At 40.6% G+C, this 239,131-nt stretch overlaps 15 protein-coding genes and 1 long non-coding RNA gene across 21 annotated transcripts; 8 read left to right on the forward strand and 8 right to left on the reverse strand.

Annotated features, from left to right (window-relative positions):
- Window positions 1-529: 529 nt before the first annotated feature.
- Window positions 530-10,508, forward strand: LOC132989557 (deoxynucleoside triphosphate triphosphohydrolase SAMHD1-like). Its single transcript, XM_061057250.1, has 18 exons — window positions 530-737; window positions 855-893; window positions 1,014-1,026; window positions 1,611-1,771; window positions 1,988-2,100; window positions 2,550-2,668; window positions 3,590-3,880; window positions 4,322-4,468; window positions 4,887-4,982; window positions 5,327-5,427; window positions 5,618-5,726; window positions 5,818-5,909; window positions 6,036-6,151; window positions 6,611-6,750; window positions 7,420-7,515; window positions 7,640-7,744; window positions 7,871-7,977; window positions 9,449-10,508. The coding sequence occupies exons 1-18, from the start codon at window positions 724-726 to the stop codon at window positions 9,462-9,464; spliced, it is 1,875 nt and encodes a 624-aa protein (XP_060913233.1). The 5' UTR covers window positions 530-723; the 3' UTR covers window positions 9,465-10,508.
- A 1,680-nt stretch (window positions 10,509-12,188) lies between these two features.
- samhd1 (SAM domain and HD domain 1) lies at window positions 12,189-23,738 on the forward strand. The gene is made up of 16 exons (XM_061056865.1): window positions 12,189-12,393; window positions 12,537-12,603; window positions 12,787-12,859; window positions 13,636-13,796; window positions 16,023-16,138; window positions 16,320-16,390; window positions 17,399-17,557; window positions 18,336-18,436; window positions 18,712-18,820; window positions 18,908-18,999; window positions 19,101-19,216; window positions 20,571-20,710; window positions 21,680-21,775; window positions 21,876-21,980; window positions 22,152-22,289; window positions 23,193-23,738. Exons 1-16 carry the CDS (start codon window positions 12,213-12,215, stop codon window positions 23,337-23,339), a joined length of 1,872 nt encoding a protein of 623 aa, XP_060912848.1. The 5' UTR covers window positions 12,189-12,212; the 3' UTR covers window positions 23,340-23,738.
- A 1,934-nt stretch (window positions 23,739-25,672) lies between these two features.
- LOC132989558 (NACHT, LRR and PYD domains-containing protein 3-like) lies at window positions 25,673-35,637 on the reverse strand. The gene is made up of 12 exons (XM_061057251.1): window positions 35,396-35,637; window positions 34,163-34,300; window positions 33,423-33,560; window positions 32,701-32,909; window positions 30,744-31,560; window positions 29,827-30,015; window positions 29,547-29,720; window positions 29,094-29,267; window positions 27,969-28,142; window positions 27,092-27,265; window positions 26,555-26,728; window positions 25,673-26,378 (listed from the first exon to the last, which is right to left on the reverse strand). The coding sequence occupies exons 1-12, from the start codon at window positions 35,431-35,433 to the stop codon at window positions 26,360-26,362; spliced, it is 2,418 nt and encodes an 805-aa protein (XP_060913234.1). The 5' UTR covers window positions 35,434-35,637; the 3' UTR covers window positions 25,673-26,359.
- Window positions 35,638-37,449: 1,812 nt separating this feature from the next.
- On the forward strand, window positions 37,450-39,295 carry mrps25 (mitochondrial ribosomal protein S25). Its single transcript, XM_061056874.1, has 4 exons — window positions 37,450-37,694; window positions 38,001-38,107; window positions 38,197-38,284; window positions 38,658-39,295. Exons 1-4 carry the CDS (start codon window positions 37,561-37,563, stop codon window positions 38,845-38,847), a joined length of 519 nt encoding a protein of 172 aa, XP_060912857.1. The 5' UTR covers window positions 37,450-37,560; the 3' UTR covers window positions 38,848-39,295.
- Window positions 39,296-39,824: 529 nt separating this feature from the next.
- Window positions 39,825-46,033, reverse strand: LOC132989323 (rabenosyn-5). Its single transcript, XM_061056873.1, has 12 exons — window positions 45,895-46,033; window positions 45,008-45,298; window positions 44,409-44,543; window positions 44,123-44,223; window positions 43,987-44,032; window positions 43,724-43,885; window positions 43,343-43,608; window positions 43,151-43,221; window positions 42,980-43,066; window positions 42,788-42,890; window positions 42,212-42,316; window positions 39,825-42,131 (listed from the first exon to the last, which is right to left on the reverse strand). The coding sequence occupies exons 2-12, from the start codon at window positions 45,255-45,257 to the stop codon at window positions 41,031-41,033; spliced, it is 2,427 nt and encodes an 808-aa protein (XP_060912856.1). The 5' UTR covers window positions 45,258-45,298; window positions 45,895-46,033; the 3' UTR covers window positions 39,825-41,030.
- A 3,550-nt stretch (window positions 46,034-49,583) lies between these two features.
- trh (thyrotropin-releasing hormone) lies at window positions 49,584-52,119 on the reverse strand. The gene is made up of 3 exons (XM_061057032.1): window positions 51,976-52,119; window positions 51,264-51,471; window positions 49,584-50,832 (listed from the first exon to the last, which is right to left on the reverse strand). Exons 2-3 carry the CDS (start codon window positions 51,451-51,453, stop codon window positions 50,210-50,212), a joined length of 813 nt encoding a protein of 270 aa, XP_060913015.1. The 5' UTR covers window positions 51,454-51,471; window positions 51,976-52,119; the 3' UTR covers window positions 49,584-50,209.
- A 27,576-nt stretch (window positions 52,120-79,695) lies between these two features.
- On the forward strand, window positions 79,696-120,381 carry tmcc1a (transmembrane and coiled-coil domain family 1a). 6 transcript variants are annotated; one of them, XM_061056877.1, is made up of 8 exons: window positions 79,696-79,756; window positions 80,832-80,912; window positions 90,102-90,151; window positions 91,346-91,632; window positions 113,571-113,828; window positions 114,098-114,789; window positions 115,990-116,125; window positions 117,629-120,381. In XM_061056877.1, exons 4-8 carry the CDS (start codon window positions 91,375-91,377, stop codon window positions 117,941-117,943), a joined length of 1,659 nt encoding a protein of 552 aa, XP_060912860.1. In that variant the 5' UTR covers window positions 79,696-79,756; window positions 80,832-80,912; window positions 90,102-90,151; window positions 91,346-91,374; the 3' UTR covers window positions 117,944-120,381. The 6 variants fall into 6 exon arrangements, with proteins under 6 accessions (XP_060912860.1, XP_060912861.1, XP_060912862.1 ...); XM_061056882.1 differs by lacking the exons at window positions 79,696-79,756; window positions 80,832-80,912; window positions 90,102-90,151; window positions 91,346-91,632 and adding exons at window positions 108,743-108,989; window positions 109,117-109,197; XM_061056878.1 differs by lacking the exons at window positions 79,696-79,756; window positions 80,832-80,912; window positions 90,102-90,151; window positions 91,346-91,632 and adding an exon at window positions 93,540-93,797.
- Window positions 120,382-122,182: 1,801 nt separating this feature from the next.
- plxnd1 (plexin D1) lies at window positions 122,183-186,125 on the forward strand. Its single transcript, XM_061056883.1, has 36 exons — window positions 122,183-123,612; window positions 125,455-125,631; window positions 129,682-129,813; window positions 130,735-130,835; window positions 135,297-135,426; window positions 138,423-138,600; window positions 138,866-138,974; window positions 145,159-145,258; window positions 146,708-146,806; window positions 148,421-148,510; window positions 148,781-148,889; window positions 149,957-150,114; window positions 153,999-154,144; window positions 159,131-159,236; window positions 160,585-160,724; window positions 161,116-161,295; window positions 161,802-161,886; window positions 162,391-162,660; window positions 165,780-165,929; window positions 168,768-168,882; window positions 169,456-169,563; window positions 171,109-171,221; window positions 172,257-172,361; window positions 173,552-173,682; window positions 175,101-175,299; window positions 175,399-175,545; window positions 175,670-175,826; window positions 176,198-176,301; window positions 178,027-178,090; window positions 179,357-179,391; window positions 180,022-180,126; window positions 180,325-180,488; window positions 180,583-180,730; window positions 183,785-183,925; window positions 184,047-184,121; window positions 185,092-186,125. The coding sequence occupies exons 1-36, from the start codon at window positions 122,401-122,403 to the stop codon at window positions 185,206-185,208; spliced, it is 5,700 nt and encodes a 1,899-aa protein (XP_060912866.1). The 5' UTR covers window positions 122,183-122,400; the 3' UTR covers window positions 185,209-186,125.
- Window positions 186,126-186,841: 716 nt separating this feature from the next.
- Window positions 186,842-190,041, reverse strand: LOC132989329 (rhodopsin-like). The gene is made up of 5 exons (XM_061056884.1): window positions 189,530-190,041; window positions 189,196-189,364; window positions 188,839-189,004; window positions 187,748-187,987; window positions 186,842-187,251 (listed from the first exon to the last, which is right to left on the reverse strand). The coding sequence occupies exons 1-5, from the start codon at window positions 189,888-189,890 to the stop codon at window positions 187,123-187,125; spliced, it is 1,065 nt and encodes a 354-aa protein (XP_060912867.1). The 5' UTR covers window positions 189,891-190,041; the 3' UTR covers window positions 186,842-187,122.
- A 614-nt stretch (window positions 190,042-190,655) lies between these two features.
- ift122 (intraflagellar transport 122 homolog (Chlamydomonas)) lies at window positions 190,656-210,467 on the reverse strand. The gene is made up of 29 exons (XM_061056906.1): window positions 210,323-210,467; window positions 208,757-208,823; window positions 208,582-208,666; window positions 208,406-208,484; window positions 208,238-208,314; window positions 207,991-208,057; window positions 207,750-207,896; window positions 206,104-206,179; window positions 204,989-205,180; window positions 204,461-204,599; window positions 204,134-204,336; window positions 203,191-203,328; window positions 202,921-203,085; window positions 202,550-202,747; window positions 202,224-202,364; window positions 201,848-201,901; window positions 201,049-201,210; window positions 200,046-200,212; window positions 198,853-199,024; window positions 197,594-197,696; window positions 195,609-195,749; window positions 195,393-195,490; window positions 194,304-194,404; window positions 192,932-193,097; window positions 192,707-192,824; window positions 192,467-192,595; window positions 191,772-191,845; window positions 191,496-191,660; window positions 190,656-191,293 (listed from the first exon to the last, which is right to left on the reverse strand). Exons 1-29 carry the CDS (start codon window positions 210,364-210,366, stop codon window positions 191,207-191,209), a joined length of 3,555 nt encoding a protein of 1,184 aa, XP_060912889.1. The 5' UTR covers window positions 210,367-210,467; the 3' UTR covers window positions 190,656-191,206.
- Window positions 210,468-210,506: 39 nt separating this feature from the next.
- mbd4 (methyl-CpG binding domain protein 4) lies at window positions 210,507-213,851 on the forward strand. Its single transcript, XM_061056907.1, has 7 exons — window positions 210,507-211,058; window positions 211,157-211,887; window positions 212,565-212,630; window positions 212,773-212,907; window positions 213,014-213,163; window positions 213,345-213,448; window positions 213,540-213,851. The coding sequence occupies exons 1-7, from the start codon at window positions 210,757-210,759 to the stop codon at window positions 213,612-213,614; spliced, it is 1,563 nt and encodes a 520-aa protein (XP_060912890.1). The 5' UTR covers window positions 210,507-210,756; the 3' UTR covers window positions 213,615-213,851.
- Window positions 213,852-214,003: 152 nt separating this feature from the next.
- LOC132989817 (uncharacterized) lies at window positions 214,004-215,463 on the forward strand. Its single transcript, XM_061057687.1, has 6 exons — window positions 214,004-214,247; window positions 214,339-214,475; window positions 214,590-214,717; window positions 214,841-214,900; window positions 214,993-215,182; window positions 215,341-215,463. Exons 1-6 carry the CDS (start codon window positions 214,238-214,240, stop codon window positions 215,449-215,451), a joined length of 636 nt encoding a protein of 211 aa, XP_060913670.1. The 5' UTR covers window positions 214,004-214,237; the 3' UTR covers window positions 215,452-215,463.
- Window positions 215,464-215,629: 166 nt separating this feature from the next.
- Window positions 215,630-220,851, reverse strand: LOC132989816 (protein disulfide isomerase Creld1). Its single transcript, XM_061057686.1, has 11 exons — window positions 220,590-220,851; window positions 219,767-219,887; window positions 219,571-219,653; window positions 219,163-219,273; window positions 218,912-219,003; window positions 218,554-218,733; window positions 218,350-218,445; window positions 218,179-218,262; window positions 217,501-217,596; window positions 217,263-217,403; window positions 215,630-217,172 (listed from the first exon to the last, which is right to left on the reverse strand). Exons 2-11 carry the CDS (start codon window positions 219,881-219,883, stop codon window positions 216,952-216,954), a joined length of 1,221 nt encoding a protein of 406 aa, XP_060913669.1. The 5' UTR covers window positions 219,884-219,887; window positions 220,590-220,851; the 3' UTR covers window positions 215,630-216,951.
- A 581-nt stretch (window positions 220,852-221,432) lies between these two features.
- On the forward strand, window positions 221,433-221,802 carry LOC132989444 (uncharacterized). The gene is made up of 2 exons (XR_009675913.1): window positions 221,433-221,693; window positions 221,730-221,802. It is a non-coding gene; the product is annotated as an uncharacterized LOC132989444 (long non-coding RNA).
- wu:fl23c11 (uncharacterized) lies at window positions 221,748-229,566 on the reverse strand. Its single transcript, XM_061057089.1, has 16 exons — window positions 229,273-229,566; window positions 227,950-227,977; window positions 227,704-227,838; window positions 227,328-227,453; window positions 227,095-227,201; window positions 226,363-226,474; window positions 224,645-224,686; window positions 224,298-224,434; window positions 224,136-224,198; window positions 223,984-224,041; window positions 223,670-223,902; window positions 223,294-223,341; window positions 223,124-223,175; window positions 222,919-223,014; window positions 222,797-222,835; window positions 221,748-222,623 (listed from the first exon to the last, which is right to left on the reverse strand). Exons 1-16 carry the CDS (start codon window positions 229,414-229,416, stop codon window positions 221,839-221,841), a joined length of 2,205 nt encoding a protein of 734 aa, XP_060913072.1. The 5' UTR covers window positions 229,417-229,566; the 3' UTR covers window positions 221,748-221,838.
- Window positions 229,567-231,178: 1,612 nt separating this feature from the next.
- LOC132989400 (uncharacterized) lies at window positions 231,179-238,234 on the reverse strand. Its single transcript, XM_061057011.1, has 16 exons — window positions 237,760-238,234; window positions 237,444-237,459; window positions 237,246-237,341; window positions 237,026-237,135; window positions 236,780-236,921; window positions 235,722-235,864; window positions 235,529-235,597; window positions 235,370-235,436; window positions 234,781-234,956; window positions 233,856-233,903; window positions 233,728-233,773; window positions 233,468-233,619; window positions 233,288-233,356; window positions 233,153-233,204; window positions 232,904-233,011; window positions 231,179-232,708 (listed from the first exon to the last, which is right to left on the reverse strand). Exons 1-16 carry the CDS (start codon window positions 237,850-237,852, stop codon window positions 231,744-231,746), a joined length of 2,352 nt encoding a protein of 783 aa, XP_060912994.1. The 5' UTR covers window positions 237,853-238,234; the 3' UTR covers window positions 231,179-231,743.
- Window positions 238,235-239,131: the final 897 nt, after the last annotated feature.

Here is a 239,131-nt window from a genome sequence, read left to right on the forward strand (position 1 = left end):
TCAGATGGGAAGTGTAACCGTTTTACAACAGTGCAGTTGCAGTCAGAGACCTGCTGTTGGAACCAAAGCGCACCAAAACTGAAAAGTTACATATTGGGGCTTTAACAATAAATTATAGCATTACAAATCATTAGCAAACATTATTAACTATAATTTCATTGTTTGTTTACAGTAAATAACTATTAACTAATGGTTAATTAACTATCTATTTACCCTTTATAGATGATGGTTATTATAAAGTGTTACCCTTTTTTCTTTTGTTAAACATTTAAAATGGGCCAATTTGTGACCCGAACACCACACAAGTTTAGATTTGTTAACTTGCATTATGAAATTCTGATGCACTTTCAGGTTTGTTTTCTGAAATGTTTGCTTGTCAGATAAGTAAAAGTAAGCAAAAAAAGAGTGTCACTAGGAGGGCAGTGACCAATAACATGGGTGTGGTGTAGATAGAAATGTCAGATATTTTTAAACCCTGAGCGTCATTTTGTAAATAGCCTTCAGCAGCCATTTAAATGACTTTTGCCACTTGTCAGATCATCATTAGAAACATTAGCTTGATATAAATGAAATGTCTTACAGCTTCAAATATTAAAAACTATATAGATAGATTTGAACTTTAAGTCACAGGGAGCTGAGGAAACGTGTTTGTATAAAAAGAAAGACAAAGACAATTGGAGGAAAATTTTGAGGTTGGTTTTCTAGTTATAGTCAGTTAAATTCATGGTTGGTTTTTGGTAAGTTGTATCGTTATTTTAAACTGATGGTTTAACTTAACAATGTTGCATTTTAGCTTGTGTAAAACTGAGGTTAGCCTACTTAATAAATGACTGACTTCTTTCTCTTTTATCTAGTCGGGGCAAAATGGCAAGTCCGAGCAAAAAGGCAAAAAAGTGAGTATCTCTGTATCTCTGGGAAGTTTACAATATCCCAATATTATAAAGAAATCATTTTAAGTTGGAAGTTTCAGCACTTGTTCATACTGTTAATGCTTTTTTTTCTAAATTCTACAGACCGATCACCAAGGTAAAATACTTCACTTCTTACCACACATCACACCACATTTTTATTGCTGGAGAGATAAGAGAATAAACAGAACAATGACGACTTGTAGAATAAACTGCACACTAACACACCTGCACAAAGTTAAGCCTGTGTACATGTATTATCCATTATCAGTCTAGATTGAAAATCTAATTAACTAGGAGTTCTTGGTTCTCTTCGTTCTATAGGCCTAGATGCTTGTTCTCCCCATGAGTGGTGAGGAGAGCTACGGTAGCTTTGTCCACCTTTTATATGCAAACCAACCTTCTTTATTCTCCTTTTCTTCAATACTTAAAAAAAAAGGAAGAGGAACACACACTTTCTATTGAAAGGACATTTTCAGTGTCCAATGTTTTGTTCTCTTTGTTCTACTAGATTCTTAATATCCCCACCAGTGGTAAAGTCATAAAAAACATTCTTTGTAGCATCAGCTTTATTCTTGGGCTCATTTCATGCTTATGCTATACCTCCCAGAGCCCTCAGGCAAACTTGAGCTGGTCTCCATGGTGTTGTTTTGTTTTTGGCATTTCATTGTTCTTAGCTTTTGCTTGTTTGTTTTCTGCCAGGTGTTAAATGATCCCATCCATGGTCACATGGAGTTACACCCACTCCTCATCGAGATCATTGACACACCTCAGTTCCAGAGACTTCGATTCATAAAGCAGCTTGGAGGTGTCTACTCAGTTTACCCCGGAGCATCTCACAACCGCTTTGAACACTCGATCGGGTAAGTCAGCAAGTTTTCAGATTCAAAGTCCAAATAAGGAGAAGACTCATAGTGGTTTTCAGTAAAGTACCTTGTTAAAGTAATAAAGGCAGAAAACAGTGCCTGTCTCAGTATAGATCTAATAAAAGTATATATTTTCATTTTAGTAGCAGCATCCTATTGTGATAATTGCATTATAATAATCATTTAAAAAAATGTTTTCTGTGGTCTAAAAAGGGTGGGATACTTAGCAGGAAAACTTGCTGAGGCTCTCAGGTCGAGGCAGAAACTCAAGATCACTGACAGAGACGTCCTTTGTGTTCAGATTGCTGGCCTCTGTCATGACCTGGGTGAGTAATGCATCCCTTTTCAATAATACATGGAATGGTTAATAAATTATATTATTGGGTATGAAAAGAGTAAAATGAAAGTGAAATGATCCAGAAATAACCCTTCCATCTTTCAAAAAAGCAAGGGCTGCATTTAAAAATAAAAATATGAGGGTGGGGTGAGGTGGTGGTAGCTCAGTCTGTAGGGACTCTGATAAGAACTGGAGGTTCTGGATATCTAAAACAAATTTTTAAAAATTGTTTATCCCAGAGGGCATTTCGGTTCCACAGTCCACCCAGACCATGCATACGTTTACAAACACATAACAGTCTTTTCTTGTAAGCAATATTCTCAAGTTTAGATTCAGGAGTAATCCGTCCTCAACTCAAACAGGTTTATTAAGACATACTGACTGTATCATCTGTACACTATCAGTGGATTACGCCTGTATTTATCTATCCATTTCAAGGTCATGGACCCTTTTCCCATCTGTATGATGGAATGTTCCTCCCCAAAGCACTGGAAAAGAAGGAAGAAATGAGAAGAAATGGGGAATTGGGAGAAGAGGACAAATTGGAGGAATGGAAGGTAAGAAGTTAATATTTCTGTTGTAATATAACAAATTAAATACAGAGGAAGCGCAAAACTGAAGCACATGTACCTTTCACACTGACTTGTTCTTTTGAAACAAAATCCAGAATGTTCTTTTTTGTTTGCCTTCTCAGGTAGAATGTGCTTATTCACATGTGTTGCTAAATGATCCATACCCTGTTCTCTTTGGTAATATTATGTCAGCTTTTTATCTGACATGTTACAGCTGTTCAGAAGCTCCATGAGATTTTAATAATGTTTCTGTTTTAACCATTAATCCTGGTGATTCAGGGATTTAGATACAACAAACAAAGATAATAACTGAATTCATGGTTAATGAGAGGTAATTCTTTTAAAAGCAGAAGGGATTTCTAGATCTGTTTATGTCTCTTTGTCACTCAATAAGAGAAGATAACCTTTATTCATCCTACAACGGGCAGCAAAGAGCAAGGATAGCCAGAAAAGAGCACACAGTGCACCATTCAATAACTTTAGATCAAAAGACTGCGATTGTTGTGTTGACATCCAAACAAACCGGGCTAAAGGGGAAACGCCCCTTTGTTTCAGAACAACTTTTCCAAACAATCCAGGTGTGAAAAAACGTTTGGCGAGAAAACTGAGCTGCATTATCACCTTCCCAAAAACTCTTGTGCTTAACAGTTTGACATCGGGTTGAGTTCAGCTAGCTAAATAACCCTGATAAAGACTGTTAGGATGTAGTGTACAGTATATTGGCTGACATTAAGTCGCTCGTCAAATTCTGAAGAGCTTTAGGAACTCTGACATTGTAAGTTGTTTTTTACATACATACGTTTGAGATATACTCTTCAAATGTGGGGGAAATTAAAGTATGTGGGATTATTGTATTTATGTTTTAAATCTTGTGTTGACACATTTATGAGTCTGTGTGTCTCGCAGCATGAAAAGGGCTCTTGTGACATGCTAGACCACCTGGTGGAACAGAATAATCTTAAACCAGCGATGAAGAAGTATGGACTGATCCCTGAAAAAGACATGACATTCATTAAGGAGATGATTGCTGGACCTCTACATGAATCTAAAAGCGAGAAGGCAAGTTCACCTCATTATGTTATTCAGAAGTCGGATAAGATACTGTATGAATATAACATAAGAGAAGATAAAACTTTATTCATCCCACAACGGGCAGAAAAGAGCAAGGATAGCCAAAAAAGAGCACACAGTGCACAATTCAATAGAAAATAGATCAAAAAAGTTGAGGAGCCAAAAGAGTGTGATTGCTGTGTTCACATATGTATGAACAAACCGGGCTATGGTTTCAGAACAACTTTTCCAAACTACCCAGGTGTGAAAAAACTGAGCTGCATGATCACCTTCCCAAAAACTCTTGTGCTTAACAGTTTGACATCAGGTTGGGTTCAGCTAGCTAAATAACCCTGATAAAGACTGTTAGGATGTTGTATACAGTATACGTCCACAGAAAATTGGCTGATATTAAGTCACTCGTCAAATTCTGAGGAACTTTAGGAACTCTGACATTTAACTTTTTTTTAACATACACAAGTTTGGAGATTTTCTCTTCAAATATGGGGGAAATTAAAGTATGTGGGATTATTGTATTTATGTTTTAAATCTTGTGTTGATACATGTATGACTCTGTGTGTCTTGCAGGATGAAAAGGGCTATTGTGACATAATTAACACCCTGGTGGAACTGATTGATCTTGAAAAAGTGATGATGGAGAAGTATAAACTGAAACGTGAAGATGTGAAAAACATTAAGGAGATGATTGCTGGACAGGAATCTAAAAGCAAGAAGGCAAGTTCAATGTCCACAGTAAATTGGCTGACATGAAGTCACTCATCAAATTCTGAGGAACTTTAGGATCTCTGACATTTAAAGTGTTTCTTACATACACACGTTTTGAGATCTACTCTGCAAATATTGGTTGTGCTATTTGTGTAGTTTTCTGTCTTCTTGCAATATTTACACACAGTTTTTGTCTCGTCTGTTATCTTCTCACATCTTTCATTTTCTGTCTTGGGGAAGCTAAAATGCTTCCACACCTCCGATTTAAAAGAGGGTGGTGCGTCCTCAATTTCAAAATCTTGCTCTACAGCTGCTGATGCTCACGATATTATTGCGATTCATTTTTCAGAGTACCGATGTGAATCTTGACATCTTTGAATCGATTTATCACGATTAATCTTTACATCCCTAACTGTAAATATTACAGGAACAGAGTAAGCTTGAACAAGAGATGAAGAAGAAATACAAACTGAAACCTGAAGATTTGAAAATCATTAAGGAGAAGATTGCTGAAGGCAAGAAGGCAAGTTAACCCCATCTGTGCATAAATCAGTCTGTGTCCTACAGCAATGTCACTAATGTCACTATTTTGTAACATCTCCTCAGTATAAAGGTGGACAAGAAGAGTCCTTTTTTTTTTAATCGTGAAAAAGTTTTTCTTCTGCCTAGACCTCCAATTGAAATTGGACCTGCTGTTTATTTTGTCATGCTTTTGCTTGTACATAGATTATTGTGTTCATATTTTAGCTTTATCTCTGTTTTGAGGAATGGTCCTACATATTTTTTCTATGCAGTGTAAATTCATTGACAACAACATACGTGTCAATAAAACTTGTCCTGATTCGCTTTGTGTCGTCATCCCTGCAGTGGCCGTACAAAGGGCGTAAAGAAGAAAAGTCCTTCCTCTACGAAATTGTGTCCAACAAAAAAAACGGCGTTGATGTGGACAAGTTTGACTACTTGGCCAGGTCAGGTTTTAATGAAGTGCTGTAGAGCAATTCACTTAGTGATGAAGACCGCTACAGCACTTTTTTTTACCCTGAACAATGCATTATTCTCCTGATTATTTTAAATGATAGGCTACAAAACTCTCCAGTAAATTCAGTTTCACTTTATACACCTATTTTCTTTACCTTGCCTCAATCTGCCTCTACTCAGGGACTCTTCCTACCTGGGGATCAAGAACAACTTTGACTTTCATCGCTTCATGCAGTTTGCCAGAGTGTGTAAGGTTGAAGGCAGGAACACTATCTGCACCAGAGACAAGGTGCTGACAAACTTGAGCTTGTAAACAGATAATTGAAAGCAAACTGATAATGTTGTTATTTATGACTAAACTACAGTCCTAACCTCAACAGGAGGAGGGCCATATGTACGACTTGTTCTACACAAGACACTGTCTCCACAAAAGAGCCTGTCAGCACAGAGTAAGCCAAATCTTACAAGAAATGTAAGTGTCTACCTTCAGATGTTAGTACTCCAAATATAAGATTGGTCTCCTTCTGATTTCGATTATTCAATCTGCATCATGATTCACTATCTCATCAGTAATAATATGTTTGATATGAACATACAGGATTGCAGAGGCTTTTTTGAAAGCAGACGACTACATTCAGATTGAAGGATCAGGAGGGAGGATGTTCACTCTCTCTACAGCCTTTAAGAACATGGAGGCCTACACAAAGCTCACAGGTGTGTAGATTTAAATGTGTGCTGTTAGCTCATGTTTAACATTGAAGCAAATTCAGACTACAGGAATATCAAGACATTGTTTTAAATAATGCACTACACCCAACAATCTGAAAAGGAATTTTTGAATGTTTGAGGAGTTCACAAATCCAGTCCAGTATTTATTATTATTATTTAAGTAACAGTGACATATTTCAATACTTTTTGGAAAAACACTTAGATGCTGCTTTCTGTCAGGTTAGTGGCTCTGTTGCGAAGTCATTTACTGTTATGCTACTTTGTCCATTTTTTTTATTATGCACATGTTAAAAAAATAAATAAACCAGATCATGTTAAATAAGTTGTAATGACTTATAAATTAACATGCCAAGTCTTAAAATGTATTGAGTGTGTGTGAATTAAATTCACTAATTTTTGTGTGTAATTATTTATAGTTTGCTTGTTACTCTGTTACTCTTTTAGACAACGTGTTTGAGGAAATACTCAACTCTTCCAGTCCTGAGTTACAAGAGGCAAGAGAGATTCTGCAAAATATTGTCTCTCGAAAGATCTACAAGTTTGTTGGTGAGAGAAAGCCAAAGAAGACCATCAAGGATTGGAAAGTAAGTGTGTGTTCTTGTGTTTCATTACATTTATTACACATGATCTAATGCACTGTTATCACAAAGCTGGATAATGTGCTCATTTTCAGTCAATAGAATAAGTGCACATCACATTCTCTGCTGTCTCCAGTATTTTATCTTGCCCGTGTTTTTACATTTAACATGAACAACAACACTATTGAACAGTTCTCTTTGAAATGTAATGTGAATTGGATAGCAGCTTGAAATGTCTTACAATACAAAATCCCTCAGTGAACTAATGCTGCATGATATTGGGGAAACTGCGATAACCTTTGAGGTTCATACTATTACAATTTGTATTATCATTGGGGCCTTCAAGTCTATTTTCTTTTTCAAATAAGAACCCCTTATACATTCAAAGCGACAACTAGTCTGCATCAAGAGCCCTGTGACAGTAACTTCTAAGCAAAGAACAGTTCATCGTCATACACTGCATGTGATGTGTTACCATAGCACTTGTACACATAGCAAAAATGATGCGTAAATCATACCGTGCCGCCCTACAGTCAAAAGTATCTACACTAAGTTGGTGCAGTTTTTTGAGTGAATAAGAATTGAATTCCATGTTGCTTACATAAAATGTAAAACGCAAAAAACATTTAATCTATCCTTTCTCATTGTTCTCATTTTTTTCTGCTTCCTTTTAAGAACCTGAAGCTGGAAAAAAAATGGAAAAAAACATTGGCTCAACCCCTCCCTGACAAGGAAGAAGACAACCTGACACCAGAGGACTTTGAAATCCAGGTGTTTTTTTTTTTTACTTTCATCTCACTTTTTTTGTAAAATCTTCAGTTTTGCTGATGTTTTGATTTGGAAGATGTTGCAGAATTTGTTATGGCACACATTTTACTCTCGACCTTCTTTTTAGGTCATTAACATGGACTACGGCATGAAAGACAAGAACCCTGTCGAACATATGCATTTCTACAGCAAATATGAGCCTGACGTGGCAAAGCCAATGTCCATAGAAAATGTCAGAACTAATTATTGATTAAAACAATTTTTTATCGCAATCATTCAATATTTCTTCTGTTTATTATTTGTAAGGCAGCTTATGTCACCATAACTCTCAAATTAAAGCTGCTGTCATTCTTTACAGGCATCCAGGATTGGCACAACGATCTATTCTGAGCAGCTGATCAGGGTCTTCTGTAAGAAGATTGATGAACAGAGTGTGGAGGCTGCCAGACAGCACTTTGAACAGTGGTACAATGATTTTCCAATCCTTAGATAATAGTTGAATATTAAGATGTTAAAGCATACTATCTCGACTAACTTGCTGTTGATTAAACATAAAACATTAAATATATATTCAGACCAGTTGACTTGGCAAAAGTAAAGAGAAAACAGTCAACATTGAGTCCAGTTTATTTAACATGGTTGAACATGTGATCTACAATCTGCTGAGTGCCTACATAAAGTACTTTTATTATCATTTTCTAAATCAAAATACTGCCGAACTGAGTCACACTATAACATGTTATTGGTCCTCTGTCCTGGTTTGCGTCCAGGTTAGACAGCAAGTCTAAGACAGTCAGTCAGGTTTCCGTACTGAAGTCCGACAATAAACAGAATAAATTGATCTGTTAACTGTGACGAACAAATGCAGCTAAAACAGTCCCCATTTGAAACATAATTTCCACCGTTAGAACACACCTAAGGATAGAAATGTCCAAACGTCCCAAACAAGTGTTAGTGTGGACCGTATTGTCAATAATACAAAAAGTCAATGGTGTGGACCCTCAGTAAGCAGTGGGCAGTAAGTGTGACTCCCCAGCAGCTAACTGTCATATCAGTGTTTTCCAGCTCCGTGCACTGAGCTTATGATAGTGAAATGTCCCTTTTTAATTATAATTTGTCATGTTGGGGCGCTGGTGGCGCAGTGGTTAGTGCGCGCGCCCCATGTATGGCGGCTAAAGTCTTCCAAGCGGGCGACCCAGGTTCAAATCCAACCTGTGGCTCCTTTCCTGTGTCGTGCCCTACTCTCTCTCCCTGATTTCCGACTCTGTACACTGTCCTGTCTCTCCATTAGAGGCGCTAAAAGCCCAAAAATAAATCTAAAAAATAAAAAATGCTGCTTGCGCGACACAGCGAGAGATAGGGCATGCGCGATAGACTGTAGGTGTGCACTCAGTTTGAACGTCACAACACAGCAAAAACGAGAGCTGTATCACATCCTCTTCAGAGAGAGAGAAGGTCCACTGTCCGTACACCCCTCTTGCTCATATGAAAACTGAAGCTTCTCATGGCTTCGTTTTAATAATGTGTACAGCCGCTTGCTGCTGATTCTGTGCTGATCTCCTGTAAATAATGGAATATCGAGTGGATGCTGAGCAGATTAAAGTTGTTTGTTGCAAAAAATGTATTAATTTAGAGGGGAAAACACATTTAATATGAATACAAACCTAATATTAAAATATATCCTAAGATAAAGTAAGAAAAAAAAATAAAGTACGTCGATCTCTGTATTTTATTACTTGAGATTTTAAAAAACTGAAAATCCTCACCAGTGAGATGATGGATCTGCATGATGAGTACATTGTTTATCTTTAAAATAAGTTGAATGTTAGATTGTTTGTTAAATAGAATCATTTCTTCTTCAGTTTATCTCTCACTAGGTTTACTCTGCACTGCTTTCTTTAAACAGATGTACTTTTGTGTCTTTATTAACATGCAGGAAGTTCAAGATGTAGCCAAATCTGCTTGGACCTGAGGGTAATTAAAAGGCCATGGAAATGACTCAACAACATGAATAACACAGAATTATTTCTTATTCAGACCCAGGACTCATGTTTTTTCTAGCTTTTATCATATACATGTTGTATTGTTGTTTTAAATTGTTGACTCCCTTCTGCATCTGCATAAGTTCCAACAACATACAACATGTTTTTATTGAGGACAAAGATAAATCATAATATATAATAATATAAACTGTTACATAGACACACATAACACTGGATACTTACACAGCTAGCAGCTGTATGGCTGTTGAATACCATTTAGGTAAAGAAAGCCATTATTGAAATCCAACAATCATTGTCTCAAACTGAATATATAAACTGCATGTTTCTGAATTGATTCAGCTTTTGGTCACATTTATGCTTCTTTGTAGGTTGTGAATTCTTTTTGGTTGGGGAAAGATGTATAGCACTCCCAACATGTGTAATGGAGTGAATATTTCACTTGTGGTTTTATTTAGGGATTTATAATACTCAGTGGTGTTTTAGTTTTGAGGTTAATCGTTTGAAGATTGAGGACATGAGATTAGATTATTTGTCTTTGAGTGGTGTTTAATGAGAGATGATCATATGTGATGTTTTGGTGACTGGTATTATCTTATATTATATTACTTTGTATCTGCAGTATTTATTATCACTATTCAATTTTAATCTGTTTTAAAATGAGTCTTATTTTGGGCATGTTTTATAATGTCATCTTCTTTTGAGTTTATGATTCTTACTTTAAAAACTGGAACTTTTGAAAACCTTTATTTGCATCTAAAAACTTGAAATTAGAATTAAACAATATCTTTTTAAACGTATCCATCAACTACCTTTCTTCGATGGATGATGAATGTGTTTAAATGTATGACACACTTTAAGTGAAGCTATAATTGTTTGACGATTGGTTCTTACATAATGCATCTATGAGAACCTTTCAAGTGTATTCCTGTTGTGATGGGTTCATATCTGATAACATCTGCATATATTCAAAATAAACATCAGAGAAAATCCTGAGTTCAACATTGAATAATCTATCAAACCATATATATACAATTGCAGTTCAAAGTGCTTTGTAAAGGAGCGGAAAAGGGATTGAGAAAGGGTAGTTTGTAAAAACCTGTTAGAGACTAATGCACAGAAATAAGAAATAAAATAATCATGATAAATATAAATACTAAAAAAACATAAATCAAACACAAAAATGTGAATTAAAAAGTAAATATTAACAATTTTGTCATTAGCTTCAAGATAAAGATAAGCTCCAAACAGAATTAGAAAACAGCTTATGTTCAATTTTTTGGGCTATCTCAAATCTAAATATGACTGTTCTGTAGCCTCCTCAGCCAGGCTACCAGCTTATATCCATGTAAGAAGACTACAAATGTAGAAAAGTGGAGGCTGCAGGTCGACATAAGAGCTTACCTACCGATTTACTGGAGGGTAGAGTATGTTTTACGTGACTATCTGTGCTAAAATTACCTAACCAACTAGTATTAGCATAACGCTGATACGAACAAGCAGTTTAAAATCGCCCGGCATTGCAGTTCCTCTGTGTCGTCACTGAATGTTTGCATTTCCGGGGTTTTGGCATCAACGCTCATTCGCTCCACGATATTTGGCTCCACCTTTCGCGCCGAGTCAAAGAGGAGGAGCCTGTGTCAAGTTACACAAGCGCAGCGAGTAATATACCGGAAGCAAAGGGTTTTCCCTCAAAAATATAAAGAAGATAAAGATAAACTTTATTGATCCCCCGTGGGGGATTTTTTTTCGTTACAACAGTTCAAGTAAAACAGGAATATAATTATTAAAAATAACAAGAAGTTAAAAATCAAACATATTTACATCAGTTAAATAAAGGGGAAAAAAATACAATAATAGAATAAGAATAAAAATAAATATTCTTAAAAAATAAACACGTGTTCCCGTAATTAATAGATTACAGAGGCTGAACGTTGATTTAAATTGCTAATCCCAAAGGGTAAATTGCATCTATTACTAAAAGCAATTTGTTTGTATTTTGTTCGTTTTTAAAGCTTTTTTTTAAAAAAACACCATTGGCTGTAATAAATATGCCAGATTGTGGCAGGATCAGAATTTTGTTCTTGTTCTTTTTCAATGACTTCACTTTGCATAGTCTTCAAACTGTTCTTCAATTAATATTTTTGTTTTTTAAACAACCTTTTTTTTATGGGTAGCCTATCTTTATGCAGTCTGGTTACAATTGTACACCCCCCTTTACTAATGGAAATGGCACTCTACCAACTTTTAGTAATCATAAGTCATGTTTACCATATACAGGTGTTTTCACAAGTGTTAGCTTCGTATTGTGCAGTTTGTTTTTATAGCTCAAAACTTCTGCATAGGAGGTGTCTGATGCGGAGTTTCGTTTGTTGTAATGGTTGCATTGTCACTAGGCCCTGGGACTATAGCTGTTGCAATGCCGCAGCTATACAAGGATACTAAACAGACTTTATTCTGAAGGCTAAACCGGATATTGTTTGCGCTGTGGATGTACTCGGTCGGCGTGGAAACAAAACCCGGGTATTTTCAGCGTACCCAGTGTGTCTTGCAAAGCAGAACAGAACTGCCCGATCAGCTGTTACAAGCGACATAGTTTCCATTATCGGCTCTAATTGAGGTGGTTTCTGTTTTTTTACTGAGTAACTCAAATGACCTCCTGTGTGTAAACCATAGACTGTACATACGTGTAAACCCAACATGGAGAACCGTAAAAGGCCGTTCGAGGGAGGGTTGAGCCCTGATGAAAGCTTCAAAACGCCGGAGAAGAAAGTGTCAGCGGTCCGGCTGCAGGACTCGGACTACATGCATTGGGGAGTCGAGGAAACTTGTCGCTACCTGCGTAGAGAAAATCTCGGAGCATGCGAAGCTACATTTCGAGGTTGGTTTTCTGGTTTGGTCGCTTTAATAGATGTTTTCATTGCGTGGGCTATCTGTTGATCAGATGGGTCGACGCTGCCTCCCATTTGTGTGTTTGACATGTAAGCAGTCAGCATGAATAGTTCTGTTTCCTCTGTCATCCAGCACAAAAAATCACAGGAGTCGGCCTGAGGTATCTGGAAGACAGCCATCTGGAGAAGATTGGCATTGAGTAAGTTTTTCCACTTCCGACTTTAATAATATTCAAATAGCCTACTGCCTTGTGCACTCACTGTCTTTAGGAGGAAATGTGACCGGCCACATGGCTCTCCTAGTGGGTCGACTTTAATGTTTCATGCATTGTCTGTATGTTGGTTAACGCCTTTTTTTCCCCCTCACAATTGTATCATTTAAGGAGCCTTGGTGACCGGCTGCGGATCATACACAGCCTCAGGAAGCTGTGGCAGATAACAGCAGAGCCAAGCAAGGTATTAATGTCTGTTACCAATCTAAACTCTCAAGGCTTACAGATCAGGAAGACATAATAAAGAAAAAAAAGAAAAGGGAGTATGCTAGATGAGCAGAAGGGACATGTGAAATATAGCAGAGTCAAGGAAAAACAGATGATGCTTTATTTCATTCTCGTAACAAAGGCTAACTAAAGGTTGGAAGCTAAATACATAATGTGAAATTGAATTGTGAGTTGGAAGTAGGAAAGTATTTCATAGATTCTGTGATAGTGAAATTTTGTCCGTAATAATAAAAAGCCGAAGACAGGCTACAGACTGTTTAAAACACATATTTAAGCCTCCTTTGGAATCGAGATGCTGTGGTGAATTCAATTTCATATTAAAAGACTGTACGACCCGACCTTATGATAGCAACATCGTAATTTTAGTGTTTGCGTTTTTACTTGAAAAGAAAAAATCCCGCACACTACTCTGTCAAGTGTGTCAACACACTGTGTGTGTCGACACACTTGACAGAGGTTCAGGTGGACCGAAACGTTTAGCTTGTTCTAATAAATTGGTGATACTTAGCAGGGGTAGTGTGCAGGAATTTTTCTTTTCAAGTAGTAGTTTGTCGTCCTACGCACCTACCTTTATGAGATAACTGGATGTCCTAACACCTCCTTAAAAAAAACAGTGTTTAAGTTTTAAAATGCGTTCAAGCAGGCTGGGACTATTTGATCGACACATATATTTTTGCTAAATTGAATTATGGATGTAAACATAAATGGCGCCTCTGTTGTGTCTTCTGCCAGGTGTTTAATGATCCCATTCATGGTCACGTGGAGTTACATCCTCTACTCATCAAAATCATTGACACGCCTCAGTTCCAGAGACTACGAAACCTCAAGCAGCTTGGAGGGACCTACTTAGTTTTTCCTGGAGCGTGTCACAACCGCTTTGAACACTCGATCGGGTAAGTCTTCAGTTAGATACAGTGATTGTTGATCACGGTGTGTCTTGACAAATCATAAACCAGCCCTGCTTCGTTGTTAGATGCACATTAAGGAAAGTGGGTCCTTGAGGGGACAATGAAAATAGAAGCCCAATCATCATAACCATCATTGATTGCTAAAGCCAAAAATTGAGTCACCATTAGAGCGGTTCCACTATAATACCATTATCACATTGCCATAGATACTGCCTAAACTGTGTTATCGGGTATCGGTGAGAATGCCATTCAATAAATCAATCTGAAAACGTATCTTATTAGCCTCCATAAAATCCACTTGTTTCAGAGTCATTTATCTGGGAATGATAACATCGATAGCAACAGTTTTAAGGAGCCAGAGAACATAGTGTAGATCAAAGTTACATAATGGAGGGGTATTCAGGGTCCACCAGTAATCACTGTATGATGAAGTAAATCAAAGCAAAACTATTTACTGTATGAACAGAGCATGGATCTGCCCCCTTCCAAAAAAAAAAAAAAAAGATACATACTGGCCTGCATGAGGTATATGTGTAAAAACGCTAACAACCGGAGAAGTCAGACTGATCCATAATAACTACTCTTGGGTAAAGCAGGCAGAATTACAGCTGGTTTCTTTCTTTCTTTCTTTCTTTCTTTCTTTTTTATTGAGTTTTTAACTTGAACAGTACAAATCGCTGCATGATGTACAGAATACAAAATATAAAGCCACCCATCCCTACCCAAACCCTCTTATCTCCCCGATCCACCACCCAAAACCACCCTCAGACTGATCTCACCTGTGGGGTGGGGTGGGGTGGAGATCATAGACTGTAAAAAGGGAGGGGTGGAGATAGACAAACTCTGTTGTAGGGCAGATTAAGAGTTTGGTGCTGAACAAAGTTTAGACAGTGTCTGTACCGTAATTCAAAGAAAAGCAGAAGGTCATGCAGAGGCCTCTGGTCTACAGGCTTTGTGCGGGCTGGGTACGATTGGAAAAGTGTTTTTTTAGCAAATGTCACAGTTATATTTTATTTAACACACCATCACAATACATTTTCCATTACAGCACACAAACACACACATCATTAGGCTATATATTTACCAAGAATGTGATGGATTTTACCCGTAATAGGTTATGCATTATATAGGTTTTGCATTGAGAAAGTAGAGATATTTTGAGAGAAAGCGATCAGAACCATTTATAGCGCTCTGACACGCGCTAACGTAAACAGGCTGTCAAAGTGCCAAAAATGTGAAAACAAGCGTCAGGCTTGAGAGCGGAACACCTGTCTATTTAACTTTGTAAATGAACACCGACTTTCACAACAGACATTTTTTCGCTGCGACAACCTCACGAGTGCGCTCCTATTTAGGGCACGAGATAATAGTAAAACGACAAAGACACTGAAGAGGGCTGCAATATTTAACAAACAAACATCATGTCCCGACTGAGAAAAGGCCAGCTACACACAATCTGCATAAACCCCATCAAATGATGATTATACTTCACCTTCATGAGTAGACTAACAATGTAGGCTATCATAGCTTCTATCCTTCTAACATTACCCGCTGCATGGCTGTGGAAGCACGGGCCAAACTGCTGTATGGGCAGCAGTAGCTCAGTCTGTAGGGACTTGGGTTGGGAACCGGAGGGTCGCCGTTCGAGTCCCGGTGCGGACCAAATATGGAAGTTGGTCTGGTAGCTGGAGAGGTGCCAGATCACCTCCTGAGCACTGCTGAGGTGCCCTTGAGCAAGGCACCAAACCCCCTCCCCACCATCAGCTCAGGAGCGCCCACTGTGGGCCGCTCCGTCACTCTGACATCTCTCCCTTAGTGCATGTCCATAGGATCCTGTTTGTGTGCATGTGTGTATATACTTCAGCCTATGTGTGTGTTGCATGACTACAGAGTGTAAAAACTGAAATTTCCCCTTGCGGGGATCAATAATCAATAATCTTATTGCTGCTAGGAAGAGGCACGGGGGTCAACAGTGGGCTGGCGACTGTTTGTGAAACCAAAAGAGTCTCGTTTATGGAGCTTTGCAACCCTCTCCTGTTCATTTCCATTTCATCCAGACTCACTTTGACAGACTCACCCTGATTGACGTAGCTGCATAGTACTAGGGGGAATTCCATTTCCAAAAAGTTTATGAGTTTATGATGTTCTTTTTCTTTTCCAGTGTATATTTAGTGTGTAATTATTTGTTTTTGTTGTTGTGTGTCGGTTCAGGGTGGGTCACTTGGCAGGCCGACTTGTTCAAGCTCTGAATGAGAGGCAGCCTGAACTCCTCATCTCTCACAGAGACATCCTCTGTGTGCAGATCGCTGGGCTCTGCCATGACCTGGGTGAGTAACACGCCAAACAGGTTTAAGACTATCAGCGGTTGGTGTTGGCAAGCGTGAGAATGGAAATGAAACTCATTTGGTTTTAATCTTTTTGTTTTCCAGAGAAGAATCAAAAACAAGTAGCTTAGTGTAAACTTCACAAAAAAAAAAAACAGATCAGATAACTTTTCTTCTCTCTCAGGGCATGGGCCATTTTCCCACATGTTTGATGGGATGTTCATCCCCAGGGCACGTCCAGGAATATCCTGGAAGGTAAGAAACCATGTGATTTACACTTTCTCTGTACTCTGCCTTAAAAAAAAAATTTAAAAAAATAAAAAAGGGGAGGGAGGGAGAGAGAGAGAGAACAAATAGACTATTATGAAGGGTGGTTGTATGAGGTTCTTATCAATCGTAAGTATATTAGCCACAGGAGATGCTGCTAAGTGTGGCCTCTTTGCTTCATATCCTTTGACTTGAAGAATATGCATGTTGTTGGCGTGTTATGTTTTCCTAAATGATTCAAACTGTTTTAATGATTCATCGGAAAACTATCTGGAAATCAAGGAGATGCAAGTAAACAACTTCTGATTCACAACCTCAACCACTAGCTCAGACATGCACGGAGTCTAACCAAAGGTATTTGGTTTTCAAAGAGCGTAATTCTCCGAAAGAGGAAAAAAATAGTCGATGTGATGTGGTGGCATACCTTCTTTTTTTTAACTTAGAAAATTGTTTTGGACAGGCTGATTTAAAACATAAAATATATACAAAAGGCCTTGAGTTGTCTTTTCATACCTCTTGTAGAGATTCTGTAATTTTCAGGCAAAATCAACTAAATCAGACACAAATTCTTCACATACATAATTTAAGAATTAATTAGTGAGTCTTTAAACTGACTTTTAACTACTCCAATCCTCCTAAGCACTGATGGCATGGATGCAGTTTTCCCTCTTTCCCCTTGTTCATTCTTTTGAACTGGTTACTGGAATAGTGAAGTACCGGGTTCTCGGTTTAAATTAGGTGTTTAAAGGAAGCTGTAAAACAAGGTTGTTGACGTGACATGGCTGATAAGAACAGCTGAGAACATGTTTTTGATGTTCTTTATACCCCTTACCTGCCATCTGGCAATCATTACAGATAAGAGAAGTAATCACTTTGTACCCTATCATGTTTGCGCTGAGATAAGCTCTTTCTGTTTGAGTAATGAGTCACTGAGCTTTCGTTTTCAAATCCAAATATTTCCATGTCCATGCATGTGAAAAGTTGTTTCTGTTGCAGCATGAGACCGCCTCTCTGGCCATGTTTGACTACCTGGTGAATGACAACGGCCTGATGGAAGAGATGAAGGAGCATGGCCTGGTGCTGCCCGAGGACTTGGACTTTATAAAGGAACAGATCGGTGGACCACAGGGCACTGAGGCAGCTAAGGGCCAGAAGGTATCTGCAGGTTCTGCCTACATAAAACGAGTCCTGTTGTGTCCTGCTGCAGGACAAATTGATGATTTCTTACATGAGTCCATCACCCCAGCTTTTAGGAGAGAACCCGTAACTGGTTTGATGCTTTGAAATGCTTCTTTTTTTAGCAGGTATAGATTTTGGTCTGTAGGAAGATGATGGTGTTATCACAACTGGTTCATTAGCTACATCATACCAGTGCTATCTGATTCACCTCAGGGAACTCTTACAAAGAAAATGGGGGTTCCTGCAAATCCTTAAAAAGTCTTTAATAAGATTTTTACAATTAAAGGTAACAAAATATGTCCAAACTTAAGACCCCTCCCAAGTCAGAATTAGACTGTCTGAATAATTGTCTAATCTACACTGTCCAGTTAACATTTTATGATTTGTTTGTAGTGGACAGTCTAAGTGAATGTGGACATAATTCTTTGTCCTCTGGACAGAAACCCACTAGTTTAAAAATGGGATGTTAGTAAGGAAACACAACAAGCATTGAGCTGGGGAGAGAATTTTTTGGGGGGTGACAGCTCAGTATTTAGTGGTCAGTCCTGTGTCAGAAAACAGGAACAAATGGAGATGTATAAAAGACAAAATATTCTTCTGCCTAGAACTCCTCCGAGATCTTGAAATTGCTGTTTATTTATGTTTATTTTTATACCGCTGTTTATTTTCTCATGCTTTTTCTTGCAAATTCATTAACAACATACGTGCCAATAAAAAACTGTTCCTGTTTGGCTTTGTGTCGTCATCCCTGCAGTGGCCGTACAAAGGGCGTCAAGAAGAAAAGTCCTTCCTCTACGAAATTGTGGCCAACAAAAGAAACGGCATAGATGTGGACAAGTGGGACTACTTTGCTAGGTGTGGGTTGTTTTCCTGCTGTTTTTGTTTTAATTAAAACATTCAAAAGCATATGGTAAATGGATACATGTATATATATTTTTATATATACTATATATTTTCTTATGGGCCTTTTGCCTCTATTGGATAGGACAGCTGAAGAGAGACATGAAATGTTGGGAGAAGAAAGCGGGGGATGACATGCAGCAAAAGGCCACGGTCTGATTTGAACCCATGGCTGCTGCTGCGTCGAGGACTATAGCCTCTGTAAATGTCTTTGATCTGTCTCTCCTTAGGGACTGCTACCACCTAGGAATCCAAAACAACTTTGACTACCGGCGCTTCCTGAAGTTTGCCAGGGTGTGTGACGTGGAGGGGCGGAAGCTCATCTGCACCAGAGACAAGGTGCCTAAGTTATTGAGGCTTATTTAAAAAGCACAGTCCATTGTGGTGGTTTGGGATGAGTAACATCCATGTCATTTCTCTGAACAGGAGGTGGGCAATCTGTATGACATGTTCCACACGAGGAACTGTCTCCACAGGAGAGCCTACCAGCACAAAGTGGGCCACATAATCGAGACGATGTGAGTAGCTCATTGCTCTGATGTCGTCTTTGACTCTGCTTTATGATTAACTCTCTTGAATGGTAAGAAAATGGTTGATTAGTTTGATTCCATTTTTTCAGGATCACAGAGGCCTTTTTAAAAGCAGACAAGCACATCCAGGTGAAAGGCTCAGGAGGGAAGACGTTCACTCTCTCCACAGCCATAGACGACATGGAGGCCTACACCAAGCTAACAGGTCTGTGTCACAGCGTGCTGATTTGTGTTTAAGCAGTCTATGGTTTAAGCTAAGAAACAGGATGCACAGAATAGACTAGTATGTGAGGACTCTTGATGACATGAGTGTGCAGTAAAATCAACAAGGTTATTGTTGCATAAATGTAACTGCATGATTAATATCTAGGTTATTATATTGACAAATACTTAATGTGTGTTCCCACCTTATTAACAAACACAAGGAACAAAGAAATATTCCGACCATGTTTAAATAAAAGGGATCAGGGAGTGTACAGACATTGACATTCTTAAAAAGGCATCACAAGCTTGACAACATGCATTACTTTATGCCTGTTGGCTAGAGATATTTTAAAATAAACTATGATTATGAAATGACCAATAAGCAAAATTATTTTAAAGGTTCCCTTTCAATAGAAGCAGTAACCTCGTTTAACCTTTTTTTTTTTTTAATACTCTGTAAGTTTGGAGACACTTTTCAGAATGAGAGGAGAGGATTTTTCCCCCTCTAACTTCACTAGGGTGCACTCACGCCAGGCCCAGTTGCCCCATGATGTGCTAAAGCACAATTGTCTCCCCTCCCCATTCCCCCATTGGCCTGCACTCACACCGGACCAGAGCACAGTTTCCTCTGTACATATGCGAGCATATGTGTCCGGCGCGCCTCAGGGCTTTTTTCTCCCAGTAAGGAAATAGAATATATGCAGTTTACATAATCCGTTCAAAATGAGTATACACTTTTTTGAGCCCTTCAAACAAACACAATGCTCACCTATCCTTTTGACACTTAAGGTGGATTGATTGATTCACAACGTCGACTCATGAAAACACTCCACCTTAAAGCTGTCTGATAGTGGCTATAGGCTGTATGATAGCAGTATGGTGAATTTACTCCAGTATAGTCTAACAATGGAGACAACACAGAGAACACAACCGCAACTTTACATTGAGTCTTTGAGCTTTTTTGAGTCGAGTTGAGGAATAAAGGATCAAAGTCGGTTCTTGCCAAATCACTCAAGTTTCAACAACAAGCCTAAGCCTTTTTTCATGTTAGTTAGAAGTTGTGTGCATCTCATTATTTGTTGTACTTCTCAGTAAAAAGTGTTTATTCTTCAAAGTTACTTATGAAATAGTTACTTAATTCACATCCTAGTTCAGTATCCTTTAAACCTGGTTAGAAAATGAAGCCATTCTTGTAACTCCGGCTGACATTTAGATTTCTGTTTTAGTTTTCTTTTGATGTAAAACCAAAACCTCTAGATTCAATATGACGGATTAAAGATAATGATTGATTGAATATGGGCGTGTTCTGGTTTCTTCATCTGACCTGTCTCCCTCACTTTCTGTTGGACTTGTAGATTACGTGTTCGAGCAAATACTCAACTCCTCCAGTGATGAGCTGAAGGAGGCGAGGCAGATTCTACGCAACATCGTCTATCGACGCCTCTACAAGTGTCTGGGCCAGACTCAGGCAGACAAACCAATAACTGTCACCCAGGTGTGTGTTCATGTGTTTAACACAACTGCTCGACACAGAATAGAAACTGAGCAAAGACTTCTTTCATTCCCCTTTTTAATTGTATATTCTGACTGGGACTATTTGTACCTATCATTGAATACTAATCCACATAAAACCAAGATCCTGGATTTAACAGTTTATTTTTAGGAGCTATGTCAACAAGTTTCTGTTGACCATGTCATCATTTCACACTCATATTTATGTTTTGATGAAGCTAATGAAGTACTTATGATTCAAATGAAATGTGTTTCTGTCCACAGAAGTTTTAAGGTTGTAGGATTACAAAGATAACATTTTGAACTTAACCGAAACATGCACACACCGTTCATTTATCAGATGTGTGTGTGTGTGTGTCTGTTCGGTGGCGGCAGCACATGGTGTGTGTAGCCTGATTTATAATTGTCATGACAACAGATGAAACACCAAACAGGAAGCTTGAGTTACTGTAGTATATCTTTAGCTTTTGGTTCAATCACAGCACTCTCTCGCAGAGTTTGTTTGTCCCATCTGCAGCTACAGACTACAGAAGGCTGTATTGTTATAAATGTTCACTTCTGATTGATGTAATATGCAGCTGACACCTGCATGATAAACACACAGGGTGAGTTGAAATGGAGGAAAGGTGAAGCAGCGTTTGAAACAAAGTCCCTTTACACAATGAAATATCAAAACTTTAAATCTGCGAAAAAATCCACATAAAAATCAATTTTTAAAGACTTACTTCCTGTTTGCACAGCGGATCCCATGCGGCCTGAACCATTAGGGCGTGATCGAACGGATCCGCTGATCCGTTTCATCACTGATAGTGTAATAATTATGATTGTTTTAATATGTGTATTAAAGAAGTAATGATAGCACTAAGACTCAAAGGGTCAGATCTCATGTTACGTCCTCCATAAGATGAGTAATATTTTTTGACTCCTTCACTTATTGCTTTTCATCATCAAGGAGACACTTCACCACTGGGAAGAAAATTTGGCTAAGTCCATCCCCCAAAACGGCCCCCAGGATGCCTGTCTGCAGCCAGAGGACTTTGTAGTTCGTGTGAGTTTCTAATCCAACTTTTTTATTTTTTATTATAAATCTCAGCTCTGTTGTAAGGTAATGGCTTGTCCTTGATGATGATCTCCCTCTTCTCTTTCAGGTCATTAACATGGACTATGGGATGAAGGAACAGAACCCCATCAACAACATGCGATTCTATTGCAAGGACGACCTTACCAAAGCTTTCCAGATTCGCAAGAATCAGGTCAGAACTAAGTCGAAAACCTCTCAGTGCGTGTGCTGGTTACTCACTGAAATGTCTGTTCTGTTTTTTGTTCATTGGGCGTTCCTTGCTTCATACATAGCAGCCATTTATTCCAGCCCCTTTCTCAACTCTGCATTGAAAATAAACCGTGCTCTCTTCTTTATTTTTCAGGTGTCTAAACTTCTCCCTGAGCAGTTCACCGAGCAGCATATCAGGGCCTACTGCAAGAAGACGGACAAAAAGAACCTGGAGGCTGCCAAGAAGCTATTTGTGAAGTGGTGCATGGACATGAACTTCTCAAAGCCTCAGGTAACATTGATCTGCTACACTGTGAATCATTTTAAAGTCATATGGGGCGACAATGTCTACCATGATAATTAGACCCTGTTGATCAGTTAGATAACATGTCTTAATAAAGGTGAAATAAAAACTGTTGGGATGGTAGAAAACCTTTCCTAGTACAAGTTTTTATGACATCCACTGATGTGCTTCAACCCTCTAGTGGCCAGACCCCGTATTTCAGTAGTATCCTTCACTTAAATTCACGGACTGGTTGTTCAAAAGTAATCCAACAGGGTTAAAGCCATCCGATTGAATAAAATCTTTAAATTGGGTTGTTCCAGATAATCCAACCCTGGTTCTTATCTGGATAAAACCTCACACACTCACACCTCCAGTTTGTGATGTTATAAAAAGTTTCTGAGTAGGATTAGGATTCATTTTACTTTAATAATGTTTTTAAGCGATAAATATCTCATTTGAAGCAATTGTGAGGCTCTTTCAATTTGTGTGGATTTTGGTGCCCCCTGTGGACAAAGTGTGTAGTGTTTTGTCCCCTTTTTAAGCACTGGAAAGCTGGATTTGATAAACAGTTAAAGTCTGTAGTCTGTACCTATATGAGGTTGATTCCTTTCTAGTTTTTCTTTGAACCACCTGGGAAACGTGAGCACAGTTACCTGATCCTTGGTAGACAAAAAGTGGATTACAAAATCTCTCATATTTATCCTGATAAAACTTTACTTAACTGGTGAATGTTTCCCCTCTTGTAGCTTCACAGTACTGTACGTGTACAAAAAAAAAAGATCACTGTATTGTAGATTTAAGAGTAACTGAGTGCCATCCAGCAGTCCTGATGACTTCTTTAACATTTCTGTACACTCAACACTGCCCTGGTTAACAAGCTTGTCTGTTGTTTTGAATTCACACACACAGGATGGTGACATAATAGCTCCCGAGCTGACTCCTCTGAAGAAGAGCTGGTCAAACACCAACGAGGGGGAGGATGGTGGTATTTCCAGTCAAGGACGCAGTGCTAGTGCAAATGGACAAGTGAAAGCCAAAACTAAGCTTTTCAAGTAAGAGGAGGAGCACAAATGACGGAAGGTGTTGAGAATAGTAGTGAGAATTTTATTTTTCTATGAGGCGAGTGTGTAGATGAGCACAACAGATTTTAATAGCAATACTTCTATTAGAAGCTCAATGTTTACACCCAAAAGAATGTTTTCACAAAGGGGAATCATAAATGTATGTTCAGGGCTTATACTCAGGTTGTGTTTTTTTTTTTTTTTTTAAAGAAGATCCTTCTTCAGTATTTAACACATCCATAAGTTTTAGTTTGATCATTATATCCGGGTTTTTATTTTAGACTAACTTCATTCGTAGCTGCGTCTGTCAAATATAGATATACTGTTCATCATTAAATAATGTACAATCATGTATTTGCACTACAAACAATAAATCAAGGTCAATCTAAATGTACTCTAAACATGAGGGCAGTGTATGTTTTTCTTTTTTTTACAGCTGATGCATGTCGAGGCGGTATTTAATTTAGCTTTTTAAAAGTAAGTTACTCTACATCCCAAACACAGTTTCTGAAACTGAAAGTTAGCGTCTCTTTTTACAATTGGTATTTTCCAATTTCTTACTTTTAGATTTATTTATATTTTCAAACCTCTCTATTTAATGTTCTTACAGTAAGCAGCTGAAGTCATATATGTGTGATGGTGTTTGTTTTTATTTACATTGGTGATCTGTGCAACATCTGATGACTGTTTTGGATACTATTTAAAATTTTTCCTCTCTCCAAAACATGATATCAGCCTCATCAAGCGTGTCTCATTTGAGGTTGTTTTGCTTTGCATATGTAACGATATATCTATTTTTGAAGAATGTAAAAGAGAAACCAAAGTGTTTGTGGAGATCCTGTAAATAGTATAACTATTGAAAGGATTTGAAAATAAAACTCTTTGTCCTTGTTATTTCCTCCTGTAATCAGATGTTCTTGAACAACACAGGGTTTCTTTCTCACCATGGACAAATGTCTCATGAAGTATTTGTTTGATTCTGGTCTCCTATAAGCACAGGTGTGTGTTGAACCTCCAACAGTACAGATGTTGGTTAGTAGTCTCATTTACAGTAAGGACATAGAGGCATTTAAGTGCATAAATAATCCCTAAAGCCTCTTTACTGTAGTGGAACCAGTTTCATGTTGAAATATGAGCGTTGGCTTGAGGACTAAAACTTGAACTGGAACCAAATTAGTTTATCAATGATAGATCATAAGTAAAGGTTCCCTTTTAAAAATCAACAGACATTTTCTTTTAATAAATTGGTGATGCCTAGTGAGAGTAGTGTGCAGGATTTCTTCTTTTCAAAGTGATACAGTAGTTTGATGACCTGCGGCCTACTTCATGAGATAGCTGGATGTGCTTACACCTCCTTTAAAACTTAAGAAAAATGTATTTAGATAATAAATCCACTAATGAGAAAGCACCTGACTCAAAAACCCTCAAAAAGAACTGGACTTACTGGTTGACTCACGTTAAGAACGTTTTGGCAGATGACATTGGAGACATTCATAACCTTTGAAGTGTGTCATAAACCAACAGCTGGCAGCTCCATATATGAACAACAGTTTTGTCCTGCCTACTCCAATCAGCCCTCTTCTTTAAACAAGCAAATATGTGGCAGATTGACAGTACACAGGATCTCTCTTGTGGTACACAGGGAGTCTCTTTTTATTCCAATTTTTATTTTTATTTTTTCTAAAGATGTACAAATTAAATTCTTGACAAGTAAAGCTGTGATGGCAAGCGGAGGAAGCATATATGCGGTTAAAGTCTTTTACTTTTTTGGCTCTGAACGGGAAATAATAGAAAGAAAAGTTCGGCGGATACGTCGAGCAGCACAGCAGAAAGTGAAGTCAGCGACAGTGAAACCAGCACAAGTGCAAGAGGTGATGTTAGCAGTGCCAGGGGTGCTTCAGCACCTACTAGCAACAAAATGACGCACAACAGTATTACAGAACAGCAAAATATATGACTTGAGTCAAAATCCGGGTTGGATTCGTTTGGAGTGGCACAGAGGAAGCCCAGTGCGTGGTGTGGTCAAATAATATGCATATCAGGATAAAATGGATTCCCGTGTAAACTGTAAATGTAGTTAAATAACCCTACGCTACTGTATTTCAAAGTTGGCAATAATGGTGGTACTTGGAGAGACACATATTTTCTGTGGAGGCACTCATAGTGAAAAGTTTGAGAACCACTGATGTAGGGCATAGCTGTTTGTTTGCATAATTAACTTTATGGTACTGATTATCATGACACTTTTTTCTGCTTCTTGCTATTACTGCAAAACATGTTGGTGCGATTTACAACCTAAATCCACTGGAAATGATTTTGTAAAGAACCTTCAAACAACCCTAATAGCTTTATTAAAACATTAAAGACATTAAATGCAAGTTACAGTACTGCATACATTTCTGTTTAAAAAAATAGTTTGCTTTTGTCTTGCAGACAATTTGTTCTTGGTTGGCTTTCAGTGCATGTGTCGGAGCACGGCTGAGATGAAGGCCTCATGCAGTATGTGTTGTTGAAAAGACAGAAACTAACAAAGTTCACTGGATAAACTTGGCTTTCAAGAGGACAGCATAGTTCAGTATGTTTTCTGTTCATCTGTTTTCTGTAAATGCTTTATTCAGTACTGGTTTTAAATATTTCTTCAGCACTGCACAAACTACAGTCAACCCTTGCAAAGATTAAGATTAGTGTTCATTTTAACGTTCTGAACACAGTACAAATGTAACAGCATTGAAACAACAACAACAAAAAACTACCTTACACAATGCCTCTAAAAAATCAACTAATCAGTGATATAAACTATGTATAAATATCTTTAAGAATAGATTTTAACAGAATTCAAATCAGTTCTCTTGAAATAAACAAATCCCTCCCGGAATTGCAGATTTAGAAGTCAAAAAGTGACTAGGAAACAGGTGACATGAAGTCATGTTCAGACTAGTGGTGGAGCAGTGAAGTGGTTATCCTTGCAGCCTCAGCATCAACAGCACACGGCCCATGATGAGATATACCCCAGGTTTACTCTATTTCTTCCATTCTGTAGGGATGACCAAAGCAAACATCATCACATGTGCAATCCACAAGTCTCTATTCTCTCTGCAGATGTTCACCAGGCAAGGCAATACTTTATATATTTTGGCAGTTTAAAAGGCCATCTTTGACTCTTTTTTTAATACTACTGAAACAAGGTACTGACTGAAACGCAGTGCTCACCTGAGAGTCTCTAGTCGGCAATGTGGACTCTTCAGGACCTCAGACAACGGCTTCACATCTGATTCCTGCAGGTTGTTTCTACTCAGATCCAGCTCCTGCAGATGGGACGGGTTGGACTTCAGAGCTGCTGCCAGAAAAGCACAGCCTTCACCCGTGATCTTACAGCGAATCAACCTGCAGAGATGAGAGGATTATTTTTCCATTTTTGTTACATATAGTATGACAACTGTCATTAAAGCATATCAGTCAATATATTATGTCCCAAAAACTGAAGTTACTCCAGTAATTTTATTTTTAGCAGTCTGAATAAAGTAATCTGAAATTAGTGTAATGTAATGTAGTCTTAATTTAACAAAGAAAAATAGCTCAGTTGAAATTCATGTCAAAATGTGAAGCATTGAGAAGTACAAGCAAGATGCATCAAAAGCAGGAAAACATTTCTAACTGTAAAATCAAACATTACATTATACTCTCCTTGTTCTCCCGAACTTCTTTGAAAAACTATTTTTTCTTGAGAGGAAAAAGTGGATTTCTTACCTCAGGGTCTCTAGTCTACAATATGTCCTCTCCAATCCAACAGACAGCTGCTTTATCCCAGAATCCTGTAGGTCGTTATCACACAAGTCGAGCTCTCTCAGACTGGATGAGTTGGATGTTAAAGCTGAGGCCAAAGAAGCACAGCAGTTGTCTGACAACCAGCAGCCCCTCAATCTGAATAATATGATAAAAAATGTCAAAAGAAAATATGTTACTGGATTAAAAATGCTGCTTTTAAACATCAAGGCTTCCATGATTGGAAACAGTACATGAGGGTGGTGGAGGGTTAAATGAATTAAGAATTTATGGAATTTAATATTAAAAAAAACAGCACCATATTTCCTCCTTTACCCCAGAACCACAGGTTCTCCATGATAGCACAGTTAAATGATATGCTTTATCTGAAATGAGGCTAAAGATACTAAAACTAAAAAAACTATTTTTTAATGTTTTTGTGTGCTCTGAACATCCCCAAATGGCATTAGTTATTGATTGCTCCCATTTTTTATTTTGGTGCAGGGCGTCAACTGTTTAATTATGAACTGAGAAAACTACAAGCATGGAGGAATTTAACATGTTTTAAATTTGAATAATGATAATAATAATAATTAGAAGAACAACAACAACACGTAGAGGAAGACGTGACTGGAGAGGTCATTTTTGGAATGCTGTTTATCCCTTATTATCTTAACTTCTTCAAGTTGTATCTCAACAAAGCTCAAAGTATTCAATATGTTAATTATTACATTAAGAATAGTATTCAGCTTTCCTGTATTGTGTGAATGACCAAATAATCACTCTATACTGATGTAAAAAAAAAAAAATTATTCATTTATTTCTCATGTTCAGGTAAAATGAAAAATTATGAATGACTGACCTCAGAGCCTCCAGTCGACAATGTTGACTCTGCAGTCCAGCACACAGTAGCTTCACTCCTGAGTCCTGCAAATCATTATTACTCAGTTCCAACTCTCTCAAGCAGGAGGGGTTGGACTTGAGAGCCGAGGACAAGGCAGTACAGCAGTCCACTGTAAGGCCACATCTATCAATCCTGTAGTGGAAGAATTGATAATAAAAAGAGAGTTGTTGTTGTTTGTATGGGGTACTTGTAAATAGGAAGTGTATTCGCCATGGGAGATGTCGGTCAGCACAGCCCCCTTAATTGAGAAACCGGCTTGAATGCAGGCACAGAAGCTAAGCTATACATCACTGCAGATGGGACCATTTGAACCATGTAATTTAGCTAAATTTAAGAAAGAGCAACCTAAAACTCATGTTGATGAAAGTGTATGCTATATTTAGAAAATTTTCAGAGCACTTTAGTTTCAGTGCTACTTCAGCACACCATATAATAGAGACTTATGTGGTTAGTCTATACAGCCTAACATGTACCTCCTATAAACAATCTTTTTTAAAAAAGCAAACTATACCAGAGCTAAACCTTTAAATCTGAAATGGTGAAGTAAATAAAAACTGCCTCATCGTAGTTTGGGACAATATTTTCCTGGCATCATAAAATGAAGGACCTACATTGAAATAAGGTCAATACATTGGTGGTAAATTGGGATCAATCATTGTTGTCGTCGCTACCTGTGAACATTTACTTAAAACTCTGAAGCACACGACCAGTGCTAAAAACACAGAATAATATGTTGACAATAATGCTCTTCTGTAAAGGCAAAGGAACAATGAAAAGAAGAGGCTCAATGCTCCAATGACTGCATGAAGTTTTGTTTGTTTGTTTATTTGGATCCTCCTGGGTTCCCCAAGTAGGAGATGATAGGTTGAAAATATCAGGGAAAATGGTGGTGTAATAGTAAAAAGGCATCAATAAATCATTTCATTTATATTTAAATAGCCTCAAATCATAACAACGGTTATCTGAGGACACTTTGAAAAAAGAGCAAAAGAGAAAAAAATACAAATTCATCAACTTCAGGACCCCATCAAGAGAAAAATATATTTTCTGATATAGATATGAAGTCCACAAAAGTTAACTCACCTCAGAAGTTTCAGCTCACATTGAGGAGACTCCAGTGCAGAAGACATCACAATGACTCCTCGATCCTTAATTTTGTTTTTACTCAGATCTATCTCTTTCATATGTGAGGGGTTGGACTTTATAGCTGAGACCAAATGCCCACAGCTGATATCTGACAGCCTGCAGCAACTTAATCTAAACGAAGAAGCAAAAAGTATACAACATATTTGAGATAGAATTTCATTTTGTTTTTTAATGTATTTAGACCACAAGGTGTTTTCATTCTTCATTCTCCTGTCTCTTGCTCCAATCTAAAGCCAGCATGATTTTGGTTTTCAAAAACAAAGTTATAAGTATGGATCAGAATACCAAATAAGCAGAAAGACCCCAACAGTCCATGCTACCCTCCAAGTGAAACAACATAGTACAAATCAATCTCCTGAAGGTGATAAAGTTGATCAAGTGCGGCCTTACCTCAGAGTTTCCAGACGACAGTGTGGACTCTCCAATCCAGTAGACAGCATCTTAACCCCTGAATCCTTAAAGTAGTTGTTACTTAAATCCAGCTCTCTCAGACAAGATGAGGTAGACTTCAGGGCTGATGCCAAAGACTCACAACAACTTTCTGACAAACTGCAACTCTTCAAGCTGCAAAATATCAATAAAGGAATGGTCACTTCCTTGTCACAATCAACATTGCAATGCCCTTATACAATAATGTGTGACTGAAAGTGTTCTCTGAAGATTATCTGACCTTAAAATCTCCAGTCTACAGTTGGGACTTTTTAGTCCGACACACAGCGACGTCACTCCTGAATCCAGCAGATAATCGTTTTCACTCAGGTCCAGCTCCCGCAGGTGGGAGGGGTTGGACATCAGAGCTGAGGACAGAACTTCACAATGCCACTCAGAGAGTCCAGAGCAAGAGAGCCTGCAAATACAATGTGTTTAATGTCAGTACCTACTGATGCAGCACAGGCCCTGAGCATCGCTAGATTTCAATTTAAAGAAGCATTACTTCTAGTACCTGTAATACTACCAGTTGTTATAAAATAATAATAAATGTTTTCTGCCAATCTGGCTACACAGAGGTACAAACATAGTGTACTGAGTTTTAATAAAAAGGGTATATTTTCATATTGAACGACCTTCAATATTCATCATTAAGAGACTGGTGCCCTCCTTTACATTCGCCCTTTTGTTTCTGTTTTAATGTATATGTTGTGTTTCAAGCGTAATTAATGTTTTTCCTTAAATGTGCCAACGAGTGTAAATTTGTTACCTTGTGTTTGAAATGGTACAAATTTGCACATGCAAGTCAAAGAAAAATGACTGCTTTTTGCATGCAAAAAGTAGACCATGTATTTTCTATCAGGGTATATCTTAAAGGTCATGTATTATGCAAAATACATTTTCCCATGTTTTTCTAACACTGATATGTGTATCTAGTCTGTCTACAAACCCTCAAATTATGATAAAAGTCCATCCGCTCAGTCTTTTGCATGATCCACTTTTCAGAAAATGTGTGCTCAAACAGGCCGCTCTGAAATGTTCCCTTCATGACATCACAAAGGGCAGTAACCCCTCCCCCAGGTGGGTGATACTCCCACAACTAGGTGTTTATTCTGCCTCTGAGTCTACCTTCTCCCTGTAAACATTTTGGCATGGTGCTAGAAAGCCTTGATGTGTGAGACCACTCTGCTGGACATAGACTCATCACTGAATCTCTTCCTGAAGTACTCCTCCTTCTGAGTGTCAGTAAATCCTCTTACTTCTGTCATCCTATCAATATATGAAGGAGGGATCTGATTGGCTGCTGCAGGTCTGGAAGTTATCCACAAGAGGGCTGAGGGAAGCAGACTGCCCGTGATGAGGTTTGTTAACAGCAAGTTGACCGATGATTTCTGGTTGACATCTGACACAAGCTCTTTGTTCTGGAAATCCAACAAAAGTCTGCTCTCGTCCAAGCCATCAAAGATGAACAAAACTTTACAGAAAGCGAGCATTTGTGCTGTGACCATGCGTAGCGTTGGATGAAAATCATGAAGCAGTCTCAGGAGACTGTACTCTTTGATCAAGTTCAGTTCCCTGAAAGAAAGCAGAATCACAAGGCTGACATCTTGATTTTCCAGGCCCTGTGCCCAATCAAGAGTGAACTTCTTCACTGAGAAGGTTTTTCCAATACCAGCAATGCCATTTGTCAGGACTACTCTGATGAATCCCCTTTGGCCGGGTAAGACCTTAAAGATGTCATGGCATTTGATTGGAGTTTCACATAGATTCTCATTTTTGGATAGTGTCTCAAGTTGCCACACTTCGTGTTGGATATTAACTCCTTCAGATTGTCCTTCAGTGATGTAAAGCTCAGTGTAGATACTGTTCAGGTGGATGCAAGTTCCCCTTTCAGCAGTCCCTTCTATTGCAAATTCACATCTTCTTCTGAGACTTATCCTATGAGTGTCTAAAACCTCCTGCATACTGCCAGTGCCTGAAACATAAGCAAACCAGATGTTGATAAATTCCACAAGCTCCTGGGGTGAAATTGCATTCATAATGTCACAAAGACTTCAACCCTTGACTACCAAACTTGAGCCAAAGTGAATGTTTGCCAAATCTAAGGATATTACCAACAGGAGTTCCTGTGATATCAGGAGGATGTTATGCATCAGTATGGAGTCATAAAAAATAGTTAATTTAGTCTTCTAGCATGAAGTCAATATTTCACAATGTCTGCCTAAGTTTTGTTTATTCAAGGACGTGGCCAGATCGGTGGCCAGGGGTGGCATGGGCCCCCCTAGAAATCTGATTGGCCACCCCAGGTGTTAGCCCAAAATTCCTAAACTGTGATTGTCTGTTTGCCTTGTCAGAAGTGGGACTTGTGTTAGAACCAACTTAGGTACTGCATTTTTATTTGGAAAGGCTGCTAGTATTGTTTACATATCAATGTATATTTCACAAGTCAGGTGCATGAGAAAGTAATGCACTCTGTCTTACTTGCAATGAACTAACTGGCAATGTGTTGGGACCAAAACATTGCTGATTAATGTCAGACTGTGCAGGAGTTTCCATGCAAATGTTTTAGTACTTAAAATTCTGACTTTAACATAAATCTTCTTATCGTGTCATTAAAACATTAAGCTAATGTATCCATTATCTTGTTGTTATAAAGTAGATATAATTGGTGAAGTTAGAAACGGTACATCATTGTTATTTATTGTGTGTTTGTGTACACATCGCAATTCAGGCCACTCCTGCATAAGTCAGTGCCCCAGTTAGGCCAGCCCAGTCAGAAAGTCTGGACACGCCCCAGTGTTTATCCCTACCAATTTCACTTCTCTTTCGGTCCTTTCAGCCAACAAGATGATTCCCTCAGGCTCTTCCTCCTTTCCTTTTTACCCTCTCACGTCCAGCCATTTGTCTTTACAGCTATTTCAAAAATCTGACCCTTCTCACCTATGTGTTCCATAATCAACCGGTGAACTCCTAAACCTGCATAAAATGATGGTGTTTCACATAAGCTGCTTTCCTATTGATCTGTATTTTTTTTTATAGATAGATAGATATAGAAGTGAAATCAATAATGAAAAACGCTAGCGAGACACAAAAGCTTCAGTAACATAAAAGATACCTTGTTCAATTCGACTGTAATTGCATCTTTTTCCACATTGAGGACAAGGGGGGTCTCCTGTTGAATTGCAGTCTTCCCAGTGTGAAGCAATACACTGTTTGCAGATGTAGTGTCCACAGCTGGTATATTGTGAAGGCCTCACGACCTCCTTGCACAAAGCACAGCAGGGCAGCTCGTTCTCGATGGCAGCGTAAGTCCTCTTCCTCTCTCTGTGATGATAAAGGCAAAGTATTTTTAAATTCCCTACATTATACCCCAGACCCACAGACTAACAGCTTTAGTTGTTTTTTGGTGTCTTATCATGTGTACTGGTGCTCAGTATAAACATAATATTCTGATTGGATCCATTCTTAAAATATCCACTTACAGATCCATTACAGAGAAGCAGACGTTTACTGAAATGTGTGTCACTAAAAACAGTTAGGATTCACTGAGCAATAAAGTAGGAACTACATGAGAAGGATGGATCCCATTACCTGGGGGTTAACAAGAGAAACAGAAGTCACTGTTTCTTTAATGTTTGTTAATATCCATGAAGATTCATCTGTTTTCTATTACCAAAGTGAATGTCTATTAGTTAGCAGATACTTAACAATGTCTTCCCTGTCAGAGTTTTCCCACAATTTGTTCTAAATCCATAAAGGCCAAATAAGAGATGACAGGAATCACAAAATGGTGCATGATATATTCCACAGGGCAGAAAGCTGAAATAGAACTCTTACTTTGCGGCAAACAGTCCAGGTTCATTACTGAAGGTGAGAGGAACGTCTTTTGAGTGGTCACTCTTTGGGGAAAGACACGTGGAAACTGGAGAGTCTGCTCTGTCCTCTTCGTGTGTCCTTCCAGACCTCATCTTTGGTCTAAAATTAAAATGAGTAAAACACAACGAAAACGGTTCTCTACTGATTCCATGTAGAAGAGAAAGGAAACATGCAGTTTATACTTCATAATTAAAATTGACATTCAACCTAGTTAATTTAGTTACAAATGTCCTCTATGTTATAAATCAATAGTGGTTGAAGAGATAAAGAGGTAAATGAAAACGCTGATACAGATAATCAGCCAAATGCCAAATATCAGCCCCCAATAATCAGCCAGGCAGAAAACTGGCTGACCCTTGGTTTTGTGTTACAGTATGTCCTAGATACTTGTTAGGAAGGCCGTACGGTCTATACAACAGTTCTAAATCAGTGGTTTATGGCTGGTTAAAAACTCTGAGATCAACTTTAAAATAGAAAAGACAAAAAGTGCTGCCTCAGAAGCAAAGACAACATCAAGGAATCTGTTCGCTGAGATGTTAATCGTCATATATTGTGATTCCAGTTTCTGTGTATAAGTGGTTTATCAGTCAGTAATTACTCTATATTTGAATCCTTTAAAAAAAATTTTTCCCTCTTTCACTGCAGGATCTAGAGAAAGATGACAAAGAAAAACTAAATGTGGCCTTAAGTAGAACTCTTACTTTGTGTCAAACAGTCCAGGTTCATTACTGAAGGTGAGAGGAACGTCTTTGGAGTGGTCACTCTTTGGAGACAGACACGTGGAAACTGGAGAGCCTGCTCTGTCCTCCTCGTGTTGCTCACCAAAACTCATCTTTGGCCTTAAATTAAAATCAGTAATAATAAATAACACACAAAGAAAACGTTACTACAGAATCCATGTAGATGAAGTCAGTGTTGGGGAGTAACAGAATACATGTACTGGAGTTATGTATGAGAATACAAATGATGTAACTGTATTCTGTTACAGTTACAATTTAAACAGATGGTATTCAGAATACAGATACATGGTTGAAATCAATGGATTACATGACGGTACTTCTCTGTTTCACGAAAAGGGAAAATTGGCCAATTCTTCTCTTTTTTTAACCAAGCAAAACATATTTTGCGTTAACTTACCCTTATAGTCTTTGTTCCACTACAGCAAATTATAATATATTGCACTTTCAGGGAGACTTGGGCCTAACACATTCAGCCAGTTGGAACAGAAGATCACACCAGAATAGGCCTGTTTAGTAAGCAGGATGTGATTGCAGCATTCCTACACACTTATAAAATGCATTTCAATGTGGAAGTAATCCAAGTGTTCAGAATATGTTACTCAGATTGAGTAATACAACGGAATACTTTACAGATTACATTTTAGGGCATGTATTCTGTATTCTGTATTCTGTATTCTGTAATTGAATACATTTTAAAAGTATCCTTCCCAACACTGGATGCAGTTCACCCTTAAATGTTTTGTTCAATGTAATTACAGTCAGTTAACAAGGAAATTGATCCTTTCCTTTTACATTATATCTAGTTTTGTAAAAGTAAGCTTTATCCCAGGCTACTGTAAGTACATGTTTCTTAAGGCCAAAATGTGTTATTACACAGTGATATACGCCACTCTTAGCCTATAGGCCTAATCGATTTATGAAGTTTGATTAATTTGTTGTTTTGTTTTTTTTTTTACAATAAATGTCCTTATTTAGGCTACTGTGTTTCACATGACACGTTTCACTTTCCATTCATCACACTACATTACATCTTAGTTAATTTAACCTTGGCCGTTACATATTAGACTATAAGGTCAAATAGGATGTATATGTTATGGTCTTATAATACAACAGACCTTCCAGTAGCATAAAAAGCCTAAACTGCCTTCCATTCACATGAAACCAGCAGCGTCCTTACACCTCGGCTTGGCCTACCTGTCTCTGGACACGGTTGTTATATCCTCACTTTCCATCTTCTATTCGCATGCGTGGCCAACTTTGACGTGTTGTATTCCCGTTACCCCGTTATGTTCACAACTTTTTCAGAGAGAAAAAGGGAAAAAAAAAACATTGAAAAATGTGGTACAGTTCCATTTCCGCGGTCTTCCACCATATCTTTACGGTAAATAGAGCAGGTAGGCATAACCACACGCGCGCACACACACACACACACACACACACAGCAAACACACAAACACACACACCGAAATGTGTCCGCATTTGATTATAAATAGTGTGATTTCGGACACTTTTCCCTCTTACGCTTAAGTAATACCGTAATAATGAGAATACTCCATCTTGACAATGCGAAGACACTCCTTCACTTTCATCAGCCGGTTTCTTCACGCTGGTTTTACTTCCTGGATTTGTTATTCCTGATTGGGCGAGCCTATTCATTGTGTCTCTTTAGAATGCATAAAAAAATAATTTTAAATTCAAAGTAGGCTACTGAAGGCTTTATTGAAAATGTAGGCTACAGTCACGTTATATTTGTTTATTATGCACATTGTAAGTAGTAGGCTACAGGTGCAGACTTATGAATTGGAGCTTAACTTTTTTTGTCTATGTAGTTTATGAAAAATATTTTGAGGGTATTTCTTAAATCATTATCTGAAAAGTAGGTTACTTGTGATATAAAATAAAAGGGGTCAAGCTAGTTCAATAGATCCCTCTTGCGGTAATGTGGCCAAAAGGCTACAAAAAAGCACATCATTCAAAGGTGTACAGAAGCCTAATGTTGCACTGTTTCAATGCTGTCATGCGCACATCCATCAGTGTGTTTTCTTATTAAAGCAAACCCACTCATGAGCCAAAAATTTCCCCCGACTCAGCCTGGTTACAATGACTGAATCTTTTCTATTGCAATAAAAAGGACTTTTTTTTTCTTTTTCCAATGTCCTCTGAATTGCAAAATAAGACCTCCCTTTTCCTTTTCACCAGTGAAGGGAAGTTCCCACTTGACAACCAGAAACTGGACAGCAATAGGCACAAACCAGTTATCTAACCTCTGAATTTAGCCAAGTCATAAGATCATGTTCTGATAGACGTACACACATACCCACCCACTCTTTGGTTAGAGTCCAATTGTCTGGCCAAGACACTTCTAGGAAATGGTCTTTATATAGCACACATGTTGTAATTGCCCAGTGTGATGATTGCCCATAACAGGATGATTGGGATTCTATGAAAGAACTGCTCCAAGAGAAATAAACAGAGCCTCGATTCACAAGCCATAAGTCTCTGTCTGATTGTTCAAGAGCATTTACTCTTCTACACTGGTACCCAAATAAAGCCCACCTCAAATCCTGTCACAAAAGTTTGATATATTTCTTCAAGAAAATCAGGCCTGGACTTGGATTTCAGTTCTTTAATTGTTTAATTGGAATAGCGCTGCAGAATTGCTGCGTGTATGTGTGTGTGTGTGTGTGTGTGTGTGTGTGTGTGTGTGTGTGTGTGTGTGTGTGTGTGTGTGTGTGTGTGTGTGTGTGCATGGTGTACGCCTGGTAAAGCTGCTAAACATGAGACAAAGATTAAATTGATGGCCTTACAACTTAACTTTACACAGTCTGTTTTGAATATTATCTGGATGTACACTTCCTGCTTGGTCACTCTCTCATTTTCTCTTCTTAGTTTCATATGTCACTGTCCTCTTCTGTCTGTCGTTGTATCATCAAACCGTACTGAGACTGACTAACTGGCTGCTTTTTTATAAACTGAGGTGCTTGTGTGTGAACTATAGTGCCTATAGGCATGCACATTTCTCTGCCCACTGCCAAAGTTACATCCTGCTGTAATGCTGTCATGTCAGCTGTGTACAGGGGAAAGAAGTCATTCTCCCCGTTGAAAGCTAATGTGCGAATAAATCAACCTTTGAAACTTCTGTTTTACGGTGAAAAAGTTACATACTAGTTGCTTTAACTATTAAAGCCGCAGGGTGGCGGTAGCGCTACAGAAGCGATGCCGACTGCCGTAAAATTCCAACGGAGAAGAAGAAGAAGAAGTAGGAAAAGCGACGACATCAGAAGGCGTCTCTGAGAGCTTGGGGCTACTGCTACCTAATGTTTTGATGCTTTTCTTAATCTAAAAAGATCTATGAAAAAATGCCTATGAAAGGGAGGTTTCCGATCAGGAGGACTCTGGAATATCTCCAGAAGGGCGACATCATCTTTAAAAACAGAGTGAAGATCATGACTGTTAATTACAACACACATGGAGAGCTGAGCGACGGAGCAAGGTCAGAGCAAACATCATCATCCATTTATTATAGAATCCAGAGGCTTTTAAAAAAACACAAAGAACAGCCGTGCAAGGTCCTTACTGTGTCGTATTGTTCTGCTTAAAAATAAATCTACGAAACTGTAACGAATATATCATGTTTAGACTTTGAATAGTTATAATTTGTGTCTGTAAACATGCGTCTTTTGTTCGATTATTAATGAGATGTGTGTGGTCAGTAAAATATTTGCTTTCAAAACACCAGCACTTACTGTTCTGTAAGGTATTATAAGTGTTTTATCTCCTCTCTTCTTTTGTTTTGCAGGAAGTTTGTGTTCTTCAATATTCCTCAGATACAGTACAAAAACCCTTGGGTCCAAATAATGATGTTCAAAAATATGACACCAGCACCGTTCTTGAAGTTCTACCTGGGTGTGTAGCCTTGCAGTAGTTTTTTGAAATGGTACTAATGTAGCTGTCATTGTGTTGTACCCGGGCTCATCTCCCTCTTCTGTTTCCAGATGATGGGGAACAAGTTCTGATGGATGTTGAAGGGAGGGACCACAAACAAATTTCACAACATATGAAGAAGATTTTGTGCAAATCAGAGTAAGTTATTCCTATAGCCAGTTAAATTACGGTTAGAAAAAATACACTTTTCACTATGTATTGTAACATTCATGATATTGCCGTTGCTCATGGTTACACTAAACAGTGTTAAGAGTATTAGTCATTTGGACTTCATTGTTTATTTAGTTCACTATATCAAATTAACTATGAATGCTGTAAAACATTCAATTTAGGATAAATACAAGAAATGACAGTACAACAGTAATCCCGCTTTCACAATAAAGGTGCAGCTAAATTAAATATTTTACCCTAGTCCTTTTGAAATGCTGAAAAATATTTCTGTTAAAGGATCCGTTCTGCAGGGATCAGAAGATTTCTAACTGTATTTAATTTGTCTAATTCTTTTTTGCAGAGAAGTGTTACAAGGTGAAGCTCAAGAAAAGATGCAAGCCTCCAACCCAGCCAACTTTGGGCCAAAAAAGTACTGTCTGAGGGAGTGTATCTGTGAGGTGGATGGCCAAGTGCCGTGTCCCAGCACCACACCGCTGCCCAAAGAGATGACAGGCAAATATCGGGCAAAAATGGCAGCATCGCAAGAATGAGAAGTTACGGAGGAGGTGTGACTATTGTACGCAAACTGGACATTCTAGTGTTTTCATGTTATATTTGATTTTGTACCATTTACATAAAGAGACTACTCCATTGCATATTTCCTTTGCATAAATGGGCTGAGCCGCACTTTGTGAGTTAGTGTCTGTAAGACCTTCCAGTCCACTTTAAGCAGCATGAACTTACAAACACTGAGCTTGTTTGAGCAGGCAGACCATGGTCTAGGTTTGGATAACTTGACGCATACGCCTGATATGACATTGTTTTCAAAACCCAAATAGCTCCTAAATAATCATATTTGCATCATTTCTATGCAGGATCAAGTTGAGATTGATCAGACATAGGGGCCACCTAATTCACAAAAAGAAACTATACAAACTTGTTTTTACAGAGACATTTTTTATTGGCGCAGAGATTACATTAATAAACTGATGTGTCAGATTTTTAGTTTTGCAATTATTTAACCTGCATTAGTGTTATTAGCTAAAATCAACTGCTAACACACATTACGAAGCTTCTCAAGTAAATCCAAGATGTCACAAAACATGTACAGTGTCACATTTGCTGAACATTTGATGTGGATGTTAAAAATAATCACTGAGATCACAAAACATTCTAAGGACAGGAAAGCACGTTTTGACAAATTTGTACCTGGATTTAGCAGAACTATTAGTGATAATACTTGCTGGCATTTATGTATGTAGTGTTAATTTATAACTTTTAACCCTTATAACTTGACAATGTTGCTTTGACCTAAATAATAAGTTGATCTTTGCAAAGACGGATGTGGTCACACAGGATTTTACTTGAAGTTGCTAACAATGTGATTCTGAAAATAGTATTGTGTATCCTTATGGTGACAGCTGGGTGGAGGAACGTCAATATACGTCTGAAACACACAGATCCTGTATGACAACATGAAACGAGCGCTATCGGCTTTTACCAAAATGTAAAAAAACAAAGCAGAAAACACTGGGCCGTTTGTTCAATATAAAGACCAGCATGAAACAGCACTTCAACTACAGACACATGAATCATGCAACATAAGTGCTCTATTGGGTCAGTGGTTCCACTGTAAACATTTGGAAGCTGCACAGTAGGGCATGGATAATGTTTTGTTTACTTGGCTTACTGTAGTATAAAATAAAAACAAAAGTGCAACCATGCCAACATTACATAGACAAGATGCACAGACAAGATTATTCAGATGAATCAATAAAGACTGAACCAAACCATGCAGATGGACAGAAAGGTTAAGTTCATTTGAGTTTGTTTGTTTTACCAAAAAAAAAAAAAGAACCGCTTTAAGGACAGATACTCATCCAAATGCTGTCATGAAAATAAGGTCGCTGATATACTTATTAAAAGATTCATGTCAGTGTTAGGGAAGGACACATAACAGGAGCAACAAGAATGGCTGGATTCTGTGTAATGTGCCTTTAATTTCCCTTCTATATCACTTAACGTCCACACATGCTGAACAAGTAGCACGAGTCATGTGACTAAGTTCATCATTTAAGCCTGCGGTTACATTTAAATCAATTTATTTAAACACAAGACCATCCAAACACAAGTTTACTTTCTTCAGTTTCTCATTAAATGATCAGATGTTTGTTGTGTCTGAGTGTTGTTTAGGCCCAGTTGGATCAGTAATATGTGGTTTTGTTCTTCGGCTCAATCAACAGCAAAAACTTCTAGTGTCATAAATGAACTTGTAAGTACATCATTATGACTTCAGTATAATTGGGATTAAAAGGAAGTCACTTGGATTTTACAAATCAAAGAGCCTGATCTGGAAGTTCTGCAACATATTTGTACAAAGTTTTTGAACTGTTTTGGCTCTTAAGAAAGTTGTGCTTAACCTACAGAATGGCCTCACCTGATGTCAGTGGAGTCACTGACAACACTGACATCGTGTCTGTGCTGCATTGATTTTATAAAATGCATTGTACATGTGTTGGGCACTGTTAACGTAATTTACTTAAAATAAAAATCATCTACGAATAATTTGTCATCAAAACATGGATTTAGAAATGTGCAACAACTGCTTCTTGGCTTCACTTTGTTTTACATTTCTATTTTCTTTCAACGCTTCTGCCAGAGGTCAAAAGCACAAGTTCTGACTTCCGATAGGCCAGAGCCAAACTCAACTCAAACAAACTCTGGAGGAAAGGTGTCAGTGCTTTTTTCTCTTCTGTTCCTGTAGGGTGTGCTGTAGCTCTCTCAGGTTCTCTGACAAGAGCTCAACCTCGTCCAGACGACCACTGAGCTTCGCATCGAAAATGTAGGCTCTAATGTTGTCAATCTGCTGCAGCAGCAGTTCCTCCTCTATCATGTCCACATCGGGCAAAACCTCTTCGTCATCCTCCCTGTCAAATGGGTTGGTTGAGACTTCTGGGGAATCTGCAGAGGCCTCCAGGAAAGGGTTGCCTGTATCCGTATCCTCCTCCTCTTCAAAGGGGTTGCCATGTAGGGCATTACTTGGTTTTTCCTCCTCTACATCTTCGTCAAATGGGTTGTATTCTTTCTTCCCATTGGTTTCCTCTTTGTGCTCCCTATTGGTATCCTCAAAGAAGGGGTTGGGCGGATCCTCCTCAATGGGAGTACAGTCTTCCTCATCAAAAGGATTAAGGGAGGTGCTGTTCTGTCCTTCACCACCAGGGGGGGTTACATGCCCTCCCAAGCTCCTCAACCTGGGAGGTGACTCCTCCTGGCTTGTGAGTGCAGGGAATGCTCTCAGAGACGATGGACTCCTCTCAGCTTTAGGAGTAAGCTCCTCTGCTGCAGTGTCTTCTTCTTCTTGGAAGCCGCCTGCTGGACTGATATCCAGAGACCTCTCCCAGGGAGACGGCTGAGTGGAGCCTACAGCTGGGCCCCAGTGTTCCCTCTCCTCCTTTTCTCGGGCTTCCAGACGATGGAACTCCCCCTGCTGCAAGCTCTCCTCTTCAGCAAGTTTCTGAGAAAGTGTGATGGCCAGGCTGGTCTGCTGCTGGTCATACTCATCCTGCAGCTGGCGCAAGTTCTCCTCCAACATGGCTACCTCGTCTGCTCTCTGGGCTTCTTGTGCCTGACGGAGGAATGACTGAATGTTCTCGATCTGCTGCAGGAGGGGGTCCTCCAGCTCTGTGCGTGCATGGGCAGAGTCCGCAGAGGGCAGCCAACCACCAGCTTTTGTCATGCGTGGAGCTCTAGAGGCCTGCGGAAGTTCTCCATTTGTGTTGGGAGACGGACGGTGTCGCTCAGACTCTTGCCTCTTTTTCTGGGCCTCCTTGGATGCCTGTTTAGCAGAAGTGTAAAATTTAGAAGCCGGTTACATTAATGAAAGATCAAAATAAAACTAAGGGTTCAAAATCTCACCAGTCTTTCCTGTTGGAGTCTCTTCTCTTGTTCTTGTTTCCTCATTTCTTTCAGCTCTTCATATTTGTCCTTTGTGGGTAAAGACATAAGACCTAACAGCTTCTCCTGAAACAGGTAAGACACAAGCAATGGGTGAATTCAAGAAAATAAAGGGTTAAATGTGGAAGTCAAGAAAACAAAAGACTGATTGATTAGAAAGGAATAATAAAGCCCAATTTTGACATAATGTATTTGAATCACAAGAATTTCAATGTTACATGCACCGGTCTGTGATTTTTACCTGGTCATAATAATAGTGAGGTCAGGAGTGACAACTCATACAATTAAGGAACAACAAAAGGAAACTAGGTGAAATAGGTTCAGTTCTTCTTACAGGAGGTTCTGCTTTACTTCCTTTTCTTTATGTACATAAACTGATTTCATGTGTAGTTAGCAACATGCTATCCATACTGTTGCATAAATAAATTCCTTTCTTGCTGTAAAAGAATGGCCTAATTCAGAAAGTCTATATTAGTAGTTTTAAACTAAGTTGCCATGTCTTTGACCATGCTGAGAAGTGTCTGAACTTGGTCTCACCTGGACGAATAGCGTGGCTGTATAGCGGACCATCTTCTGCAGCTGGAGAGCCTTCGGATGCGGTGGCGGATCACCTTTTGCATTTAGTGTTAAAATCTTCTTACTGAAAAGAAAACAACTCCATTTAATCTTAAAAACATCGCAGAAGACTTCTGCTCAATTTTGAAGCACTCATTCACAACTGGCATCTACCTCAGGGCGTCAATTAGTTCGTAGTATTTCTGTACTTCCAGTCTCATTCCACCGGCCGTGTCAAGATTGTACGTGGTTTCACCAGCACTGTGAGAGCAAGCGTTCAAGAGAGTAAGTATCAGTATATAAAACCAAAGTTCCAAAGAGCACACACTTTTTTTAAGGGCCTACTTGAGAGACTCGGCCATTCTGATGTATTCTGGAGCCTTTTCATCCACTTTCTCCATGCACATCCTCAGCCTCTGACAGAAAGAAAGAAAGGGAACAGAATTTTAATTTCTAGTGGAAGCTGACTAAGAGACAAACTGTGGAATCAGTAGTGATACTTTTTACTTCAATAAGAAGACAGCTTGATGTACCAACCTCATAAAGTTTTACTACATCCGGTACGTGGTCCTTCTCTTCCAACTTCTGCTGTCTCTTCAGCAGTGTGTCCATACAGTGATGACAGCAGCGAATTTTCTCGTCATCCTTTTCCTCCAGCATGGAGGTGACACTGCTCAGACTGCTGATGCTGCCTCTCCTGGAGCCCATCCCACCGCCGCCACCACCCACTGCTGGGGGAGACTGGGAGTGACCTGGGCTTCCGGTTACGCACAAGGCGTCTCTTGTTCCACTGATCAGCTTTTCTGTAGACAGAAAAAAGGCATAATTTTACAGAACTGATAGCGGACTTGACTTAAGCTAAACAGATGGCAGTTTCCTCCAGATGAAAATGTTTTTTTTTTTTTTATGCATACGTACGAGCCAAAGGTAAGGGGACAAACTCCATGCACCTCCTACACATGATGGACCCACAGAGACGACAGTGGTGTCGCCTGTTCCGGATGTTGAATTTGTTTCCGCAGTCAGGACAGAATGGGACATCTGAATCATTCACCCACGACACCACCGACTTCTCAATGGCTAGAAAGTTGGATCAATTGTTATCAATAATTTATACTTTCAAATACATCATATTAATATATAATGAGGTCAGAGTTGAAGATGAATCAATAGAGTCAAACCTCTGATTCTGGCTGCGTCCGAGTTGATCCTGTCAAACGATGTCAACTGAAATACAAGTTGGCACAGTCCAGCTCATTTTTAAGCAGGATTTCAAATGGAAGAAAAATGTGTGTTTTTTTTTTTTTTCAAGCTTACCTTTTCCAGCCTGATGATGAGCTTGTTGACTTCAATAACATAGTGATCTATCCTGGCTGCCCGGTGCTTCTTAAAGTCATCCAAATGACTTCTGGTTGCCCCTACAAAAGTGAGAGTGCTGTGTTGTGACACACTTAATGGCCTTTTAAGTCATAATTATCAATAATTATTTTTATTTTATCCATAGAATATTACAAAGCATGCCAGCAAACAAAAACAAACAAAAAACATGGTGAGGACGATTTACTTCCGCCCTATTTTCACACATGCATTGTCTTTGTCTCACCTAATTCTTGAGGCTCCCACATGTAGGGGTCCACTCCACCATAGTAGAAGGACTCATATTTGCCTGTATCGGTTTTGTCGTCTCCATCCTTTTTCAACAGTTTGTCCTTGGCTTTCATTGCCTTCTGAACCAAACCTGTGCAAGAAGAAAATAAGGCCACAGTTTTCCCCTTGTGCAGAAAAGTTAAAAAAAGATATCACGCAATCATAAGCTGACAATCTGTGTAGAAAAGTCGAACAGAAGATCCACTAATTTCATTTCAAGATGCATGATCAAACTACAGAGACATCAGAGTGCTAACATTCTTGCACGCCTCTGTCTCCCTTCAACCAAGATCCTCACTCTCTCTTTCATCATTTCCCCAGTTCATCTACTGTCCCTCCTTTTAGACTGCAGCAGAAAGGGTTGCCAATTCAGCATGGCATACATGCGCCCCGCCCCAACACTTAAATCTAATTGAAAATGTACACCTTAAAATGCCCTCACAGTCGCACTGAATTTTTACTAAACCAAACCAGTAAATAATATTTTTTTTGTTGTTGTTTGTTTGTGATTCAACTAAAATAAATGGAAATGTCTTCTTGGCGTTAGGGACTCACTTTTGAGCTGCCCCCTCACATGGCGGTCATCCCCAGAGTGCTCCTCTTCATAGTGGTCTTGGAGTTGGTAGAATGACTGAAGATCCTTTAGACACAGTGGGCAAAGGAAGCCCTCCTTCACTTCCCCAGTGCCCTCAAAGGGGGACGGATAACTTGAGGCCATGACAGTGGTCGACTGTGTTTTTTTGAGAAGAGATGAAAGGCTGAAGATTCCTGCTGTGGCGCACAATTCACGAGTTGTGCAACCCATCCCATATTAGTTCCATCATGCCAGAGAGAGTCCTTGGGACACTGCAGCGCAGAGTGAAGCATATTTAGGTCATACATACTTCACAAAATGTACACATGCAATTTCAGATACCTTGAGATTAGAATGTGAACTAACACATATTTAACAAATGTTTTCTGCTTATTAAGTCAACCTGGAAATACAGATCCCCAAAGGAGGTAGTAATAAACAGCATTGATATATCTGATTGACACATTTGAAGAATATGTGATCTCTTTAGTTAGTGTCAATATAGAAACATACTTTTTCTACACATTATTGGGTTAGATAGCACTCAAGACTAAGTAGGCTGTGTACCCATTCAAGTCCCATAGTCAAAGCTGCAAGTCTTTTTTACAAAGAGTAGCTAACAAGCTGATAGACACTACCTAACCCAGACACTAAAAAAGACACTTTCAAACATTAAAAAAACGACAAATATTGAAGTAATTAAATATGACATACAGTTTCGGAATCTTATGCATGATTTTAAAGGTTGTATTTTATCACCAGAGCAAGTCAGCTAAGATAAAAACCGAACTCCTTATTGGGCTCGTATTGCGTTACAGAACCCACCCAGTCAGAGAAATGCAAACCAAGCTAGTCGACAAGTACTCACTTTCTGACTCCAAGCGAGTATTGTTTTACTTGAATCCATTACTTGAGCATAATTTCTCCAATGGGCTACAGTTATCTTGTTTATGTTTAGCTAACGATAGCCGCCGTTATGTTGAACAGACAGCACCAAATGCTAACAGCAGGTCTCGCCTCTTTAGCCATCTTTTCTCCAATCTCATGTTTCGAAAACATTGGTATAACTAACTTCAAACTGCACAAAAACAAATTCTTACCAATTTATCAACGCGTTCTGTCGTTTAAACCAACAAGTTGATTTAAAAAAAACTATGTGGGTTACAGTAGGGCTTCTTCTTTGACAGCTCGACAACACCACCACCAGCTGCAGAAGCAGCAGCAGCCCAACCTGGTCATGTGATCAGCATCCAGTCGGTACGAGGCGTCAAGAGGGACAAACGACACGAAACACACTCAACCCTATGACTCAACCTGATAAACCTGGAAGACAAACAAATGCACCACAGTGTAAGTATGTGATATGGTATCGTTGTTTGTTGTTTTTTCTTAACAGTTTTAGTGTCCTTAATTGGGAATTTCCATTTTTGTCCAATACATGAGTAATGTCCCTTTTTAAAATTCATGCAACCTGCCCAGAAGCTCTCATTCAACCATATCAAAAATGTATCTGGTATCAGTTCTCTAAAATACTCTTATACAAATGTAGGTCTATAACAAATAGGCTGATTGTCATCTCTCGTTCAGTGTTTACTCCCATTTAGCTCTTTTGAAGCAAACTCTCTTCTGTTCTTATTCTTTCTAATGACGCTGATATAACAATAACACATTTGATGTGCCACATTAATTAAAAAACATATTTTTCAAACTATTTATTTCATTTGCAGTGATACCTGAATATGCTGGGGGTTCACATGATTTTAATGTTTTTCCTTGTGTTTAATTGCTAGAAATAGCTAATAATACAGATCCTAATAATATAGATGAGTGACTGTCATGGCTTACAAACATGTAGGCCTACTTCTTAGATTTAAAAAGTTTTCTGACCAAAAGTTTTTTCTGCAGAAAATTGTTTATTCTATAGTTGCACTAACTTGGCAAATGCAAAATTTGATCATACTGTTTCATTACTGGGAGAGTTGGGAGTGCAGGGAGAGAGTTTCAAGAGATAGTAAGGGAGATGTCAGATGACGCAGCTAAAGCCAGTCAGTGGATCTGGATGAGTAATGCCAGTTGGTGGCCAGACTAAAGGTAGGAGAAAACCATTCATTTCCTGTTTTTCTAGCTCTCTGCTTCCCCTGTCCTCTTTCAAAGATCTCTCCTCAGACTTTTCTTTCTATTTTCTCTTGTCTTCTCTTTGCCGTTAATGTTTAATGTTGGCACCAGTCATAGTTGGCAATACTGGTTGGGCTATGTTGGCCACGTTGTAGGGTGTAGGCCTATCTATCTATTTGTGGGTGGGTGTGGTGGGTGGTGAGAGCCAACATGGAGGGGGTTTCTGGGACGCTGGAGCTCACTTTCTTGCCTTTCCGTTGTCATGGGGCTGATTGAAACACCGGTGAAGGGAGGTTCCCCCTTGACAACCCCGATGATGTCCTGGCTCTTGCTGTCCATCAGCCTACAGGATTGAGTTGTGGGGGACAGAAGTGGCCATGTGGTAGGGTAGGAAGTATCAGCATTGTCAATACCAGGAGCTCCCATCTACACTGGGTCCATTGAAGATGGCTATGCTGTTTTGGTAGTGGTGGCAACTGAGGGTCATTAGGTTCATTAGGGCACAAGTAGCTTGTGTTTATTTTAAATGTGTGCAAAGGAGGAAACTTCTCAGGGAGCCTGCTGTATCTAATGTGTCACTTGGTTTATGGCTTATGTATATAAATCCAATCTTTACCTTTTTTGGAAAATATCTTGTATTCATTTCTGAAACAAAGAAACGTAATGAATTCCATGCCACAGTTGCTCAATAATGCACTCTCCTTTGAATTAAGCTATTTCTACAGGGAGGCAACAAAAAACGACCCTCTGGTGACTTATGTTTATCAAAAAAAAAATGAAAGACACGTTAATGTTAAATATTTCTGGAGTTTTGAATGTAGTGATATTTCTAAATCTCTGCTTAAGACACACCTCTTGCTTGACATTGTATTATACACATATTTATTGTGGGTTTTTTTTGCTCTTTTAATTCATATTTGTCCTTTAATATTGTGTTTTAACCCGTACAACACTGAGGTTGTTTTAAATTTGCAAAAATAAACTCTGACTTGGACTTTATACAAAACGTATTAAAGAAAAATTGCCACAGTCTACTTTACACACTGAACAAGGCCAAACGATCATTAAACTCACTTACTTATGGGCATTGAAGAACAATGCGGACTAATTGTTTAATCAAAAAGCAAGGCATTAACTTTCCCACAGTGCCTTACAGCAGCCATGCTTCGGCCTATTTTTATCATCAGTCAATCAATTTGGCTGTTCCAGGACATTTAACTCCCCGATAACTTTGCTTCTGTTGCCTGTTCAGTATCTGTGTTTCTTTTAACAAATATTTTGAGCCTAGCACTAACATTTAGTATTTTCTGTATTAATAACCTGTTTGTTGACCCTCACACAGTCTTCATTTTAATATTTATTTTAATAACTCTTTTGGTGCTTTTTATGCCTTTTTTTAGAGAGACAGGAAAGGGGAAAGCGTCGGAAATTGTGGAGAGAGAGAGTGGTGGATGACATGCAGGAAAGAAGCCACATGTCAGATTTGAACCAGGGCCGTCTGCTTCAAGGACTACAGCCAAGTTCTACACGTGTTTGTGCTGAAGTGTACTCTGTGTCATAGCATAGTTCTTTAAGTTTCAGCTTATAGGGCAGGGTTATGGCACATTACAATTAAGATGGCATGTGTAGTGTGATATGTACACTTTATTTGTCGGGCACTTGATGGCAACAGAGTGCTTAGTCTGCAGAATAAGTGAAATAGCAAGTCATTACACAGGGACTAAAAACCCCGGGGCCCCCTGCATGTTTGACAGTCACAGGCAAAAGTTAGATGAATTGCATCAACTTGTGCAATGTACTCAAATTTTTTCATTTGTTTTGTCAAATCCTTACAAGATTAACATTTACAGACCACTAAAAAAACAAGTCAAATGAAACTGTCTCAAAGAGATATATTACTTTTTTAGTTAAATTACTTAAAATTCACATCCACAATGGACATTCACGTTTTTATTCATTTTCACTTCTGAAAAAAATATCAAATCTTAGAGACCATTAGAATGTTTAACTGGTGTGTGTCTGTGTTTAGGTGTGTGCTTTTACATATTTAGAGTTTTTATTTTTTTGACATAATATTGTTTAATTGGAATAGCGCTGCAGAATTGCTGCGTGTGTGTGTGTGTTCTCCATGAAGCCTTCATCTCTAAGTCACGTGCTTGATGCATCCTTTGCATATTGATAAGGTCTGTAGACACTTGCTCTGATGGAATGAGCCCAATTAAACTGAGAGGAAGAAACCCGGCACACACACTCTGTCTGTCTAGTATTGAGTTGTGTTAATCATTTTAGATGAGAAGCTGACTGCTTAGCTGGCCTGAACCATAGACTGTAAAAATGTCTGAACGCTAATGAGTCGGGCTGTATAAACAGTTTAAAAGACTTTGATAGTGACTTAAGCAAACCATGATTTTTTTACCAATGCTTTTTATTATTCATCAAAAACATTGGTCGTTGACTGTAAGGCAAAGGTAGCTTTAAATGTACAACATTAAGGTAAAATAAACTCAATCATTGCAATAATTTAAAAAAAAGTAATCATTGATACATTTCATTATATGTGATAATAATTATGTTTTTACATAAAACAATGAAACACAAGTCCATCTATAATTCTTAACTGGGAACTTTAGCCAATTGGATCAGTTGTACAGTATTTTATTGTAGTGACAAGCGTGTGTTGCCTCACAGAGGCGACATCGCAAAACCGAGAAGACTAATGCTTTCATGCGTGCACTTGATTTCATTATGAGTGGTTTGGTTAAGGAAAAAAGTAAAATCAAGGTGTAATAATAATTCCTTAATAAAGGTAAACACAGTGCAAGCGCTCTTCTGAGAACCTTATTTTCAACGATATAGTTAGGTGGACGTTTACGCACAAGCTCTCCATAGAAACATACAGCAGATACATGTTTTATGCAAATGGTACAGTGACTGTGTGCCAAAGCAAACCCGCCAAAGGTCAAATGATGAAATTTATTTTTCGTTTACAATAATTTATTATGGTCACATAATTTACACATTTATTAGTTTACTTTACAGCAGTATCGCACACCAGACTTCAGTTTGAGCTACTCTCCTTCCACTAAATCCTCCTCGGGTGCAAACCTTTTACCCGGGTGTTGTCTCTTCTCCTCGGCATGGCTCTTGTTAATGTTGTCTAAAAAGTCGAGCAGTAAACTGGTCTTGCTGCAGCTCGTAGGTTCCAATACATCACACGGACTGTTTGTGCCTATATCCGGAGAGGAGTTATCCCAAAACCGTTTCCCCGGGTGTTGGCGCTTTTCTAACTCAGCAAGGTCTTCGTCTCCATCTGTATCAGCATCCCAGTCCCCCTCGCTGTCCTCATCCTCGGGTTGGCGCTTTCCTGGGTGCTGGCGTTTGCTGTGTAGCACCAGATAGCGCTTACCCGGGTGCTGTCGTTTTGAAAGTTCACTCAGGAGCATCACGGGGCTTTCTGAATTGTGTCCTGTGGTGAAGCGCTTTCCAGGGTGCTGCCTTTTCTGGAGCGCCATCAATGAGTGCATTGCATCTTCGCGTTTGCCTGGGTGCTGTCTCCTTTGAACATCCAAGTACTGTTCATCCTCGTCTTCTTCTCTCCTCCCCGGATGCTGCCGCTTCTCCAAATCCTCTATGTACCTTTTACCGGGATGCTGTCGTTTTGACACCCACGCCGTCTGAGAGGAAGATCCTTCTGCAAAAAGAAATTAAATGTTTATTTAACTTTCAGAAACGCTGCTGTAAGTTTTCCATGTACTGCAAATAGGTGCTTCCACAGCTTGTCCGTGCGTAAATTACGCAAGAAAGAGTGTACATTGTTTTGATTGCGTCGTAGCAAATTGGAGGAAGATTTTTTCCTTTTTTTTTTTTTTGGTTCAATGTACCATACTTTTCCTGGAAAGTATCCAATGCTTAAACGTTTCCATCATAAATCAATCTTCCAGTTCGAAATATTAGACAAATAGCTTCATGGAGTGATATCATGGTTGTGAAAATAAATATGTCCTGACGGGTTTAAAACTAAGCAATGAATTTATTCAAAGTACGTCATGGTATTATTTTTACACCAGATTATTCGTTCCTGGGTTTCTTGTCAAACGAATTCAAGGCACAAAGTTTACGCACCGTTTCTGCCGTCTTCTTCCTGCATCTTATTGAGAATGGACCTTAACAGGAGACTCTCTGCTCTCTGCAGGATTATGTCGTCTATGGTCACTCGGTCTGTCTCGTCCTCAGCGGGGAGACCTTGTCCTAAGCACACAGTCAAGTTGTAGACCACTAGAGAAGCCAAGATGAGCAGGCAAGTCGACTTCATGGTAGATTAGTTGTTCTTCTGTTGGAGTAATATAGATCATGATCAATGGCAAATATTTTACAGACTTTGTGTCTTTAGATATATAGTTATACATTCTACAGTAAGCTTATCATTTACATTCTTTGATTATACACTGAGACCTGAAGTCTTATTTTCCTGGAAATAACTGAGGCGATGTGAATTTACATCTTGATTTTATCCAAGAGCCTTTTCCTAAATCTTCGAATTGTTCTTTCATACTGATCAGTTACTGATAACTAGACAATCTTGAAAATTCAACGAGCATTACAAACATACTGCATAGTTTTACTTCAGCGGCATTTTAAATCTGTTTTACAGAAAGGAAAAATGTAAACTGAAAGTAATACTGTCTGAAAACTTCCAAATCAAATCTGGATTACACATGATACATTTGACCCAAACATGGGCCTATAGGAAGCGAGAGAAAAAAACACACACATAGAAGAAACAGATGGACATTTAACATGTATGATATTTCAAAGTGCAGTGCGCCATACTCACCTGAGAAGTATGCGTATCCTCCTCTCGCTCAGTCTCAGTCCTCGCAGCTCTGTTGCTCGCAGTCTCTCGCAGCGGTTGCTGACCCGTAAAGGCCAAGTCTAGAGGTATGAGCGGATAACTTTCCGTCTCAGCATTTATACTTGCTGCTCGCTGTCGTCACACCAACGCTGGAGTCATTTTTCAGGATCCCTCGTACCCAATGATGTCACCAAGTCGTGCGCAACTGGATGTTGTGAATGATCGCCCAACAGGGGCCGCTGCCCATTTTGTCATTTGAAAAACAAATAAACGTCTGAATACCAGACACCGCAGGAGATGCTAAACGATGACTGGATAGATCCACGGATCTGTTTTTGTTTGAAGTTATTTATATCAAGTTTTCTCACCAAATATGTCTTTAAGCATATTTGGTGTGTAGCCTATATTTCTTTATTAACTAATTGTTTACGAGTATTTTTACAGGTATTGATGATCTTAGTATCCTAACAAAATATCAGGTCTCCAATTTGACACCATGCAGCCTGCAGAGAGATTCATTCTTATTTTTTAATAAATACTCATAAGGCCATAGGATTCTGAATCCCTGTGGTTCTCCTGAGCACAACTAAAGCACTCTAGTCACGATGCAACTTGGCTCAGTGTACCAAGGGTTGTATATGAGATATACAACCTACATATATATATATGGCAAAAAAAATGTGAGAATACACGTTTTGTCTAAGCTCTATATGACCGTAAACTGAATCATTTTGAAGTATGTGAATTCAGATCCAGCAAATCTAAAGAGAAGTCACTATGGACTCTGATGTACTGGGAAGACTTTCTTTACTATTTTTAATCAATAAGTGATGAAAGTAAACATTCACCTGTATAGAAAATAATGAGTTGCAGCTCCACTTAAACAAGTTGTATCTCAGAATATCACAACAGTGAAATGCTGTTGGGTAGTCAATTTCTTACTTGAGTAACATTTTGAGTCGTGTTATAGATCTAAGTAACATACTGGGCAAATGTGGTAACATTGAGTTATTGATCAAGGGGGAAATGAAGGAAGCACAAGCATGACATTTCTAAGTTCAATGAACGATATTTAGATCAACAAACACGTTTTTCTCAATTGTGTGTAAGGTCAGTGTTGGATGGTAAGGTCATTTTAGGACTTTAACCACTGAGTTAAACTTCATGAGCACATTGGCAGGCTACTGACAACGAAGACGGCCAGAGTTAAACTTCTGACATTAGTAACTCTGGATGTGGATACAGATGATATTTTATTGGATATTTGCGCTTCATTATTACTTTTGAGCACCACTGAACCAACGCAGAAGGCTTCTCAATCCAAAGCCAGCTGTATGAAACTATGCCGAGTCAAACCACTACTCTGTGTGTATGAACTCCTGCACAGTCACACTTAGTCAGTGGTGAATGTTGAATTGACCATGTAATCCTTTAATTACATGCTTTTAACATGCTGTCATGTTGAATATTTCAACCAAGCCTGCAGTTCAGAAAACGTCAATAGCATGTTGGAAATCATTATAAATGCTTGCATAAACCTATAGACCATCTTGACTAAAGTTTTTTTTCCTTTGTGAGGAACAATGTTATACCCTAATATCTTAAAATACTGCTTTCTAACAGGGAAGTTTGTCAAGATATGTGAATATCGGTTATAACTTTAACACTAGAATAAGATTAAGGATGTTTAAAAAAGTGTTTAAAGGATTTTTAACTCTGAAATGTAATGTCTCCCTCTTCTGTTAAACTCTTTGTTAAGAAGGAAGAATAATTCCATTCGAGCCAACACTTTTTATTTGGTAATGATTTCTTTCTTTCTGCACTGCCTGAGGAACATTATACGCAGAGAGTTTCTCAATGTAGACACTCTGACCTGTATGGTAACCCACCTTTTAACACGTGTCATATACTGTATGCCCACTCGCTCCTATTAGGCCAAGTGTGTAATGAAAGTGCAAAGCAACCAATTAAATACAGAGGAAACCATGCCAGTTGAATTTGAAAGGACAGCGTCTGAAAGTCTTGTGAATCTGTCGAAACGTGTTTGGTGAATGTTGTGCCCTGATTCAGAACAATAAAAGCAGATGAAATGCAACATTTAAGGTCTTGTTTTCCCCCCTTATCAAATTAAGACTGTGATTGAAATAGTCAACCCTGATTTCTTTTGATACTCTCTTCCTGCATCCTGCACTTAAACACTCGCTAGCAAACACTTTCAAGGCTGGAAAACATTTCAGTAAGTATTCTGGTCAGTGCCTCATGTACTGAGGAAGAAGACGGGTTAACTATACATCCTGTGCAGTAGGTCAAAATAATGAGACTCATTAGCTTCTGTTATCTATTTACTCTTGATGCTGGTAATTAGATATCTTTCAAAGCTGTGCTGAACTTCTGAAGTGTGGAAGTTTCCTTACATGTCATGCTGTATGAATAACCCAAATGAATACTTGATCAGGGCCCTGAGTCACATAGTGAGGTTAATGGCTTGGCAGTTATCTTTGGACTTAAATCTGGCTTTCTTAGATCACAGTGGTAATATTTGCTGCACAGCTATCCAGCTCCAGACTCTGTTTAAAACGAGGTCGTTTACAAATCAATTGGATTTTCACACTTTTAGAGCACATCAAAGTCGCTTCATAAATACATCTAGTTTCATTGGTTTCTCACAGAAAAAGCGTAGGTACCCTTCTTCCTTCAGTCATCAAAACTTGAGGAAAAGAATCCCATCTGTCAATGTGCAGTGAGATAATAATAGTTAAAGGAGAACTATCATATTCTCAAGTGATGTCATGTAAGGCAACATCTAGGAGCTGAGTACTATATATTTAAAAATAAAAAAATAAATCTTGGATTGTGTTTTTTTTTCCCCACAGAGGTAGCTTACCAGACCTGCAGCTCACGTATCATCATAAAAGCGAGGCAGCTTTTCAATGTTGGACCAGATTCTCAAGTGTTACAGATGATCTTCGCAAGGCATACCGGTATGTGATTAAAATAAATCTGTTTTGACTGAAGGGGATCAACAAGACACCCACCTCTATCACAGGAACACCATTACAAATTGAATTGAACATGTGTAATAACCCCTCTTTGCTGTAGCAGTCGTCCAGGATCAAGACTGTTTGGCTCTGTGAAGTCAGGTAACACAAAAACAGCCAGATTAAGTTCAGCCTGCTTCCTGACACAAGATCTTGTTGTGGAAGTCTCCAGCGTGCAGCTAATGAGTCCAAAACTTTCCCTCGGTTATTCAGAGCTAAGTGGTGCCTGCAGCCTTCTGTGTAATCCTCAGTGTGTTAGTACGAGGAAGTCAAAGGTGGCTCTAAAGAAGATATGCCCTCAAAAAAAAAAATCACAGTATAATACAAGACAGAGCTTCAAACACACCACAGCTTAACCAGAGAGATAAGCATTATGAGACAACTGACTGAACGTGTTGGAACAAAATCAAAGGATCTAAGAGCGGGAAATGGTTTTACACAGAGATAAAAATAAAAGGAATGAAGGAGTTGACTTTATGTATTATTGGATAACTGAATTTAAATAGCTTCAAATGATATCTCCGGAGAGTCTATTTAGTGTATTACTCTGATTTTCTCAAGTGATATCATCATATCTTTGCTCAATAATGGACCCAGTTCTGAATTGGACTAACACAAATTCCTCCAGCCGAGCATTTTATCAGGTGTCAGGTTGACCTGGATATCAAAGCAGGATATGATGTAACTAATGATCTGGTTCATGGTTGGCTCTGTTTTTGGTCTCCGCTAACTCCACAAATATCCCCCTATATTAAAAAGCTAGTTGCTTCCTATGACAATCATTTGAGGGTGAGCAGATAACATCTGTATTGTGAAGATTTTTCACAGAAAGCAGCAACAATGGAGACTTACAGAAGTACACTATATCATCTTTTGTTTTTCCTATCCCCTTATAAGATGATGTATGTTAAACTGCCTCAGTAATGATGACTGGCACCAAGGAGGAGTTGGTGATGATGTATGTCAGAGTGAACAATAGGTTACAAACCTTTTGTCTTGGGACGCCAAGGAGGTTAGTGGTTAGTTTGTGCACCTCGTGTACAGAGGCTGTAGTCTCTTTGTAGTCAAAGCAGGCAGCTCGGGTTTGAATCCCGCATGCTATTCCCCACTCTCTCTGTCCCTGATTTCCAACTCTATCCACTGTCCTTTCCCAAGAATAAAGTCATAAAAAGCCCAAAGACAAATCTTTAAAAAAAAAAGGTTTTGTCTTGACCCCGAGTCAACATTGTGTATTTTATCTACAGCCTCCCAGACATGAAACTCCCAAACTGGTTTTGAAACCCCAACCAGGCCCTCAATAGACTTAGCTAGGCTGTGTATGTGCCTGAACATAAGCAAACTTAAAGATAATCTCCTGCACACTGTCTAACTTCCAAACAAACATTTATTGGCAACGTTTCAGCACTAGACCTTCATCAGGCAAAAAGTCAAAGAAGATTGCATCTGGGATTGATGACCAACATTTTGAGGCTTCTGGTGAAACAGCAATAAAGGACCAAGACTTCCTTTTCCATGTGTTGCCTTTGTTTACAGTCTGACTATAACTTGAAAAGTGAGAATGGAGTTGTTATTGAGAGACGACGTCTAATATGTTTGCAGATATCAGTTTAAAAACTTAAATCAAAGCTAAATCATCAAAATGGCACAGTTCCCAGATTGCATTTCTGCAGATTGCATTTTGCCCATTTTGATTTTCACATGATTTGATTTCCTATTTACAGCCAATACTTGCCAAAATGCGTGCAGACAAATGAAAACACTTCCAATAGCAATGGTCCAGTCCTGGGCCAGTGGATTCTGCATTTTTTTGCCGAATCTGTAAATAAAGATTATGTGTTCAGGAACCATACTGTACTGTAAGCCGTATAGACTGTGGTGAGCTGGGCATAGTGTGACACAGCACCTTATGACTCTCTGCTAAAGAGTTCTTTGATTTTGATAAAAGGTGTTTTATTTGCAAACAGAGTAAGTAAAAGAAAATCTCTGCTAAGTTCAATAAAACTCACAAAAAGTATTGAGTGGATATCTAGCACCTCTGTGATCATCAACACCTCAGACGGAGAAGTCAATAGTGGAACTTTATAAGACAAGACATCTGAGGGTGACAACAGGATGTGTTAGGGTAGAGCCAAGAACTGACAGCATGAAAGCCAGAAAACATAGCGACACACAAATAAATAAACAAATGGGGAAAGCAGGATGGCGAGATAACCCCGTCACCCAAAGTGACACAGGCCTGACAGGGGTCACAGCGGTGGGGAGTGAGTGACAGCACACACAGGGTGAGCTTGTGGACATGGTTGACTGGAAGTGTTTTTGTGTGCGCATGTGTGCGTATGTGTGTGAGTGTGGAAAGGGAGTTTGTCAAGAATCAGGAAGCTAGATTCTGCTTCAGGGGCCAGCTTGTTTTCTTTGTCTTGCATATTAATTTCATGTAGAATGTTTCATGTAGGGAAGTTTCTGGACTCTTCTTAGCACATCAAATCTTAATCATTCAAAAGTCATAGATTTTCTTTCATTAAAGGTATAGATATATTGGAAGGGTGTTCAAGGGAAGGACAATATACAATAGTAGAACTCATTTCATTTCATTTCAAACCTTTATTTAAGCCTCGAAAATCATTGAGGTTTCCCTCATTTACAGTGATGTTGAGATACAAAGACAGGTCAGGATGATTCTCAGTGAAAACAATCGCACACTGCGGTAAAGTGGTTTGAGATGATTGCCTTAATTTGTCCAAGAGAAACAAGAGTGTCAATGTTGAGACAGTGTTGTAAATGATTCCACATTTTTTTAAAGCAAAAAAAGCTAAATGCGGATTTCCCAAGTTGAGGGAAAACTCATTTTAATAGGTGTATTTCAGGATCCTTGAGCTGCAGTGCTTGGTGGGTGACCAGATGTAAATCAGTCGCTAAGGGGGGATGAGGGACAGGGGCAATTTGCGTCACAGAGCGTAGATTCTTAAGCAGTATACTCGCAGCTAGTATCAAGATGGGTTCGTAAAAGGACTCACACAGTGGGTGATTTTACAGCAGACCCTGCAGCTGTTTATGAAATAACCCTATCGCAAAGCTGCACACTGCAGCTTTTAAATGGCTTTAGATGGGGCTGTGACATCAGATAAGACCATATCAATCCACTACAGTTGTCCTCGATGTGATATACACAGGTGATAAATCCATCTCTTTATTAAAGGTGCATTTGAACATTTTGACATAAATGAGCCAATGCTCCACTAACTGTGTGTCTACATAAACCACTGACTGTATATCTCATAAAACCTTTCGTGCCTTTAAATGCACATTAAGAAAAACAAACACCTGTGCATATTCCAAAAGTAGCATCCATGTGTGGAAATGTATATTAAAAAGTAATTTCCACTCATGAATTTTATTGTGTCATTACAATCAGTATTCTCTGAAAGCTGCTTTCATTTGGACTTTTGCATTATTTCTTCCTTTTTTCTTCACACAAACAGTTACTTGGAGTCACGATGTACACGCACAGCAGAGGAGAAATAGGATATTTGCATTATTTATTTCCAAACTTCGTCTCTGTCTTTAGCCGTGTGTCTGTTGCTTTGAGAATCCCATTATCTCTCAATAACCTGTGAGGCGCCTGTGTGTTTCTTCAGCTGGAGATCATGATTAGTGCGCTACTACCACATGCTACAGCTCACTTATCATCGCGCTCCCTCTTTCCCCTTCCATGCCTGTCGGCCTTCGTCCTCACACACCTCCATCACAGCCAGGTAGTGTCTGGGACCAGCAGTAATTGTGGTAGATTGAGCTGATCTTTCAGTCTCACGCCTGGCTGGAATGGCAGATGTGAGGATTGAAATATGTCAGTCTTCAAGAGTGATGAAAGGAAAAAATGATTTAATGAAGAAATGTTCCAGAAAGAGTTCCTAAGCAGAGCACTGCAGAAGAAAAATCCCTATCATACTAAGCTATTTTTGTTTAAAATTGCTATATGCTCAAATTGCTTTGTTTAAGATTTAAGAGAGGGATTGCTGTTTTCTACAGACATTATTTTAAATGGCCTTCCATCTTACAAAGTAATTTTAAATCATTGAGACATTTAGGTTTTATTGATAGTTTAAATGATCCTGTGTTCATTTTTAATCATCTACAGACCATCCTGACCCAACATCCAACTCTTTATCAAAGATCTTGTTTATCCCATTTAATATCTATATCTGATGAATTCCTCATTTGAGGTGATTTGAACAAACACGTATAACTTTTGTTCTCTTGTTCACTTTCACTCCAATGTTTTCAATATCCCTTTAGCCCCACACCCTGAAACTGCTTAAAAGGCACTCCATAGTGCCTGGACAGTCTTGGTGCATAGAATGGTCATTTCCAAGGGATGCATTTGGAAACTGTGGAAATCTTATGTAGCCCATTAGTGTGAGACCTGGTTAAGGGCACTGTCAGGCTTTATGCGTATGTGGTTGTGTGTCAGTATGTACATGTGAATGTTGTTTAGTGTTTTGTTATTTGTCTATAGTTAATATCAGATCCTCCTTAATGTTTTGTCTGCTTGATGATTGGGCAGTTTTAGCAACATGTTGTACCATGTCGGTGCTCTGATGGCCTAGCATTTATACGAAGGCTGTAGTCCTCCAGGCGAGCTGCTCAGGTTCAGGTCCTTCCCTCACTGTCACTCTCTCTCTCCCGGTTTCATACTCCACCCACTGCCTCATATTAATTAAATATATTGTATTGTTTACAGCATACTGAAATTGTAAGTGTTGCGGTTACAGCATCACAGGGTTAGGACTGTTTTTTTTTTTGAGTAGATAGAGAACTTTTATCATGTTGCTCAGGCATCAGATGTTATACCCGTTATATCAGTGCTTTTATTTTCTTGTCCGTGATCACATTTATGTTTGTTAGTCAGCAGTTTTTAAATCCAGGGTTCTGTGATTTGAATCACTTATTATTAGGGCTGGGCAACGATTAAAAGTTTTAATCGCGTTAATCGCATGAGTTCCTGTGATTAATCGCGATTAATCGCATTGTTATACGCAAAATCCAATAATGAATTCAAAAGTAGTGTATAGCGCACTTTTATTGTAAATGTACTTCTCAACTTAAACAATGTAATCAAAGCAAATATATACAAAACTAAAGCTTATTGCCACTGCAAGGGCATAATCTCATCCTGTTTGTTTTATTTTAAAAAAATGCCCAGAAAGGTTTATTGGTTTATTGCTTAGATTTGTAGACTCCTTAAAATTTGGTGGTGCACTTTCTTTCGTTCTAAGAGTTATAATGAAAATGTCGGGACGCCATTTTTAAAGTGGGGGAGAGTGTGACAGGTCAATTGAGAACATTGATGTTTATTGTTTGGTTATCGAGGACCCCACAAACACATTTTTGTTGTACTTGTCATTTTGAAATTCTTTAGTTTATAATCCTTTTTGAATTCATCTTCAAAGTTGCTAATGTTAATGTATTTTTCTGAACTGCAACATTATTCAAGCAGTTGATGTTGACATGTTATTAATTAAATGCGCGCTGCATAATCTACACCACTAGGTAGAGTCTGTGAGTGACAATGGCATGCAGGAGTTCAGAGAATAAGAGTTTTGTTGTTGCGATGCTCCGGAGTTAGCAAGAAAGCTGTAGTTATTATTCAGCAGCTGAAGAGACTCGTAGGCAGGGTGAATGAAGGTACTGGGTCTTTGTTAAACGCTTAAATAAAGTGAAGACAAGTGAAACGACCTTTCAGCGTCCGCCTGAGTTTCTGGCTGCAACATATTTTGGAGTACTTATCAAGTACTCCGGTGATAAGAAAATTCAACTTCGCAGTGTTTACAAATAACTTCGGCTCTGTCGACTGCGCCGTCTGGAAGAACTTTAAAATGAAAATGGCCATGTAAAAGTTCCGTACCCTTCTCCATGCTTGATTATCCGCCAATTATTTTCTGGATGTTTCCTCTTTCCTGTCAGCAGTCATGCGCAGCAGTAAGCAACATACTAGGCTCGCTCACGATGGAATTTTACAAAATAAAAGCCAGTGAGCAACAGACTTTTACAATAAGAAAATAAATAATAAAAACTGATAATGATAATAATTAATTAATGAGTTAACGCGAAATTAACGCGTTAACGTGCCCAGCCCTACTTATTATACCTATCCTCTATTACATTCAACTTTAAATAATACAGAACTAAATGATTCTTAACAATGCCACATCATTTTATTTTTTATTTAAGTGCATTTCAGAGATCAGCTGCTTGAGCTAAATTAACTCAACCCTTTACAGTCCTAAATGGCTCCGTGGTAATGTTTGAAGTTATATCAGAATAGTGTATCACCAGCATTATGTAAGAAGCTGGAGCTGCATGTGTTTAACCATCATTTGCAAATCATCAATATTGCATAGTTATCCAGAGAGGAAGTAAGACACACACACAGAGTCCTTCTCCAGTATCCCACTCTGCTCATCCTTCAGTCTATTAATCTAATTTGGAGTAATGGTAGGTGGCTGCAAAGCTTATTAAAAGCAAATTTATCTCCAAATGTGAATGCCACAACATGCAAATGTGTTTATCTTCCTCACTGACATCTTACTCTGCACTGGATGGAGCAGTTATGCCATATTCATTGCACGCTCTGATAAAAAATACTTCAACTGCGTTTTCAGGGATGGCTCATCAGAAAGGCAATGAGCCTGTTAAATATTTCTGCTTGGAATAATGTATGAAAGTGTGATCTGTTTTGGAACCAGAGCTGCTAGCATCACACTTTACTCTCTGAGTTTTTTTTTTTAGTTGTTAAAATGGGATGGATGTGCAGGTGAAATGTGCCAATAAAATTAAAAGTATGAAAATCAGTCTGGATGACAAAAATTATATTTTCCATGTAATTTTAACCACCATCAAATACATTTAAAGTTGTACTACATTTATAACCATTCCTTTTACTAAAGCATGTGTTCTATCTTCTTTCACTTGTCATTTCCATTTTCATTTACACGTTTAAACCAAATATGTGAAGGGTACCTTGGCTTCAGGTTATTGGTGCTGTCTCTTATGAGACGGCAGAACTACATGATCTTAGAGTGCCAGAGGTACCCATACATCATACCATCACACAATGAGAACTCTACTCTTACTCTTTGGATTTGACCGTCCACATGCATTTCAAGTTCAAGAAGTGTAACATATTGGTTTGGATTGGTGTGCATGGGCAGCACAACTTGGGGCTTGCTGGAGCTTGTGAACCTTTGCAAGGGACACAGGAGAATGACACCACTCAGTTCCTTGCTGTTATAAAAACAGGGAGAGTATACAAGTTTGTACTAGTCCTACTAAAAAAACAAAAAGCTAAAAGAGAGTTGGATTTATATGAGTGATACATCTACTTCCTGCCACATTAACTTTATAAATATCACAGTAAACACACAATGGATTGCTTCATTATTTGTACTTTCCCTCTTTAAGAAATTAAGTTGAAGACACTAAGTAAAAGGTTTCAAACAAATAGTGTAAATAATTGAGAAAACAGAGTTAAGCAGTCGTGAAAGAAAACAAATTTAACATGAGATGTAAAGTGCTTTCAGAGTGAGTGGCTGTTGCTGCACAAATGTGCGTCAGCAAGGGGCTGCAGGGCTCCTGGCTGTATCTGATCTTACCAAAAACGGCACACAACAGGCGGCTGTTTTTCACCCGTTCTAATCGAATCACTACTAAAAAGTTCTATAGCTGAAAATAGACGGGAAGGGTTGCCGTCATATGATTAATCTGTGGATGGTCTTTTGATGTTGAAGTTGTAGATTACTGAGGGACTCTGATCATTTATTTAACTCCTTAAAACCTACAATCAAACAATCACAGTCATTTCAAGCAGCAGTTCAGAAAAGAATCATGGTTTGCTCTGGTTTGATTTGCATTTCTTATGCATCTATTTTTGTCACGTTTGCCTTTTACAAATGCAACTGAATACAATGCAGCAGAGTCTTCCTGATAATGTATGCTTGTATCTCTGTACCACCTGATGGCTTGCCATTCGATCTGTCTTCAAATTTGGCCATCAGTTAACATGAGTCAAAATATTCAAACTCTTAAGTCACCTCTGAATCCTGGACAATTCAAATTTGACAGTAACAGGAAGGTCAACAACACAGCTGGACATTTTTTCCATATTGACCAACTGTGCCATTTTAATAGGCAGGATTCCAAAAACCTGTTAGACTTTGACCTGACTTGCAATTTGCTTATGGCATCCTGTAAAATGACTTGAGACCTGCTTTGAAAAGTCCTAACTTGGGCTTTTTATTCAAGGCCTGTCTCCTCGATGGTGTTGCTTTCTTTTTTAAATAATTGCAGATACTAAAGCAAAAACATATCTATTTTTTAATCTCTCCTTCTCTACCCACAATTTAGTCTATCCAATGAGAAAATGCATACACAAGCAGACACCTTCACGCTTCTTTGACCTGTTGTTGCAGATTTATTGTATTAAGAAGATGGTGGACTTTAGAGAGGCATGCAATGGAATGCTGGATTGTGTTTTAGTAGAGAAGAGTTCGAGCAGCTATTTATGTCTGCCACCGTGATTGATTTGAGATTCTGTGCAACTGATGGGCTGAATGAGCAAAACATAGAGCCAACGTCAAATGTCGGATGAGCAACAATCACCATGACAACAATAGTTATATTATAAAAATAAATAAATAAATATTTCACATGTAGGGGATAAGGATGGCTAAGGCCAGGTGAGCTGAACAGAAATGTTACTAGATAATGACCTCTTTGGACGGCCACTAAGAGGGTCTGGTTTGACCAATTCCATGTTCATAAATGAACTTGCACACAATGAGAATAATAAATCTTTTTTTTTAACACATATGTTCTGGATTTTTCTCCGACTTTGCCTTATCCTGCTGACTTATTCAGGGTTTTCTTGCTTTTAGGGACTGCCTGGGGAGTCAATACAATTGCAGAAGAACTCCCAAGATACGAGGAAGCAGTAGCAGCAGGTGGTGATTCTCCCTTTTGACCTATTCCCTGGAGACAACAGAGGGGACATTCGTGTCTGCTCTGTCACTTTTGGTGAGGCTGTAGCTGGGAAACAATACTCACATTTTCTTTAGCTGTCACTCCTGAGAAGGATGCACCCATATCAATATCTAATAATGTTGTTTGAATTACACAAGGGTCTAATGACACCCCATTTAACTTGCCACAACTATTGTACTTCTGCTTTATCTTTGCTAATGAGGTTGTGCTCAATTTGGCAAGGCTGTCAGGTCCATCAGCTTTTGTCATTCCAACTGAATCTGGACCTTATTGTATCACTCTGATATAAGACAAGACCATATTCTCTTGGGGCTGATGATTACCGTAAAGCATAGCACTGTCAGGTTAATCAAAGCCACCAACTTAATTGTCTGCAGGATGAAGATACACTATATCTCTTCCATGTATAAAGACGCTGTAAAGGTCAGACTGCAGATATTTGATGTAAGGTCCAGACAAATGTGGTTTGCTGTGACTGAACTGTTGTCACAGCTCCTTAAGATGCCAACAGAGTTGTAAAGCTTGGAAGTCAAGGCAGACAAGTATTAATCAGAAGTGTAATATCATTTCAGCTGAGTCATCCTCTATGAAGGGAAGCATTTCATGATGAATTGAAGGGGCTCTAATGCAAAGAATGCAGAAAAACAGATTATTTCTCAGACATTCAACATTTATTTTTTTACCATAAAGCTCATACTAGACCAATTATTTTGGCAGTGGAAGGAAATGTCTTGAGAAGTTCAACAACTGTTTGCAAAAAGGGCTCCATTCAGTACTCTGTACCCTGTAGTGGCTTGTAACAGGATGGTTACAGGATGAGGCTGGTGTTATTATGTTTATGTCAACTAATCCCATTAAACACCGACCCTGATGTGAAACTCAGCCAAGATGATCGATTCCTTCCAAATAAGTATACCTTTAAAACAGCTGACACTTCTAGTTGTCTGCTGATGTAGTTGTATTTTAATCAGATAGCCACAGTGTCCATATGTATCCTAATAATTTTGACCTTTCATCCCAGACTTAACAGCTCAAGAGTGCACGTATCCAGGGAAATGTTAAAAAAATATTTCAGGTTTTCTTACAACGGGGAGGTTGTTGGTCGTAAATAACATTTGTCAACTATTGGATGTATTACTTGCAATGAAATTGGGTACATTCAACCCCTTCCAATTCAGTTTGGTCCAAAAATGGCAAAATTCACATTTCAAAGACTCTGTTTTAGTGTTGCAAAATTCAACCAAATGAAACCTCATCTCAATGGAGAAACATGTGACTGGGGGGTAAAATAGCTCATTGAAGTGTTTGAAAAGATTTTGCACTTTAAACAAAATCTTTGATACAAATATTCAAGTTAAATCAATCTATTGGCAATGCATATCATTATTTTCATTGGAATATGTTTATTGTTGTTGTTTTTGTTGTTTTGGTCTTTTCGTGGGATTTGTAGATAGTAAGAAAATAGTCATTATTACCGGCATTTATTACCAGCATAACCCAAGAAGAAAAGACCAGTGTTGCAGAGTTCTGCTCATTAACTTAACAGAACAATAGAAAATCAATCATTTGCATATTCAAGGCTCTAGAGAGGATTAGTTGAAGATGATGCACTAAGAGGCTTTGAGCAGTTGAATGCGACGGGAATGTTATTCTACACACAGGAAGTCAAGAGGAGGAAGACTTTCAAAGGTGGACAGATGGGCTCCTTCCACCTGCTCTACTTTGGCCCTTTGTTTTATCCTGAATCACTATTGAGCTGCACAGAAAGTAAATTGATTTCAGTAAAAAGGCCCTTCAACTACACATAATGATGTGGTGATTGTGGTGTAGGCGGCTTCCTTTTTGTCCCTTGTTGCAGCAGCACACATAGTTTTATTTTTGCTCAAATAGCCATTCACATGCATCTTCATGAGATTGATGCTCTGACAGAGGCAGGATTTGTCCTCTTTTTTCTTCCATAATGCAGATTCTAAATAACACTGGAATCGATCTGTAGGCTCAAAGTGATGCCCAAAATGTATCATGTCTTAGTGTCTTGTTTACTCTTGGCTGACCTACTCCCTTGTCAACATGATGCATTTTATTCCCACATGAAATAAAAGGTCAAATAACACATTCAGAATAAATCCTGTTTACTGTATCCATTTACCTACTATGTTTTTTCTCTGTTTTCAAACCTTAAAGATTGGTATTCTTCTCTTTAAATTATGTTTGATGTATTGAGGTGAATAAGGGCTCGGGGGTTTCAAATTTATAGGGCAGGACGTTTGATTCTCTGCAGTTCATGTGACTTAGCTTTCACACATAATAGCTTTGTGATGAGGTCCAGTGCTCAAAGTACAGAGGCTGCCATTCTTCCACCAAGGCCAAGCACTGCACCCACTGTGATTAAATCTCGTTCTGCTGTAAAACCTCTGATTGATTTCATAACAGCCACTGGAGAGTTGAGATAATAGTTTTTTGAAAACCACAATTTTAGTTCACTGTTTAGTGAGTGATTGAAATAGAGAAATTGCGTCATCAGAAATTGATCTTATTCTACTCTGTACTTAACTCACTTTAGCTACTTATCAAAAATACCTGACTTTATTATATGACCTTTCACCAAATGTGTTTTGTAACATACCTGTCATGCCCTTGACATACAATTCACAGAGTTCTCTGTGCTCTTTACTTGTCTAACAGAGAGGAAAATTCTAGAAATAATGCTGTTGTGTGATTAGTCCATGGCCCCATGCCACCCTCTGCGTCCATGGCCACATGTCCACACTGCCTGTCAGACACCCCATCACTGTCCTTCTGCCCTCAACCGGCCGCCTGCCTGCCTCAACACTGATGGAGCTGAGAAACAGCCAGGCTGACAGTCGTGGTGACTCACCAGCCCCAAATGGGTTCTCTATAGACACCCTTAACCTCCGAAAGAACAGTATGCACAAAAACAACAACCCCTGTTTGCTGCTAAAAATAGAAATAGGTTTGAACATTAGTTTTATGGACTAATGCTACAAAAAAAATGTGTTTATGAAATATAACGATTTCTTAACATTTACTAGGGCTGTCAGAATTAAGTAGTTAATCGCGATTAAAGAAGGTCTGGGATTATTGCATTAATTTTTTCAATTTTGATTAATTACATGCTATTTTGTTCCTTTAGGTGCACCCTGGTTGAGCTTCCACAGTGTCTCTCGGTATTCACAGGCTGTTTTTGAAATCGCTTACTACACACTACTATTGAAACATCAAATGCAGTAAGTACTTCATACTGCATTCTTTTTCTCTGGCTTTATTGTATGTGGCTCTATTGTAGAGTCAGTCATCTCACTGTCGGAAGGTTGGTGGTCCGATCCCAGCTCTAATACAGTGTACATGTCTTTACCCAAGTGTCCTTAGGTAAGATTCATTTTCTTTTGCTTGTCCGAGGTCGGGTCGCAGTGGCAGCTACCCAGATTTCCCTTTCCCCAGCAATGTTTTCCAACTTCTCCTGGGGGATTCCAAGGATTCTCCCAATCGGACGTGCTGGGAAAACCTCCAAAGGGAGGCGTCCAGCAGGTATCCTAATCAGATGCCCGAACCATCTCAACTGACTCATTTCGGCCGCTTGTATCTGTGAACTTTTTCTTTCAGTCACTACCCATAGCTCAGGTACATAGTTGAGGGTTGGAACGAAGATCAGCCGGTAAATCTAGAGCTTTGCCTTCAGGCTCAGATCCCTCTTCACCACGGTCCATCCTACCCTCACTCGGGAAAAAGACCCCAAGATAATTCAACTCCTTCACTTGGGGCAAAGACTCACACCACCATACCGGAGAGAGCAATCCACCGTTTTCCGGCAGAGAACTGTGGCCTCGGACTTGAAGGTGCTGAACCTCATCCCCGCCGCTTCGAACTCAGCTGCAAACCGCCGCAGTGCCTGCTGGAGGTCCCAGCATGAGGAAGCCAACAAAACCACATAATCTGCAAAACCGTATCAACAAAATGGAGCTTAGCCAGCGCTATGTGAATGTTTATAAATGGAATTATTTAAAACTGATAGACAAGGATCACGGATGGCCTAGCGGTTAGGTTGCTTCCCATATACAGAGGCTGAAGTCCTCAAAGTACAGTATGTGGCCCGGGTTCAACCTGTGGCTTCTTTCACGCGTGTCATTCCCCGACTCGCTCCTGATTTCCTACGCTATCCACTGTACTATTTCTAAATAAAGGCAAAAGTCCAAAAATAAATCTTGAAAAAAAAAACAGAAAGGGACTTTTACAATTGGTTGAATGTCACATATAATGCTATATAACTACAAAACATTTACTATTTTTTTAATTAACACATTTGGTTGAAAAATGCATTTATCATTAATAGAAACACTTGACATTAACTCATTAACTCATACTCTGTTGTTGAAAATTAACATAAATCAAAAGTTAGTATTAGACTTTTCAGTTGCTGTAGAACTGGTTTGATGAATCACACAAAGACAGTTCAGTTCCTTACAGCTTACAGCTTACAGGCTTGTGTAACGGTGTTTTGGTATGAGCCCATGTGCACGTGTAAAGCTGACCTCAGCTTAGATATGGCTTTAGATGCAAATCTTGAGAGGAGGATGAAGGAGATCTTGATTGTGCGCCTCCCTTGTGACTACGGAAATATTTCAGATGGATTCCCTAAATAGGTATTTGAAAGTTTGGAAGCAATACACACTTCTTCTATTGCTCTTGAGACTGTTATCCTGCAGGTCAGATAATTACTGGAGCCATCAGAGCTGAAGTCTCTCTGGTCTATTGTAAGATGCAGTTTGAAAAAGAAAAAGGTTTGGAAGATTGTAAAGATACGTTTTTTATGATTAAAAACATATAAATTAACACCAAGTTCAAGGACATGGTAGTTGCATATGCTACATGAATTATTTATGTATGTGGCTGCTCCTAAATACAGTCTTTACGGTGAATGGAAATGTGGTTTTAATTTGCTTTCCGCCTTTGGTCTCTTACAGGCTATAGGAAGGAGTTGTGTTTTGAAGCAGAGATGTAACACAACACACAAACATACAGCTGTCATCATATGCACATTTAAAGACATAGATCACATGTTGCTGCATTGATCTATAGGCCTAGCTTGTGCCACTGTGTTTGAAGAAAGTTCTCTTTTGCACTAACGTGAGCTGTAATTGAGTGTATTTGCTATTAGTCTAAGGTAGCCATAGGCCTACATGTAACAGGCTGCAATAATGTGTAATAATTATCTGGGTTCACTGACAGCAATTGCCACCCACGTATCGCTTTAAGTTAACTACAAAACGAAAAGGGGAGGCTAAGCAGGATCTTGCATTGTTTGGAGGACACATGACATGTGCAGGAGAAAATTAAAGAGATAAAGATAGCAAAGAATTGTTGTTCTTTCTCGCTCTCTTTTTTTCCTGTGTATGTGTGTGCGAAAGAGAGATGGCGGCAGTGCTGTGGGCTCTAATAGAGAGGAGAGAGCATTAGGCACACTCGACACTGAGACAGCAGGAACTTGCAGCACAACTCCACAGAGTCCTCTCCAGCTGTAATCAGCCGAGTGAGAGGGGAGTCACACCTTCTTTTTCCTCCCCACAAACAATCCCTATTTCTCCCTCGCCTGCCCACTCACATTCACAGACGGCAGACTGCAAGTCATTACAATGTGCTTTACATTGAAATATTAATGGCAAACAAACGTCGTGATTGTGAACATTACAATTTGAACAATAAAAAGCATGACTGTCCAAGGAATTCTCGATTCAGAGTCTAATTAAGAGAGGAAAAAGAGAGAGCAAAAACGGAAAAAAACAAAGTAACAATCAGTTGCTGTTGCCTTTCCAGATGTGCGCATCGTCTGCTCTGACTTCATTGAAAAATGACTTGAAAGCAATATCTTCCTCCAATGCAGCGGTTCTAAAACAGTTTGGACCTACCTCTCTTCTATTTAAATCTTCCCCACTTGCTTTATATAACCAGAAACAGCCCTCAGTAATATTATACCTGCTGTCTATCCCCCCTGCTGTCTTTCTGTCTGTCTGCTGCCCCCAGCAGGGTTTTCTGTATTAAAGGACTTATCTCTGTGCCCATCGTCGCCCCCTAGCCCCCTTAAGGAGTCAATTCATGAATAAATGAACAGAACTGGCAAATGATAACAAGATTGCTCATTTTGTTGCATTTTGTTGTGTTTGTGTGTGACAAAAAGTGAGAGACTCCAGTGACCTGAACTGTACCGACTACCTCCAACATATGTTACCACCATTTAGGGCAAAGGAACATCTTCAACCAGACATAGTCAACTTTTCAATGCACCATCATCATACACAGATTTTCTTAACCCAAATACACACAGTGAACTTCATAGAATCCATGGGCCCTCTTGAGGTTTAACTTTTTTTATTGTGTTGTTGTAATGGAGCACCTTACTGACCTCTTCTTTGTGAAAACCATTCCTCTTTTCTGTGAATAGGATGACATGAGCAAACCAATAACCAATTTGGTCTGTTACTACAAAAGAAATCATTGAACCTATAGCCATGAAAACCTCCCGCATTACACTCATCACTGTGCTGTACTTTCAAACTACAACACCATGACGTTTCATAAAATCAGGAATGAGGTCCCATATTCTATAAGGACAACAACCTCAACATCCCCCCCACCATTGTCTGAGTTGCTGGTAAGTCTGATGTTGGTTTTATGTGCTGCAGAACAGGAACCTGCTGTAAACCACTTTGAACTGAGTCAGGCCCGTTTAACAGTAACTATTGTAATGTTACTTTTGAATCTTTTCCTGTATAATAAACCAAACGAAATGAATTAACCACCTGCATTAGACAGCAATTAGCAACATCTGCCACTGTAGTCTATGTGTGGCTACATCATGTCATTAAATTTGCTGAATTCTCCTCCATGGACTCTGGGAATCGTGTTAACCAGTCAGCTGTACAACTAAATACAGGAGGATAAAGTATGTTCAGTGGGAAGGTGCTATAGACCGTCATGACAGTAAATGTACATGTACGCACTACAACAGACAAGAACACAAATGTGGTCAAACTACTGCCCAATGGTGCAGCCGCTCCCGTTTAATTGACCAAGTAATAAGGCACTGAATGGAGCACGCACTAAACCGCTGTCATTGGGAAGGTCAGAGCTGTCTTGTGTGTGTTAGCAATCGTTTGTGTGATTATATATATGTGTGTGTGTGTGGGGGGGGTCTACAAACACATGTACATGTTTTTCTTGTTTGTAGTGTGCCTTCATGTGAGTTTGAATGTGTGTGTGCAAAAAAAATCACATATTTGAGTCTCTGAATTGTTAAAGATGTGCAAAGATTCATCGACAGAGTGCAAGCTCTATCAGCCTATCACTTCATTCATACCAATGTGCATAGTTTTGCCTCTGAATAAATCAGAATTAATGAGATTCCAGGAGAATATATTCCCCTCTTGTGAAGTGTCTTTCACTGAAATTGAGAGTGAAAATGAATTTACAACCAAGAAACAGCTACATGTCAGTTTCATAATGGTACAGTATTTTTCGTTATATAATAACTTTAAAAAAAACCTTTAAAAACTTTTTTTTTTTCCATATAATTTGAAGTAATGGTTGTTTTAGTAAGAGTATATAGTTGTAGTAGCCTGACAGGTGCGTAATGCAGTTAAGGTTCTGAGAAACTCTAAGTATTACCTCAGAAAAGCCTTCTACTCTATCTTAATTGCTATCACCATTATATCCTAAAAGAACTTGCAAAACCTAATTTGAGAACTTTAATAAGAAAGAATATGGCTTAAACCCAAAGTGGCATGTCCTATTAGCGCACAGCTAAGAGAGAGGGAAATCTGTGTGTGTCACCAGCACAGACTGAAGCACATTAGGTAAGTCAGCCTGTCGCTTGGCCAATCACAAATACTGTAAAGGGGACACAGCCGACATTATCCTCGACCCCTGCTCATTTTCTTAAAACCGTATCAGTGAATGGTTTGAATAATCTCAATACCCAAGTTCCCCTAGTTTCGTTTTTGTTTGTTAAAGTGAAAAGCCTGCTTTTAAACTTTTGAGAAATTAAGAAAGAACAATTAAAAATAACAAGGCTGATGAAATGAAAGGTGTGGAAAAAGATGAATGCATGACTTGTTTGTAGGAAGCTTTTACGTGTTCAAATAGATTTTGATATTTAAGGAAATTATTTGATTTGCTTCCTATTTCATACCATACTCATGTCTGGGTCAGGTGTAATACCCTTAACTTGCTATTTGTTCCATGTAGACCTGTGTTGATAGAGCTTTCTAGGCCACACTGCTGAATCTGTTGATAGCTTCAAGAATCAGTTAAGTACCTGATTAGAAAGGCATTTAGTTAATCATCCTTTATATAAATTCTACGTACATTCTGTCTTTGTGTATGTTATACGTGAAGCACTTTGTGACATTTGTCTGTGAAAAGCACTATATTAATACATTTTACTTACTTGACTTACTTATGTACAAACAAAGTAGATGCACTATGCTAGATAACTTTGGATGTGTTAGAGTGAGGATCTTCTTACCTCAAAGAGCATTCATTAGAATGGCACTATCAGCTTGTCAGACAAGCCTGTCAGGTTACTTTGACAGGAATTTTAAACAAGTGATGAGTCACAGAGAACATTGTTAAAAATCGTTTTACTGCAAATTGTAGCCAATTTAGAGCTTTCGAGTCACACTTTAACGACTTGAAGCCCTTCAATATTACATCCACTTAGTTAAGTGACATTCCCCTATACAGAGAGGTGTCTAATCCCTGACTGATCTGTGGTTTGATATCCTGTTTTAAGGAGCTTATGCTTTTGTTTCAAGATGCAATGAGACATAGAGACAAGTGAAATTTTAACTATAGCTTCCAACCTTCCAAAGAGAAGGTAAATCATGGAAACCTCATAACCCATGAATCTTTTCCTGTTTCATCCTGTCTTTTGCAGTTTAATAATTTCTCTGTCTCAATATATCCAAATTAACAACTTCTGGCTCAAATGGCTGTACATGTATTTCAGTTTAGCTCTCTGTTGATTTTCTTCTGCCCATCCTTTTTATTCTTTTCATAGATTCAATTATCCATACAGAGAGAATTTGGCACTTAATCCAATACAGTGACCAATTGGCAACAAATAGGATTTCTCTCAGCTTGGACTCTTCTATTTGAAGTGACACCAAAGTTCATTATATTGGTCTGGTGCCATATGAATCACTTCTGTTCTCCAACAATCCCTCTCATTACATCATCTCAGATCAATAAGCCATGCTGCTTCTCATTGTAACCCACACCTAATTCTTGTACTTGTTTTGCCCTTAGGGTTAAAAGCCAATCAAAGCAGTTGTGGCCCTGTTGCTATGTGATTTAAACAGTTTTACCAATGAAATGTTGCTGTTTTACAAAATCAACAACAACAACAAATGAACAATGCTGCCTTTCACAGAGATAATCAATACCGACATGTTCTCTCAATGTCTTTGAAAGGGAAACTATTGCATTTGGACGCTACCACATTTATTTTTATTTTTAATTTTTTTTAAATTGAAATTGGCTGCTTAGATAAATCGTGCCTGTTTATATAACACACGGTTACAGTTCCCCCGTGACTTCAGGGGTCTCATTAATGGTTCTCCTACTTATCTAACTTGAGGTATGATATAAGTCATGACTCACACTGTATTGTTAAGTATTTGTATCACAGCTCACCACTATCCCCTGATGACGAGAACACCCACTTGAGCCCCCGGCTGTAAATCAGGTTCAAAGAAAAGCAATTAGGCCCCATCATATAACAACATTTCTCAAAATACCTCAGCAGCCTCTTCTCATTGATTCCATGACTATCAATGACATTTTCATCTACCGTGAGAATGTTTGACTCTATTTATATTTTTTCAATATTCATAAACATAAAATCTGAAATGATTAAAAAGAGAAGTTTCCAATGTGTCAGATGTTTCTATTAAACACTCTACAAATTCTTTCAAAGTTGTCTTCAAACATGTCACTGAAATGTTAACTTTTTTGCTGCAGATTTATATTTCTCTCCAAAGCCTAAACATTGGCAGAAATGTTGACAAGTGTCAACACATTTTTAGATGGTCAACGCAGGCACGAGTGATTTAATTGGAAGGGGGTCAACTGGGGGCTTTACAAACACAGAGCAACAGACAAAATCATACTGGCTCCTTTCCATCAAAGGATAACAGGCAAAAAGTATAGCCTGTTTGTTTTTTTAAAAACTGTAAATAGAATAAGTGAAACTATACCAGAAGCACAATGATTGTCTTCGACTGCCATGCCAGAATAGTAAGTGAGGCTCTACTCAAATACAGAGGTACGTTCAGTGACATATTAACATGCTTTATTTGGCAGGCAATGTTAAACATATAGCTACCATCTTGGATTAGCTAACATTCGGCTATACTAGCACTAAAAGCACAAAGTACAGTTGCAAAGTTCAAGACAAATTGAAATGTTGCTGTTAAAAAAGTGAAGGTGTATGTGTCTGTAGTGAATTCATTGGCAATCATTTCTCTAAGAAAAAAACAAAAAGAGGATGGCATAAGAGGAAAGGCCAGTCGATCACCACAGTCAGGAGGTTTCAGGGGAACCTTAATGTGATGATAGTGCAAAATTTCATGATTATCCTGCAATTTCATTTTGGACCAGAGTAGTGGACCAACTATCCGACCGACCTATAATCCGACAGGTTTACATTGTAACATTGCGACATGCTGTGACTATTGTGAATGTCTTGATTTCACATTGCAGAACTGATAGTATCTGAAAGAACATCTTTTTGTGGTTTGCTTTAGCCAGAACAGCTGACCCCACGCTGGCTAACCCTCTGAATGTTAATCCGGATCTAGAACCAGCAATTAGTCCTATTAGCATGCTGATCACCGTAAAGATGCGGAAACACTGAGGAGGAGGCAGGAGGTCCTGACCTTTTCAAAGACAGAGCAGCCCTGCGCAGAATACAGAGTAGGTTTGTTTTTGAGTTGTGCTTGTGTTTTCCCCCCACACACACAAATAAAGTTCAAAATAATGCACCAAAACGTGTTGTTATTTACAGGCTTTAAAAAAAAAACCTGTTGCAGATATGCACCAAGTGCCAAAACAAGTTAACAATGAAAGCTTTAAAATGATTCATATGGTATTATTTGGAACTTTTTGTTATTATCAACAAGTCCCATTTAAACAGCAAGGCTGTTCTCCTGTTTAGTATTTTTAGAACTTCACCGTCATCAAAAACTGTTAAAACCATCTGAAACAGCTGCACTGGTGCACTGGGAACACATGTTTTACCATCATCACACCAATGCATACTTGGGTTTATTAGAATAGAAGTGGAGTTGCAGTTGAAGGGAAAATACACTTGTTCATTTAAATGAGGGAACATGACACCTTAACTAACAGCAGAGCTCTTTAATGTGCTTTGTGATGGCACTTGAGAGGCATGGAGTCATAAGAAACAGCCCCATGACAGCAATGTGGCTACACAGACAAAACCTGTTAAGATAAATTTATTGCCGGTTTTGATCTCTTCGGAGAACTGTTGTTGAAACAGGACGGTCTAATATAGACAAGGAGTACACAGCCCCCAGAAGTAACTCCCTATAGACTATTTTTAAAAGCCAGGTCCACCATCATAGATAAGCCTATTAGCAGGCACTCTACACAATATACAGATGGGGCTGATGAGTTTTGAATCTCCAGGTCTTACACATACTGTATTCCACCTTATGATGATGCCAAAGGACAATTAATGGAATCACCTCATTAATTAGAAATCATTCAAGGGGAACATGGAGTGACTATTGATTATGATTTATTGTTGTTAGGAAAGTATTTCAGAGAATACAAATAGAACTGGAAGATGAGCCCGAGGTCGTCCAGGTGATTCAAATTCCTCCTCTGGGGACCAAGCATTTGTGTACCAAATTTCATGGAAAACACAAATCTCTAAAATGAAGTGTCAATCTCATGATGACAATAGAGGGACATTCTTGTAGTTCTTGTCTTCCCATGAACCACGCGTTCAGCACATAGACAGTATGTATTCTTTACAGTCTATAGTTCAGCAATAATAAGAAGATCAATACATCAACTTTATCCGTTAAGTTTCTCCCCACATACTACACACTCTTATAAATCAACAGTGTACGTGTAAAATTTAATCTTATGGACAACCTGTCATTCACACATAGTGCTCATTAAATTTGACATCCAAAGCCGAAGTGTTCCCCCAAACTAGATGAACAATTACTGCTTCTGCAGGGTTATTGTAAAAAAAAAAGAAAAAAAAAAAGAACATGTAGGCAGAAAAATTATATTTCCCTGAAGCTTAGTGTGACAAAGCCGGAGGCTTACAATAAGACACACAAGCATCTACCACATGCTTTGCACTATTGATGCACATCAGCCAGACAAGGTTGCAGATCAAGAGGGAGTACAGTTTTCTACATGTGAGAAGTAAGAATAATGATGTTAAGAGGTCAAAACAGGCGAACACAGACAATGACTGAGTCATATCTCCCTGAGGGAGACCTATGTATGATAGAGTAGGAAGATGTCGTCCCCCAAGCCGTGCCCTCACCAGTCTTGGGGATCGATCCCTGCCTGCCTGCCTCCAGTCCCATGCTTCGGACTTCTAATTAGGCCCAGCCTTCTTGAGTGGATGCTCTAATTGGTGAGGGCCACTGAGAGCCAGCATCCTCGTCTGCCGCACTCTCAGAGAAAGGGTCGCCAGGCATCAGCCGCTCACACTAATCTTTCCCATTATCCTCTGCTCCACCGTGGGAGCGCAGAGAAAACAGCCAGTGTGTGGTTTGTGTGTGTTTTCAAAGATGCTTGTAATATATCAGTGTGATTCTTTTTTTGTGTGACGGTGTGTAAATGTTTTTTTCTCGTTCTCTGGCTGATGACAGCACCGTTCTGATCAGATCATATGGGCACATTACCCATTAAGGACCCTTTTCCAGGAATATGGTGCAATTTTTTCTTTTCTACAGGATGTTTTTCATTTGAACTGGCTGTATTGCGTGGCACTGCACTTACTGTTTGGTGAAAAACACCTTTGATACGGTCATTGAGTTTTCATAGCTGAGTGAGACATATACTCTATCTGCCTGAAGTGTCTATTAGCTGAACTGTCACCAGTGAGAGACAAATTTAATTTCCCCTCACAGTTCCTCTGGTGATTCATACTTCATATTGGTCCAATTTCATAACTTAATTATTCTGATTTAACATTTTAATTTAGAAATTAAAGTAATTGACTGCATGGCAATAACAATTTACTGGGTCAGTTACAATCTATGTGCCCCTAATGAGGAATTAGATCAAGCTATTTTAAATTTCCCGAAATGTTGGGCATGATGACTTCTTCGTTTTCGGTTGACTGTTGACTGGAAAAATACACGAGATCCTGAAGGGGCCAAAACAGGACCCTAAACAGGACCCAAAGAGGTACTAGTAAGGAGGAAGGGGTTGTAATCTGGGCAAATAGACATTTTCAGTAGCCACTGGCCTTTCCACCAGATCAGCAGAAATAAAAAAAATAACAGTGACAAACATACCATGACTCATCATCCACTTCCTTTAACATCACAGTTTGTTTTTTTAATCGCATTGCTTCATTTGTGCTCTCTCAAGTTGAAGACAGTTAAATACCAAATACAGTTTACATACCTCTGACAAAATCTGATTCCATACTGAGTCGTGTGTGTGTGTGTGTGTGTGTGTGTGCGTGTGTGTGTTTGTGTGTTTGTGTGTGTGCTTGTGTGTGTGTTTGTTTGTGGGTGGGGTGATTGGCCCCTAAGTAACATTACAAGAAAAGGTAATATCTTTGCTATCAGATTTGTAACGTACAATAAGTTGTATAGAATGCAGTTGTTAATTTAAAGTATTGTGATAAACTTTTTTTCATACAAAGGGCAGCAACAACATCCCTCCATTTGCTTTCGAAGTAGTGGACATTTTTACCAAAAGCATTTTTTGGCATCAAGATCATTTGCTCTTCAGAAAAAAAAGTAAATCATCTTGTTTAAAAAAATAAAGTAAAGTGTAAAAAAAGTCAAAGCATTTAGTTTTGTTTTTAAAAAATAAAGTTTAAGTAGCCTAAATCAGCCCATAATGGAACATTTTTCAGATTCCCACAACAATAATTTGTGAGTATTTGGATTTTTACTACATTTCAAGAAATAGAAATTGCTAAATAACAAAATAACGAAATAGTAGGTAGATAGTATAACATTGAGCTCAGGTTTACGTTCAGTTATTTATTCCTGTTAATCTAAACTATACAGTTAAATTGCCTAGATAATGAATAAATAGGCTAAATAAAACATTAAAAAGTATGACATCAGCTTTCCAGTCTGCTATTTGTGTCCCTCCATACAAGATCTTAATGAAATGACAACAGCCACATGAAGCAGCAAAGAGGAAAAAGAAGAAGAGCAAAACAAAAACACAACATGATACACACAGATATCCTATGACTTGTTCCGCTCTATAATGGCTGCTGGGACAAAGCTGTTCCTATAGCGCTTTGTTCTACACTTGGGAACTAAAAGTCTTTGTCCAAAAGGAAGAAGCTCAGTGTAAACCTGTAACTTTGCTCACTTGCTTGTCTGTGCCAATATTGCCATCTACTGGAGAAAATATAACTGGAATGGTTACCTCACTACAATGGTAAAAAAAAAAAAAAGTGGTTCCATATTTATTTAGTCTTATAAAGTTTCAATAAATATGTATATTGTGTGAAATACAATAACTTGTTGAATATGTTTGTGCTCCAAATAATAATGTGTCATACCAACAATAACATTACAAACAGATCCCATAGGCTTCTCTGCTATAGACAAGTGTTATTAAAGACACATTAGAGAATTAGGCCTATATAAAATATAAATAGGCCTATAGGCAGAATTGGAAACTTCTGACTTCCCAGTGCATTGGTAGGACTATATGGATAAAAGTAGGCCTATAGCCTACGATTAGGGTTATTGTCACAAAAGAAGCACATTCTCACAATGGAGAAGACTTTCTCCTATGAACAGGCACATTTTTTAGATTACCGCTTGACAGATGATTTAAATAACAAATAGACTATCAAACTAAATTCACATTTACTTATCAAAAAATGAATCCACAAATTGAATCTGCCATAAATTGAAACATTAAAGGTGCACTATGGAGTTTTGGTAGAGGGGTTCGGTGGTAGGCCTATACGTTCATAACTCTTTACACAAACTGTTCTCAGATTAAAATTTGGTTCCTGGAAAACTGTTTGAAGATAAAATAATACGTGAGAAGTTATAGTGGTGGGCCCGCAACAGTAAAACCACTCTCCTGGTAGCTTTTTAGCTCAAAACAGTGTTCCAGGGACCCATTTTTTCCTTTGAATTTAGTTCAGAAAATAGGAGCATAGAATTGATTGCCTTCTCCAACTTTCAAATTTCACTACCAAATAGACTACATAGTGCACTTTAGGTTTAGGTACCGTAAACCAGCCGTAAACACTCGAGGAATGTCTTTTTACATGAGTCTCTTTTAGTTACGCTGTACGGCATGACGTCAGACAAAGGCGGGTCTCCGGACCGTGGGGCAGATGGCATTCAGAGGAGGGGTACTGCCGCTCGTCCGACGTCTGTACAGCCCAACTGTTTGTCTCCGCTTGTGTAAGTGTGAACATTGCGTTAAGTGTCGTTCAAGGGGTTGTTTTACCGTGAGTTTATGTGCGTGTGATATACGAAGCGTGTGTTTGTGCTGTGCATAAAAGCTGTTAAAGTGTCGATGTAGATAATTTCATCGTTTTCGCCGCAGCAGTGTACAATGACACACTAACTGCACTGTCAACCTGTAACACACTGCTGTTATGTACTGACAACGCTTACTGGCACTTCATCAACATTTCAGCGACGTTTTTTTATTTTAAATTTATCTTCCAAGTAATTTCACTGCATACATTAAGGCTCGTCTGTTTTTACTTCTATTTCATAGAGCTTATAGTACCGCTATGTGTCAGCATGAAATATGTAATTATCATTCGTAACTCTGTGGCGTCATCTTTATATGCCGACGTTTAGCTGTGAGTCAGTATTTCAATAAAGTAAAAATGATGTAGGAGGTCGCAGTTAAGTACAACAGGTTGGGTTCATTTCATATCAAAGGAAATAGACAGATAAAATACAAATATAGTTACTTTGCTGACTTGTCATTGACTCTGCCATATAATGAAACTCTTGATATATTTCCTGTTAAGTAATTCATCTTCGTTTATTCACTATTATGTTGTCATGTTGTATGCATCTGTCGCTTATGATATTAGCCAAAGCCCTGCCAGTTGCTTTCAACTTGCTCAAGTCTTAATAAACATTGAGCAGGGTTTATTTATAACAGTATAATATGATTTGTAAAATATTTTAATTATTTTAATTTAAGTCTACTGGCTAATGCAATCTAATAGATGACATTTCATTCAAGACATTTAATCGGCTAGTAAGGATAGATGGGAATCTGCAGCCAGGCTCAATACATCTGATGCCTAATAATCTTCATAGAGGTGCATTTTATTCTTGTCAGAATGTGGGATACACACACACACACACACCCACGCACACATACACAACTACACACTCACTCACACTCACACTGAGGCATGCAGGCAAAGAGGGAGAAGCAGAGAGTACTATAGTGCTAAGGAACCATATAGAGGATTAGTGTAAATCTCACTGTCTCTCTTCTTTTTTGCAGAGCTGGGGGCCTGATGGCGCAGGTTGTCATCTCCCCTGCGATGAAGGAAATCTGCTCTAGCATCATGTGTATGGACTGAAGGTTGGTCTTTATACTCTCACTATTGGAATCTATTTTGAAAACTGTTTGCATCTCTCTTGCACCATCTCTAACCATTTTACATCCTTGTTGTTTTTACAATGCACTTTATGTACCATAGATAAATATATGCTGGATGATTCCTATATGACATGATGTATTATATCTGTTCAGCATACGCTGCTAAATGGCTGAGAGCTTGGCTGCCCCTTCAGGGCACTGCTAACACAGCCATTCATGTTTCAGTCTGACGGTCAGACCACCACGATGACGCTGCCCTCCTCCTCCTCCTCCTCCTCCTCCTCCTCCTCCTCCTCCTCCTGCTTCACTAACATTGTGCTCTCCCTGTTAGAAGCTGAGCTCAGACTTGGGAGTTTTTTAACAAGTGTTTTGTGTCTCTGTATATTTTTTCATGCACAATGCCTACAAAACAGAACTGAGTGGTTTCTAGAGGTGGCGTTTCCTCGTCATTATATTTGGCATCCGCTTCTTGTAACACTTAAGCATCAGATATGGGGAAGATGACCTTATCCCAGATCAGATTCTAAGATTAACACAGCTTGCTGTATACTGGCAAAGCTGTCACAGGGGCTAACTAATTGGCTGTGTGTACAGGGAGCATGCATTTCTCACAACAAAGCTATAGACACCAGATTAGAAGATAACATGAAGTGGATTATTGTGCGAGTTATACATATTATGGTATGGTGAAGGCTCTGGTTGACAAGAAACAGAAAAACAGGATTAATGTCAATATACTTTACCCTGTTGTTTAACTATATGTCTTCTGTGGCAGGCTGCAATACTTAATTATTAATAATTATAATAAAGTAAGTCTTTAATAAATTACATATAATCCGTTATTAGGTATTTATAGATAACAGTAAAATCTTTAAATGAAACGACGTTGTTCAGCATACAGTACAAGTCGTTTTCCAAAACACTGCTGTGTTCTTTATATCTGCATGACACTCCTTTTTTTTTAGTTAATTATATTATAGCGTTTGTTAAAATAACTTGTCATCTTGTCTAAGTGCTCAGTTATCTCACCGTCAGACAATGCAAGTTAGGTAAGACCTTTAGATTTGCCTTCAGGTTTGATTGTGACTATGACTCTGTTTTTTTTTTGTTCATAAAGATCTCATTCATTAAGGTAAAAAAACACGAAACACAGTTTTCTTATTTTTGTGTACATGTTCCCCTCAACTGCAAGTGAAATACATTGCAGATTGCGATGCTGCAACAGAGAGATATTCTAAAAAAAAAAAAAGTCTTCCTGGCAGAGGTAATGTTCCTCAGGCAGTGTTAGCGAGTGGGAAGTCGGTGGGTGATCGTGTCTATGCTGCTTCAGTAAAGTCATACATGTTGGTGAGTCCAAATGAATAGAAATGAGAATCACACGATGGATAGATAATCCTGCTGGGTGACTGTGACTTGAGATCACAGGGTTGATGGTTTGATCAACACCTCTTACTGTCCACATAAAGGTTACCCTGTGTGAGTGCCTGACTTGTATGGTATTTTTTGGGGCCGATACCGATATCAGTATTAGGGATTTAAAAAATTCAGATACCGATATATTTGCCAAAATCTTCCTTGGTTCAATCTTGGTGGTCTGTAGAGGTAGATAGATACAGATATATACATTCATTGCGTTTATACCTCCAATGCAGTTTGGAAAAGCGCTTGTGGAAAAGAAATATAATGGCGACAAGATGGTCACTCAACTGGAGAGTAACTGCGCATGTACCGGCTGCGTGCATCACTGTTTGGCACTCTGGAGAGTGATAATGCGTGTTGTAGTCCATAAAGTACACTCTGCCGGTGACAGCCAGAAAAAGAACTGCTTGTGTAATACAATGATACCCAAATGAAATGCTATTCGACTGGTTGATAAATCTAGAAATATCCGCGCATATCTGCGATAAAATTAAACGATACAATAGTCACTTGATATGCTAATAGTAGGGATCAGTAAGGCTCTACCCTGTGTTATCTTGTGTGGAAGTGAATGGTAACAACCTTATATCATGGATAAAAGTGCTCTGTAAATGTAGCCAATAACCACTGCTAATAGCTATTATACCCATCTGCAGGATAATGTGTGTTTAAACACTTAAATAAAACATTCTCCCTGAACAAATGCTGTACAAATGTTCAGTCAGGGATTCACATTCAGATGAGCTATTGTTGTCCAAATCTCAGCATCACTCAAGCAGTGATCTGGGTTCATTCTCAAACCTCATTCCAAAGGTCAGCTGTAACTAAAGAGGAAGTTTGATCTCAGAGAGGAAACACCTTTTTCCTTTTCACCCTTTTTCCCTTTTCCCCTTTCTCTTTCTTTTTCTCTCTCTCTGTGTATCTCTAGCCCTATTCAGACTGCAGTTTTAAGCCATGATATTTACGCCCCTGTTACGTTTAGCTTTCAGTCTGAATGTTGCAGAAGTGGTCCCCCCCCCTCTGTACAGTCTTTGGAGGTAGTAACAAAGGTGTTACAGAGAGGAGACGGTATCATCAGGGCAGTGCTGTGTGTGTGTGTGTGTGTGCGTGCATGTCTGACTGTCTGTGTTTGTGGAGCTGCCGCTTTGCCGTGCTTCCACAACGACGAAACGCAATGTGAATTCACAGACTGGGACAGGAATATTACGCCGGTGCGGAATCAATATGAATATACAGACGTGATGACGGCTGGGCTTAATCACAGCACTTTTGCGTAAAAAGCAGTCTGACAAGGGCTTCTGACTGTTTCTCACCTTTTTTCCTGTTCCTGCAGGGCTTTGCTTTTAAAAAGTCCACCGGGATTCAGAGGTGTTAGAGCAGCTGAGCTTATTTTAGATGCCTTAGAGTGCAGTTATTCTATATCTCTTCTGCAGTGAGTTTATTTTAAATTAAAGAAACAAGAAGCAAAACAATTAGCTTTATCATCCTACCTTCCTTATCGTGTAACTGAGCGACTGGGTTTCTTCTCTGTAGTAGGACTGACTCCCACACATCCAGAATGAAGGTGAAATTCCTTTATAAAAGCTGTCGTTCCTAGTGGCAACAAGCTGCCTGCTTCCCTCTGCTTCCCTTCCTGTTAGAAGACAGAGGGAGAAAAGAAGCAAGGGTCACACAGTGTCACAAGAGCTTGCACTCTGAAACGGGGCTGAGGTCCGGGTTTTAGTTTTACAGGACAAGTTAACAATTTTTCAAGTTTTTTTTTTAAAAAAACCAGAAGACAGATGATTGTATATATGAATTGCGTTTGTTTGATCATCACTTTGTTTCAGTTTGTTCACATATTAGATAGGGAACTTCTGAGGGTGGATAGTAATGTATGAAAGATCTTCTTTCATTATGAACCATCTCCCAGTTTAGACTTGAAATTGTTGACCCACAGCCTACTTGTTGAGCCCAATACTACGCTCATAGTAAAAGCTTAAAGACCAGAGTTGGTTGTGCTGAATGTACTAACCCCTGAAATGGGCTGTAGAGGTGTTTGGTTTCCTGAGCTCAGAGATCTGACTGAAGAGTTATTTCAATAGGTGATATGCATGCATGATTTATCTTAACTGCGTAAGTTGGCTCACCTGCTGGAACCACAAAGAGCCAGATGCCCTTCTGCCTGATAAACTGGCAGGTGTCTCTCTCCAAGTTCACAAAGTGTCTGTTGACCCCAACATGCATTCCCTTTCTCATTCCATATGGCTGTGCGTCTTTAGCACACCCCTCCGGTATGAGATTTCAACCGGTGTGTAGTAGGTAGTTTCCAGTCTGTTGACAGAGCTGGTGGAATATGAGCTGCGTTGGCAAGGTTGGAGGCCTGCTCACAGTTAGTCACACCTATCAGGTTATTAAGTGAAGAGCTACTTTAGAGGGTTTAAAATGAATTACATACACTGGTCTAGCAATGTCTGCTCGTGTTCTCTGAAAATGTTTTTTTTTTCAGAGCATCTGTCTTTGTACACAACAGGAGACTGAGATCCTAAGGACCACCATTCTCATTGCAGTAGTTGTACTTCTAGTCTATGTGGATCAGTGTCAGTTCCATGCACACTGTAAATAATTAATTCAAACGCTTCCTGTCGTGTTGAGCACATATGCAGAGGTGTCCCTTGAACATTGGCTCTCCAGAAAATGTACAGCTTCTACCACAACAGTGGTTAACACTTACACTTATGCAATAGTTCCTCTTCGGGTTTTTTTTGCTTAAAATTCTTTAGAAGCCAACCAGTCAGAACCTCACATATTATATACAGATTAGGGCCTGACCGATATGGAATTTTTGTGTCCGATATCGATATTAAAGACCGAAACCGATATTTTGGCCGATAACTTTGATAACTTCGAAATAATTTTTTTTTTCTTCTTATTCAGGCTATATTTTAATATTAGGTTTGTATTTATATCAAATGTGTTTTCCCCTTTAAAATAATTTAGTTTTTCTCTTCAAATTATCCACGCACGAGCAGCACAGACACAAACACCAGGAGTATGTCTCGCGTTTTGAAAAGTTCCACTTGATGTTCCTTTATTTATGGGAGTTCAGTGCAGAATCAGAAGCAAGCAGCATAACATTCTTAAAAGAAGCCATGAGAAGCTTCAGTTTTGATTGGCGCAAGGTGCATTTACAAGAGGGGTGTGCGGACAGAGGACCATCTCTCTATTTCTCTGAAGCTGATGTGATTTCGCTCACAAGTTCAGTTCAAGAAAAATATGGGGTATGGTTAGCAAATGATAGTCTTCCTGGCAGCTGTACAAGCAGACATCATTTCCTTTCTTTCACTTTGATTACAAGTCTGTGGTGTCATTAGGCATTAGGTTATTTATGTCTGCTTTGTGTGAGCTAATGATTGTTTGTCTTTCGGTTTGACTTGTTCCTGGAAAGCTGATCGCAACTTTGGCAACAGGGCCTCCCCGTGGGTTTCATTTTGCACAATACGGCGTTGTGTCAGCCACTGTCAGGGAACTACCTGCCATTCACCTCTTAATTCAGACACTGACACTGGACAGATGCTTTTTCATCCAGTCCGGCCTCTTTCACTCCCTGTGTAACCCCTTATCTCTATCTCACTTACTCACCCTCTGTGTCTGATATGAAGAGTTGTGTCCTTATCAAACTCTTTGCAGTATGCTGAAGTCATCTCCTGCACTATCAGAGATGACAAAAATGTGCTAGTCTCTGCCCAATGCACACGCACATACACGCACGCACACAAACACACACACACACACACACACACACACACACAATAACGATTGTTCATGTTTCCTGCCTGTGGTGTCATTATGCATCTGCAGAATGAGATATGCCTCAGTTTTCATCAGTCAAACACAACTCACAATATAATGCCAGATATCTCTCTCTCTCTCTTTCTCTTTCCCTGTATGCCTTTGTCTAATAAAAACACAAACACACTCACATATTTGTATACTCACACACAAACAGCACTGCCAGAACTCTCTGGCCTAATTCCCCTCTTATTGATGTGTGTCTGTCCGTGAAAGAGGCGCAGTACAAAGAGTAGTGATGGGCCTGTGTGTGGCTTAGGGGAACAAAGACTGGTCTATTCCACGCCAGCTCTCAGACTCTTCTGGAAACACTGCTGGGGCTTGTTAAAGCTATGGCCATGTTTTGAGTTAAACGACTGTATGTTCAGCATTGAACAACAACATGGCTGCTTCAGTGTCAAAGAGCACTGGCCAGATTGACCTCCGCTTGTTTTGCTAATGTCTTAAATTTTCTGATGTCCTGAAAACAAAACAGTGAAGACGCAACAGGACTGCGGTAACTTGGGGCTGGTCCATATATCAAGTTTTCAAGATGTATCGATATATTTCTAAACAAGGTATAGGGTAAGACAATATAATTTACATGGATCTAGATTTATGTTGCATCCAAATAACAATAAACGTTTCTTCCGTAGAGCCGTCAGTCTGCCTATCTCTCCTCTCACTGTCTGTCCCTCCTCACCCTGCTCTGCCTTTCTGTCACTGTCTGCATTACAACATACACAACTGTGTGTATTTTGTTTATTTCATATTACTTTTTAATTTCACAAACGGGTTAAAAATAGTTTACATTTTAGTCATGTACAGATTGACTTTGTGCAGCTGGCTGTTTATAAAGTGCCTTTGTGACATTTGGCATTTAGCTCATGTGGATTTGACTTAGATCTGACTTCTTTCCTTTATTTCTTTACTGAAAAAATATCGAGATATATATATCATCTTTCAACACTCAGCTAAAACTCATCAATTTATGATTTTTGGCCCACATCGCCTAGCCCTAAGGTGAAACTGTGGAATAATGTTTTTGGAACTATCTTCTGTATAAGTATGGAAACATTGTCAGTAACAGACCCTAAAATGTCCCGCAGTTGAGATACTAGGGCTGGGCTATATGACTGCAAATGTTATCACGATAATATTTTTCATATCAGTCGATAATTATTACGATAAATGTCGAATAATTATTTCTTTCAAATGAATAGACTGATATTTGCCCCTGAGTAAAAGTTGAAGAAACCAGATGGTTAAGTGTGGTTTAATCATTCTTTATTGTTTACTCTTTATTTAACAGAACATGACAAGCTGTACTTCAACAGAAGAACATTTCACAATCATAATCACAGTGCATGGTGCTGGAAAACACTGAGAAAAGTTATATTGAATAATCGTTTTATCGCCCAGGCCTAACTGATACATCATTTATTTCATGCTAGATTGCAAATCGTCTTTTTATCTTAGCTTTTCAGTTGTCTAACTTCTTAGGGCTTAACCCTCTTTTAAATATTCACTTTTGATGGTCGTTGTTCAATCATGATAACAGAACACTACAGTGCAATGTCTTCATTTACCGGTATATAACTTTCTCACTGCAGCTGTTTTCCATCCAGAGAACTAAGTGAACATTTACAGGGCACTATGACATAGAGAGAGCTTGTTTAAATAAAGCAAAGAAATCATGAAGGCAGATTGCAGAATAAGGTGTTTTTTTCCTTCTGCCACAGCTCTGTAAGCCCTCACCATCTCTCTAATTTAGAATGCCAAAGACGATAACAATGGATGATTGTCAGCTCAGCTCAATAGATTGAGCACCAGAGTTAAGGACAAGGACATGTGTGTACAAGGGTATGAGTAAGGGGTGACACAGTTCCATAGAGGCCATTGTTCATGTGGCTATTTGTATTTTACCTTTGACAGTGTTGTGAAATGTCTGAGAAACATGCTGACTCACTGAGGCTGCTGACCCGGGCTGTCTCTGACACCTGTTCATCACTGGTGATTGCTGATCTGTTCTGTGGTGGACAGGGATTAAATACACTCAAATAAATCTGTCCCCTGGCATGTTTATGAGGTTGATCCCAGGAAGAAGTGCGGTGAGAATTCCTCTAAGAGGCTCACAAAAAGTAATGCTTTTTTGTTCATACATTTTGAGGCTGGTAAAGTTGCCATTATTTGCTTTTAACATTATCCTTCACAACTAAGTTGCTAAAATCATAAACACATTTTCACAGGATTTTAAAAAAATCACTAAAACAGTTGTTAGATATTGACAAATACTATCAGGTAAATACTGCACAGTCTATTGCAGTAGTATGTTGGTGTACTTTTAAAGTAGAATTTATTGATGGAATTAAGTTTTTGTCAGAACAGGACAATCCTCATTAAAAGATCCATCTGGTGTGTCTTGTTTTGCGTCATCACCTCATTATGGTGGGTTTGAAAGTGTTGTTTTAATAACAGAAAGATGCTCACATCACGTCTTATTCTGACAATAACGCTCTGTTCTCTTAAGGGCTCCTGAAAGAGGATTTAGTTTAAAAAAAAAAAAAAAAAAAGCGGTAGGCAATCAAGAAAACATCCAATCCTGTATTGGGATCAGCCTGGGGATGAAGGATGGGATTTACAGACACAGAGGGAGGGATGGGCATCGAGGTCGAGACGAGGCTGCAGGTTCAGATTCAGCTTCAGAGCAGGATTACCTTTGGTTTACCCATCCTCTCACCAGCAGCTCCTGAAACAACACAAACACAAAGCTTTATCCAAATCAATTACACTTCACTGTGACTGCCAGGAAAGGCCATGCATTGTCTCAGTGTGAGGGTGCATGAATGCATGCATAATCAAGTATGCTTGTTGAGTTGAATGCATGTAACCTGATTAAGTTGTGTTTACATGACTATTCATCTTCTTTGGTCATACAGTAGGTTCATAGGAAGTTCAGGAAAATAAGAGGGAGTGACTACAAAAATTAGATGTAATCAATGAAGCACCACATGTTAAGTTAACTTAATAAAGATAATAATATAAATACATTTGACCGGATGTTTGATCAGCTTGGTGGGAAGTAAAGCTGCAGTTGTGTTAATGTGTTTAAGTGCTTTAATATGCTTTTCTTGACAGGGACAGTGAGCATTGAACATTGATATGCTACCTGTATAAACTTCAATGCTCATTCTTCCTTTGTCTCTGGATGTAGTAAAAAACTGAACAGCAGGTTTTATTCATAGCAATCCGAGTCAGCAGTTATGAAAATGTTGTCTGTAGTATGCTGCCTGCCTGCCCATTAACTACTTTATGTTACTCTTCATGACCTGACGCTGCAGCTAAAGGAACACAGTTTGAGTATATAACCGTCCCTCCCCAGGGCTCTGAGTGTTCCTGCCTTGCTTGTTTTGCTGCCCTCAATGGGAGCTGCTATTGAAGCTGCAGGGAGGCTTGAGACGCCCGCCCATCTGCTTGTCTAGTTGCTTCTCTGAGGTGATCACTGCTCCACCAATGAGGTTCCTTTTTAAGGATGAGAGCTTGTATGTTATCAGGTGACATCTCTGTTAGTTCTGGGACTGACAAAGACTTAGCCCATGCAATGTGCAAAGCTGGAGAAGGCTGTAATGCATTGTATTCTGTGTGTCTGACACTGCGGACACCCTTGTCTCTTGGTGCCACTACAGGATAAGGATGAGATGCCTTTGGGGATTATAAATGAGCTCCTGAGGGACACAATCACAAGCTATGTCAAACAGTATCAAGTACGTTGTATATGCATTGAATTTGCCTCTTGCTCAAAGTGAAAATAATTATTAATTGCAAGCAGATTACAAGTAGATTACAAGCAGATTGTGGTCAGTGAGTACATTTGAGAATGATGTCTTGAATCTTAAAAATTATTCTTTGCGTTCTCTCTCTTATCCTCTACCTCCCTCTCAGGTTACCCGAAGAGAGTGAGTCACACTCCGCTGACAGCCGGCTGATTTTAGGTGGGTTTTCCTTCTTCTGATGTGAGTCACCATCTCTTTCTCTCTCCCACCCGTCTTTACATCCTTTACATCCTTTTATTCAACTAGCTTCTTTGTGCCTTTCTGGACATTTTCTTTTAATTCTCTTAACCTGTCTGTGCTTATTTTCATTACATTTTATAATGTTTCTATCATGCTAGCTGACCTGGATCCAGTTTGTTTCCTTTATTACCGGAACTTGTATTTTCTCTTGCATGTATGAACCTGATTTGAAAGCAGAATGATTAAGAAACTTGGCAGAGCTTAAATTGACACATTGTGTCCAACAACTTCAACTAAGGATACAGTATTACTTTTATATATATTTTTATAAAAATTTTGATAATTACAATACATTGCAATTACAATTTTGGAAAGAAGATTCATGCTATCAAGCCTGCACAATGTCAGACTCCAGTTGTATTACTTTTAATTATCTTCCATTTGAATGAAAGTTCAAAGTTGCAAAGTGAAAATTCATGATTGAGTGTGACTGGATCGAGGCATTATTTCCACTTCTCACAATCCTTTCTCTCTCTGTATTAGACCAGCATGGCAACTTGTTCCTGAATCAAAGATGCATGCTGACTCTTTGGATTCTTCCCTCTGACCACCACTGAGCTGATCCAATCTTCATCCAACAGCCCTATCTCCTTTTCTACTGTACTCTACTGTTTTCTTGGCTCCTCTAATTCAATCGTAGCTCATTTGTTACCCTTCTTGTAGAAAGGGAATATAATTAGACACTTTATAGTGCAGTATTTCTTTGCTAATCATTAGGAGTTAAGCAAGGCCCTATGCAGCAGGGGGATGAGATTCAAAGGGGGCAAGAGTGGATGGGCCCCAGTTCAGGTGCTAGAGCTAGAAGAGATGCAGGGGAGTCACGAGGCCAAGGGGTAAAGAGGGGCTCTTCAGAGCAGTTCATTAAGATGAGCCAAAACGCAAGGGAGAGCATGGGGATTCTTGGCCAGGGACTTAAACATCTGTTTCAGCTGCAGCGTCAACGCCTCTCCCTCTCTCGCTCCAAAATCCCCTCTTCTTCTTCTTCTTCTTCCTCCTCCTCATCTTCCTCTGTAAAGTCAGCAGATGGCACTTCCCCCTGTGCCCCTGAGGATACCTCAGGCCCATGCTGTCCTGAATCTGACCACCTCTTTGCCCCTCTGGTTCCCTCTGTAGCTGGGCAGGGCTCAGCCGCTGTGGGCACGATGAGGCGCGGGACCAGCCTGCAGAGCCGGCGAAGTAAGGGCTCTGGGTCTGGATCTGGGAGCGGAGACCGTGATCCTCTCCTGAGAGGAAGCCCTCAGGCCCCTCACCGCCGCAACACCCATGACCCACAGCAGCACATCAGCCGTCGTCGCTCCTCTTCCACCACCGAAACCACGCCCAGCAGCCCCACCCCTGGATACACAGGTGGCGATGTAGTGTTGTCATCAGGATACCAGTCCACAGAGGAGACAGATAGGGTAAGTGGCAGCAGCTGTGAATCCTGTTATCCCTTTACAAGCCTGATCAATATGACTCTTTTACCCTTTTACTGGTTCTTGACCTTGTTTGTCAGTAAACCGTCAATCAAGAGCTGAAGTTCATTTTGCTGCTGATGTAACCTTTCTGCTGTTAAGCTGTAAACACAGAAAGTCTTTCAGACACACTGACATCTTATTTTCTGAATAATATTTGAGTTCAAATATATTTTTAAGCCTAATACATTATGAATCAAACCGAAAAACCAAAAAATAGAGAGCTTGTCAACGGCTGCCATTAACCTCCATCTTGGATACATTGAGGATCCGAACTATAAGGCCACATTCAGAGGTGGTCTAGGCAGCATATCTGGCTCCATTCGTTATACATCCCACATTGAGGGGCTGGTTACTCAACTTAGGTTCTCAGTGAGAGCAGAGGTACCTACTCAAAGGGCTGTTAATCAAAAGTTTCATAAAGATACACTATTGTAATAATTCTTCGGACAATGACATCAACCATGATCATGTTGATTCATCTAAGAGTCCTGTGTTCAGTATGAACCATATGCCCATACATGACAATTACTTACATTCATATTTATTCATTGTAAATAACTTAAAAAAAAGATGTGTGTGTGTGTGTGTGTGTGTGTGTGTGTGTGTGTGTGTGTGTGTGTGTGTGTGTTTGTTCAAAGTTTAAGTTTAAATTTGTTACCAAATTTCAGCCTACACTCTGTTCTGTCTGCCACCAGAGGTCACTGTTAGATCAGCTATCCTGCTGATCCTTGGCTTGGTCCATTTGGAGGTTGTGTGGGCATTATTAGCTTATGACGGTTGTAGACTTGACTGGCCCTGTGCTTCATTTAATTAGCAGTCTGTATCAGTTTGTCACAGATCGAGTAATGGCAGACTATCAGGTCTACACAAGTGGGTGAAGACATTGATTTTAACTGACAGCATTAACCTGTAATGTCAATTTAATGTACTCCCTTAAACTTGAAGTCAAGTATCCTTCGGTACTTTGTAAATGACCTTACCTGGCCAGACATCTGTTCTGCATTCCTCCTGCTGCTGTGATAGACAACCATCAACCTTCTGTGTTTAGTCAGTCGTCCAGAGACTATAACCTGTCTCACCCATCTCAATTTTACATCTCAGCCCTGTCTCCAAACAGCAACACACCAATGTCATTCAGGTCATGCAAGCGGTCGCCGTGGTTACTCCGAAACTTGTGGCAAGCCGCCTACAACTGTGCCCTGGTTTGGTTGCCATAGTAACATTGTGGTTGACCTTGGAGAGGTGTGCGAAATCCTGCTCTAAGTGGAGGTTGTGGGGAGATGTTTTTTTTTTTTTTTTTTTTTTTTAATATTTCTTATTTTTTCCTTCCTTTCTTGTCTTTTTTCTCTCAACAATTTTCCTCATGCCCTCTTCTTGTTCTTGCTGCTTTTTCTCTCTTCCCCTCTCTGTCCCCCCTCCCTCTTTCCCAGGAGAGAGTTAGCACAGACCGTCAGCCGGTCCCTCTCTCCTAATTCCCCCTCCTCCACCTCTACCACCACCTCCTCCTCACCCCACCCTTCGGCTCACTGACAGGAAGCAGGAGGCAACCTTGCCTCGTCCTAGATGAGTGCAAGCCAAGCATTGGCTGTGTGTGAATGTGTCTGAGAAGAGGATGTGAAGGGGTGTGTACATGTGTGTCTGCAAGATCTCGTTTTTTAATCTACTCAATTTGCGTATATAAACTGGAGATCATTTGTGCTTAGACAGCCATGTGGTGTGGTTGACTGTCTGTGAGAGAAGGACACTGAGCTCAGGGATTTCTGTGAAGATAAGCAGAGGGTGATTCAGCTGAGCTGTCTTTATATCTACTTGCTCTCCCCCCCTTTTTCATCTCCCTCTCCCTCTGTTTCCCTCTCTCTCCTCACTCGTGTTTGCATAGTAGACGAAAGCGGTGTGGACTACAAATGCGAGTGCACATGGCTGTTTAGAGAGGAGGGTAGTGTGTGTTCCTTCAGCGTGTGTGTCTGTGAATGAACAGTGTACAATATGAGGTGGTGTGTACTTTGGAGGGATATCAGTGGAGAGGAGTAGAGCAGGGGTTCCAGCTGTGGGTGCAGCCGTCAGTCAGGATGGTGCAGCGCTTCAGTCTTCGTAGACAGTACTCCAAGGTAGGTTTGACTCAAACAAGCTTGTTTGATCATTAAAACCTCATCTGTGTATCTATCCACCAGGATGCAGCAGCTTCATGGCTAAAGGCGCAGTTGTGTTCTTTTTTTGCTGCTAGCAAAGCCTTGTGTTTTTTGTTGCTGTCTTTTATTTCTTTCCTCACCTCTCTGTCTTTCTTTTCTTGTAAAATTTGGTAATATGTCACAGAGTTTGTGTTTTCGGCTGCTTGATCAGTCCTCTGTTCAGGGTGACAACAATCAAGTCTGCAGTCTGTTAAAGAGGAAAATGTATGCTATATCAACTATAATCTATTGGGGATAAACATTGTTCTCAGTCTTTTTTATTTCAACTTTTTTTCCCTTTGGGTTTCCATTTACCTTACCTTGGTCGAATCATACAGTAACTGAGTGGTCTTTATTTACTCTGTCTCAACTCCTGTTAAACAGTAACTTATGCTACAGCAGGAAGAGCCCTAGCCTTTAAGGTGTGGAGCCATCACCAAGGGACGTAATGATTGGTAAATATTTTCTTTGGTTATTGCTGATTGGGGAACATTCATGACTCGTAGGCTTGTTTTACTGTGCTTAACAACTGCCTATGTAAAAACTGTCACTGTCCCCTGGTGACAGTGCTACTAAAGGAGGGTGGAGGGGCTGTTTTCAAATTCTGTATATTTTCTGCTGTCCCGCTGTTCTGCAGCTGGTGCTTAGCCTGTGGGATTAGCTTCTGATTAATTGATTGACTGACTACACCCACTTCATTCATCTTTGGATGTTGGATGGTGGATGTTCAGGTTGCCAGAGGCATCAAAGTGTGCACAGATGCATACACTGGGCAGCTAGAGACACAGTCTCACTTTCATGCTTGTTGTCTTGACCTCCACCTCCTGGAGATTGATCGAGACTTGTCTTTCCTTTCTTCTCATATGGATGGAGGCACTAAACAAGAGTAAAACCCAGTTGAGTAAGTGTATGGCTGCAAGGTGCAAAATGTTTGGTATCAGGATTTTAGACTTGTTTGGGTCTGGAGAAGGGGAAATAGAACAGGGTAGAAGCTCTTGTGGGATATGAGCTATTGAGTTGAGACACAGCAGCCCTGAGGATGTTCCTCTTAAAATGTAAGATTTTAGTATGTGAAAGAGATTGAAGCTGTGTTTGTTTGTGGAGAAGAAAACCTCCTCCAGGGCCTGTCTGAAAACGTTTACTGACCTTGTCTCCATTGGAAAGATGACCCTGTCTTTTACTTCAGGCCATGTCTCCACATGCACACCTGCCTTCCTGCACAACCCTCTTTTGTCTATCACAGTGTGTTTGTCTTTATATCGAAGATGACATCCTGTGTGCTCCTTCAGTAACGTCTAACCAGCTCAACATGGCTCAGTTTAGCTCTTTTCTGAGGACAAACATCCTGCTGAGCTGAAGTCATGTAGATATGTGCTGACAATACTCCAGAAACCAGAATGATATTTAATGACTTCCTTTTTAAAAACGTACATTTTGTCCATCTTATGGCAGATTTGTAGCTTCCTTTTTACAATTATAGTTTAAATCCACAAATAGCATCAGAGAGATTGTTTTTTAACTAAGGGTCAAGTATGTGAGGAAAGCACTGAATACCGAAATCCATATCTTTAATTTAAGTGGGTTTAAACTCAGGCATGTATGTCCTTTATGTGAATAGTGCTTTTATTTATCAGCCTCATTCTTTGAGAGAGACAAAGCAAATATTCAATATTTGGTAAGATACCAAAAGGAAAATAAGGGATTTATTACGTCTGGAACAAATTCAACCTGAATATTCTGGCCTTATGGATTGAATGCAAACATGTATCAATATAAACCAATGTCAACGATGTTATTTGTTCATCAACTAAAGAACATTTTATTTTAAATGCTAAACTTCTATAGGCCTATGGCAAAAAAAAATATATATATATGTATATATATATTAAAATTTGTATTTTTAAAATGCATTTGGAATTGTTCTGAGGGCCAAATGTGGGGAGGGGCCGTATCCGGCCCGCGTGCCATAGTTTGGGGACTCCTGACCTAGACCATCAGAAACCTCACACTCTCTCCTAGGTTTGTGTTTTAAACATATATATATATATATATATATATATATATACATATATATATAAATATTCTTCAACTGAGCGTCAACTCATAACAAGTGTTATCTCGAGACACTTCACAAGAAGCAGGTAAAATACCTTACTCTTTGTCTGTTAACATTACAAAAAAGCAGGTAAAAGACCTTACTTATTGTTATGTTACAAAAAGCAGGTAAAAGACCTTACTTATTGCTATGTTACAAAGATCCGGCCTATCCATCATGAGCACTTTAGCAAAGCAGCAAAAGTTACAGTGGTAAGAAAAAACTGCCTTATTAAAAGGCAGAAAGAAGAAAGAAGTTAACACTTGACACTTAAGACTGTCACTTATGGGATTCATAAAAAGCTGAATTAGTTTTGGTGTTTTTGACAATACAAACTCAATCATAAAGCATTAAGATTTCTTTTGTTACTCCTCTATGGCTGTCCTGTGAGAGAGAACAGGACGGAGAAGTGTCAGTGGGAGGCGCAGAACATCACCTGGTCCCCTGGGGCTTGTTCCTGCCAGCTAGTTCAACATCCTCATCAGTGTGCTCTCATTGTCTCTCACCTCCCCAGGCTACTGGCTGCCCTTTGATGGGGACGTTTTTGCCCTTTGCTTGTCCTGGAACTATTTTAGTGACATTGAATTATTTGAAAATCTCCAAAGACAATCGCAGGGTACTGTTAGAACAAATTCTCTCTTGTAAACCTGGGTCCCAGATCCGAATGACTTTTCTTCTTCTTTTTCTAATATTAATATTTTAACTATTGCTATCAAAACTATTTAGTCTTACGTAACCAGCCAAGCAGATGATCTCTTTTTCAAATTCAGCACAGTCACTAGATCATGCAGTCAAACCTGTGTGTAATCAAACAAATGAGTTTCAATTGACTTTCAGAGATAGAGAGACCGCTATGGGAGGATGACACACTGTGTGGAGGATCCACACAGGAAGTGATGTCATCCATACTGCTGCTTGTCAACTACCAGCCCGTACACATAGTTTTCAAACACAGTGTGTGTGGGCGTGTTGTTGATGTTGTCAGTGTTCAGTCGTGACTTTGTGTGGCTCAGAGTTGTTGATTTGAACATTCTTTTAAGTTGCAAATAAGTTTTGCAGATGTGTGACTTGTGTACGATTTTTACTAACTTTCAGAGAAAGGACAGAAAATGGTTAAAAGGTGTTTATCTCTTCTTCTTTTTTACTGTGTAGTCTTTCCAGCTTACACTTTCATTTCTAATTTAGAATCTCAATCTGTGCTTCACTTTTTTTTTTCATTTTTTACTCTCTCTCTCTCTCTCTCTCCCCCTCTTTTACCTTTGCACTGTTTTTCTTGTTACATGTATTAAAGGCTGTCTCTCTTTAGCTCTCACCCTCTCTTCATCTCTTTCCCTCTCATCTGTGTTCACAGCTAAAACACTGGAGCTGGTTGCCCATCTCCATGGTAACAGGTTGATGTTCAAAGAGGGCCGTAGCAGCTTTACCCAGTTGAATGCTCACAGGTTTGTCATCTGATCTCAAGGCCACCTTTATCAGCCTGTCTGGTGGAAAACAACCTTATAGAGCAAAAGTGGGCTCTAAACTTAAACCCCTGTGCACTCTGCCACACAGGCCTACTTCTGTTCAATTTAGTTTGTTCTAAACCTGGAAACTAGGCTTCTTTTGTCAAGCATTGCAAATGGCAGGGCAACAAAGGAGAGGGGTTGGAACGGCAACCTATAGACAAATCATCCAAAGGATTTGTGGCCGCTGCCATCTTGTGGTGGCCGCAGTACTGCGGTGGCAGCTCAGCGTCTGCTGCTTACTGTGTCTGCAGTATTCATACAGAAAACATCAGACGATGGAGGTACTTTAATCAGGCGACCTTTACATTATTTCGATTTTACATATTATACGTCTTTTACAACAACAACAAACTAATAACATAATGGAGAAATAAAGAGAAACTCAACCATCCGCCACGATGAAATGCTGTGTAATGTAGCGTTGTTCTACAAGCTAGTTTATCTCAATCAGTTAACTGCTGCATTAAAACATCACAGACTAGTTGCATTGTGAAAAACATTTCATATAGCATTTTTTCCCCCTAATGAGACTGGTCTGTAATGATTACATGCAGCTCTTACCTGACTATGCTCCCTGCACAGAAGAATGTATGTAAAGTGTCCGCTCTTGTACAGTGGGTGTTGTGAATTCCCCCTTTTTTTCCCCAAAGTTAAAGTTTGTCATGACTGTTAGAGCAGCTGAGCACTCTACAGATTCTTCCTGACGTCCTTTTCATTGTTGTAAAAGGTACATTTACATAGAAAGTAATGTAAAAGCCGTAGCTGTTGAAGGGAGACACCAGGGCAGTAATGGCTGCTTGTCAACTTCCGGTTTTTGGCTTGATTCGTCTATTGCTGAGATGTCAAAACTGAGGACACACAGCTGTTTCCTGTTTCTCTATCTATGTGTCTTTTAAAATGAGTCCTCAGCATGATGTACAAAGAAGGTGTGAATTGTGTTGCAGTGTCAGTAAGAAAGTGTTGTCCAGTTAATAGACCGTACTTTCAAAAGAATTAACATAAGAAAATCAGTACCGGTCGATGAAATGTAAATGTTTTGTGTTACCATGTGAAAGCATAGAGTCACATTCTCATTTCATCAGTTGGTGTGTGTGCATCCTTTTTTGGTGTGTGTCTTTGTGTGTGCTTGAACCCTCCACCCAACAGTTTGTGTTCCCTTTGAAGTGCAGCCCCAGCCTGTTTAATAAGGCTGTTGAATATTCATTTGGATTACACAAATAGGCCAACGCCCTATCCGGTGCTGATTATTATTACGCCTTCCGCCACTCAACACACATACACACACACACACACACACACACACACACACACACACACACACCAACAACCACACACTCCTAGTATTGGACATCACACTTATATAGTTGATGCACATAACACAAGCAATTTTGTGTGAAACCATCAAGGCGGACGTGATGGTGTGAGAGGAGGGACTCAAAAGAGAGATGTTGGATGTTAAAAGTTAGTGTGTGTGTGTGTGTGTGTGTGTGTGTGTGTGTGTGTGTGTGTGTGTGTGTGTGTGTGTGTGTGTGTGTGTGTGTGTGTGTGTGTGTGTGTGTGTGTGTGTGTGTGTGTGTGTGTGTGTGTGTGTGTGTGTGTGATGTGACTGTATGAGGGAGGGTGTCATCAGGATGAACAGAGACATGGGGAAAGAGAGGGGAAGACAAAGCTGTGATTTTCAAGCTATTCTTCCCTCTCAGCCAGTTTAATAGGCTCCTAATCTGGGTCTGCATGAGGAAGGAGTCTGCTGCAGCTCTGCCGGCTTCTGTGCTGCTATTAATAGACAGATGTCAGAACCAGTGCTGCTCAGGTTCACTTATTAAGGACATCTAAATTAATGTATCAACAGAGGGAAAGTCACATGTGTCTTAATAATCCCCTGTTAAGAAATCCATTATTTAAATATTTTATTTTCTACATACCAATGACATTCACTTAAATATTATTAACATAAAATTGTTTAAACAATGCTGTACTATATCTTGTAATTACAGTAACTTATTTGAAGATTAACTTGTAGCTTGAATTTCAGATTTAGCGAGATCATGTGCATTTATGTGTACATTCATGTCAGCAGTGAGTCACTATGGGTCATTCTTTGTGTATTTATTTTTGGCCTGCAGCTGGTCCTTCCTCTTTAGGCTTTGTGTGTTTGTGTGTGTGTGTAAGTAGGAGGAGGCATTAGTGTGAATGCATGCACGTGTTTTGCTATTTTCTCAGCCGTTGCACGATTGCCACATATCTGGCCAGTCGGTTACTGATGCTCTGGTCAACCTTGACCCACATTTCCGTTCCTCAGACACTATCCTCTGGCTAGGTGACTTCTTGGGTCTGCAGTGCATACTTTAACTGAGGCAGCTGTCAGTATAGGCTCGGAAAAAAATATCACTGACCTGTCAACATACACTACTGTGCACCTTGAAGAACTATCTTGTTTGTTTTTTTGTCTTTTTTGCTCAGGGTGGTCAGAAGAGATTGTTTTCAAAAGGAAATTGCTGAATCGCTGAGACAGAGAGAGACAAAGAGGGAGCATGAGACAGAGCAGAGAAAAGACTCTGAGAGGGCATGCTCCGCATCCCTGCCACTCCCTGCTCAGTCTATATCATTTGTGTGACTCTGGTGAATAATGGATGAGGCTATAGATCGCTGAGCTCAGCTCTGCTCCACTGACCCACTTAGAACACACATGGACACATATTTCAAATATGATCGCAATCTCTAGAGAATATTTTTTCTTTCCTCTAATACCTCAAACCATTCCACACATTTTTTATGTGTCAGGCAGAAGAAATCATTTATTTTTTCCTGTTTACATCTCATCACAAAAGCTTAGTTTCCCACTGGAAAATTACCTTCAGACCACTGAAACAACAGTTAATGCTTTTGTTTCTGAAAGTAATGAAATCACTTTTTCTGCTGGCTGACAAGAACTCTTTTTTCATTCATCATCTACCCTCAAGTCCCACTTTTTCTTTTCTCATCTCATGATTTCCTGCCTTGAAATATTATAAAACCACAGGGGTTCTTGGCATATGAATACCTCCCCCCTGTTATCAGAATCGGCGTTAAGGCCCTATGTTCTAAAGAGGCACCTGTATGGCTCTATATTATATAGGGTCTACGTTATGTTACATAAAGGGCTGCTTGTCTGTAAGAATACATAAAACATATACAAAAATGAAGGGTTACTGACAGGAAATCTGTCCAGTAATGTTTGCTGTCAGACAGACCAGTAACAGAGTCAGTTATCTTTATATTTATGAGTATATTTTGGGCTCTTACTCCCCCTTGTGGGTTGATGTTGAAGTTGGTTGTGATAGTCATTTTCATTATCCTCTGTTTATATTCATTAGTAGTATGAAACATTCATACCTGGAATAGCAGTCACACAGCATTAAGAATGTATTATGATATTACATTACTCCCTTGCTTCTCCTGGCCAGGGTAAACCTGCATAATGAACCCGTGTGTTTCCCAAATCATGCAAATGATAGTGAGTTTTGCAGCTCATTTAAGTATGCTTCCATACATGAAACAAAGTCAGTTCAATTGTTACATTATCTGTATTTACAATGAGAGACCTCAGTACCTTTTCTTTGGTTATAGCTGTCAAGCTGATGAGTACCAGACAAATGCCAATCCACATTGTCTGTCCTTATAATGAAATCTACTGCTTCAAGGTGGCCTTATACAAAGTTTCCTATCCAGCCAAACATCCGCCATACCCTGTCCTGCACCATCCATGAAACTGTTTCAAAGTGTTAAGTGGGTTCAGCATGGGGCCACAATTTTTGTTATTGGGTTTGGGAAGGGGGGGACAAGAAAATGGAGATGGGGCCGAATCAAATCAACTTTGACTGCCACAAAGCTGGGACTGTTTGTTCTAGATTCTTGATCTTCCTGCTTATGAATAGGCTGGCAGTGTTTTTGGGCATGCTTACTGCCCCATGGTTCTCTGGGTATTGTACATCATTTAGCCAGACCAACTCTGCATATCTGGGCTGGTGCCCTTTCTGTTTCACTGTTGCATAATCAGGATGGGTTGAATTGGGTATAAACAGAAGCAGCTCCAACAAATACCAACCACCAAATATTGTTTCTTTGCACGTAATCACTCTGTTTCCCTTCATGTACACTCACTGTTGTACATGTATACTTTTATCCCAGCCACCATATCCCTACTGTTATTTACATACAGTATCACATTGTGTCCTCCCCAAGCACATTCATTTTATTCATACAAACCAGGAAAAAGCAATAACATCATGGAGTAGTAACTTACCAAAACTGGATTTTTGGGGCTGTTTCAGTATCGATAGCTTTAGTTTGTACACTGTAGGATTTTTAACTGAAGCACACAATATAAACATCTAATCTAATCAACCCCCTAACCTATTTCATATATTTCTGCAGTGAAATATACCTAAATATTATGTATGATGTTCAAACATCATACCATATCTGTATCAACATACTGTTTGATGACAACATGTTGACATGGCTCTTCTTGTCAAGAACCCTTACCAGTAACCAGCCACCTTACCTTGTAATCAATTAGCCAGTTAAACAAATAAATTCAGTACCCTTGTCAGTCGGCACTACAAATACTAGTTGGTAGGGCTGCACATTAAATCGCACTAGCATCATTATCACAGTATGAGCATTCAACACATCACAAAAGTCTGAATTTATCGCAGTATAAAATTCTAAAACATGTAGAGAAGACTTTTTTTTCTCAGTGTGTGCACATTTAACCTGTTTGATGAAGGCCCAGGTATTATGGCCAGTTCAGTTTGTTTGAATAGTTTGAGTGCTCCGATCCGTGCTCAAGCATGGTACACTTCCTTGGCCTTTTCCTTGTTCTCCACAGACTTGACCATGTGTCCCTTTTATTTCCGAGTCCGCCTGTCTTGTAAACTAAGCACGCTTCATAACTAAGTAAAGCCATTCATGTGTTGTATTATGACGTTATGTACAAGAAGTAACCATGCTCAGGCCCGGTTAGTCCTGGAGCAGTGTGAGTGCAGGCCAGCGGGTGGAATGGGGAGGGGGGTAATCGTGCACCTTTAGTGAACCCTAAATATTCAAGAAGAAAAATGTGAAACTTCATCTAGCTAGCTCAGTATTTTGGCTTGTTAGTCACATTTCTAATATCTCTGCTGTAAAGAATGCAGGAGGGCCTGGTAGTGTTACTGCTTTTTGATTTAAGTGCAGTCAGGCTCTTGGTGTGCTAACCTACCTTGTTGGACAGACAGAGACAGAGTTTCCGACATAGAACCACAACCTTTCACAGTTTTGTTTGTCCAGACAGGGAATGCAACTGAAAAAAATGTTATTGGTTGTGTTGTTATTGTCATTTGTTTGTTTTCCTTCTTGCCTGGCTCTCAGAGTTGCCAGTATTTTGATTGGATGGAAAGTTGTTTCACGCCCTCTAACCTCGCTAGTCATAATGGCCCCTGTGTATAAAGAGCCCAGTAGTTTATGTAACTGCTAATAGGGCCATTGATTATACCCGAGCTTAGACTAGGGAGAATTAGACAGCCTGGTTTGTACAGAAGGCTCCTTTTTTTTATGGGGACGGTATTGTTCAACAAGGCCTGAGCCCCGAGTCATGGTTGTCTCCTCTCTCAGGCTTGAATTACCCCCAGTCCATGCAGACAAAGCTCTCGCTCTTCTGCCTTTATGTAACCTCACACACCCCAAAACCACGCCACAGCATAAACCCTTACACAATGACGCGATGGGGCCCGTGTTGTGGAAAAATGGCTTGGTTGATTTTACACATGAATATATCATGTCACTTTCTTTACAGTTTATACTTTTAATATCTTTCCTAATCCCACTTCAGTTACCATCAGAACCAGCCTCTTCTGTTCTGGATCCTTCCAAACTTTCTGGCTGTCTAACATTCGCCTGGCCTCGGTTCAACACTAGGCTCTGTCCTCTGAATGACAATGAGTATTATGTATTATGAAAATCCTGCTGCTTTTCTCCTCAGGCAGAGATAACATCAGCACAAGTTGTTTAATGTTGGAAGATAATTATTTAGAGCATTGTCCAAACAGCAAATTACCGTTATTTTCAAATCAGAAACATACATCTGGAAGCACTTTGAAAGCTAATTAAAACAACAATAAGCTAAGATCAGCAACCAGATAATGACGATATGCAAGCGTGCACCAAGCGTTTTCTAAAATATTGAATTACACTTTTTTTATTTTGGCTGCCTGTCTTCTTAGAAACTTCAAACACTCCTTCAAACAGCGATCAAATTCAGCCAAGCCAACACATGAAACAAATTCGTTTTGAAAACATTTTATTACATGCACGTTAGTTTAGATTTGTTCATTTAGTAGTCTAGATGAGAGTCTAGATGCTCTGATTTCAAAAGCTCTATCACCTTGATCATTTAATTCTGGAACAACAAGGAGCAACCGATCTGAGGATCTCATGTTGCAGAGCTCTATTATTTGTGCATTTTGCATTAAAGTAAATGGTCACATGTGAAATAGTGACGAGATGATGGGATGTTCAAAACAAAATGAAATCTTAAAATCATTTTTAGTTTTGTGCGCCGATCTTAATACTGACTTTACAGTACTCTTTATTGATGTAGTAAGACAGTTAAAGACATGGCAGCATTTCCATCTAATAATGATAATTAATTGTGATAATTAACCCTCATACTGGAATTTGTCTCCATAGCATCTGAGTCTCATCTTGAATGTAGTACTGGTGCAGAAGACAATACTTTTTGAAATACAATAGATGCTCCTAATCTGTAAATCAAACAACACTCCTACAGCCTAAAGTCTTACTGCTAGGTGTGTCATGATGAGCATTCATGCTCTAGCTTGGCCACATACTTCAGCAGGTCATGTCCCTTAAAGACATGAGCAAAATGCACGTGATGTGTTGATTAAATTAGGTCATTGTTTTGTCAACAAGGTACTTCCCCCAGTAAATGTGATTTTTTTTCTAAACTAGTTTAAAATGTTGCTTTCCACACATTGACATATGTAAACTCTTCTTTTCTAATTATAACAATACAAAAAATAGTTTGTCCAATTATTCTATTATTATTTGAATGGTCCCAATTATCATAAATAAACCCAATGACAGCCCCAGATGTCTTTCTATTCCCTAATTCTGAACAGCTAACAAGGCTATAGTATGGTTAACCATTCCTGAAGACCAACACATTCTCTTTTTTTTGTTTTACATGTTTTAGCTTTCAAGCATCTTTCACTTGTCAAGGCACGAGTTCACCCCCCTCTGTGGGTTTATCATTGCGGAGCCACTCTGCTATTCTAAGTATGTTATTGAGGAATGCAGTCAGAGAGTTTGTAAAGTTATCCTGAGTCACCCTGAAAGCTTCTGTTTTCCTGGACAGACAGGAGCTGCTGGGGGCCGCACAGCCCCCATAGGAGACTCGGACCTCAGGCTGGAATGACGTGCTGAGGCCAGGGTAAGGAATGAATGCGTTCTTGTTTGAAAGCAGCCTGTTAGTCAGAAGAGAGTGTGGGATTCCCCTGTATGACTAAAGGTTGACGGCAAAAACAAAAACAAACACCCGTCATGGTGGTTGACACTTTGAGAAGTTCTGGTGTGATTTTTCACTCACTTATGATTAAGTCCAGGAAGTCCATCAGCTGTTCATACTTCTAAACATAGTGTTGTGACTACATAGGGTTTCACTGAGTTGAGAGCTACGCATTACTTTTCAAAACTATATCTGGATTGAGACATTAGTTGTTACTAAATATGTACCTCTACTGATGTTTTTAGCAAGGGGTAATTTCCAAACTGAGGCTTAAATTGACATGTTTTTAAGACAACACTATATGAGATGTTTAGGTTAGGACAAATTAAATATTTAATTTACAATATGTGCACTTACTGACATACTCATATTTTGCGATTCATTTATTAAAAGATGAAACAAAGACAAACCTTCATTTGTAGATTTCCTGCAGATTTTTTCTATTAACATGTCACCATCGTCCTCACTACAGTTTGGTTAAATATTAATGTTAAACCTCCGATTTAGTCAAACGTCCTTGAGTACATTATCGAAAAGTTTTTAGCTGAAGTGACCTAAATAGCTGGTGTAACCCTATCCAGATGTGTTCTGTTGTCCTTTCACTTGCGTTTTTGAAAGTGTAGAGTTGATGAGGGATTGTAATTTCAGTTTTAACCATCATAACTTACTTTCTTTTGCAACATTAGTGGCTCATACTAGACAGCTGCCGTTACCGTGTGTCCATTCGATGAAAGACTTGGAACGACCCCACATGCCGCACACTTCCACTTCCAAATTGAACAAGTTGGGATCGCTCTTATATAAGCAGCCTTAACCTTCTCTCTCATGGCCCCCCCTAACTCCTCCCACTCTCTCATTAAAGCCTGTATTCATGCTCTCACATCCCCCTCCCTCCTGTCGGCCTCTGTACTAAAGTCTTTAGTAGCCCTTGTCCTGCTGTACCCCCTAGGCTCCCTGCTTTGCTTTCCCTGCCTAATTGGTTTGTACACTTTAGGAAGTGATGGTTCAAAAGAAACCAAGTCTTACTCCGAAAGTTCCTGTGCTGGAGCTCTTAACCCAGTGTGTTTGGGGGCACTTGAATAAGACTTTGTATGTGTTTGGTCGCAGGTAAGATGACCAACGCAGTGTGAACCACTGATTTGGTACATTTATAGCACCAACAAGTGCAAACAATTAGTAGTGTTTTTTTTATTTTATTTTGAATATGTTATCCCACTTTATGAATTGAACATATACAGTGATATTTCCCGAACATCAGTTTGTTTTTTTCAGCATTCTAGTAAAAAAAGTGATCACAAGCTGTTGCTGTGAAAACTCAGTAGAATTAGAACATGCAGTGATGAAACATTCCTTTCATCTGTGGATAAGTAACACAGTGACGTAGTCTTGGGCTATCGTCACGTGTTCCTGCATATGCAGAGTTTTGAATAGCAGCTTTGTAATTGTCATATGACTGTGTAATCTGTGTAATCTGGATGTTTCATGGTTGCAAGTGTTTTTCTGCTCTCACAACAAAATACAATTGTAAATCCTTTTGCATCTGTGTGTTTCAGGACATACATCCTATGTGTAAAAAGAAGCTCAGTTCAGACAGTGCCGTGCTTAGTGTTTCGGCAGAAGCGTTCAGTTTAACTGTACTGTAGTTGTGAAGGCAAGCAGGTGGTTGAAGGTGACTCATTACAGCATGATCACTCTGGAAACTGATTGGCTGTGACAATCAAACTGTGTGATAATTGAAAATGGGAGTTCAAGGTTTTCTCCCTTTCTTTTCTGCCTGAGCTAGCCACCGTTTTGCTGCTTAGCTGGCCTAGAACAGAAGAAAAGCTCCCGCCCCCCGCCCCTCGCAAAGCTTTCTCACAACTCCTCTCTCCTTCGCTCCCTATCGCTTCGTCTCCCTCTAAGTGACAGCTCCTGGTGGGCTTTTTTTTTTTTTACTCTGCTCCCTCACTCTCCTCACATCCGTCCTCTGGGTTTCTGCCTCTGTTTTCCTCCCTCAAAGGATTTTATCCCCGATGGACTCTTTTAACACTTAACTTCTCAGTAAACTTTTCCTTCTTTTAACCCTGCATCCAACCGGCCCTGCCAGCCATCATCCGATTAACTGCCTCCGCTCTGTCAAACCCAAACCTGCTTCAGATGGATCCTTTGCTCCAGAGGAGTCTTTTGCTCTCCCACTGTTGAAGGCTGTCTGTGAGCGTTCTGCTCATCCAAGCGCATGTGTGTGTTTCATAGGCTGTCTGCCTGTTGCTGTGTACAGTGGAGCGTGTTCATGGGCTTTGAGGAGCGGCTGCTCTATGAACCAACAGCACAACACTCTCTAGACTCTGCAACTATCAATAGTCACCGTTTATTGCTGGAGGGACTGAGCACTCTATAGATTCTGGATAGTCAATCAAGTATTCCAGTTCCGAAGAGTCTCTGCTTTTCTGTTTTCAAGTGGAGCCTTTGTCCAATGGACTTTGAGCCAATCCTATTTTGTTTGTCCTGAGTGATGGGTGCTCTCCCAGGGCCTCGCTCATCCTCTCTCCCCCTGCTGTGGTCGTGTCCCGGGGGAAACCAAAAGAGATAGACGGATCAAACAAAATCAAACCTGCATGCATGCGTCTACGTACCATGGAGGTCATCCTCAACCTGGTTTCAGCTGAAACCTCTTCTCTTCCCATTCCCACCACTGTGAGTCTCCAATATATATAGTGCTGGTGTTTGTTTTATTCTTCCAATTTTTTTTCCCAACTTTGAGGTTGTTGTTGTTTTTTTTAATCTTCAGGGTTTCAAACCTGTATCATCAATCCAGTTCATGTGTTTACCTTAATATGTTTGTGTGGACTCACATATTGTCGTGTGTGTGTGTTCTGCACCTTGTGATTGACACTAAATGCAACACTGTTGAAACCTAAAGAGGCATTTCAAAATCTTGGAAGCAGCAAATCTGGAAGGAGACCAGTCTCTTTGTGTAAAAAGGATTTGTCTGGAAACCATTTGGATTGAAGGTCCTTGTTGTAATTGTTGGGCCTTAGAAAATCCTCAAATCTTTCCCAAGACCTGACCTCTCAGCTGTTCACGTGTTTCTTTTGGACGTGAACACAAATTATTTTTTTCACACCCTTGGAAATATACTGGCAGGTATTTGCTTTGTGTCTGTGTGTTTGCAACTGTGTGTCGGCCTATTTGTTGTTCATGGCCATTGGAGCAACGTTGTGCTATGTGCTAATTCTTGAGTGCATGTGTTGGGTTAACTGACTCTAGTCCAGCATAACAAGGAGTTATGTAATTTTCTATATCTGATGAAAAGCGTTCATTGTGGCCACTTTAGATCCCCTTAACAGCAGCAAAAAGTGGATTTCCATTTTTTTAAATTCAGCACTGCTTAATTTAGCATGCCTTTATGGAAACTGAAACCATGAGAAAATGAGAACAGGACAGTAGAAAAAAGGGTTAATGGTTAGATATGTCACATATTTGTTTTATACTGATATTTTTACAGAATAAAAGACTCCAGTGCAACTACAAACTACATGAACCCACATGCACTTCACTGCATGCTTATATAATTTCCACAACTCAGTCACACACCATCACCCACAACCTGAGACTTTTTATCTGTTAAAAAAAAAAAGATATCAAGATCACTAAGTACTGTCATGTTGTTGCCATGACAGCCACTTTCTGATCCCCAGACTGCAGGGTCAAAGATCAAACGGAGTAATCAGGAGTGTGAAGTTCAGTCAGTCAGAGATGATTGGTCGGGATGTCTTATTGATAGGGTCAGAGAGATATAGGTTGTATAAATGCAGTGAAGACTGCAGTAGGCTACAATGAAACATTTCTGTTTACAGGTTGAAGGATCACAGAAATTATTTTAGCACAGCCCTTGGGGTACTTCTCATGTCCACCATGGATCCAAGCTCCTTTCTCTCGTGAATATTTGACTCTGCAGATTAGCTGGTTGGAGATCTGCAGCTCACCTCTGCTAATAGCTGCTAAACTTGGTATGTTCTAAGATACGTGCACATTTTCGGTATACAGTATGACAATGCTGTCACCAGAAATATGTAGAGCAGAACAAATTTTTCTTAAAGTTAGATATCTCTATTGCGTCTCTGTATGTGAAACCAGCGCTTGACATGAAGCACAAGCGGTTATGACGGGAAGCTCACAAACCACTCAGGAGGAATGCGAGGCTTAACAACCAGCAAGGTACCGTACTTCTCACTGGCACATACAAACATACAAAGAAAGAGAAAAATTGTCCTTGACCAAAGTGAATGAAAAAAAAAACAGAAAGAGGGCAAGATAACAAGAGTTTCAGACAAGAGTGTTTATATTCAAAACAATCACAGCACAGCTCAGGGATGTACTTCATGATTGCCATGTTTAGGCTAAATACATGTGAGAACATTATATAAGTTATACGTCTAAAAGATAACAATTGTTATGATGATGATGATGATTAGTTCCAGAGATGTTGTGTTGAGAAAAAACCCAGATCTTAAAACGATAAGCAACAACTAGGGTTGAAAATACAGTTCAAATTCCAGCCATCCCTGAGCAGGTCAGGGTGTAGGTATCAACCGATGAGTGTGACAAGAAGCCTAAGACTGTTTGTTTCCATTTTATAACCATCAGAACATCTAGGTGTAAGCTGAGCCTATTCTCACCTGGGTTATTTGATTAAAAAAGACAGTAAACAGGATTTAGAGGAGAGAAAGGGCGAGTTGTATTCAGCAGAGTTTGTCTTGCTGTTCTTGTGTGTTTCTACTTATATGTGATGCATTTTTAACAACATTAGCCTACTAATGCTCTCTAAATGCCCGTTTGTGCTCAATATATGGCTGTAAGTCTAAATGTTTAGGCTCAACGTGGTTTCGCCAAGGCTTCTGTAGGATATCGGGTCATTTTGAGTTACACCTTCAAGCCTTTAACCAGTGCCCCCCCCACACACACACACACACACACACACACACACACACACACACACACTTACAAAACCACACTTTGTCTCTCCCATTAGGCTACACAAGATCCAGTGATGCAGTGCCTATCTCTTCTTGCTTCAGTGACTCAGCACATCAACATGTTCGGCTGTGTTAACCCTGGGAAATTAGCCTAATCCTTCAGCTCACCATCTTTAATTACAAGCACGATTAGTCACAGAAAAACATCAGCCATTAGGGGATGATACTGATCTTTCAGACTGTTTGTACGGTAACTGGTACTCCTTTTCTCCGTCAGAGAGTTTAGGATGAAGCATCACTTTGCTATGTGTGGTAGCATAACAGTAGTGAGTAGAAATGAGATCATTACTGTGCAGGAACCAGTCATAGAGAATATATGAGCCGCCTGTAGAGCTACGAGCATATAGAGCATGCTCTAGTACCACCTTACTTTACGTAAGTAAGGAATTCTGCTGACAGTGATTTTTTGATAAATACAAGGGCAATGATTTGGTGCCAGTGTGTACAGGTCACTAGGCCCTCGTTTATCAATATCTAAAACCTTTATCTCCTCTGTATTGCAGGGCATTCCAGTTCAGGGATAATCTCAATCGCCCTTTGCCCTCTTTATCTGTATGTTAACTTAGAGGCGCATATTTGATTATACAGATAAGACATCATTAAGACAAGACTAAACTTCTTTGCATTTATTCCATGAAGTTGTCGTATACATGTAATGGGCATTTCATTTATGCTCTACCTCATAAAGCTATTAATATTTTTTTTATAAAAGAGCAGACCAGGTGCTGCTCTGACACATCCCCTCTTAGTTCTTTACCGCGTCTGCCCAGCAGGCTATTCTAGTTCTCTGATTCATTTGAGAGCCTTGGCTTCCTGTCACAAGAATGTAATAATGATTAAACCTACTGTAAACAACATTGATTGGGCCTTCTTGTAGTCCATACTGTTGGACAGCAATCTAGAGCCGTAACCTTAAAATTAAATTACCCCCAAAAACTTTGAATGAGCTGCTGAATCTATTGTGGCTCTCAGTACAGAGGAATGTGCCCTTGGCTAAGTGTGTATGCATGTGTAGGGATGTCAGACTGGTTTTTCTTGTCCTCTATACTTGTCTCTATTGGCTGGCACATACAGACAGAGAGACTGGGAGGTGATAAAGTCACACATTTGGATCCAGACTCATAGTCTGCCCTTCAGCCTCTCAACTGACGTGATGTCACATCACATATCTGAATGTACGAGATGAGTTGAGGATGCCTGTAAATAAATAACAAAGCTTTTTTTTAGTAAAAGAAAAAACAAGGAAATAAACAAACATTATTTGTGTGGGTTTGTTGTTTTTTGTGTTATTTATTCTTAATTGTAGTAAATACATTTGTAGCCTGCAGTTGGATATCCAGCTCCTTCTTGTACAAACTACATGTTTGAGTTTATGATATTCATTTAGCTCCAACAATTCATTCAACTTTTTGAACGGTCTATACCTACATTTTCTTGAATTTTGAAAATTAAGCAACAATGAAATACAAAATTAGTAGTTTTTACATAAAAAAGTGATGTCACTAAAGTTAAGGTATATAATTAACATCAAATCCTTAACATAGACCCTTTGATGTTTTCTAATTATATTGTTTATTTATGCAAGTTTGTGTAAGTAGCATTTTACAGTTGTATAGATGTAGAGTTAATTTGAAAGTTAATTTATATGTGAGATAGTTTAATATGTTGTAAATGTATCACATATATCCGATCATTATGTTAAAAAAAAGTAACCCTAGCTTTCAGAAAATGAACGAGGAAAATGTACATATAGCATTCCTGAATAATGTGACTTCAATTAAGATTAAAAGGAAATACTCAGGTAGAGTTGAAGCAATTAAACTAAGTACTTGATAGAATAAATATAACTCAGGTGCTTTGCTGTGAACAGGTATCAACTTGTTTAATAAATACAGTTTCGAACTCAAGGAAATAAAGATAAAATAAATTTTTTCAGACAAGTAACAAGCTATAAGTAATACTTTCTCAAATCTTTTATTAGAATTATTCAGAAATTTCTGTAATATTTATTGCCGGAGGGAGAAGTCCCTGACTGAGCAGCTATTTCTGTTCTCGTGAGGATGATTGACGGCTGCGTGCCGGGCAGCTCAGAGGATGATGTCACCATCCAGCTGGTAGGGAAGGGGCGGAGCCTCCCGCTCAGCCCGGCGGAGTGAGTTACAGGTGCGCTTCAACTTTCACAACAAGAAACCCGGAGAGTGGGACCGGCAGGACAGGAGGGTCATGCGAAACTTTAAACAATCGGCGCGGTTTTCATATGCTAATACTCGAGCGGTTTTGCTCAACTTCAGCGTCAGAACTGATATAAGTTCTTCACTGCGCCCTTACTTTTGGAACGATGCATTGGGAACAGTTACTCCGTTTGACGAATGGCAAGGTGAGATATTAAGATCGCGTTTTTTATAACTGATAAAAGAGAGGTACTTTTAGGCAGGTAGTGGTTTCTCCTAGCTTGACATCTTGTGGGAGACAGAAACTTGTAGCGGAGTTTGATTTTCTCCCGGATGTGTTGTGGTTTGGTGTTGTTTACTGTGGTTCAGTCATCAATTAGTCATGCTGCTGCACATGCAGGTGAGCCTCTGGTTTTTACCTGTTATAGAGTGGTAATAAGGTCACGTCTCTATTAAAGCTTCGGGATGTGTGGGTGGTTGATGCCAACTTCCCCAGTGCGTCTTTGCTCTAACTCTCTCCCTAATCCTTTCCTTTTCTTTAATCTGAGTAGCTTCTGGGCTCACTTATTGTGCTGTCCTGTTCAGATGCATGTGTCCTGTTCACACTCAGTGATGAGAAGAAGAACATTTTGATCACATCCCCTCTGATACTGTAGCTCCTGCAGTGTTCTGTGTGTGTGTGTGTGTTTCCCCTAAGGTGTTTGAGAGAATGAATCACATCCGCTGCTGGTAATTTAAGGTCTTGGGTTCATCAGCTTTTATTTACTTTCAGCAAAGATACATGAAAAAACAAGTTTAGATAGTGGCTTTGATTTTTACAAAGGTTCTTTGTGGCTTACTGACCAAATCAGGATGCTATCAAAGAAGCAACAATGACCAATATTCCTTGGAAGGATTGTAAACAAAAATCTAATATCCTGCCAGTTTTGTCCTGTATTGTTGTCCCCTGAACAAACAACAAAACAGTAGGCTGATACTATTTTTATTCTGTTCCCCCAAAGAGAGATAGACTTGCAGAAAGCTCTGGAATCACAGCTTTGATTTATTAAGTCTTGTTTGGATGTGCATAGAATCATTGAGTATTATTTTCTTCCACTTTCTCTTGCCTTGTAAAGTCCTCAATATGGAAATATTTGTCATCTTCCTCTTTACAGAAACTGACCTGACCGTAAGTTGCTTTTTCAAATGGCTCTATTTGCCCTCTTTCCCGGCGACTGGCTGCAAAAATGCAGAAGCCCTTCTCTTTCTGTGTCTGTCAGCAAAATGACCAAGAACGCTAAATATGCTCACACTTTTTCTTCCCTTTTTTGCCTCTTTAATCCCTTATTTCCTACCCCAACCCTTTGCTGCCCCCCTTCCTCTATGCCCCCTCCCCACACCTCAGATCGACCGGCTGGAGGTGAGCGGGCTTGGCCAAACACCCCTGGCTGTTTCCTGTGGGGCGGACAGTTCATTCCCAGGAGGTGAGGATGGCACCCCAGACCCTCAGCGGACGAAGCAGGCCATCGCTCAGCTGCAGCAGAAAATCCTCAAACTCACAGAGCAGATTAAGATCGAGCAGACCGCCAGGGATGACAACGTTGCAGAGTACCTCAAACTGGCCAATAATGCTGACAAACAGCAAAGCACACGCATCAAACAGGTAAAATGAGCTGTTGTACTTAATGAAACCATTTCTAAGCACATGTTTTTTGGAAACTATCCAGGGGCCTAGGGAAAAAAAACTCTTCTAACAGGCTCACGTCTTTAAGTGTCAATCAGTGCAACAGTACCTAACCTGTTTGTTCCGTTTGTTTTATTCCTAGAGGAAGGGAGGGAACTTTCTTAATGTATTGAAGAGGAGTTGTTTACTGCAGTGTCATTTTTATCTAATAAACGGTCACTAATAAAAGCCTGTTCTATCACTGTCAGGTTTTTGAGAAAAAAAATCAGAAGTCTGCGCAGACCATCCAGCAACTGCAGAGGAAACTGGAGCACTATCACCGGAAGCTGCGGGAAGTGGAGCACAACGGCATCCCTCGCCAGCCAAAGGATGTTCTGCGGGACATGCAGCAAGGCCTGAAGGATGTGGGAGCCAAAGTCACAGGCTTCAGCGAAGGCGTGGTGGACAGCGTAAAGGGCGGACTCTCAAGCTTCTCCCAAGCCACCCACTCTGCCGCAGGGGCTGTTGTCTCCAAACCTCGCGAGATCGCCTCGCTCATTCGTAACAAATTTGGCAGCGCTGATAACATCCCTTCGCTCAAAGACTCTCTCGATGACCCTTCGGTCGAAGAAGCTGTGACGGGAGCTGGCGGACATTCCCTGGGCATTGCTGGGCATCACCTCCAGCCCAGTCCCAAGTACGGTAGTGAGGACGACTGCTCTAGTGCTACTTCAGGCTCTGCAGGGGCCAACAGCACCACAGGGGCCCCTGGAGGTCCACCCAGTTCCAAGGGCAACACGTTAGAGAGGAGCCAGAGCTCCAGCCTGGACATGCTTTTGCAGGAGGTGCAAGACCTGAGGGAGGGCCAGTCAAGGCTAGAGGAGAGCCTGGATGGTTTGAAGAGCCACTATCAGAGGGACTACTCGGTTGTTTTGCAAGCACTGCAGGAGGAACGCTTCAGGTACACAGAGAAAGAAAAATACATGAGCATTTGTTTATTTTACATTCCTGAAGCATTTCCAGTTTAGCGCGAGAAATCCCCTAAAAGTCCAGCAGAGTGTGGAATGAGTTATTTTTGGAACAAACTGAACTCATTCCACACTCTGCCATTCTGTGATATCATCATGCTGCTTATGGTCATATCATCAATCTAATGCTTAAGAGAACTGTTCATTCAAATTATTACACAGGTAATGTGTATCGTGCTGATTTCCAAGTGGCAGTCCTATTATTTTTTGATACATCTTTTTTAAGAGTTTTTTTAAAGTTTTGTTTCAGTCACTATTTGTCAGTTCATAGTCTATGTGATAGAATGATCCTCAAACAATTTCAGTTAGCATTCAAACTAAACTTTTTTATAAACTTTACTAGATCCAGCCTCTTGAAATAAATTGAATGTTGTGTCATAAAATGTGGGGGTTTAAATTGCAATCTTTTTAAAAGTGACAAAAAACACCTCCATAGGTCATAGATGTTTTCTTAATACAAAATCTTGCACATTATTTCTTGCCTTTTTTCCAATTCTCTCATCTCAGACTCAGATGTCTCTATGCAGCTTTTAATTTGGTCCGTCTGTGGGCAGTTGGCCTTAAAAACACACCGACATGCCTCCAAAATGTTTTGACAAGAGGGCACAAAGATTAAGAGGGCAGCACAATGGCAACAAGGCACTTTAGTGAGCAAAAACATGAGACGTTTTCTCCCCTAATAGTCCCATGGTGTTTGTATAAAAAGGGTTTTAAATCACACTCCACATGACGTACACTAATTGCTTATTTTACTTGCCTGAAATGATCAGTAAAACTGGTTTAATAAGGAAACAAACACAAGGGACAAACATGTCCCCTATCTTTTCTTTCCCTGACATAGTCAAGTTGATTGCCCCTGCCTAAAGAAACAGCAGTAAGGACCCTTCTCTTTCTGCTGCTTCTCTTTCTGCATTGGCCACTCTCATACTGCTAACCATTTCTGATTGGCCAGTTGGATCAGCAGATAAGTAAGCATGTCCTAATCTTGTCAGGACAAGTCATCAATCCAGTCAGGCGCCATGTGGTCAGATGGCTTTGGGGTCTGTTTCTACTAATTCCTGCATGTGTCTGAGCTAATTGTGGCCCAGACTCTTACGTGTGTTTGTGCATGTGTGTGTTTTCTGTGTGTTCAGGTGTGAACGTCTGGAGGAGCAGCTGAACGATCTCACAGAACTTCACCAGAACGAGATCCTCAACCTCAAGCAGGAGCTGGCGAGCATGGAGGAGAAGATCGCCTACCAGTCGTATGAGAGGGCCAGAGATATCCAGGTTTGTTAGGCTACTGTCAACCAGCACACTGACCGTGTCAGAAAATAAATGACCAACTATAAAAAATCAGATCAGTCAGAATCACATTTAATCGTCTCTGTAATGGTACTTCAAATTGGCTGTTTAAAAAATGACAGTCTGTTGTATAGAGAACTATCAGTAATTGATGAGAAATGAAAGACGACAGAGCAACGTCTGCAATTAAAGAGCAATTTCTGTTCCTCACTTCTGACCATTGAAATCGGTTACATATGACCTGATACAGGAACAGCAGGAATCACTAACATTAAATAAGATGAGAAAGAATCAAAGCAGCAAAGAATTGTTGTTAAAAGGTCATTCATTTTAGAAATTTTAGAGTATCGATTTTCAAACTCAAATATTGATTTAACAATCTACAGTATGAATTATTTTGTTGTTAATTCTTCTTTTGTAGCCATTTGGTTTTGAAATTCCCCTCGTCAAAAGTTTACTTTCAACACAATGCTGCCTTTGTCTTAATATTAACTAGTCCCTGCTCTCATGGCTGTCAGCCAATGCCATGCTTCAAAGCTTGAACAGGCTTAGCCAATGGCACTGAAATGAGCTAAGTAGCTCTTTCCAGCTGGAACAAAAATAACAGCAAGGTAATTGTTCTTTGATGGTTTTATTTATTAAGAAGGTCAAAATGTCGTTAAGAAATGACCATCGCTTACATTTAGTCAATTCAAAGAGTGTCACAAGTAACTATTTTACATCTATAATTTTCATTGCATTGCGCGGTCTCTCACCGTTTAGAGGTCAACAGTTACAGCACTTGCAGGGAAAAGCGCTTTGGAAAGCTCAGTCGCTGACTGGTAAGCTAATGTAGGCTGCTCAGACAAGACGTCATGTCTTGAGAGAAAAGTGTGAGGTGGTCACACACACACACTCTCAACAGTTGAAGGCATTATCTCATTGTTCATGTTGACACTGTATACAGAGAGGTGAGGCAGAAAAGCCAGTCTGTCCATCTGCCAACATTTGCATCTCCTTGTTAAAGACTCACAATACTCTTGGCCTTCGCTGTTGTTTGTTTAGGGTTAAGGTGTCTGTGTTTATGTCATGTGTTTTTGCTTTCATGAACTGTACTGTATTTACAGCTGAGGTTATCCCTGGGCTGCGTTTCTTTATTCTTGCAGTAGGGGGCAGTACAGGTCTAAAAAAAACAGTAATTTGACACTGTTTGGAACACTGTGAAATCTAGACTTAAAGAGACTTATTTTTTCAACCCTTTGTTTATTCTTAAAATGTCTTGCAGTGGTATTGAACTGAAATGCAATATGCCAAGAGGTGTTTGAATGTTGTGCCCACCCCCATCTACAAACATGAGAAGTGCAGGGTATAAAAACAGAACTAAAGACCGAAAGCAATAAGAAGTGTGCCGTATGTTGTGGTTGAACTCTTGTGAATGTTTTCTTGTTTCTACTTAAGGAAGGTGACTTTTCTGAGAGATTTTTGTTCTCACCTGTGTGTCCTCTGCAGGAGTCGTTGGAGGCCTGTCAGACCAGGATTTCTAAGATGGAGCTCCAGCAGCAGCAACAGCAGGTCGTCCAGTTGGAGGGGCTGGAAAATGCCACGGCCAAGACCATCCTGGGAAAACTTATCAATGTGCTGCTGGCCCTTATGGCCGTCCTTCTGGTCTTTGTCTCAACTGTGGCCAACTGTGTGGTGCCCCTGATGAAGACACGCTCGCGGTCGATCTCCACTCTCCTCCTCATCCTCCTGCTGGCTTTTTTGTGGAGAAACTGGGACGCTCTCTCAGGGTACACGCACCGTGCCCTGCAGCCTCCAGGATGACTAGATCCCAGTCAGCATTTGTTGCTCTGATGACCACCATGTGTTGTAACTGTAGCTGCAGTAATGCAGGAAGTTTGAGGAACGCGGTTTCCTGTAGGATGGCCATGTGGCACTGCGCTGAAAACTGGGCTGAGCACATTCAGACACTCTGGAATCAAGAAAAGAGGAAGACGCAGAGTGAAGTTGAGAATGATCGCTGTTTAGGAAGGACAAGCCTGTTTACCTTTTTGAAAATGAACTGTTGTGTTGCTACACCTCAAAAAAATGCAGCATTGTACTGTTTTTATCTTTAGAGTTTAATCAATTATAATGTTATTATTGCTAATAATATTATTTTTATTTGTAATGTTATTTTATTCAGTACCATGTAGCATTAAGCTCCTCTCACTCGACAGGGAGGGGAGACTAGTCAGGAAACTGGGTTGGCTTCCTTGTAAAGGCCCAGTCTAATCTTAGAAACATGAAAATGTGATTGTGTGGTTGATTGCCTTTAGGAAGAGAAGTTTTACCTAGCTGTGATTGGTAGATTTGAACTATGGCCGAAAACTTCCAAGAGTAAATGGTGTGTTCCATTTACCTCGAATGTCGGAGCTGGAATGACGTCACACCCGAGTTGTTTCACGTTCAGGAGCCAAGTCGGACGTCAACGTGGACGCCGCCAGGAGTACCTCTGTTGTGTTTGCTAAATCCAGGCGATAACGACACACTACGTCATCATTTGCGTGCGATAGCAACATGACAACATGTCCACCGATTGAACTTGCACGATGATTTTATTCCACAAGACTACGCTGCTAATAAAGACTTTAATGTACAGCTTAACTTTACTGTTAATGCACGGAGCAGCCATGTTTGATTTTAAACTCGACTACTGAAGTTCCTCTGCGATTCCGAGTCAGAGTTCCAGCTTCAGAAAGCCTTCCTGATGACTGTCTGACTGGCAACTCTCTGAATTCCGACTTCCAAATGGAGATCAAGTGGAACGCACCATGAGCCTTTTTTTTTTTTATTTTGCTGTGATGAAACGTTTTCAGACGGAACATTTTGAAGGACTGGTCATGACCTTTGTGTGTGTCAAGATGGCTTGAGAGTTTTTGCGCTTCCTTACAATTTCTAATAGAAAAGTTCACATGCTTCTAATTATTTCTCTTTGAGTTAAAAAAGAAACAATTGTGTTGAGTCTGGGAGAATATCTGTGAAATGCAAAGACACAATGGGTGTTGCACACCACGTAAACACACAGCAAACATCTGGTTGCTCCTAAGCATCTGCCAACAATGTTTTATGTAATTTATTTAGAAAATGACACAGAAACTGACTCTGCTTTAAAAGCAACCACAAAAGGCTGTTGTCCAAGTAAGATCAATTTGTCAGGATAATCGCCCCCCTGCCATATTTGATGAGATCTGGTTAGTAGGGAGAGAACTCTGGTGCTCATCCAGCTCCTCTCAGTTGGATTAGGAGTTCTGCTGCTTCATATCTACAGTGCTACTCGGCTCCACTGCCATACCGTTTAAATGCACACTGCCTATATGCGATACTTTACTCCACATCAGACTTTCTCCCTGCAAACAATCTCTATAGCTGTCCTTTCTTTTCTATAGATACACTATCCCATGGTGTAATCACCCAGTGCCAAACCTTAGTCTACCGAGGGATGCCTGAGCACCCAAAGGGTCCAAGGTCCAGATTTTGCTTTTAACCAATATGTCATGAATGTCTTGCCTAGATGTCAAGGATGTGTCCTTTTTTTTTTTTTTTTTTTTAGATGGACTAACTTTTCCAAGGGGAAATCTAGTCGAGTATCCACAATGTGAAAATGAAATTGACTCCACATCAGTGTCTCTGCACCTTGGCCCCCCAAGTACAGTTCCCTGGCTCAGCATCCGGTCTTTCTTAAAATATCTATCTGTCTCTCTCTTTTTTATCTCATCTTGTCACGGACACAACAAGATGACCTAGCACATTTCACAGTTCATCATGCATTTTTCAAGCTGAGAGACTGATTACCTAACTGATAGTGAGATCATTTGAACTGTACAGCTGCACTTTAGCACACGGCTAGATAACACAAAGGTCAGGCTGACGCTAGAGAAACCTTTGATTGAGACTTCAAAGGTTGTCAATCTTGGGACAGTAGTCAGTGCAATAAGAGTTTATTCTGGTTATGAATAATGGACCCTCTGGTTGTCTTAAGATAGATCCCAACAGTTAGTTCATTTTTATGTTAAAAAAAACATGATTTATCTTAAGTTGAACATGCATTCTAAAAAATGAGTAGATTTAATTATTACAAAAAATGTTTTTAGAGTGGGCTGACCTTTGACCTCAGCCTGACCTTGCTGTAACACCAATGATGTAGGGTTGCGTGCTAAACCACTCCAGTGCCTTCTAATGTCATTTTCTAAGTGTGGGATAAATAAAGTGCATTCCTGACTGACCCTTGAGCCATCACCTTCATTTAACCTTTTTCCTAAAGATGTATGTCTGTATGTCTGGGGGTTATGTCTATTTTTCGTGTCTTGCAGGTTCATCGTATGACCACTAGATGGAGATCTTTTGCCTTGAATGTCATTGGGGTGTGCTACTTTCCGTGGCTGCCATAGGCTGTGTTTGGGTTGTGAGAATGGACTGCTGTAAGAGAGTTGGGGTTCTGAACACTAGGAGGTGTCATTCCTTATCAGCAAGGAAACAAGCTGGATGGAAGGCCCCTTTGACCGCAACCTTACGGCCAAAGGGGGAGGGGGGGGGGGGGATATTTTCATAAAAGCACAGGATAGTCCACGTCTCCCCAACTTTATTCTACCATACACTATCTTTCTCAGTTACGCACACATATTCATGAACTTTCATTCAGTCGTTTTTGTGTTTGATTGAGCAGTAGCAAACCTCGGCAGTCAGTCACACATCAGTGGTGATATCTGATGCTGACATTTGTGACCCTCACTAAGTCTTTATCCCTGTTGGACCTCATGTAGGCTACTTCCCGTCACTGAGGCTCGGGTTCGTGCGCACACTTAGTGTTAGAGGCTGTTGGTGACTCCTTCATTGTGTCGTGTAGTTGGGGTCATTATATTGCACTTTATCAGAGCGCTTTCCTTCTTTTTCACGCTGCCAGATTTGATGCGCATGGCCGTGCGCCAAGGTAAACACGGAGCGCACTTATCTGCCCCACTGAAAGCTGCGAGTGGTGTCGGAGGGAGCCTGGAGAGGAGAGAATGAGTCTGTCCCCAAAGGAGTCCACAGTAAATAGGCAGAAGCGATTCCGCACGATTTGGCATCAACTTTAATTATTGCATGTATTCAGATAACACTTCTCGGGTGCGCCTGCAAACTGATTTATGCAGTGTCTGACACTGCAAGGGATCATTCATTTCTATTCAGAGATGTGAGCATATGCACACACCATCCATAGACAAAAAATGCTAACCATATTCGTGCATTTTTTTAGTCGGGGCGCATGTGTTGCGCCTGAATATTTATGAGGCAAGCGCGCAAGAAAGCTATGTGGGATAGATGTGAATGTCAAAGCCCGGAAAGGTGTGCTGATGTGCCCATCTGGTAGCACTTTCACGGTGCTTGCCGTGCCGTATGCGCCCAAAACGGAACCCTTAGGATCTGCAGAACTAATCTGAAAAGCCAGGGGACTGGGGAGCACAGGAGGTGGGACGGTGACCCGTCATTAACCCTAAGATGAGCGGAACCACGCAGGGGCGGAGATTCATCATATGGTCCATACTTGAAAGGAACAGTTGATGGTCGTATGAGCTCACATTACAACTTCAATCAATTCATTCTTAAAATAGCCGAATATCAGACCTAGTTTATGGTCATGTAGTTTGCTGAGAACAAATGACCTGCTATTTTAGCTAAAAAGAATTACACATTGTATAGGATAGGCTTATTTGTGCTACACATAATACTTTTGCGAGGATCAATCACAGCAGATAATGCGTTTTGTTGGGAGGTGGCCATTTTTTAGTTGGTGTGCGAATGCCTCTGTCCCCAGTACAATCCACACTGTACTTATATGTGTACTTTAGTAATGTTTTATTTATGAATGAATGCTTAAGTAAGCCGGACTAAATCATGACTCAAAATAAATTGGGTCATCTGTAGGCGTGACATTGTCCAGAAATTAACAAATGACAAAAATAAATATAGCCTACTAGATAGTCTTTTTTTTTTTTTTTGTAAATGTCAAAAAACAATCTGAACGAGTTTCTGTGGCTCAGTGTGGCTGAGAGAGGCTGCTGAGCTGCACAGTGGGCAGAGAGAGACAGAGGAGGCAGCCAGAAAAGGAAGCACGACTCGCTTATCGCGTCATTCTGGGTTTAGGCGTTGAGCAGGAAACAGCCTTTCCTCTCGGATTGTCGCAGTAGGAACAAACACACATTTTTGTCTTTGCTCAATGCACCCCTCGGCACAGAACACGCGGAAGCCGGTCAGAAGGAAAAATGCCTCCTTCGGTGGAGATAGCTGTTCTGCTCCTCGGCGTCCTGACTTTGGAGACGCGCCGGAGTGCGAGCGCGCTGTACATCCAACAAGCGTTCGCGTCTCCAAACCAGACCAATAACTTTGTGGTGGACCCTGTTTCCGGAAAGGTCTACCTGGCCACCGTCAATACGGTCTATCAGCTGAATGGGACCTTGAGCATAGAGGTGGAGAAGAGGACCGGGCCGGTGGAAGACAACCTGTTGTGCCATGCGCCGCAGCTGCCCCAGGCTCCGTGCGAGCATCCCAAATCCCTCACCGACAACTACAACAAGCTGCTGAAGCTGGACCGGGAGCAGGGTGTCGTGTTGGTGTGCGGATCTGTGTACCAAGGCTTCTGTGAGCTTCGGAATATTGAGAATATTTCTGAGATAGCAGTGGAGTTCCCACCCCAGGGCGAGAAGACTGTTTTCCCAAGCATGCTCAATATTGCTGCCAATCACCCAAACGCATCCACAGTGGGTCTCATCTTCAAAAGCCACGGGGGAAACACCCGGCTGCTGGTCGGGGCCACTTACACAGGGGCTGGCACCCAGTTTTTCCCCAAGAACCACAGCAAGGAGGACCTGCGCTTTGAAAACACCCCGGAGATCGCCATCCGCTCCCTAAACATCAAGGATTTATCAAGACTTTTCACCTATGACATTAACCCTTCAGAGGATAATGTGTTCAAGATCAAACAGGAGGTTAAAACCAAAAACAAGCTGAACTTCGTGCACGCTTTTATTCAAAAGACGTACTCTTACATCGCCTTTAATAATGATGCCAAAATGGGCCACAAGGAGAGCCTGCCCAACAGCATCCTCGCCAGGATCTGTCTGGATAACGAGAACCCCCGAAAACCCACCGGGCCTGAGAGCAAGAAGCTTACCGAGTCCTACATCCAGATGCCCTTACAGTGTGGATTTAACGGGAACATTTACAGCCGGCTGCTGTCTGTTTACCCCGTGGACATCCAGACAGATGCCGGGAGGGGCTCGGAGCCCTACCTGTTTGGGGTGTTTTCCAAGGCGGACAGAAAGTCTGCTCTGTGTGCATTCAAGTTTGGAGATATTGAAGAAGAGATCCGGCAAGGCCGCAGGAACTGCTCCAACTCCCCCAGCAGTGATGTGCGGGTGCTGGACAGCGTCATTCAGGGCTCCGGGGCCATCTGCATTCAGAAGGAAAATCTAGTGGTGAGGCCTGATAGATTATTTTCATTAAGCTTGATGAATATTATAAATTAGTTTAATTTAACTTGATTTTTGCAAGTTTGTTGTGCATTAATGTCAATTTGGTCTAGTTACAAGATCTTAAAGTATAATTTACTATAATAAATGGGAAGTAATTAAAAGGCTATTTATGGTTCCACTTGAAACAAGTTTGCTTTAAATATGTGTCTGAATTTGAATGGGGCATAAACAATTATAAAACATTCTCAACAAGAAATAATAATCAATGTCACCGTTTGAATCTTAAAGAGTGAAACACAAATTAAATGCTTTATTGGTTGATGTATTATGTTTTATGATCTGTACAGAGAGATCTTTGGTTAGAGATGAAGCCTGGAGATGATGAAAACTGCAGATTCTGTCCCATTATTTCTGCTACCATGAGTTTCCCTGTAAGGCTCATGAAATACATCAATGATTCAGATTTATGAGATCTGTGGCACTCACAGTTCATCGGACCCTACAAAGTAAGACAAACACACCCGTGACTGCTGTATCTCTCAAAGCTCCTATGTTTTGCTTACAGCATTTATCCTCTTTAGCCCAGAGGCTCATGACTTGGAAAGGGGGTCTAACCCATGTCACGGGTAAAGGTCATGATAGCTGGAAAGATGCATAAGAGCCACGGCGGAGGGTTATGGGAAGGGTGAGACTCGTCTCACACCCAGCAGCAGCAGCTCTCTGTCTCGTCAGATATGAAGAGAGGACGGGGTCAATAGTTTACTGTTGCTTTCATCAGAGCATGTCCTTTTCTTGACTGTTTGCTGCTAACTATAACTCTCAACCGCACATTAAACATAACGTTATAGTGAATAAATAGTGCTTCTGTCATAAATGCATGGGCAGATATTCTTGTATTATGTGCCCCCCTTTCACATACCAAAACTAAATATTTGCCCTTAAGGAAACTCAAGCATTGCACACTTTATCTGCCCAGCGCCCCCGTGGTAATAGTGTGTGATAATCAACGAATAGAAAGCTTTGCACAATTTCACAGGAATGCAGTGAAATTCCTGCTTTTCATGGTGGTGCCTTTGACTGACAGGGAGGGGGTCAAAGGAGGCTGTCCCGCGGCTGCTGTGCTGTCAGGTCAGAGAGTTGCCCTCCTCCCTGGCACTGTCATGTCGTCTGTGGCCCTGGGGCCACTCCTCCCGTGACTAGTTTTCCGAATACTATCTCAATTGAGCTAGACAACCGCTCAGCTCAAAGTGCTCCTCTCCCTGTAACACAATCTACTTACCACTCACAGAATAAAGTTCGTCTTTGTTAAGTTTTGCATTTTGTGTTGCCATAGTTGCTGAAATGTGATCTTGTTTGTAGTCGGCAGTCTGAAGGCCAGCACTGAGGGAGAGCCAGACACAATTTATGATAAGAGAGATGAGGCCGCGAGCAGAAGGGCCCGTGGGAAAAAGACTACAAATATCCACTGTGCTTAATTCTTCTTCTTTTTTTTTCTTTTCGCCTGTGCGTGCTCTAAAATATGCAGAGAATTCCCGATAGGTCCTGGTGCTCATCCAAGCGTGGCGCTAATGTTTTATCATTGCCCGCTGAGGTTTTGACAAAAGCAGAGCCTTATGAGTGTTGACGACCCTTGTAAGCCCCTTTCAAGTGTTCTCTGAGATGTCTAAAAAGTGATTTGGAAGAATGAGCAGCGTCATTGTGATATCTTCTATCAGGTCTTGTTTTTGACTTTTGCTTTCATCACACCACGCTCTCTGTTCTTTCCCGTCCTCTAATCAGTACGTACTGCTTCCATATGAGAGCTGATGATGAGCATTGATCTCTCCCTTGTTCTGTCTGTTCCAGCTCCAGCCTGAGCAGCTGGACTGCGGCGCGGCCCACCTACAGCACCCTCTGGCTCTACAGAGGTCTCTAAGGGCTATTCCTCTGGTTGAATACCCAGGTCTGACTTCGGTCTCTGTGGACTACGTACAAAACCACACTGTGGTGTTTCTGGGAACCAGTAACGGACGACTTCGTAAGGTGAGACACAAAAGAGTGCCTGCATATACAAACACATCAAACATTCAAAAATCCACCATGATTGGCTATCTGCCTAATAAGGTGGAATCTAATTGGACTGTGTATAGCAATAGGTTGCTTTTTGCTTTTGTTCAGTGAAGCACAGTTTATGATGTTGATACTTTAAGTGATACATCTTCTTGAATCTTGTAAAAAAAATAACCCTGTAAGGTTTTTTTTGTGTGGCCACACTGTTGTGTTATTCCTTAAATAAAACAAATATATACACAGAAATGAACCATCTGTATAATCCCTTGTTTCTGTCATTTTTAGTAACACCTGTAGACAAAGCATCATGTCTTATCTCTTTGCAGATAAGTCCTGTAAATATGTTGATCCCTATTCCCTCGTGCACAAATATCTAGAAATATTCTGGATGCATGAGCTGCATGTGTGAACACAAACGGGCACATTTTTTACCCAGACTTTATAGAGACTGTTTCCTGTCAGGCCCCCATAAATCTTCAGCGGTGAGGTAATGTTTAGGAACATTTATTGCAAGCGATTGGGTGTGGGTGATGACATTTATGTCCTGCAACCAGTATGTGACCTATGTGATCTTCATACATGTAAAGAAGCAGCTTCATCGTGTTTTGCCAGTTTGTTCTTCTCCGCTCTTTTGTCTAATACCGCAGATTACACGCAACATTGTTATAAAGGCAAAAACTGTAATAATAGCGTTGGACTCAGTTGCTTGTCCGCCATCTTTTCCCCTTCTTTTCACATCATACTGTAGCTTGCCGCTCTAACAATAACCCATTGTGAGGGACATGTGTAACAAGCTCAGGACGATTTGAAGCCTGGGTCCAAATCCAACTCTTGGCACTTTTCTGCATGTCAGTCCCCCTCTCACCCTTCCCCTTTTTTTTCCGACTCCATCCACAGTCCCATCTCTCAATAAAGGCATGAAAAGCCAAAAAAAAAAAAAAAAAAATACATAAACAAAAAATACATAAAACAGTAGCTTTAACAATGTTTGGATCATTTGAGTCAGAAATGATAAATTGATATTAGGACGTGTGTGTGTGCACATATTTCGTACAAGTTTTGACACGCCCCTTTACCTCAGAAGTTATTATTTACCATTGAATGGCATTTTTTTTTTTTTTTTATGTGATTGAGCCCTTAAGCCTGGAAAAAACTATAACAGCAACAGCTACAAAGTACTACTCTGATGTGGCTGCCGAGTCTTTTAATAAACCAAATACAAGTTTATGTGTTGAAACACTAAGAATCTGGGCGAAGTAAACAGTAATGTCTGCTTTCATCTGGTATGTTCTCAGCACTGTCACCCCCCCAGTTCATCAGTGACCCATCATGGCCCATTAAGTCGTCCTAATCATGTGCTCTAATGTTCCTCAGACCTGCTTACGGCCTGACTGATCACCAGAAAGCTGTTTAACTGCACAGGTTGACGACACATGACTCAGTCCTGCCGTGTGTTGGGTCTATACGACATCTGCAGAGGGTCCGGCTTGTGAAAACCTTTCCCGTCCAATTAGGAGCATTCCTTAATTCTGTCTCAGCCTCATTCCCAGTCACCCCTGACTGAGCTGGCTAAGCAGCAGCTCTGCCTGCGAGCGCCACAAGCTGCTCATCAGCTGTGTGCCAAAAAAACAAAAAACGGACTCTATTGTTTTACATCAGGCGGTTTCTACCTTTTACTACATTTACACCATCCCGCTGGAGGTGTGCTACCTTCGTGCCCTCTCCTTGTTTAAGCCCCAGATGAAGGCCTTGTATTAGCCCCCGCTGAGCGTGCAGTAATAGTTATTTGGATAGCGGGAGCAAAACGTCGGTTGGGATGGTGTAAGCAACTGGGTACATGAGTGTGTTTGTCTAAGTCTGTGCATGTGATTGCAGGTTTCACTGTGTTTTTTAGGTGTTTGACTTTGTCTGCAGGCCAGCGAGAGTGATTTGGTGATTTCATGTGTTTACCCAGACGTACCCTGTGATTATGTGCTATATGTGTGTCCTTGCAGCTTGTGTGTCAACCTTGTTATACAGGGTGCCTTGTTATCTCAGTGACCTTGGGCGACAACTTAGTTTGTGCTTTTTAGCTTTTTGTACCTTTTATTTTTTGTGCATGTTTGCCTGTGTGTGTGTGTGTGTGTGTGTGTGGCTGAGGTCTGTCTGTGTGTGTGTGCCCCGAGGATAGAGCTGTTACAGAGGTTAATGGTGCTGTTAGTGTGTGTAATGTGATTCTGACTGTGAGTTTGGCTCAGACTAAACACAGGGGAACAGTGGTTGAGATTAAGTTAGGCCTCTGTTACCGTCTTGGAGAGGGCCCTCAGTGAAGTAATTTGTAATTACATGCAATTTTTAATGAAGTCTCTCCCTCCCTATTACAGCTGACTTCCATTTTCTGCTCCCTCTCGCAGTGTCCGCACTTTATCTCACTCACTCTCGTCCAATTCTACTCCCTTAGTCCATCCACCCCTCCACTTCCCATTTCATCGTTTCATTGTCTCCCCTCGGTTGGCTATAAAAGGCCCTTTGATTCATTTTTGCAAACAAACAGACTTTATCTCTTTCTCTCTCTTTTTATTCTTCCTCGCCTGCCCCACCTCTGTCCATCTGTCTTTATTCTCTCTCCCTAGCAGCCAGGTACGGCACACAAACACACACACACACACACATAGAGGGAGAGAATGGACGCACAGCAGCTGAGCACTCGGTGGTTGAATAGGCTCTTTCATCTGCAGGCAGATAGACAGAGAACGGAGTCAGAGCGACCTGCCAGTACAGCAGGTGTTTTGTTTGGTGACCTGGTGGTGCAGCTCTCCTTATTTCTCCTCCTCTCTGCTCCTATTCTGCTCCCTGTCCAGGTGTGTGGGCTGCTGTTTACTCGCATCCTCACTGCGTCACGTGAGTGTTTGTAGTCGCTGGGGTAGGGGGGGTGAAGACATAGCACAGCTGCTTTACTATCTCCGAGGAATAAGAGTGTGTGTGTGTGTAGATGGGTGGGTGGTGTTATAAAAACAGCAGTGATATTTGTAGGAAGAGATAATGCCTCTCATCACTGGTTAAGCCAATGGTTTACTAAGCTTCTGTCTGCTTTGGTTTAACATTAACCAGCACGTCTCAGTGGGTGGTGATGGTTTAAGTGTGTGTGTGTGTGTGTATGAGAGAGGGTGTTTGTGTGTTTAGCGGATGGAGAAGTGACACTGCTCGAGCTTGTGACCAGATGCCGGTCAGTTGGCCAGTTCCTCATGATGGCAGGATGTCTTCACTGAAAGCAGGCTTGAAAAAAAATGGCACATAGAAGAGCTCTCAGTGTCTGCGTGACAGGAAGTGTCACTCACTTAGCAGAGCTTGTTTTCCCATGCAGATCAGTGTGTTTGCGAACATGTGTGTTTGTTCGTACCTACATGAGAATAGGTCGTCGCTGTATTGTCTTTAGCTGTAGGAGGGCCAGGGTGTAGATAAATCAGTGCTTGAAGACACAAGATTAGGCAAAACAGTGTAACAAAATATCTCCTAAACTATACTTCAGGGTGTGACAAAAATATTTTAAAAGAATAACATGTACTTATAATATATAAATACATTAGTCCTCAGAGCTATTGGTTATGCATCCATACATTTATTTCAATAAAAGTGAGAGTTTTTGTTGCTGTCTTGAGTCAGGTTTAGAGGGAGGGAAGTTTCCATATTTAAGAATATATTTATCTTTCTGAAACACCTTACTGCTCTGTTGAAGTCGGCTCCAAGTTCCAGCAGTGATCATGATGTGGATTGCTGGCGCGAAGCCGCTGCCAAATACGGGTGAAGGGAGTGAATAAAAAAGCTGCTCCTTCTGAAGTGTTGCAGAGCAAAATGTCTGGCCCTGAATATGCACCAACTGAGCTGCCTGATCAACGAAAAAAACATTATTTTCATTGAGAAACTTAAGTGTTTTTCGGGATTTCTTTTGTATCAATGTGGGCAATATATTGAGGAAACCTTGAGGAAATATAGATCGCCTCATTCTGCACCTGATCCATCTTTTCTCTGATGTCTCTCCCACAGCTGACCCTCTTTGCGAACATGACCTTGGCCAATCAGTGGACGCTGAAGCTGCGAGGCGGTGAGGCCGTCCACCACATCATGACCTTCGATCCCAACGACAGAAACTTCCTCTATCTCATGACCTCTCACCATGTAAGAATGCCACTCCAGCCTCTGTCTGTCTACTGTCCGTCAACGTCTCTGTCAATGATTTATTCATGTCATCAATCTGACTGCATTTCACATCCGGTGACTCCTATACTCACCTGAATTTAGCTGAACACTCACGTATATGTGACACCTAACATAACAATGAGTATGGTCTTTTTACCTGCTCTTTTGTAATGTTAACAGACAATGAGTAAGGTATTTTACCTGCTTTTTGTAAAGTGTCTCGAGATAACACTTGTTATGAGTTGACGCTATACAAATAAAAATTGATTGATTGATTGATTGACCTTTAATACGTGTTACTGCTGGGATATGAAACTGAAATGTTTTATAACTGTGGTGCTGATGAGTGTGTAAGTAGTGTTTTCTGATAATAGATCTCATCCTGTTTTCTTTAGCCAAAAATATCACTCACGATACATTCTGTACGCAAAAAAAGTACACAAAAGCTGTTAATCGACTCTTCTGACACCTACCCCGTGGCATTTCAAATAACTATAAAGAAAAAATCAGGACGCAGTGTGGCTGATGATCTTATTTGCTTTTGTCGGTCATATGGAGGCTTCAGCATTTACTTAAGTCTGTTTCATGAACAGCTAAAAACTCTTATTGAAATCTTTCAATGTACAAATGTGGTTAGTGCATAAATCTCTTGATATCAGTGATCTAAAATCCATGTGTTAACTTTATATATCACACTTATAAATGCCAAAGAGCAAGGGGCAGATTCAAGTATTACACAGTTATCTACAGTTCTGAAACCTTTCAGATTTGAATGATTTAATTAATTAATTAATTAATTAATTAAAATATTACATTTCTGAAAATGCTCATCATGTTACAACTTTATTCTTAAATGTCTTTTTCTTGCCTTTTGTTTTATATATGTGCCGTGACCTGCAGATGCTCAGGGTAAAGGTGGCAGAGTGTGACCAGTGGAGGGACTGCGGTGACTGTTTGGGAGCAGGCGACGCCCACTGTGGCTGGTGCACTCTGGAGAATCGGTGAGACACACACGAATACACACACACACACACACACACACACACACACACACACAAACACACACACACACACATATAATCAGCCACTGTTAATTAATTGGTAATCTGCCTATTGGTTTTCCATCTTTCCAGTTAATTGTCTTCCTCAGAGTCGTCCCCCTCTCTCAGCTTTCCTCTATTACTGGTAAAACAAATAATTCAAAGAAACGATCATATCCTGTGGTTTCAGGCGCATGCTACATGCTTTTTGACGTGATCTGTTGACAAAATGCGGGATTGTCCACCATCTCTATTTCAGCATCGATCCAGCTGCAGCTCTTTATTTGAATGATTGATAGAAATTAATGCTCATTTTGAAGCTTTGAAAGAAAAGATTGATGGCTCAACAAAATGATTCGAGCTTGTCGTTTTAAGCCTTTGAATCAATAAAACCACTGAGACTCATACACTGGTTTTCATCATCCTCTTACTCGATTTCAAAACATCTCTCAGATGGATGAGTTTTGGCAGTAACAGAGTGAGTTTTCGGTGGCTGGAAGGCTGCTGTTGGATCGAGTGAGAGTTGATTTGCTTTTCATTAGGTCTCCGATCGGGGAGCTACATCATTGTTCAGAGAGGTCCCCTGCTTCTCTGCGATAGTTTTGGGAGGGGGTAACAGGCCAGGAGCGCCCGGCAGAGGAGTGAATTGGCTGAAGTGTTGCTGCAAGCGAGACAGAATACACTGTGATTAATGTGGTTCTGTCAGGACCGGCTCTCTGGCGCTGTGTTCACTGGCTTTTTGGAAGAATATGTGTGGTGTCAAGTTGTGTTTGTTTGTGTCTCTGTGTCTATGTGTGTGTGTCAGTCGGTTGGTTGCTTGGTGATTAAAACAGATCTGACGAGATAGTGAATTTTGTGATGAGTTGAGCTGCAGCTCTGGAGGCTCTGGCATTGCCAGGGGCCATTCAGAGCTGGAAGAGTGGAACTGATGAGACTTGTGTGTGTTTGTGTGTGTCTGTGTGTGTATGTGTGGTCAGACTGTCTTGCTGTCATCTCCCTGTCTCTTCGACTTATTTATCTATCTGTCGGCTCTTTATCCCAGTCCCTTTCTCGCTTCACTGCATTATTTTTACCCTTGTGATTCTCTCTCTGTCTTCATTTTATTCCCCTCCTTTCTTGCCCTCTTATTTTCCAGTAGCTTTGAGAATTTAGCTATCCCTCTCTGTCTACTACTAGCCTCCGTCTCCTCCTCCCCCAGTGCCCTTGTCCTCCTCTCTCTCTCTCTCTCTACAAAGGAGCGTTGATTGTGATGATGGTAGTGGGAGGGAGAAAGCACACTGGTTCTTTTGACAGTGAAATGTCAAAGTGTGTAAGCCTGTGTGTAAGTGTCAGCATGAGTGTGTGTCGCTGTCTGGCTCTCGGAGGCCAGGGAGCTGATGTCATGTGTGTGTGTGTGTGTGTGTGTGTGTGTGTGTGTGTGTGTGTGTGTGTGTGTGTGTGTGTGTGTGTGTGTGTGTGTGTGTGTTTGATGCCCTGTTTGGCCAGTCATGCCAGCCGCTGGGCAGGCGCTGTGGCCTCACAGCCCTGGGGATCAGGGGGGTTGATGTGTGGGGGTGGATGGTCTCCTCCATCACCACACTGTCTCATACAACTACAGAGGAATAAAAATAAAAGGAGCACTGGAGAACTATCTCACAATCTGTGGGGCCACCACTGTCTCTGTGGGTGTCTGTTTGATTATAAGCATGGATCTGACGGCGCTCCGCATGTCTGCATGTAAAGCACTATAACACGTCTGTTGGCTTATTGTTGTCTCAAATAAAGAAGGCTAGTTTCTCCGCCAGAGATAAAGCTCAGTCCTTGATCACTCTTTTCAAACTGGAGCCGGTTTAATCTCCCACATGTCACAAGAAGGCACTTAAATATCTTTATTTGAATCAAATTATGCGTCATGTGCAGTCTGCACTATCCACAAATTATAATGCTTATCTTCATGTGCGTGTCTAACAAGGACTGTGTGTGTGTGTGTGTGTGTGTGTGTGTGTGTGTGTGTGTGTGTGTGTGTGTGTGTGTGTGTGTGTGTGTGTGTGTGTGTGTTAGAAGCTCATATGCTCTCCTGCTTTTTAACAGTCTCACTGCTTTGTCACCTTATCTGACGTGCAGACACTTAGGAGGTGATGAGTTTTCTCAGGGCATATTTTAGCTGCATATGTTGGCTCTGGTTATTTTAAGTAGCTGTTTGAAATATTTGAAAGTCAGTACGACGTAGGGAGGCAGGTGCTGCATTCGCAAAAGTTGTTATTTCAATTAAAGGGGAAACCATAAGAACATTTAAAGACCTTCCGGTTGGGGGTTCGATAGCAAGCTCCTGCCGCCACATGTCTGCTGTCTCCATGGGCAAGAAACTTGTACTGCTTCGTCGGCCGCTTATTAATGTTTATGAATGGGATTAGCTACTTCTGATTCTGACACTTTACATAGCAACCTCTGCCATCAGTGTGTGAATGGGTGTGAATTGGTATGTGACCTGCTCTCTAAAAGCACTTTGAGTAGTCAGAAGACTAGAAAAGCACTAGACAAGCTCAAGTCCATGAGGTCAAACTCTTATCTCTTTCCTGATTTTGTCCTGTACGTAAGTAATGTTCTTTTCTCATCATGCTTTCTTTGAACAGTAAAATATATTTAAAATATTAATAGCCTATTAATTTCAGTCATTTTCAGAACCAGCCAAAAACTCACAGGAGCTTATAAACATAAATTAGATTTAACTTGATAATCTTGAATAGCCTCAAGACAGTAAACAAGGATGGCACTTTTAATCTGTTCTAAACAATGTTGTGTTATTTGCAGTGATTTTAACAAAACATTTTAGTGGCAAAAAAGTAATTGTACCACCAAAAGCTAGCATAGCCTATATTGGATTTGGTCAGAAGGTGGTCGGCTTATTTTATTTCTTACTTGTTTAGCAAGGAAAACATGTAAACTACAGCTTCGTGGCAGCTGCTTGCTTAGTCATTCTGAGCTACTAACTTAGTCTGCAGCTAAGCTAGCAGCTCAGCAAAGCTGCTCTGCTAAACTAGCATGCTAATTTCTAAAACAAAAAAAAGAGCTAATATGCTGTAGCTTTACCATCCTAGCCATCCTCTGGGCATCGTCTGTTCACTTTTTTGTGAAAGTCAATTCCATATTGTTGGTGTATTTCAATCAGAAGTAAATCAACTAACTGACGGTGCTTTCATTTTTCTCAAAGGTATCAAAGAAGGATTTTACGTGGTGACCTAGTAAAACTCTTAAGTCATACTGACAGCAGTATATAAATAATTTACAAGCTGTGCCATGTGACAAACTTTTTAAAATGCAAATATACCACTTTTTAAACTAGTATTATCAAATTCAAGTGTAAACAGATTGGTTGTAAATCTGGCAGTTGAGTTTGCTGAGAGTGTGTTCACAAGTTTATGAGTTTGTTTGTATCTAGGGGTTTTTGTTGGGCTTAGAGAGACACTCTGTTCTATTTTTAGTTCAGACCTCATGTCCCCTCTCAGTCCCTCAGTGCCAGTGGGACTGAGAATCTGGACATTCACCCTGCAGACACAAACACTAACATTTAGAGGCAAGTGGGTGCACAGACACACACTTTATTTTAAAACAACCACAGTATGTAAGTGTGAGAGGGATGTGGGATGTGCCAAACTCATTATCGCGTGTAAGGACAATGCTAAATGTGGCCTCTTTGGTTTCTCCTTACTCTAAGGTCACTTTGTCCTCTCTGTCTGCACTGCAGATGAACTGAGCTCTGTGCCAGCAGTCAGTGAAGTTCATTAGTGAAGCAGAAGTCAGAGTACAAGGCCACCTTGCTTGTTGAATGCCCTTTTACAATTCCTCTGTCCCAGACATTCATTATACTCACAGATGGGCACATGCACGCACTCTATGCTCGGTGTGTGTCCACACAAACACACATTCATAAATGCATTGTGGCTCACACAGATCAAGAATCAGTAGTATTTTCATTCAACTATCCGTAACCGCCCCCTCAGCCCCTGCCGGATGGGTTGCCATAGCAATGAGCGTGACCTAGAGTCAAGAAGTCTCTTGTGTTGCGCCAGACAAACTGACAGCCGAGGTCCGAATGTGGCATTAGGAGACAAGAGCACCTCATAAATCAGTGGGAAGCAGACCATGAAACCCAATGGTGAAAATTCTTCAAGTCCAGGAATGAAATAGAAACACCAAAGTTTGTGTTTCTCCTAACAGAGAAGATAAGGTTTACCTTTAACAACCTTTCACATAATGGCCAGGTAGTCCAATGACTGATTGTGAAAAGCATACAAATCTGTGAGATGATCAGATTCGGACATGGATAGGACATTTTACTGAAAAAAATGTACGGCTGTCAAAAAAATGATTGTGCCAGTATTATTGTTTGGTTTTTTTCTGCGAAATGACAAATATGATTTATCTGTCTGTCACGTTGTCCAGATGTACCATCCAAAAGGAGTGTGCTCAGGGACTGCTGGCACGTTCCTGGATCAGCATGGGTGAAGGCCCACAACAGTGTCCGTCTATGACCCTGACACCCCCGGAGATCAGCATTTCTGCAGACATCAAGGTACTTTTAACTCCCATATTATTGTTATCCTTCAGACCAATTTCATGAGCCTGTTACAGTTGTTCTTTGTCACATTATGGGAACTGTGTATTTATAGCTGATGAATCTGGACATCTTATGACCACCTTCACAACCCGACACCGCACACTATTATTATACACACTATTATTATTACGGTGCTGATAAAGTCATGCCTAAAGTGTTTGCTGCAGAAGCCCCCACCCCAACAATTCAGTGTATGTTGAAGTTCAAATGGCAATGTTAAAAGAGTGTGACTACAATTTGTACTGGTGCAGCAACTCTGTACACTACGGTATCTAGTCAGCACAAAACAGTAAACAATAAGAGCAACTAACCTGTACCTGAGTATTTACCTGCTAAAGAGCCCGTCATTTCATATGCAGTTGTTGAAGACCAGAAATGGAGCAATTAAACAAAAACAAGTAAAAAATTAATCAGGGGGCATAAACACATCTCTAAATGTAGCCTATAATAATATTGTCCTGTTCCTGTTAAATATGTAAATAAGCAACTGCTCACTAAAAATATCACTTTATCAATGAAATTCCCTCACATCACAAACTAATCTAAACCCATTTAATCCTTTGTTTTTAGTCTTACTGCAACCCAGCCCCTTAGAGCTTGGTTTACAATGTATCACAATAGCTGTAAAACACCAAACCAGCTGTGAATAAAAGGAACAGGCACGGTGTGATACTGCATGCCATACATAGCTGTCTCTCAGTGACTTAACCGTTTACTGACGGTGATTCACGCGTTTGTTTAGAAAGAAGTACCGAGAAGTCTGGAGCTGCAAAGCACACCTAGTTGAGGTTTGCAGTTATGCTACTCAGATTGGTTCGGATGAGGACTAACAGTCAGACACCTTAACTTGGGCATTACCTTTAGATCTCTTTCGTATAAAGTTTCACTATAGGGAATGCAGAAGTGAGGCTAAATGTTACAGACCTTAAGATTCAGATTTGATGGATGTGGTTATAATAACCCAGAAAGTCGTTATATTTATTATATTCTAATTAATTTTGGCTCTGTTAAAAAATATGTTTGTTGTCAGCACTTTTGGGGAATTCATTTAAATAGGGTACTATAGGGATTGGCATCAAGCCCCCTTTCCCTCATTTGCAGTGAAAAAAACAACTTTAATTTATCTTCCACTTAACATATTAAAAAAATGTATAGAAACCAAACTGGTAATATTATCAGGAGACAAGCCTGCTTGATTCCAATCCATTTTACATGAGTTTTAGTTGTATAAATGTAGAAATGCAAGGTTACTTTGGCCAAACTAGCAGAGAAGACATAAATAAGACACAAAGCTCCTACTGCAAAAATAAAGATGAGACTCAATGTAGGATAAGTCACCTTGACTTGGTTTTGAGCATCATTTGACAAAATTTCAACAAAGTTTCGTGTAATGATTTGTTCTGGGACACAGAGAAACTGTTATATATTGAGTGCTATACATAACACACAACAGTCTGATTTTAATCAAAGCTGGCAGGATGTGATATTCTGACACATAAGAGTGACTGCACTATAGTTGGGGTCTGACATGTAAATTGTTGTTTTCAATAATTACTTCCAGTCAGTATACCATGTAAGAGAAGCATAATAACACTATAATAATTAGCTCACTGATTCTTGACACTTGGAATATATTTGACCTTTAATTACAGCTCATAATTAGACTTGGCTGAGAGACGACAGGCCATTAATTGGTTCATTAATCGTGGATATTTGCTGGTTATGAGGGTCAGTTTGGCTAGGCTGTAATAGATCTACCAGCTGCCAGATTCACGGGCATCTTTCAGAGCCACAGGAAGCTCAGCTCAAGGTTGTCTCCCCAAACAGGAAGCAGCAGGCAGGAAGTCAGGGCTTTGGCCAGGAAATGATCAATTCCTGCGAACAATGGAGCGGATTTTGAAGACATGTTAGCACATGTCGCTGGCCACTTCAGCTCGTATCTGCTAAACCACAACAGATGTCATCATGCTCTTCCTCGCTGCTTAACAGTCTTTGTCAAAGGCCCTCCACCCTTGCTTGTCTCACCTTAAACTGAAACTCAGTCATGTCAGTGAGGTGTTATATTTCTCATTATACGTCTGTGATTCTTCATCACAGAGCCAGATATAGATGTGAATGTAACACTCTACCATCTGTTTCTTCATAATCATTGGATGTTAGTTTCTCTAGCTTTTTCATGAACTCTTGAACAAACGTGAATTAATGCCGGCCTGTTGGCTAGCCAATGGAATATCAGTACATTCTTTAAATGTGATCATATAAGGTTTGGTATTAGAATGGACCTTATTCGTACAGCAGCCATTTTCTTCTGATGTCATACTAGTAAAACATCATACTGCTGTGTTCTAGGTGTAAGTCATATAAACTGAGTGAATTGCTTCTCAGGGGATGAGTAACTGAGAATACTATGGATATTGAAAAGCAAGGATTAGAGGGCCATATATATTTTCTAGTTAAAAACCACACATTTAATCTAACTTTAAGCTACAGTCAGACAATAGCTAATGTTAGCATCCAGCTACTTATTAGCTGATATTTCTGTTAGCTAGGAAAGGGCTGCAAGCTAGTTTTACAATTTGATAGTTACATGATATTATAGCAAAGGTCTTTTACTAGTTAATTACTGGTTACATTTAGAAAATAATTGGTTGAATGCTAAAGCTAACTGTTGATTAACAGTTAGCTTTAAATACTAGTTTTTTTTAAATACTGTACAGCCTGATGTCCCTGGTAGCGATTGTCAGATACACCACATTAATACAACTTACATTACAATGAAGCAGAAGTAGGCAACAATATTTTGGCTGCATTTGTGCTTCCCAACATAAGCATGAAATCGAAGGAACAAGGGCAGCTACTGTATGTGAAATCATTGTGAATAAGTTTACTCATTGCATCGTATTAAAGATCAGCTATGTTTTATGTTTATGTTCATCTACTTTTTGTAACAGGATGTCGGCATTCTGATAAATGGGAGTGTCCCTGATCTGGTCGGCTCCCGGGTGCAGTGTGAATATGCGCCTGGCATTTCAACAGATGCCACAGTGCACCTGGACTACGGGCCCGCCCAAATCCAGACCTGCCCCCTCCTCCCTCGAGAAAACTACCAACCCATCCTCCCCGGCACAGGTGAGGCTGAACAAAGGCATGCATTTTGGCTCTGTTCCAATGCTGCGAGCTATATTTCTCTACACAATAAAAGTATAGTTAAAGTATGTGAAGCATTTTTTTCATTAAAGATGTGGAGCAGTATAAGAACAAATGTAATTTCCCCTTTTGTCTTTCAAAAATCAGTGTGGCATGAGGATATTTGCTGTCTAGCGTGTGTTATGACAGTGATAACGTCTCGAGTGGTTGACACATACGCCGTTGTTTGCTCGCCTTGTTTTTTCAGATCATCTGACTGTTTCTGTGGCGATAAAAGTGAATGGTACATCTGTGGTATCTGGGAGTTTCATCATCTACGACTGTGAGAGGACCGGAGCAATACACCCCAAGACTTCGTGAGTCACACTTGTCACAGATTTCTATCCCAAATTCTTGGCTTATTTAGTGTTGGAGATGAATGGCCAACTAGCATCTTCATTCAGATCCTTTTGCGTAAAATTTCTACACACAGTTGAGGAGAGGAAATACATTTACCTAAGTCCTATATTTAACAACAAATTTGAGTCTTTGTACATCGTATTCCCTTGAGAAATGTTTGAACTACTTTATTCTTTTTCTTCACTGCATTCCAAAAGGAAGTTTTTACCTCACCACCACCACATTTATCTGACAACCATAGTAACTGCTATGTATAAAGTAAGATTTCACCTAAAAAGAACACTAATAAGAATGCACTACATGGTTAAAAATAGAGTTCCCAACACTTGTGAGTTGTGACTCCTTACAAAAAAAGCAGTTGGCATCTTGTCATTTTTCTGACAAGGTGTTACTCACATCTTTCCAGTAAAAGATTTTAAAATAGAGAAAATTCCAAAACACAAGTGCAAATTTGCTTGGCAGAAACCTGTTTGTGTTTCTTTCCTAATTATCTCTGGACTGAGGTCTCAGGTTTGCCATTTGGATTTGAACAGCCTTATAGATGGAAACCTCTGGACTAAAAAAAGCTGTTGAATGGAGCTCTACCTCAACCAGCTGTTATTGTAAAATTCTGCAAACTGATTCATGCATTTGCGTTAAAAAATATTATAATGTAATAGCCAAAAATATATCAGTCTGAGGCAGCACTTTTTTCTGAAGAATGACTTTACAAGTGCATGTTGCTGATAATATTTCTGCACATTTCAAGCAGGATTTTTAATGCAGGGCTAGTCCTTAGACTGGATTATACATCAGTATGTCCTTTCGTTGCAACTTTTTTCTAAGTACAGGATCTAAGTAGTTCCTTCATAACTGCATGGACCTTTATCCACTGGCTACATGATTTATGTGCAGTCCTTCAAAACAAATGACCTAAATACCAATACACTACGATTCTATCTACCCCTAAACAGAGGGGTTTCTGCCAAGCCATAGCAAATGTCAGCTTGAGTCTCTGTGGCATTGTAGATGTGCACGAATAGCTGGAAGCTGAAAAAACAGCATAGCTTCTCTGCTCTGTCTCATAGGCCTCTCCGCTTTGTCCCTAACCTCTTCCTCTCATGTTTTTTCGCCGGCTTTCTATTTATTCCCCAGTGGGTAAATATTGCCGACACGTCCTCTTGGAGGGCTTATTGTGTGTTCGGCTTGCTCAGGGTTTTTCAGTGAAGGATCAAATGTGGGATTAATATGCTGTAAATGTTAAGCCAGAGGAAATTGGATGTGTATGTCTGGCTGGTCATGTTGATGTTTGTTTTTGTAAAGGACTGCGACTTGTATGGCCTGGTCACAAAGAGCGTTTTCTCATAGCTGGAGGCAATCCAGCTGGCTACCTCCTGCATGTCGTACCATGTCAGAGGATCCACTTTATCTGATGGGCAGATCCAAGGCTTAGAGGGGCATCAGTTTGTGTGTGTGTGTGTGTGTGTGTGTGTGTGTGTGTGTGTGTGTGTGTGTGTGTGTGTGTGTGTGTGTGTGTGTGTGTGTGTGTGTGTGTGTGCACGCATGCGTGTATATGTTTGTTTCACTGATTCCCTCAGATCGAAACCGTTTGGGTGTGTCCCTTTTGTTCACTTTTTTCAAAACGCCCGGATGTGTGAACATAGCTGTTGCAGGTACATGTGTGCAAGACTGCACCCAATATTCACACGGGGCGTCAGTGCTCAGCGAGGTCCAGGAGTGTGAAATTAGACGATGGATTGTTGAAGGTGATAATGAGCAAAGTGCCATTCTCACAGGATGAGCATTGGACTGCAAACTGCGGAGCTGCTATACTCTATCTGATTTTAATCACTTCAAGCTGTTTTTTTTAATAATCCCTAAAGAGTCTTATGAGCCACACCTACTTAGTGAAACTAGATAAATTCTCTTTGTTCAGGGCTTATGAGAAATCCAGCACTTTACTTATGTGAAAGCTGCATTCTTAGTGATAAGATATTGAGATCTTAATTGTCTGTGTAAACCATCAAGATCACACGAGAATTTTTTTTAAGAGTAAATCAATGCTATCTTCATTTTATCTAGAATACTGTCATATTACACTTCAGTGTAACATTTGGTTACTTTTGCAAAAAAATAAAAGTTTTATAATGTCAGTGGGAAATATAACATAACCATTTTGCAACAGAAACGTTTGGAGCAGTGACTTTGATCAACAAACAATTATTGTCTCAGTCAGTCGCTGCATATTTTGATCTATAATTTGGATGATGGTGAAACACAAATATCAAAACAAAAGGAAAGCAGCAGATCCCCACTACCAGATATCTTGAACCCTGCAATGCTATACAATATTCACTTGATAAATCACATGAACAATTACATGATGGTTGAAATCTGAGCTCTGGCCCCTTTTATGCATGTCATTCCCCACTCTCTCTCTCCCTGATTTCAAACTCTATCCACTCTCCTGACTATTTAATAAAGGCACATAAAGCCAACAAAAATAATCTTAAATAAGAAAAGATTGCTCAGGCTGTAAACATTCTTTATGTGCTGTTACATGTAGCTACGTATCTTTGGGAGCTTTTTAAAAAATATAACCCCAATGATGATGTCATAGTGATATCATCAGGGCGATCTCAAACAACAAAACTGTAAAGCTAATTTGTTGGAGTATCTCCATTAAGCAGTCCTGCTGTGATATATTCAGATCATTTACCTTTGGAAAAAAAAAATAACCCCTTAAAAAATTAGGCAAAATAATTGTATTATTTTTAATAGCTCACCTACATTAAGGAAATGCAACATTGATGTAACTTTTAGTTTTGAATCTGCTGTGATTGTTTTTGGAACATTCTTTGGGAGTTTGTGTGTTTATGTTTGTGAGACTGAAAGTGATGAGACATTTCACCCATGACCCGTTCAGAGTGGTCACTAGGCAGAGTGTTAATAACAACCAGACGATCCAGCATTCCAGTCTCACCAAACAGCCGAGGAGGACAACCACCTCACCTGCCCTGCCCTGCACTGTCTCTCTCTCATGTCTCTCAGCCACAAACACAAAGGTTTTCCCGTTTTCTCAGTTTTGTTTGCTTTCTATGTCTGTCAGTCAAGTTTTCTTTCTCCTCCTCTGTCCCCGTTTGCTCCCCCTTCTCTTGTCTCTCCGCTGAAACTGGTCTTTTATTCTTTGTGTATTTTGTCTTTGACAGAGACGTGATTGAGTGTGTGTGTTTAACCGCTGTGTCCACTGAGAGGCCCTGAGAGTGTTAGCCTTACTGTGTATTTAGTGTGTGTGTGTGCGTGTGTGTGAGCATGGTCATTATGACTTTGGGTGGGCAGTGTTGAGGGGTATTTACTGTCCGTGTTAGGTCAAGCAGAGAGAGAGTGAACAGTCTTTACGTGTATGTGGGAACATGTGTGTGAGCATATGTGTATACTGTAGGTGTTTCAGTGGGACAGAAAGGGAGTCAGGGAAAACAAAAAAGCTGCAACTGATAAGAGCCTTGAGGGGGCCGTCTGCTTCTAATCAGAACACACACACACACACACACACACACACACACACATTCACTTTTCCATTCATTTACACTCATCCAACTTCGCTCCCCCTCTAGTCTACAGACCCCCTCAGAGCGTTACTATCACTGGAGGCACTATCACTCCTGGTGTGGGACATCTGTCTCTTCCTGCAGGCAGTGACACACACTCGACTCACACACACATGCTGTACAGTGGAGGTGTTCCACTTAAGGACGTTTATCTGGGAGCCACACACACACACACACACATTGGTATTCTATCCACAGCATAGATTAACAATCCATATCCCGTGAACACTGTCATTAATCTTCTCAACATTACGTCCAAACTTCACTCTCGCCTTAATCTTAGAAAACAGATCACCCAAATCACAACAGAGCAGAATTTCAGAGATATTTATATCGAGGTGATGTCATAAATCTCTGAGAAAAATATCTCAAAAACGTAAAAAAAACTAAACTCAAACAAATGGCTCAATCTTTTTAGGTATGTATCTTAAATATTAGGAACTACTTGCAACTGGTCAAATCAGAATGGGGAAGACTGTACACTTATTTTCTTACAGCTACATTGTGTTGTTTTAAAGTATATAGGGTGAGAGTAAAGTTGGACAGAAATTGTTTATGAGTAACAATGGAGCTCAATGAGAAGGGGAACAAGTTGGCTTTGGGATTTATTTTCATACAATTTGAATATGGTTACAATAAAGAATATGAACAGACTTTTTTTTGTTAGCCCTAAGGTCACTTTGTAGGGATCAAATATCTTCTAGATGAGCAAAGCTCAAACCTCGTTTCACAAACATTGACAGCCACTAACCGTCACCGTAAAATGTGAATAACCAAATTTATGTCTTAGCTCTAGAGAAGAGACATTCTCATAAAACTGATTTTTATGGTAATTTTATTTTGCCTTTTTACCTCCTAAACCTTGTGTCATCTTTTTTCCTGTTTTGTTCAAATTGGCTTTTTAAAAGGAGAGACTTCTATCAATCACATAAATGTAACTTTATTGAAGAGATGCAGTAAAATAAAAGGACAAGATTTGAAAAGTTTCTTGCTTAGGTACCCCGCAACATGACACAAGGTTAGTTTCTGCAACAACAAAAGTGTTTTTATTGTTTGAAATTTTAGAGCCCCAATGAGGAGGTTTTAGTTTGATATGAAACAGACTGAAAATAACACTGAAGCATCTTTATGGGCTATAAAAGCAAACACGCGATCACAATAAAGATATTTTTCATCTATACAGTAATCTTTTGAGTCTGTAACCGCTGCCGGGGGGTAGGTGACAGACAAAGTGGGTCACAGCACGCTGCCGGAACAGACTTTGTCCACAGTTTCCAGGGCAAAAGTTTGACTTCTAAAAGACAGCAGGGTGATTTTTTTTTTCATCAGAAAACACTTCTTACACATGTACAGGACAAGCTAAGAAAAGAGAAAGGATGAACTGCTTTGTCTACAGGAGGACGTAAAAACTATAAATTTCTCACAGGAGCTTTGAATAAATTAACGCTAGCAACTCATGCTAATGCGTTGTTTAAGCTAGTTTCGGTTTAATTAGCATTCTTACATTTTGTGCATTTGCAAGCTCATACATCACTTTTTTTTGGATATCAGCAAAATCTTTGTGGGATATGCTACATAACAACAGATTGTATAAAACATGGACATAATCTCAGTGACTTCCCCCATTGATTTTGGAAAATACTTTTAAGTCCATTAATGGCGGTCGTCGTAATGGAAATGTGATCTCTAACTTGAGATCAATTGAACAACCGAAAAAGCAGTGGAGCTGAGGCGGGCCTTAAACTCCCTGGCAAACAGCTACAACACTTCCACATATGCAAAACTAATGGCCTTAACATCAAGTATTATGAAATAAAGTTTTATCCAATAAAGAAATGATTAGTCCATTTAACCTTTTTGTACCAGGCTGTTAATCTGTTTTTTTCTACTGTAAATAATTAGACTTTAACATGGGTTTGGTTTTTCTAGGCTTTTTGAGCCAGTCTCAAGTAGATACCTGAGGAACTGCAGTGTTTTGCACTGGCTCTATTGTTCAACAACAGAGGTTTCCGCTCGATGTAAAACGGCAATAACTGTTTCCAGAGGAAGCATGTCCCTACACTGTATATGTGGGTCCTTCAAGAACAAATCAGTAAGAGTTATCTATGGAGTCAGGGATCTGTTTGCTTATGGACCTACTTGCCAAAATGTGCTCAGAGATTGAGTAAAGCTCAAAATGGTACTCACAAAGACAGAAACACCAGCAAAAGCGTTCACTCGCATCAACATTTGGCAGTCTAGATGTTTATAGAGAAGAGCTTTGTTTCATCTCTACAGAATTGACCAAGTTTGACCTTCTGGCCGTCTGTGTTGTAACTGTGGAATAGATGTGTCTGCTACTGTGACTAATCATTACTTCCTTTTATTAAAGCTAAACTCTGAAGCCTGTAATCAGTTCAACATCAGAGTTTGTGTTACAGAGATAGCAACTTTTTAAATAACTGTATTTATCACTTCATGGGAACAGATTATAGGGGAGGAAACAGGCCAGACTTTGATACATTTGATCCTTGTTTCTGAATTCTTTCCATGTACTTGTGTGTGTCTATGATAGATGTCTGAGCTGCCTGAGCACCAGGTGGAAGTGTTATTGGGACCAAGAGAACCACCTTTGTGTTTCCAATAAAGATGAGTCAAAGCCAAATCTGCTGGAGGTGAGTAAACCCTTTGTTTTTTTATTAATTCATCAACCAAACAGACACCTGGGGAATCTCTTAATATTAAGACCCCACTAGTCAGAGCCTCAGCTATAATCCAGACTCCTTTGTCCAACCACTTCCAGTTTGCTGCAATGATCTAAAACCAGACTGGTTAGGCAAGAGCAATCATGGTAATTCATTCTGAGGTTTTTAAGTGCCTAAACTACAGAATGAAGAAATGTTGCAACCCTCTATAAAATCTCAGGAGGTTTCAGTTTAACAGACTCTTTACAGGGAATTGTACCATTTAAAGCTCCTCAGACCTCCTGTAAAGCTTTTGGCAGATTTCTTTAATGCCCCCACATGTGGAAAAGTGCATTGTCTTTTTTTTAAAGGGAATTATTACTAAATGTCAAGACTGCTATTTGCCAGAGAAGTGACAAATCTACACCTACATTTTTAGCTACGGCTCATACAACCCTTCATTTTAAGTAGGTGACTGTACAAATGGATTATGGAGATGTATGTTTATGGAGCCCCATGAGGGTGTAAACTACTCTGAAAAACAAACAGACCAAATAGTGCAAAAGGGTTGGCAGAAGCGCAGAAAAACAAAAAGCTGTGAAACTGGGGAAAATTATCCAAAACAAGAATAGTCACATACAAACTACAACTCCCCAGCTACTACTGTCTTGTGTTCATGACAGCCCAGCAATATGTCAGCCGTTATATATTTCTACAGTCCCCCACAGAGTTTTATCGCTCAGCCAGGTCCCATGACCTGTGTGAGGAGGCATCCTCCCAGCAGACTCCTGCCCTGAGGACATGGAGGTCTGACAGTTCTGGTCCCAGTGAGAGGGGATAGGATGTGACTCACAGTCCTCTGGTCATCTGCTGGTTAAATGGTCTTGCTCTTATGCTGAAAGTGTTTTATTGCCAGCTTTATCACGAGACCCCCTTAAAATGGAGAGAGCTGTTTTAGTCAAACAATTGTTGCAATAAAGACATCACTGCATTTTTTTTAGCAGATAAATCCTAGTCGTCCGTGTAGTTTCAGATCCCATGATACAAAAAAAAGAAAAGTATATCAAAGCACAAGAGGCTCATGTTTTCCTTGTCACTTTCTGTTGTTTAAATTTGATCTCATTTATGGTATGAGAAGGCTCCATTAATAGCGCGCTTTGTAATGTAGGTCATAAGGAGAAGAGGAGATGAGTTTTGTGTTTCTGCTGATCCCATCACTGTGTCCGGTGGGTCTGTTTTTCTAATCCCTCATCGTCTCCTTATTTGAAGCTATTGTTGTCTCCCTCAGAGCGAGACTTTACCCCCTCATTTCCTCCTCCTCCACATAAACAGGACAGGTATTTTGGGTTGCGGATGTGTGCTGTAGAGCCATTGTTTTCCTTAACTCCTATATGTCACTTCCTGCCCCCCCCCCCCCCCACAAACCCTACCTCACCACAGAATGCAGCTTCCTGTCCCAGCCTGGTCCCCTCAGAGGTTCCTCCATCACCATCAGGAATGGCTCAGGATTTCACTTTGTCCCTCAGCAACATCCAGGAGGTACGCCAGACAACCCTACAGCTATGGAGCTGGACTTGGACTTTGTCCAAAATGCATGTTGTGAAAATGATTGGAATTAAACCGAAGCATATGGCATGTTAGCTTGAAGCCGAGTTAAACACAGATGGAAATTTGTGTGCTTTTATTTAGGTCAATGAATGAGTGAAACCTGAGTGTGTGTGTGTGTGATGTTCATGTTGTGAGACAGATATGAAAGTGAGGAATGAGTGTGTGTCTTTATGCTTATGCTGCTCTCTGCTCAGCTGTTTGGGCCCACCATGCATCTGGTATCAAACTGTGAGTAGCTGAGTTGTGCCTCCGTCAGCACAGCACACAGTACAATGTGCAGTCGGTCTGAGGCAGCACTCAGGCGGCAGGGGCTTTATTCCACTATATGTTCGTTTTAGAATCGCCTAGTCCTTCCAGATCAGTTTTTTAAACTCCTTATTCTTATCCCTAATCCACGCGGAGCGAGTCAGACGATGATTCTGCATTACCGATAAGGACACGGCTTGTATCTTCAAAAATTCCTGTGCTGACTAGTTGCCAGGCGTGGTCAGTCACACGCCTAACCCCGCATGGTCTTTCCAGCCCTCTCCTGGTGTGTTGCCATGGTGACAGACACTGAGTCACATACAGAACCACACGGTCACACACAAACACAGTTTCTCAGGACAAGCTGAAAATGTAGGGCTATTTATACTTATCTTCATTGTGAAAGTTAGTTACAAGCTGAAGCTGTTTGGATAACGTCTTCATCTTGTCAGAAAGTCAACAAGCAGGAAGTGCAGTGTCACTCATATTGGCGCTTTCCAAAAGGCTGCAGCATCTCTCTGACCTCTCTGGAATACATTGTAAATGAAGTTTTGGTTCCCACACAAAAAAACTGAGATAAATGATTTGGACTCAAGACTGATAAACAGTCATTCCTAAGCGCTTAGCAACAAGCAGATGCTTGTGAGTTTATTTTGGAGTTTTGAGTTGTACTCGGACAGAACAGTGAAAATTGTGTGGTACGTTGGGGAGTTTTGGAAGGCAGAAGTAAACTGCCAGATGCAAAAAAAAAACAAAAAAAAAACGTCTCTGATGTCAGAGAGCACAGAAAATAGCAAAGTCATGGAGAGAGCGATCAAAGTAGACCTATTTAAGCTGGCTGGATTCACAGACAAATGATTCCTCCCACTTTAATACTTATCTTTTACTGCTCTTAGCTATCTGCGCTACTTTATGGTCTTCACATTATCCTGGCTCATTTAAACTCAGGGCTCTGATTTTAGAAAGAATGAATTCATATTCATTACCATGGCTCCCAGATGACTCGCCAAGGTGTGGGAGTCCAGATGTTTATGAATATGAATTTTGAATAGATTGCATCTTTCCCTGGCAGGGACAATTATTGTGGGTTATTTCAGTTTCCTGGTTCAATTTAGGAGTTTTCAATTGTTACCAGACGTGTTTGAGAGAGCATTTCTTTCAGAGGCCCACTTCATTTCTCTCATTTTGGGTACTAAAGCTGTAGTTATCTCATTCTGAAAAAAATATAATATCACATTTGCACTGCTTGTTTTTGTTGAAATGCTGCATATTGTTTAAAAGAAGTGATCTGCATAACAGGGGGAGAAGCTGGAGTGTGACTTTGGGAGAGAGCAGCGATATGAGGCCATGTGGCTCAACAGCTCAACTGTCAAGTGTAGTGGAGTAACAGTAAGTATGAAGATTTATCTACCAGAAAGTAACTACTCAAAAATAGTTTCCCAATCCAAATTCAGAAGTTCTTAAGTTCTTGTTCAGTTGCTGCAGCATTTTCAGTTTCAGCATTTTGCATTATTGTCCGTTTTAAGCCTTGCTTGTAAGTTGTTTGCATTGGAATTATTGCTGGAACACATTGTTATCTCAAACACCAATGCATTTAAAGGCCAAATGACACATAATATACCTGCTTAATTGAAGTCTTGTATCTTTCTGTCCCCGTAGCTGTCTACTTACCAGAGGAGTCAGATTTACCAACTCAACCTGAGGAGGAAAGGATACTTCAGTGGACATGGGGAGAATATATTTGTCGACAGCCCTCAGCCCATGAGAGGTACGACATTGTGCTCATGATAATTTAGACATGTGGAAAGAAAACAAATGAAAAATCATCTTTCACGCTTCAGTTGTTTGCTGAGTTCTCCTGTATTTGCATCGTAATTAGACTCTCGCCGAAAAAACAAGGGAAAAACTGACATAGCTGCCACTGTTGCTCCCAGAATGCATTTCACCTCTACACAAATGTTTTCTGATGAGATGGAGGATTTAATTAAACCTGGCGAAAAATAAAGAACCGCTTACGGGGACAAATGGTGTTAGACTGCCTTTCACTTACAATAATAGTAGTTGTTGTAATAAAACACGTAATTTCCCAACAACTTGTAATTTCCCATAATATCATATTCTGCTACCGTCTAATTTCACATAGTGATTATAGAACTTAGGGAACTGCAATTTATGGTGTTAGCAATGGCACTTACTGGCCATGTCATCATGTATTGTTCAAAATACAATATGAGCTCCATGACAACAGTGAGATAATGAAAAGTGATGTGCATGTTGTTGAACTTGGCATGTTGTTCCAGTGCACATACAAGCCAATCTTAGCCTTTCCCAGTCCCAGATGTGCTGTTCACAGTCCATGTGTCTAGCATGTGAACAACAGCCCTGGGCCACTGCCAGAAACTCTGTTAGCTGTTAGCGGACATGACAGTTTCTTCATACCATGCAGAGTCATCAAATTTAAATTTATCGCACACATGCAGGCACACACAAATGCACACAAATGCATGCAGATGCATGCAGGGATACAAATGGGACTTAGCACTGGGAGGCACATTGGAACAAGACCATAATCATCTGTGTCTTGCTGGCTTTGTTCTCCCCGACTCCATTAGCCCTTTTTTCCTGGTTTATTTTTATAGCTATGAATGTATCATTCTGCAAATGCTTGTTATTCAGAACATACAGCCCATGTGGTTCATATGAGGTTACAAAAAAGTAATTTAGAAGTCTGTTACCTTAAATTAGCTAGACATGGAAACAATGAACAATAAGAAATACTGCTTTTAAATGATAATTACCTATACCATCTCTCCTGCACCTCTCATCTTTGTCTAGTGGAAGTGTACAACTGTAGGGTTGGGAGTTCGGACTGTTCCCAGTGCTGGGGCCGGGAGGACCAGGGCCACCTCTGTGGCTGGTGTGAAAACATCTGTAAGCCAAGGGATGACTGCCAGCCCATCAGGGATCAATGTCCGGATCCTGAGATCCACAAGGTAAGATCACAAGTTAAACATGCACAAATGTTTGCATTCATCCTCTTACATGCTCCACCGCCTCCAGGCTCTATTTTCAGGTTATAAAATGGTGAATCATGCGGGTCACTCACATGGTGTGGTGCCCCTGCGCCCTATCTGTCCAGTGTCAGCTGCTCAGGGAGCGTTTGAATAGAGTCTCATTAAAGCGGTTCACTCAGTAATAACACTAACATTCACTTAGCAGCAGCCCTCGGGGGACATATGGGAGTCGATCTGCAATCACTCAGGAGGCCATGGGAACACCTTCTGCCCTGTGTGACTACAGTACAGTATGTGTGGATAGCTATATGTGTGGGGCTCTTTGTGTGGAAAACCACAGAAAGTAAAAGAAAGCAAACAAGAACCATGACGGGCTTTAGATCTCTGACCACAATAAGAGCAAAACCACACTGCTAAAAAGGAATAAGAGAGTGTTTATCTAACACAGGATCTGACTGCGGTCATGTCACAATGGTCATCTTAATTACCTGTCAGGGCCGGTTTACAGAGCTCATTTAAATAATCATATTCATGTGTTTGTGCAACGGGAATGGGAAAGTGTTTAGATGCTTCTTCCAAGCCTTTTTTCTCCCGTTACCGAACGCCTCTATCAGCACAGCCACGGTAGGCGGTCATGGGAAGCACGGCTCACATGAGACCCAGTCGGCCTGAACTTCCTGTAGATAAAACCTGGTCGGCCCAGGAGAATAAGCAAGCAGAACAAAGCAGGCAAAAACATAAACACACACACACACACACACACACACACACACACACACACACAGGCAAAATGTGCGTCACACAAATAGGCCATATTGAAGCATTCACGATCATCCCTCTTTCTTTGTAGCTGTCAGCGCACTGTGACTAACAGGATGCTCTGTGAGAGTCAAACTTGTGTGGACTTCTTATGTGACTGAAGTTAGCTGGACTGAGATTCCATATGTGTGGGTTGACCATTGTTGTAGTGCTCTCTCTTACCCCTCTCTCTCTCTCTCTCTCTCTCTCTCTCTCTCTCTCTCTGTGTCTCTCTCTCTCTCTATCTGTCTCTCTCTCTATCTGTCTCTCTCTCTCCCTCTCTCTCTCTCTCTCTGTCTCTCTCTCTCTCTCTCTGTGTCTCTCTCTCTCTCTATCTGTCTCTCTCTCTATCTGTCTCTCTCTCTCCCTCTCTCTCTCTCCCTCTCTCTCTCTCTGACTCTCTCTCTCTGTCTCTCTCTGTCGCTCTCTCTCCCTCTCTCTCTCTCTCTCTGTCTCTCTCTCTCTCTGTCGCTCTCTCTCCCTCTCTCTCCCTCTCTCTCTCGCTGTCTCTCACACACACAAACATTTACACACACACACACACTCCCACTGGCCTTCTCAGGAGAGCAAGCTGCGGAAAGGATACTGGGGCTGTGATTCTGTGGGGTGTATGATGCAATTCTTTGGCAGCCATGTTTTCCCAGAGAATCCACAGGGGTTTGAGCCCGAGTACTCCGGCTTACGGAGGAAAAAGATCGTCTCTCTGTAAACATTCACACGCACACACACGGCAGCAGCTCTTTGTTTTATAGTCTTAGTAACTGTGTGTACAGCTTTGATAATTATATGCGTTTTTCTTGCTGTGCTTTGTCACATGCAATCTCTTTTACAATATAGCGGCACCCAAAATATCAATATTATGTAGGAGGATTTCATTACCCCCCCTTAACTTTGCCACACAGCTGTAATTGTGAAAGATGCTCCCGATTCAGCGCCGTGACGTAAGACAATGGAGACATTTATTATCTCCACGGGCCCTCTATTTTCATGTTCTGTGTGGGCTAGTCCGCTGCTTAAAAAAACATTGATTAAGGGTACGTCAGAGTCAAAAACAGGAACTGCCAAACATAGTTTATCCACGACTTGAAAAGAAAGGGAGACCAGAGGGGTCTGGTCGAGACTTGAATGGTCTGGGAGAGAGGACGGAGAGCTATTTGGACAGAGAAAGGGTGGAGAAGGGTACAGTATTGTGAGAAGCCTTTTCCTGTTTTTGTCCTCACGTCCTTCTTGATTAGAGTGATGCAGGAGAACTGGACTGAGGAGAGGGAGATAAAAGCTCTGGCCTTAAAGTGAACAAAAAAAAGAAAAAGAACAAAAAGAAAACATATGGATTTTGTAAGTTGTGGTCGTATCTGATGCAAGTTGCTGCAACATATTTGGAGTTCTTTTTATTTAAAGAGAGGGATGTAGAATAAATCAAACCTGTTTAATGGCTCCAACATTCCTTGTGGATTTTTTTTTCTTCACATTCACACCATGTGATCTCCCTGGAGGCCTGGAAGAGTTTCTGCTCTAAATCAAGACTCACGCACTTCTAAGAGGTGTAAATGAAAAGCATGCCAGCTGATGCTGATGTCGATGCTCAATGGCACCGCGGAGACACACTAGGTGCTATAAGATGCATAGTGATAATAAATAACTCTGCTTACTGCTGAGCTAGGTGGAGAGGGTGGCTGCTTTAATGTGCGTGTCTGACATGCTTGTGCATAGGTGTTCACGCATAAATGTATGTTGTATGAGCCTATAAAAGAATGTGTGTTTTTGTCAAAGGGAGCAAATGCACAGGGTGGTCACGATTCATATCCAAGAGCTTAATATACTACAAAAACATTTGCATCACATCCTGTGGTGTAGATCCCACAGAAAATTTTGGGTTGGTTTCCAACAGTTTGTTTTCACACGATATTAAAAGTAACACACGCTTTTCTTTTTAGCTGGGAAATATATGTTTATTTATCTGTTGCTGTCACTCTGGTGACTGAACGCAGAGCTGAGCCTTGTCCTCTCACCTAGACCAAACAGAAGTGCTGTTTTCATTCTTAAGCTCGGTGTCGGAGAGAGAGCCGGAGGCGGGCTAATAACACAGAGGGGTCACACTGACCTCGACTCAGCGAGGGGGGGTCATTCAGAAAAGCATGCGCGCTGCTGTGCTAGCTATGCTACTGTGGGTAGATGAGGGTAGATTGCTTCTGTCTGGGCGTCTCAGATGCTATCTGAAAGGCTGTGTTTCCGTGGTGATTGGAGAGGGGACGGTCCTCTCCTTTTCTTTCCTGGTGCTCCTGAGTGGAAAGTTAAGAGACCAAAGGCGAGGGCTGAAATGATGCATGAGAGTGTGCCTCTGAACAACAGCAGAAATAGGGCTAAGGAATTTGACAGAGCAGACGCAGGAAAACAGATGAAAGGGAGTAGCACTGTGCATTAATTCCCCTGTTGAGGCTTTGCTCTCTCACCACCATCAGCATTCACTCTCCTCTCGACACTCAGTTCCCTAAATTGCCTCCCCACTCATCCACCTTTCTGCCGTGCTCTCCACCTCGCCTCTTCAGCCCCTCTCTCTCTCACTCCGCATGTCTCTTGTGGGAAGTGAAGGGGGCTCTTAGCCTGCTCTTTATTTGCATGTGCTGTAGAGGATTAGAGGCTGAAGAGTCTTAGACTGGCACAGTTAAGAGTCTGCTTTGTTTGTACGTGTACGTGTGTGGCTGTGATTGTGTGTGTGTGTGTGTGTGTGTGTGTGTGTGTGTGTGTGTGTGTGTGTGTGCGTGTGCGTGTGCGTGTGCGTGTGCGCGTGTGTGTGTGTCTATTCTGTTAGATCTCGGTCTTCAATAGAAGAACACTTACACAGGCCACTTGTCCTTATCTCCCCGTGTGCCACACACTCCATGTCAACATCAGAGGCAGCATCTCTGTTCTCTTATTTCTTTGTCACGTTATTATCACCCGACTTTAGTGGAACAGTTTGAGGGTGGTAATCTCCTGATGAGCTCTAATTTATAATGCATATTACACAGTATTTTGTAGAGCCTTTTGTTTCTCCCTGCTCATTACATTCCCTTTGTCTTTGTCAGATCTCTCCACAGAGGGGTCCAGTGGAGGGAGGCACCCTGCTGACAATACAGGGCAAGAACCTGGGCCGGAGGGCTGGAGCCGTAAAGGTCTCTATTGGAGATACGTCATGTGCCATCCTGCCTGAGTTCTACACCGTCTCCATAGAGTAAGTTCTATAACATATTGCTGCATAATGATTCACAAATTTGCACATATAAGCTTAAGTCAACAGAGCTCCAGTGTTTGCTTAAGCTTAGCACCGAGCGCTGTGGGATTCTTTTTACTCCTCTCCCAGGTACTTAATTGATTACATATAGCATCATCTGCAATTTCAAAATGACAACCAAGAGTAAATCAGAGCATTTCACAAACATTATCTTTATGTAAAACCCTGCTAAATATGAAATGATGCTGCTGCTAAACTATTTTTAATTGTAACATGACAGTAGGTGCCTGGACGGCAGGCAGAATTGGGGAAGAAGGCAATCCTTGTCACAGAATAAATTCTGTCATATCCATCTCAGCCTTTTACACAGTTAGGGACCATGACTGAATCAGAGAATAAAAAAAGACTTAACAATGAGATTTAACTGACTGATTTAGTTAAATTAGCTGTCCCAAATGTATAATACAGAGGCTACAATAAATCTTAAGGGACTCAAGTTTTATGTGTACCTCTGTATATGTAAAAATAAAATAAAAAAATAAATAAAAAACGTGATGAGACTTTTGTGGCTCAGGAGGGAGCTGTGTTGGGCAGAAATGTTTTGGATGCACAACTACACATTTTGAAATTTAAATGAAAATAATCAGGAGTACATGATGTTAGCAGACATCTGTAGCCCATCTCTGCTTCAGGCTACAAAGCTGCTCTTATCATAACACAACTGAATATTTAATCAATCTGCAATGTTGCACAATGAGTAATGTAAGCCCATTAGGAAGAAGAATGACAAATAAAACAAAAGGTATATCAGTTTTTCTTTTACTGTCCATTCGAGGAGGTTAAGTAAGAATATAGCTCAATTGATGATGATGATGATGATCATATAAGTAAAAATCTAAACCAAAATGTCGAGGTAAAATATACATATATTTAATTAGTACCAGACTAGATTCATACAAATATCTGTAAGGTAGAGTGGCAAGCGATCTGTAATATGCATAAGGAAGTAAAAGAAGCCATGAAGAGTGACTCATGTGAGACGGAGATACTTCTCAGTTATTGTAAACACAAACTCAATATTAGAGACAAATACATAGAGCTGATTGGATAGCTTTCTTTATCTCCTGTGTAAAATCTCATTTGGTACCTTATCACCTCACACAGACAATGAGCAGTGTTTAAAATAAATAAATAAATCTATACCGCTGATATAACCATGAAAAGCTATTTAGTACATGATTAAAAGCTGAAAGGTACCACAGGTCTAAACCACATCTATTTGAGTTCAATAAAAAATCTCCCTTCCTCAGATGATACCCTGCTTACTTGTGCACCAGTAAATAGAACATCAACCATCCCCACATAGTTTCCCTTTCATGCATTCATGAGGCTAATTTTCTCAAATATTATTATGCAGCACACTTCTCATTTTAAGTGACTCCACTGCCATCCCTCCGTAGCTCAGGGACCATCACACTGTCACCATGGAGACAGCAGGACCCCGTGTTGACACCAGCGTAACAGAGCTCAGAGGAAGTCGGTAACTCCACGGTTACATCCAAACTTCCATTCAGTACCTGTAATGTTCCTTGAATGGAACTGTTTATCTGGTCGTGCTCCACTGAAGCCAGTCATTGTATTAAGACCAGTTGGAGGATGACCTGCGGGTCTTACCTGTCACTCCAGCTGCCTGACACATTCTCCAAAAACACACATGTCAAAAACAGCGAATCGCATTTCACTCCCGGGGTGTTCTCGTCTCGTGTCGTCATTCCTCATTGGCTCCCAAGGCAGGTTGTTATGACAGCAGAGCATATCCTGGTAGCTGGAAGTGGCATTGACAAATCATAACACGTCATTGCATCTGACAATGTCAGCAAATTTGACTCACAAACACACACACACACACACATATGCACACACACGAGCACACACATGAACACAATTACATGTTTATGTTTCTCCTTTTTGGGACCTTCTGTATATTTGATTAAATATGATCGAATCTCATGCCCTTAACATTAACCCTAAATTAGTATAAAGTCTATTGGGGTGCTGGTTAAGTTCTGTGGGTAGAGCAGGTGCACCATGAACAGAGGCTACAGTCCTCATCCCACCGTCATGGTTTCAATTCCCAATCCTGGCGCTCTTTGTTGTATGTTATCCCCCACTCACTCTCCCCACATTCCCGTCTCTCTAAGCTATTATATCAAATAGTAAATGTTAAATGGACTTGAGTTTGTATAGCGCTTTTCTAGTCTTCTGACTACTCAAAGCACTTTTACACCGCAGGTCACACCTACCACCCATTCACACATTGGACATGTGGCTGCAGCAGCTGATCACACCCCAAACATTCCGATTGAGAGACAACCAACTCTACCACTGATCCACAGCCGCCCTCAATTAAGGCAAAGAGCCCAACAAATGAATCTTCTAAAAATCTATATCTTTTTATACCACAGCGGTGAAGATGCAATAATTATGTTGCACAATAATAACATCATTGAGAAGACCTAAACTGGCTCTTGAAAAAATACCATTCATACAAACTCTCAATAACACACACTTGTGCTTGTGACCTCACTTACCAGGGCTGTTGAGACAGGTGTCTGTTCGTGTGCGGAAAGGTGAAAGTTCACATCTGTGTGCCAAAAGGAAAACGTGCAGCCGTGGAGAGGCTGCGCTCCACTCACCCGGTGTCAACATTTTAATTATTGGCACAGTCAGTCCAGACACACCTCATTTACTGGAGCACTTTAAGCTCAGGTCCTCCAAGCTGCCCTCTCGCTCATTCTAATACGCGCCTCGAGTGGCTTCGCCCTGTCCATTTAGCTGCACGTCAGACAACACACACATCCAAACACACACACACACACACACACACACACACACACACACACACAAAGATCTGATTGCTGGTGATGATTATCCACTCAAGGGAAATAATCAGAAATGTCTTTAAATGAGACTAAATATTACCCTCTGAAACACATAATATTGATACTGTGTTGCAGTGCTGGAATGTGGAGCGGAGGTCGCTCCAGTCTCTGTCTGCTGTATGTCCTTGTACAACGCATCAACATTTCACTCGGTCACACACACAAATACAGACATCAGATGTGCAAAAGAGTAAAAATATGGAATTCGGTTTCCTAATATATAAAAAAGAGAGCCTTTAAATGTCTTAACTTTCTTCTTCTTCTGTGTGGTTTTGACACTTTAAGTTTATGGATATTTGTTACACAACTATAAACCCAAACAGGCATTGTTGCAACAGTTAACTTTTACTGTCTTTGCTACTATTGGGACATTAATATACTTATATTGGTTATTACTGTCGGCTTAATAAACAAGAAATGTGAGTCACAAAAATGAATAAGACAATTTGTCACTATTTTTCCACATTTCATAGGTCAAACTGTTACTGAATGATCAATAAGAGACTCCCCCTGGCGAACTGTATTGATATTTCTGAATAACAGAAACCATATCATTCCTCCTTGGTTTCCTTTATCCTTTCTATCATTCTATTTATTACTTTAAAACAGTTATTAAACTGGTCTTCTTGTGAAACGCGAAGAAAGCGTGACACACCTGTTTAAATGCTAGAGGGTGAAATCATCTTATTTCTTACTACACTCTTCAACAATCATTAGTTTTATGGTTTTTATTAGCACAGAAAAATCCCCAACATTATGTTTCAATAGCACATATCATATAATGTGATGTATTGTTGGTGTATCAGTTTGGTTTGCAGAATGAATCCATTAAAGCCTGAAGCAACACTACAGGTTCAGGCTGATCTTCTCCAATTTTCTGATGATTTCCCTCAGGCGTGAATGTCTGAGTAGTCATGTTTCATTTTATTTATCCTTTTTACCCTTTCTTTTTTCTCAATCCAAGCCTGTAAAATGATGGCTTTTCTTTAGTCAGGTGTGCTTCTGCCCCGATGGCACACAACTGACAGGAGTGTAATTTCAATGTAGTGTCATTTTTAACCTGATGAGAAGAAAAATAGACCCCGCTATCAACAAATACTACAGGTTGTTTTTTGACAGCTTGAAGGCTTTGAAGGACATTTGTGTTTAAAGTAAATTTTGACTAGCTTTTACCTAAGAATTTATTTGAGCAGTTTAAGACCTAAAAGAACTCATGAATGACTCATTCACAGCTTTCTCTGTGGTCTTGAACTTTGACAATCTGACCCCAAATCTGTCCAGCCACAGCCTCATCTTATCATATGTCCTGCCAGGCCCTCCTACGTGAAACACAGCTCTTTGCTGTAATGTAAATTCCCCACAATCTTTCTGTCAATCATCTGATCACTTGCTGAGAATGTATAACCACTGTAGCACCCGGCACCTGACTAAATAAACCGACAGGGTGTCAGGCTGGAGGGGGAACATATGAGGTGTTAAAGGTTGTGCTTCCCCTCCAGTACATTTATCCCGGTGAGGCCCCAAAACAGTAGATCCCTGTGCCTCGGTACACCACCGTGTCAATAATATGAGACGTCCCTATAGAGCACTGCTCTGATGACACAAGGTTTAATCACAGCCAGGAGGCGAGAGAACAATCCTCAGCAACCCCTTAATCTCCTCTGTGGTTAGACACATCTGGTCTGAGGGCGCTTTGAACTTTACATCTCCTGATTTCTGATATTGCCAGGCTTTATTGGATTCCATATGTAAATGCAATAGGGTATGATGAATTACTTCATATCCACCATTCTCCTTGATTAATTAAGAGTCTTTGTTGAGCAGCTTTGATCAAGATCTCTTTCTTCATCTTAATTTTGGTTCCATTCACTTGCAAGTTGCGATGAGCACCTCTCTATGTAATTAATTACACATTATGAATCCAATAAGGTGCATATTTGTGTTTTCTTATCATTTTATAGTGTGTTTTTTTATTAAATGATCTCTGATAATATTATTTGGCAATCATACAATGAGGCATGTCTGGGTTTTTTTAATTCCCCAGGCTGCTTTGTGTCACTGGGCCGTCCTCTCAGGAAAGGGCAGATACTGTCCAAGTGGATGTGGTTCAGAGTGGGATGGGGACGTCTAAGGAGACCTTCTCATACTTAGTAAGTATTCTCAAGACATCGACTCTCCTGCTGTCTGTTTCTCCCTCCACATTCTTCTTCTTCTGTGCTGTCTTGTTCTTGTTCCCCACTGGGAAAGCCCTCCCAAGTGTGTCAGTTGAGTGTTAACAGATGCGTTTTATGATTCTCAGGAATGTGAATGTGTGGGAATCTTCAAACGTTTATCTGACCAGCAAACTAAGCGCCATTGTCATCCTGCACTCGCTGCCAGCAAAAACAAATATGGCGATTGTTGGAATGTCCCTCTGCTCTACATTCATCTCTGGGCCAGACGAGCTAGCCAGTATTGTGTTAATGGACCTCAACCCACACTCTCCCATTGGATTTAAGAACATTCAGCCAGTGGAAACGCACATGTTAGCCTTTTGTTTCTTGTTGTTTAAAGACAAAGACTTGTTCATATTCAGTCCTGGAATAGTCTACAATGTCAGGCACCTCTGTGTGTGAGTCATCCTACTGAGAGATCACCTAGATACCAAAGCCTTTCTTTAATACAGAAGGATGAGGAAGGTCCAAAATAACAAAAAAAAAATAATGCTATTCAGTTGTGGAAACTTCCCTTGAGCTTCTTTCAAGGGTTTTTTTTTTTGTGCAAGGTGTTGAGAGGGAAGATGTGGGAGAAAGGGAAAACAGTTTTGGAGACAGGATATGTGCTTCTACTGCATCTCCTTCCTCAGACCTTCAGACGGAAACATCTGCCTCCTTACGTCCACCCTTAGACCTGAACATACAATAGGTCTCCTCCATACACGCACATGGAGGAAGTGAATCCTGTCAGTGAGGATAAGAGGTTTCCCTGGAGGCGAGGTTCACGGCGGGGATAGAAAGTTTGGAAAGAGCAAGAATGCTGATGCTTGTAGCTGCAAGCTGGATGAGGATATTCGTCTTTGCCTGAGGAGCCTTTATGTGTGTGTGCATATGTGTATGTGTTTACATGTGCATTTATGACAACATGTACATGCATTTTTGATGTGTCTGCATTTTCATTATTACTTCATACTTCATACAAAGTATAGCTGTCTTGCAAGTTTGGGCCCAAAGGCCTGTTGGCCTGAGCAGCATATTAACATACTGCAGCACGGCCTGTCTTTGCAGTTTTTCTTCACTAATTTACTCTTGTAGTCAGCAGCTGTCTCAGCTGATCTGTAAAGACCACACATTTGAACCTCAAAGGATGTGGAAAGATTGTATTTGGTGTCAAGAAAGGCATCAAAGATCACAAAACACATTTTGAGTAAGCTTGTCTTTTCCAGTGACAGAAGCTGTCAGGCGTCTAGTGATAAACATGCGAACTTGTTAGTCATGTGCCGGTTCTCTCGTCTGTATTCAGGTCCCAAAGCTGCTCTCCATGGAGCCGAGGAAAGGATCTCGTGCTGGAGGGACTAGAGTGACAATCATGGGGGAGAACCTGGACATTGGCTCTCAGATCAGAGTCATGGTCAACAACACGCTGCAATGTCTCATCACAGAGTGAGTACTCTTTGAGGGTGTTTTGAAGTCTTATATGCAAGTCCAGGTCAAGTTAATACTTGTTTTTTTTTCCCCATAGTTAGCACCAAGTGCTTGCAATGCATGGTCCTATTAATTAAATATTCAACAGCTGTGGGGCTGTGTGGGGCAATGCAAGGCCTGCATGAAGATTACTCTCTTTCAGAACATCAAGAAGTCTGATGTTAGTTAAGCCTAAGTCAAGTTTAGTCTAAGTTTCAAGTCCCCAATCTTTCTTTTAGTAAATGTGTATAACCAAAAGCTCTTACATGAAAATCTGCCACTAATATGATTGATTTTAACTGGAAGGGCTTTGTAAACATTACAAGATGTGTGGTAAAACAGATGTTTTCCACTTTTTTTTTTTTGGTAGAAAATCAGATGAGACCATTGAGTGCACCATGCCTCCAGCCTTGCAGCCACACACTGAGTCAGTGGCAGTGTGTGTGGAGTTTGAAAACCTTCCCTGTCAAAGTGTCGAGCTCAGCACCACCTACACCTATGAGAAGAACCCCACTATCAGCTTCATCCACCCCAAAAAGAGCTTCCTCAGGTATGTAAACTGCTACACACAAAAATACACTGTAAAACCAAAATCTAGGAAATATCATAAGCTGGATGACTCTGTGGTTTCCCACCCAGAGTCTCTGACATAAGTCATTACTGTAATATCATCCTGATGTGCAGCATTTTTCTCCCCATTGTGCGTTAAACAGCGCAGCATGTGTGTGACAGGGCAGCGGCATGTCTTTGATGACGTGCGAGGATTTTCACTGCAGTTGAATTGCTTTGCATTATTATCTGGTCCCCTGTTTCTCTCTTGATTTGGTGCAGTTTCCCTAAGTATTTGCATACCAGCAGGAATTTGAAATATTTTTTTCATGGCTGAGATGTGACACTCTGTCTTGTCTGTGTGTGTGTGTGTGTGTGTGTGTGTGTGTGTGTGTGTGTGTGTGTGTGTGTGTGTGTGTGTGTGTGTGTGTGTGTGTGTGTGTGTGTGTGTGTGTGTGTGTGTGTGTGTGTGTTTGGTGTGTGTCTCTGTGTGTGTATGTGTCACAGTGGTGGCAGGACCATCACAGTGACAGGCCAGGGTTTTGATCTGGTGCAGAGTGTCACCATGCAGGTGCTGGGAATTGGACAAACAGTGAGTAAACAGATGAATTGTTTCAGTTTTAAATGTTTTCAACCAGAGTATTATAGTACATGGGTATTTATAAAGTGGGACACAGTTAGACATCTTTGGGTATTACCATTTGCTCTCTTAGTAGAGCGCAGATGATAGAAAAGAGAACAGTATTGTTCTCCTTGAGCATGGGGATTGAATTGGTTACAGCTAGCCCGGCGCTGTCTAAAAGAAACATTAGTGAACAAATGATAGTTCACAAATAATTACAAATATTTGTTTTAATTCAGTTTATACATTTAAAAAGCAGAAGTTGTGGAGTCATTAAAACTAACATTTGTTGTGGTATTGATTGTTTTGTATCAATCTTTCAATATATCTAATGATTAATAGGTGTCATTCTTTCTTTGAGAAAGACAAACACATGGACAATTAAAAGAGAGTAATTAGCTGGTATAATTTTATTAACTACATCGTGCATTGGATTCACTTAAAGCCATCTTGTCTTCTCTGGTTCTTCCTCAGCACTGCACAGTGGTCTCTCCCTCCATGATCACCTGCCCATCTCACGCCTCCAGCCAGTCCCAGGAGACCTCGGTGCAGTTCTTTTTGAACGGAGTCCCCTACACGGGCGACAGTCCCACCTCCTTCGACAGCGAGGCAGAGGAAGAGGACGGGGAGCCTCATAAAGATCACTTCATATTGGAGTACGTGGAGGACCCTCAGTTCTTCACTGCCAACAAGGAAAAGCTGATTAAACACCACCCAGGAGAGCCACTGACGCTCATCATCAACGTGAGTGACACTGCTGAGACAGGATGTCCAGATTAGCGCTTCGCTGTTGTGTAGGTTTCCTGATAAGCCAAGCAAACATTCAGGTCCAGTCAGTCGAGAGAGTTTTATTATATTTAGCTACAATAGGACACATTAAAACCGGAGACATTTATAATCAGATTCTGCTTAAATGTGAAGGAATTTGTTCAGCAGGAATTGACTTGTATCAAAAATTAATCAAGAATTGAATCTGCTCATTAAATCTGAATCATTGTGATTTACTTATTCAGGCAAACCTACATCTAATTCATGATGAGAAAAACAGTCAAACTTTAAGATATAATGAGCAGTTAACAATAGATTAAGACAATCCAAGCTTTTGAATACAAATATTCAAATTGTGCCCTAAACAAGGAAAGTTGTTTTCTAAATGTTACCTGTTTCATGGCTCCAAGTACCAACACTGCTGTAGACTGCCCCCACTGTGAGCAACAAACACGGTTGAATGTTCCTTTATTCATATTCACATAAACCGGAGGCACATATGACACATCAAAGGCCCTGTCCTTTGAAAAGTGTTGATTTCTGCTGGGGGTCTGTTGGGGGGGGGGGCTCAGTGGGAGGTCCCATGTTCATGTGTCCTGGCTGATCAAGACACCTGTCCTCATGGATTCATCACCCTAAAGGCCTGCTGGTAGCATGACACGCACATGCAAAGGGCATGTACAGGGATGTATGAACCCGATGCAGCTTCCTCTTGATGGGTTTGTGTGTGAGGAAGGGGCCCCTGCAGGACTCGCTGCCTCAGCCTGTCTGCATCGGCGACTCGTCTGTTGTTTCCTGTTTTCTTTAGGAAGGTGGATTCCACTTGGGGGTGACCTGAAGGGAGGGGAGAGTCTGGAGACACAATGTGTGTGTTTGCTTCATAGGGAGCTTCTTAGTCAGCCAGATCCTATATTAAGGACCTGCGATGGAATGTGGGTGGGTTTTGTTTGCTTTCATCCTGTTTTGGCCTTAAAAATCCCTTTTTCTGGTCCAATGAGTTGTAAGTGTGAAATGTTGTGTTGTATGTGGAGGTTATAGAGTTTATTTTACAATATGCTTATTGCTCAAACATATTTTGTATGATAGTTAGATAGTTAGAGGCTCTCTTTGTGTGTGTATGAGTGTATTAAAAAATGTGAAGAACGTGTGCGTGTGCGTTTGTGTGTGTGTGTGTGTGTGTGTGTGTGCGTGTGTGTGTGTGTGTTGAGACTGTGTTAGGAAGCATTTGTTGACAGAGACCCAGGGGGTGGCATCCTGCAGTAGGGACAGGACAGGGCCCTAAGGGTGTAATCAAAGCAAGGAAGCACACTGGGGATAAACACACACAAAAACACACGCACACTTCCTCACTTGTCATTCTTATATTAAAGGGAAACTGCAGCTTCAAGTGTGTCTTATTTTTTGTAGTTTAGTCCATCATCCCTGTATATAAATAGTAACACTAGGATATGCATTCCAAGTTAATTGCAGACGGCTAGGATTGCTGCTTCATCACTTAAAAGAAGTCTAACATAGAAAAGAATCAAAAGAAGTCAGATAGATGTTTTAAACTCCAATCGAAACCTCCATCATTTCAGAATAAGTTTGGCGATGTTATTGTATATGCTGATCCCTTAAATCGCTAAAAGGAATCAGATACCGCCTACATTTATGACATAAGAGCAACATCTAACTCAAGATAGTCTCATCATGACTGAAAATATTAGAATTGAATTTCTTCACTGTGAATTTCACAAGAAGGTGTTTAAAATCCATTCTAAAAGACTCGATGCTATTTGTAAAGACTAGAGAGACATTGTATGATTAAGTCTTGCACACATTTGCACACACTCTCTGTTAACTTCATACTGCACGAGGATGCCTTCTTCCCACATTTGTCTGCTAGCAATTGATGGAAAACATTTATTTTTTAGGCATCCAAAAGAGATTCCTTCACTCTGTCACTTGACTAGATGAACTGTTGGGATTGATCTTTATCCGGTTAAATGATGATAACACCTTGTGATTTGATAAAATAGATCAAGATTATTCACTTTCTGGCTGTTCAAAGGGATAATTCCCAGAGTGAATAAAACCAATACAAATAGAGGGGACTCTAAGATAGACCCAAAATACTTTTTTTCTATCTGATAGACATTGAAAGTAATCCCCTTAAATGCTTTAATCTCCTGTTTTTGGCTAACAGACAATTTATTAGCATTTCAGCACTTAGTTGCATGCTGTGATAGCATTTATCCTCCCTCCTCTAAATAGAGTGGAAGAGTGTGAAGTGATGCACTTAGTTTCTATTAAAGTAGTATTACAGTGATTATACTAGTCAAAAGGTCATAACTGAAGCAGACAGATATTTCCTAACTGCAAGTCTCTTGTATTGTGCAAGCTCTTAAAACACAGGATACTTTATTTCCCAATAGCATTTATTAAATATTATCAGCGTTTTAATAACTAATAAATAATATGCTGCACAGGTTGTCTTAAAACTTATCATTACTCTAATGGCATCACACTGACATCAGGGTTATTTTTAGTCTGTAGAAAGCTCAGTCTATAGCCATAAAAAAAATCACCGTGCAGCTATGTTTTTGTCTGTGTTTGTTTTGAAATGTGTTCAGCAGGCCGAGTACACGTGGCGAAAATGGCCGGAGTGATTTTTAATTAAAGTTAGCATTGAGAGGTGGGCCTTGGAATGACAGCGAGTCGGAGTGATACAAACTGTGCAGCTCATTCCAGTGGGCTCCTGTAAAGGCCCTGAGAATGTTATTTTGGGCCGAGGCAGGGATGGCTGTCGGCGGGTTTGTTTGGAGAAACTTCCATGGCCATGTGAGAGAAGCGGGGAATGTTTGCTGCTTTAAGCTGAACTCTAGCCCAAATTAAATGAGTTTTCTTCTGGCTTCCTCCGTGTGACAGCTTCGTGACACGCCTGTGCAGCTCAGTTTCTACATGTATGTGTGAATAGGCTGCGTGCCCCCATGAATATGTGGGTTAAAGCTGCTGTGGTCTTTATGAATGTCATCTATGCTCGGTCAAACCATACCATTTCACCACTGACTTACAAAATGGCTGTGTTTTCTTCCCTTTTTCTTTTTTTTGCGCAGAAAGGGCCGAGCGACCTGGAACTAATGCCGGAGGAATACTCGGTGATGGTTGGCTCCTATCCCTGTAACATCAGCTTCCACAATGACCAGCTGTTCCATTGCACCATCAACGGACTGCTCAGCGCTAGTGAGAGAGAGATGCCTGTCACTGTAAGTGTACAAGCATGTACTACACCTCAACAAATCACCCACACGAAATGTGTTGAAATATGTCTGATTAGACTGATTATTTAAGAATATCACCCATCTGTCACACTGCAAAACATTGAGTCAGGATTCCAGACCATCTGTGTATTGTTTATTGAAACAGATTTGATCTACACAGGTCCACGCACAGCCAGTTATAAGCGCGCGTCTCTCTCCGTGCATTATGAATGGTTTGCAGCCTCTGAGCATGCCACCATGATTCAGCAGTTTTAGTGGGGGCGGCGAGCCATCACTCTGCTCCGTGTTTACCTCTTGTCCTTTATCTCTTTAATCCCGCATCAGTCCGTCTATCGTCACTTTACACAATCTAATATCTCCTCGCAGCCATTTCCAAATCTTCTGGCTCACTCCTCGGCGGTGTTTTTGTTTTGTCTCCCATCTCTCTCCATTTCAATTAAAAGTCTTAATCAAGACGTGGTCAAGCCCTGCACCGGTCTGATAAAACCAGACACTTTCCTACCTCTTCCCATCTGTTGCCGTTCATTCTTCTGTGTTTTGATAGAGTTTTATTAAGTGGGGAAAGAGCTCATCTATATTTAAATATGAGCCAGACTGTGAGTGGTTTGCTGAAATAGCTCTGAAACATATGTTAGTCTGTCTCGGCCTATCCGGCTGAGTTATACTGTAAGAGCCTTCTCTCCACTTTGACACCGAAATAGAAATATTTTTTTCTTTTATATTTCTCTCTCTCTCTCTCTCTCTCTCTCTCTCTCCTTGTCTCTCGCTCCTTGTGTACCTGTGGCTCAATCTCGCACCCACCCTCCCCCCTGTCTCTCTCTCTCAGGATATCTGAGAATAAACACAGGCAATTAGCAAAGACATAAAGGGGGGGGGCAGAGGTCAAATGAGATGTCATAACACAAATGGGTGGGCTGTCTGCACATAAGGAGTGAGGATGATTAGTGAGCGCAGTCGACAGGGGTATAAACATAGTGCAGATTTGAATAAACGCATACATGTTGGGCTGCTGCATTGCTTATGGCCATTTGTGTGTCTTCACTTACTTTCGGTGGTGGATCTATTTTTACATGCCCATGTTTTGCTTGGCTCTGAAGCTGAGCTGAGCTGCAGAAGTGGATGTGGGGAAGGAGTGTTTTTGTACCGCGAGCAAAACAGGAACATGGAACAATGGCATTTTCCCCTCCATTACACCAGGCTGGGCTGTTGCAGTCTCTGGAAGAAGGCCTTCTCTCACTTCATGTGTGGATGAACGCATGGACCAGAGAGAGAAAGTGGGAATGTGAAAATAAAAAGGCAGGTGGGGTGTGCCCAGTGAGCCAGATTCCCCCTCAGAGCGAGACCAGAGTAAGAAGGATTTGGTGTGTGGGATCGGAGGCCTTTTATCTGAGGCTCTTTTTACGAAGTATATTCCAGTTTGAGGAAGGAAAGTGAGAGATGTGAGGAGGGACCACAGAGACCCTGCTGACTAATCAGAAGGCAGAAGTGAAAGTCCTTTTCTTGTCACATCTGGGTTACTCTGAACTGGCTGACTCCTCCAGCTCGTTGCGGCGAGCGAGAGGTCATTTTTCAAAATCTACAGCGTTATTTTCTCTCTGCGTCTGCACCTGTGTTCATGAAAAATACGATATTCCCAGGCCTTTGTGTTCCCATTAAGAGTTGCCTCTTCTACTGCATGAAACTTCACACTTCGTAGCGAAGAAAATACTTAATGCACCCACTGTCTCTTCTTATTACTGTGCTGTCTTAGTGTGAGCTTTGTCTCTTCTCTCCAAGTCTTATTAGCTTTACTGGATGATCATATTCAAGTAAAAAATTGCCACATCAGATCTACAATGTTTGATATACTGTCATGAATTCTTTTTTAAGAATAATTGACAATAATTATATTGGCAGCCAAGTGTCAACAGAGGTTTTAAATAGCTGCAAGTCTATTCCTTACCTTCTACTTTAACTGCTGTTGACATATTTACCAAAGCCTCCTCTTATATCAGTGTCTGAAAACCAGTTTGCTAAAATGATGACTTTGGTATTTAACATGGACAACCTTGTAAGAATTAGACAGTATTGTGTTTGAATCTTCTATTGTTGAAACAGTTGATTGTACATAGTAATCATGTAGTAGTAATAGTCATGTAACAGAAAGTAAATGTTCCTTATTTGTTCAAATGATGGTCAGTAAGTGTGACATCAATCTAAATGATCTTCCCATAAAAGAAGTACTCTAAAGAAGGTAGTGTGGAGGACAGTTTGTGTGTGAGCTATTTATGTCCAGACAGACTCCTATTAGCTATAGTGAGGAGAGGTTTAATGGTCTGTCTGCAAAGGATTTTGTTTGTAATATGATTTAAGTGCATTTTAACGCTCTTTATATTTTGATTTAAGGACTACATTAAAATGTCCTTCATCTCGTATGACAGCTTCTATGTAGAGGGATGATTATAAAAGAGTTTGGTTGTGATTCAGTAAGGGAGCCTTTTGTGGAAGGTTTTATTTATAGTGCTGGAGGTGAAGAGACATTTTTTTTTTTTTTACTACTATAGAAGGTTTTTTTTGTAAGATGTTATCTTCTTTTTCTGACAAATCCAGCACTGCAGCAGAATATTTAGTGTCCACGTGGACTGCACTGGAATAGAAAAATCAACTGTGATGAAAGAGAAACAAATACTTGATCAAAATGAAATGAAAGAATATGTATGACATGATAAAAAAATAAAAATTATGTAGTAGTATGTAAAGGTAATATTCAGAGATGTAGAAGAAAAGAGAAAACACAAGAGAAGGCAGTTTCACATACTAGTGTGTTCTTCTTTTCCTGTCCAGGTGCAAGTTGGGAACTTTCGTCACACCATTGCCAAAGTGCAGCTGGGCGGCAGCGAGCTGGCCATCGTGGTGTCCATCGTGGTGTGCTGCGTGCTGCTGCTGCTGTGCACTGTGGGTAGGTTGTGTACACATGCTCACCAGCGGATGATGGATGTGTGACTGCTGCAGCGATGGATGCTCCAGATGTGGAACAGATAAAAGGGATTTGAGGGTCATAGTTTCTCTGCACTTGCTTCATCCTTCTTCAGTACTCAAAGCACAAAGACCCTACTGTTCCCCTTTGCTGTCAGCACTGTCTGGATGTCTGTGTGTGTAGTTTATCCGGTAATCTCTGTATGAGTGTGTGCAGGGGCAGGTGTAGGGGGAGAAAATTGGTACTGCCGTGGGTTTTCACACAATTTCCTCCCTCCCTCTTATCTTTATTTTAATTTGCAGGGCCCTTTTGTGCTTGATAGCTGTTGAAATAATAAGTGCACGCATTTTATCAACAAAGTTCAAACCCTTAAATTTATCAGAAAATGTCATTTTCATGCTCGCACAGTCAGAAGCATTCATAGAAATACGTTCCACAGCCTCACAGGCTTTTAGGCATATCCTATTGATATTGATTTTTTTGTTTTGTTTTGATGTAGTGGAAGCTGTCAGTGGTTGAAACATTTTGTATACAAACTGCTTTTTGTCTTTTCAGCCCTTGTAGTGTACTGCACAAAGAGCCGAAGGGCGGAACGCTACTGGCAGAAAACTCTTCTCCAAATGGAAGAGATGGAGTCCCAAATCAGAGAGGAGATCCGCAAAGGTGTGTTTATACAAGGACACACACACACACATGCACAGACACATGCACCTCTCCTATTGTACAAACTCTGATATCAGTGTGGTTCAGACACCCAAATGATGTTTGTGTCGATTGACATGAAAAAGGAGCTTGTGGGAAGAAATATTGACCACATATATTTGAGTGTTTGTTTGTGCACATCTGTGTGTGTTTTTATGAGGTTTTTTTCTCGGCTGAAGTGGGAGGGAGATACAACAGTTGACAGATTTGTGCCTAGTAAGCGTGACTCATGAAACACAGTGTCTGACAAATGATCAGTCACACGCAAGATGCACTTAGTGGCTGCATCGTCCTCTGTTGTGTCTAGCCTGTAGGAATGAGGCTTGTACGTGTTTGTGTTCAGAGCCCTGTCTTTTTGTATGCGCATATATGTGTGCATTTGTGTGAGTCTAGGGCATTAGGGTAAAGCCGTGTGAAGGCCGCTCCACATCTGAGCACCCAGATTTATGGCATGGAGATAGGGGGGGATGGATAGAGAAGAAAAGTAGAGGGAGGAAGAGATAGGAGTAGGGGTCAGGGGGAGTAGCTAAAGTGTGGGAGGAGGAGAGGTTATTTAGTCGGAGGACGCAGACAGATTTGTGGCAGAGTTCAGGTTGAGAGTGCATGATCGAGGTATAATTCTGCCGAGACGTAAGATATAATAAAAAAAAAGACTGGGGAGTACAGGGGAGATGGGAAAATGACATTTTCCAGAGAAGAGAGTTTTGGCAGAGAGGAGTTTTGGTTTTCGGGGGCGGCTGCTTCCAATCAACAGTCAATGGTGTGAACAGACTGGTGGGTTAGAGGACGCTTTGGTGAGCAGGAGGATAAATAACCTGGAGGGAGTAATGAAATATGAGTTCTATCCCTCAGGTCTAGTATTCCCCTCTTTCTACACAAACACGGTGTTAAAAAAGTCCCATTGTAACCCCAATACGTCTCTCATCCTACAACAGGACGAGCGTTTCCATAAAGGGATCTCCAGCGTCTCATTAGGGGAGAGCATCATCCTCTCTGAGAGCGTGCTATCCAATAAAGTGGCTAAAATATTAGCATTGCATGTTCAAGTGTGTGTCTGGAGATGCTGATAGTGTTTCTGCAGCCTCCCCACACATGTTTTGGATGAGGGCCTCAGACTGGGTTTGGCTGCTCTCATTGTTGTTTGGTAAATATTTGCCTGGACTGCAAAAAATCTGGCAAAGACAAAGGAGAAAGGAAAGATTGGAAGAAGATCAGAGGATCACTTGCTGCCGGTGTATTTAGTATTCAACCAGAACATTGCGAAATAAGATGATACAACTCTGATTTAACTTTTCTTTAATTTGATCTTTGATTCTTACAGATCCCACAGCGTCCTCAGAGAATATGAGGGTTATTGCATTAGCCTGTGAACAGATTTCTGACTCATTTCGCTTAGCAACAAATGAAGCGCGAGGAGCCAAGAACAAGTCTTTGGTCTTAAACATTCCCATGAATCAAGCCTTTTTGGGTCATTCTGTTTTTTCTTTTTTTTTTCTTTTCTTTTAGGCTTTGCAGAGCTGCAGACAGACATGACAGACCTGACCAAGGAGCTGAATCGCAGCCAGGGCATTCCCTTTTTGGAGTACAAACAGTTTGTAACACGCACGTTCTTCCCCAAGGTGAGAAAACCTATTTTTCCGCCCGCTATCTGATTTCCACTGGCACACTGACAATACCATTTTTCTCAATGGGGTTTTAATATTGTTTTTTTTCCCTCCTGCGTAACACATTTCACATTTCCCACAGCTTGTAATATGCAGCATCAAAATGTACCTTGGAACTTTTTAAACATATAGTTTAAGCAAAGTGTAGCTCAGTGTGACACCCTGCAGGAGACTTAATATCTTCTCTATAGGTAAGCATTTTCCTGATGTCTGATCCACTCTGAAGGTAGACTGCGGTCGTGTGTTTGTGGGTGTAATTTCCACTGATAGAGACAGACACAACTCAGCATGCTTTGTCCTCCAACCACAAGCATGGACTTTCAAGGAGACAGAACAATGGCGGGCACTGAGACAAGGGAACTTTCCCCCGATTAAAAAAAAAAAACACTCCTGACTCTGTCACCCACCCACACTCTTTTGCAAGTATAGGGTGTCTTGCGCAACGCTGGTTTGTTGCAGTGGACACTGGACAGTGTTTTTCTGTTGTGAAGGAAGTGAAAGGGGAGAGTGCTGAAAAGCTACATGGAGAGAAACATAAATTCAAGTGTTGCTGCTTTAGTATCGTCTTTAGTTTCTCTGCTAGCACAGCAAACACTCTACCTAGACCCTTTGTGCTCTTGTCCTACCACGAGAGCTTCTGGTTCTTTGAGTTTGCACATAAACACAAAACAGCGATAAATATAGTCTCTGACACAGTTACAATACAAGACAAATGCAGCTACCCTGAAATGACAGACTGTGTTGAAAGGCTGGCTCTTGGCTCTGGGTCAGTTTGCCTCTGAAGCATTAATGCTCATGATGTTGTGTCACAGTGTCATGTTCCCTTTTCCATTGTCAGGGCCTCAGAAAAGAAATTCTGCCCTTTGGTTCCAGACTGCAGAGTCTCAAGGCCAGCGCTTTCTGTTTCCCCATGTCTATGCATCTTCCTGTGTTTACAACTTGAGCTGACTTTGTATTAAATTTTTCTTCGCGTGTTTATGTGTGTTTCAGATGTTTTCCGATTACGAGAAGAGTCTGGTCCAGCCCGCCTACGAGAATGATCCTTTGGGCCCTCGAGCGCTGCCAGAGACCCATCCGCTGCTGCAGGACTGGAAGGTGAAGGGTTAAGCCATTAGGATGTTAGGTTAGGTTGCTTTCTTCTGCCAGAGTGCCCTGATTTGGGACCTCACTCCCTTCGCTCTCAACTGGGTCACTCTGAAGCTTATTAAGGTTTCACAGTGGGGCTGTTGTTGATGAGGAGTAAAGAAAGGCATATAGTGCATTTTTGACTTTGTGTGCGTGTAGTGTGTGTGTGTGTGTGTGTGTGTGTGTGTGTGTGTGTGTGTGTGTGTGTGTGTGTGTGTGTGTGTGTGTGTGTGTGTGGAGTGTGTCAGGTGTGTTTTATGTGGATGAACCCACATGCTCTTGTGTGTGCAAATATGAATACTAATGCCTGTCATGCAGCGGTTTCTAGTGAGTGAGACACAAAAAAAATTCAGCCCGTCAAAAAACACGGTGCCCACTAAGTTGATGGCAGGTTGTTGACACACTTCCCACTGGCACTAGGACAACCAAACAGTATGCTTTTCATCAAATCCATCTCTTGTTGTTTTGTGTATGTGTGTGTGTGTGTGTGTGTGTGTGTGTACGTACTAAAGGGGCGGACATGAGTTATAAAGTGAAAGTGGGAAAGGGAGTGCGCACTCTACACCTCTGTGTGATGGCATACTGCAAATGAAGGCATGTGCATGTGCATGCGCACGTTGGGAAGAGAGAAAGTAACGATTGCTAGCTTAGTTTTGGGTCGGCAGCCGGGGGAGCCTGTCTAACCGTGATGAAGTGCCTTGGATCCACATCGTCTTCCCAGGAAGTGTTTTCCAGGTCACAGCAAATAAATCTCACAGGCGGGCATTTATCTTAATGGACACCCCTGTTCTCCTTCTGTCAGGCTGCAAACCACACCATATGGCTGCAGTCCAGAGGGAAGACTTCATCACACTGCTGCTTAGTCGCACCCATAGATAGACCATACTCATTAAGTCGACTCGGCACATTTAGAGACAATCACACACAGTCAGGGACCGGAGCGGGAGATACAGATTCTGTTGAAGGAACCAGAGAGGGGCGGGGGCCTGAAAGAGCAGAAGAGAGAGCTGTGATGGAAAGATGAAATTTTCACTAGATAGGTCACTCGAGACAAAAGGTGGTGAAATAATTAGGGGCGGTTCAGCAGGTGTGTAACGCAGTTAAGGAGAAATCACACAGGGATCTAAATGTTTCATTCCCCCCCCCCCCCCCATCATCAGGCTAACAACACGACAAGGCCTAACGTAGAGGAGGGCATCACTCTGTTCTCTACCCTGCTCAACAACAAGCATTTCCTCATCACGTTTGTCCACGCCTTGGAACAGCAGAAGGACTTTGCTGTACGAGACAGGTAATTATGAAGAAAAAGCATCCATCCAGATTGATTTAAAGGTTAGAGATAAGTAACACTTACAAGATGGAATTACCTAATCTAAGAAACCATTGGCAGAAAGCTTTGTATTTATTTCTGTCGTCATTTTTGACTTGACCCTGTCGTTCCCTTCATCTCTTAAGATTGTCTCACTGTCTTTCAGCTCAAAGTTTTTGGTTTAAAGGACCACAGCTTAACTTTTTTGGTTGACTCTCACAGCTCTCATCAACCTCATTTTAAGCCACAGCATGCAGTTAAAGTCATTCACCCACAGTGGAAACAAATTATGATACAAACAAACAGCTTAAAACCACTTTGTTAGCAAACATGACTTCTACCAAACTAACATAAGACATATAGAAAAGAGTTAATGACACTCACTGTGCATGGTCCCGTGCTGCTTCACTACATCATCAAACAATGCCTTTGGTCATTGTTTTGGTTTTGAAGCTCTTGTAGCATAAATGACACATTTTGTGTTGCTAAAGGCCTAAATAGAAGAAAACGGTTGGAAATGATACCATTAGTCAATTATATTTTCAGTAGTTTTTTTCAGAAAGTTCATCAAACAGGTTATGAATCCAATTTTGACAATCAAACAGTTAAACAGACAAAGTTACAGAAAAGCTACTCAGCTGAATAGGAACGGAGTTCTTTCACCCAGGATATGGACCGGAAGTGTGCTGCTTCTTCTGTCTCTAACTAGAGGTTTTATAACCAGACACATAAACACATACGTCACATAGGCACAGTGTGATGTGTACATATGCACCTTGCGGGGGTACATTTGAGTTTGTTTTTACGGGTTACTTATCAATGTACTCTAATCAGGTTAACTTGGGGTTTTTTAGGGTAACGCTGAGGAGCAATGAACAGTGAAAACGCACAATTGTTAAAGTTACAAATAATGCAGATTACAAAAACAGAAGCTTTTTTTCTTCCCAATCAAGGTTGTCTGTTTCTGGTATATTTCTTGTTGAGAAAAGTGGCTTACAAGCTATCGAGGCAGTAGAGCATTTGTCAGTTCAGTTTATTTTTGGTCTTGATGTCCTAAAACATGCCAGTCATTGCGGGGAACATGAGAAAAAAATCCAGAGGCAAGACCACATCCCTGTCCCAGCTCAGCGTCAGCGCTTACTGACTGATGTGGCCCCTTCCTCCTGGATTAAAGAGGCTTTGTTAGGGAAATCCCCTGCACCTCTGGACTTACTCACCAGACGCTCCCTGCATTAGATCAGGTCTTTATTTGAAACTGGAGTCACAGGTGTTGAACCTGTTGTTGCTTCTGTTACGTAGCTGCCTATAAATCTGCACTTCCCCTGCACTGACCAAAATATTTGGAAGAGCGTGTTTTTGCTCATCTGTCTTCTCTACTAATCTGTTTTCTCGCTCTTCAGATGCAGCCTGGCTTCACTGCTCACCATCGCCCTCCATGGCAAGCTGGAGTACTACACCAGCATCATGAAAGATCTGCTTGTAGACCTGATTGATGCTTCAGCCTCTAAGAATCCTAAATTGATGCTGCGCCGCACTGAGTCTGTTGTGGAGAAGATGCTGACCAACTGGATGTCTATCTGCATGTACAGCTACCTCAAGGTGAGGAAAAATGAGGAGGAGAATGATGTGGCAGGAGTTTTTGATTTAGACTTACTAGAGCCCCGGTGTCTGACCTAACTTTTCTGTCATGTTCTTCAGGAAACAGTGGGTGAGCCTTTCTTCCTGCTGCTGTGTGCAATCAAGCAGCAGATCAACAAGGGCTCCATAGACGCCATCACAGGGAAGGCCCGCTACACCCTCAATGAGGAGTGGCTGCTCCGCGAGAATGTGGAGGCCAAGCCACAGGTCGGAAATCTCACACACTTTCAGTTCATCTTTCATATCCGGGTTTTGCTTTTCAGGAAGTTACATTTCAAAACTTGCTGAATCCTGCAAAGTATGACATGCTGCTGCTTCTTTTTCCTTGCAGAACATGAATGTGTCCTTCCAGGGCTGTGGCATGGACTCACTGTCGGTCAGGGTCATGAATACAGACACAATCTACCAGGTGAAGGAAAAAATCCTAGAGGCCTTTTATAAAAACCTCCCATTCTCCCAGTGGCCCCGAGCACAGGATGTAGACCTAGGTAAGAGCACATTTTTTTCCTGATTATTTTCATCCTTTCTCCTTCCCCAAACCGTATGAGATATAGTAATCTTCTTTGCTTGCAAAAGGTCAATTCCTCTCATGAAGCTCAACTAACCTGGGGCTGCAATATAATAAATGACAGAATGCATCGTGGAGAGTGTACAGTCATAATCACAAAGAGTTATTGCTTTCAAAAGCTGTGCAGCCTGCAGAGCTGATTTGATTAATGGCCCAAGAATATTTCCACAGGTCGTGACACAGAGATTTAGAGCACGGCTGCTCTCTGTCTTGCATATCCTTTTCCAAATTTAGGATGAAATTGTCTAATCTTACCCTCCTCCCTTCTCCTGTCTTATTTCTCTCCTCCAGAGTGGTTTGACTCTGGCAGCAACAGTAAGCTTCTGCAGGACCTGGATAACTCCTCAGTGATGGAGGATGGCAGGAAGAAGCTCAACACAGTCTTCCATTACCAGGTGTGTGTGTGTGTGTGTGTGTGTGTGTGTGTTTGTGTGTTTGTGTGTTTGTGTGTGTGTGTGTGTGTGAATCCGCTGTGGTGGGTGTTGTCACGGTGCACCTGTATATCCCTGATATTGTAACAGCTACAGCGGGGGTGTTGAAGGTGAGAAGTCCTTATAAATGGTGTCACTGGCTGTCCATGGGTGTGAGGATGCTCACTGTTTCTATGTGGCTGCACACACTTACATTCAGGTGCTTCTGCTCATGTTTGTCTGCTGTTATATATGACGCCTCTCTTTTCAGGTCATTTGCTGCTATTACGCTGTGTTGTTGTGCAGATTCTACATTCAGAAATACAGTATGCAACATTTTGTATAGTTATTAATATGTATGTTACTTATTTATCAGCCGTAACTATGATAGTGTACATAAACATTCAACCCAGACATGCTGCAAAAAAAGACTTTCTTGAATCGAATTGTAGCATTTGTATGTTTATTCATAAAAATAAAACAACTTTCTTCTTCTTCTCAAGAATTGTAAAGAACTCTCAAAGTAACATCTACTTATCTTTACTTATTTTAAAGCCAAAGCAGAAGGGCAAAAACATGACGAATGAGGCTGTCACCAAAAGCCCTTTAAATATCATTTTATAACTTTTGATCATATCAAGGCTACATTTGCATATTTCTGGGTCGCGGCTGAGTTGACTGAAAGGTGTATGCGTTGTAGCTGGTTGCTGGGAGGATTAAGGCCCCACCCCAGCTCTACCTCTTTGCCTGTGTCGAGATTAATCTAAAGTTAGGTAGAGTCAGCATTTCCAATACGGTCAGCCCGTCATTGGGCTTCAAATGCCTCTTCAGAAAGCAATGTGTGATGTCACTGAGACTACATCCATGTTTTGTACAGTACATGGTACCAGCCCACACACAAAATGGATGATTTGTTGAGTTTGAATAAAGTGTATTTATATCATGTCTTCATCAGATAAGATGAATATCACAATTATGCTGTTATAACCAAGTGTTATTTTTATTCAAATATATTTTAAGAAAAACATTAATAAAAACACATAATATCATTTACTTTTGAGTACAGATAGCAGAAAGTGTAATAATTACAATATTCCATTCACATATTTATTTATTAAAGATAATAATTTAAATTGAAGATAATAAATAAATTCTAAATTTCAAATAAATAAATAGAAAAAAAGCTGGACACAATATGTCATGAATGTGTAAATGGTGTGTTTGATTACGTCTGCGTTCATTTGTGCGTGAGTAAACATTCCTTCGTGACCCTTGACCCTCGACCCTTCACGTGTACTTGTTAAGTGCTCTGTTTGGTTTTTGCTCTGCTGTTGGGACGGAGCTGTGAAAGCAGCGAGCTGCAGCAAGTACTAACAGTCTTGGTTCACTAGCAAAGCTGTTCAATCCATTTCACCACAGGTTGACTTTAATGAGCCCAGCCAGGCTCCTGCAGAGTCACCACCACTCTAGACTGACACACACACACACACACACACACACACACACACACACACACACACACACACACACACACACACACACACACACACACACTCACTCACTCGTATACACCTCTCAACACCACTCTCCCCTGGAGGGCATGCTTAATGATGCTGTTCTGGTGCACCCCAGCTCACCCCTGACCCTGTGCCCTCTCTGTCCTCTCTCGTCTTTCCTCCCTCCCTCCCTCCTTCTCCCCTCCCTCCACAGATCCCAGAAGGGGCATCGCTGGCTATGAGCATGAAAGACAAGAAAGAGAACACCCTGGGGAGAGGTACGTCACCTTCAAACACACCCACTCCCTGTCGCTTTGTCACACATACTCACCCACACTTGGATAAATACACTCACTCACTCACTCGGTCACAGGAAACGGCACATGCTTAGCTGATCACGAGAACATGATACGGTCGTGTAAACATGCATGAAACCACACACGCTCCCGCCCCCTAAGGACACCGCAGACATCTAAACACACTCACACCTAATAAATCCTAACACTTACATTAGTCTTCTTCTACCGTTTCATTCAGAGTTTTAACCGGCATTATAGACACATAGACGATGTGGGCTTGCGGGAAAAAATTGCTACACAAGGTGGCCCATTGTTGAGCCTCAAACAGGACTATAACAAGAGATCTGCCTGTTGACAGGCAAGTTTACATGCAGCCTTTAATGTCCCTTCGTTGTCTGGAGTCTACCTTACATAATCAGTACCAGACCAGAGTGCAGGCTCTGTCCATCAAAGCCTCCCCTCTCATTCAAACTGGTCCAAAAATAGGCTTATGTGGACCAAACCTGGCTCTTTCTTCAAAGCATTAAGGGAGTGTTATGAGCCTGTAGTGCTCCCTGGCTAATATAAAACACTGTCCTGCCTGCCTGTGATCAGTGGTGAGGGTCTGGACCGTGGCCCGCTGGGCAGGAGCATCTCTGGCAGAGGAGGCTGTAATGAGAACACACTCATTATATCGTTGTGTTTGTGTGTGGCTGCCAAATGCCTGCCTTTGTTTTGCTGCCGTGTGTGCCTGTGTGCAATAATCTACTATATTTGTTTGTGTCTGGTTTCGGTTTGTATTTGGACATGCGTCTACATGTATTCATACGTGTCATGCATGTGTATGAGTGTGTGTTTGTGTTTGGATCTATATATAAACCAGCAAGGTTTTAATGCTCTTTTCCAGCGCTGGCCGAACATTACCATCTCATTACACTGGCTCCAGAACCAATCACAGACTCCGTGTGTCTGTCTCCGCTAATCTCTCTCTCTTCTTTTTTTTTTCCTTTCACTCGTAATCTTTCTCTTTCATTCTCTCAGACAGCTCCCCTCCCCTACCTGCCCACCGTCCACCTTAATCACTTTCTCCTCTCTCATGTACTCTATCTCCTCTGCTCTCCTGTCAATCTCCCTTTTTTTCCCCTCCCTCCTATCTGTCACACTCCTCTTGTGCTCCTTCCTGCTGTCTCCTCTTATTTTCTCAGGTCTTCACCTTGCTGATTGTGCATTGTTTCACGCTGTGTGTTTCTTTTTTTGTCTCTGTAGTGAAAGATTTGGATACGGAGAAGTATGTACACTTGGTAAGTATCTCCGCGGAATCAGAATGTTTCTGTTAAATGCCCTAAGTGAGTTTGTTTCCTATGTTTGCGACTGTTCGGCTCGGAGCAGGCCTGACAACAGAAAGAAAGGGGGTGAATGAAGGTGAAAAGGAAAGCTGCTGAGAGGACATGACAGCGCTAATACTGCTTAAGCTCTTTTATAAACGTCAGCCAAGATATGGGACCTTTGACTTTAGAATAATGAGTTCTTCGGGACGCAATTTGCCGGGTGAATAGTTAGTTTTGCAGAATGGTCCTCTCCGGTCCCTTTTTTTTGACACACGAAGGTGAATTTTGACTACTTCTTTCTTCTCCTCTACTCTTATTTAGACCTGTGTGAGCAAGTCAGAAACATGATCCTGTACACAGCAACCACAGAAAAGCATGAGCGTTTCCCAATTCCCAGTGCTTCCTTATTTCTGAAGATGATTCAGTGCTCACAAAAAGACCCAGATGTGGTTTCAAGATCATGTGTCTAATGCAAGAAACAGAAATTTCCCCTCCAACAATGGAGCGCGCACAGACAGTAGAGCATTCATCTAGATACTCATGAGAGGGTTTATTATTTCCTCTCACGGGCAGTTTGTTGACCTTTGGCCTCTGCTCCTCCAGGTCCTACCTCATGATGAGCTAATGGAGAATAAGAGGTCACACCGGCAGAGTCACCGCAAGAAAGTCCTGCCTGAAATCTACCTGACGCGCCTTCTGTCTACAAAGGTGACCACAAGAAAGAAAGAAAAAAATACTTTGTCCACACTACAAAGAGATTGAAGTTACATCTTGATATCTAAGTCATCTTTCACTTCTTGTTTTTGTGGCCCATATTAGCCTCAGAGGCCGAAGAGTAATTCCCACATCCCATGAAACCATGTCTCTGCGTATGTATGAGCCGTCTTTTTTCTCTCTCCTCCACAGGGAACTCTTCAGAAGTTCTTGGATGACCTCTTTCAAGCCATCCTCAGCATCCCTCCGGAACGCCCCCCTCTGGCTGTCAAATATTTCTTTGACTTCTTGGAGGAGCAGGCTGACAAACGGGGCATCACAGACCCAGACACACTGCACATCTGGAAAACTAACAGGTACACAACTTAACCCGCTGCTTAAATGCCCCTTTAGTTATCTCACTGTGCAAGTGCAAGGCTTTAAAAATATTCTCTTCCCCTGCCCGCGCAGTTTGCCTTTGCGTTTCTGGGTGAACATCCTGAAGAATCCTCAGTTTGTGTTTGACATTGACAAGACAGATCACATGGATGCCTGCCTGTCTGTCATCGCCCAGGCCTTCATTGACGCCTGCTCTATTTCTGACCTGCAGCTTGGCAAGGTGAGATCATCTTTTTATCTAGCAATTGCAGGAGTTTTGAAATCCTCATGCTGTGGGGTCTCCTGAGACAAGCTGAGATTACAATGCCCCCAAACAACCACGTTGTTTACATAGTGGTAAACTTGTCACGTTACAGTTTCTATTTGTAATGTTGATGTGCAGCTATCCAAATATTACTTTGATACTGAATGAAACTTGTTGATTCCCAAGAAAGTTAAGGAGTTGTATGCGTCACATTTCAGTTATTTTAAGTAGATTAAATGGCCTTTTCACGACTGACAATGAAGCTTGTGATATCACCAGGAAGCGTGAATCACATTGATGTCAAATGATTACATTTTTTAATCGAATTTAATCACTGAATTTCAATAGTTAATTGCATTTTGATCGCATGTTTGAAATTCAATTATTTCACTTTAAAAATTAAAACTGTAAGGCTTTTTATTTTTGAAATAAAATAAGGACCTTCTGGTAGATCAGAGGTTTACAACATTAACTGAATATAGCCGTGGAGCAAGGAACTCATATTTAAGAACAGCAGAGAAATGACACGAAAATAAATGAATCAATCAATCGATATAGCTCAAAAACTAAATGAAAACCGACAAAAGAAATGGAAGAAATGGGAAATGTTTGATGTCAGACAAAGATGCAGCAGTGTCGTTCTTTTCCATCACTGTGACTACAGGAAGACACTGAAGACGAATCCACGGTGCGCTTAAAGCAACAAAATAACAGGTCATTCATTGCGATTCAAATAATGAATGCATTCATTTCAGACCCTGATTAATTGCGATTAACTACTGACAGCCCTACAGTACATTGTACTAAGATTTGACAAAGTTAGAACTCCAGAGGTAGAATATCAGTATCTCTTCTTCACTTCCCTCGCTCAGCAGCCCTCTCAGGAGGATTATTAATTAAATACCAAATTTACTAAAGGCTTTCTTTATAATCATCAGTCAGTATATCTATTCATCAATATACACTGTATATCTGTCTGTCTGTATATCTACTTACACACACTAACACCTCTCCAGTCCCCCTGTGAACCTTCATCCCCGAGCCTTCAGCCTGTCAGCTCCATCTACCTCTCCTAGTGTTATTTCAGCCGACTTGGCTGATCCAAGGTCATGAGCACCAGGGATCTCGTTTTGTGCTGTGAGCTGTGTGTCTGTGTTCAGGCGCTCCTATGTCCATTGGTCTGTCTGTCTCTCTTTTGTCTGTGTGTGTGCTTGCATGTCAATGTCCTCACTGCTCACAAATCCGTCTCATCCCTCAGACACCATGACCCTGAGCACGCTCAGCTTCCTGTCGCTCTCTGACCGGCTTCCTCCCTGGAGGGGAGCAAGGACTCATCAAATAATGTTCCTCTTTCACTGAGAAACACTCTGATTTATATACTTCAGTTCAGTGCCAAGGAGAGGGTACACTAATAGCAACAACAATATTCCCATGCATTTGTAGGCAGGTACATACCTTATGTTTTCAAATGAAGACTAGATAAAAAACCTCCGGGTGAGGGGATATTTTAGCACTGCTTAGTTTGCAGCCTGCTCATTATCATGTTGCATCTGTGCACGGATTGTGGAGTCACCAACTTCAAGGATAAGGCCACATTTTCTCCAGCAGGTCAAGGAGACTGGCATGACACACCTACAATTTGCTCACGTGTTTACAGTCAGATTTTTTTTCGCATGAGTGTGTGCGGCTGCCTCGGGACAGGGCAGTGAAGGGTACTGCGTCTGGATTAGTGGAAGCATAGCAGGGATGAGACAGAGGGGGTAGGAAAGTAAGCAAAGCTTGCTGTTTCCACAGAAACCCTCTTATCTGGAAAGATGCAGACATGAAGGGCCACAGGGTCACAGGGGGGTTACCAGGCAGATGGATGAGCAGCAGGAAGTGACCTTGTGGACAGGAAGCGTGAGGGTTCCCTATCGGCGGGAGCAACTATGGCCGCAGCCTATCCCCTCCCCCAGCACGTTTAGCACACACACACTCTCACACACACACACTCACACAAACAAACACATATATAAGGTGACACAAATAAGTCGTGACACATAGAAATATTAAGGTGCTCTGTAAGCACATTCACTGATGCTGAAAGCTGAGACTGGCCGTCTCTTTTTTCCCCTCGTCTTTTTCCCTGTCCTACTTTCTCCCTGTCCCTTTCTCTCTCCCACACTCGTAGAGCTCACGAGGAACTACACACACTCGCTCACAACAGTAGTCACCACTAAAACCAGAGTATGCCCACAACCTCTTAGCCCTTCTACTTTTCTTTCTGCATGAATAAACAGTCGTGCGAGAGCCTGAAGCAGTGTGCAGAGGTATGAAGGAGTATTGTTAAGTCTGGAATATTCTTTCTCCCCAGTTTGTGAGGGGTCTGTTGTAAGGAAAGGAAACTGTTCCCTCCCACTATTGTCTCACTTCAGGCTGGTTCTGATTTGATCATCAACAAAAATACATCCACTCTCATGAGCAGCTCTTAGCACCTTATTGCAAAACTGCATAACAATGAACAAACCTCTTGTGTAGAAGCTGAAGCCCAGTGCTAAATTATTGAAATAAGTCACAGCCAGCATTTGAGGTTGAAGTTTTGCCATATGTGGGGTCTCTGGTCGCTTCAGAGACTTCAAACGTGATGGAGCAGAAAGCTGCTTGGCTTGTTAGCTAGTTAGTGCTTACATCCAGGTCATGTGACTTCAACTTCAGCATACAGTAGTACACGGATGTTTAGCATTGTATGATTTAGTAGCCAACTTACCAGCTGCCATTTTGGATGTTTATGAAAATGCAAAAATGGCTCTTAGACCAGCTCTGTATTCGATAAATGTTTATGATTTGCAATGGCCTGAATCAGGTCAGATGAAAATCTATCTGAACAGGAGGGGGTCTGTACACATCTGCCAAAGCAAATAAAACATGAGCTTACAAATGCTCCTAGGCTGGATCAGCACAGCCACACTGCCAAAACGAAACACATATTGCTGCAATAAATGGTAAAAACTTACACTGAAATGTGTGGGTTTTCTTTTTTTTTTTTTTCAGGATTCCCCTACAAACAAGCTGCTGTATGCCAAGGAGATCCCCGAGTATAAGAAGAGAGTGCAGTGCTACTACAAACAGATCCAGGAAATGGCACCTCTCAGCGAGCAGGAGATGAATGCTCACCTGGCCGAGGAGTCGCGAGTAAGTACAGTCCCTTTGTGTGTGTGTGTGTGTGTATAAGTCATCAGGCTCCAAAAAAAGCACACAATTTCATGGAGACCTTATTTTGAAAAATAATATATTATCATTTTCCATTCTGTAGAAATACAGAAATGAATTCAACACCCACCTGGCCTTGACAGAAATCTACAAATATGCCAAGAGATACAGAAACCAGGTAAGAAAGAAAATTACTTCTCTGTCTTATTGGGCTCAGATAAGATATGTTACTCATGTTGTAACTGGCCCTACTCTTTCTGCTGCCTCGGCTAACCCTGTTCAAGTTTTATAGACGGGTATCAGAGCTCGACATATCAGCGCGGAAGATCACGCCGAGAGATGAAGCATGCTGTAAACAACTTTACAACCTGTCGTAATATAAATAAAAAGCTGTGCCAAATAGCTACTTTCTTTTCAAGAGAATCATCAGATATGACCGAACATCCAAGCAGCAGCCAGCATTGAATGTGTCCAAACTCCCCTTCGAGCCCTCATATAGCTTTCACTTTAAGCAAACAACTTTTCTGTTTACCTTCACTCCATCCAGCACCCCCATCTGCTTAATGAGGCCGTTAGGCTGCTGCTTCATATCTCCAGTTTCTCTTTGAACTAGCCCTCCTTTAGCCCCTGCTGTCCTCCCCCATGTCTCCTCACTGCTGTGACTATTCTCAGGAGAGGCTTTAGTCAGCGGTGACTGTGCCTTAATGGAGAACCCTCATGATAATGCCGTTTAGCTGCTTTCCTCTGTCATGCTACTGTACTGACGTTGGCCAGGGGCTTAGACTGTGATTCACAGCGTTCTGTGAATGGCCCTCTGATTGCCTATTCTCTCGCCCCGGCTCAGTTCTCTCTGCCTGGTAGCACACTGCCGCTAAGAGCCCAGAAATCCTACTGACGCGGTAACGTCTATAAGGCTTGAATAACAGAGCAGATGTGGGTTTTGTAAATATGTGAAGAGCAAAGGCTTTTGTGGTGTGGAGGCATGCATGAAGGCTGAAGAAGCACTTCACTTGTTCCTCTGCTGCTCTCCCTTTCTCTCGTTCAACTTTCTATGTCCAGGCAGGTGGCTGATAGATGCATGAGTGCTTGGCAGCCACTGAAAGTCACCTTTGTTGTGTTTCTTTGTTTTCTCTCCTCCACTCGGTCAGGTGGTGAGCGCTCTGGAGTCAAACCCTACAGCACGTCGCACTCAGCTGCACCACAAGTTCGAGCAGGTCATCGCCCTGGTGGAGGACAACATCTACGAGTGTTGCAGTGAAGCCTGAACCTGCTAGTGTCTTCTTCTTCTTCTCGCCATCTCTTTCTCCTGCTGAAAGCTGCCTTTCTCCTCATTCCTTGGAATGTCGGCAACACTGAAGAGTAAGCCTTCATGAGCATCATTTATGTGCCCACAGACTTAAAAAAAAAAACCGTGAAAGTGGCAGAGCAATGGACTTAAACATGCCTTTAAAACGACATACATTCGCAAGGTGTTCCTCCTCTGATCTGGGAACGCTTAGAATTCTTCCAAAATCTTTCCCAGAGACTTGGACAGTCTGGATCAGCAATGCTTTAGAGGGAAGGCTAAGAAGCTTGGATATTAAGCTTTTTCTGGATGTCTTTGCAGTTCCTGGGACCTACAGTAAGCCCTGGTGGCAGTCTTAACACACTGAACCCTTTATGTTAAGGGAACGAGCCAATGATGCACTGTACTGTATTATAATGTCCATAGCAATATTTATAGATGTGTTCAAATTCTTTAGAAGTGACCTGTTCTTCAGGATGAGTAGGAGGGACCTTGAAAAGCTCCTCCCATTTCCTAAAGCCTGCAACACTCTCAGGTGTGACCAGTGAAGATGGGTGACTGGCTCCCATCGGTGCTTTGAACAATAGGATCCAATGTGCTATGCAGGCTGATGATGGGTTGAGGGGGAGTAGAGGGAAGAATATAAAATGACTGAAATATATGAAATCAGATGTAATGTGGTTCACTGGGAAGAGCTACATCAGTATAGAAGTGTTGATCAGTGTGTGCTTGTAAACGAATGAATTTCATGTTGGATTCTGACCAATTTAAAAGAGGGAAATTAACATATATGAGAAAAAAATGTGAGCCCAATATAACCCGAGGAGAGACTGTAATTGTGATGCCAAATGACTTGTCAGAGTTTGTGAAATAAATTACAGTATTTAGGATTTTAAATGTGTCCAATCATGAGCATGTTTATTGTGCTAAGTCTTGTGTTGCTCCATTTCTAAATGCATTACAGGAGAGCAGATTTTTAACAACATTTGAGAACCATTAAGATCTGGCCTGCCACACGAAAGCCCGCAAACAAGCATCTGGAACTTCTCATGGAGCTTGTAAAAAAGCCCTCATGAAAAACACGAGTGAGGGAAAAGGCTTGCAGACATCGAGCATTGTTTTTATTGCAGGAGACAGAACAACTTCCACATCATCCTAGCCTTTACACACAACAAACCAAATAACTTCCTCATAGTCCTTTCGATTTACAAACTAACATTCTTACATCCATCCACACACTTAACTTCACCGCACACATACACTCTCTCGCAGGAGACGCCTTCTCCCTGCAGAGGCTCTTTTCAGGTCCATCTGTTTACACTCGTGTCCCAGCCGGGGCCAAAAGCAAACTAACAACCTCTGCTTTGTTACCACAAAGACGAGAAGAGCGACAGAAAGACCCAGCTTGATACCGTCTGAGATTACTAAAGAAATTCAGGAGTTATTTTACTTAAATATTTATCAAGTAGATTTGTTCAGCGCATTTCAGAATATGTACCTGCAGCATATACTTTTACAAGAGTTGATGTGAAGTCATGCGGTGTGGTTAGTTTGATTCGATTTTTATCGATTTTGTACCTTTAGGGTAGATTGGAGCCTGAGATGTGTTCAGTTGGACCATCACACTGACAAACGCCACCTTGGTGTCAGGTTAAACTCTGTGCAGCCAGCTGAACACTTCCCATGATTAAATGGATTGAAAAATACACATGCTGGCTCTTGAGTTCATCAGTGTGGTTGTGCAACAGCAGCGAAGACACATGGAGAGGTAAGTCAAGAGGATTGGCCTATAGAACAGTAGTGCTGCTTGGCGGCGTTGGGTCCCTAGGTGTGCAGGGACAGATGGGTTGGGGGGGGGGGGGGGGGGGGGGGGTAAGGAGAGGAGGGGGACAGGTCAAGCAGGGGCCACCTGGCTGGAGGAGACAGATGAAGTCTGGGTTTTGGAGATGGCAGTGGTCGCAGTCTCATCTTCTCCAAATGGGTTTTTTCCACAGCACACTGTGATGATCATGCAGTTTCTAAACTGGAGGCCAAAAGAGAGAAGGTCAGTCAAACACTTGATGGTGGCGGTGGAGGAAATATGTAGATCCTTGACTCAAGTAATGGAACAAATGCATATATGCGTGGAAGTATGTATTTCAAGTGTGGCATAAGACAAGTATATAAATCATTCTTGGGTAGAAAGTTGATTAAAAAAAATCAGCAAAATGTACAAAAAAATATGCTGAACAAGGAAAGGAATAAGTATAGATACACAAAAAAGGCAAACTAATAAGAGGGACATTATAACAGAGAAAACACAATGTACAGGAGAAATTGCAATGGTAAAATGTGTTTAAAATCTAAAAGGTAAAGTGTGTTGAACATTTTAATATATAGCGAGTTATTTTAATCTCATAGGGCAACAGTGAAGTGTCTTAAAGCTGAACATATATGACACAATTACAACTCTGCCTTAACTACAGCTTTCTTTCACACAAAACAAAACAATCAAACCAGGATGTTTTTGCTTCACTCACCTGTCTGTTTAGCAGAATGTAGATGATGGGGTTGTACAGGGCGGCACTCTTGGCGAAGAAGGCCGGAGCAGTCATGAAAACTGGTCCGAACTCAGTCCCCTGATTGATAAAGATGTACCAGGCCACGCTAGCGTAGGGCAGCCAGCACAGCAAGAAGGAGATCACCATGACGATTACCATTCGTGTCACCTCCTTCTCTGCTCGCTGGGTGCTTTCGGACTCCTGCTGCTGAGCTGCAGCCTGAGCACAGACACATGCAGGTTATTCTCTTCTTCAAGAACTAATCTGTGATCCACTGAACATAATCACAGCCCATCACCAAAAAGAAAAAAACTCAAGGATTAGTGTGACTGACAGATCTTTTATGTAATGGCTTAAAGCTGAAACGGCTTGATGTGCAGTCTGTTGTTATGGTTATGTTATTGTCATTTGTTGTAAGTTAGGATGACTGGATTTTGTATGCATGTTTAATCAATTTCTTACAGTTTCAACTACAAAAAATAATAGGTATTGTTTTCCCCCTGACATGTAGCCGTTGTTCTTAAAAGGTTGTGACTTTATTCTCATTTAAAAAAACTAGTTTTCTAATACTAGTAACACCTAAAATATCTACGGTATCTCATGAAATTCTATCTAAATTCTCATATTGATTTCTTTCTTTAAATTTCTGACTTCTCCCCTAACGTGGCCCCTATACTTTGTTTCACATTTGTTTAATTGTAAAAAATCCAATTATAACCTCTCAAATTGTGATTCTCAGTAATATTCCTTAGCTATTATTAATGATGGCTAATACATTATCAATGCTGTTTAATCATTATTAATGAGGGCATCTCAGTGAGCAGGCAGACTGTCCTCCAGCTGGAGGACCTGAGAATAAAGCCGCCATGTTGGCAATGATCTGCCCTCCTAAAGTGTCCTTGAGCCACTAAATCCCTCACATCTCCAGAGACTCTGCTCTGTGATGCTGCTCCACCTCCCTGTGGAGGGGAGACAGGTAAAAAAGGAACAAAATAAAGAGTTTCTCTACTGGGACATACACTGTATTGTCTCCTTATTATTAATATTATGTCTGGCAGTCGTGGTCTTACCGCTCGCACGGTGCAGAGCAGGCGACCGTAGCAGAAGAAGATGATGAAGAGGGGGATGCAGAAATGGAGGACAAACATATAGATGACGAACGAGGTGTTGTTGATCTCGGGCTTGGGAGTGTAGTAGTCAATCCCACAGGAACACTGCATTCCCTCTGGGATGTACCTGCATCAACACACAATAATAATCTCAGAAATTCCATCAACACCATCACACTTTGAGTTTGATACAATACATTTGTCTTTACGGAAGTTAAAAAAAAAAGAAATCTCTACTGTGCTTTCAAATGATGAAAATTGTATTTGTTTGATTTTACAGCCTGGCCAGCAGGGTCTAGACATAGTTACATAAAGTACCTGGACCATCCAAGCAGAGGGGGGGCAGCACAGGTCAGGGCCATCATCCATGTGAATGCCAGACCAGTGATGGCATGTTTCTCCCCAAAGCGGAAGTTGGTCATTGGTTTACAGACCACAATGTAGCGCTCAATAGCCAGAACCACCAGAGACCACAGAGCAATCTCTCCTAAGACATCAAGTAAAGCAGGTATACATTCAAATTCAATATAACACTTTTTTTTTTAAATTAAGGATTTGTAGGCTGGTTGTTTCAGGTTTTAAGTTAACAAAATCTAACAGAAATACTTCACATGGAAGGTAATTAAAGAAAACAAAAAAAAACACATCTTACCTCCTAAGGTGGCAAAGAATCCTTCCACATTGCATCCCGTGACCCCTAAGCTGAAGTATCCATGCAGGGCTGTGTACAGGGTGACGGTGAAGCCCCCGATGATCATGAAGAGGTCGGCCACAGCCAGATTGAGCAGGACGTAGTTCAGAGGGGTCCTCAGCTTTTTGTGCTTCACTGTGACATGTAGGGTGAGGAAGTTGATAGGGAAGGCAGTGATGATGAGGAACAGCATGTATGCAGCCACAAGAGAGTACTTCCAGGGCTCAGCCAGGTAGTACTGAGGGTACTCGAATGGGCTGCGAACCACGCCGGTCTTGTTAGACATGGGGACATAAAAGTTGGGTCCCTCTGTGCCATTCATGGCTGCTGCAGCTGCTGATGTTTTGTCCTTGACACTGGAGGAAACAGGCTGTGCCTCTCGCCAGAATAAAACACAGTGAGCGAGTCTTGTCTGGCAGCTGGGGTGCAAATGGGGGAAACAGGTTGTCTGGAGGGATGGGTCTTGTGGTGGTAAGAAGTGCTCTGCAGCCCCCTGAAGTAGTGCCGCACCTTTTTAACAGGCTGACCGGATTAGGGACTTGCATGGAGCAAAGTGTTAGCAGAGATGGAATTAAGACATTCAATCTCCCCCCGTCTCTCTCTCTCACACACACACACACACACACACACACACATAAAGCATTACAGGAGAAAACTCCAGAAATAGCAACGCAGTATGTTTAGCATTCCCAAGGTGAGAGGTTACAGCGCTGGCTATCAGAACCCCATCATTAAACTGTCGTGTTCATCAATGCATCATTACACCGAGATGAGAGTGGGAGGGCAGGCAGAGAGGGAAGCAGCCTATTTGTAGTTTGTCCACTCTTTAACGCTTTAAATCACAAATGAATTTTTCTTGAGCAGTCCAACTTATTTGCATCCGTGAAAGCTTAATCCCCAACCACTGCATAATGCAGTGCTCAACTCATAGCTTAAAGTGTAATCAGAATCAGTGGGGCATAGCGCTCGTAGCATGCACTCTCCCCTCCAGCTCTCTCCTTCACGGACAAAAAGTTCAATCAGCAAGAGTAAGAAGTTAATATTACTCAAGCTTCCTTTGTAACATCATTAAGGAGAAACACTGTCATAAAGTATACCAAAAATATTTTATTGAAAAGGCTTTGTAACAAAATAAAAATACAATCTCATGACTGGACAGAAGATGACATTTCCTTTCCTGGAATGAAAAGCACAGTCGAGTTTTTGTATAAGCCTGTGGAATACACTTGTTGGCAGATATAGCGGTTGAGTTATAACTTCCTTTCCTAAACAAATAGATTTCATTTTAAATAAATAGATTATTACAGTTATATATATTTTTTTAAAACTCTACACAAGATGTAATCAGTGACAGCCACCAGTAATCTGATCTTGATCATCTAATTGGGTTGATGGTGCAGTTTGCTCACACGCTATAATGACCGACACACACACACACACACACACATACACACACACACACACACACACACACACACACAACACAGTTATTACTTCAGTCTGACTCCTTCTTGAAGGACAACACCCTGCTTTTAACTTGATGATTAACAGCTATCTATGTATATCCAAGTGACAAGATAGTAAAATGTCAAAAAGTACATTTTGAAAAAAAAATACGCTACACTGAGATTAAGTGGATCAGTTTGGTTCATCAATGGGTCTGCGACAGTATGGACAACAGTTGTGTTGAAGCACCAGCAGCTCATAATCCTCACTATGGAACATCTACAAAGAAACACAAATAATGCAAAATTAGAACAGTCTGGAATAAAGATATATTAGAAGAAATGTTATCTATATTTAACAAGTATTGTGACAGAAATAAAACAGCTTCAACGGTGTAACTTAGACAAGTAATGAGAAGAAGACAGACAGACAAGGATAATGTGGGGGGATACATGAGCAGTGTGTCTTATAAATGCTGTACCTTGAAGCAGGTGGGGCACATGGTGATGCTCACATCGGGCAGCAGGGAGCGGAAGTATTCCCACTTGAGCGGCCTGGGCCAGCGTTTGATCAGCACGTCCCTCCTGCTCATGGAGCGCAGCGAGGGGCGACTCACCTTGACTGGGACAAAGTTCGAACCCCCCTGCTGTTGGGACACACACACATTCTATTACGGACCCTGTCCTTTTTACCCTCTCCAGCTGGTTTGCCCAGTTGGTGGAATATTAATCGCCTCATCTCCTCTGTCCTTTCTTACCTCGAAGCTCATTTTGGCTGTAAATGGATCTTCCTCTGAGTCATCTAAACCATCCATCCTCAAAGCCTGAGGCTCTGATTGGTTGTAATTAAGAACAAACAACTCAAGCAACATATTTCACACATCTTACAATCACATTTACTCCTTATGCACATTTTCTGTAATTCTATATTTTCAACACTGGGAACACCATTCTAAAATTATCCCTCCGAGACTAATCTAAAAGCAAGAGTGCCAATCAGTCGTGCCTGTCAGTCACATGATGGCTCTGGAGGAACAGAGCAGACCTCAATGCCCTTGAGTAAGTGTCTGCCAGCTAATGCAGGTTAATCCCTGCACCAGGGCTGTGGCTACGGCTCGCGGAGGGTTAGTGTCATTAAGATGAGACAGGAGAGCCTTGCTAACCCTATTAGCTCGAGAACTAAGATGACTTAGCTCTGACAGCTTACCCACCAGCCCAGAATCGAGGCCAACACAGACTAAACAGCTTCTTAGAACTGTCACAGGGCAGAGGAGAGTCACATGGTTCATTTTGAAATGCAGTGTGTTAGGGCAGGGATTCAGACTCGCAGGGGCAGCAGTGAGCAGTAAATAATTCATAAAAAGCTTTTGAATCATGAGTTTCTGTGTGTGTGTGTGTGTGTGTGTTTTTATGCATGTGTGAAGTAACATTTTTTTTTAAGACTTAAGGATACCACCATTGTCCATGTCCTGCCAGCGTGCGTCCCCCTCGTCTGTTTGAGGAACTTCTAGGTCAATCAGTGACACAGCCTCTTCATCACTGATGCCCTCCTCAAGGTAGAACTGCACCAGAGGCAACACCTCTGTACACGAGGAGATATGCCACATTAAAAACACAAATGGAGTCCTCTCTGAGCAAAGTAATGCAGACAATCTTTTTTTTTTTTTTTTTTTTTTTTTTTTGAGTCACTGACCGTATGATGAAGCAGAATAGATGAAAGGCTGCCTGCAGTTGATGCACGAGCTCCCTTGGTTGTGCAGCAGGGGGTTGTTGGTGGAGCAGCGGTAGCACATCATGCCGTCAATCAGGTCCTGCAGGAAAAACATGAAAGTTAAAAATACACAATCAAGAACAGGGGGCAAGAATAACTCAGGGCAATTTAAGTTACGTGCTTGTATATCCAAGTCTAACAACACACCTCGCTGTCGTGAAACGGTTTGGAGCGGATGGTGAGGCTTCCCAGCTCTATGGACTCCTGGAAGCGGGAGGGAATGTGCAGGTCCTGGAGCTTCTCGTAGGAATACCTGGCAAGCTTATAGGCACCCAGTTTTCGACTCTGCTTTGCCAACGCATACAAGGTGTTACTTATTATCAGGTCAAGAAAAACAATTGCAAGAGGAACAGTTGGAATTCTTAAAATAGTTGAAATTAGGACAGTGATTTTATTTGTTTTTATTCATCCTCAAAATGTATCTTATGTGGAAAATATTGAAATATGCATTTATTAATAGACATAATTGTACATTGCCTCATTTCTCTTAATGAGTACAACAAGAGCCACGCTGAGCCAGCAAACATTGGCTGCATGCCTTGGAAGTAATACCTTGTTATGGCTGCTTGTGGGTGGTTGTGTGTGTGTGTGTGTGTGTGTGTGTGTGTGCTTATACAGGCATGTGTGCCTGTTTTGTGTTTGAGAGGAGGAAATTGTTGCTTATTTGTATTTTTAAAGAGACAGATTGTTAAGAGAACAGCTCTGAGAGTGGCAATGACAGGTCAATGAGTTGCAGCTGCAACAGCTCTATGCTGGCATACCTCCATCACCTGAAAACTTAACACTACTCCTCTCCACTCATCCCTCTCCAGCTCCTCCCACACACCCAGTTCAGTTCTGTTCCGCTACTGGGACTGTTGATAAATGCACATCCTCCTATTGTATGACTCGTTCAGTGCAGCTATTTTGTGACAATGTGTTTAATTGTTCACAACAAGTCTCACACAGCCCGGCTAAGTCTATAAATCGAAGTTCAAAGATTTTGGAACACCTCCGTTAGGCCTCAGAGGATTCCAGCAGCCCTACCTCATTTCCTCCTCAAAGGCTGGACTTTCCTTCCTCATGCTCTGCCTCCTCTGTGTGAGTCCAAATGGATTTGTCGATGTGGCTGTGTGTGTGCTGGTGGATCTGTGTGTATATTTGTCCAAATCAAAGCACATTGTGGAGAGTGTTTAGTGTGTTTGTGTATGTTTGAGAACGCTCAAAGTAATCAAAGCGTTTGTTTAGACGATGGAAGAAAATGCCTCTTGCTGACATCTTCTCCTTCTTCTCATCATCAATCCCATTTCTTTCTCTCAGCAGCAGCATGGTTTCCGCTGTGGCGCCAACACTTCCGCTTTCCTTCTATTTCTATCTCTGTTTGTTCCATCATTTTATCATCGCTGTCTGTGCCAGTCTTGATTTCAGATTGGCATGTCTGTTCTTGAGAGTTTTCCAAAGAGGACAGGCCCCACAATACTTGATTCTAAAAATATGTGCTTGATACCTAGAACTATGTTAATTCACCATGGAAGGATACACTTTAGAAATGCCTGGTGGTATGTTCTTGGTGAGGTTGCTCAGGAGGAACCTGCAGATGTTGAAGAGTGTCTCTGGCATGTGGGAACTAAAGGGCTCATCCTGCGGGAGAAAAGCAAATGGAAAGTAAAAGGGATTACAGCAGCCTATCCTTTATTGTGCCTCATACAACCTCAGTGTGCCCTTCAGGGGACAAAAGACATGCTAAAGCAATCACTAACAGGACTTTATCCTGAAGTTGAGTTCAAATCTATAGTTCTTGCGCAGGGGAGTCAAAGTGACATAAAGAGGTTTCCTGCTCTGGTCTGGATCACAGGGATGCCTCACTGTGTTGCAGGGGTGCAACCACAGCCCAGCAGAGAGCTGAAATAACAACCCGAGGACACTGACACAGGCCAGCTCACCCATACATATCGCTCATAACCAGGAATTACTAGTGTGTAAGCAAGTTAGGGCGAGGGGCTTGGAGACAACCACTGATTAGGTCGTCATCATGATCAATCAGGCAGCTGGTTTCCATGGCGAGAGGGGTCAGAGTGGTTGCAGGAAACAAATCATTTTAGCGATTGAATACAGGGCTCATCCATCACGATGAGCAGCTACGTGCGGTATACCCATCTGAGATTTCCTGTCCGTCAACTTTTAAGAACATTAGCCAAAAACCCTAACAGCGGTGGTTTCTTTGAAGTTCTGGAGGATTCAATTCCCCTTCACTGGTCACTCTCTTTTGTTCGCTTTACCTCTGTGCATATCTCCTTTACCCTGACTCCTTTTTATAGATTGACATAATCTCCCTGAGCCAGACCTCCTTCTTGTCAAGCTCACAGCGGCCTGAAGAAATTCGAGTGCAAAAGTTGATTAGACAGTGGGCAGAAACGCAGAGGGGTTGTCAGCATATCTAAAATAAACCACAAGACGAACAGGTTGCGTTTCTGCCCAAACAGAAATCGGACCACAGAGTGGGTATTGTTTCCAGAGCTTTCAAACTGACAGCCATTCTATGCTGGCCTGGTGGGTTCTAAGGCCTCCTGCCATTTTAGTCTGGTCTGGTTATTGAAGATTAGAGTTGACAAAAGTAGCGTGTTCTCACCGTGTAGCGCTGAATTGAGCGATACACGTGGTAGAGCTCGGCAAGATGCTGAAAACGCTCAAACTTCTTCAGCATCTCTTCTCTCTGGTCTTCACTTTCTGATTCAGAGAAACACAGAACATTACGTTTAATACAAAGAACACTAAAGGTGCAGTGTAAAAAAAAAAAAAAAAGAAAAAAACTTTAATTTTTAGAAAAACAAAGACTGGGTCTCACCTCTAGCAATGTCTAGACACTGCATGGACAGCATCCAATAATAGTAGCCTGCATCATTGAACCTGTTCTCAACCACGGCATTGTGGGTAAGCTGTTCCAAGACTTTCACAGCTTCATTTTGTCGCCCTGCCTTGTGAAATGCTAAAGAGTGATAAAAAAAAAAAAAAAACAAGGACAGAAAGAAAGAGGTGAGGGACCGATCGTTATATTGTGCCCTTGAAAAACTGTTGAGTCTCGGGGCATTGCTGTATTTGAAGTGCCAATCGAAAAACATGCTGCTTTATTTATTTATTTCTGGGTGACACCTTTGCTGCTAAGTTGTCGCTGTTGTGTGGTTGTTGTTTTTTTTGCACCTAACATCCAAGAAATTATTTCACAATGAAACACTTTCTTTTTAATTAGAATTTTTGTTGGAGTTGGAAGCGCTCTTTGTTTTGGCACTTCCACTCATGTCCTGAAAGAGCGAACAGACAAAAGAAAATGTTTGAAACTGCAATTAAATCAGAAACGCTAGCAACCAAGTGGAGAACCTTATGTAATTCCAAAAAGTAGGAGGCAGGCACCAAGGCAAGTACATACATAAAAACACACAAACACACGCTTAATAAATGCCAGAATCAGTTCAAACAGGACATCGTTTCCCTTATATTTTACATGTAATTACTAACACACATGAGGCTGCTCCTGAATATGAAAAAAAAGAACAGAACAGTTTACCGTTATAGCTCTAATAAGCCTGAGCTCTATTCTTCATGTTCCTATCAGAGGGATAATTAGAAGCAGCTTTAAGGAGTCGAGCCCACCAGTGACCCCTTCCCTGCAACCACAGCAGGGGTCAGGATATTTCAGTGGTAAATATTTATCAGTCTACCTCACTGGATAAAAACCACAGTCAGCTGCTGCTGGTTAACGTCAGAGAGAAGAACACTCCACTCACAGAAACCAAGAAAAATACATACGCTGAGAAATGCTGGGGTTTTCTGTTCCTCAAACTAACAAATACAACAAGCAATGAGCTAGAATGGTCAATCCAAACTGTAAGGTAATCTTTAGGATGATTGTTATCTCAGCACCCGAAAATGTTGAGTATGTGTATGGAAGAAATAATGTCAGTCAAGCATAAAACACAACTTTGTGAATCTTTGCTTCCAGTTTTCCATTAAGTTAATCATTTTTGTATTATCCACTTTTGCAAGGATTTAAATTGAGGGAATAAAAAACAGCAACTTAGATACAATACTTAAACCAAACAAAATACAATTGAAACACAAAAAATATAATATATATTTTTTTTTAGGTACATGGGAAAAAGCTGCAGACCCACAAGAAACTTTTGATGGAGCTCTTGAAGCTACAAAGTTATGTACCCGACCACCTCAGTCCTGTATTTACCCTTTTGAAAGCTGCTGTTGAGATTTACCAGTGCAGTGGACAGAGGACCAAACCAGGATATAAGGCTCAATTACAATCACAAGCAACACAATTCAGCGTCACAGACCGCCTAAAATACACACAATCAGCAAAACATGTGACCATAAGCAAGCTCCAATACAATCAGGCGACCTGTTCAGTCATGTATCCAGAGTTGAGACAGGCAGAGGAAGATTATGTAGACGGGGAAATATGCCTGCTGAGATCATAATTATAAATCTATGAGCTGATTATAACTATGGTTACAGTTGGTAATCATCATCAGAGCAGCTTGTAGTACTGGTGATTAGAGGCATGCATGCATGTCATTCAGTTAACAGGCAGCCCGGCTCTGTTCTGCTTCGCTCCAGCAAAGAGGATCATGTTTAACAGTGGATAGTGAGCATCTTAAGGAGGGAGTGAAAAAATGTCTGTGTCCAGAGCTGGCCCGGGGGGTTTTATCACTTCCATATGTAAACACTGGCTGTGGCTGCAGACTTTAATGTGAGACAGAAATAATCCTGGAAACACTTCAAAATAAGAACATGACTTGTGTAGTGGTGATGCAGACTCACCTTTCTGTGCCTCTTCGAATCGGTCGTTCTCAGCCAACCACTGTGCATAAGGCACGAAGACGTTGTTTTTGAACTGGGGGTGCTTTTCCACGAGTGAGAAGGCCTGAAGAATTCACACATTACTTCCCGTCAAAACATTGCAACAGCATTATTAATACGTTTAGAACCAAGAGAAGTGTATGAGCTAAGTTGATTTCACACTCAATTAGAACTAAAACTGCAGCTCTTGTGCTGATTTGAATGACAGGATATAAAGGGCTGTTGTAGCGCCCCGTGGACACACATTTGCCTGTCAAGGTGATTGATTAATCTAAATGTCCTGTAGCAAAACGTGAGCCAAGAAACACACACCGTACAGTAAGAGAGAGAAAGCGTGAAAGTGTGTGTGTGTGTGTGTCTCAGGTCTGTGAGCCCAAAGTCGTTTGAAATACTTGTTTTAGAAAAGAGAGGGTGCGGCAAATAGCATCCATATGGCCAATTCCAGTCTGAGCGCTGTCCTGTCTCGTTGACCACCTCCCTCAGTGAAGGACATAAAACCCAACAGTCCCCCCCGTCCCCCCCCCCGTCTGCTTTATCGTTATTCCTCTCTGAGGATCAAATAAATATCTAGGAAGACTTCCTCAGACAAGACCGCAGAGCCATGTGATCTGTATTTGATGTTCTTTTTTTGCCTCTTCTGTTTCACTATTTAAATCGGCAATATGCATCTCTTTTACGCCTAAAACTCGATTACAGACTGCAGATGGATTAAAGAAATGCAATATTTCCTTCTTGTTTTCTGTGCAGCATGATCGGCTCTGATGGAGGAATTTGATTGGAGGAAGAATGGAGCTTTAAGCTGATGCTCTTTCGGTGCTTTGTGAGTCTCACTCACTAATCATCATGTGGGCATGGATTCAGAGAAATCCAAAGCCGGATGATTAGCTCTGGAGTGTGTGTGTGGTTTAGGTTTCAGTGCATTAGGACATTAGGCAGAAGTATTGTCTTATTGTTTGCCTTCAGCTGTGGTAACTTTAACAAATACAGCATACCTTTCTGAAGATCCCTGCAGAAACTAAACAAGCCATAAACATCAAGTGATCTGTAAAATGGGTTTCTGAGTAATGCAGAAGTTTGTTTTTAGCACAGACCAATGTGGCTCACATTGATCAGGATGCTCTCCTCTCTCTCTATTTATACACTATATGTAGTATGTAGAGTATATATAAGCCATGATGAGCGGAGCAGGTGTGCCTCCTGTGTGCAAAAGTGTGTCACACCTCGTCCCAGTGCCGGGTTTCCACATGCAGTCGCACAAGAGCCTGCAGGTCTCCCATCTTGGAATAAGTCTCTGAGGCATAGCCGTGGTGCTTCAACTTCTCGAAGTATTGCGCACACTTTGCAAGCGGCTCCCGTTCAGCCTTGTCCAACTTGCGAGCGATGTCAATTAGCCTGAATGAGAGAAGAGAAGAGTAATCACGCACACACATAACAGATAAGGCGAGTTTCATGGAGGGCCGTTGTGTGAAGTTCCCATCATGAGTTCAAAAAGAAAATGAAGCAGTCAGGGTCACTAACTGGATCAGATGTAGGTTAAAGATCGCTGACTCTGTTCAGCTGCAGTGTTTGTTGTGCTGACCCACAGCTCTGTGGCTCCACAGGAGGCCTACAGCATGCATACAAGAGGTCAGATGGAGTTTGGGGTTCTGGCTGATCAATTTGTCTGGATTAACCAACAAACACTCACACACCTCATGTCAAGTTTACCTTTTAATACTAAGTGAGACACATGTTCTGGATATTAATAATTTCCTCCCTTTTTGCTACTCGTATGCATCAAAGATTAAAATTTAAAGATTTTCCTCCAAACATCTTTTGAGCCAATTTATGTCTGATGTGGTTTTTTTCTGAGAGAAAAGTTTTAGAGACCTAGTTAAAAGAAATACTTCAAATGGTATTTACTCTTTTAAACTCACTGAAAAAAAATCTTTGGATGTTTTCTGTATCACACTTGTGTAAGTTGCATACTGGACAATGACTGGCTTCAAATCTTGGTCGTACGCACACCTCTTAAACCTTGATTTAAAGTGAGACAGAGAAACTTACCCGGTCCAGCAGATGGTCATAAAAATCAGCCACCCCTTGTGACAAACATGTTCTAAATTTTGCAGAAAGATGGAGGAAGACTCAAAGGAACTAACAACAACCAACACATGTTTGTATTGGAGTTGAGAGAACTACAACACTGACAGTAAAAAAAAAGTCATTTTAGACACTTAGTGCAGTGTGTGAACATTTCAAACCACTTAACTGTCTTTGTTTGATTAACTAGAACATTTGAATATTAACTATATTCAAAGAAGTATACCTTTTGGTACATCATGGCCCAGTTTAGAGAGTTGACAAAGGAATTGAAGTGTTTGTGTAAGTGTGAGACTATTCTAAAGGCTTTCATACAGTGACTGACACCTACATGTCTGCCCAGCCATGCTCTCCTATAATGTCTATGGCTTTAAGATGTTCTCCTGCTGACAGGTACATCTCAGCTGCAGCCCGGGGCTCCTTGCTGCTCTTAGCCCAGTCTGCCTGTTTGGTCATCAGGATCCGAGTGCTCTTAGGGTCTGTCGCTCCAACAAATTCCTGCGAGAAAGACACACAGTTACAAACTTAGTAAAATACCAGTGGTACCAGTGGTCGATTCTCTGGAAGGAAGTAAGGGAAGTCAAGTTCAGACTGCCATAACCATGTGGGTTAAGGCTGACACAGGAGGAAGAGAGTCACACAAACATCAGGCTGCTGGAAGACCTTTGCCTCCGGTGTCCATGCTACTTAAAACAAACAGCCTATAGGGCCAGATGGTCACACAGCCACATAAATATACAGCATGCACATCAAACATGCATACAATCTGATACGCACACACACACACAAATATATATATATAAGCAAGTCATGGTTGTGTCGTCTGCTCGAGCATTGCGGATGTAATGCTGCTGATCAAAGTCCCCCCCCCATATGTAAACATATTAAAGCATGAATTGGCCTCAACTCCAACTGACCTCCTCATCAAAGTATTAATCTAAAAGCAGACGCTTGCCATATTTCTCTCCATTGGTGCTCCAATTCAAACTACTCAACTGTGTCTGTAGGTGACTCTTGTGTTGCATAGGTCTATGTGTGTAAAAGCACGGTGTGTGTGTGTGTGTGTGTGTGTGTGTGTGTGTGTGTGTACTGATGTAATGATATGTGGATATATGTGGAGATTCTAGTGATATATGAGCAGATGAAAGACAGACAGTTAAGGGGGGCTGTTTGAACACAGTGCAGGGCCCCAACTTGGCATAACTGCACATGATGAAGAAAAACACATGTTCTACGCCCCTAAAACATGCAGAGAGTTTCAGGTTGTTCTGTCCATATTGATAAAAGGTATGCTGTACATGCGTTTGAGTTTTTTTGTCAATCGATTTAATCACCTTAGCGTACTCAAACATGCGCAGGTCAGTGTACATGCTCAGGGCTCTGGATTCATGGCCGGTCCGTTTGTAGAGCTTGGCTGCCTCGTGGAATTTCCCCTGGTAGGCATAGACGTCTGCCAGGAACAGCTCATTGTCGCTCTCACCCCGCTTCTTCCTCTCCTGCAAATCAGTCAACACGAACACTGGCATGGGTGTGGAGATAAACATTCACATGCATGTACACACACACTCACCCAGAGCAGTAAGGCACGAGTGTTCACACACACACACAGTGAGGCAAACAACCATGAAAACACTCAAGATTATTGTCCTGCTGGCCGGCTCACTTATGAACCCAAACTTACCTTTTAGACCATCAGTCACAATGAAATTAGAGAGGATTACTGTTTATACAGCTTATGATTAAAAGTGCTTCATATCAAAGAGCACACATTGGTCTTTTCAAACAAATGAAAAGCAGAAACGTTCTCCTGTCGCGAGCCAAGTTGAAAAAAAAATGTTATATCAAGAAATGTAATGTGTGCTTTTTGTGTCTATATATCTGCTTGCATGTGTGTGTGGTTACAACTACAGGTCATGATACAGAACCCTCCATTTTGGACCATTTTAAGTGTAGCCCTGGGAAAAATCTAGCAATTACATGCATGATAGTGATAATAAATGTGATTGGCCCAGTCTGCCTCAAGTCTTGTCTAACTTTGGCGATGTCAGCGAGCAGAAAGAAAAACTCAACTTGGCTCCTCTGATATATAAAGGGATTTGGTTCCCCCCCCCAGTATTGAAGATGATATATTACCTCAATGCTATTGATGAGCTCCAGATAGCGCAGGTCTCTGATTCTGATGAAGGCCTGAAAATATAAAAAGGCAATACATACATTTAATCAATGGCTTCTATGAACCTGATTTCTTTGTTTTCTTTTGCAGTGCTAACCTTATAAAGATACGTCCTTCAAATGTAATATTTGAACACTGTTTGTGTTTGTATTTGGTTGCCGGGTTATGTTCATTCTGTATATTGTTGGCCAGATGACCTAAGCCTATGAGTAAGGGCCCATGAAGAAGTGTTGTAGTCATATATAAGGAAGTTGTTGCTTTTTGTACACTTTGATGTTTCTGGGAAAATAAGTCAATTGATTAGGTCAGTGATACAGCAATTTGTGTGTAACTGACCTTTTTGGCAGTGTCTATATCAAGTCCCTCCAGGGCCTCTGTGGCTAAATCCCTCCAGTCACTGTCTGTCACACCCAGACAGGCGATCTGATAGGCCTCCTTAAACATCTTCCTCTCCAGGTACTGGTACATGGGTGCTGACTGTAGAGAGCAATAACACCACCATCATAAATAATTGCCTACCTTGAAATTCAACACATACTTGACTCAATGAACAATAGAAAATGAATCCATCCATACAAGCAAATTTTTCATGTCAACATTACTATAACAGTTGGCCTCAGTATCACATCTGGACTGGGTGGGGCCATCAACATACTACACACCTGAGGCACCTCCACAGCAGACATCGAATAGACATGGAGACAGAAGATCTTAGATCCGTTGTAGCCGACCATGAAGCCTTGCATCTTCTGCTGATGTACTGGAAAGTTGCTGGCCTTGATGTTCAGATAGCCGTTGCCAGAGAAGCACAGCATGTCCTCACACTGGGTGTTCCAGGCAACACTGTTAGCATTAGGCTCCTACAGGGGAAGCAAGAGAGAGGGGGGGGCAGATAAAGGGCGAAATACATCTAGAGGTGACTGTGTCCCATCGACTAGAAATGCATGTCTTAGGTATTTCCAGCTCTGAATTGCATTTAGACATCTTGCAAATTTCTCCATTGTACACTCTAATCTTCCTAATGCCTGCTGACCTGAAAAAGCAGCTCTTTACTGTTGATGTCGAACACCAGGAGAGTGTTGTGCTCATCCACCACGGCCAGCTTATTGCGGGAGGCGCTCATGTCCAGGCAGCGCACTGAGGTTGACAGCTTCAGCAGTGTGATCGGAAACGGGTTGTCAACAAATATCTTCAGGATCTACATCACAAATAATGATAAGCGACACATAGTTTGAATACAGCATCAGTTTTTTTCGTATTCAGTTTCTTAGTTTGAGGGGATGTATTTTCTCACGGTACTCACGGCTCCATTCTTTAACCCTACTAGCAGGCCCTCTCTGCCTTGTGGACCGCCGATCACTTTAATGTAGCGAATTAGTGACTCCATCACCCATTCTTTTTCCCTCACACTGGTGAAGGACATGCACTGGAGCCTCTTCTCCTGCAGAGTGGTGAAAAGTGTGACAACTATTACATTTACAAATGATTTTGTTTAATTTTTTTGCAGTCTGTCAATCTCACCCTTTACGTTCTTTAAACATTCTCATAAAATGTCCAACAAATCTCAGCACTTTGTTGCTTTAAACACCGCAAAGTGTGGCTTACTGACAGAAAGCAATGCTATAAAGATAAACAACGATTCGATTTGACACAGATATACACAGCCCATACGATCACAGTCCATTTATATGGTCTAAAAGCTGTCTGAGGCATGAAACACAAGCACGCCTCCGAGAGAGAGATCTGAAGCTCCTCTGTCACACACAGACAGATTTAAAGGGAAATAACCTCTGTGCTATGGCTGCTCCTCCTCCCTACCATCCTCTGTCAAACACACACAGACGAGAAGCAGAGAGGAACCCCAAGGGACACCCACTGGTTCAACACTGTGGTCCCTCCCCTTCATTCAACTGTCTCAATTTATCCAGTTTGAAGAGGGGATGAGTAGAAAGGAGAGACATAGCCTGCAGAGCACATGCACAGCTGGAGCCTTTTGCGAGCAAGGCAGAAACATCTGGGAAAGCAGCAATTCCAGGATATTATCATTTTTCTCTCGGCTGTTTGGGCTAGAATTGAATGGCTAAACACCGATTCACTTTGCTTCCATCACGTTAATAGTGCTCAAATGTCTCTACGGCGTCTTGTGCAAATCTGTCAAGGGTGCATTAGTGTTATTTAAAGAACAAATAGTGTTACTGCAGGTCAGTAGAATTCAGTCTGAGAAGCACAACCCTTTGTCTTCTGACCTGACACAGGATGATATGCTGGGAGCAGACCACCAGCAAGTTGCATTCAAACTTCCTGCCAATTTTCTCCTTAATGCGATAGTGCATGTCCGAGGAGTCGTCCGAATAGAGCTCGTAGATGAGGATTTTCTCTGGCAGCTGGATGGCAAGACGGTTTCTATAGATGGCAATCTTTTTCACCAGCTCGCGACACTTGATCCTAACTAGAGAACGAGAGAAATAAATGGGGGGGGGGGGGGGGTCATGTTAAGTGTGTGAGGAAAATTTGCTCATTTATATTGGTATCAAAATATTTCTACTAGTATAAAGTTAACATGCTAAGTGCACCTTTTTGTTCAGTAATGAGGTGCTGGACAATGACATCAGTCATGCTGTCTCTGTAAGCATAGCGATCCTTGTAGAGGCCGTGAACTGTACTGAAGATAAGTTGGTAGCAGGCAATGGTTCCATCCTGGCAGCCCAGCACCTAGATAAGAGATACAAATGTAGCAGTACATCCTATTAACACCTCTAAGAAAAGACTGTGAGAGTGGGAAAATGTTCCTGTTGTTAAAGCATCTACATGGTGCAACTAAGAGAATCTGCCACTTGCCAATTCCTAAATGTATGCATCATCACCTTCAGTAAAATATAGTTAAGAAAGAGTTGCTAAGGTGTTATTGTAAAATAAAAATGGCTTGTTTATCTGCGTAGCTTCAGATACATATCAGGGAAATGTATTAAATGCGGACTGACAGTCCGATTCTATTCTGAGCTTTATCAGTGTTACCTCAACTTACACTCCAGCGAACACACTATTATTCCAGGGTAGGGATAACTTCTATTGATATTCGTCTTCACGTTTCATGGACCCACCACAAAGTTGGAATCAGGCTTAACCCTGCACGTCCACACCCAGGCATTCTGCTCCCCGATGGTTCCTAGCCGCACACCATCTTTAGTGTAGAGGGAGGCCTGTTTATCCGAGCCACCCATGACTATATACTCCCCCTTGGAGAAATAGCTGATGCAACATGGGTCATAGGTGAGGGTCCTGTCTTTTCCAATCTGAGAGAGACAAAGAGAGAAGAAGACATTAAACCAAGAATAAAAAGAGCATTTCTCATATTTATTGCCCAGGGGCCTGGGCCAATACTTCCCACTGTCTGGGGCTTAAACACATCAAAGTCCACGGCACATTCAACTATCCCTTTGAGTGTTTGATGAAAAGAAAGCCTTTCTCTGATTTAAATGGCCTCTATTGTATAAATGTTCAAAGTCCATTTGCACAACACCATTCTGCGCATCTGTTTCTTCTCACTCAGCTGCCTGACAATACAAAGTTTTTTTTATTTTATTGAAAACAATCCCTGGTGTTGTAATCAAAACAGAATGTTCACTGCAAGAGATGAATAGGCCAGTGACAATATATTAGCCAAAGGCATAACGGCAGAGTAATGAACAGTGCATATTTGTCCATAATTACGGTATTGCCTGAAGGGAATTTAGGAGGAAGGAGGGACAGTGAGGGGCCCATTAAAGCCTAGCAGGATCCCTTCCAATGTACTGTTATGGTTTCAATAGACCCTGACAGACTGATTACAACAGGAAACACAGGTCTTAAAATCACCAAAGTGTTTGCAATAATATTCATCTTAGGCAGGCAGACTTAGCAGACCTAGTATTCTTGGTTTTATTGCAATAGAAATTCATAGCGCATACAGTGCATTGAGCTGACAGGGTTTCAAAATGCTATTAGAGCGCTGGCATTTACAATGCAAGTTAATGAGACAGCCTTTATTTAGTCACCTAAATGCCCTTTAAACAGTTTGAAGTGGCAGACAAGCTCGTTTTATTGGAATACAATGCATAAGACCTGCTCATTCAATATGTACATGTACAACATACATTGACAGTGTTTGTTGCATTCAGGTGAAGGCTGTTGTAGGTGAAGACTCAGGATTTGTACATTAGAGCTGTGCTTTATTCACCTGCTTTCCACTGAGCTGATAGAAGGACAGCTTCTGACCCCAGTCTGCCACAGCCAGAATGTCATTGTGCTCATCTCTGTGAAAATACAACACAAATGATTTTAGACAGAAGTAGTCCTGTGAACATTCAGTACTGCAGCTTCTTTCTTTGTTTAGGTGGAGATAACATTTCAAATCACAGCCAAGAGCTTACCCTTCAACTAGGGGAAACATGGTCTTTATAGAAAGCTCTAAGTTTTACTTTGTTTTACTCTAAGACACAGTATTTCAATGTCAGGACCCAGAGTTTTATTTATCTTTATTATTGTAATATGCAGTAAGCCCATATATATGCATGTAAACACTTGAGCTGAGAAGAATTCACCTTCTTGAAGTCCATGAGTGAAACTGAATCCTCAACAGCTCAAGAGAAACTTTCCTGACTTTCCTGACTTTATGCTCTGAACTTACATGACCAATACAATTCCATAAAGCCACTAGATAACACTGTATCGTGTGCATCATTTCATTTCTTCCTGTCTGTCCCTTTTTCTCACCTAACCTATTCTGTAGCTCTGGGCTGGGGCTGGATCTGAGCTCCTCGCGCTCACTGTAGGGAGCATCAAAGATGGGGGACAGCTTCTCCATCTCATCACCATTATCATCATCATCATAATCCTCATCCTCACAGAATCTGTTCAAACTTGCAATGGTAAACCGCTGCCACCTGCTGGCCCTAGACAGACTGTTCAATTGAAAAGTGACATACTCTTATTCCAAAATCATTTCTCATAATGTTGCTACATGTATGGACACTAGTGTATAGGGCACATACATTCATATTCAACTATAACTTTATTACTATCCTGAAGGAAATTAGATATGCAGCAGTCATCAAGACACGACAGATACATAAAGGAAAATATCAGAAATACAGACATACTGAAAATCCACAGCTCAATTCAATTGAAAAACAAAGGTACTTCAACCTCACTGAGGCAGAGACCGAAAAAGTTAAGACACAGCACAGAAAGTGAATTACCGTAAAACTTCTATTAATAGCCCAGGCTTTTATTTCCTTCAGGTTATAAAATGACCCTGCCTTCATTTGGGACAGGTGTCAATACGAGACAGGCCTCTAATTATATTTAAACCAAACTCACTCACAGCAAAGATGGGAAAGACTATATAATTGTAAATGTATAAAGAATATTTAACAGTGTACAAGTCTAATTCGATCTTTCTTTGTAACTCAGCCCATCTATGCCAAAATGCAGCACTTATTTTGTCTCTTTTTTTTTTTTTTTTTATCAGTTAACTATTTCTAAAATAAATGCAAAGGGGCCTTTAATTGAGAGTTGCCTGTATTTGTCTAAACGTGCAGCAGCAACAGGCTAGTAAAAAGTACAAGGCCTTAAATTGGGATGGGCTTTTATTTGAAGAATAAATCATCAGAAATATAATATAAAATTGTAATATAAAAACCTGTCTAACCCCTCTACACATAAAGAGTATAAAAGAATGTCTGGAACGTCTTGTTTCTGTTCGAGGCACTCTGTGACGACGGCCAGAAGGAAGGAGATCATTCAAATGAACTGGTGAGGACAGGATACTACTGTGCTTGTTTTTCTTACAGTTTCGTGCAGCAATCATTCATAAAAACTCACTTCGAGGGGTTCCAGGCTATAGACCAGATAGGAGAGGAGGAGCCACCTGGACGCTCTATCTTCACCTTTTCCTCTCCATTCTTGTTCCGAATGCTCACCACCCCATTCATCATCCCAAGGGCAAGGTACTGCCCATCGTTTGTCCACCTACCATCAGAGCAACTCTTAAATATAAATTTGCCACATTAAAGTTGACTAATGCTGCTGAAAGTTAAACAAACAAAAAAAACAACTGACTTACCCACAACATGTTATTTTGCTGCTCACTTTGTGTTTGTTCACAGATTTTTGCTCCGGGGACCACAGACCTAACAATGTAAAGAATGTGAAGTAAAGATGTCCCTGATAGGGTCAACATCTTAAAATATATGAATTATATAATATAAGTTTAGTGGAAGAGGAAATACTGCATTTATCTCTGAGGGGAAGATACATATATATATATATGTATATATATATACATATATATATATAAAATCCAAACTCACCAAAGTCCCCAGAAGAGCAGGAGGCAAGTTGGTGAGTGACGGGGTTGTAGGCAACACACTGGATGGAGTCATTGTGTCTACAGATAAACAGATGCATAGATGGGTTTGGACAGTTGTACACCATTGAGGATGTTTTAACACTAATGCTCTAACAAAAGTGACACTTACGTATATTTTAAAATACCCTCAAGTTTAGAAGTCCATATGATGATGCTTTTGTCTGCTGAGCCTGAGGCAAACCTTTTACCTGCAGAGTGAAATGGTTAGCAGAAGAAAAAACGAGGACTGGTACAGAAACAAGTAGAGACACAAATGAGGAAACAAAACCCAAAAATCGTACGCACCATCTTTTGCATAAGCCACACAGTACACTATGTCTTTGTGTCCTTTTAAAGGCTGAATAATATTGCCATCTGCTGTGTCATAAACCTGAAACAAAAATACAATATGTTAAATGTCAAAGTAGAAAATGTACTCGAAAGATTTGTGCCTCAGCCAAAGAAAACATGAGAGCCTTACCAGGACACGAAGCCCTGCTGCAACAATAAGCTGGCTGCCATCTGGCTTGAAGGCAAGGTCATAAACACTGCAAATGAGAATAATAGTGAAACATCCATTTAATTAAGCTATTAGTAGATAGGCATTGTGATGATCTGTTAAAATGTAAATACATATACTATTCCTAATTTTAAGAGATGGCTAAAACGTTTTTGTTTTTTTATCAAGCTCATAGTTAGAGCTTGACTTCAACTATTAGTATCACAGTCTTACTTATATTACCATAATAATAATTGTTAATCTTGAGCTGCTTGACTCCTACTTCTAGAATTCACATTATCAGTATCATAGCTGTTAACACCAATACTAGACCTGTTGACTTCCACAGGTACAATAACTATTATCAGACTATTGTCATTTTTTTTTTCTGCTAATATTACAAATCAATTGACCATATTATCAGCATGGTAGATGTAAGTCTGTTTATTTGTTCATGTTGTTTTTGTTACTCTCTCTCTCTCTCTCTCTCTCTCTCGGCCCACACAGTCCCTACAGATGGCTGTTCACCATGCGCTTGGATCTTCTGCTTGTTAAAAGGAAGTTGTTCTCTTCCAATGTTGCCAGATGTTGCCATGCGCTTGCTCCAGGTGGGTTAATGTCGGGGTCTATAAAATAACAAAGGGTCCGGTCTAAACCTGCTCTTTGTGTAAAGTGTCTTGTGATAACGTTTGTTATTCGTTGTTTGTCATTTATGTATGTTTTCTCGGCATCGTTGTAAATGAGGGTCCCTCTCAATGATCTCTCTGAGAACTTAAATAAAGGTTAATGATGATGATGGTAATGACTCACAGCTATTGAAGTCTAACTGATTGATTTATTGAGTAATTGAAATAAGAGTATTATTTCATAGTGGTAAATAAAACATCCTTGGACTTATAAAAATATAAATTGATAGAAAATAAGTTACATTATTGACCTTGGAAAAACAGGATTACAAAAAAGTATGTCACATGGTCCATACTTTTATTTTAGCCAGAGAGTTCAGTCAAAACTTTATTAACTAAAAGACTTTATCTATAGATAGGATGTTTTTTTATTTAATTATTATAACGCCTTTGTTTTATTTTATTTTTTGCAGCCCTAACCAATATTTCAGTGTTTTGGTGCATTAAGAGTTGAATGTTGATTACATCGGATTAAAAACTAAATAGATCTTGGTAGCTTCAGAAAACACATTTTTCGTCACTTAGAGTAAAAAATCATAAACAGCAACAACACAGCTACTGCTAGCTTATTTAACATTACCATTACCGAGCATGCTTTAAACAGTGCTATATAAGAAAGCTGTCATGTTTCGGCATTAAAAGTGCACATATTTTGCATGACATATAAGTTTAAAAAAATATGTAATATCTTAAAAATGGTCTTATATGAACGATGAGCAAGTTGCTATGGTGCCATTGCTAGTTTACGCAGCTAGCTGGCTAACACTAGTTTACATAGCAACCGTCGTTGCTAACGACCTAGCGTTACATCCCAGTACTGGGCACAAGTTGACAGTGTGAACTGAATAACTTAAACTCTCACCATTGTTCACGAACTGTGTCTTTCCATGCTAGAACGGCTCTCATTTCCACCTATTAAAAACAGATAGGACGGTTGGGTTTTTCTATAACAACAGGTTGTGCCTTTTTTCATACTAAGCTCCGTTTTCATGATTCGGTCCTACTGCGCATGCTCGAAACCTGCTCGCCACTTCCTGCATGCAGAAGGAGCATGACTGTGTTGTTGTATCCCTATTGTTGACATCAAAAAGTAACTGGGAAGGAAGAGTGCAGCAACGGATTTGTCCTACGCAACTTTTCAGGAAGTATCCAGATTGAGCAGTTGTCGGGTATCTCAGTTAAATTAACATTTATGTGCTTCGCTGCTCATCACGCCAATCTCTACTTACTGGCAACATAATTGTAATGTGGTCTACTTACAGTATGTTGTTGTAGGTTCTAGATGACAGAGCATAAATGGCTGCTGATGAAAGAGTAAAAAGTCAGCAGCTGGACAAGACAGTCAGTCTTAAAAAATACTCCTTCACATCTGAATCCACAACTGTCTCAGCCGGGCTCAGAAAAGACAACACACTTCTTGACAAGCTTCCTTCTAGCTGTGACATCCAGCTGGAGACAGATGGAGATATAAATAACGACAGATGCAAGGACAGGGCTGATTCACCCAGCACTTTAACAATGCCCCCTGGCTGGATCAGGGAGGTCAGGCAGAGGAAAGGAGGCAAGACAGTGGGGAAACTGGATGTCTACATTACAAGGTAAATCTTCTTTTACAGTTATCGTATGTCACACCATGACTAGGTGTTTTGCGGATTCAGTTGGATCAGTGTCTAATGGAACTATTTGTTTTTTAAAGTCCCCAAGGGTTGAAGTTCCGGTCAAAAGCATCCCTGCAGGCTTTCCTGCTTAAAAATGGAGAATTCAACATAAACCTTTTTGAATTTTCTGCAACCAAAGGCGATGGTGTAAACACTCCCTCCCAAGTGAAACAGGGGAGAAGAAAGAGACGGCAAGCTACTGGCAAGCAGGAGAAAACAAAGGATGCAATGGATACACTGGATCAACCTCGGAGTAAATCTAAAGGAGCCAGCTCTTCCCTCATCAGAGGCACGACAGAAAAAAAAGGAAAGAGGGAAAAATATGCAAATCATATTAATAATGAAATAGTTCCAGAAGAGATCATCACTCAGCAATGTGACAAAACGGATGAAATAAAGTGCTGCGCACCATCCACACACTTTGATTTAAAACGTCAGGGGAGCTCTCAAAAGGCAGGGTTGCTTAGAGAGAAGCTGCTCAGATTGGCTTCTCCAAATAACAAACATAACACTTTTAATGTTCACAAGGACAAACAGACAGACTCGCAGCTTTCTGCCCCGGTTCTGATTTTCCAACCTGCCAGTGGGAGCGAGAAAGAGGGTGATGATGAACGAGGGGAAGAGGAGATACAGATTCACAGTGAAGGTGACAACAAGCCTAATCCTGAACTGGAGGGTGATGCTGACAGTCACGGGGACATGCCAGAGGAGGTGTTGTTACCTGACATCACTGACGAGAGCTGCACACCGCTGAAAAATTCCCAGAATAGTAAGTATGATCCACACCATGTGATTGCTGGTGTGAACAGCATTTAAAGTAACTGTGCTCTGAATCTTCCATTCTTTTAAGCAAATGTTTGCTTTTTTTTACTGCAGCATTTTATATGGCACAGTACAATTTTAATGCCATTTAACATTTCAGCAAACCTGTTTTTAAGCCAATTCACAACTGCATAAATGTTCTTTTTGTTATAAATAAATAAAATTCCAAGAAACTAATCAATCAAGCAACATGCAGGGGGAAATGGGATGCAGATATGTTGTTATTTAAGATTAAAAAAAGGAGGGGAAAGGAATAATTGGCATGAGCAAATTTAGATTTTAGACATTTATACAGCATGATGAAGCAAATGCTCACTTCCAAAAATTCCCGAAAATCAACTCAGTGTCAAAAATGCTCAAGTATGGAGTATGCTTTATCACATTTGATTTAAATTACAATATAGTATTGGTAATAAAATACTGCTCTGAATTTTCCTTCATTTGGAAGCTGTATGAAGGGTTAAAATTATTTTTTGACATAAATACAAACATTACCCTTAGAGTTTGTAGTTGTTTAAAGAACTGCTCTGTTGCAGTGGGCTTTTCGTTTTTTCCCCACCTTTACTTCTGTGTCATAAGAAAGTCCTTCCTTTCTTTAACATACATTCATTATTTCTCTTTCAGAGTCCAAGAGCGTGAAAGACAAACGAAAAACCAGCCCTTATTTCAGCCGGAACCCCCACAGAGATTGTAATATCAAAATAATTCATTCAATACAAGAATCAAGTTTGTGTATATTCCCGCGTGAGACATAAAGTACAGCTCAAGATTTATTGCATGAAATACAGTTGTGTGTGTGGCCTGAGCAAAGATTTACATTGTTTCTATTCAGGCCTTAGCCCACCCAGGAGGAAGGCCTTTAAAAAATGGACCCCCCCTCGCTCTCCCTATAACCTCATACAGGAAACTCTTTTCCACAACCCCTGGAAGCTTCTGGTGGCCACTATTTTTCTAAACAAGACAAGTGGTAAGATCCCAAAATAGGAAAGACATATTTCATTCTTGTCACGGGCAGCCGGTGCTCAAGTTGAGCATTTCTCTCTTTGTGTTATTTTAATAATCTTATTCTCCAGGAAAAATGGCAATCCCAGTGCTGTGGCAGTTCTTTGAGCGGTACCCCTCTGCGGAAGTGACCCGGGTGGCTGACTGGAAGCCCATTTCTGAGCTTATGACGCCTTTAGGCCTGTTTGAGCTGAGAGCCAAAACACTCGTCCGCTTCTCAGGTAAATGTGCTCATCTGCTGTGCGTGACAGATTGCAGCATCCACACTGTTTAAACCGTAGTTTTAGTACAATAACAGCCTCAGGGTAAATGTTGTCATTGTACATTTTTGAGGTTTAAGTAGAAACATTTGAATTCACATCAGCAGCCAGAAGACCTGATACTCTGTTCCCTCCTGTATAGATGAATATTTAACTAAACAGTGGCGTAACCCCATTGAGCTGCATGGTATTGGGAAGTATGGTAACGACTCTTACAGGATCTTCTGCGTGGAAGAATGGAGACAGGTGAGTGTAACTCCAAATATGTTAAAAGTGGATCAAATGACTTCAGTAATAGCACAGAAATCTGATATTGATAACTTATTCTATATCATAGGTGACACCTGAGGACCACATGTTAAATAAATACCATGCCTGGCTTTGGGAGAACGCTGAGTCACTCGGAATATGAAAACACAAAGCATGAGGATCTGCAAAAAAAAAAAGGATTTGTTTCACCACAGACTGGAAGATCCTTTTCAACGAATGTATTACCTGTAAAATAGTATTTATTTTGAACTGGAAATAACGATCTTTAATTTGTTTTAAAATAATGCATGTGAATTTTCAAAGATATCAGTGTAAGCCTTTTCTTTGAAAATGCTTTTAATGTGAAATAAAAATGTTTTAAGTGGTTTAAAAGTTGAAATGATTTATGAGTGTATTATTCAATCAGACTGACTGGCTCTGAGACATCTTCTGACTGGTTGGTCCTTGTCACAGGCTAATAATCTTTCCTTTGTAATGCACTGACGCATGACTCTCCTCTATACGCTGCAGCTTTTTTTTTTTTGTGAGGGGGTAACCTGATTCCCAAGGCAACTGTTGCCACTGCAAAACTGAGTGAATGCACAGGCATGTCACGGTTTAATCTCTAACTAGTTCAAGTACAGTCATTTGCTAAATTTATCTTATGACTTACTGCCAATAGATTTGCAACTTAAAAAACGAATTCAATAATTAGGATTTGAAACTTTGGAAAGTTTCCACAAAGACTTTCTCCGGTGAACAGAAGAAAGAAGCTTGAACTACAAAATGAAACTACGTAAGTGAACAGATTTGTTTTTTGTATTTTTCATCCGTGTAGTGTCACTGGCAAATGTTTTGAACATGTGCTGTGACTCTGTGTATGACAGCAGCCATCTCCATAGCTTCCACACCTGTGTGTTTCCCTCACAACACACCTCCTGTCCAGCGGAGTCGCTGCACGGTGGTCCCGCCCAGGACATTTCCCATCATCTCAGACTCTGCCCGGCTGTGGACCAGCACCCAAGTGAGCAGAGATTCACTGGCACTTCATTCAGTATGATGTGGCTGTTTTTCTGTGTAATGAGATGACAATGTTTATTAGAAAAAGAGGGGAATTCACTTTCATAAATCTTCCTAGTGTATTCCAAGACTGAACCCTTTACATCCCCCGTTGGTCCTCAAACGCACCGTTAGTCTGGAGACGCCGGCTGTTCACCATCACAACCAGCAGAGGACAGTCCTCTTGCAGAGGAGAGAGCATTACAGGTTGTAATGTTTGACCAATCATTTATTGTAATAGGTCTATTTGAGTGAGAAATACAAATACCATTACTGTCTGTGCTCTGAAACACTGAGTTAAAATTTAACTGTACTCTTTTGTTGACTCAGATACCATCAGGTATGGCGGAAACCTTTTTATGGATCCAGCATTGAGAGAGAAGAGTACAGGTAGAACAATACCTTCTAGTCTACTCAATGTGGATTGCACAATATTCTCAATAGATACTTCTTAACCTTTACTGACGACACTCCCTTCCTAGGAAGGAGCTCCGGGAGCACTTAAAGAGGCAGATAGAGGAGAAATATGCAGCACTGAAGCTCCAGCTGGCCAGTAAAGGGAAGGAGGCAGAGTATGTTAAAGAAGTGGACCGCCTCGCCCTGTCCAGTGAAAGAGAGCAAATGATCCAGCACAGAAAAGCAATGACTGCATACAGAGATGAGAACAAGAGGGTAAAGTCAAACACCAATACTGCTGCTCACACAGGTTACAACAATAAAGGGAGTGTCTGAGGTTTTTTTGTTTTGTTTCTCCCTGTGCTGTGCTGTGTGTGTGTGTGTGTGTGTGTGTGTGTGTGTGTGTGTGTGTGTGTGTGTGTGTGTGTGTGTAGCTAATGGAGCAGAGCTGGAGGGACAGAGCACTTACACGCTCCCAGGAGGCCCTGAAGGAGCGAGAGCTGCTCTGTCTTAACCCCATTAACTGGAGTGGAACTCTGAAATAGGTTGAACTTCTATGCAACAAAGTGTGTTTAGTACATGTGTTAATGGCATTAGTAATGAGATAGCCACTGAATGAACAAAAGGAATTCAAAAAACTTAGAATTGAGAAAATACTATCTTAAATCAGAACCTTCTTTTTTTTTTAAATCTTGCTTGAAAAACAACAAAAATTAAATGGTGCTAGAGATGTTGACTCATTTTATTCCATGCATTCTTCCTTGCTTGTAAAATACCTGGTGCATACATGACCTAACAATGCAACTTGACCACCAAGATTTCTCTCACGTACATGCTGGTAGTCTTCAGCTCAATCAAACCACACTTTATATAACTTTATTTAAAACGTCCTATAAATTATGATTCAACATGTAATTGTATCAAATCCTTTTCCTTACGCTACAATGTTTCCCCTTTACTCTGCTTATGAAATAAATAACAGTAAGAGGGACAGACTTTTATTGTAAATCAAACTTTTATACCAGATAATGAGTATGTGGAAAACTTTCCTTACAAGGAAAAACAAAGTAGATGGTCAGGTAAGGAGGTGATGCTTCAAAGGCTTTGTGACGTAATGCTACTCTACCTGTTCAAATGAGAAGAAAAGAAAAGCTATAACTAACAAGATGTAAAAAATATACAAAGCTAATATAATAAACATCTTTCCAATAAATATTGCTTTGAAAATAAATTAAAATTGCAACAGAAAATGTCTGAAAACATCCATATTAGAGCTGGTATTTACTTTAGCACATCTCCTCACGACCTCATTATGGAGTCACTGTGGTTCCATGCTAAAGAAGACAGTGAATCAATACATACAGTGTCGTACCTTTCATTTGAAATCCTAGTTTTCATGCATTAAGCTAAAAAGAATCATTCAGTGAGTTAGGAGGTAAAAAGTCATTCTGTGAATAAATAATAATGAAAACATCCCAGAGTTTCCATTAAAAATCCCCTTGTCTATTCCTATGCTCATTGGGAGATGCTTCAGTGTCTCATTATCCTGACACAGCCTGAACTTGCAAACCAGTCCGCCTATGGGAACGCTTTTGCTTCATAGCAATGATCTAAAAAAAAAATAATAAAAAAAACCTGCAAACATAATGACTGGAGGTTTTGATTGTGTGGAAGGAAACGACATCATTTCTTGAGCAACAACAATGCCACATGAGACATCAATATGCATAATAGATTTGAACAATCAGTAATGGTCTTCATGTCCCCCTTTGCTCCCAACAAAAGTTGAGGTAGGGTTACAAGTTCAGTTCCTTTACATCAGTGCAGTGGTGCTTTGTTATTTCCTCTTCATGGCTTCAGAGCCTTCAAGTTCTCACTTTCCAGCCTTTTCTTATTCTTAAACATAAATGAGTCAAAGCCCTTTTTAAGTAACTCCCCGATCCCAAATAAATCCCTGAAAAATCTAGCATTGTAGGGATATGTTCCTGCCCTCGAACCAGCTGGTATTGGAAGGTCCCTTTTTCAAAATCGTGGACCATCTCAGTCTAGCGTCCTTTCAGGATTCCATCGAGCATGTAGTCTCCCTTTTCTGTCAGCCAGTATCCGGCCATAGCAGCCACGCCTCCAATGAAAATGGCGGTGAAAACCATATCACCTTTAGCAGCAAGCGTAGCAAGTGCACAGATCACAACGCCGAAGAACATCTGTTGCAGCACGAGGACCTCGTCGTCCGTCATGTCATCAAACAGACCTTTTTCTGGGCCAGCTGAGGAGGTAGAGGAAAAGAAACTTAATGGGCATATTAGAGAAGCTGTCAGCAATTAATGTCGGAATAATCCCTATTAGGGCTACTTACCAGGAGGCTTATTTTCAACACAAATACTATCTCTTCTAATGAATCCATCAGCACAGTCACAGTGGAAGGAGCCTTCCTCATTGGTGCAGGCCTCATTGAGTCCTGGGCATGCTATTGCGCGTTCGCTACATTCATCTACATCTGAGGGGGAGCAGGAAAGAAGAAAAAGAGAATCAGAGAAACATACACATATGTGGCATAGATACATGTATTCAGTAAATAAGTGGTACATCCTTACCGAGACACTTCGCTCCTTTCAATTTGTAGCCACGTGAACATTTCTTACAGCGAGCAGGACCACTGCCCATGCAGCCAACACATGCCTGGTCACATCCTGGACGCAAAGGAAATGGAACAGAGGTCAAAAATGAATAACCAAAGCTGGGCATATGAGCACGATGCCAAAACTAAAGTGAATGATGATGAGTTTATGAAGGCCTTTCACCTGGAGATGCACACAGAAACGTTGTTTTTTAAAAAAAATCTGACTTGCTTTAATTTTGATTAAGCAAGATTACCCAACAGCTAGCTTCTCAAAGAGACATTTGCTGCTGTCGTTGTCAAAGAGCAAAATAAAATAAAAAACAAACAAGCCATTTGCACACACGTTTTGTGAGGTGGGGGAAAGTACAACCAGCATTTTGTTACTACTTTTTGACATGTTGTATAAACAATACCTTCAAGAAAAACTGAAATAAAACCGATAAAAAAAAAGAATCGCTGCTTTGCCCAAGACAGACAAACTTTATTTTTTTTGTGATGAGATGTAGTAGATTTTGATTCGCTTTTTGTATTTTGCAAATTAAGCTAAAACCCTGCTTCACAATCCTAAAAGACAAATCATAGCAGCACCATGAAATCTACACGTCAAAGCTTGATTCCGGTAATTAAACAGTGACAAAACCAGAGAACCTACCTCTGCATTCATAAGATCCATCAGTGTTGTGACAGTACGTGTTAGAAGCACATCGAGCCAGCTCCGTGCCACACTCGTCAATGTCTAAAACACATACAAGTGCAGTCAAACGTAAGAAACTGGCACACAGTCGATGACATGCTACCACATGATCTCTGAAGACACACTCACCCACGCACTTGTTGTCATGAAGGATCCAGCCGGGTTTGCAGTCGAGGCATTTGTAGTCTTGCGGGCCAAGGCATTTCTTACATGAGTAGTAGCAAGCTAGACGGGATGAAAGACAGAGTCAAGTTGAAAGTGACCACGTTTGGATAGCCTGAGACACATTCTAACATCTCGAGGTGTTGAAACGGTTGAGTCGATCTGAGGCACCTGCACAGGCTCCTGCACTCTCATTGGAGCTTTTCTCTCTGAAGTAACCATCAGCACAGCTCTGGCAGAGACTTCCTGAATACCCAGGATCACAGACGCACTCTCCATCTCCAAGGCGAGTCCCCTCTCCCTCACAGCGCCCCAGACCTCCACACACACCACCAGGGCCAGATGGACACTCTGTATTGGATCAGTATGCCATTAATGTTACTCTGGAACACTTCAAAACAAGCCTCTGAATCAGCATGAACATTTATTTTTTTTACATATTCATAAAGTTTCACTTGGTACTTGGTTTAGCATTTATAGTTGTTAATCAATCCTTATATCAAGAAGCTTCTTTTAATATTTTTCATACCTTTACAGTCAGGTCCAAAGCGTCCAGGTGGACAACAGAGTCTTAGCTCCTCTATGCACAGCCACTCAAACAAGTCTGGAGCCTCCAGCTGCCTGGAGGACACATACACCATGTCACTAATGGAGCTAAAACAGGGGCATGGTAATACACCCTTACAAAACATAACAGCTGAGGCCAAAAAACCATCTCAATGTACATGCAAAGAATAAATGGGAGATTATACTTATTCAACTACAGGATTTCACATCTACCTGTGGAACCACCATGTCTCCACTTGGTCTTCTATCTGCTCCAGCAGCTGGTTACATTCAAAATCGGTCTTCTCACAAGCAGCTTCTACAATCTCGAGGAGCCGAGTCTCACTGAAATAAAAGGGAGCCAATAGACAAAAGAGACAAGTACAAAAGAGATCAGATGCTGTTCCACCACCACGGCCCACCACAGACGAATTGCTCCGGCCCACTGAGGGGTTTAACTCTCTTCAGTGGTCTGTATCATTTAAAATAGACTCTTATGTCATTAATAATACATAACGATATTATACACATGTGCAAGGAACAAACTTCAGACACTGACTCATATTGTGTAGGATGGTTTTAACACATTACAGTTTTGACAAAATAAAGCATTCGTATAACTCAGTTCAGACTTTTTCTTACCTGCGTGCATACTTTGCCAACTTTTCTTCTTCCCAGGCAGTGTTACCTCCCCCAAAGTTCTTGTTAGCTGTTGTCTCCAAGCCCTGAAAATATGGGGGGGGGGGAAAAATCACAGGACTCAGGACTTCATTAAAAAACCCTTGTCTCTAAAAGACCAAGCACAAACTGATGGCTCACTCTAACTTAGCCGCGGTACCTTAATGAAACTCTCTGTTAGTTTTCGGCAGGTCTGGCATGGTGCAGTCTGGACTCTCACCACAGAGAGCTCTGAGAGAAGCACAAGGGCAGGCAGGAAAGGCCAGGCCCACCACATGATCCTTCAGAAAACACACAAACACACACACAAACACACACACAACCAGTCATGCACAACACGTGAAATTAACATGTTTAATCATTTCTTAAGATTTCATCACAGAGAGTATAAAGGAGTACTTACACCTTAAGAAAAAGCTTTGCCTATCTTATATCTAGAGATATAAGAGATCCTGCAATGACTTGCACTAGCTGAATTTGGCAAACAACTGGAACATCTGTAATTTTGCATTATAATACTGTCCACCATTGTGACGTTCAAGTTATATGCAGCCTGATTTTCATAAAGTTTTTTTTTACATTGATAATAAATAATAAACAAAACACCCTTACTTACACACAATATAATCATCAAGTGTCTCCGTGATAGCTCTACACAAACGGATGCATTAACCCAGACTAAATAAAAAAGTACATCTCAAGTATAAAATCCATCTTAATTCCCTGATTAGCCTGGTCGGGATGCTCCTCTGTCACAGTTAGCTTAGCTAGCTCAGCATCAGCACCACAAAAAATAAGCCAAGTAGCAGCTGGCTAAGGTCAATAGCTGCTAGACGAGATTCACTGTTATAATCCGGGTTTTTTTCCCCGCTTTATCATGACGTTAAATGACGTCCTCTAAATGTTTGTAACGTTAGTGTTTGCCTTTATTGTAGTAATACTGTAAGAAGAACAGCCGAAGTGTTTTCAAAAGCAAATCTTACCTTATTGCAAAGCCACCACGTCTGCTGCACCACTGATGATGATTGTCCTGTTTCCCAGCCCCGGTTCTACACAACGCGAGGCAGACTTTCACATTTTCGGAAGCCCCTTGTAAAGCTTTAAATGTGTCATTTTACTGGGTAAGCCACTGCAATGGCCTACCAGCTTGATAACCAGCTAGCTACGTAGCTGTAGAGCTAGTGTGCATTGAGTTGAATCAGTGAATAGCTTCCAGTCGGTTCTCTCTCTGCTTTCCATGCAGCAGCTGTCTGAGCCACCCAGGATACCGTGGCACCGCCCAACCCCGCAGGGATTTCAGCCTTCAACCAATCACACCACGCCAAATACTAAACAGATGGGCAGTATGGCAGTGTTGTCACATATAAAGTGCACAAAGCATTATCTTTGGTGAGCAACCCATTTTAAGCTACTGTGAGTGTTTTTTTTTTTTTTTTTGACTGATTATGAAACAGACTGAAATTAATATTGAAGCGTCTTTATGAGCAACAAAAGCAAACAAGATCATCACAATACAGATTGGCTTTATCTATGTAGCTATTTTTAATGCACGGGACTACAGCCAGAGGGTATGGTGTGGATTGAAGTGATGACAGCTGGCTGCAGACCTTTAGATAATACACTTTTCTTTTCCATGGAATGAATTCTCTGTGAGTGGTACGTTTGAAGGTTAACACATTTCTTGTTAAATAAATACACACAAACTCAGAACAGCTAAAAGAGCTACAGTTTTGTCAAGAGGGCAACACAATTGACAGAAACTGAAAGTGCCTCACACAAGCTTTAAATGACAAATAGTGTTGCAGCCCACGGTTGACTGTACATGACATGCAGTTTGGATAGATTTAGATAAACCACCTATGAAGTGAATAGACGATTTAAGATGTGTAATTACTGCTAAACAGATTATAACAAAGGTTATACATGTATGAGACGATGAAGAGTTACAATAAAAACAAGGAGTAAAAAAACAGAAAGGAGGGAACAGAAGGGGACATTTATAAAAATAAAAAGCTTGTAAAAGATTTATGATACTTTTTTTCAAACGGTGTATAAATACTGTATTATTCCTTGAGTGTAGTTTTTTAGTGTTGTGCAGTTTTATTTCTCAAGAGCCACATGAGCTGAAGATGTATCAAGTCAGCCTTTAGAAGAAAAAAACTTTTCAATAACAGAAACATAAAGGAACATGGAAAATACCTTTTCCAATAACCCCAAGACCCAGCACCAATATCAGCAGCTTGAGTCAGGGCTGGAGGGAGGAGTAACAAGACATGGTTTTAAAGGAACTGTCTCCATAGAGTCTTCAAATTCAACACCCACACAACCCTGCGACACCCCTGCAAGGCGTAACACAGTGGTCCCCGCTGTGAACCCAGACAGCCCTTGTGCCAGAGCTCGGGATGCCAGCCTTAGCCCTCCTGCCCTTTTCCTTCTTGCAGAAGCTGTTGCCATTTGTCGAGCCCCTGCAAGTTCAGTCAGAAAACCAAGGCTCTGGGAGGGGAGGCTGTAGACATGAAGGCCACGGAAAAGTTCTGGCAATGGCCTGAATCCACCTGGAGGCTCAGGTGGAAGTGATTCAAATTGAGCCAACATGAACCGCTCACCAGCACGGCCCTGTAAATAGTCTGCAAGAATACAGCTCAGTGAAGCAGTAAAAACGTCTACACATTGAGAGGACACATCATAGTTTCCCTCCACCTCCTCCTCTGGCTTCATGTCTCCGTTCCGCGGGGTGTTCCTCTCCCAGCTCCCAGCCCCCCATTCTACAGCTCTGATCCAGGCAGTCTGGGTGAGGACCAGGACCACTTTACCCCCCTGCCTTTGCAATCGGTTTAGTCTTGAGTGGAGCCATGGCACAGGACCCAGAACACCCAGCTCAGCCTGGCTCCACAGGTCCAAAGACACGCTGAAGCCCAAGGCCTGGAGGGACGACCCAAGGTGGCTCATCAGTTCTGGCAGAGCCTGGTCATCATCAGATGGGTACAGCAACACCACATGACCACCACCTACAGCACCTGAACCAGAGAAGAACATTTTTATAAAGTTTGAAGATCATAATTTTTGGAGGATTACACATATTTTATTTTATTTTGGATTTATTTTGGACACAGTCCGTATAAAAAAAAACCCAGATTACCATATATTATCGTGTTAAAATAGAGGAGTGTAAAAAAAAAACCTCTCGTACCTTTGACATCATCTTCTTTCAACCATCTCCACATGTAGCCTGAAAGGAAATTATACAATGAGCTATTTTGCTATAATGTAGTTAATATTTTGTGGCGTAAAGATTCAAATAAATAAACTGACCTTTTAGGACTCCTTGTATAAAATAGACTCCTAGTATGGAAATGCAAATAAGTAGTAATGGAATTAGAAAAGGCAGGCTCCATCTCAATCGAGATCCTGGGGAATTAGATAATAAAAGTCATCAAAAAAATGTTGTGTTGTCATAGTCGATCCATTTTAAACAAATACATTTTATCTAGATTTGGGCAATAATTGAAAGCCTTACTTGCGAAAGGACAATGAGGTTCAAAGTATGACTGCATCCCATTGATGTGAAGCTAATAAATGATTAGCAGGGCTAAGGTTAGAACAGACTAGACAGAAAGTAGCAAAACATGTTGACAATGTAATGGTAACGGATTGCATTAATTATAACTGGACAATGACAATGATCACCTGGATGCAAAGCAGAGGATGTGAAGATGTGTTGAATTCTCCGGTTTTCTGGAGAGTAAATTAAGGAGTCAATGAATGAAAAATCATAAAAAAGGAGGAAACAACAGATTTGTGGCCATGTCATACGTGGAAGTACTCTTCAGGCTGTTTAATAACTTGTATTATTATATATTATACCATCACATTATTGTCACGATGTGAGCAGTATTTTAATGTTGCAGCTGTGGGGAAACATATTCGGTAAAATTGACACTTAAATGATAATGGTAACTCAAAATTTGACATAAGTAACTTATGCAACAGGCTGAAGCTACTTGGTATTTCCCAACACTGAAGACTATAAAGCTTGCAACATAATCCAAGTCTTTCCTCTTACCCAGTGTACCTTGCGCAATGCCATCCAGCCTGCATGCTCATGGTTGTTGAGTCTCTGTCTGGAGCCCACCACCTCCTTACACCGGCTTCCTGCCTGGTCTTTCTTGCACAACCACACCTCTCCCTCCAGCCTGCAGGGGGCAGTCACATTCCATCTCAGGCTTGGCCTGCCGTCCCTCATCCAAGACTCCACAACAGCAATAGACACATTCTGCTGCATTTTTCGCAGGGCATCTGGGAAAGAAATGCTTTGCTGTCAAACATTTTCCCACACAAATGTATTCTGCTCTTGGTTCACCATTATTAAGCGTTTACCTTGATTGTTTTTGAAAGGGCAGAATTGTGTGCGTAGTTCCTTTCCCTTCCACCACACCTGAAAACATAGATTTTTAAGAGTAACTCTTTACTTCCAAATGGCACTTGTAGCGGTCTTTTCATTCTTAAGCTTGAATTAAGTCATGAGCTACCTCAAAGCACAGGCATGGTGCAACAACATCTGATGAAACAGCCATCTCTGTCTCGCCTTTAGGCTGCAAAGATATTAAAGTTAATTTAAAGAGTAATACGCAGGGACATTTAATTTTTGATAATTAGAGCACATTTATATGACTAGTTTAGGACTTACTAACCCATGTAAGATCCTCTCCAGATATGTTATTCCAAACCATATGAAACATGAGCTCGTCTTGTGAGGTATTGGTATTATTTTCCAGTTGAAGGAGGACTTCATTTCCTTTATGATCAGTCACAGCTCGGAGTCTGGGAACTGAGACAGAGACATCATCAATAACATTAAGTACTGAGATGAGGCTTTCTGTAAGTATGTTAACTGTTTTTAGCTGGCACTGCTTTGTGCATGTTCATCACTGAAACGTATACAATACTTGTCTTTAAAGACAGCCAGAGAAATAAGAAAATCACATGCCTATGATATAACTGAAAATCTTAATACATCAAATTTGACAGCATCTCTTACCAGCACAGCCCTTTACAGCCCACTCGAAGTCTATGGAGCAAACTGAACAAAAGAAAAATGAAGTTGTTGTTTGGTTAAATTAGCAATTTGCGGTTCAGTGATTCATTCATATACAGTGGGTACGGAAAGTATTCAGACCCCTTTACATTTTTCACTCTTTGTTTCATTGCAGCCATTTGCTAAAATCAAAAAATGTACACTCAGCACCCCATCTTGACAGAAAAAAAACAGAAATGTAGAAATTTTTGCAAATTTATTAAAAAAGAAAAACTGAAATATCACATGGTCATAAGTATTCAGACCCTTTGCTGTGACACTCATATTTAACTCACATGCTGTCCATTTCTTCTGATCCTCCTTGAGATGGTTCTGCTCCTTCATTGGAGTCCAGCTGTGTTTAATTAAACTGATTGGACTTGATTAGGAAAGGCACACACCTGTCTATATAAGACCTTACAGCTCACAGTGCATGTCAGAGCAAATGAGAATCATGAGGTTGAAGGAACTGCCCAAGGAGCTCAGAGACATAATTGTGGCAAGGCACAGATCTGGCCAAGGTAACAAAATAATTTCTGCAACACTCAAGGTTCCTAAGAGCACAGTGGCCTCCATAATCCTTAAATGGAAGAAGTTTGGGACGACCAGAACTCTTCCTAGACCTGGCCGTCCAGCCAAACTGAGCAATCGTGGGAGAAGAGCCTTGGTGAGAGAGGTAAAGAAGAACCCAAAGATCACTGTGGCTGAGCTCCAGAGATGCAGTAGGGAGATGGGAGAAAGTTCCACAAAGTCAACTATCACTGCAGCCCTCCACCAGTCGGGGCTTTATGGCAGAGTGGCCGGACAGAAGCCTCTCGTCAGTGCAAGACATATGAAAGCCCGCATAGAGTTTGCCAAAAAACACATGAAGGACTCCCAGACTATGAGAAAGAAGATTCTCTGGTCTGATGAGACCAAGATTGAACTTTTTGGCTTTAATTCTAAGCGTTATGTGTGGAGAAAACCAGGCACTGCTCATCACCTGCCCAATACAATCCCAACAGTGAAACATGGTGGTGGCAGCATCATGCTATGGGGGTGTTTTTCAGCTGCAGGGACAGGACGACTGGTTGCAATTGAAGGAAAGATGAATGCGGCCAAGTACAGAGATATCCTGGAAGAAAACCTCTTCCAGAGTGCTCAGGACCTCAGACTGGGCCGAAGGTTTACCTTCCAACAAGACAATGACCCTAAGCACACAGCTAAAATAACAAAGGAGTGGCTTCGAAACAACTCTGTGACCATTCTTGACTGGCACAGCCAGAGCCCTGACCTAAACCCAATTGAGCATCTCTGAAGAGACCTGAAAATGGCTGTCCACCAACGTTCATCATCCAACCTGACAGAACTGCAAGGAAGAATGGCAGAGGATCCCCAAATCCAGGTGTGAAAAACTTGTGAAAGACTCATGGCTGTACTAGCTCAAAAGGGTGCTTCTACTCAATACTGAGCAAAGGGTCTGAATACTTATGACCATGTGATATTTCAGTTTTTCTTTTTTAATAAATTTGCAAAAATTTCTACATTTCTGTTTTTTTTCTGTCAAGATGGGGTGCTGAGTGTACATTAATGAGAATAAAATGAACTTTTTTCGATTTTAGCAAATGGCTGCAATGAAACAAAGAGTGAAAAATGTAAAGGGGTCTGAATACTTTCCGTACCCACTGTATGACACCACTCACCTTTATCTAAAGATGGGATTGTGGTCTTTTGAATGCTGTATGATCCATCCAAGGACGAAAAGGCGAGGACCTCAACAGGACTGCCAAACATCATGTTCTTTCTCAGAAGTAGCTGCATTGGCAAGAACAAAAGATGACTCATTACCAATAAACACACTTACAGTGAAAACATTGTAATAGAAACTTACAGACATAAAAACTTTGGAATAAAGAAGACAGAGATATGTTGTGATAGTAAAAGTAAAGTGGAGCTATAATTAAACATACTATAAAAGCAAAAATAGTCATTCTGCAGTGAAAATCCATCCCACGGCTGCTATGCTAGTGTAAAATAAATATTTTGAATCCTGATGCAATCTGGTATAAGCTGGTAGTTTTATGCACTTGATCAGCATGAAGGTGTGGTCCCTAATTGGAGTCACAAAATAAAGCATTGGGTCTGTGACACAAGCAACATTACTTGTACAGGGGTCACAAGCTGAATTATTGGCAACTAGCAGTTTCATACCCTGCATTTTATAATATTATGTTTTAAATGTAAAGCATGAATATGCAAAGTAAACTATATTTTCAATTGAATGTAGTGGAGTAAAAGTATAAAGTCAAAGAAACTAGAGTCCCAAATATGGCACAAGTAGGCCTACTTTAAATAAATAAAATAATGAAAAAATTAACAATAACTGCACTTGTAGTAAGTAAGTCCTTCACAATTGTTCGACTTTCACTCATCACCTGAAGTGTGTGATGTTGTGATTGATCAAAACCCAAGTTTCTTGGTTTAAACTCAAGCATCTTGCAAAACTCTGACTCTGGGGAGCTGTGACACACTTTCACTGAAGCTGTAATGAGAAGAGCACAGAATATGACAGGTACAAAGTATGACAAAAATGACATATATATAAATATATTATTTTTATTTTTTTAAATACAATGCATCTATTTGGCTCGAAAGTGTGCTTCTTTACCTTTTGGTTCCGGAGCCACAAACTGACCACTTCCCTCCACAGTTTGACTCGTGATAAAGATGTCCTCACTATTCTTATGGTGACCAGATACCTCAGAAATGTCCTTAGTGTTACCCGATTCTGCAACTTCATGGGCAATGTAATCACAGTCAGTAAATACTACAGCAGAGAACACAGTGTTTTAAAAACCGCATCAGCAACTGGTTGGTTGACAAGCTGCTAGAAAACTATGTTAGGGATGCCGGAAATAACTAGTCAAGGAATTCTGGTACATTATGATAACAAAGACCTTCATTGTAACAAGGAAATGTGTTCCAGATAAAAAGAAATAAGGTGATAATGAGTCACCTCATCTGTCAACACATGACAAACTTACCTTGGACTGTGATGTTGACTTGCAGGCAGGGTTTACAGTCTTGTGCAGCAGAACAGCACAGGCAGACTTGAAGCTGCACATGAGTGATGCTTGTTGTGTCATCTGGATCTGGTGGAGCATCAGCAAAAAGAGACTCTGTGGAAAGAAGAGAGTTTCTTATTTTTACAGAGTGCATGCCTGCTTTAGTAAGAGGTTGTTAGCATGAGTTGAGATAAACGTGTGTTGGTCTGTTAATCGTGTTGCTACCTGAGCTCACGTTGCAGTCAGTCAAACCCTGGAGGAGGAAGAGATGAGGATTGAAAAATGAAAACCTGTAAACAACACTGTTCTTGCATGACTGGTTTTAACAGCTAAGAAGCAGATTAGACAGATTCTTTACATAAGTAAAAGAAACACTACCACACCTTTGATACCTAATAGTTTGTGTACTATGAAGAAAATAGAGGTTGTAGTTATACTACAACCTGTCATTTTAGTTGTATTGGGTTCTTTTATATTGTAGTTTTCTACAGGATGTTAATTGAACTACTCTAAATGTGATTTCAATTGCTAGTTTAAAATGTGTATACATCCATTGCTTTATTTGGGGCAGCAAACCACAATATATTAATGTTTGGTTTATTCTTCTGAGTAATCAAGAATACACTGTTTGACTTAAAAACCTGTTTAACAACTGTTAAAAAGCTCATACAAATCCTATAGAACTCAAAATGCCCGTTTGAATTGGCTTCTTTTGTCTGATCAAAAGGTCAAAAAATACTTTATTTTCTAGAATAAAATCAACAGGAAGAGGAAAGAAAAAAACCCTGTTACATCTTATTTATCGTCTACAACGATAAGTCACTGACAAAAAAACCCATTAGTGATCAGAAGTGTTTTAGTTGACTTATCGCTCAATCAAGTAGGCTTATTGTTGACACTTTAACAGGGACGTACACTCTGGACAGGTGACAACTGAGAGCTGTTAAAATTACTTTGTAAATCAAGATAAATAACTCATAAAACGTTTGAACGTCAAGTTTTATTGACCTTTGTTGATGTCAAGTTTTGACACTGTGTGCCTGTATGTGTAATACACTAAATGTGTTCATTTTTCCTGTGGTTGTTTTGCCTTTATTTATAACTGAATTCAAGGAGAATTGAACCAGCCACTTTGTAAACAGAGCAGTAGAGTACTTTTCACGCTCAGGCATGAGAGTAAATAAGTAATTAACTTTAAACTCTCATATGTAAGATCTCTGGCCTTGTCTCTCTTGATTCAACCTTTAAACATCACTAAACCTGTACAGTACATTTTGAAAAGCATATTAAAAAAAAAATTCACAAGAAAGAAAGCAAACTGATGTTTTCTGTCCTTGAGAGATGCCTTATGTTTCAAAACGCATGTCAAAATAAAGATGGTAATATAGATCACCAAGTAACAATATAGTTTTTAAAAAAGTTCAATGAGTGCTCATTAAACTCACTTTAAAGTGCACAATATAGCCTACTGTAAAATGTGTAAGTGTAGGTTGCAGTCACTCAATGATGACAATGATAAACAAGAGATCATGGCGACTTGCTGTATACCTCGCTGCAGGTGAGTTCAGGTGCGTCTCCGTCAATCATCTCCAGCGCTCTCGCAGACAAGAACAGCCAGAAATGCAGCAATAACAGCGGTGGGACAGAAACACTTGGAGCCATTTCTTTGAGAGCAGCTTTCACTCCCCTCATCCAAAAAAAACACAACCCGTCAGCCTGTTGTCCAGCCAGGAGCAGTAAAGCACGACCTCAATAGTTCCTCCGTTAGTCTATAGTTCCCATGACGTTCGTCACACCAGGCGACTGTTGAGACGCTCCTGGGTTTCGGTCTCACGTGACCTTCCTAATGATTGACAGCCACAAAGAGGGCGTGGCGAAGCGTACTGCCACCTGCTCAGGTGGGCATGATCAACTTAAGTCTGCTTGGATTTTCAATGTAGAATTCTGTTCACAATATGAATACTACCAGTTTGTAACATGTTACATAACAATGTAAACCCACCTGTTGAGTTGGTAATAATGAGGAAGGCATGAATCAATGTGGTAACCTTTTTGATGTCCAAAAACATTTTTGAATATATATTTTTAGTCATCTGACTCTTATAAAGAATAAGTTAAGTTTTCAAGTTTATAAACGTATTTACTTTTGCAGGTACTGTCACTTTAACTCTGCAGCAGCATTGCTCCCAGTTTCATTGAAACAGAGGCTTTTGTTGGAATGTTTTCAGTTAGAGAGCCAAGTTTAATCATTTACTTTTATCTAACTAAACAGGTCAGTTTAGTCACCGTCTGAGGTAAGTGTTGGTATCTTTTGCCTATCAGGTGTATAGTATGTAGCCCAAACATCTGTGTGAGTAGTTCTGTGCTTCGCTCTGGTCCTTGAACAGTTTGTTTTTAGGACGATTATGATGAAAATTCCTTAACTATCTTAAATGCAATCGGCGGTTTTCATAATAGTCCAACAGCCAAGGCAAATACTTTCAAATTCTGGGGCTCAGCTCTTTTTTATGGTGTAACAAGGTCAACCTTAGGTGACTGAAATAAATGAAACTAATAACTCCACATACATGTATATTTAAATTCTAACTGTATGCTACTATAGACCTAATGATAAACATAAAAACCTTTCCCAATTTAATGCAATAACATAATCAATTTGTTTTTAAATATATGAACTTAAATCTTGAACTATGTTTGCAGTTGTTTTTAATATTGTCCTGCTTGTTCATAATGTATCAGTGTCGTTTTATTCTGTGTACACCAAATCTGTTGCATGTCACTAAGTTCCTGGGAAGTCAGGGGTCTAAGGATAACAACTTTATAAGCAAAGAGGATGTCCCCTGCTGTTCAGATTATTCAGCTATTTAAGGAAAACGTGTGGTATTTGGCTCATAAACTACTAGTGAACCGACTTGTCTGTTTTGATCTTTACCTTGAATTTTCATCTGTACATGTTTTATGAGCTCATCGAAATACTGAGTACAACAAAATTCAGTTTCCACATCAGAGTTTGTAACTTTCCGAGAAAACAACCATGACATGATTAACTTGATGTTGTATCAGTGACAATCTGGCTGCATAGTTGAGTCTGCGGGGAAAAAATATGATTGAATTCCTCATCGACCCTGTCGAGCATGTCAGCCGATAGGCCTATAAAAACTGGATTCTTCAGTGGTTTGATCTTACAGTGTTACTCATCTGAATGAACAGGTTTTAGAAAATGCATGCAACTTATGAAAAAACAGCATCCTAATGTTCAAACAGCAGTTTTCATTAATCTAGATCATTCGTTCCTTTTTAAAAGTACAGTTTAAAAAAAAGTTTAAAATGCAGACAGTGTCATGTTTACATGTCAACAAAGTTCATTGAAGCAGGATGAGCATTTCAGAGTGACATGTTTTCTAAATAAAAAGTATGGTATACCTGAAGGGAAAAAACACAACATGAATAAATATGTTCTTTGTTTTTACTTTATTTATGTGTGCAAATATGTAATACTCTGGCTGCAGACTAACAAAGTCTGCTATTAAGAAGGCTGCAGTAGACTTTCAGGTTAAAAGTCTAATGAAATAAATATGTAAAACACTTGAACACACCACCACAAGGACTAACTGTCAAACAGTCAAGCACCCTACAGTTCAAGTAATTTCCTCTTTGCACCTGTTTCAAAACACCAAACAAACTCGTAAACTGAGATCAAATTTGCAATCAGATTTCCATAGCAGCAGCATATTTACAGAGATAAGACAGGTGTTTGACGAGTCCTGGTCATGAAAGCGACATAAAGAGCGAATGGTCCAAACTTAAAGCACGTGATAGGACGGAGTTTTTCTGCTGTTAATATGCAAAACCAGGGGTTACATTTTAACGCTGCTGACAGGTAATGAATAGTTCCAGGGTGTTTTTCCTGGGGTGCTCACAATGTAACACTATCTCCAGTGTCTCTGGCATGTTTCATGTTTCCAGCAGAACAAAAGTCTGTCTCCATCAGAAACTTGAGATGAAAGTGTGTCTGCTCTTCATGAGGACACGTGGAGCGGCTCGTGCTCTTGCACAGTCCCTGGCCTTGCCTTGTTTGATGCCAGTGGCAACTTGAGCCCAGTCTGCGTCTTATCTGAGTTCATTTTAAGTGACGATGTGACACTTGACCCCTGCATTTTCTTTCCATGCGTCTGAGGCAGCAGCGCTTGTAGACTTCGGGCCAACCGTCGCGCCAGCCATATTGACAGCATTTTAGAGAGGAGCCTGGGCCAGCAGTGCCACCTGAATGTACCTGTTTTTGTCTGTCTTCTGATCCCTCCCAGCTCCTGTATTATACCCCTGAAATCCTGCGGTAAACAGTACCGGGGGATTCCTCTGAAGGCTTTTGGGATGTCTCTGCTGCGGCAAAGTCCCTGAAAGTAGACAAGAGCCACTCCTTGACACTTGCACTCCTGCAGCGCCCCCTCCAGGCAGGCCAGAGCAGCCGTAAACACTGGTGCTATCACTGAAGAGGGCTCCTTATGCGGGTAGCAGTCTATATAATCACATACCGGTAATTGAATGCAATCTTTTTCTCCTGTAGCTTTCTCATTTTTGGATTTCCCCAGTTTTCTTCCATATAGTTTTAAATTCTCTTCAAGGTCCCTTTCTTTCTCTCCATCTTGTTCTTCATTCTTTCCCTTGTTTTTTACCCTCTCCTCCCTCCGTGTCTCATAGGTCTTCTTTGCTTCAGGGCTCCATATTATCAGCACTTTTCCTTGTGCTTTGAGCACAGTTTCCCACTGCCCATACAGCCAGGGAAGTGGACCCAGATCTGCCACTCCATTTCCAGGCCCAGCCCTTGCCCCGGCCTGTGTTTGAGAGCTTTGGGACCACAGGGCCATGTGCACAGTGGCACTCAGGTCACCCTGCAGGATTGAGGCTAATGCACACACGGCAGAGACATGGGCTGAATGCTCTGATGAGCATACCAGCAACACTGGGGTCTGGATGGAAATCCAACCTGGAAATATGTGGAAAGACAGAGGAGGAAAAAAAGGTTTTCAATTGCTCCTTTTATAGCACCGGTTATATTAAGTTAAAACAAATCAATTGAAATCTGAAGATGGAGACAACCACTGTGAGACATCGACAATGATCACTCCCATGTATTGAACCTGTTCCTGCAACTAGTATTTATTGAGCCAATTCAAACTACCTGCAGCTCTGATCTTGGTGAGACGGTGGATGAATATTCCCAGTAACGCAATCACAACCACAACTACCAGAGCGGCAACAGCACATATGCCCCATCGGTTATGCGAGCCTGAAAATCAGAAAAGGCAGTGAATCCATTTATTTAGTGGTTACACGTGTGTGCATACATGCATCCTCTTGAACTGATTCTCAAATGTGCATGAGTCAGTACCCTTTGGCCCATGTGTGTGTGTGTGTGTGTCTCACTCACCATCCATGCACAGAATTCTTCTACCAAAAAGAACCGGATCAGACTGCCACACCTGCGGAAAAGGAGATTCAAAATGAAAAGAGCTGTTTCCAGATTTTTAATTTTCAGTGCACAGGGTTAAGACAAGTGCGTTACCTGCACGCAAATCTTCTCAGCACTGAGGTGAAGAGGAACAAGCATCCTTGTCTCAGTAGAATTCCCTTCCTGAAATTAAGTACAAGAAGTAGTTGCTATATGTACTCACATTTTAACATAACGTTTACAGTTTATTTCTCTCCTCAGCTCTCTCACAAACACACACACATATATGCTCACAATTGTTGTAGAGTGGACCTGGCCCATGGGTGCACATCCCTCCTCACTTAGGGCACAGACTTGAGCTGAGAAATTTGCTGGAATGGAAGAAGTGAGATACAAAAACATGCTCTGCCTTCCTGGTCTGATGTACACCTTCCATGAAGACTCTCCTGTGATGGACAAAGAGAGAGGGAGTCAAAAGAGAGACAGAGACAGAAACATAGAGACTTATCACTGATACATGAAAAATAAAATCTCAGATTTTCCGCTTGACTCACGAGCTTGGAAGGGGCAGTCGATTTTATTGCTCCCTTGAAGAGAAAACTGCAACAACAACAAAAACACAAATGTGAATCTGCAAGTAATATGACATGTTGCAAGGACGAACAAATGTGTTTTTACTCACCTTTACACACATGTTAGGGTGCTTGTCAACAGCAGATGTGTCATATTTCTGTTGAAAAGAGCAGCATGTGTTAGATAGAGCCTTTATCACATTTGAATCACAAACACAACTAGAACGGGCAATTCCTGTCGAAAGCTAGCAGGCAGCTGTGAGCTTCAGGTGCTGCCATCACTGCTGGAGCCTTTTGTCTGCAGTCTGTTCTGCACCCTCTGTTATATGCAAGCTGCTGCTGAAAGGCCTGCAACACTCTTGACCATGCAATTATGACACATAGACTACACATTATAGGACTGTCAGAACAATCTGATGCATGTGATATGGAGTATCCAAATAATGTCTGTGCCCATTTGGTATCATTTAGGTAAATACTTGTTATTATAGATGAGTTAACTGAGTTCACATATTTTTTAAATATAGAGCGATGGTCTTCTGTATTGACCATAGGTTGCAGCACTGTGAAGAATCAGCACACTGTGCGAATATTGTTTTCTTGCGTAAAAAGGTAAATGAGTTATTGGTCTTTATCACAACACACCAAATGGTGGCACTAGATGTATCCTTTTTAAATACTAGAGGTATCCTTTTTAAATATGTTAAGCATATTAAGACGGGAAGAGGGTTTGAATAATTTAGCACTTATAGTTTCTAACATATCGTGTTTAAAAAAAGCTCCTATAGACGTCCGTTACACGTTCAAAAATGAATTTTAAATAAAATCACTGAGACATGATGTAACCATAAAGCGCACATCTCCTGAATGAACTGTACAATTTAATGTTGGAACCAGTGTTGTAGCACAAACCGCATTGGAGGATACCCACGCCGAAAAAATGTGAAAAAATAATATTAAAGCAAGATAAAGAGCGAAGATAACTAGAGCTTGAGATTTGTTGGCAGCTTTCACACTAACAAGAAAAAACCTTACTAGGTTTCCATCTCTTGTCTCCTGCGGTGTGAGGTCAAGTACACTTGTGCAGAGGTGTTCATGCTGCCAGCAGAGGGAGGCAGAGATCTGAAAGTCACTGGCTGGACATTCTGAGCTCCATTGAAGATGGGACTGGAACGGAGTGAGTTTAGAGGAGCGCCAAACATCTGTGACATCTGTACAGGTAATGTGGACACAGATATGATACATTAAAAACCTTTTTTTTTTTTTTTTTGACTGTCGATAAGTAATTGGTCAGCAAACAATCGAGGTCAATAGAATTCAAGGGATGGTTTAAAAATGTGTCATTCTACAGCCAGGTGACCCATTAGCTAGGGTTACCATGAAAACTAGAAACAGGATGAACATATAGCCGTCCTCTGTGTCATAGGCCATATGAGGAATTATGTGCTGGAATTGATCGTTCAGTGTAACTCACTGCAAATAAGGAAAAAAATGTTTGTTCTAAAACACAGAACACGGTTAATTTACATTTTTGCCATTTACAGCAGTAAATATTAAATGGAATATCTCATTTGTCAAAACAGTGTTAAAATAAAATCTGACATGAATTGTCTGTCACACTCACCTGCCAGGCTTTCACCCTGAAATGGGCCCTTCTGGCGTCTGGAAGCATCTGAATGGGTGTAATATGCCTTTCCATGCAGACAAGACATGAACAGGTGTGAAAACAAACAGGCTGATTTAACAACAAAAAAAGTAACATAAAAATAACTTGTTAAATTACCTGCACAGAGACACAGGGCAGCAGGAAAGGGATGTTGAGAAGAGCTGATCGAGACTTTGAAGGATCAATCTGGAAAAAAAAAAAAAAAAAAAAAAAAAAAAAAAAGTTAGGTTGGAGAGAAAAAGAACCTTGCTTACTTAGAATGTTTATAATAAATGGCATAGATGCTGACAAAGATTTCACTCATACGTACAGTAATCGCGGATATGCCACCAATGCAGACCCCTTTGCTTTTTAAGTAGCACCACCTGGTTTTGACTTTGCGTCCAGGCTCCACAGTGACAGTAACAGATTTAGATGACTGATTCACAGACAAATCAAAGTCTGGTTTGGGGTCTAAGTCTAACAAAAACACACAACAACAAAAGGATTTGATCAACAACTATTAACAGGCCAAAACAGTGCAGAGGAATTAAAGGAAAACATTAGAATTATTGACATATGATAAAAGCATTCAAATCAAATACATTTCATTTTAAGAGATCTTCTATTTTTTTTTACTAATCTAATTGTCAGTGTAAAGAATTCCCCTATTCAAAGGGTGTGATGAAGGAGTGTAAGTATTTGAATAAAATGAATCACATTTCATTCATCATATCAGGAATAACACCAGTTAACTGCCCATTACTGCTTAGGGAAACCACCGTTTGTAAACTGTTAACAGATAGAACCTGGCGCATATATAAAGTCTAAACGCATATCAGCAACATTTTCTCAAATCCAGTATTTTCTTATTAGTTCATTCTCACATCATTTTGTGTTAAAGTGATCTTTTTTTTTTTTTTTTTTTTTACTGAAAAACGTCTTGATTGACGGCTCTGTGAAACGGCGCAGCAGCAACGACAAGAGAAAAACATAAACACCAACAAGAGTCATTGAACCTATAACACCATGAGTGTCTGCTTCTACAAGAATCTGTTCTGCTGTGGACTGTACCCACCAGTGGGATTTTAACAGTTGTATCGGTAAGTTAAATGTTTTTGTTTTTCGTTAGCAGAAGCAACGCAACATCCATTACTGCGGCTCTTACAGACGATCCCTACTGCACAGGCTCTGGCAGCAGATTCGCAAACGTCAGTGCCCCTCATGTTAATATTTTGGCTTCTTCCTGTTCAACCGCAGGAGGCCGAGGCACAGTGTACATTTTTATATACAGTCTATAGGCTACACCCACGCTCTGATGAAGATTTTTAATAAATGAAGCAAGGAAAAATTAACCAAAACATGAGCCAGCTATCCTGAACACAATACCTGGAACTTCATAGTTGACACAGCAGATAATTGATGTTGTTCTGTAAGAAATAGTGACAGAAGTTCCTGCTACAGCCTGGAAAAACCACACCGGCTCCCAGTCACCTCTGATTCCTGTTTCCCCTAGTTTTTCATTGTCACACTATGGAAAACAGAATAAAGAGACCAACATTTAGGATTATGAACTGCACGTTCATGACATTATTCATACAGAGTTTTTGCAGGGACAAAGAGAACATGTCCTACCTTTTTCTTGTTTTTTCTTTTAATCTGTTCACACTGAATTGACTGAATTGAATGGAAAGAATAGTTTAATCTTTGGGGCCTTATTTTAATCTTTTGGGCCTTAGGTGAACCTGAAAGAAACCATCACACTTTTGTTTCTTTTCATCAGACATACAGAAAACATTTTTAGAGACGAGGAAAGATGTGATACAAATAATTGAACATGTCTTTCAATTCATACCACTTCGCTCCCTCCAAACACAGACATTGACACATCCAGATTCCTGGCAGAGGGCTGAGGTCAATTTCAGATGCCGGCATACTTCATCACCAGAATCTGTCCACAGAAAAAAAAAAAAAAACAGCACTATTGTAACTAGTGTTGGTAGTCCATAAAACAGCTCTGATGAGATAAGCAGATACAAATAATATGACTTACCATTTTGATCCCAATTCTAAATACAAGACAAAAGAAAAGAAAACACGTATATCACTCTTTGAAAACAGGGGAGCGTGCCTATGTTCCCACAGCCCTATGTTCCCACATTTGCTTTTCATACATGTGTATCAGTTAGGGTTAGGGTAACTTACCCTACCCTGTGGGAACATAGGGCTGACCCCGAAAAGAGCATATGCATTAGCCCGTAGACCAACCATGCATTCATTTGGCCCAGTCAGAGTTGTAGGTGATTGCTATTTTAATATTCACAATGGTTTTCAACCTGCATAATGATATAAAGTTGAATTCAACTCACCTGACATGTTGTAGTACATTCCAGCAGCAGTGTTGACACCACGATGAATGCCACCGCGGTGAAGAAGTGTCGTTTAAACCTAAACATTACCATTACGAAATATTAGCAGACTCAAAAAAATAAAAAAAAAGAAGCCTGTATTCAGTCCCCTCGCCGATTCAAGCAGACGGTTTCTCCTGGAAAGTTCGACAACCTGAGCCATGAGGCAAGCGGCCTGACTGAGAGCCGTCATGGAGGATTTACAGCCACCGAGTTAACCTGCATGTTTCTGAACTCCTGCTGAATTACTAAAAGCTTGTGGGCGTCTTTCAGAAAGAAAACATGTTTTCATGAATAATAACAGCAACCTCAGCTCCGCCTCTACAGGGCAACCTTTTTTTTTTTACTACCCTTATGAGGTAACTTTGTGTCGACGCCCATTTGCAGATAAATGACCTCAGTCTTCTGTAGAGCCCGTAAGCTACAGTACCTTCATGTTGACGACAACACCACTGTAATGTAATGGCTAGTGGGTTACTGTAGGGTTTAGTCCTCTGCTGCCAGGAAGTGATATCTCTCACAGTCTTTAGGAGCGGATAAAAGTCACCTTTCGAGTAGGTTGTCAGTGGTCAGGGTGAAAAAGATTGCAGATGCAGAGCACACAACATGGATTGTGCATAACTAGTGTGATGCCAGAAAGGATGCAATAACAAGAATTTCTCTTTGTTTTTTCATTTTAAAGGCAACTTCTTTGTCACATTCTGTCAAGTGGAAGAGCACCCTAAGGATAATGCTTAATCAAGCACCCAACAGGGTACATCTGCAGGTTTTTATTATTAAAACCACCACAGCCATGTAGTCATTCTAACTAAATACACCTTTGAGGTATTTCACTGGTATATTTTAAGTTTGTCCTACTTTATTTTCTATAAGGCTACATAGCTGAGGTTCTTTCACTTCATTTAACTGAAAGACTTCAGTAACTTGCAGGCAATATATTTCAAAAAAAAAAAACACTTCTACTTTTCTTATCTAATCCTTCCAGGTCTTTGGTTAAAAATTGTATTTTTTCTTTAAAGCATATGCATCTAAACTTAACATTCATTCAAAATGTATAACCTCCAAGACCCATACAGTTAGCCCACGTGATAGTATGTGTACAAAGAGACAGAATACAACAGCGTCAACGGATGTGTCATCTGCACCTCATGCTTATCAGTTGTTTCCACTCGCATTCCGAGCACTGCTCCAGCATGTGGCTTTACTCAGCGCAGTACTGTTTTTGTTGCATATCAGCAGACATAGTGGTTGTGGTGAGTGGGAGTTCAGTCGGGTGGGGGATGTTTATCAGATGCGTGAAAGTTTATGATCAAAAACCTTGGGTCTGTGCAGA

Source organism: Labrus mixtus, chromosome 15, assembly GCF_963584025.1.
Source record: "Labrus mixtus chromosome 15, fLabMix1.1, whole genome shotgun sequence".
In the NCBI taxonomy this organism is placed as follows: Eukaryota; Metazoa; Chordata; class Actinopteri; order Labriformes; family Labridae; genus Labrus; species Labrus mixtus.

Bases quoted from the DNA above. Each gene is read 5' to 3' on its own strand.
- LOC132989557 (XM_061057250.1), top strand. The intron at 2,669-3,589 runs GTAAGAAGTTAA...TGTGTCTCGCAG, and splicing joins ACAAATTGGAGGAATGGAAG to CATGAAAAGGGCTCTTGTGA. The intron at 6,152-6,610 runs GTGTGTAGATTT...TTACTCTTTTAG, and splicing joins GGCCTACACAAAGCTCACAG to ACAACGTGTTTGAGGAAATA.
- samhd1 (XM_061056865.1), top strand. From the start codon at position 12,213: ATGGAGAACCGTAAAAGGCCGTTCGAGGGAGGGTTGAGCCCTGATGAA. The intron at 12,394-12,536 runs GTTGGTTTTCTG...TCTGTCATCCAG, and splicing joins ATGCGAAGCTACATTTCGAG to CACAAAAAATCACAGGAGTC. The intron at 18,821-18,907 runs GTGCCTAAGTTA...TTCTCTGAACAG, and splicing joins TCATCTGCACCAGAGACAAG to GAGGTGGGCAATCTGTATGA.
- LOC132989558 (XM_061057251.1), bottom strand. From the start codon at position 35,433: ATGGAAAGTGAGGATATAACAACCGTGTCCAGAGACAG. The intron at 30,016-30,743 runs GCACCATGCCAA...ACATTAAACACA, and splicing joins TCACACATCAAGGCTTTCTA to TTGTATTTGCAGGCTCTCTT. The intron at 29,721-29,826 runs GTCAGATAATCT...GATATTTTGCAG, and splicing joins TGTAGACTGGAGATTTTAAG to CTTGAAGAGTTGCAGTTTGT.
- mrps25 (XM_061056874.1), top strand. From the start codon at position 37,561: ATGCCTATGAAAGGGAGGTTTCCGATCAGGAGGACTCTGGAATATCTC. The intron at 38,108-38,196 runs GTGTGTAGCCTT...TTCTGTTTCCAG, and splicing joins GTTCTTGAAGTTCTACCTGG to ATGATGGGGAACAAGTTCTG. The intron at 38,285-38,657 runs GTAAGTTATTCC...TCTTTTTTGCAG, and splicing joins AAGATTTTGTGCAAATCAGA to AGAAGTGTTACAAGGTGAAG.
- LOC132989323 (XM_061056873.1), bottom strand. From the start codon at position 45,257: ATGGGTTGCACAACTCGTGAATTGTGCGCCACAGCAGGAATCTTCAGC. The intron at 43,609-43,723 runs GTACGTATGCAT...TTCTGTCTACAG, and splicing joins TGTCCCCTTACCTTTGGCTC to AAAAGCTGATCAGTGGAACA. The intron at 43,222-43,342 runs GTTGGTACATCA...TCTTTCTGTCAG, and splicing joins ATGTAGTAAAACTTTATGAG to AGGCTGAGGATGTGCATGGA.
- trh (XM_061057032.1), bottom strand. From the start codon at position 51,453: ATGAAGTCGACTTGCCTGCTCATCTTGGCTTCTCTAGTGGTCTACAAC. The intron at 50,833-51,263 runs GTGCGTAAACTT...TTCTTTTTGCAG, and splicing joins GGAAGAAGACGGCAGAAACG to AAGGATCTTCCTCTCAGACG.
- tmcc1a (XM_061056877.1), top strand. From the start codon at position 91,375: ATGAGGCGCGGGACCAGCCTGCAGAGCCGGCGAAGTAAGGGCTCTGGG. The intron at 113,829-114,097 runs GTAAAATGAGCT...TATCACTGTCAG, and splicing joins AAAGCACACGCATCAAACAG to GTTTTTGAGAAAAAAAATCA. The intron at 114,790-115,989 runs GTACACAGAGAA...CTGTGTGTTCAG, and splicing joins CTGCAGGAGGAACGCTTCAG to GTGTGAACGTCTGGAGGAGC.
- plxnd1 (XM_061056883.1), top strand. From the start codon at position 122,401: ATGCCTCCTTCGGTGGAGATAGCTGTTCTGCTCCTCGGCGTCCTGACT. The intron at 138,975-145,158 runs GTGAGTCACACT...TGTCTATGATAG, and splicing joins GCAATACACCCCAAGACTTC to ATGTCTGAGCTGCCTGAGCA. The intron at 178,091-179,356 runs GTACGTCACCTT...TTGTCTCTGTAG, and splicing joins AGAGAACACCCTGGGGAGAG to TGAAAGATTTGGATACGGAG.
- LOC132989329 (XM_061056884.1), bottom strand. From the start codon at position 189,890: ATGAATGGCACAGAGGGACCCAACTTTTATGTCCCCATGTCTAACAAG. The intron at 189,005-189,195 runs GTACTTTATGTA...GTGTTGATGCAG, and splicing joins CCTCTGCTTGGATGGTCCAG to GTACATCCCAGAGGGAATGC. The intron at 187,988-188,838 runs GTAAGACCACGA...GTCTGTGCTCAG, and splicing joins TGCTCTGCACCGTGCGAGCG to GCTGCAGCTCAGCAGCAGGA.
- ift122 (XM_061056906.1), bottom strand. From the start codon at position 210,366: ATGAGAGCCGTTCTAGCATGGAAAGACACAGTTCGTGAACAATG. The intron at 203,086-203,190 runs GTGAGTACCGTG...TTTGTGATGTAG, and splicing joins TAGGGTTAAAGAATGGAGCC to ATCCTGAAGATATTTGTTGA. The intron at 194,405-195,392 runs GTGAGAACACGC...TTTCTCCCGCAG, and splicing joins GCTCAATTCAGCGCTACACG to GATGAGCCCTTTAGTTCCCA.
- mbd4 (XM_061056907.1), top strand. From the start codon at position 210,757: ATGGCTGCTGATGAAAGAGTAAAAAGTCAGCAGCTGGACAAGACAGTC. The intron at 212,908-213,013 runs GTAAGATCCCAA...CTTATTCTCCAG, and splicing joins TTTTCTAAACAAGACAAGTG to GAAAAATGGCAATCCCAGTG. The intron at 213,164-213,344 runs GTAAATGTGCTC...CCTCCTGTATAG, and splicing joins AACACTCGTCCGCTTCTCAG to ATGAATATTTAACTAAACAG.
- LOC132989817 (XM_061057687.1), top strand. The intron at 214,476-214,589 runs GTGAGCAGAGAT...AAATCTTCCTAG, and splicing joins GGCTGTGGACCAGCACCCAA to TGTATTCCAAGACTGAACCC. The intron at 214,901-214,992 runs GTAGAACAATAC...CTCCCTTCCTAG, and splicing joins ATTGAGAGAGAAGAGTACAG to GAAGGAGCTCCGGGAGCACT.
- LOC132989816 (XM_061057686.1), bottom strand. From the start codon at position 219,883: ATGTGGTGGGCCTGGCCTTTCCTGCCTGCCCTTGTGCTTCTCTCAGAG. The intron at 218,446-218,553 runs GTGCCTCAGATC...CATCCCGTCTAG, and splicing joins GAGTGCAGGAGCCTGTGCAG to CTTGCTACTACTCATGTAAG. The intron at 217,173-217,262 runs GTAAGTAGCCCT...CTACCTCCTCAG, and splicing joins TGTTGAAAATAAGCCTCCTG to CTGGCCCAGAAAAAGGTCTG.
- wu:fl23c11 (XM_061057089.1), bottom strand. From the start codon at position 229,416: ATGAGGGGAGTGAAAGCTGCTCTCAAAGAAATGGCTCCAAGTGTTTCT. The intron at 223,903-223,983 runs GTAAACGCTTAA...TTTCTTTCCCAG, and splicing joins CCCTTTCAAAAACAATCAAG to ATGCCCTGCGAAAAATGCAG. The intron at 222,624-222,796 runs GTACGAGAGGTT...TCTCTGGTTCAG, and splicing joins GAAAGAAGATGATGTCAAAG to GTGCTGTAGGTGGTGGTCAT.
- LOC132989400 (XM_061057011.1), bottom strand. From the start codon at position 237,852: ATGGTAATGTTTAGGTTTAAACGACACTTCTTCACCGCGGTGGCATTC. The intron at 235,598-235,721 runs GTACGTATGAGT...TTTTTTTTCCAG, and splicing joins GTGGCATATCCGCGATTACT to ATTGATCCTTCAAAGTCTCG. The intron at 234,957-235,369 runs GTGAGTGTGACA...TTACCTGTACAG, and splicing joins TCAGGGTGAAAGCCTGGCAG to ATGTCACAGATGTTTGGCGC.